Raw genomic sequence first — 282209 nt, 5'->3', positions numbered from 1 at the left:
TAATAATAATAATAATAATAATAATAATAATAATAATAATACAGCACTGCAACCTTTCACTCATGCACTTATTCCCCTCACGCCTCCAAGCCTGCGTAACATCCATGTGATGGGCATCCAGTTAAATCAGGTAAGTGTAAGCCCAGTCTATGCTACCTCTATAAGATATATACAATCTGGCCTATGCACAAAAGTTCCTAGTCAAACACTGTCATTCAATGGCAAATCAAAGGGAAAGGTTTCAGTACCAATCCCTTACTTCACCAGATTAGCTTGTACAAATGCATGCAAATATTGCATGACCTTCAGAGGAGAAAGATTTTTAAAAGAGAAAAGAAGTACAGAAGTATATTATACAGTAATATAAATCATGGATTTGTAAGTATGGTATACAACACTAACTGAAATTCAGCATAAACCAGTGAGACCAAATCATTCTAGGAGTGTTTCCACAATGTCACTGAACAGATCTGTTTCTGGATGTAATGTTTCTATATTTGAAAATGTAAAATGTTTAAAACGTAAGAAAAGCCCTACTGGATCAGAAAAGCGTCCATCTAGTCCAGCACTCAATTCACAGGATGGTAAAGCAACTGTCCACAGGATTCCTCAAGAAGGAGCATAAGACTTGCCCAAGTTCTTCACCAACTGGTGTATGCAGGCATACCATCCTACAATTTTCCTATTTCTTCTACCAAGTCAGACCACTTATCTTCCACCAGTTCTCCACACTTCCCATGGAAAGCCTGTACTTCACTCTTGTTCTTCAGGTCCTGTCTCTGTTTTAAATAATTCTTACGGCTTTACTATCCTGAACCATCATTAGCATACTACTGCATTTTATTACCGCAAGGCCAGAGCAAACAAACTGTAATTTAGTCAAAGAAAGCATTGGAAAACTGAGGAATATTAGGGAAATAGTAACAGCTCTTGACTTTCCAATCTTAAATGTTAAGATTTAGATATAATGTGAGGAAAGGGAAATAAAATGCATCTTGATCTTGCAAGTATTTAACTTCAGCCCACATGCACTTCAAGTAGAGATTACATGAAATCTGCTTCTGTAAATCAAACAAGGGAGTACAGTATATATCTTGAGTCTGAAAATTGATATTATTCTGCCCACATGGTCTTGTGTCCCACAAATCTTAAAGGGAACAAACAGGCCATTCAGTGACTTCACATCTTCTTCATAAAACAAGCATTTATTTACAGTTCACTTTGATTTTTAAATTCTCTCTCATTTCAGCCAAACTAGGGTTTATCAACATAGTCACTGACATTGTATCTCCTAAGCACTTTCCCCTAGCTAGCAATCTTTCTCTATACACGAGTGGATTTGATTAAAATCTTGAGTTAAATCACTAGTCAGTAAGACTAAAATGAATCATGACTTTCTACATAATTTGCAAGCATGCATGCCTTCCCAACAGCCAGAGGAACTTTATTACAACATTCCTGAGCTGGGGTCTCTTTTATGGCCTGCTGTCATTATAGGTTTTCTCCAAGGAAAGAATATTAGGATGAACCTCAGGCTACACACAAAAAGAGCCAAAGACTTATGAAGTATTCTGCTCAAAACATTTCACACTTTCCTTTTAACTGCTTGTTGCTCTCTCTTCACACTTAGCTTCTTATGCAGACCTATTCTACTCCCAACAATCTTTTTCTATTCATTGCTTTTTTTAAACTTAGCAGTTCAGAAGTAAGAAGCAGATGTTCAAAGGAACAATGAGATTAAGGTCTTTTTCTCAATTCTGTATGTTTATTTTATAACATTTTCCTGTGAAGAAGCATGTGATCTCTGTAGACACAAATTCACAGTTTTGAGAACTACAAAACCAAGTATCTTCTGGATAGAGTATCTGCCCAGTAATCTTACAGAAACTCCTGGACAAACATGACATTGGTAAATGAATTCCATTAACCCATTCCCCAAAACATTTTAATATTGTATGACTATACATGCTATTTAATTAAAACAAATCATGCTACATAATTAAACTGGTTCTTATTTCATGATAAATACCCTTTGGACTCAAAATATGAATAGCCTAAAAGAATAGAAAAAAACTAACAGCTGGTCAATTTTTTCAACTACTCTAGTTTGGTGAAGTCTACTTCCACCTGAAAGGTATTTTCAAAAATAAGGAAGCTACAAATTTTTGTTTTAAACCAAAATAAGGTTAAAGAATTGTCTGCTTTCCCCTTTGCCCAATTCTCCTGGTCTCCTTAAGTGGATTACAACATGCAGCAAGAATTATTTTCTGTTTTTGAAAACCCCAACTTTGCAAAGTTTTTAAAAAAACCAGAACAAATCTTATCACATTTTTTTCATTTTTAGAACATTGGTCTTTCTACCTATACATTGCCAGGAAGCCAAAGTTTGCAGCCAAATGTGTATCTGAGCTTTCCACAGGAAACAGTGGACCTTTATGATTCATATTTGAAATAACAGACATAGCTCACCCATACATTACATTTTTGATGTGTCCCATAAGTCAGTAAGGAACATATCCCTACAGGGTTCTACCATCTTAGATACACAGGTGATCAGTGAGGCATTTTATGGATAAGTAGAGACACCTGAAATACTGGACAAGCTCTATAGTTCATCATTTTCCTATGTTTCTTCTTCTAAAGATGGGAAGTAAATCAACACACAAGTGAGCCTATTATACAAAAATGTTCGCATCACCAACAAACATTTGAGGGCCCTACAGGTGAATGGAAAAGCAACTTGGGGTACTTGCAGCGTGGCCCAACAGCCAGCTACATTCCTCACACCTGGAAAATGGAGCACAGAGGAAAATAATGGAATCTCATTTCCACTTCAGAGAAAAGCAAACAGCCATCAAATTCTCACTGCACTTGCAGAATTGATGCTGGGCCAATGCAAGCAAAATCAAAGCAGTCTAATCTCCAGTGAACCCATGTTCTTCTATCAGTGACTTGTTGCACTTACAAGCTACTCACCTAAGTACATTGCGCAGTTCTGCCTTCCCAATTTGTCCCAACTCCCTCCTGTACAGTGGCTTATAAACAGTAAAATACAAATTACTCCTTATACTTATTCTCCTCTTGCCCTCATACCTAATAAAAAAGAGGGGGAGAAATTTATTTATTTATTTGAGTATTTTTACCCCGTCCAATATGTTGCAGGTCTCTGGACGGCTTACAAGTCAAAATCCAATAAATACATATAAACCCAAATAATACGAAATAATCCATGACTGAAATCCTTTCCTTGATTTAGTACCTCCAATTTACATCAACATTTTTGATATATCTTACTATTATCCTCTTTTTTCTTGGGATGACAAAACGTGGGCAAGACAGGGCTTTTGGAAAAAAGGAACTGGATTTTCTCGTAGCTACATCTGCTTAAAACCCCCTTTCTTTCTGCACAAGAGTTAAAAGACAGTTAGGTCTGCTGACCCCTGCATTTGATGGTTGTATCTCTTGACTTTGTTTCCCAGGAAATCTTCAGAAATAAAATGATAGTAAACTCACTGATATGACCCAGCTTAGAGGGAGGCATGACCCACATAGGCAATTTCCACTGCACCATATAGACTGGTGCAATGGCAAAGTCTGAGTCCAATAAGCTCGCCCTCCCCTCCACAACATTCAGGGAGCCAGCAAACAAGTGAGCAGAGTAACCTCACTTGCAACCCAATGCTGCAAAGGGTTTCCCCCACCTCCAGCCATGCTTAAGCTCAAGCCTTCTTGCTCCATCATCCAAAGAAAAAGGATGGGCAGACAGGTCAAAGCTTCAGGGGAAGAGGACAACTGATCAAAACATGAGCTTTTTAAAATGGTCACTTGTCCAACTCAGATACAGGGGCAGCAGCCACTCCCGAGGGCTGCTTTTTTGTCACTGGCCCCTCTTTGTCTGTACAACAGGTGGGACTCACATCCCTGGGAAAGATCCCACTTAGAAAGATGGCTGAGATTTTAAGAGAACTGTTCTGCATGCAGCAGACCCCAGATTCAACCCCAGTACATCCAGATAGAATGGGGGGGGGAGGCAAGATTCTAGAAAGTCACTGCCAACCAGTGTCAAGAATCTTAGACCAAACAGACGCATGGTCTGACCTGGTGTAGGGCAGCTTCCTATACTCCTCAGAGGTGGCCGTCCCCTCTGCCCTGTTGCATATCTTGGCTCTCTTAATTCAAGGCATGATGGTAGCGGCAGACCTCAGCAGGCCCTCTCTTCTCAGCTGCACCGCCCAGACAGGGAGGGCAGGAACGTGAGCGATGGCAGTGGCTGTTTCAGGGCAAGCCTCTCCCAGCACCCAGCAGGCCTAACACAATTTGCCAAAAGTCTCTTCGTAAGGTTGCACACAGGGCTGCGCCCACTATAGGAGTGTGGAGGAGCGAAAGGGCTCCCCAAAACATTTTGCTGAACGCTTCCGACCCTTCCCAGCCAGCTTCTTCCAACCAAGCCTGGAAAAGCACAGAGCTGCAGTCAAGATGGATAAAAGACTGAGGGGGGCGGGTCTTCCAGTTTCGGTACGCCGAACTCAAGAGTTTACTCTGAAGTCCACGTCGCCTTCCTCACTTTCACAGCAAAGTCCTCCGTCGCTTACTCCAGATCCCTCCTCAGCCCAATACTGACCCTCAAACTCTCCACGCCCCATCACTGCTAGGAAACCCTTCACGCGACACTCCCGAGTTAAATGCGTTATGGGGGCTGCAACGCGTCGGCAGCAGCCGCGGGCAGGGAGGCGAGTGTCCCCGGCAAGCCCCGCCCGACGGGCGAACTTTCTCCCCAGCCCTCGAGCACCGCGACTGCCCTGCCAACCGAGAGGGCCCTACCTAGCGGGGGCTCCCCCTCATGTATGGAGTCCTCGAAGCGGACCTGGCGAAGGCTCCCGGCTCCGGGCACGGCGCCCCACAAGCGGTTGGCGGTGCCCCTCAGCAGGCGCCCGCTCTTGCCCGTGAAGGTGGTGAGGTACTCCATGCGGGGCGGCGGCGGCGGCGGCGACTTCCCCGAGGGGCGACTCTACGGCGCTCCGCCAGCCGGCCGCGGGAACGCCACGGCGCTCTTCAGGGGGCTGCCAGCGGCGGAGAAAGGGGCGTCTCCGTCTCACGCGGCGGTGTCATACGCAGCAACGCCGTCCAGCCTCGCCTCGCCAGGCCAGGCAGCTCACTCGCTCGGTAAAAAGTTGGGCAAAACTTTAGGGCAGGTTCCGCCCCAAAGCTCTTTCCCTTAAAGGGCCCGCCGCGCGCTGGGCACGGTCGAGGGCTGCAAGAAGCAAGCCCGGGCTTTACTTAGACTTGGCTAATTTTACTTATATCCGACTTTTTTCCTCCTTCAAAGAAGCCAAGGCGATTTAGATAAGATCCTCTCCATTTTATTCTCACAAGACTCCTGTGAGGTCAATTGGGAGGCGTGTCAGGCTGGCGCAAAGGCAGCCCGTGAGCTTCAGGGTTGAGTGGCAATTAGAGCCGGCTCCCCCCCGCCCATCTCGCTACCCGCTCGGACTTTTCGTGCAGCCGTTGATGATTACATACCTTGTTTGTGTACATGCATATATACATACAAATATACAGAGTAATAGACTAACGTGGCCACGCACTGGAGAGCGTTTCTTTGTGTGTACAGACTCGTTCCACAGGATAGACAGGCTTTTTACAGCAAAAGTAAGAGCCAGTGTGGTGTAGTGCTTGAGAACACGGGACTGGGACTCAGACGATCTGGGTTCTAGTCCCTGCTGAGCCATAGGAGGTGACTTTGGGCCAGTCACAGACTCTCAGCCCAACCTACCTCACAGGGCTGTTGTTGTGGGGATAAGATGGAGGAGGAGAGATGATGTAAGCTGCCTTGAGCCCTTTGTAGGAAAAAGGCAGGATATAAATCGCTATATATATAAATAAATAAAATAAAAAAGTGTTTATTGCAGCAAAAAACCCCAAGACTAACACATTTAGCCTTGTAGTCGTAGGACTTCTTTCTCTGTCTAAGCATTCATAGAATCAGGACTTTTTTTGTCATCGAACGCACCGGGACGGCGTTCCGGCACCTTTTTTTCAATGGATTTTACGAAGTGATTTTGAATTGTAGCAGATCAGCAGCAAACTTCATTAACATAGTGCCTGCAGGTTGCTATTGTGTCTGCTATCTGATAGTGAGAGAGAGCTGCTGGGGACGCTGCTCATGGCTTGGGATTGGTGTGTGCTTACTGCCGGCCGGGATGTGAGTTCCGGCACCTTTTTTTTTTTTTTTACAAAAACACTGCATAGAATTATGCCTTTATTCTAGAATAAATAGATAGAATATTCTATCATGAACTGTAATCTACTTCATCAGATGTACAAATGCTATGATCCGTGAAAGTTTATGCCAGGATACATGTGTTTTCCTTTAAAGGGCCACAGAGACTTTCGTTTTTGTACACTGATGCACAGATAAATGAAGTTACATAGGTCTACTCAAACTGAGGCCTTTTGGTTTATGAGAGACATCCCAGGTTAAAAATAAATACAGAATATACTGTTGGGTAATACCTTTATTGGAACCAATCAAAACGCACAAAGGAGTATGCAAGCTTTTTTGTTTTCCAGGTCTCTTCATCAGGCCAAAAGGTAGAATATGGAAAGGACATAAAGTACAAAGATTAGACCAGATGTTCTGGCCATGATGTCTACAGCTTAGGCTCAGTCTCAAAACAGAGTTTGTAGAAGGACTCATCACAATAAGCCAGGTTCTAGGGAAGCCTATCTTATCATTTTGGGCTGATCATTTATAAAACCAGGAATTCTAGCTTGCGTATTCTGTCTGTCGTCTGTCTTTTTTCTTTCATACTCCCATTTATATGCCACCTACTACCGAAGTCTCAAGGCAACTTACAATAAAAGCTACTGTTTGTTGTTGGCTTGCAGTGGGACCCTGGCCAATTATATATAAAATGAGCCAATGGTATCTGATATCTAGGAAAATGATGCTTGACTATACAGAATTCTGGTTTGATCCAGCAAGGTTCCTCTGTGAATTTAAAAATGTATTCCATCAATGAACTTTCCTGTTGTCTTTCATGGTGGCTAAAAATCAGTATGATTTTACATAGAATATAATGAGATACTGTCTTTCTCTGAGTTAAAGCCAAATGATTTTTTAAAGGCTCTCTCAAGGTGAGAGTGGTAAAGGACTTGAAAGCATTGATATTCTTGGGAAATTTTATTCTTCAAGAATTCAGTTTAGTCAGATCTTGTTTGAAATCCCTCTTCTCTCTGCTATCAGGAATTGGGCTGCTTGTGGCTTAACTGATAAATGGAAAATATTATGCACATAAAGGGTTTTTTACTCTTTTACAGCTACAGTCCTTTGTCCACTGTGTGCTATTTTCCAACTACAATTCTTTGCATGCTTATTTTGGGATAGGGCACAAAGAACTAAGTGTGACATACTTCTGAATAAATATGCATAGAACCTGGCAGCAAAGCCCCAAATTTGAATTAGCTGTTCCTTGTCTGAGTCACATATATTTGATTCCGTGTCTCTAAACCAGCTTGTAACTTTTAGTCTTTGATCCATGACTAGGTGTGTGTACATGCACACATGCTTAACTAACAATGGATAGTATTATAATCCATTATTACACACAGGTCTGGGGTAGAGTATGTGAGCAATTTTGGTATGTTTGCTTTACATTGTTATAGAAGAGCTGTGCTTCTCATACACTGTATTTGGTAGTTCTGGATTTGCCCAGTCAAGGTTTATGGCTGAGCAGCATGTTCCACTAAAGAATTTGCATCCAGTAAACATGACTCAAGCATCTGAGGAAAATGATTCAAACACAAGTGTGTGTGTGGAGGGGAGCGGGGTGGATCTCTTACAAGTGTGTATCTTAGAAGCAACATTCAAAATATAGATTCTCTGCCATGTATACTGCTGAGGCAAAGCAAATTTAAATATTGCGATCTGACCTCAGTAATTCTCTTTGTAATAACTAGAACCCTGGTCTGTGAGAGCTTCTCTGGCTATGCAGTAAAGACAACTTTCACAAGGGTGCTTGAGTGGCCATCCTTTTTCATGCTTTCTTCAGCAAAAGAGACCATGTTCTAACAGGACAGAAGTAACTGCTGGTGCTGCATCCCAAATACCTTGCTAGTACATTTTAATTTGCTGCAGAGAATGTCAGAAAAGGAGGGCCAACATGGGCTGGTTGCATTAACTATTATGTGGCAGGCAGAGATGCAAACACCTCCCCCACACATACACACACCCACTCTTCAATTGCTGAATTTCTGCTTCAGCAGGTTCCTCCTTAGGCCCTGCCCCTTCTCTCCTGCAGTGAGAAGCTTTTGAAACATACGAACTTTTTTCCTGCTGCCCAGAGACAAGGCAACTGATCAGAGAAACCTGCTAGGATAGAGGTAGGAACTGCAGAAGAAACTGGCAGACCATATGGGGACTGCCTGCAAGTTCTCCCTCCCTGGTTTAAGGCATAGCTTTTACAAGACAGATTATATATGTAAAAAACCTAATAAAATAGCACTATTTGCAAACAACCATTTTAAAGTCAGTTATAGCACACTAAAAACAGCAACTTATACCAAAACATTGGTTGTATCACACCACGGACAATTCAAACTAATCCTAATTGGTATCAGAGCTGCAATATCAAAACATTAAGAAACAGTTACCCAAAACATATTTCTAAGAGTTGTTTGAAAGGAGCACTATAGGGTCATATGCAAATCAGTAAGAAGCAATGTAAGGACACCGGCTTATCTCTGAGCCCCGGAAGGATAATAGATTTTAGGCAAATAAGATCTCCATCTCCTTTGAACATGGAGTCATATGGGGCAAGGCATTCCTTCAGATAGCCTAGCCACAAACCGTTTAGGATTTAAAGGTTAACAGCATTTCTCTAGAATGGGTCTGGAAATATACACTCAACCTGTGTTGATTGGATTTCTGGAGTTATTTTCTTGGCAGGTAGCAACTAAATTGGATTTCAGCATTGGACAGAGTGCATAGAATAGCAGAATTGGAAGCGACCAGGAATGCCATCAGGTCCAACCCCCTACTGTTGCAGGACACCAATTTACACCGTCCTAAGCATATGACTGCCCAGTTTCTTTTTGAATGTCTCCAGTGTGGGAGAGCCCATGGCCTCTCTAGGCAACTGGTTCCACTGTCATATTGCCCTGACAGTTAGGAAATTTTTCCTGATATACAGCCTGAACCTGGTTTGTCACAACGTGAGATGATTATTCCATGTCATACACTGTGGTGTGATCAAGAAGGGATCTTGTCCTTCCTCTTTGTGACTGCCTTTGAGATATTTATAGAGTGATAACATGCCCCCTCCCCCAAACTTTTCTTCTCTAGCCTGAACATACCCAGTTCTCTCAGACTCTTCTTATAGGGCAGTGTTTCCAAAACTGGGATCACTTTTCCTGTCTTCCTGGACTCTTTCTAGTTTTTCTGCATCTTTCTCAAACCTTGATGCTCAGAACTGAACACAATATTCTAAATGAGGTCTGACTAAGAGCATAGAGGAACTATTCTTGTCATTTGGAAGTAATACTTATATTAATGTATCCCAAAATAGTATTTGCCCTTTTTGCAGCTGCATCACATTACTGGCTCATATTTAGCCTGTTGTCCACATTTATTTATTTGGCTTATTTTCTGCCAAATTGGCCTGAGGGCCCTCTGTGGATTGCAAACAGTTAAAAAAAATATCCTAGCAATAACAAAAGCAAACAGTTAAAATACAAAAGCAGTGACCATAAAAACAACATACCACTAAGGGCAATTGATTAAAGACTATCAAGATAAAATCAGTTATTACAATGCCTAGAAAATAGGGTTGTTTTTGCCTGGCACCAAAGAGAGCATACAAGAACGCCAGGCAAATTGCTCTTGGAAGGTGGGGTGCAGCTACTGAAAAGACCCATCTTATTAGCTATCCTCCTTACCTCCAATAAGTCCAAGTTATTTTTCATTTTCAGTTCCGTTGAGCCACATATTCCCCACCTCAATGGATGAATTTGGCTTCTTTTTCCTAGGTGGGGACTTGGCATTTTTCCCTATTGAATCTCATTTTGTTGCTTTCTCAGCCCAGTGTTCAAGATGGTCCTGGATCTTAATCACTATTCCACCCAATGTTGTATTGTCTGCAAATGATGATCATTCCTTGTACTTCATCTAAATCATTAATAAAGATGCTGAAAAACACTGGGCTAGACTAAACTCTGCAGCACCCTTCTAGTTACTTTCTCCAGTTTGAGAAAGTATCATTGATGAACATTCTTTATGTCTAATACAGCAGCCAATTTTGGATCCACCGAATAGTTTTTCTATCTAGTTCACTTTTTGCTGGTTTGCTTATCAGTATGTCATGAGGCACTATGTCAAAAGCTTTGCTAAAGGTGAGACAGATTATGTCTACAGTGTTTCCACTGTCCACTTGGGATATTACCCCATCCAAACATGAGATTAAATTAGTCTGACAAGTCCATGATAGCTTTAATAATCATTGCATTTTCTTTTGAGGTGCTTGCAGACTGATTTTATAATTTTCTCCAGAATTTATCCAGTGACTGATGTCATAGCTGGTCTGTAATTCCTCGGTTCATCTCCCCCACCCCACCCCACCTTTTTTTTTTTTTTTTTTTGAAGATGGGGACAATGTTAGCTCTTCTCCAGTCATCTGGCACTTCTCCTGTTTTCTATGACTGACTGACAATAAGAGTGTTCTGAGAGTTCTGCCATTGGCTGTTTTATAACTGTGGAATAAAGTTCATCAGGTCCTGGACATTTGTACATTCTTATTCCATCTAAGTATTCCTTGATCATTTCTATGTTATTTATTGATTACTTATTTTTAATAGTTATAATACTGCCTTGCCCACTAGAAGCCATTAAAGCAGCATACAACAATTTAAAACAATAAAATGCTGCCATAATAAAAGCTAAGAATATTAAAAGCAGTAAAAAACACTAAAACATTGTAAACAAGGTCGTTTTTAGATAACTAAATATTTTCACAGCAAATTCTTTGTCACAGTCCTATTATTTGCTGGGGTAATGAAAACCTTGCTTTAGGGTACTTAATTTCTCCCACATTTGCTAAGTCTTTCTTGCAAAGTTTTTCTGGATTTGTTTCTGATTTGGATAGAGAAAAACATTGAAAACTGCAAGGCAGGAATACCGTGTGTGTGGCAATCTGAGTGAGGGAGCAGTTAAACAAAATCTCTCTGGGGCTACTGATTGGCTTAGGAGCTTGAATATGTCGCACAATCTTGTAGGAAAAAAGGCAGGATATATACATCAAAAATAAATAAAATAAATCTCTAGTTCTGCCCTTTGTGTAAGTATAGTCGAGGTTAGTTGTGAAGGCACACAGCATCTGTCGTCCTGATGCTGGGCTGTACAGCGATTGACCGTTATGCTCATCCTTGCCTCCCTTGACAGATGTTTTCTGCTGGTGTCCAGAACCATTTCTCAAATGCAGCCCAGAAATCAGAAATGCTGCCTATCTCAGCAGTCGATCCTCTCCTAATACATAACTCATTCACTGCTGAGAGAGCCCAACAAGACTATGATTTATGTAATACTCAAATAACACAGTGAAATTATATCAAATAAAAATGAAAAGGGAAAAGAGAATTTCTGAAAAAATGTGAAGACAAATCTAATTTTAGTTAGTTTTCACTGATGCATTTTATTTCCAAATATGCTGGACTGTCAGAAATATGAACAAGTGGATCATAGATCAAATAATCTAGAGCTTTCTCTAGGAGCAAAAATGACAAACCTGAGACTTCCACACTTTGGACACATCATGAGAAGGCAAGACTCACTGGAGACCATCATGGTGGGGAAAGTCAAAGGCATGAAGAAAACCAAACATGAGATGGATTGGAGAATGATGCAAGGAGGAGGAGAATGATGTGAGCTGCCTTGAGCCCTTTGTAGGAAAAAGGCAGGATATAAATCGAAAAATAAAAATAAATAAATAAATTGGATCCATGAAGGAAGCCACAGTTCTGAAATTAGAAAAGCTGGGCTGGCATGTCACAGACAGGCCATTTTGTCACAGACAGGCCGTTTTGAGGGCTTTCATCCATGGGGTTACCGTAAGTTGGAGATGACTTGTTGGCACATAACAACAATGCATTTTAAGAGTCAAGTGCAATAGTACCTAAAATTCTCAAGCATTTCCCATTTTCTGTAAGTTGCCCATTCTTTGGCTGCAAAAAGAAGTGTTCTAGGCAATCATGAATCTTGAAGTAGTTGATTTTTAATGCAGAGTGACATTTCCATGGCTACTAAAAAAAGCTCTGCAGAACGAAGCTGCCTCATGAATCAGCTAATGCATATGCCATTTGTATATAATCTAAAATAGCATACAGAAATGCACAGAATAACAAAGAAATGTATTTATTTCTAATATTTATATGCAAGCCAAAGCTAAAAGCTTTCAGGGTGATAAACAATGGGAAAAACACATAAAATTGATGTTAAAACAGGAAATGCACAACAATCAATTAAAAGCAGGAGGCTAGAAAAAGGCATTGGAAGAACAGTGTAACAGTGGAGATACACAAGTTAAAATTGCCTAAGAAAATGAAAACACATTTGCCCAATGCCAAATATAGCATAGTAGGTGCCAGGGGGTCCCCTCTAGGAGGGGCTGTGGCTCAGTGGTAGAGCACATACTTTACATGCAGAAGGCCCCAGGTTCAATCCTTGGCAGCTCCAGATATGACTGGAAAATATCTGTCAGCAACTCTCCAACATTTTAGGAAAATCAGTGTAGACAATACTGGATCAAACTGACACTGGAGTGGCTCAATACGAAGCAGCTTTCTATGTACTTGCTGATAACTAGGAAAATGGGAGAGCTACTTTTGAAAAGGTCAGCTGCCTGCCAAGCCTCAGCATGTAGGAACACTTAGTGCAGGGTTTTCAAAGGATAATTTCAGGGCTTGAGTAAAAAAATATATGGGAAGAGGTGTGCCTTCAGTTAGTTCCAGACTGTGAAAGGCTTTATAGGTCATCAAGAATTGGGTCCAGAAAATAGTTGGGAGTCACAGAAGAGGCTATAATGATGTGATCATTGCACATGATTTCATTCAGTAGCCTTTGTTTGTGCTAAAGTTTCCAGACAGTCTTCAAGAGCAGTCCCATATACAATGCAATGTAGTAGTCTACACGAGAGGTCACCAGGCCAGGGATTACTGAAGTCAGGCTATCTCTGTCTTGGCAGGGTCATAGCTGGCATACCAGCCGACACTGGAAGAAGGTATTCCATGCCATGGAAGGCACCTGTGCTATGATAAAGGTGGATTATAAGCACCCACAAGAGTGGGCAGCACAGAGCCTAAGGTCCACATATACTTGTGCACTCTACATTGTGGCTTTCACTGAAATGTAACAGCACACCACAAACTGGTCTGGCACAGCCACCACTTAAAATTGGTAGTGTACCCTCCAGAGAGATGAAATTGGTCCCTGGAGCCACTGAAGTTGCTCACCCCTGTATGAGAGAAACTAGAAAGCCAGGATATGCTAAATATGTGGAGATATAAGTAGTATTGAGAACTAGATTGATGAATATAACAAAAATTCCAAGTCTAGACTGATACCACCACGAAGCATATCTAGAATATACTGAAGTTTCTCCTTCATCCACCTCTGTTATGCAGCTGTTTCCATTTTTTAGCTGAATTAGGCATAGCTTTTGTGCAGTTCTTAATTATATCAATGCCCTTATATAAACTAGATCGGAAACTTTTACATGTGCTATCTGCAGTCACATGACAGTCTGTGAAACTCCAACTGTATTTACTTCATTTCCACTAATCATCTATACCAAAGTTCATTAAAATCTTTATTAAAAGTGTTTATAGGCCATCCACTACAAGTGTCTTGGGTTCATTATATTATTTTTATGTGAAAATTTTAAAACATCTAAATCACTAACACAAAAATGTAAAATAAAATTCAGTTCCCCATTCAGACTAAAAATATGTCCCAACATATTATGTGTTTAGATTTATATTCCAAGGAAAGGTTTTGCAACAAATATTGTCTGTAGGAAAAACCTATTAGAAACAAGCCTTAAAAAGAATTGAAAGTACAATTCTACGCCTCACTATTCAGAGTTAGTTCAACTGTGTTCAGAGGGGATTATTCTCAAGTAATCAGAATACAGTTGTCGGCTTCAATCTATCCATTTTGCAGGACCAGTTTGCAAAGGATTGTGCCCACAGGAGTTCAGTCACAAATCTTTCCATATTATTCTTATAGACTCAAGGTCTGCTTTTTGTAGCAATGAGTATTTAAGAGTCATTTTTTGTGTAATATTTCATTTCAGTTAGCTGTCCCAGAAGATTCTGTTTGGCATGCATTCAGATTTTACTGTTAAGAAGTCTAATGAGCCTAAAAGCAAAAAAACAAAACTTATACTTGTCAGATGTTATTGCTTAGATAACGAAGTTTGCTACTCTTTTCGCATCTTGTATAGGAACTAAATAATACATGCTGCTTTAAGTATTAAGCATCTAAAATAGCTACAGTTGTATCTCATCCTGTTTACTGAGAACAACTGAGTTAGGTGGGACTTTTTGCCAGGTAACTGTGCATAGAAGTACAGCCAAATCCTATTTATACTTACTCAGAACTCAATTCCATTATGCTTGCCATGCCTTTCTCCCAAGAAAGTGTACATAAGATTACAGAGCAAGCTTATTCAGGTTTGCCTAGAAATAAATTTCACAGGTTTATGGGATGTAATCCCATACATGTGCATCAGATTGCCTTAGACATCTCTCAACTGTATTTATTTGAAATAGTACTGATCAATATATCACTGATTAGTATAAGCTGCCCTTTTCCTCATGCAAGTATTAGTAGGCTTGGAAGTAGCCTAAAATGTGTTGTGATAACAAACTCCCAAACTGTAAGAGGAAAAACCAATGAGGGGCGGAACTGCTTCCACCAAACAGTAAACTTAGTGACCACAACAGGCTGAATGCTGACTGCCTCAGAGAGGCTGAATTGTCAGGAATGTTATGAATATCCAAAAAAAGGGCATGGCTGCCTGGAACTTTGAACATTAGGATACCACACGTGTAGTTTTTTTCTGTTAAGGAATTCCAGGGCTGACTAATGGGTAGGAGGAATTTCTTGCAAAATTCCACAGAAAGTACAGGAGGAGAAGCTTCTAGTGGTGACTGGGTAACTAATCAATTAATTACTGGGTAATTAATCATTTATCCCTTGCTGTCTTTTCTTAGAAGTAAATCTCTGTGATCCTAAAGGACTTATTTTCAATTAAGTAAAAATAAGATTGCAGTTTGATTTTCAACATTTATTTGGAAGAAAGTCCCATATTATGGCAATCAAGGATTTGAGCACCTGAAGCTGAAAATTCAGATAACAGCCCTTAATGTACTCAACAAGTGCCATTTGGGATGGACAGTAGAACCAGCCATTTTCCCAGAGTTAATTTGTGGCTTCCTCCCAAGTAAGTGTGTGAAGGCTGCAGGTGACATTTTACCTTCATCCCATGACTCTGATCCCTTATTTTAGAAGACACAGAAGTCATTACCACTCCAGCTTTTGATGTAATGGCTAGAATGATATGTTGGTACAGAGGACACATAGTTAAAACTCAGAAGTGCCCTGGACCAGTTGCACACATATTTGGATTAACTTCACAGGGTTGTTCTGAGGATAATACCAGCAGAGGAAGTACTTTTTATGCTACCAGAGATAGACAACTTATGGCCTGACAAATGCTTTGGCCTCTAACTCCCACTATCCCTCTCCATGGTTGTGCTTGCTAGGACTTAATGAGAGCTGGAGACCACCTACCACATGGCTACACTGAGTCCCATGAGCAGTTTCAGGGCAGAAATTACACACACACACATGCACAAACTCATGTGTAATTGTAAATACTTTTCTAGCTATGCCACCCTAGCGCATCATCATCATCATCGTTGTTGTTGTTATTAATTTTAGACAGCAAGGTTATATATTTAGAGGGCAATGACTTTAATCTACTCTCTCATTAAACTGATTTTGTTGTCCATATGGTGCTTGGTACATAGCTGGTGTTTAATGGGATGGAGATGTAGGAGGGAAGGACTGTCAAAATAATTACATTATAGAAACTACCCACAGCACTGAATTTGAAATTCCCAGGGTGCCTTGATAAAATATTCTGCAGGTGTAAAGTATTCGATCACATGGACTGTAAGAAGTCTTGAGTTTAGAGATCTCAGAGACAAAGAACGTGTCAACAGTAATCACATACTCATTTCTCATGATCTTATGACTAGCTTCAGTCTGAATATGCACAACGTGATCTACAGTCTATAAACAGCTTGAGTCTAGCCCCTAGGAATCCATAATTTTAAAAACCCACAACACCTTGAACTTTCTGATAACTCTTTACTACATGCAGTACTTGCTTTCACCCACTTTTGGAAGGCTAAACATATCCATTCTAATTTGGAAAATGTTACTGGTTTTCAGTCTATCAATAGCAAGATATTCTTGCACATATAGATCTACATAGAGACATTTGAAAATGTGTGGTGGTGTGTGGATACTAATTCTTTTAACATTTTTTTCTTCCAGTTACTACATAGTGTCTAGTTTGGGTTCTGTTGACCCATTTTAGTGTTTCACCTAAAAATAATCTCCAAGGTTTCTAATGACTTTGAGTACCATGTTTCTCTTTTATATCTGATTTTCTCCCTAACAAGCTTCTCTACCTCACAAATGCTGGACAGAGATTTAAGTAGCTGCTAGATTTAGGGGATCAGTAATTTTTTCTGGTCCCCACATCTAAAACAATTCTCCATCTCGTGACACTTAGTCTAATTAAGGCTGAACTCTTGATTAGCTTGGATGCAGTAGTGGTATTTCTGGAGCTTTTGAAACAGAAAATTGCTACTAGGTCATCCTTCTTTTGACTGCTTGACTGACACTAGTTTTCTGGGTTTCAGGCAGGAATGTTTCCCAGACCTACCTGGAGATTCTGGCGATCCATTCTGGGACCTTTTGCAAAGCATGTGCTCTACTACTGGAATTTGGACCTTCTCCTAAAACCCTCTAGGTTTATCCAGGAGATAAGTAGATCTTCCTTTACCTTCAGGCCATAGAACAATTCTCCTCCCCAGCAGTATCAACTGTCAATAGTGACCGTTGGAAAAAGTACTGCAGAGTACAGTGGACTGGAAGAACAGAATGCAGTTACAGGTGATGATGGTATCGGGAGATACAAAAAAGATTTTCTAACAGTATTTTGAGCAGCCATGAAGTTCCTCAGATGTTTGCCAAGGCTCCTCAGTATCTATAAAAGACAGCCTACCAAACAATTACATTGTCTATAAAAGTAACAATGGCTGATTGTTCTGTCCCAGTTAAAATAACTGGGTGTTAGGGCCAATAGATCTGGGCAGTGCCATGCAGTAACCTAGGAATATGTCCCAGAATCCTTAGCAACATACATGGATTCTACAGCAGACATCCCTAGATAAGAAGATAACTGAATATCGAAAGGTTTCCCACAAAGCGGAAAATCTGAAAAATGCAATGACATTTGAGATGAAATATGTAGTCTGACAGGGTCTAGCTGGATACACCTGGTCAGGTCTCACACCTATATTTTGTCTTAATCTCATCTCCCTCTTCTGCAGAGTGAAAGGAATTCATGACTACAGCTGAGCCAAACATTCCATGCATGATGTTCACTGGTCTTTCTAGAGGTGAAGAATCTGCCAAGGTCTGGGGAGGAAGGAAATGGAGCCAATCTGGGGATGAGGAAATAAAGTGCTTGAAAATTCATAATGAGGTGGCTCAAGAGCTTCCTTCTTTAACATTTAACAACACCTCTGCACCTTGGCTGAGGGCCAGCTAGCAGCACAACTCCATGTGCTTTGGAAATGGGAATCCAAATGGAAGCAGCCATCCTTTTTTTCCAGTGGAAAGACATGGGAACCACACATCATCATCATGTTTTGTCTTTCAGAGTTTGTAAATCCTCTTTCTCCCTTGATAACCTTAAGAACCTCTCCCCTCCTCAAGCGTGTCACCTCATTCCCCAACCACAATCAGAAAAAAGGTCCAACTAAATGAGGATGGAGACTTTGTCCTATTATTGATGGTACAGCCTAACCCTAGGTTTATTTACTTGGAAGTAAATCCTACAGATTTCACTAGGACTTAGATCTAAATAAGCATGCATAGGATTTCAACATCAAATGTTGTTTAAATATCACAACTAATCCTTAAGAAAATCCAAACTAAACATACCTTTAATTTGTGGGTGGAACATTTCTGTAGATCTCTTGAGAATAAGAAACTCTAAGTGCTATGCTGGCTTTGGCAAAGGACAGCTCTACATTTTAATTGTTCGAGCGTCAGGCTGCAAACTGAGTGCTTTGCTGGTGCTGTTCGCTTCTAGTTCACATGAGATGCTTTGAGGAGTGGGACGGCTCTTTCCTTTTTAGGAAACATGCCCTCTGTGCTGTGGTGATTTAGTCACCCATCTGGAGTGACTCCAACAGTAGCCACAGGAAACATGTGTGGTTATAGAACTAACTGAATTAGTTACAGTTAGTTCTATAATGCACTGAGGCATTCCACCCTTCTTAGGTCCATTATTGATACTAAAATTTACCCTGAAGCAGCAAAACAGACAGTCTCCAGTTTGCTTTAATAATGCAAAGATTGTGAGTGCTAAATGCAGAAACAGCCTGGGCTGTTTCCCAGAGGAGGGGATGGGACAAAAATTGTGCTGGATCCAGAAACCCAAATTGTTGTGCAATTGTAATGAGCAGCAGGATGCTGCGGGGGAGAGTATTCAGGTCTGGACCTGTGAAAATGATCTGAGATGCATCAGGAATGGAGGTGAAAAGGCCTTCCGCTTTGTTTTGCCTCTGCATTGTAACAGAAGCTGAAAGCCTTACCAGACAAAACACACAAAGAGGGGTGGGAGGAGAGCTGGCAGAGGACATTCAAAGATAGCACCGTGCTTCAGGACGTTCCCAGGTTAGGAGGAGGATTTGTTAGAGTTGTGTCCTGCAAGGAATTAGAAGCCACTGGGCCTAATCTTCTATTTATCTCTTTGAAGGGGGACAAATATGCAAAAAAAATCTCAGAGACTGCAGGCACATATGAACAGTCATACCCGACCATACCCAACCAGCAAGAGGACCCTTTTTGTCTCCTAATACAAAGATAATTTGTTTGAATTTGTCTCTTTGTATTAATGTGTTTTCCTAGCAGATAAGGGTTAGGGTTAGGGTCTGTGATTTCTGCAGACTGAAGGAACATGTGGAAAGAAATCACTGAAAACAGTAGCTACAGCTTGATGGATCACATCAATTTCACATGTATTCACTAATTCTGTTATGCTGTTTCCACATTAAAATCTGCTCAAAATATACATTTAAATAAGCATTTCTAGATGTACTTTTAACAAAAGTAAGTGTTTCTAGATTATTTTCTCCAAAGGATGGCTTTTTACACAACACTTGAAATACATTTTGAGCTCAGAAGTATAACCTTCAGAGAAGTGCCAAATCTACTGGACAGCTATATTCTGATCCATACATTAGTCTAGGAGGTATGGATTAGCTAGTTCATATCCTGAATTCACTATAGCAGATTCCTCAAGCATCCTTTATATTAGCACCCAGCATGAAAGGGTAATGCCACAAATAAATCATGTAATGGTCTCATTTCAAATTAGCCATGTTCAATTTTTATATTGTCAGATCCACAGTTTGTCTTCTGTTCAATTTTTACCCTTTAAAACTAAGTCGTTATGCCTGCTTGATAGCATATTTCTATTTTTCCTGAGGCCTTTGAAGTAAAATGCAATTGCTTTACCATATCAGGCATCCTCCGTTAAAGGTAAAATATATTTTTAAATGTTTAAAATGTGTTTGCTCTGTGTGTCCATTGTCTCTAAATGTAATATATATCCATTGCATTTAGATGCACATATATTTGCCCTGTCATAAGAAATAATAAACCAAATATGTATTCCTCCTCTATAATTTTGCTCATCTGAGCTCCAACATTAATCTTCCACTAGGATGGAGAGAGGGGATACATGGACAATGCTTGCACAATTTAAATGTCTATCGACTGAGGATGATCAGCAACAAAGAACTGATACTTTCTTGGCAAAACATCATGTTGCTTTATATAGCAAAATGTTTCATAGCTGCCTTCCCACAAAGATGTCTGCTCAACTGGGCTTTAAGAGGAAAGGTCTTCAGAAGATGTGTTTTCACAAGAAAAAAGGGATGCTTGAGAGAGTTTCAACCATGTAAACTAGAAGAGAATGGAACAAGTTGATCTCATAGGGCCTGGAAATTCTGTGTCCCTTCCCCAGCAGAAATTTTCAAGGTAATGCTTTACAGTTTTCAAGATAATTGAAGCATAACCTCAGGCACCTTTGAAACTCTCACAGATGATGTAATACATTTGTATCATTGTGAGATGGAATGTAAGGAAAGCTGGATAGGAAATGGTAAATAGACCACAGTAGCTGCAGATTTTCCTTAACAGTCAGTGGAAGGAGATAGATAGCTAGATGGCTAGGAAGCCTATAATTTGCTAGGCAGATCACTTGCTAAATGTCCATGCTTTCTGAATAGCAATACATGGCCCATACACTCTTAGTTAATATCACAAAATCATATCCTTGGTAGAGGGGTTTTATAGGCCAAAGGTGGAGCAGAAAGTAGATCTTCAAACATTTTTGACTTCAGTTCCCAGCATTCCTGTCCATTGGCTATACTAGCAGAGGGTTGAGTCGAAACATTTTGAGAACTACTTTCTGCTCACTCCTCTTATAGGCTATCTTGTGAAACCCTCTACTTGCTGCAGAAAATCCTGAGATACAGCATATGAATAGACAGCAATCCATCCTTCATCAAGGGAGAGCCAGGAGAGAACAGGGTGAGCATATCTCATGAACCTGAGCAGCTGTCAATTGCACAGTGAAGTCAACCAGTCTTCTAGACCCTGCTATGAGCCTTTTCAGTTGTAGTATTCCATCTTTAGAATATTACTTGTTATTTCCTGCCCAGGATTTGCATTGTTCTGTTGGTTTTACCTGTCCATATGCATTGGTGTGCTGATGTTTTAAAGATATTTTGATTCATTTTTCTACCACTTTCATTTTTGCTCATTGATGTTAAGCTGTTTTGGAAATTGTAAAACTGAAGGAAAATAAATATTGGTTGGATTTCTACTCAAAGTTTCAAATGTATCAAACTAGAACATTGCTGCTGGATCAGACCAAAGATTGATTGAATTTGATGTTCTGCTCTCACCATGACCTACCAAGCACCCAAGAAGCAGGTCATGAGCACTATAGCACACATCTGCTCCTGTTTTCTGGTAACTGGTATTGAAAAGATTCTGTCTCTGATACAGGAGGCAAGAACTATAAGTAATTATTTTCCATTAATTTGACTAACTCTGTTTTAAAATGTCCAATATGGAATACATCCTGCAGTAGTGAATTCTATAACTATGCACTGTGTGAAGAAAGTCTTTCTTTTGTCCTGCATCTTCTACTCTTCCACTTCATTATGTGGTTTCTAGTACTGGGAGAGAAGGATCCAAGCCATCTTCTTTTCCCATGCATAACTGTATGCACTCCCCCTTACCCCCCCTTTTTTTGGAATCGTAGTAACCAGCCAGTCTTCTTGTCATTACATGTGAAGCTGCCCAGCAAGACTTACCTCCAAATAAGTATACAAAGGTCCAGCTATATCCCTCCCTGAGGATTGCTATAGTGAACATTATTTGCCACACACGTTAAGATGAGATAGCCATTTAAAAATGAGTAACTCAGTGTTTGAGGAAGGATTGGCAGTTGCTTTTGCTCCTAAGAATGCATCTATCCTTCAGCTGGCAGCAATCTAAACATGTAAAATATATCATGAGCTTTCTCAATTTTTTGGTCATATCTTTAATCTAGCTGTAGTTGCACCTTGTTGCATTTGGACATTCCTGTCCACATCAAGTGTATCCACCATGATTGATGGTGAGTCAGTGAATCATATAATGTGCATTTATATCAGCTGTACATGTAGTTTGGATTATTATTCTTATTATCATTATTATTATTATAACATTACTGAGCTCAGTTGATGATGAACCAGAAGAAATGTGAACTGAAACCAGAGATATTAGGGAAGAATGCAGAAAGAATGTTCCTGTCGGGACAGTCAAGAAGCAAAGTCAAAAGGTCTCAGAAATAGGGTTAGAGTCCCAAATGCAACTTTTCAACAGCTGCCACATAGAGACAAAACTACTACAATGGTCAGTGGAAAAAATGGAACACCAAAAGAGAAAAATGAGATCTCCTCCAGAAGGTCCAAGAAATCAAAGGAAAATTGAAACCTAAATTATGAATGCTGAAAGACTAACAGGAAAACATTCTCACCAGGGTAAAATAAAGAAAAAGTAGAGGTGGAAACAATATACAGGAGATAACAGACTCCTTTAAAGAGGAATCCTATGAGGAAGAAATTGTCATAGTAATGAAGTGGAAACTGCTCTGAAAGTACTTGGAAGAAATAAAGCACCCAGAGAAGATAAGGTACCAATAGAACTATTTCAAGTTGCAGAGAGTGAATTATTCCAAATCTTAACAAGAATATTCTATTGAATATGGAAAACAAAACAGTGACCTACAGACTGGACATATTCAATATATATTCCAATCCTCAAGAGGTGCTAAGGAGTGCAGCAAGCATAAGACCATTACACCAATTTTAGATGCAAACATAATAATGTTCAAGGTTTTGCAACAAAGAATGTTACCCTTTATGGAGAAATACCAGAATTATAAGATTGCTTTTGAAAAGGAAGAGGCATTCAAGATCACGTCACAAATATATGTTGACTACTGGAGCACAGCAAATAATTTCAGAAGATAGATATCTACTTTAAAAAGTACAACAAAACTTTTGACTGTGTGGATTGTGAGGAGCTATGGATAGTCCTGAAAGAAATGGCTGTGCCTCAGCACTTGGTTATCCTGATATGTAATCTGCATCATGGACATGAAGCTACTTTTAGGACAGAATATGGAGAAAGCTAATAGTTTTTTATAGCCAGAGAAGGGAGATTTTTTTCTCCCTATTTGTTCAATCTGTCTGCCCAATCTACTATAAGGAAATCTAGATTAGGATCAGAAGAATAAAGAATTAAAATTGGTGGTTGATATATCTGTAATTTAAGATACACAGGTGATACCTTATTGTTGGCAGAAAGCAGTAATGAAGTGAAACAATTCTTGATGAAAGTGAAGGAAGTTCAAAAACAGAACTGAAGTTGAAAATAAAGCAAGACTACATAAGAATTAAACAACTTTCATGCCAACAGTGAAGGAACTAAAATGGTGTGAGATTTTGCATACCTTTGCTCAGTCATCAGTTCAAACAATTACATCCAAAAAAGAAGACTGGACCTTGGAAGGACAGCAAAGAAGAAACTAGAAAAGATCAAGTGTAAAGAAGTTTATCAAGACCAAGGTCATTCAGATTATCATCAGTATTGCACAGTGTGCGCGCGCAAGGAACCAAGGTTAAAACATTATTCTCTCCATTTTGCCCTGACAACAAGAAAGCTCTGAGGTAGGTCAGGCTGAGAGTCCATGACTGGGCCAGAGTCACTCAGGCAGCTCTATGGCTGAATGAGAACTAGAATTTACATCTCCTGAAGACCAGTCTAGCACTCTTAACCACTATCCCACACTGTCTCCAGTGTATTCCCAAACAAAATATACAGGTGTGAAAGCTGGACAGTAAAAAAAAGAGAATGCATCCAAAACATAGTGCTAGAGGAGAGCTTTGCAAATACTCTGGACCAACCAAGAAATGAACAAGTGGGTTCCAAATCCAATCAAGCGGGAACTTTCAAGGGAAGCAAAAGTAATGAAGCTAAGGCTCTCATACTTTGGGCACATCAAGACTCACAGGAGAGGACGGTAATGCGAGGGAAAGGCAAATGCAAGAGAAGGGGAAAACCAAATATGAGGAGGATCAATCCTATAAAAGAAGCCACAGCCTTGAGTTTACAAATAAGCAGGATTGTCAAGGACAGGACATTTTGGAGAGCACTCATTCATGGTGTCAAGAGATGATCTGACAGCATGTAACAGCAACAACATGTGGTTAATCCTTTTGTATAAAAGGGTGCATTTTTCCATATTCCATAAATAAAATTTCTTTACACAAGTATTTAAATAGTAAGTAACTGCTCTTGGCCAAAAGTGAAAATCTGAATTTTCACAGTAGTGATCAGTGTCCCTCAGCTATGCTGAAATTATATGTAATATAATTATTTTCTTCCTGTTTGTAAGAGGAAGAGAAACCAAACAGAACAGATGGCACACAGCAGATGCTTAATATCCGATACATTTCCCTGTGTGTTGCATTTCATCCCTGTATCTGCATAGCTTCAATAGCTTGTTTTCCTTCTCTCTCTCTCTCTCTCTCTCTCTCTCTCCCTCTCTCTCTCTCTCTCTCTCTCTCTCTCTCTCCCACCAAAAAAAACAAAAAACAAAAAACCAAAACAAAACTGTAGATATTTCGAAAAACTCTAGGCTGTGGACTTCAATAGCTTTCTCTAGACACTTCTACCTCTTACTTTGGATTCATAGCTTATGCTGACTGATTATTCTGCTTGGTAAACATCTTCTGCTAATAGGCTGATTCCTTGTTTATCAGTTTTCAGTTTTACTTGACAAAACATAAATTCAGGAGTACAGTTGTCTTTAAACTAGCAAAGTCTGAATTGCTATTACTGGAAAGGAATGTGAGACCTAACAATGTCAGTTGTCATACTGCCCACTATGCCACGAAGCATCTTCATGCAGTGAAAGAAAGTGAGGCGGGCAGAGCAGTGGCATGACAACACGTGTGCTTTCCACATACGGAAGTACCCAGGCTTGCAAACACTGAGCTGCTATATTAGCCACAGGCCAGCTCTCCAGGACAAACCAGTCCCCTTGCCTTTCCCCTAATAAATTGGTTTATAGAAGAAATCATACATACCATTGCCTGGTATAAGCTCCACTGTGAACTTAGTGGGCTTTATTTCTGAGTAAATGGGCATAGGATTGAGCTGCAAAAGTAAAACTGGGGCCAAGAAATTAGTATGGAGAGGCAACTGGAATTATGGCATTTTGCAGGATAAATATTGGGGCATGACTGATAATCACAGAGTTTACACAATATACTGATTATACAATGGAATCTATTATTCAGTGATACTGCCGTGTGGTATAATTAATGAGAACTGACTGAAATCCATGCTTAGTGGCCAGGATCCTTCTGCGCCTTTGAGCAAGTATGTCAACCTAATCTACCTCACCATGTTGCCATGGGACAGAGACATGCAGCCTTTCCTGAACTCCGTGGGAAAATGTGCCACAAAATGTTTGTCTATGAATAACAACATCATGACCATCTTGGACGAAGTCACATATGTTAATAGTGCAGACATGAAGCACCAAGCAAGGCGATGCTGGGGTTTGCCAACTCTTAAAATGCAAAAAATGGATACGTTGGCAGTGCTGAAGAAATGATCCAGCTCAGAAGCGTGCAAGTAGAGATGTGAAGAGTTTTGGAAAATATAAACAATAAGGGAACAGGTTTTAAACTGGTGTGGCATGATGGAAAGATGACATCATCTTTGGATACAAACTCTGAAGCAGTGGCGAGCAATTCAGGACCTTCCAGATGTTTTGGCCTACAACTGCTATGATCCCTCTCCATTGGCTATGTTAGCTCAGACTGATGAGAGTCGTGGGCCCCAACATCTGGAGGTCCACAAATTGCCCAGCACTGCTTAACAGGAAGAATAGAGAAGGGAGTAGACGCTCATGTCTGTTGGGCAAACACACACTATGGATGTTTACACCCACGTAACTGTACAATGGAGCTGCGGAACATAACCTGTGGATTGATCAGGTGAATCCTATGGCATCTGACAGGGCTTACCCTCTGAAGTACGTGTGCATAGGATAGCAAGCACAGACATTAAGAAGTGAAGCTCTGACACAGGCATTCGTGCCAGCAAAAGCTTCACCCCTCAGTGGCTGTGTGCTAGGTTACTGCGACCCAGGACACAGTTGCAAAAAAGTGGCAACCGAAGTCCATACTGCAACACTGCCTAGGAGCCCTGTGCATGTCACACTGAGATTCCTGGAGGAAAAGTAGGATAGAAACATAACACATAAATACCAGCAAGCCTTTGCTAATAAATAATCTATTCTTGCCAACACATGTCCAAGTGGATATTATAAGCACTTTAATTACAGTAAACTTTCCACACCCCTCTCTGCATGCTGAGGTACAGAAGGCTGCAAAACAGGTTTCTGTCTCTTGCTGAGCTCTAGATGTTAGTATGACAAACAGGTGATTTGGAGGCCTCATGCCCCAAGGTGTGAGAGAGAAAAAATCTAAAATGAAATACGGTTTGGACTGGCACTTGTTTATTTATAATAGGCTGCAAGAGCACACATTCTAACAACAACAGAGCAGATCCTCTTAGCCCAAAGGATTTATAACTGAAACAACTGCCTTCCCCATTATACATGAGAAGCATTTCCACTGACAGAAGCTCAGTATCCTAAAACAGCCAGCATAAAGAGGTGAGTAACAAATGTGCTGTACAGGCAGTAGCTTGGGTCCTTGCCAAAGTTGATACCCAGCCTTATCAGCGCACAGACTCAGTTACTACTAAACCTATTGTTACGCAGTCCATGTATAGGGAAGGCAGCTTTTCTTAATTTAAAAGTAGGACAGATTTAAACTTCAGGTACTACTAAGTGAGGTGATGAAGTGGCTTGACCATCACTTGTTTAGTTTAAAATTAGAACCAGGGAGAATTTGGTACGTGAAGCCTGCAATTCCACTTAAACTTATTTAGAAGCAGGCTCTACTGAATCAAGTGGGGTTTGCTTGCATAACCCTGGGCAGTGCTTACCTAGCGGAATCCAGCAACTGATTCTAGGGATACTTGCGTTACATCACAGCATTACCTGGACCACCTTCGGCCATCAATATTATGAAGGGATCTGCACAAAAAAAGAACAACAGGGCCACATTTCCGGCTCCGGTTTGAGTCTGCACAGCTCTCTCCCGTGACATCTGCAGATAAGGAGTGAACGTCTGTGGGAATGGGAAGCCCCTGCACATGGAAGCTTCCACTGGAGATCTTAAGGTGTCCTTCTCAGTTGTTCACGTTCACTGTGTGGGTACCAGATGGTGGGACTAGGGAGCAGCATGAAATTAGGGACAGGGCCAACAGTGCATTTCTTCTGTCCCTTTATCACTTGGAGGTCCTTCACACAATACATGCAACACGGTCTAGTTTTGGCCAGACCCATAATCCACAGGGTTCACCTGACATGGCTTTTCAGATTGTTGACCGTGTTCCCTAGGCCTGCGCAACTGCAGAGGTCTTGGCCTTTGACATCTTTTATCAGCAAGAACTGACTAAGACTGCTGGAACGCCCATGGTGAGAAGAAGTGCTATATCGGTATTCCTCAGCAACAGTGGAAGAAAGCTATTACTGGAATGTCTTGTTATGGGCTTCCCAAAAGGATTTTTCTGTCTGTTCTGGGAAGGCAGTTGCTGCATGTTGGGTTAGATGCACCTTTGTCCTGATCCAACATCATTCTTTTTATGTTCACATACAACCTACTAGTTATGCTTTTTCTACTGTGCTAATTTTTTTGCAGAGGACAATTTACTGGAAGTATCTTTTGGCTTACAATGAAGAATTATAACATTGAATTAACTCCTTGCCTGGGCAGGGTGTGGTGGTATTTTATGTATGCAGTAACTGAGCAAACTGTTCAACAACCAGAGTGCAAGCAGGCAATAAGCCAGCCACAGTAGAATATAACTGAAAGGTAAAATAGTGAAGGAAAACTCTACAAAAGGCAAAATATAGAAGAACAAATATTTCCATTCAAAATATGCAAGTATCCCACAATAGCTATAATCTTCATTGAGAACAGGACTATAGAAAATTGAAGTTATGCAGTTAAAAATACAAATGTTATTCTTTGTTTTGTATGTTGCCTTATACAAAGTTGGACCATTAGTTCATCTAACCAGTTTTATCAACACCGAATGGAGGTTTCCAGGCAAGAATTTTCCAGCTCTACCTGGAGATCCCAAGAACTGAACCTGGAACATGCAAAGCACGTACTCTACCACTGTGCTAGCGGTATGACTCTGCTCTGGGAGAAGGTATGACTGTTCCTTGACAACAAGTAGATTAATAGTTAAGAACCATAATGCCTACACAGAACCTCTGTGCTCAGTGGTGGGATACCACTAGATTTCTGTAGGACAAACAATAGAAAAGAGTCTATTCTTCATTATGTCCTTGTATGAAAAGTTTCTTTAAGTCACTGTTGGAAAGTGAATGGGGAACTAGACAGGTCTTTGGGTGTGACCTAGTTGGCCTATGCTAGGTCCTTGTTCCTGCTTCCCTTTTTAACTTCTACACCCTGTTAGTGTTGTTTAAGAATGAAGTTACCAAAACCAAATGAAAATTGTTTACAGCAGAGGTATACTCATCAGTCTTCTGATATCTCTGCTAGCCAGCACTTGTTTAAAGAGCATAATCTACCAATAGTAACATTTAATAGCCAATTACAGGAATGCGTCCTGAGCTTTCACAACAGTCCTCTAAATGTACATACAAACCGTGGTATTAAACAGCAAAATTATTGTTCAGTCACCATGGAAAAGGGTCCTGAAGACAACTTATGACTTTGTAAACTTTAAAATGTAGCCTAGCCAAAAAGGCAGGAGAACATTAATTTTATTAAAATGGAACTGGGATAGCCTGTGCTGCTCTCCATACCTGAATTTCCCAGCTCAAAACAACCTTTGACCGAGACCAGCATGTCTCGGCTAGAGATGGGAAAATCTGCCAGTTTCACTCTTTACTGCATTCACATTTTTATTTCTTTCCTGAATATGAAGAACACTGCAAATTTGGGTAAATACTTATTTTACAAAAACTCAGACTGAAATGCAATTCTGACCTGCCAGCACCAGCCAAATTCAATGCAGATATTTGAAGAATAGAGAAGAACATGATGTATCTGTCTTCCATGTAGCTGGTAAAGACAAGCAGCTTGCCAACTGAAAGATGTGGCAACCATATCAGCACTGACATGGTTGGATTCAAAAATGGAGCTTCAAACCCCATTTTTAAAAGAGCAAACTTCTCAGAGCCCTGAGCCCAGACTGGCTTTCACTTTCCATTTCTCTCACACTCAGTTTTTCTAACTTCACAGTTCTTTTTCACTTGGGTGATTTCCTTGTACAGAAAGTTTTGTCCATTTGGGCGCCTTCTTATCAAAAACCTGAAATAAAATTCTCACCTAGTTCGAGCAATTGTTTTGGGGAGTGGGTTCACCTTTGGAAGTTCTCCTCTTCCTCAAAACTCACCCACTTCCCTTTTCTCTTTTACTTCTAATAAAAGAAAAAAAACTTTATTGGGTATTATTATATAACAGGCAATAGGACCTTTCTGCTGTTGAGGGCAGTCTTCCCTTAAGGCTTTTCTGTTCAAAGCTACATGCCAGTGGAGGGTTGGACTGAGACCAGCACTCTCTCATCTTTTTTAACCTTTCCCTGTATTTTCTCCTCTTGACTTCCCCTTCCCTTTCTCCCTTTTCTTCCCCATCCAGCAGGGTGCTTATGGAAGCATAAATCACCCTTGCAATAGGTCTGAACTGGTTGCTGGTGGAAAGAACCATGAAAGTAGACCAAAGACTACCCCCTCCCCTCAATTATATCATCTCAGATGCTTTGCTGGGCAATAGTAGCATGACAAAAATTATCCTCATGTGTATTTGCTACAAAGAGCAAGCACAGTTCCAGGGATTAAGAAGACACAGAAGAGAGAAGGCCACGGTTAGCCTCAGCCTCTTAAAAGGAATGCATTTCATAAATTCTCACTGCATCCAGACACACCTTTCTAAGTACAAAAGTCCTGTCTCCTGAAGTGGTCTGCTTAGTTTTGAGATGAGCTTTTTTGGCAGTGGAATAGTACAACGTTGAATATGCCATCCTGGCCAAACTTGTAGAAATAATATCGATGGCATAAGCTACTGTCCAAGTTACCAAGCCACATTCCTCATACAGCAAAACTGAATCAACCATTCAGAACCAAACTAGACTTGGTGTTAAATGAGCAGTTGATGTGCAGGTTAAAAATGCAGCTAGCAGCAGCTGGTGAATGGATGATAATTTTGTGTGAGTAGAAATTTAGCACTTTCCTTACTGTACTAACCCTGAAGGAAAAAGCAATGTTCTTCCAAAGCTAATATTAGCTACAGTAGGAAATCTTCCACCGACTTCACTGGGGTTCGGTTCCTTCCAATGCAAATAGATCTGAGGAAGAGAGATTTTCCTCAGGACTGCAGCAGAGGAGGAAAGGATTTAATTCTCTTTCTTTGACTAGGCGAGAATTCGATGGGACTGGGTGCCTCAGTTTATCCCTCTGCTCCCCACCCCATTCTTGCTCCCATCTTTCTAGACAGCTGTCCCCAACCCAATGCCCAAGAAGCATCCCCTTCCTTCTGGCTCCTTGGCAGGAAGACATTCAGGTGGGTGCTGGGTTGGAGACACCAGGTGTGGGAAAGGGGGATGAGCAGGGACTCGGCTTCCATGTACAGTGCTCAACTAGCTGCCACTGCCCAGCTGAGTTTTGCCCCCTCTTCTGGCACATGCGGAGTGGGCAGAGGAAGAATCGGTTAAGAGGAGCAGCTGCTTTCCTCAGTGCTGCCCAGCTGATTCTCGCCCCTCTCACTCCTTCATCTCCTCCATGCATGTAGGGGCTTCTCTCTGGCACAGGCTAGCAGGAGAGGCATAGGCGCAACCCACTGAGCAGCACAGCCCCCAACAGGACACTGCTGTCTAGTGCATTTTCACCCTTGCATGGATGAAGGTTTTCCCTGAGGCAGCTCCTCTCTGCAGCATTGCCCAGCTGACTCCCCTGCTTCCCTTAGCATGGATCAGGCATCCCCCCACCTACTCCAGCAGTCTCCTCTGGAGCAGGAGTCAAGGGTGCCTGATCAGCTCCCTCATCTGATCCCTGCAGAGCTGCAGGGCATGAGCCTTGTTTGCACACCAGAGACTGGGTGACTGACATGGTGAGCTCAGCTTGTCTTGGGATCCCAGCTGCCAAAGAGAAGGGCCACATTCCTCCCTTCCGGGATACCACCTGAAGGACTGAGAGGGAAGGAGAGGGTGAGAGGGAAGAGAATGACCACAATGAGTCTGATCTTTCATTAGGTGCATCCATGCCGAAAACTACAAAGCACGGAAAGAGCACGTGGTTGCTTGTCATGGTGTGGCAACTCAGCTAGTGAGCGAGCCCATTTCTAGCAGTAAGACCAGATGCTTCATAAAGCAGCAAGGATCTGCTGCTAGCAAGCATGATTTGTGACACTGTGCAACAGGATCACTGATCACAGGGCATGTCACTTAAGGTATTCATTTCAAATTTCGGATTTCCTGGCTTTGTGAAGCCAACATGAGCTCGCATTCATGAATAATTTTAAACTGGCAGGGTTTTGTATTGTGGAATTTTGAAAAGGAAATGTATAATTAGAGTGTTAGCAATCCTACCTCTTTTTCATGTTTTTCAATTGCTTTCTGCAAGTTTACCTATATGATGCATGAGTTTATGAATATAATAATTACCCTAATGGTAATAATGCAACCATGATTTCCAGAACCAGGATTCTAAAATCCTGGGCAGAGTTTCATGTCCTCTGCAGGCAGCCACCCTCCATGCATGCATGAACATGATAAGAATGTCGGGGGGGGGTGGCATTAGCATGTCCATCCTCACCCCCTCTTTACATGTCGTCCTCATCCATGAGGAGAATGACTTGTGTAGGCTAGATTCTCACAGCCACCTTAATCAGCGCACATAGAGTGCGAACACATATTCAGTGACACATATGAATATATCTCCAGCGTGAGGAATGATTTGTAGAGTGGGAGTGTTTCAGCATCAGGTTCTGAAGTGGAGGAGGAGAGGAAGGAGGCGCTGACCCTTTGAGGCTCCTTCATGGTAGTGTAGTGAAGGTGCTTACACTGACCATGAGAGTCAATCTGTTTTGGAAGAGATGGCAGGGCTCTTAGGAGAGGAAGGGGAGCAGAGATGGGATCCAGTCCTTGATCAGGAAGGAGGCTTTGGGAGATGCTCAGTGATGGGGTGCTGTCACTTTACAAGGGCAGAGGCTTCTCCTTTCTGCTTTAGGAGAAGGATATTTAGAGTTAAAACTATTCTCTCAACTTCAGAGTAACAATAATAGAACTGCATTTCCAAAAACTTTCTTGAGTTACTGGAACCTGAAGGAAGAAGGGAAGGGACTAGCTTATGACCCAATCCTTGGATCATGGATGTCTTTTTCCTACTAGACCTAAAATAGGATCCTCTGTGCACTCTCCATACTAGAATCCCAATCTATGTAGCAATGTGTTGTCTGCCATTATGCGATCCATGTGCAAAGGAATAGGCCTTGTGCATCAAAACCCTCTGAAAGAGAGAGCTCACTAATGTACTGGAAGGGTTCTAGTTTCAGAATGACATGCTGAGAATCCCTGACATAATTCTGTCAAGTAGCTGCTAACATAGCCTTCTCTGGGGCAGAAAAAATTAGCAGTTTATGAGCAGCTCCTCAGAATTTCATAAACCTATGAGAGGCACACCTCCTCAACGAGCTGGAATAATGTGCATCAGTAGTTTTCATGAACAACTGAAAGAAATATGATTCATCATGCTGCAGCATGGAGGAAAGAATAGTACAAATGTGTTCATTTTCAGTACCTTTTAACTTGCTGTGCCTTTAGATATGGATTAGTTTGAAACATCGTATAATTGTAAAAGTCATCAGGTTGAGCATGGATACCAAGTTTCAAGTTTTTAGTGAAACAAGAGCCATTTTTGTTAGTGGTAGAATATTGCAGCTTTTTGTTTGGGTAGGCAGGAATGCTCACCTGATCTAAAAGGGTGCTGCAATGCCAGTTTAATCCCCTATGAAAATGCCTCATTGCATTACAAATTAAACCAATGTGTGATACACAGCTGGGTAAGCAACTGTATGAAAATGTTCGAGTTACTATGGGGGTGGCAGTGGATGTAGACTAATACACAAGAACACGAGAAGAAACTCAGTGCTGGTATCTCAAGCAGAAAAACACTGAGCAGCACCTGGGAACTCTGTAAGGCAGCAGTCAGGCAGGGATGGCAGAGGACCCCGCTAGCTGAATGACAAGGCACACAGCAAGCATAGAAGTGCTCACAATAGATACAGAAAAAGCCATTCTGAAAGTGGGACAGGCAGGGAGGCAGGCAGGGCACTTAACACTATGGGTGGACCTTTGGTAAAACTGAGAAACACCGTGGTGGTTCTGTGGAAGATGAAGCAAATCGGATCGAACGCATCGATCTATGACGCCGCGTGCCATTGCTGGTTATTTCACAGTGCTTCAATACGTGTCGTGTCCATTATTGAGCATGCAGCTAAAAAATAAAATGGAAGTGATCTGGTTCAACATTGTCTCAGTAATAAAGCAGATCTGTAGTCAACTAGGCCAGAATTACCCCGATACCTCTGACGACAGCCATCCCCAACCTTGTGCCCTCCAGATGCTATGGACTACACTTTCCACCAGGGCAACCACAATGAATCATGTCAGTGGCTGTCAGCTGCAATGGTACAAGTTTGTTTGGATTTTGTATTTGCATACATACATTGATTATTTTTGGATTTCAGACCTTGAACTCTGTGTTATCGAAGAACAGTCTCGCTGTGCTAAACCTGGCCAGCTAATGCAAATATTTCCCACTCAGCTTAATGCATGTGACTCTTTCTGTGTATTGGATCCTGATGTATGTTTACACTGGGGCTCATATAGACCAAGAGGATAAAAGTGCCAGCTATGTACATTTTCCAAAGCCTGTTGGAGATGATGCATAATAGCTGGAGAATGTGCACATTTGCTCTTTCTGAACAAATCAGAACCACAGAGCCAGTGTGGCGCAGTGGTTAAGAGCATGAGACTGGGACTGAGGCAATCTGGGTTCTAGTCCCCACTCAGCCATGGAGCCAACTGGGTGACTTTGGGCCAGTCACAGACACTCAGCCCAACCTACCTCACAGGGTTGTTGTTGTGGGGATAAGATGGAGGAGGAGAATGATGTAAGCTGCCTTGAGCCCTCTGTAGGAAAAAGGCAGGATATAAATCAATCAATCAATCAATCAATCAATAAAAATTTTCCAGGAGGCATGATGAATATGGCAGTAGCTGGTTTTTAGGTACAGTAACCACTCAACTTACACTAGCCCTAACATATATAGTACATTTTTTTTAAGTCTGGTAACTATGTAGGGGGCTTGGAACAACAGTGGTTTAATGAGATGTGATCTTCAAGTTAGTACAGCAAGTACTTCTTCACACAGTGCAGTGTTAAACTATGGGACTTCCACAAGAAGTTGAGATTGCCACCAATTTATATAGCTTTATATAGTGATTAGACTCACTCACGGAGAAGGCTAACAATGGCTGCTACTCCTCATGGCTATATGCTCCCACCAGTATCAGAGGAAATATTCTGTGAAACTTGGATGGGAAGATACTGCTGTACTCCTACGCTGCTTGTGGGTTTTCCATGGGCAACTTTTTGGATGCTGTGAACAGAATATTGGACTAGATGGAACCTTGGAGGATCTACTGTGGCTTTTCTTAGGTTCCATGCTGCCTTATACAAGAAAATTCTATTGTATCCATCTAACCCAATATGATCAACCCTGACTAGCAACATCTCTTCAAGGTATCAGATATTTTACTTATTTATTTATTTATAAAATTGTATGCTGTCTATTACTTGCGTCTCTGGATGGCTTCCAACATACAAGAAAATAAAATAGATAAATTGATAATCCACTCTGGCTGCAAATTAATAAAATACAAACAATAAAACCCAGATCCCTTAAAACATATTAAAATATTGGTTAAATATAAAGGTCTTGACCTGGTGCCGAAAAACATATAGTGACGGCACCAGGTGGACCTCTCTGGGGAGCGCATTCCATAGTCGGGGCGCCACCGCAGAGAAGGCCCTCCTCCGGGTACTCTGTCTCCTAACGTCTTTCACAGAGGGTTCCCAGAGGAGATCTGCCAATCTCAGGGGGTGGGAGGGCAAATAGGGAAAAAAGCGTTCCATTAGGTATCCTGGTCCCAAGCTGTTTAGGGCTTTATAGGTAATAATCAGCACCTTGAATTTAATGTCTATCACATCATGTAATGTCTATCACATCATTTGCTAAGATAATCCTTTATAATTAGCAATAGCCAGGATTGAACCTGGAGCTGGACTAAAGATTGGATTACTCCTCCTACAAAAGAGCCTTCTAGGGATGTGGGAAAGGATTCTGACACAGAGGAGGAAGATGTGTTATAATCTGTAAATGGGACTAGTAGACCCAGAAATGAGCAAGGCAGTAGTTGAGAGTCACTCAGCTTCAGACACTGTTGGCAGGCAAAGTGAAGCTGGATCAGCCACCACTAATCCCAGAGCTAAGGAGGACAGAGAAATTCCAGACAGTCCAAGTGATTGTCCTCACGGAGATAACCTGAGTTTGGAAGGGAGTAGGGGCATTCATATTCGTATCAGCTTCTCAATAGGCCACATTTACATAATGCCCAGTATTCAAACTTGTTTGTGTGCATAGATATTGGGGCAGATAAAACACCTTTCTGGACTGTGAAAATGCCCTGTCATAATCACTGAACCATAAATAAAATCTGTCATTTAGAACTAAGAAATGAAGTTAAGACTGGCTAATAAAATTATAATAAAATTTATACCAAAGAACATGCATTCATCATAAAACATTAATGCATTTTGTTGGCCTCGTCATGTACGGCAGTCAATGCAAATTGCACAAAAACACAGCCAGAAAGCAGCAGGGGGCAGCAGCTTACTAGAAATGATTCAGGTATTTCCAAGAGGCTACACCAAGGTCATCCTATTTTTCTCTTTTTCTTTTGGGAGGCAGTTTGCATATTTTCCTCTTAACTTTTCAGCATCCAAACAAAGGAGAAATTAAAGAGACTGATATGATAAACAGCAGTGAATTGTTTCCATTTTGTTATTCTGACTCTCCAGGCCTACCTGATCAAGCTACATCTATCACAATGAAAAGAAGCCAGGGAGGAGCTTCAGGCCTAAATCAGTGCAACCGTGTTTTTGAGAGTAAGCATGATCACCTGCGCTGGATCACTGCCAGTGGAATTGCGTTTGGGCACACTGTCACATTTGCACACATCCTAATGTGGATGGAGTTTCACATCCAAGTGCACATTCCTTTGGAAGCTATGCAGCATCTACATTGCCCATGTGCAAAAGTACATCCTCTTCACTTCTTAAGCTGTGAAAGGCTATAGCTCTATTTCCTGCCTTCATAATTAAATAAAGGAAAACATGGGCTTGGAGAATGAACTCCTCCATTACCTCCAGTATAACCCTACAGGTATTGTCTCTGACAGTATTGATTTGGCAAATCTTTGTTCCCTGTAACTTATTTGTAATTCTTAGGCCCCTTTTATTTCAAGGTGCTGATGAAGCATGAATAAGGACTTTCGTTTTAAATATGCATGCACCTTAAAAGAGGTACTGACCTTCTGATGATTTGGCAGCTTTAGCTTCAGTGGGATTTAAACCACTAAAGTGTACATTGATTTCAAGTGAGAAAATGTAAAGTAAGGCACATTAAAGGTCACTTAATTGTAAATAAAGCTCAGAATTCTGAAGTATAAGGTTGCAATTTTCTATGCACCTAGGTGAGAGTAACCTGCACTGAACTCAATGAAACTTACTTCTAAGTAGACATGCGTAGAACTATACTGCAAGTGTTTTCAGAAGCAGGGCAGAAGCTTGCCAGAAAAAGAATAAGAAAAAAGTCACTAAGGAAGTGCCCTTTCTCCTAAATGCATTGTGTAAACAAAATCAGTATGAAGGATCTTTGAATTTTGTCTGCAGTTCATAATGGATTTGTTCATTAAAATAATGAGGTCAGTTTTTTCAGTATCTGAATTGAAGGAGGAAAGAAGCAAATCTATATTTCCATTAAGGGCAGCAGAACTTTTCTAATTAGATGGATAACACTTCACAAAGAACAGTCTACTTAATAAAGAAAAAAGAGCCCTTTTAAATTCAATGAACATTGAACCCTTCTGCCAGCTAGTCCAGCCTTCTGGTCCCATGGGGGCCAATCTGATGCCTACTGAAAGTCCAGCAAATACACAAATACAGTAGGACCCTCTATACAGCACCTGTATTGCTTGGGCAATACCAGATACTAATATTACAAGAATTACAAGAAAATGACTAGACACAATTTTATGCAGCTCTCCTATGTCTCACCTTACTTGCCTTTCCCCCCCTAACCTTAAAAGCCCCCAATATGGTAACCTTCCCTCACAGAGGATTTGCTTCAGCCTCTTCATCATTTTGCTCACCAGTTCTACAACATTTTCTGTACTTTTTCCAGTTCTACAAAATTCTTTTTCAAGGTGTGGTAACTTAGAACTGCACACAGTATTCCAAGCGCGGTCACATTATATAGATATATAAAGGCATTATGATACTGGCAATTTTATTTTTGAATCTCATCACGGGATTTTTTTCAGAGTAGCCACACTCCGAGCCAATGCTTTCAACAAGCCATCCACCACAACCCAAGCTTCCTTTCCTAGTCAATAACCGCTAGCCTAGACAATACTGTTTATGTGCCGTTTGATTCATTTTGGTAGTTTGTGTGTTCCTGTTTTGCCCCTCTGTGCCCACTTTATATTTCCCTACATTTGAGTACATTTGGTACTCAATTTCCATTCCCCAGCTTGGAAAGATCTTACTGGGGAAGCTCTTCACTGTCCCTTTTGTTTGAACCGTCCCCAGTTTGGTACTGTCAAACAGATTTTTCAAAAACATTTTCAACTGGAAAAGATTCCAGTGCAAATTAGTTCCATTTGCAAAGAGACACCTGAAGTTTGCATCTTAAAATATGAGGTTGGCCTACAGCCAAAGAGGTAACTTATCCAGAAGATTTGGCTTACAATTCCCATCATCCCTTGCCATTGGCTTTTCTTGCTTGAGATGACAGAAGCAGTAGGCCAAACCTTCAGGAAGTCCACAGGCTGTCCACCCTTTCCACACACAGATCTAATTTAACATGTTTCTTTTGCAGGTATTTCATGAACAAATCTGAAAGAAAAAATGCCCCATGCTAGTTTTTTGCCCAAAACACTCCAGGTATTTGACCAGGATTTTTTAAGACAGCAACATGTATTTCTTTTACACTGTTTACACTGAAAGATGCTGTAAACTGTTGATGCAATAATTAATATTAGCAACCCACTCATACGCTGACAACCACTCATGTTTTTCAATCATCTGTCTTCTATAAAGGCTGTTATGGAAACTTCAGTGTCATTGTCATTTGTTCCATTTCACTCTGAGACATTCATGTATTTTGGGGGGGAGGGGAGAAAACCACACACAAATACACATTAACTCACCTACTTGCTAAAAAATAATTACCTGCAAACATTAATTACAACTTCGAAAGTGACAGCTTTGCCAAATATTAAATTTTCAACTGATATACTTTCATTTCTATTACTGAAATTATGAAATTGATTTTTTCCTGCAGAAAAATAAAGCATGGCGGGGAGAGGGGGAGAATCTGCCTCATACCAACGGGTGTCACAAATTTGGCCACCTCATTGGTCACCCCAACCCCAGATCATGTATGAACAAGTTAAACTACATCCAGTAAAACTACATCTTGGGGAACCCTGCAGTTTGCATCCATTCAATCTGATAAATATGCATTAATTCCTATTCTTGATTCCTGCTCTTTAACAGGTTGCTGATTCATAAAAGACCTCTTCACTTCATATTACTGCAAAATTTGCTCACGTGGCCTCCTTACACAGCAAAGACTTCTTTAAGTAAATACTATCTACAAAACAGCAATATCCAGATGCCAACTGAAAGAAATTGACAAGATAATGTTAAATTTTGCTGGGATGCATAACAAATAATTTTGAGGAAGGCCATCCAAAGAATGAATCCAAGTTAAATAAATCTAAGTCACAACTTCCCAAATGTCTTCTTCATTTCATGACCAGCCAGGTAATCTCCTCACCTGCACAGCTCAATAAACCCCACTTGCCCTATACAGATTTTTGGGACTGGCAGATTTGCTCTCACTTGCTTCAGTGCCTTAAAGTACCTCTAAGTGAATACCTCAGCAGAGCTCTAGCACCCATGCCAGGCTCAAGGTTGGACAAACGTTATCCAGAAGGGTAATTTCTGAGAGCAAGTTCCCCCTTTTGGGAGGCTATGGCAAAGTCACAGCAATATGCATGCTCAGATTGTGGAAAAGAAATCCCAACTGCCACAGGTACAGATGCCAGTGCTCACAAAGATGCTCCCTGAGTGCTTCCATGTGTGATTCTACCTGTGCAGCCAGCTTTATTGAGACAACTGTGATGAAATCCAGATGTCCGTATGATTCTGTTAGACTAAAAGCATGACAATGACTTTAGACTCTGGTATTACAAAAGATAGCACTTCAGTAGTGGATTATTCCAAAAACCAAACAGAAAAGTTTAAGCTCATTGCTTGAGAAACAGTCAATTTCACCTTTTCTGCATTCATTATACAATTTAGGGAAACCATGAAGATTCCCAGCTTCATTCATTCCTTGAACTTTATCTACTGTTCACTCCCCATGTAAAGGTAGAATCTTGTAATGAGCTTTGCAGTGTTTACAGTGCAGTGAAGTGTTCCCAGATTAGGGCTTCATCTGACTGATGCCAGTTGCGCAATTCACATCAGGTAAAATTAAAAAGCAACACACGGTAGGGCAATTTGGTGAAATGTATCTCTCCCCACACTACCACTTAGGTGGAGCGCAATCAGTGATAGACAAGCATTGTGCAACCGTGTCCCTCACTACAGATATTTTGAGTAACTGTCCAGAGCTTCAGCTGTGGGTGAATATAAACAGGAGGAGAAGGAGGAGGAGGAGGAGAGACATAATTGTATCATAATCATCATCATAATCATCATCATAATATAGTGGTGATGAAACACACATATACAACTATGAAACTCTTTACACAGGATATTTTTAGTTTCAGGAAATCTAGATAGGTGGAGAACCTCTGTAGAGCCTTCACCCGATGCACAAACAAGTTTATTCATGGTGTTCTCTTGATAAGATGGATTTTCCATCATAGATCTGTGGCTGCTATTGGCTACACAAATATTACAGAAAACTTTCAAAGGGTGCACCAAAATATGTTTCAGTCATACGATAAAGGGAAGGACTTTCATGGTAGAATTTGTACCTTGTTAGAAGGAACATATCCTACCAGGCTGTATACAGAATGTTTTAAAATGTTAAACATATGAAGTCTTGGGCTTTGGGAACATTTGATGTAAATGACATTTCTGTAAATGAGGAGACCAAAACCTAAATAAACTGCATTTGCTAATTTTTAATACTTTCATATGCTTTTTTATTTTAGTGTGGTAAGATAGTTTGGTAGGATAATACAAGCTGTGCTGTTTTATACAAGTATAATCACTGATCTGTCCTGTACACATCTATACCACTGCAGTACCTTTCGACTAGTCACAGAAAAGTCAGATTAAGGCCCCCTTTCCATATTTCTAATTGATTTTCTTCAGCTTAGTTTCTTCACACATCACTTTCTTCAGTGATTAAGCTTTCCAGTTCCTATAAAAGAAACTGACATTTCAGGGACCACAAAGTTTATCTGAAGTCTAGTACTCAGAAAGGCAATGATCTATCTACCAACATAGAGACACTAGAAAATCATGGCATTTGAGATGCCTTGCCAGCTTCTAGCCCTCTTGAAAATTAGCTAATCCACCCATACTTGAGCACCTTGCAGTATAACAAAATGCCCATTTAATTTTGCAGTTTTATGCATGCTTGCTTGGAACACTGTGAAAATTACTTCTGAGATCAACATAGGGTTGCTGTTCTCACCCTACCTTTTCCCGGGTCCAAAGGAAAGGAAAATGCTGCCCGCCCCAACCCCTGCAGAAAAGAAAGAAAATGGCTTCTCTACCTTGGCCCAGAGCTTACTGCGCCTTCCACCTACGCCCCTACTCCTCTTCTGTCATTACAGCTCCTATCCAGGAAGATGTGTATGTGTGAAGAGGAGAAGTAAAAGAGAAAGAAAAAGAGCAAGTCTAGGGACCGGCAGGAAGAAGAAACAGAAAAAGAAAATGGGTGACAGCAAAAGAGAGAGCAAGGTTACGAGGATGGAGAAACAGATATTAAACAGCTGAAGGGAAGGGAAAATAGCAAGGCAGAAGGAAAACAGATAGGTAGGAGTGAGTAGAGAGAGAGAGGGAGGGGACACGGGTAAAGGTCTGTGTGGACAGAAGAAGATCAAAAAAGACCTCTTTCTGCCTGTTCAAGTGCTGATCAGCAGCAGGTTCAGAAGCAGGAAGAAGCACCTGTTATTCTTACTTGTTTCAATTTATCTGTTTATACACGCACGCACGCACGCACGCATGCAATGCATGCAGAGGGAGGGAGGGAGGGAGGGAGGGAGAGAACACATATACACATACATATTTCATTTGAAGGAACCAGGAAATGCAAGACTTTTTGTACCCTGTGGATGCTGTGTTGGTAAACTCTGCTGTAAACACATTTGTCATGAGAATTGTGCTTCTCTCTGCTCACATCAGGTTGAGGGCTATCTGCCAGTCCTCAGAGATATTCAGGTAAAAGGCCCTCATAGCCTTCAGGAAAAGCAGTCAACTAGCACCCCAGCTTGAAAATTCCAAAGAGAATCCAACATGAATTAGTTACCTGCTCACTGAAGCTTTAAAAGAGTAGGGCCAAATTCATGGACAAGGAGGTGACTATCGGTGGCTACTAGCCTTGCTGGCCAGGTGCTGCCTCCTTTACCAGAGGCAGCACGGCTGCATACAAGCTTTGGCAGGTGCACCCATCCTGCGTGAGGGATTCTATGTAGAGTTGGTTTTCCACTGTGTTAACTGAGTGCTGGACTGTAATTGTCTGATCCAGCATGGTTTTTATGTATTGATTTAATTTATTTAAAGTTTTCTATATTGTCATTCATTAAAAATCTCATGACGGTTTACAAAATTCTAATGCCTTACACCTGTGTGCATGGGACATGTTATAAAATCATAACAACCTTTTGAGACTAATATGTTGGTTTCTGTGCAGGAACTTCAGGAAAAGCCAAAGGTGCTTTGACGAGTTACAGGTATGCAGAGATTCTGATGTGGGATGCCTATACACTCCATACCTGAGACCCACAGTCAGCATCAATGCAAGTTGCCGGACATGATCAAATTGCTCTGGGGTTCATCAGCTAGCACTGGCTATACTGTTGGGAAGCCTGGGCCGTTAGAAGACTTCCATTTGTTTGCCAAGATGATGAAGGTAGGCCAGGAGTCCTTCCAGCCAAGGTTGCATTGTAGAATTGCCACTGTAGAATTCGTGGAATTTTGCAGGGGTCCAGAGGCCATTGTCTTCTATCTGTAACTCCTCTGTATTTTCCTATCACTTCTTCCATCCTTTTTCTTAGCACAAAAAGAATCTCTTAGGGAGAGAATGACAGGAAAAGTGCACAATGACTTTGGAGAGAGAGCACTAGGAGCTACCCATCTGGGAGCACTCCTGGGGCTTGGATTGTCTCCTGAAATGGAATATATAAGTTACTGCTGAGGCTTCTGATTAGAAGGAACCTTTGAGACATTCGGAAGGAAGGTTTTAAAAAAAGGTATCTACAGGGGGTATTTCTTAAGGGCCCGCCTGACATTCCTAATAATTAGTAATGCTCTTTTATTAGGTTACAGACATTATCCAGTGCCTTCTGGAGCCTCCACTTACTTCATTCCTCATGGCAGCAATGAACATCACATTGTTTCATTTATTTCTGCACATGGGGAAATGTCTAACAAGGCCGCTTTGAGGATTCACATGAAAACATATATAAAAGGCAAGTCAGTCCGACAGTCTAAAAGCCTTGTTAGACTGAACTGACTTCAGTTTCTTTTATGCTATGTAATTCAAAACTATTACTGCCTAGGACAGTGTAAGAAAGTGCATTCAGTCCAGTTCAAGCTCCTCAAACTAATTCCTGTAATCAATTTGACTCTTTGTTTGGCCTTAGTAAAGAACAAGATCGTTAGCTATGACAATGTCAACCTTTTCGTACTACCAAGTTTAATCACATTAGTGTCCAATTTAATATCTGAAAACACATTTCACACATAGGAAAGCAATTAAAGAATTAGAGACACAGGGAAGCAAAACCTCTTGGGGGCAAACCTCGATTTATTTTTTTAAATACTGTATGGCTAAAGGAATGTGTAATCTATGGGTAAAAACAAATATATCAGCAATGCTGTAGAAAATTGATGTAGTGCAATGATCAAACACCACTAATACTGCTTGCTACTTATTCCTTTAGGCTGCAATCATATGTACTTACCTGTGAGCAGGAAAGTGAATTCAATTGGATTTACTTCTGTGATCTTAAGTTTGTACCATTTGGATTGTGCTATTAGAATATACAAAAAGTGTCACGTGCATGTTTGTGTTATAATTCTTCCGACAAATCTATAAAGCTAGTTATGTATTTATTCACTTTTTCCAGATGGAGAGGCTGAGACAACCTAATGAGCTCATGACTGAAACAGGGATTTTTAGAGTAATAGCTCATCCTCTAGGCTGCCCTGTTTCACTATTACTATAGCTGGGTTCTAATTTATTTTATACACTGTTCAGTTACTCCTTCAAATATTCTTGTTTTCCATTTAGTTTTTAAATAGGGACATCTTCCTTTTACCTCCACTTTCCCCAACTGGAAATGAACTGGCCAAGAGGTCTTGCATTAAGAGCGACTGCTCTGTCATTTCCATGTTGGAAAGGAGTACAAAAGCCAAGTCTGGATGTTGTCACTAACTGTTGCACCAGAGCTACAGCTAAAATGAACACACACTTTGAAAATCACATAAAAAGTGATTTATTATCCCAGAGATTTGCAGCTAGTGTCACTGGCTTTGAGCAAGGGGTATAATTGATGTGTAGGGTGAGAAAGTATGGTAGACTCGCTGCCAAGATTGTCCTGGCAGTTTGAGCCCTCCCCATGGATCTCTGCGCAAAAAAGACTGCTCTTGCAGCCAAGTCTGATCGATATGTTAGATGTGCTTTGTAATTTTTATTTTGGTCAATCGCTTGTTTTTAACTTTATTTTTAAAATTCAAGTATACATAGGATTGTGCTAAATTCATTTCAACAATACTAGTGTACTAGAAGATGGCTTTATTTTTGCACATTAAATTTGTTGTTGTTTGTTGTTAGTTGCAAAGTCTTGTCTGACCCATTGCGATCCCATGGACAACATTCCTCCAGGCCTTCCTGTCCGCCACCATCCCCCGGAGTCCACATAAGCTCACACCAACTGCTTCATTGATTCCATCTAGCCATCTCATTCTCTGCCATCCCTTTTCTTTTGCCATCTATTGTTCCCAGCATTAGGCTCTCCTCCAAGGAGTCTTTCCTTCTCATTAGGTGGCCAAAGTATTTGAGTTTCATCTTCAGGATCTGGCCTTCTAAAGAGCAGTCAGGGTTGATCTCCTCTAGGACTGACCAGTTTGATTGCCTTGCAGTCCAAGGAACTCGCAGGAGTCTCCTCCAGCACCACATTTCAAAGGCCTCAGTTCTTTGGCACTCAGCCTTCCTTATGGTCCAACTTTTGCAGCCATACATTGCAACTGGGAAAACCATGGCCTTGACTATATGCACTTTTGTTGGCAGGGTGATGTCTCTGCTTTTTAGTATGTTGTCTACATTTGCCATAGCTACCCTCCCCAGGAGCAAGTGTCTTTTAATTTCTTGGCTGCAGTCCCCATCTGCGGTGATCTTGGAGCTCAGGAAAATACTGTCACTAGCACATTGAATAGAGTGTAATAAATGTGTCTGAAAAGGAGGCAGCATGCAGTGTGTCCTGACCACATTCAGTGCCCTACTTTAAAAAAAAAACCCACTGTAATTCCCTCATAGTGATCACATATAGTACATTTGAAGCCCAAGTATGGAATCATCTGGTTTGCTTGTGTCCTGGAAAACAAGAAGTGTGAGCCGAAGTGTGAGGCTTCGGCAAATGGGGTGGCATAGAAGCCTTCTAAATAAATAAATACCCAAGTGGAACACACTGGGTTTCATGATGCCATCTCTTTTTTAATTGTGCAGTTCTATATAAAGTAAGTTCCAGTGTTCACATTAGCTTCTTCCAAGGTAAATGTACATAGGATTATGCAAGGGTAGGCAATGTGTTGCCTTTCAATGTTTTGACCTAGAACTCCCATCTGGGATAGTGTTGCATCAAAGTTCTATCTCTATAGCATCCGTGGACTTCTTTTACTCAGCCTAGTCTTACAAAGTGAGTTAAATCTAGGAAAGTCTGAATGTTTGGAACATTATGGTTATGCAACTGGTAACCTTCTTCTGCATCACTTTCAGCAACATCAAGGCTGCTGCATGTGACATGGAAAAGAGATGCTACTTGTGAAGGAGTTGCATGGGGCTCAATTCCTGGCAAGTGGCAAGCAACCACTGAGCTTGCTTGCCAGGAATTCAGACTCACAGCCATGACAATACTGACTGGAGTCCAGGGAGCTGAGCACAGAGAATCCATTGGATTCCAGTACTGATTCTTCCACAACCTGAGTCCCAGCCACCACAGTTGACAGTGAAGGATATTGGAGGCTGTGGGCAACAACATCTAGAGGCCCACATGGTGCCCACTCCTGCCTAAACTCCTGCCTAAAAATACAATTTATGATGATCATCTCAAACAAGCCCTTCTTAATTAAATGTAACATCTTCCCAGATAAGTGACTTTAGAATACATGTTGAAAATGTTTTAGCCTAAAGATCAAATTCATGTTGAAGAAGGTCTTGAGACCCACATTCAGCGGTGGGCAGAGTCAAAGGCAAAATGCACCAGATCCCCAAATACCTGCATGTTGTATTGTAAAGCTCTTATTCTCAATAACTTATCCCTAGCAGAAGAATTTCAAGCTTTTATAACTGAGTGAAAAACTGTATAACCACAAAATAATGGGTGTCAAGGAAAGAAGATATGATCATCTGATGAAATCTAATGGACCAGATTGGGACCCCGGCAAGCTCAATCTGACCCATTAGCCTGAAGTTCTACACCCCTGGTATACCAGATTGTAGCCTTAGGGTGCAATTCTGTGCATGTCCAGACAAAAACAGTCCTTGGAATTGTAAGACTTGATCAAGATACATGGGACTGAATGTATGGCAGGAACAATAAGCTTATTTCTGCACTGCTTGCCTAGATGGTTCAAGGCACTTTATATTAAAACTACAAATGTAGGTGCAATTGTTAGTGTACCTACAGTAGATACACTTGGATCTATGAGTCTCTTTCATATCAATAAGTTTACTTATTGCACTAAAAAGAACTTGAGTACACAGAAAAATGCATGTCAGTCACACATTCAATCTGCTCTTAGGTTCATGCTAGCTTGATGACTATGTTCAAATCAAGAAAAACTTCATTAGATCACCCCTGGATTTTCTATTAAAGTCACTTCCTTTATACAGAGGATCCTTGGTAATTTCTTGCTAAACCAATTAACACCTGTGGACTCTTCCCCAGAAATATTTTCAGAAATCCCCAGAGAGATGGATGGCAATTATTATGCTGTGCAGTGAACAGAATTTTATTGCTACTGGTGTATCCTTCCACCTGTGTAGCTACCTCAAGATACTCTACCTCAGTCATCAGATCGTGATTCACAAAGTCATTAGAAATTCAGAGGTGATATTCCAGTTGAACATGGTATTGATCGGGGAGGCAGACAGCAGAGTGATCACTGACTCAGAATTATCCAAGTGCAACAGTACCATTCTTAGCATAGTGTTGGTGGTGTGTTTTTCTTTAGTTCTGAAATTATATAATGTTATTCAGCGGCTTAAGAGCATTTGGACACAAATATATGTCTGCAGCAAAACACACAAAAAAAATGGTGTTGAAGTGCTGGGGTGAAGGGGCCTTGATAAGACCACTCATACTCAAAGTATTTCCTCAGGATAAGCTATGCATTGGTCTGAGAAAGGAACCATTTATCAGAGAGCTACCACAGGAATTGAAAGTACAGGGCAGTTGAAATCAACTGGAATGGTCTTCCCTAACCCAGTACCCTTCAGATGTACTAGACTACAAAGCCATAATTCCCCAGCCCACAGAGGATAATGAGAATTGTAGTTCAGCATCATGTTGAAGGAGGCCAAACTAGAAGGTTCCTGTAATATCTTTGTGTATCAATCAAAAAGTTTCTAGTGAGGCCCCGCTGTTGGAAAGCTGAGATCAGTTCTCACCTTTGGATTAGATAATAAAGTGATTCCAAATCCACTGCCATCAAATCAAACCCATGATGCTACATGATCTTGAAATACAGGTTTATGCCTCAGCATTCAAACTGAGTTAAAGTTTAACTCCATTATTTCAATGTTGAGTAAGTTATCATGTTACGAAGGAGCAACTTGCCAAATGGGCAAATTAAATGAGACACAAGCCTATCTGAAACAAATTTCCAGCAATATATGCACATTTTCTTTCATCCAGTTGTCATAGCGGCAACCCATCTTCCAACAATTAATTTCTGTGTTCTGTGGGACAGCTAATTAAGCATTCCAACTTTTAAAATCACATGATCATTTCCTTATCACATCACATTAACAGCCGTGTCCTTCTTGGCAGTGGCACTGCCTTTGTTGTGCATTTGAAGGCTTCTAGAGAAAATGATTTGTGCATGCAGGCCAAGTAGGCAAGATATGCATGCCAAAATTCCAAATGGGCAGTAGATTTTGTGTCTAGCAGAATATCACTCTAGAGAACCTTTAACAACAACTTTTTATGGAGGGGGAGGGACAGGAGCTGTGGAAGAATATGCAGGTTTCTTTGGATTCCAGCCACTATATACAATTATTATCATTATTATATTTACATCCTGCCTAATTCCAAAGATTGGGACTCTAAGCATCTATACAACTTGTTTTACCATAACAAGCTTTAAATATGGACCTTAAAGGCAGATAAAGCTGGATTGGAATAACAATTTGAATTCCACAGATCAGAAGTTGAAGCATATGAAGCAATCATATTCTAATAATTAATGAATATTTTCAAGGCACTTCGTTGTTGCAAAATTCTTTTTGCTTGGTTTTTTAATATAATCTAAGAGCTTAGTTAATTTTGCCATGCAAAATTTTCAGGGAAGGAGAGGGGGCTTCAGTGGCCTGGCAAGGAACAGCGGTGCTACAATAAGGAAATTCCCCGTGGGTTTTTGAGAAGGTGTGACTCAGTTTCAAACACTGGGTGATGAACTAGCTGTAAACACCCATAATCTACATGTTTTTTCAGCAGAAAATCACAGGATTATGCTTACTCCTGTGAAAGTCAGTCTGGGTGAAGCATGAGGAAGTCGGCATTGTTTTGACTTTCAAGAAGGAACAGCAATTCCTTTTTTTAAAAAAGTCTCTTCTTCCTTACATCAGTGAATCTGGGCAGAACAGATCTGAAACAAAAAACAACTGACTCTTAAAAGGGTCATGTCACTGTAGGGATCAGCTTTCTGTCTCCTCCTACTCCTCCTACTGTTGCATTTGTATGTGACACAAGATCACATTTTCCACACAGTGGAAACAGTGCGGTGTCCGTTCCTATTTGGGAAGTGTGCTTTGTCTGCATAGCATGGCAGTGCTCCCTGACAAATTGCAGCAGTAGATCCCTCTACACCCAGTGCAAGCTGTCAGATTGTCAGCTCAAGGATGCACAGAGGGAGCACCCTGCTAGAGCATCTACCAAATCCAGGCCAAAACTCATAGCAGGCTACCAGGGGCTGGGCTGGGCCGAGCCGGGCACCATTAGGAAGGTTTCGGGGGCATCTCCTAGAGACTAGGCCTACACAGCAATTTGGCAGAGCATTGACCTGATGCCGCACAATATGAGGAGGTTAGCAGCCAGGCCAGAGAAATGTGTAATAGAGCAGACCTCCAAATGATCGCCTAGAGACCAGGCCGAGCCCTCGATTAACTAGCTCTATTAATGACAGCAGAAAGGTGACACACTGATGGCAACAACACCATACTTGTTCTGGGAAAAGGCTTTGTTCAATGTCCACTCCTGACTGGGTTACCACTGAGCTATGCATTATTTCTAAACATGATTTCACTTGAACAGAGTGTGGCCAGGCCATCCCTGTTTTCCCTGCCACAATTTGTTAATGTTCCCATGTTCTAAAATCTCCAGCAAAATATGAGTACATGAAAAGGTAATCAAAATATTAACACAAAAATAATGATTAATTTTTTCACCCTTCCATGCATTATTCAATGACTTGTACCATTGGAGTGTGACATGCATCTGAGGCAGATTGCTTGCAAAAATGAATTGCATTTCAGCAGAATCACCCATATTAATCAACAGACAACTGGAATGTACCGAAAGAATTTAAAACACTATATTCATTTTATACCAGTATTGTCATCTATTTATGAATACACTGGCAGTTAGAGACTCCTAGGGATTTTTATTTGTTTATTTTTCATTGACTATCCAAAAAATATATGAGGCAGAAACTTTTTCAGTTATGCAAATAGGGTTTCCAATAGTGGAACCGTTTAGAATTACAAATATTCAGAACACACTGGTAAGTAGTTGTAAGCATGTGGTTAGCTTACAGAAAGTTTTTAAGTGTTTAACTTAGGCAAAACATATCCTCCCTCTTTTAAGAGCCACAATGTATTTCCCATCTCACCAGACTATATTCTCCATCCTGATTTCTTTATACAAGTAATTTTAAGTGGAATGTAATTGTATTGGAATCATTGGCCTTTTGACTTTAAAATGATATATCTCAATTTTTTAGTATCCAAATATGATGGTGATACATAATTGGACATCTGTTATGTAGTCTACAGCTCTAAAGCAATCTCAGTCATAGGACAGGCACCTATGGCATCCATACCAAGGAGATACTAGAAATAGTTCAGTAGCTAGATGTCTGTGACAAGTATGCATATTAATTTTGCATACCTTTAAGTCTGAAGCTTGTCTCACTAGTTTACGAACAGCACATAGAACATATTTTTTAGCAGATTCCATTGGCACAAACAGCAATATTTTACAAAGTTTTGGAGGTCACAGCCAGTTGACTGAGATCTGAGTTAACATTCTTCAAATCTCAGAATATGAACACACTGGCTCAAGAATATATCACCAAAAAGCACAATTGCTTCCAGAGACATCAAGTTCACTCATTTTAATGTGTCCAGACAGTATAATTCCAGTTTAAAAGAGCTGAGAATAAAGAGGAAGATGTGCTTACATTTATTACAGATTCATGTGTACATTTTCTGACCCAGAACAGCACAGGTCAGTTTTGTTATCCTTGAGCAAATCTCATAGATTTGTGTTTCTTCAAAAATCCATGGCTACAAAAGCAGTTGGAAACAATGTAAATACACAGACAGAGCATCAATGTCCTTACTGTTTACATTTTTTTTCAAAAAGGAAACAAGATAATTCAAAATATCAGCAGATCAAAAAAGATTTTAATTATGTATCTAAGTTCATGTTTTAGCAGCAAAAAATATTGCAGACTTGACATCTTATATCTGCAACTCTAGCAGTGAATTATTCTTGCCTATGTTTTTCCCTGGCACTGAAGAAGAATGTATTTTTATCTTATGCAAATGAAATAGATCAGAAAAATTTAAATTTCTCTGGCATATCAGTTAGACTCATTGGACTCATGGTGTGCTGTTGCTACCACTGACTGTTATATAGTTTTGCGGGAACATATTTGGTCAATTAGCAGCTATATTTACAAAATGGTTGCTGTAATAAAAGTTAAATGAATGATGTGGTAAATCTTTGCATGTTCCTCTGTGAATCCTTCCAATCACTTTACTATGAAGTGATAAATCTGTGCCAAAAAAATAGGTGAACTAAGCTAGGCAAAAATTGCAACCCTTCCCTGAATCTTTAAAAGGCCGGAACAACTCATGATGTAGAATCATAGAATAGTAGAGTTGGAAGGGGCATAAAGGCCATTGAGACCAACCCCCTGCTGTTGCAGGACACCCCGTTACACCATTCCACTCAAATGGCTGTCCACTTTCTTTTTTAATGTCTCCAGTGTGGGAGAGCCCACCACCTCTCTAGGCAGCTGGTTCCACTGTCGCATTGCTCTGACAGTGAGGAAGCTTTTCCTGATTGTCCAGCTTGAATCTGGGTTGTTGCAACTTGAACTGATTATTCCGTGTCCTACACTCTGGCATGAGCAAGAAGAGATCTTGACCTTTGTCTTTGTGACAGCAAAATTCTATGTATGTTTACTCAAAACTATGTCCCATTAAGGTCAATTAGACTTATTCTCTTCTCTGGCAAATGGGTTTAGGATTTGAGCCCAAGGCTATGTGGAATTGTTCCAAATTGGTGGAGCTCATATGTGGAGGCACCAACAGAGCTGAGCATTTCTTCCCTCTGTCATCCCACATTGTACAAGAGAGTCCTCCGGCCCTCCAGAGTGCCAACAATATGAAAGCACAATACAAATTCTTACAACAAAAGTGTTGTGAAATAATGCTACTAGTATACAACATCTTAGGATTATTAGTAGTTTCTATGTAGAAAGAGAAAATAATGGCCATGACGTAAACAAACCGAAGCACTTTTAAACCCCATTGATTTTGATTAGAGGAGTAACTGCATGCCTAGCTCACTCCCAGTGAAGCTAGCAGGCCAACCTACCTCACAGGGTTGTTGTGGCAACAAGATTGTGAACAGGAGGAGAATTATGTAAGCCGCTTTGAGTTCTTTAAGAAAGAAAAAGGATAAATCTAAGAAACAAATAAAAAATTAATGTGAAAGGGATTGATTTTGATTGGCTTGAACCTAGTGCATTTTTATAGAATTTCACCAATATAATTAAAACAAGTATATTCCCAAAATATGCTTGACCATTCTTGTTGTCACTATTCTGAATACTTTATTCCTATTGCAAACAAGCAAACAAAAACAGGTAAATCTGGACCCAAAGGAGACCATGAAGGCATAGAAAGAAGAAAAGGCGTGAGTGCAAGTGCAATGTCATCTTTAAACTTTGACACAATTGGGAACGGAGATTAAAGGGCTTCCATTGATATATTTAAAATTAAGCTGAAAGAACTATAAAATATGAACAAATTCTTACATGGGCTGTTGATTTACCCATTCCACATCTATGCCACAAACAGCATGCTCACACATATACACAAACAGCAGAATGCACCGAATTTTGCATCGCTCGTTGCCAAGGGAACCACTTTCCTTATCCACAGGTTCCACAATTTTGTTGCACTTGGCTTATCACTCACAAGCAGGTAGTGGAGTACTCAGGAAACAGAGGCTTATTCTGGAAGTTCTATGAACCCACATTCAGGGGGAAATAATGGGAACAATTTATCTATAAAAGCAGTGCATATTAGTAATGATCCTATAATCATGTTAACTTATTATGTTATGATAATTAGAGTTGGAGCTATGTGGGTGTTTGTTTTTGAATTCAGCCTGACAAAACCAAATGAAAAAGCTTATCCATTCACAAATGAATGTAACCAAAATATTCTCTCTCTCTCTCTCCAACTTAGAGAAGAGTAATTGGGCAACTAGCTCTTTTTGTTCTTAATAGTCCTTTGAATTTTATTTTTTTTCCCATTCAAAAAAGAGTTTAATTCTTTGTTCCCTTCTTTCAGGCTTTTCTTAATGTTATGGAGAGTTGAGTTCTTAAGAGCTTCCTTCCTCATGTATTAAGATCATCAATGGAGACCCGCTTTGTGTTTCCAATATACATTTGGTAGGGTATGGAAAACATTCTCTGTCCCTGTACTAAAACATTTAAATTTTAAATACTTTAGGAAGGTTCTGATGGACTTCTGGAGGGCAGTCTAGAAAGAGTGCACCACCCATATTCCTGCCAGATGATACTTTTCACAATGTGGCACAGACAGCAAGGCCTTACCTGAGGATCATACTGATCTAACAGGTCTATGGAAGGGCAGAGGGGAGAGAGATTAATGGGCCTAGCATTTCTCAGATTGTTGTTGGTGGGGTGGGGGGGGATCTCTAAAATCTCTAACACTCATCCCAGTGCTTCCTATCAGATAAGAAATTGTCATCTGCTGCTAATTTCTCTCACAGCACTCATCTTTACCCTTCCAGCAAATCTAGGTGACCAAATGAAAACTTCGAAGCATGCTAGATGCTTCCTTCTCTACTGAGGATCCTGGGATATGTGGTCTATTTCTTTCTGTTTTAATAGATTAAACCAGGAAAATGAAAAATCAGAACAAAATCTCCATTTTGTCATGAGGATCACTAGAATGTTTAGGATCTGCAGGAAATCTTATCGGCACCATTGCTTGTAGAGGCCTGTTTGTTGAACATGTGGGAAAAGGCTTTCTCCTAATATACTCAAAAACTGGTGCGCATACTCTCCCAAGAACTACACATGGTTCCCTCAGCTTTTAGGCTGAAGACACATATTTTTATGAAATTATGCTGTTTTAATGCTTTATATGTTCTTAGATTTTCATTGTTTCAACATTTTAGTGGTATAAATTTTTCACACGGTCTTGATGGCCTTTTTTGCTTGTAGGATTTTAAGCATAACTTTGCTAGCATGAAATAAGGTGGCATATGAATGTAAATAAGAAATAACTAAAGTTTAGCAAAGGAATGGACAAAGGAAGCCGGGGTATGGAAAAGTCAGGGACAGCTGGTGATGCAACAAACTGGTTAAAAGCTTAGGGAATGTTTGCTTAATTAGAAATTGGAACATATTTTCTGAACCATGCAAGTTCCTTCCCAAGCTTTTTGAGTTCTGAAGATTCTTCTCCATCTCCACTAAACACAAGGCAGTTGTGTGAGCTCAATAACCACACAGTTGTTATGGGAGTATTATGTTTAAATGTGCTTTGATATACTTGCAAGAAAAAAATGCATGGTTTTAAGCACTATAGCCTCAATTGTATTTTATGCAGAACTAGTCTGGGACAATGAGTTATGCATAACAACCACTGAAGAAAGACGGATGTTCCATTTATTTTGAAAGATGTATTCTGCCAACCCTATAGCTCAGATAAGCACTGTAAGACGTGCCTCCACATGGGCTACTTCTTTGCAAGGATCCCTTTTGTCAGAAAAGGGCAATGGATGGATTTTTGCCAGTGATATCATCATCAACAGGAAATGCTTACACTGTGTGTGTTTTTTAAATCCTATCATGTACATTTCCAGATTTTAATGAACAAATGAGAATCAAACTGTGTTAAACTCCAGAAAAACCTGGTCATTTTAAATTTGGATGACTCTGTGAGGCCCACACTAATTATTCCTCTCACTTGCCCAGTATGAACCTGCTTAAATAAGCTGCTAATCATTAGATAATAATATTGACTCTTAACTGTTTGGTTTAAGATTAACATGTCATAAATTAATCCCACCCAGGAAGAAGAAAGCCAAGTTGAAACAACTGGAGGAAAATGAAAAATGAACCACCATTATACTACACGTTAATACCATTTCTTAATTCACTTGTCATGGTAGCCATTAGTTTAAGTTCCTTGATCTCAGTACAAACAATATCAGAAGTAGGCAAGCCTCTCATGTAGGACTGATCCTGACCTGTTAAATGAGTGTGACAGCTGTTAACTAATGCTTCCCCAGGTATAATTTCTAGAAGATGGTTGTGTCTGTAAAGGTCCCTTGACTTACAACCCCTTTGGAGTTAAGCAAGGAAACTGCTCTTCTAATCAGCTAACTTTAATTATATGAAACTGAAAATCTGAAAAGCTAGTTTTAGATGACAGACTAAAGCATTTTGCAGTGATCAATAACAAGCGAAACAAGTTGTGTTAAAGAATTCTATAGAATCAATTCATCTGCACAGCAGAACAGTCTGGTACCAGACTGTTTAAGGTTTGATTTAACACTGTCCTTTCCCCATAAAGGACATCCCCAAAAGGAGTATCTTGAAGGTGGTCCTTTTTTTTCAGAAGCATTCTTTACTCCTCTCCCTAACTTATACCTCACTCTTTTATTTCTCAGGCCCGTTCCCCACTGCTGGCCTTCTGCAGAAAAGCTCTGTTTTCACATGTTTTCAGGGGCATAGAATCATAGGACACCTGACTATCTACTCCTTTTCCCTTATTTCTATCTCCCCTGTCCTTAGCTCTTCATCCCCCTTCCTCATCTTAAGCAAAATCTAATTATATGTTTTTGTGGAATTCTGAAGAACTGGTGGGTCTAATCCCCACTGGGTCTTCCATTTGTTCCTCTTTGCCATTTTAAATGTCATCTAGTCTTTCCTTGTCAAGCATAGGGCCTATCCATTCTGCAAACTTTTATTCTTATCTCTCAAAAAGTCTCCCAAAGGATCCTGGCAGCTACAATGTGTGTGTGCTGAGCATTCTCCATATTCCCTAGACACTCTCTCCAGACCTACCAATAGTCTCTGTGTTTCCCTAAACAGAAAGTACAAATGAGACCTGTAATAAACTGTTGCAGGGCAACAGCATTCCTGTTCACTGTTCCATGATCCATGCCTTCATCCATCCCTCTTTCATCTCATTTTCTGGTGAAGAAAAATTATCCTCCAGCAGTCAGCACTCTCTGGCCACTGAGCATACACAGTCCTCCTTTGACTATTTTTGGGGTGTCCCCATTAGGTTTTCTTTTGACTCTTCCTCCTTGCAAATCTTTATTTTATTTCATTTTTCCTTTCCCATCCTTTTGCAAATCTTAGTTCTTCGCTAAGCCTGCAGATACCTTACTCTGTGCGTGTGCGTGTGTGTAGGAAAGGAAGTGCTCTTTTGAGCATTATTCAGCCTGTCCTGCTTTACCCCATTGATCCTTGGGCAGATGCAGGCCTTATTTCCACAGAAGATGGGTAGCCTAAGAATAAGACAACCAGATACCTCCTACTCCCTACCACCAATGCAGTGATTTTGCTGTTAACCTCCTGTGCAACTTAATTGCTTACAGAACTTCAGTACTTACTGGATTCCATGACAACTAATTTTTTTCACAAGCATGATGTAATCAAGCAAATTTATCTTCCCAATCATATTTGTTTGAAAGTAAGGCCCAGAGATTCCAACACACCTCTACTATCCAAGCCATTTAAGTCAACTTTATTTAGACAAGGTATGGATGGAATACCACACATGGTCATTTGATGAATTTTATAAAAATGAGACAAAAGCAACTTGTGTTGCCAGCATTCGTTCTCTTAATTTAATAGTTCTGAACAGAGTTGGAACGTGATTTCACATGCTTTGTAGTCACTTTAGTTGTTTACAGATGATATTTTTCTAAACTTGGTGAACTTTTTCTAAACTTCAGAAAGCCCCTGGCCACCATTTGGAATTTACAAATAGCTTTCACTGACGATGTCCTACCAAGCCACTCCTGTGCATTGCAACATTTTTAATGCATATAATGTGCAGCAAAGGTGAGCATAAAATGTCTGACTGAGTGGACCACATCTTGTTCCTGCATTCAGATCTAAGACTAAGGTGGTATGAATCAGCAAAACATGAGCTCATCAAACTTTTCCAAATTTCACCTCAAAGTCTCCACTTTGAATCATTTCCACTTCAGATTATGATATTGTTTTCTTCCTTTCACACAAAAGAACACACATTTGTGTACATGTTTTGAAATACATGCATTCTTCTCTCATAGATTAAAGCATGCCAGCATAGCTTTTTAAAGTATACTTTTTTCATTTACATTTCTCAAAGGCACACATTCGTTGAACTCATTTTTTCATTCCATGAATTACATACAATATATTCACCTTGACTTCTATCACGGAAAAAAAAAAAGATGGGATGCCAATGGAATGAACATTTTTAATGCTTACAAAGGTAGTACTTTACACATGTGAGTTTTCTTTTTTTCAGTAGTGCAGAATAGAAGCCTGTCAGAAAGATTTTTGAGATATCTAAAAAGCTGTCTTTTCTTTCCAACCAACAACACCCTGTATTTCAATTCTCATCCTCCTTTCAACAACTATGCAAATACAGTTCACAAACACACCACGACAAGCAGTAAAGCGCACAGAAACAAAGCCACAAAAAATGAGGCAGAAATATCCTGCACCATGAGGGAGCTGTTAAGTGCATCAGAGGTGGTGACTGCATCGTATAGCCAACACTTTATCTTCTGTTTTCCAGTTTATCAACAAAGATTTAGGATGGAATGTCACATTTCAGGTTGATGTAACCTCCTAGGAATGGCTCACATTTTTGAAAGAGAAGCAATTAAGCAGCTGTGAGAGGCTGCTTTCAGACTTGCTAAGTGTAAGGAAACATATAATTACACACATTGGCATTTTATGTTAAACAAATCATTTTCACCACCATCTCTATTCTTCCCTTTCTTTTGAAAAAGGAACATTTTCAGCTCTGCCTCCTTAATATTGTTCTCTTTTTATACCTTAAGGAGAAATAATCATAAACTATTGGAATGTCAGTTGTTTGTTTGTTAGCCAGACCTGAATTGCTGAAAGAGTCTAACATCAAACAGACATGTTCAAACGATTGCTCATCAACACCTGTTCATGAAATCCAGTGATGTGGTGAGGCATGCACAGCAACCGATATACTTTCAACCCTAAAGTTTTGGAACACCGATTTGGTCTCAGAAGAACCCTATATATACGGAACTGCCTTATATCAAGGTACACCATTGAACAATCTAGCTCAATCTAGTCTGCACTTGCTGGCTATAGTTCTGCAAATTTCATGGCAGACATGCCAGGAATTGAATATAGCCTTTCTGCGTGCAAAGCATTTGTTCCACCTCTGACCTCCATTCCTTATTTATTGAATTTTCTTACCTGCTACATCTGCCAGGGAATGCCTTCTATATCCATACTGCACCAAAAAACTGCTCTGAGTCAATTCAGATACCAGGAGATCAGCCCTTCCATAGCTGTTTCAAACATTCTATTGCTGACATGGAAATTATCTATAATAGATTTTGTACACACAAGGTAAAATTTTCAATGGGAGGTAAGCTTGTGCCACAAGGGTCCCTGGTTTGGCCTGACACTGCACTCATTGCATCTTAGATCCATATAAGCAGAGTCTGGATTTTGAATAGGACAAAGTAGCTTGCATAGCTATGGACTAGTTTACACAGATTTCTGTGGAACACAGTGACTTTACTGTGCAAGATATTTCTCTTTCCAAGCAGAACCAGTCAAGCACTTACTAAGTTTTATTAAGTTAATGCAAGCCAATCAGATTGCGTAGAAGTCAATAAAATAAAATGCATAGTTTGAATACTACTCCATTATTGAGAGGTCTATCTTAACCTTTCCAGATTCAGAATATCCATACATGCCTCTAAGGTGGATCTTCTTGCCTAAGTGCCAATCATTAGGAGCACCTGACTTTTATCAGCTGATCTGTCCTCTTTAGCTGATGTTGTAGGTTGGGATTGGCTGATGTGCCCTTCTCCTCATTAACAGGTGTTTGTCTGCAGCTGAGAGTCTCAATTACTCACTCCCGACTTATCTCTAGGTGCACTGGCCTTGGCTTCTCAGGGACAAATGCTACTTCTTCTCTGAGTCAGAATCAATTCTCATATCTCTTGAAGGTTGTTTTGCAGGAGAAATTATCCTGGTCCCTACAACACCTGTCTCAGACACTGGATTAGAAAGCCAGTTTTACTGCAACCTACTGTTTATCAATGGTTGCTCCCTTTCATTTCATATGAGTATCTATCATTCGTTCCTGAGAATGAAATACTGTGCCTGAAGTGAAACCTTGTATATTAGCCTGAAACTGATCAGCTCAATGTCCACCAATAGAGATGGTTTAAGAAGGATGCAGACAATCTGGAAAAGGGTTCAGAGGAAGGTAACAAGGATGATCCATGGACTGGAAACAAAACCCTGTGGTGAGAGATTGACAAAACTGGGCATGTTTAGCCTTGAGAAAAGAAGACTGAGGGGAGATTTGATAGCATTCTACGAGTATTTGAAAGAGGAAGCACAGGATCTCTTCTCTATCATTCCAGAATGTAGAACACAGGATAACAGGCTCAAATTACAGGAAACCAAGTTCTGGCTAGATACCTCGTACCAGGAAAAACGTCCTGACTGTTAGAGAAACATGGCAATGGAACCAATTACAGAGCGAGGTTGTGGGCTTTCCCACACCTAGAGGCATTCAAGATGCAACTGGGCAGCCATCTGAAAAAAATGTTTAACTTGGAGTCCTGCACTGAGCTGGGTTGGACCCAATGGCCCTCTGGCCCCTTCCAGCTCTAGTATTCTATGATTCTGTGGTACAATGTCTATCTGCAGAGATCCTTGTGATGTGTAGACTCCTACCCACTGTAGTTCCCTACAAAAACCAGACAGTTCTTGGCCTCAACACACATATTGTGTACCAGAGTGAAATATTTTTAACTCCTGAACACCTAGCAAAACAACTCTGCAGAAAACAGGCTGGTTTCATCTGTGAGTCTGCGTATAATTTGCTTCTGTGGCAGTGTCTTTTGAGTAGTAGTGGGGCAGAGAGAAATTGACTCCATTACAAAACACTGATCTATGTTCATCATGTAATAATAGTAACATGCAGCTCCTGTTGATTAGCAATTTTGTCACACCGTGCCAGACAGGCATTTGGCTCCAGACAAAAAAATTACTTTTGCCTCCCATGATTGTACTGTGCAAAAGCTGGAACCTAATTCCCACTAAGGTATGGATGCACCTCAGGACATTTCTCCTTCAGCACAGAGTTCCTAACTCAATAAAGGATGCTCAGCTAATACTGAAATTGCACCTTCCATTTATACCTCGAGCAAAGTTCTTTGAAAGTTTTATGGTCTTAAAGGGTTTATGGAAATATCAGGAAAACATTCTATCAAAAATGTATGAAGACATTTAGCTTCTTTTAAACATTGGCAGATTTATTGCTGACAGTTTAGACCTGTTTTTTTTTTAAACACACAGTTTTGAGTCAGTTTCCCTTAAAGTGGCAACTTTGAAGGCCCAGAAAAGGCACCCACCCAGTCTCCTATCCCTTCTCCCAAGGCCAGAACTCACCTTCCAATGCATTCCATGAAATCAGTGCAATCGGGTTAGCTAAAGAGAGTCAGTAGCTTTAAGGCAGCATAGCAAGGAGCACTTTCCAGCTAATGCCAGACCTGGCAAGAAGAAACCACAACATGGTTTCCCTGGATACTGACATGCATAACCATTAAGGCCTGGAGACAGAAAGACTCTCCTGGCCTGTGTAGCTTGCCTTGCTCTATTTAACAAAGTATGAGGAGGAAGAGGAAGAAGAAGGTATTAGAAAACCCAACTCCTTCCATGTTTCAGAGATAATCATCAGTAGAAAAAAAGCAGGGAGATACCAGGAGCCACCACAGGTCTGAATTTATCCATCCACCCAATAGCTAAGCCCTAATACCAAGATGCAAATTACCACAAGTATTATAATTAAATGTTTGTTTAGATAAATTAAATGAATTAGTAAATCCTATACACCTACAGAAAGCATTTTCACACTTTGTTTAAGGAAACCTTGGGAAAATATTTGGGTTCCTTAATGGGAGAATCAGAAAAGGCGGGCACACCTTCCCTTATTCTCAGACAATATTGAGTCTCAATAAGCCTGGGAGGTTCCCTACATGTGCTATCCGACTCAGAATGCTTAGCTATGTGCTGGTGATGTACAGCAGAGGGCAGGAGTTTCCTGAACAGCTGAGAAAGCATTCCCTAAAAGGACATCTAAAAACACCATTTTCCACAGTAAATTGTAGTTCTTGTAGGAATTAGACCCATTCCTCCTATAATACAGTCTTCAGAGTTGTAAAATCAGATTATGTCCATTGATTGATGAGGGGACAGAATCCACAGCAGAATTGCCAAGGCCAACAGAGCCAAACACAAGCCAGGAAATCAGTGAGAACCAGACAGTTGCAACTTTTGTGGGAAAGTCTAGTGCGTCAACTGCTATGGGAGGGGCAAGCTGAGCATCATTAATCCAATAATATGGCATCAGATTAAAAGACTGGACTGAGAAGTGTCAGAAGCTTCAAGCTTCAAGCAACTGGTCCTTAAGCAGCATGATTTATCTTGAAGTAGGGGTTTGCTCATTTCAGTTTGGAAGGAAGGAAAAGAATTCATTCTGGAATCAACTTTATATTATACTGCTGCATTTTCCTAATGGCCAATATTGTAACCTCACTGCATTATTTCTGATTGCTTCATTTGTATTACAAAGCCAGCAGGCAGTATCATTCTCACAACTTATTACAGAATAAACTGAAGGGAGCTACCATCTCCTGCTTCTGTCTGTTCCTCTTATTCTCTGCAGAGGTACCTGACTTTATGAATTGGCTGGACAGAACATTTTATACTCTTAATTTAGGAGAGAAGGAAGAACCAAATTTATTCTTAACAAATTATACTTCTTTAAAGGTATAATACTGGGCTTCTATAGTTTTTTTTAATAAAGCAACAAATCAGTTTTCATGGAAACAGAAGAGATCATTGAAAACCTCTGCTTTGAGAAGATCTATCTTCTTTCTCTTGTTTAACTGACCCTGCTTAATGGCTGCTGGATCATAATTCACTGGTGTAACACATAATTTGCATCCAAGGTTGAATTCTCCACCAGGCAAGCTGGAGAAAGAACCTTCCTCGGAACCCTGGAAAAATGTTGTGAGTGTTAACAAAACTGGGCTAGAAGAACATAGGCTCTGAGTGCTATGTTCCTAGAGTTATACTTTGATGCCCAGCACAAATGTGAATGCAGTCTCCAGTTCACAGCTAATTCAGATGGAGACTGCAGCCAAAAAGATAAAAGCAGACTGAGATTTGGAATGGGAGCAATGAAGGAACTTGAAAAGAATATCAACTATAAGAATGTTTCACCGGAGACCAAAGCAAAGATCATCCATACTATTGCATTCCTCATCAATATGTATGGTTGTGAAAGACCATGTAGAAAGCTGGCAGAAAGAAAATGGATGTGTTTGAAACGTGGTACTGAAGGAAAGCTTTGTGAATACCCAGGATTGATAGAAAGATAAACAATTGGGTCCTAGATCCAATCAAGTCAGAACTTTCCCTAGAAGCAAAACTGACAAAACCTGAGATGTTGTACTTTGGGCACACCATGAGAAGGCAAAACATGTTGGAGAATCATGCTAGGAAAAACTGAAAACAGAAAGACCAACGATGAGACAGATTGAGTCCATAAAGGAAGTCACGGCCTGAGCTTACAAGAACTGAGCAAGGCTACCCTTAAGCTGAAAGTGATTTGACAGCACATAACAACAACAACAATGCACACAACAAATGAGTATCTTCCACAGCAAGAAGGAGCTGAGAGAATGGGCAGGAGACCCTCCCTGTGCTTCCTGGGAACAGGAAGGGAAGAGGCTTCCACAAAAAATGAACGCTTAGCTGTAGCAGCTTTTCTCAGTTTTAGGCTCTGCACAGGCACAAAAGCCCATACATGTGATACACAGAGACCACAAAGAACTTCTTTTCAATGCAATAGATTAGATATTTTAAGGGAAAAGATGGCTCATTAGGCTCACTCACCAATGGTGTAGTATCTCTTCAGCTCACCCCTCCGTGGATTGCGCCGCTGAGTATTTGTGGTGTTGTTCTGTTCCTCTTCAGAAGTAGTTGTGCTAATTACTTGCGCAGGCTTAGTTGGCTGCAGTGCATGTTGTGCTGCTGTTGCCAGTGGTTCATAACCTGATGCCGAAATATCAATTGACTGCGACTTATTCTTTAACCTAAAAAAATGGATACAACATATTGTTGGTACTCTGGGTGACAGCTGTATGACAGTGTTTCTCTGGCTACGTGGAACTGACAGGGAAAATATACTGTATATCAATACAAAGCAGAGATACATGGGTACCTAAAACTTATAAGAAGATACTCCAGAACAATGAGACAGGCTAACTTTCTTGACCAGCATCTTTACTGCCAGGCAGACCCTTCAGCTCTTTTGCTCTAGGAAGAAAAGTCTAGCAGCAGGATATTGTCTATTTATGTATTTATAATTTTCTATATTGTCAATTATTTTCACAGAAAATCTCAAGATGGTTTACAATCATAAAAAATAAAACATTTGTATTTGTTTTATACATCACCTGCCCAAGACAAAAATACACTGTAGATTATCAAAAGGGTTGTTCCCAGGGTTTGGTATCTCTGCAAGGGTGTCAAATTTAAGCTAGGCCATCAACATGTAAGGACCAGAAGGTTCTCTCTGACTTCCCCAAATTATGTCTCTTTCTGTGAAATTCCATTATCAAACTTTGAAGCCAATCTAGGCTGAAAAGGGGAGTATAACTAATAAACAATTATGAGATCAAAGAGCTACTGGGCACCACATTCAAAAGCACTTCAATGCATCTGCTGTTTATTTTTTTAAGCATTTAAGCTTCTTACACAGAGTTTATACAGCAAGTTGTTCTAGATGGTGGTCTGCAAATCACGGTTGCTTTACAAATGCTTCCAAGGCTCAAGTAATTCAATCACATCTTGGCTTTTTCATCCTGGTAGTGTGGCAACTTGGCAGCTGTGGGCACCCCCATTTAAGGGTGTAAGATCTGGTGCAGCACTACCAAGGCTAAAACACATCCATTCTCCTCAGTTCCTAGATGCTCTCAGTCCCTTAGGGATGACTGGCCAAGGATCCTTTGCAGCCTACCTGTGCCTTTACAAGTTTGCAGCTAGATTGCAGGTTTTATTCAGCATGTTGTGTGCAAGCTTGGTGTTGGAACAGTGCAGTGAGCCCCCAAAATCTGGCCTGCCTTTTGTGAGCATCTCCCTTCACATCTCCAAAGTACAGAATAAAAGATTTATTCAGCATTCAAGGAAAACACAAAATGGGAGGAGACTTCTGTGTAGACTGCCTATTTGGTTCCTCAGAGATCTACACTGTCCATGGCAAAGTATCGGGTCTTCCTCCCTCCCTTTGGCTGGAAAAAACTACACCTGGGAACCTGTACTGGAGAAGCCTTGAGTGATCTTTCCATGTGCCTGCTTCAAGCTCCTTCTTGGGGAACCCTGCTCCTGGGACCTGTGCTGAAAGAGAAACAACCATCCCTTCCTTTCTTAGTGGAATAAATCTCCTCTGGTCCCTCCTGCTCACCTAAGTAGAGGTGCACTCTGAATATCGGACACACCGTCATTTAACGTAAATATGTAAAACATTCTAGCTGGCTATTATTTATTTATTTATTTATTAAAACATTTTTATGCCGCCCCATTCGCCGAAGCCTCGGGGAGGCTTACAAATGCTTTCTTAAATTGAATCCCCTGGCCCAAATACTAGTTCCGTGTAATAACATTGCCACTGCTGTTGTCTTCATATCCCTTCAAGAAGGATATGTTCATTTAATGCCTTAGTGACTAGTAGTGCAGAACAGAACTAGATGTCTGGAAACACCTGTTGCACAGCAAAGCTTCGTAGGCACCCAAACATGCCCACGCACAGGCTTTACAGCTGTATTCTGTGGCTGGATCAAAGCAGATGTGGAAGATTAATGGGCTACCATCTGAATATAATTTCAAGAGCAGCAATGATTAAACATACAGGAGTTTAGTTTTGGAAGAAAAACAGATTTAAGCCCTTTATCTCCCAGGAGACAGAAACATGCCCATGCCACTGAAATTTGCTTTTTCTGTAAAACTGCCAATGAACCAGGTGCCAGCAAAAAAATGAAATACAAAATAAAGTTCAACTCTATGCTACGTACTTTATTTACAGAGATAAGAGAATTACTGCATTCCTATATCAGTATTATATAAACAGTTTTTCTAAAAGCATGGTTTATATAAAAAGAAATGTACTGATATGAAGATATTCCAATTCAATTTCCAAAGAGCTGCCTATGCTACCTGGTTTAGTGACATTCACTATTTATTCCAATATAGTTATAATTGTTTCCCCTGAAATGGATAATCTTTGTCTCTGAAATAGTAATTCTGAATAAATGATGGCATGGAAAATATTAAATTTATCCATCATTATTATGGGACTCATGAATATTATTCTATACAGCCCTTTAAATTATAGCTTTCATTTCCAATATCCTAATAAATATATTAAAAGATGAAGAATTCTTTGCTTCAAATAAAGATGGATGTGCTTTTCAAAACTTCTCTCAAATTAACCAGAAGTTACTTGCATTTTATTGTTATGGAGAGCGAAGTGGAATAATTTAGGTAATTTCCTTAGTAAGTCCAAGGGCTACAGGGAGAAATAACCCCCTAAAGATCATAGCCACTTGCTACTCATTTGCTGTACAGAGTTTAATATTTATTTTTACAGTGCAATACAAAACAAGCCAAAACACATCAAGAGGAAAAAATGACTAAAACATTACAATTTTTGAATAAAAAAATAAAAGATCCATAGCACTTGTTTATATACATACATACATATGGCATGTCTCTCTGTATTAGCATGTATCACAATGTACTGCATATAAAAATAATTATCTATGTGCCAAATATCCATATATTTATCCATTTGCATAGTGTGCCTAAAGCCCACCTATTCAAAAACAGAAAGTTTCATTAAATCCTCCAGCCATCTTGTTATTACAGGTGCCCATTTATCCTTCCAATGCTGTAACTGACAAAAGGGTATGGAAAATCAATTTACATTGACCTTGCATTAAATTCCAAGAGCTCTCTAGCTGCCACAACCAGAGGGGGCACATTATCTATTTGGTATGATAAGAAGCCAGTGCAGTCGTCTTGGGAAGAAGATCCAGAAGTAAAGATTCCAAAACTGGCCAGGAGGAGGAATCTAATCTAAGTGGAAAAGACCAACATCTACTGCGTGTCAACAAATTCATTCTGAATGGGGGTAGGGAGAAGGACACAAATTGGAATGGTGGGAGGAGGGTCTGGTCTTCCAACAGCTTAACTTTTGTTCTAGTGGTGTATTCATTAAAATGATTAGTTGGAATGAAAAATATTGCGGTTCTTCTGCAGGGAATAGACTTCTCTCCTACCTCAGCTTTATCCTTGTCAGGTCTTAAATTCCCCTTCTTGAAGGGATCAGGAACCACCTAATGTAGGAATATAACTCCCAGAGTCCTATTTTGCACTCGGCACCTCTTATTTCAAATAAGTATTGTTCATCAATGTGTCTCCGTTTTCTTAGATTTCAGCTGGAAATTATGACTCCATGTTTTTGAGCAGTAGAAGATTAGAAGTCCTAAAGCTCCCCATGAAGAAAAGAATTCTGACAAATAAGTTTGACAGCAAAATTTCTTTTTCATTGGTTTTTCAATTTTCATGCCATGCTTTTGTGCAAAGACCAGATTGTACAAGTTAATTCCCCTTTTGCTAACATTGTTCTTCATTTGCAAAGATTAAGTGCATGAAAGTTTCTTCTTTTAATTGTCTGTAAAAAGAAGCAAGCATGGCATTTGAATTGTTTGGTTGCCTCCCTCCGCAATAATGAACAAGTCTACTGTCTGATATTCTACTCTAAACATTGATAATTGCTCTAAAAAGTTCTGTGCCATTATTATTGAGCATGTGTCAGATAAATTGCTATTTCCCTATGAGGGAGATGTATAAATATACAAATAAATCCAAAAATGTCAAGGTAGAAAACGAATGACTCAAGCATCAGGAGAGACATGCCAAGATCCAAAAGGAGGAACAGAAGGTCGTTTAAGGGAAATCAGGGGTAAAGGGTGTGCTTTGCTTTCAAGGGTTCCAAGTTCATTCCCAAGCATCTCCAAGAAGGGCCCATGAACCATCTGCCTGAAAATCTGGAGAGCCAGGTAGCATGGCTGGCTGGTGAAGAATACAAATTTTTCCTGATGACCAAACAACAAGGGTCAGTGAGACACAAGAGAGTTGAAAGTGCAAAATAAACCTCTACCAAGAAGGTAAGAATGTGTAAACGATAAGCCTAGAGCCAGTTGTTTTGACACCGGAAGTGTAGGTTAAGATAGCCACAAAAGTAACGGAATATTTTCTGCATGGTGTTTTGCAAAAAGCTAAACATATAAAGGCCCTGTGCATGATGGCTGTGGTGGCTGGTCTCGGCTGGAGATGGGCTTACTCTCTACTGCTAGTGTGCACCTACAATAAAAAGTCTTCTTGTATAAAATTACTTGCTGGTGTTGCCTGTCTCTCTCACGGCCAGACAACAAGCAAGAGGGGCTTCTTTTTTGTCCCCAACACTGGACATGCAGGGGGTTGGGGGCCTTTGATTGAACCCTAAATGTAAGCATCTTGCACCTAGTTCTGGCTGGTGAATCTTGGTTTTCTAGCACAGAGAGAGAGAGAGAGAGAGAGAGAGAGAGAGAGAGAGAGAGAGAGATCTGACAGGCTTTGTCTGCCTACCCACATTAGAACATTGAGCAGCATATGAAGTGACATCTTATGCTCTGGTGCACACACATCCACACACACACAAAAAACAATAGCCCTCTTCAGGCATACACTCTCACCCCCATAGATTGCCTTCACATGAGGGGAGTGCCCCATCAGTTGCAGCCCCATTGCTGGATTCATTGCATTCTACATATTGTTTATTAATGTCTCAATGCATAAGAAAGACTTGGTGTTTTTGCCCTGGCTTATAGCTCACTAAAAACAATAATTGATCATGTGTTGCAATGGTTGATGCTGCCTATCTTGGAATTGATCTGAAACGTTTTAATGAAAGTGTGATTGAATGAACTGTTTGAATTTCTTATTACTGAAATGATACGCACTTGTCATGGGTGCTTTGTAACTGGTATGCTTCCCTGGTTTTCTGTCACTGATGTCTTATTAGCTATCCCTCCATTTATTCCTGATCTTTCTGTTCAGAGGTTTCTACTTCCTCCTTGTTCTTAAAGTGGATATTGTCTCGCATTTTATGGGAGACAAGGGAACAATGTTAAAAAAGAAAGAGAACAGAGAACCAACAGTAGAGTCAGCAACTGGGTCGCATTACTTTGGTCAGACCAAGTCAGGCTTATCGTGGCAAAGATGTTTGTGGAACAGAATGAATATTTAGCATAGATTCCTGCTGAGGGCACCAAGCAGTTTGCTTGCTTAGCAGAATACAACTTATCCTTGGATGACTCTTTGTTGAGAGAGGCAGTATATATATGGAATACAGAAATCTTGGTTAACCGAACAGCAGTAAGGCATGCATGAAATGTTTTAAAGATGGAATGAATAAAGGTGACTTTTGGGAGCATTATAAATGCAACCTGAAGGATTTATTGATGCTTTTGGATTCCCATGGTCTGTTGAATAATTATTACCCATGATTGCCCATTTGACTCTTTAGGAAAATGTCATAGAATCATAGAATAGTTCAGTCAGAAGGCCATCACGTCCAACCCACTGCTGGTGTGAGAAGCCCACTCAGATAACTGTCTAGTTGCTTCTTGAATGTCTCCAGTGTGGAAGAGTACACAACCTCTCTTGGCAGCTGGTTCCACTGTCACACTGCTCTTACAGTCAGGAAACCCTTCCTTGTGTCTAGTCTGTCCGGGGTACACTGCAGTTTAAATTCATTGTTCCATGTCCTACAATCTGGGATGAGTGAAAATAAGTATTTTCCTTCTTCTTTGTGACAGCCTTTGAGGTACCTGTAGAGTACTATCATGTCACCTTGTAGTCTTCTTTTCTCAAGGCTGAACAGGCAGGTTCTTTCAATGCAAGTCTTATTTTCCAGGCCCTGCATCATCTTTGTTGCCCTCCTCAGAATCCTCTCCAGATTATCAGCATCCTTTTAAAACCTGGGTGCCCAATCTGAACACTTGTTTTGCAGGTGAGGCCTGACTTATGCAGAGTAGAGGGGAGTTAGTACTCCTCTATTTCTGGAAGTTATACCTCTATACATCCCAAACTAGTATTTGTCTTTTTTTAGCTGCATCACACTGCTGGCTCATATTTAGCTTGCTGTCTAGGAAACTCCAAGGTCCCTTTCACTCTCAGAACTGTTGATCCAAGTAGACTCCATCTTGTATCTATGTGGCTGGTTTTTTTTTTTTTTTTTGGCCTAGGTGGAGAATTTGGCATTTGTCCCTGTTGCATTTCATTCTGTTGTTCACTGCCAAGTATTTAAGTTTGCCTAGGTCTCCTGGATCTTCTTTTTGTATTCCAGGGTGTTAGCTATTCCACCCAGTTTAGTATTGTCTACAAATTTAATTATTGTTCCCTGAATTTTCTCATTCAAATCATTAATAAAGATGTTGCGTATCACACCAAGCACCTTTGACCTAAATCATTTGTCAATATTGCCAATGGGAGAGACAGAATGGACAAAATTACTGACATTATACTAGGCTTGCATGGATAAAGATCAGCATTTTGTATGGATTGAATTGCCCCATCAGTTGCACTTCTAAAGGCTAAACATGATGACCAATGTTTTCTATTTGTGTGCAATAGCAGTCATGGATCAATTGCCCAAATATCTTAAATTATTTCTCTTCTTGTCCAAACCTTCTTGTACTTAAAGGCCTTCCAGTGAGGCCTGCTCTAAGCACATTCTTTATCAGAAGTGCAATGTAATCATCTACAAAGGAGAGGGTATTTTTGGTGACAGCATCCTTATTTATGAGTGCACTTCCTCATGAGACATGCTGGGTGTCTACTTAAAGGCATTCAGACATCAAGGTAAGCAACTTTAAAGCCCTCTTTCCTGTCTCTTGTTGTGCTACATCACAAACAGGAAAGCACTGGAAGGTCTCCAAAAGGTCCTCTTCGAGCTCAAAAAATGTGATCAAAGTGGCAAAAGCAATCAGTATGAGTAATGTGTTGTGTAATGTGTTGTTGTTAGTCGCAAAGTCGTGGCTCATAGCTTCATTGAGTTACACAAGCCCCTTCGCCACAACAAGGCAGTGATCCATGAAGGAGTGCAAAGAAATGTACCCTTGAACAAAAAAGAAAAAAAAATCCTAACCTGCATGTGTGTCTGTGTGTGATCTTGTAGTGACACCAAAAAGGGGTATGTATGGGTCCAGTCAAACGGGACATGGAGGTTGCAGCAGAGACTTAATGGCAATATCTGCTGCAGTGTGATGTAGAAAGCCAGTGTGGCACAGTGGTTAAGAGCATGGGACTGGGACTCAGGCGATCTGGGTTCTAGTCCCCACTCAGCCATGGAGCCAACTGGGTGACTTAGGGCCAGTCACAGACTCTCAGCCCAACCTACCTCACAGGATTGCTGTTGTGGGGATAAGATGGAGGAGGAGAATGATTTAAGCTGCCTTGAGTTCTTTGTAGGAAAAAGACAAGATATAAATCGGAAAATAAATAAATATCAATTCAGCTGTGCGGCCACTGTGAAAAATGCAAATTTCATGTTATGGATGCCTACAAAAGGAATAAAAACAAACTGTCGATACCATGGTGTCCCTACACAAATCTTGGTGTGACCACTAAATACTATGTGCAGTTCTGGGTACTATACTGCAAAAAGTTTGTTGTAATTTGAACAAATTCAGAGAAGGGCAACCTTCTATGATCTTCTGATCATAGAATGATCTTCTATGCATAGTCACCTCAAAAGAGATGTGAATACGGGATATTTTATGCTATACAACCACAATACAAGGCTGATGTCAGGGACTGGCATCACTGAGGACTTGCTGAGGTCCTAGCAAGGCCCTGCTGCTCCTTCCCTGTGTTTGTGCCACCTATTCACCTGTTTCGTCTAAGGGAGTAAGCAGTGACAGGTGCGCAAGGAGATGAACCCACTCTTGGCTCACCCTAGTAGCTGGCCTGAACTTTTAGGATGAATTGAGTGAGGAAAACAAGCAAACATCCTTAAAATTTGTCAAACTCTGTAAGGTAAAAGTGCTGAAATGTCACAGAAATGGCATTCTCCTTGGCATCTGGCCTTGGATTTAGAGACTAAGGACTGAGATGCTAAGCTACTGCAAAGCTAGAAAAAAGCATATGGCTTATGAAAAGCTATTTTTCCAAAGAAGAATATATTATTTTCCTTAAGTGTTACACATCAGCAATATTATGGCATGTTGAAGGGCTACCCAAGCAATTTCATTTCCCTCCTCACCTTTCATTTTCTCCTATGCTTTCAGCTCCTGATACAAATGAAATTCCCTCTTTGCTCATAAACCTCATTGGAACTGCCTTTTAAATCCTTTCTTGTAATCCCCTTTTATGCTCTGCATGGCATTCCATTATCAGGGAAACTCTCTTTGATGATGCAACAATCAGAAACTCTCGCAGGATGATACAATGCATATGGAAGCCCTAGATAATGGATTGCAGTCAATGAATGGCATTCTCCCCCTATATATTTTTTAAATTTGTGAGTGTCAAGCATGCTCGTCTCTGCCATTGGTGTAGTAGAAAGGAGCAAAGGCTGAATTAAACAAAACGCTGCTATCAGTCAGTTTTTCAAGCTAGCCTGATAACCCAGGAGGTAAGGTGAATCGTGTCTTGCTGAGCTCCACACAGGATGGATGGCCCACCACTCATAGTGCTTTGCTGAAGAGTCCTCAGCAGTAAATCAAATCACTGTTATTATTGTATCACCTGAGAGCAGATAGAGGTGTCTATCTGTCATACTAATATGGTACAAAAAATGAGAAATGCTTTTGCTCTTCCATCTCTGTAATTCAGCCCTTAGAAAAGCTTAGGCAAGCAAACATGCTGTGCATTTTTCCCACTGACATCTGAACTGATTATTATTTTTTAAAATTTCGTTATTACATTGAAGAAGGGGCAGGAAGTGAGGTGGGAGAAGCAATACCTTGGGTATACCAAATCTTATTGCAAACAACAGTAGAGGGGGGAAATGTGGGTGAAAGATTTGTCACACCCCTAGCCTGTTTAAGTTGTAAAAGCATTCTGTCAAATTCAGTTCTTTTAGAAATACTTCATTTCTAGAACAAGATTAGTAGTTTCACTAACAACCTGAACTTTTCTCGTATGCCAAGACAAAAGGAGCAGGGTGATGGAATCGGGAAGAGGTCTTGCAGAAGAACTGCAGCGTTAGATACTAATCCTGCAATAACTTTCAAGGGTGAAAAGCTAACTGTGCTATCAAGCCACCAGGCAGAACCATGATGCACTGCAGATTCCAAAAATGGGAGACAAATACATTCATGTTAGAGGGTGATCCTGTGGTCCCTAGACAGTGTCCAAGGAGCCATAGCTGCAGGGTGGGGGGATCTTGGAGGTGGATACGACCTGCGGGGAAGGAATTCTCCCCACGCACACTCACCTCTACCTCTCCCAACTGCTGTAACAAAGACCTGCAGCCACTTCCTCTCCCAGGGTCAGCACTGCACCCTCAGAAGGAGAAGAAATGGGTGTGCTAGTGAGGGGCTACTGCGTAGGGGGAGAAGAGGTTCTGGGACTGCCAGATGCATACACCTCTGCACTCTCATTCATGCCCCTGCCCATGGGAATCAGCTAGATATTTATTTATTTATTTATTTATTTATTTATTTATTTATTTATTTATTTAAAACATTTTTATGCTGCCCCCATCGCAACAAAGCCTCGGGGCGGCTCACAACAAGAACAAAATTATATAATAAAAATATATACCTGGCAGAAAATACAGGAAAAGAGGACAGCATGGCTAGAAAGCCTCTCTGACTCCTCCTGCCCTGCCTGGCAAGAGTCCAGAGGAGCACTGCATATTTGGAAGCCTCTGAGATTACCCAGAGGGCATCTGTCTGATTGGCTGCAGCCTTGCTTTCGGGCTATGCAACTTGCGGCCTCCGCACTATTGCAAGCACTTTGCATTGCACTATAACATGGTAAAAGGAAGACTCAAGGATGAAGAGACAATGTTTGCACTAAGTTCTCCTCATTTAACTTTTGCACAGCCACCTGAAATCTGGCTTTGCTACCTGATTTATGCAAAATGTGTGCAGTTAACTGACTTCAGATGCAGATTTTTTTTGGGGGGGGGGATGGTTCCTTGCTCCCTTCTCACTATCTTTCTTGAGCCAGTGTATTGCAATAATTGCTGTAAGGTTTGTGAGGCATGTGGGATGCATCATGAGATGCGGTTGCTCAATGGGTTAAGAAAGGCTCCTGTTGTTGAAAGTTATCACTACTCAAACAATAACCTTGTGAATAGTCATCATGATGTCTAGGCATACAACAGTTGCTGCAGCAATTAAATGCTTACTGTTTTAGTGTGCGTTTTGGTGCTTTTGGGAGCATTTGGTTTCAATACTGTGCAAGAATTACATTAAATCCAAATGGGAGAACTTTGGCAGAAGGGGCTTCAAAGCTGGAATACATTAACTGCACATGAAATGCAGGATAATTATACATGATTCTATTTTTCCCATATTTAGTTAGGAACTCTATTTATAATACGCTTTATGTATGGGGATCAGTCACTGGAAGATATTGGGAGGAGGACTTAGAAGGAATTGTTCACAGTGCCCAGCACAGTCAAGTAGTGCAGCCATAAAAGCAATGAACATTGCAGGTTTAATCACTGTGGGAAACCTGCGGGATAACAAAGGATCTCACCTATCAGCTACTCCAAACTCCTTACCTCATCCTGGCGATAAGACTGTTTACGTATATACCTTCTGCTGTCCACTGGGGACCTTTCTGCTGTTCTCTTGCCCTCCCTCCTTTTTCCCACTTTTAGAAGCTTCTAGACTGTTAGGAGGACATTTATAAAATCCATGGCATGATTGCTAGTTGTTTGGCTTTCAGCTTGGGATGAAGAGCATGAGGGCGTCCAAGCAATTAGTGCCCCAGGAATAACACCCCTTGTATTAGGGACATGTGTGCACTATTCATTTGCTTGTTTATTAATGCTCCACGCTGAGATTTTATCACTATAGTTGACAAACTCTTGTCTTTCACACAAGTGTTTTTTTCCTGGTTATCCTCACATCTAAAGTGCCATGTCTGGACCAGGCCCCTGAGGTAATATATCTTTTCAGAACCAGTATCATCTTGTGGAGTGCACAGAGCATTTCTTGCAGTTGCAGCTTCACTAGTCTGTTAGAGAAGCCTAAATACAAAATGCATGGTTAGTAAAAATCGAGAGGTCTCGTAAACCATCTCTCTCCCCCATCCCTTCCAAACACATTTGGCAATTCGCAGGAAAGCAACTGTGTTCTGTTTGTGCGTATATTAAACAGAAGCACTGAGCTCAAACTGCAGTGGCCAAATTCATATCCAACCCTCAGGGTAATGTATTAGCCCTCTTCTCTCTCCATTCGCTCTGCACTGATTTCCTTCTTGACTTTTTGGTTGGGTCAAGCCATAGTCCAAATTATCCAAGTGCAATCTCAAGGCTACTTTCCTATCCAGAAGTGGCCACCACGGTTTGGTTGTACTGTTCAATTCTGAATTGGCATGCAAGTCTATTGTCTATTCTGGATGTTGCAGGAAACAGTGATTTGCTTATCCTGTCTGAAAATGAGGATCAGAGACTCAGAGGAGTGTCTTATGGTTATGACCATGATAGTTACCCCCAAGCCTAAAGGATTCAATAGCAGGTGCTAGGAAAAGCAACAGTCAGAGTAGGCTCTGGCCACATGTCCCCTTTGTAGGCTTCTCATGGCATCTGATTGGCCATGATGGGAAATTGGATGCTGAAGTGACAGATGTGCTTTTGGCATTATCCAGCAGCAATTTTCTCCCTTCTTACACTGTTGCCACATCTACAGTAGCCAGGCAGGAATCACCAAAAATCTCTCTAAAGAGCGACCAAAGGCTATATTAATTTCATAGTAAACCATCCTGAGATGTTTGTAGGGGACGGGATAAAAAAGATAAAGATTTTCCCTTGACATTAAAGTCCAGTCATGCCTGACTCTAGGGGGCGGTGCTCATCTCCATTTCCTAACCGAGGGAGCCAGCGTTTGTCTGCAGACAGTCTCCGTGGTCATGTGGCTGGCATGACTAAACACCAAAGTGCACAGAACGCTATTACCTGCCCACCAAAGTGGTACCTTTTTATCTACTCACATTTGCATGCTTTCGAACTGCAAGGTTGGCAGGAGCTGGGACGGAGCAACAGGAACTCACCCCATTGTACAGATTCAAACTGGTGACCTTTCGATCAACCAGCACAGCAGCTCAGCCGTTTAAGCCACTGCGCCACCTGCATCCCTTATGGGGGACGGGATAGAAAAGCTTTTAATTAATAAATAAATAAAAATAAAAAGTGTAATTTGGTAGAGAAGCAGTGCAACGTAATGGCTAGAATTCTCTGTGTGGTAATTGGGACTTGGGGGATCTGGTTTCTAGGCCCCAATCAGTCAGGAAGTACCCTGGGTGGCTTTGGACCAGTTACTGATTCTCAGCCTAAGAAACCTCACAGGGTTACTGGGAGAAATAAGATGGAAAGAGGAGCAACATGCCAAATGCCTTGGTTCCCTTGCAAGAGATAAACAAGGCAGGGGAATAATATAATAACTACATAAAGAAAATAGGCATGTGCATATGCTTGCAGATTTGGAAATTAAGACATTCTAATTTTACTAGAAATACAGTCATCTCATTTGAGTGGGGAAGAGTAACACAGGGCTCAGTCTGCCATCCAGGTGCTGCTGATGAGCATCTTCAAGGTTAGTGTCTGCTCTCCCTTCTTATGTGGCATCTTTAAGCCACATTTGGGCCAGGCAACCTTTGGAATAGATGACACCCTATTTAGATATTTATTTATGGCATTTATACATACTTCCATATTTACACAGATTCCAGAGCAGTGAATCTTTAAAACAAAGCACATCTGGCCAGTCTAGCACACTTCTAAATGGGGATTGTATTACGATTATGATTATTATTATTGCATTACATTTCTAGCCCACCTTTTTTTCCTCTAGTGAGGAACACGAGGTGGCTTACATAGCTCCATTTCATTCTCACAACAACCTTGAGAATCTGTGACTGGCCCAAAGTCACCCAGTGAGTTTCATGGCTGAGCAGGAAATAGAACTTGGATCTCCTGGGTCCCCAGTCCAAAACTGTAACCATAACACCTCACTGGCTCCCACCGGTTTTATTGATCTATTTTGCAGGATAATTGTATGGGAAGAACCAATTATTGTAAGTGACTGTGTGACCTAAGACAGGGTGGGCAACCGGAGGTCTGAAGGCCACATGTGGCTTTCAGCCTAACTTCAAAAGGCCTCTCTTTGGGTCTCTGGCATGACTGAGCAGTCCCTTCTCTGACAGCCCACTGCATGGGAAGAAAGGGAGTCAGAGGAAAGGGGTGGCAGAGAGAGAGAGAGAGAGAGAGAGAGAGAGAGAGAGAGAGAGTGACCCCATCCACTTTTGACTCTGGCCTGGTCCACAACCGGCTTCAGCCTCAGGCAACTACCAACATGTAGCCCCTGAGAAATTACTGACAAGGGAACACAGTCATCAACAGAACAAAGCTTGCCCTAGGAAGTACTAGCAAAGACTAGCAAATTAAAACACAGGTGCACTAATATTACCTGCTTTGAAGCTACAGCCCTGGAGACTTTGAACCCAGAAGGTGATGCACGGTCCTTACATTTGGGAGTGCCATCACAAATAAGATTAATTAATATTTGCTGCTTGAGTGCTACAAGCTTCTATTCAGGATCTTTGCAGTGTTTGTGTGCATGCGAACATGAGGGTCTTTTGGTCTCCTCAGAATTTACATCTCACATCAGTAATGCTCTTCTTTTTAAAATGATAGCTGTTGCTCTAAGAAATAGCAGACTAAAATTCCTTGAAGACTGGAGTTCTGCAGCTTGTGGGTGAATAAAGCCTTCTTACAAGAAGCTGAAAGGTGGCATTTTAGCCATATTTCACCCTTCTCATAACTGATTTTCCAGTTTGTCAATCACTGCTGCTTAGTCTGCCAAGCCACCCCCATGAAAGAGGGAGTGGATCAATGGCCCACATCAATTTCCCCACCATTGCGCACACATTTTCCTTCATCTGCAAAATCCATGTTCAATACAACTCTGGAGGCAAAAAAGGAAGAAGAGTGAAATGCCTTTTACAGCTCTGACAAAGCATAAAGGCAGTCCAGAAAAAGACCAAAGCACAATTCTTAAACAAGTTTCCAGTGTCAAGGAAAAGGAAAGCAAGACTGCTTCCACTGGTCCCTTTTCTTGTGTTTGTTTTTGGCTCATAAGCTTTGTAACGTTCAGTCTGTCTTCAGCATTTCTGGCTGAAGTTTACCTCTGCAATGACATGAACAACTCTGTTGTAGGAAACCCAGAAACCTATCTCTTTACTGGGTAGCTGCTCCTTCTTCCTCACCCAGAGCCAGCAGTTGCTGGTGCCTCTTTAAAGGACACACCTTTCCTGGTAGCCAGCTACCCCAAACCCTCCTTACCCTACACCTGCTCTTCTATAATCCATGGCAGCTAATGAAAAGTTCATGTTTAAAGGGAATGCCAAATGCAGGATGCAATGGCTGCTCGGACCCTAATGCCCTGCTGGTAAGTGGGTTGTCCATCTGTCCTATTTTGCAGAGGACAGCGCTCAGTCTCAGCGCTACCACAGAACTATCCTCTCTTTGAAGGTGTCCTCCATTTGAACGGCTGTTGCCCATCAGTGGTTAGCACATGAAAAGCACTGGCTCCCTGCATGCCACCTTCTACACCATGGTGAGATGTACTGTAGTTCTATTTAAGACACTGAAGTGTAGTGACTAGAGTGTAGGGCTGAGACTTGGGAAGCTGTGTTCAAGTGTCCACTCCTTTATGAAGATCATTGCGTGCCTTTGGGCCAGGGACTGACTCTCAGCCCAAGCTACCGCACAGGGTGTTTTAAGGCTAAAATGGAGAGGAAGAGAAACATGCTGGTCACCTTGGTTTCCTTCCATGTCAAAAAAATGTGGGATATAACTGTAATCACAAATGGACCAATATTAGCGTATGCAAGTCACTGTCCTCTTTTGCCCTCCGTCTGGCCATGCATTTCTTGGCAATTCAGAAGTAACCACCCTATTTGTTAGCCTTCCAGAGGCATTTGCTGTCTGGCAAAGAGAGCACTGGATTAGATGGAGACAAGTGATTTGCCCATGGTACCAGAGAAAATGTGGTCTGAGCTTCAGACATCAAGCTCCTGAAATCCTCCCCCTTGCTCAGAGTTACCATTTCTGATCCAACACTTTCTGACATCACTGATGCACACTGTTCTCTAAATTGTTCCTCCCAAATGTGTGAAATACCTTTTTATAGACCTGACAAAACAAGAGGATAGGTCCAAGAAAATATCAAAGCAGATGCAAAAACCAACTCATTCCTGAGTCATTTGTTGTCCTGAAGTCATTTGTCTCCATCAGGATGCTGAACATTTCCTGTGTCAGTGCCAACTGGCACTAGAGGCAAGGATGCCTTCTCCAACTTAGCCTTTCCAGAGATGGAAAGGAACCTTCAGAGGTTCACAGTGATGTATTTGCTAAGCCGTGGAATGAATTCTCCTCCCTACCGCAATGGTGGACATACTCCTCAATCTCTCAATGGGGTGGGCATGTGAAGCAGCAGAATGGTGCAGGGAAAGAAAAAGTCTCATTATGCAAGCAAGCTAATGGAAGTCACTCTGCGTTTTTTGCCAATTAATTTATACATCCGACATTTGAGTCAACTTCCTGATCTATCAAAAGGGACAATGCAGCTTCTTTCAGGGAAAGCTTGTCGTACCATTTCCCCATCTAGGCAGTACTGCATACTCTGGCCAGCAGACGCTGTCCACATTTCAGGCAGAGACGGGGCTTGCACAATTGCACATGCCAGTTGCATGCCGGGAGGAATTAGAATAGCTGTCTTTGATGGTGCAACTTGCAGCATTGGAATGAAATAAATAAATAAATAAATAAATGTACAATCCCAGCCAAGATAGCTTGCATGCGTGGGTGTATAATTATTTTGCATTGTGCATTAAGAAATGAAACCAAACCACTCCTTGAAAAAAACAAAAGAATAAACTAAAATATTACATTTTGGTAAGAGTCAAAGACAACCATGCTATGGAAAGGTAGAGACAGAAGAAAAGGAAGACCAAGTATGAGCTGGATAGGAAGCCAAAGCCCCGAGTTTACAAGAGCTGAGCAGAGCTGTCACAGACAGGCATTTGGGACAGGGGGCTCCTTCACAGGGTTTCCGTAAGTCGGGAATGACTTGACGCCACACAACAACAAAAAGATCCATAACACTAGTTACATACGTAGTATATATACCTCTACATATTAGTATATAACATGACATGCTAAAACTATTAAAATACTGTTTTTAATTTAATGGCATTTGCATAAACTTCAAAAGTTAGGCCAAATAACTATATATTGATATATTTTAAAATTATACCTAAAGACCACACATTCAAAAATTGAAAGTGGCTTGTTGCCATGGTTAAAAAGCCATCCAGAGCTTATAGGTTGTTGTAGAGTCCCAATAGGTGGCTTGTTAACAAGAGTAACAAGACAGCCTCACCAGCAAGCTGCAATGCTGAGGGGAATTATGCTACTCCAGTCTCCCTCCTCGATATTTGACTGGCAGATGCAGAGAGGGAACTAAGCCATGATTTTTTTTTCTTGTCTATGATTGTGCAAACAGGTCTTTCCCCTCTCATTTCAACTAGAGATGAAAATAGCTAACCCCGGGCACTTCTGCATGCCAAGTATACATTCTACCAGTGCACTTTGGTTCTTCCTGAAACCATTCCCTGTTGGATGAAATGATGTTTTTTTTTTTTTTTTTCCCAAGCACTATCAGAATATGTGGATACCAGCTATCATTCTTCTTTTTCCTTTCTCTTTTAAAAACCATTTCCTTGGATCTGTCACCCCAATTTACTTCTGTGTTATGGATAAAGGGCAGCAAATGATCAAATACTATTCCTCTTCTTTTAAATTAAGCATGCACTATGAGATTCCAGCTGCTGGAAGCCTCTGACTCACCACACTTTGAGGCAGTTTAATATACCAAATAAGGCAGCCTTGCGTAGAGACAATTCACTTAGCTGTCTGCCACCTTGGCGCCGCATCTCTAATTACTCACCGCCTGCCTTTCATAACCAAGGTTCATCTCTGTCTCTCCAAAAAAAAAAATCTGGATAGCTTTCCTGAACTTTAGAATTAGAACTCCAGCTAAATGAGAACAACCGAAGAGCCCTGCTGGATCAGACTAAGGGTCCATCTGGTCCTGCATGTTGTTCACACAATGCCCACCAGCAAGCAGGATGTGAGTGCAATGGTCTTCTCCCATTCAGGTTCCCTAGCTAATGTTGTACGTGGGCACCCTGCCTTTGATACTGGAGGTATCATATAGCGTGCCTTACCCTCCGTATATTAGTCTAATCCCGTTTTAAAGCCATCCACATTAGTGGGCATCTTCTCCAATGTGCTATGCAGAGAATTTCCTTTTATCACCTCTGCATCTCCCACCAACCATGTTCATGGGATGATGCAGGTTCTAGTGTTATGAGAGACAGAGAACAGCATCTCCTGAGCAACTTGTCCACACCCGGTCTGAGACTGTACACCTCTATCATGGCTCCCCTCAGTTGCTAAATGATCCCTGTCCACAGGATCTATCCTCATAAAGGAGTCGCTCCAGCCCCTTGATTATTCCCATTGCTCTTTTCAGCTCTCTACAGTAGCCTTTTCTATGTGCAGTGACCAGAATGGTACTCAGTATTCTAAGTGTGGTCAAACCACAGATTTGTATAAGAGCAATATGATACTGGCAATATTATTTTCACTTCCTTTCCTAATGATGCCTAACATGGAACTTGCCTTTTCACAGCAGCTGAACTCCAGACTGAGATTTTCACTGAGCTGTCCACCACCACCCTAAGCTCTCCTTCTTGGTTATTTGAGAACGCATTGCCAGGTCTGGCAGCCTCCATCAGAAGGAGTGTCAGAAAATGTTTGATTGCAATCAAAACATAGGACAACGTCCAGCCGCTCGTGCTTTTTAAGTTGGACCAGCAGGGAACCTGCACATTAGCAAGGCCTTTTGATATTTTCAAGTGCTGGTTTCCACTAGTACAATGCAAATAACATTTCCTGGAAACTGGATCCTGCCCAGTGTGTCTGTAGCAGGGGTGTGAAGATCAGGCTGGCTCTGGCTCGTTTGTGCTTGCTGAACTTCTTTCCTGCATTCAGCCCCAGCCAGGAAGTGAGCTGAGCCAAGACCAAGTTCACGAACACTCAAGAATGCTAGTGCCTTCTTTCTGCAAAACATCCAGTTCTTTGCACAACGTATGCAAAGTACACAAAGTGTACAATTCATGTGTGTGGGTGCGTGTGCGGGATGTGCACAAGCTGACCCCACAGACTCACTTCCTGCCAGACACACACACAGAAACACTTGGCATGAGGCAATGCGGAGCACAGCTAATACAGTTCTCTGGTGGACTGCTCCCCAAGACCCTTGGAAAGACCATGAAAATGTGTCCCTTTTTGCCATCATGTTCATGTAAATAAAAGGGCAATGAAAATACTGTACGGAGAACACCAAGTAAGGGTGCAATCCCATCCATGTTTAGGTAGGAAAAAGTCCAACAACCCTCTGAATTCCCCAAGCAGCATGTTATACTTGCACTCCTCTTCAACTTTTCATTCCTTCAAAAGAATTTTGTTATTTTCATGCCAAAAAATATCCATCAGAAAGTGACATCTGAGCTTCTTCTGACTAGATCATTAAGAACACAATTCTATGAATGTTTAGACAGAAAAAGTCCTGCGACTTTCTCTGTTCCTCAGCCAGCATAGGATTACACCCTGGGACAGTTAATCAGTTAGAGCAATGCATTTCACATTTTGACTAATTCAAAGAGGTGCTCCTGATTAAGTGGGTCGCAGTTTTTCAGCCAGGCTAGCCAGGTTCTCTTCTCAGATGTGGTGTCCCATCTTTCCTCTCACCCCTCTGCCACAATAATACTGAGTACGTCGTGACAACTGAGCACACTAAGTTATTGTTTGGTTGTTATAGATCTTCCACTCCCTGTGTATTATTTCATGAAGTCTATTTTTCTGTATTTTTGCAAATTTTGGTTCCCCAAACCTGTTTCCTTTGTGCATGTGAATAGTGTTGCTTCAGCTATAGAAGAACTGACACCTGGAGAATGAATTCACTCTTAGTATAATATTACAGTTTAAGATAGTAAAATATTATGGCAGACACCAGCTTAGAAAAGGCACTCTTTCTCATATCAGAAGAAATGTGTCTTCTAAGATTGTACCTGCTTCATTTGAAATGTACGTATTCTAAGTGTATTACTTTCTTAGGTTACTTTTGTATTCTGATGAGCATTGTTGTAGATTTAACTGGTGACTCAAAGTTCCCATGTCCTGATTGCTTTAATCAGATGAACATCCCAGTTTTGCCGTAATTTATCAGATTGGGATGAAACGGAACAATGCTGCATTTCAACACACTATAGGAATGAAGGCCTTTTTTGAGACTTGTTCTGTTCCTTTTGTATCCATGAACCGTCTTTTTACACTTCATAGTTAGTAAACAGCTATTTTCATGTCTCTAGGAAATCCAGGACTGCTTGATTCTTTCTCCTCCCCCCCTTTTTATGTCATCATGGCCTTTCAGACCTTGAAGGTCAAATTTGAAATGGATGTACAAGCTGTAATTTCCCCAAGGTGGATGGCCTAGGAAAAGAAAAAGAAAAACAAGTACATCTTGCACTGACATTAACCAAAAATAGCCACAGCAAGCGCAGCAATCAAGACCTTGCCACTGAGCAGCCCTGCCCAGATCACATCACAGGTGGCTGAGAGAGCCATTTGGAAACACAGAAACAATTCCTTGTTTAACCATCATTTGTAGGATGCTGAGAAACAGTGGAAACTAGTGACCCATAAGATTTATTTTTAGTTGCAAAATAGTGTTTATATGCATAAAGAAAGGACCAATTAATAGGATGCATCTGCAGCCTTAAATTTAGACTGAACTTTTGCAAGGGAGTATATAAAACATTAATTTGCTTTTTGATGAACACATATCAGCTTGGTAGTTGCTAAACCACTGGTTTTCTGATAACTAAAAGGGGATGCCTTCCAACTTTGGCAGACTCCTTCTCTGGCCACAAAACGGGGGCGGGGGGTCATTTTAGGCAATTTTCTTTGAGGAAGGCAGCAGAAAGTTTCAATGTTTTTTGGAGGCGGAGTGCTTACCAGTTAATGCTTAGAGAGTAGCCAGTGATTTGAAGGTAATCACTACTTGAAGGCCTGTCCAGTCTGTCTGATTAAAAGATAAAAAACCAGAAGATGGGAGACCAGCCTGGAAGTTAGCAACTAGCACCTGGATAGCAGACTCTTACAGACCTGGTTCCCACAACATAGCACATATACTGTGGCTACTTAACCCACAATGAGCTGTGGGACATGCTTGAACAGCCTTTAAACACTCTGAAGTGCTATAAAAGGCATTCTTCTTCTTATGATTACCTGACCCTTCAGATCCTTCCAATCCTATGCAAGTTCACCCTACCTTTTCCAATTTAGCTCTGCATGCATGAGGACTGGGCCAGTGTTTTTTTAAATGAAAATGAGAACACAGTTTTTGGAATGGTGGTAGCAGGAATCCAAATGTGAGTAAGGCAAGGAAGTACAGTCGGTGATGGAACGATAACCCCTTTTCCCATTCAAAGTGGAAGAAATCAGAAGGAATGTGAAATGTGAAACTAGACAACAAAGACTTCACTATATGAGGCATTTATCATGCCTGTATGATCTTTCTCTCATGGGAGCTGTGGGACTCTTTCATGATGTCATAATCCTCTGAAGCCTCTCATATATTTTCTTGCCTTTTTTTTTCTTTTTCTTTTTGCAAGCTCTTAGATTGAGGATAAATAAAAAAGGGTAGAGAAATACAAACTCCAAGGGAAAGGGTACATATTTCTCCTGCAACAAAAATGGAAGAAGCAGCAGCAGCTTTGGTAAAGCAGTGAGTTAAACCCATTGTACAGAGAAGCCCTAGAGCTGGAACAAATTCTCTGAATTACACATGGAGGGAAAAATAATGCATCGATCAAACTATTCTAGTGATGAGCCTTCAAGCAAATGGATAAACAAATCCAGCCTGAACTGAACCTGTGTTAATAAAGGGCAAAAAGAGGTCAGTTGGTTACTGAAATGAATCTGGAACAATTGCCTGAGAAACAGCCCAAAGAATCTCCATACATGTTGTTCCCCCAGGAACTTGGCAAGCAGAACTGCACTCCACATTTCACAGAATTTCCCATGCAGCGGATGCTGTTCTCCAGCAGAGGCACCTGGTCAGAAAATCAATCTAAAACTCACATGAGACAACAACCTTCCAGAAACTAAGCTGGTCAGTGACCTAAATGGTGCTCACCTAGGAATATACCCCACCTTGAATGCCATGAAAAAAAGTCTGAGATAGACAGAGATAAACAGGGAAGGGTATTAAAAATAGGTACTTTTACCTCCAAAAGTTGAGAACCATTTCAAAATTTCAGTTAGCAAAGAAAAATAGGTAACAGATATAGTGGAAACAGCTTACTTCCAGTCCACATAAGTCTCATGTTGGCTTATCTGCTTCTGCATGCATCTGCAGGGGTTTTTTAAATGCATAACTTAAAAAGTACATATTTATGTCCTTTCTCTCCAAGCCCTCATTTCTAAACATTTCCCCATAAAACATATTTTTAGAATGTACTCTATATGTAGTCTATACTCTATAAGAATGTACTCTTTTATGAATTGACAAAGACACTGGAACATCTGGAAATATGGACACTGGTAGATAATGGAGTTCTAAAGCACAGTTTAGTCCAGGAGCTGCAGAACACTACAGTTTGCACGGAAATTCAAAAAGGTCAACTTTCCCAAGTGTCCCTAGTGGGAAAATGTCAAAGCTATGCTTAGCTCTCTATTTCAGACAGGGTAACCACAATTCGCTTTCTTTTCATGATCAACCTTGCTTACTGGTTTTTTTTTCCCTAGAAAATTAGACCACAGGGATGTCAGACCATGGGTCCATCTGCCCCAGCACTTTCAGCAGTGACTGGCAGCAGCTCTCCAGGATCTGAAGGAAGATTTTTTCCCTAGCCTCTCTGGAGAGCCTCAGCATTAAACTTGGAACTTTCTACATTCAAAACGTGTGCTTTGCCACCAAGCTGCCACTCCTCTCCCCCATGCTGGATATAAACCATGCTCTCAAGAAGCAAAGTCTGCTCAAGTGAGCCAATAAGAAAGGTATTTTAAGTTCCTTGACTGTACAGCATGTTGAAGATGCTAGTATTCCGGTGTATTTACCTTGCCATCCTTTCTGCATATTCTGAAAGAATATCATTAAGGTGAATATTAAAAGGAGCAAGTTGTTTTAAATAGCACAGAGGGGAAGTTTTCAGTTCAACTATTTTGCTGGCTCTCAGAAGCAAAAGATTCCAGTGGGATTGTGCAAAGGCTGCATCTGTCGGGAAGACACAGCTTGAATCAGGCTGATGTACCACTCATCTGGTTGGCTATTGTGGGAAACAGAACACTAAATGAAATAGGCCTCTGGTCTGATCCAGTGGGGTCTTATATTCTTATGTTATGACCTTTTAAGACCCACTTAGCAGATGTTTGTTAGGTTGGACAAGCTTCAAACTACTGTGTTTCGAAATAGCCTCAAGCAATGGGAAAGCAGTATGCCACAAAATTAGCAGAATTCTCTTCTTTCTAAGGCAGATACAGAAATGAAAGTAGTCCTGAAATGTGAATTCAGGAATTCTCCTTTGGAAGTGCAGCTGTGTCTTTGTGTGTGTGTGTGTGTGTGTGTGTGTGTGTGTGTGTGTTTTAATCACCCATGCCTACAAAGATTAGGAATGAATGCATACCCTACCTGCACAGAGTTCAAAGTGGCATACATTTTTCCCCGTACTTCCTGTTTATTCTCACAACAATCCTGTGAGATGGGACAGAGAAAGACACAGTGCCTGAGACCAGATTGGCTAGTGAGTTTCATGGCTGAGTATAGACTTGAACCTTTCCTAGCCAGATATTCTAACAGTCTTCCACAACCTGGTCTTCATCAGATGTATTGGATTACAGCTATGATCATGATGAGAAATGTACGGCTTCCCTGCATGAGCATACATCCACTATTTCCCATTCTTCTTTACCAAAGCTACTTCTTCCATAGGCTTTGCAAGAAGATTAGAATGTCCTTCACCTGAGTCTCTTTTTTCCCCAGGCAGTTCCCATAATTAGATGCTATGGTTTCTGTAGCAAATAATTGTGTGATGAAGGGAAGGGCCAGACTGTTCTCACTCTAAAGAAAGTTTCAAACATGGCTGGAAAACTTGAAAGAGGCCCTGGAGAATGATAACAAGATGATGACTCAACAGAACTAAAAAAGACCTAGGAGTTATTATTGGCAAAATGTTAAATATGAGCCAACAATGTGATGCAGCTGCAAAAAGGGCAAATACTATTTTGGGATGTATTAACAGAAGTATTACTTCCAAATAATGAGAAGTAGTAATTCCTCTCTACTCCTCACTAGTCAGACCTCATCTAGAATACTATGTCCACTTCTGGGCACCAAGATTTAAAAAAGATGCAAGAAAGTAAGAAAGGGTCCAGGGGAGGGTAACAAAAATGATCCAGCATCTGGAAACAATGCCCTATAAGGAGAGACTGACAGAAATGGGTATGTTCAACCTTGAGATCTCTTCTTGCTGATACCAGAGTGTAGGACATGGAATAATGTAGCCCAGATCTGACAGCCCAGATTCAGGCTAGATATCAGGAAAAGTTTCCTCACTGTCAGAGCAGTATGACAGTGGAACCAGTTGTCTAGTGATATCATTGCCTCTCCCACACTAGAGACATTCAGAAAGAAACTGGACAGTCATCTGAGCGGGATGGTGTAAACTGGTGACCTGCAACATCAGGAGGTTGGAGCTGATGGCCTTCTTCACCACTTCCAACTCTACTATGATTCTATGACAATACTCCACAGACTTTCATGACTGAAGGAATTCTAAGCACACAAAAATGCCTCATTTAGAGAAGTCCATAGTCCAACATATCTGGAAGGGACCACACTGAGGAAAGCTAATCTAGCAACTTCAACACACTGAGGGAAGCATTAATACCAAATATTATTGAAAGTGATGATCTATGTTGTATTGGCTCCAAAAACTAGAGCTGAGGTTAAACTAAGCAGGCAGATTATTTTTCAGAACTGTCCAACATCTGTGAACTTTTATGGTAAAACCATGTATCTTTTGGTTCTGTGTGTGACAGGGGCATTCAGCAAGGGACATTTCCATTATATATAGTTTCCTTAACCCATCATATATTGCAGGTTCAGTCATCACAGAATTTCAGCTACTATGACAATTCTCAGAAACTCTGAAGAATATAAACTTAAGAAAGCCCTGCTGGATGAGATCAAAGCTCTATCTAGTGCTCCCACAGTGGCTGGCCACATGTCTATGGGAAGCTCACACCAGGATGTGGGGTGCAATAGCCCCATCTCAGTCCTGTTCTTCAGCAACTGCCACTGCTTCTGATACAGGAAGCCACATGTAGCTATCACAAGTAGTAGTCACTGACAGTTTCATCTTCCATGTATGTGTCAAATCCTCAACTCTTCTTTTAAAGACATGCAACCTGATTTCTACCACTACATCTTGTGGTAGAGAATTCCACAGTTTAGCCATGCACTTTAGTCTGCCCAGACATCCTGAGAGATATCCAAAGTATTTTGTGGAGAAGAAGCAATATCAGTAAAGAAGTGGCAATGCTTCCTACGAAGGTCCAATGCAATTGCATTAACTAGGTTGTTCCACAGTGCATTGGACAATGATTCAGATGAATAGGAATCTATTCACAATGAATAGGATTCTGATGAAATAGTTAGAAGAATATTAAGAAGAGGATCTTGCCAGAGACTAATAAGCTATTGTAAACTGGAGCCATAATTCATTTGTGGGTGCTCCATAGCATGACTTGCATTATATTCTGGGGGTATGCCAAGACTCACCATTTGTCATATGCCTGAGTAAGCTGAAGCAAGTGCAAGATGAAAGATGACACTGGAATGAAGAGCACTGAATTGGCTCCTAGAAAATCACATTATTTTGAACAGTGGCATTTGCAGCAATTATATAAACACTAACTTGCTTCTTGAATTGAGACAGCCCAGCTGATATGACAAATCCATTTGTTACACTACAGGGCCAAAGAGTGTAGGAAAGACCCATCTTTCCCGGGTTATTTAATTAACGCAAATTGATTTATGATCTCAGGACATGGAGGCTGATTTAACATAAATTGATTTGTAATATGGGGCAAACTGGAGAACTGCATTTAAGTACAATGCTAGGCAGATAGGAGGACAGGAAACATGTCATGTATGCAAATTCTAAAGTGATTGTTCTTACAAAATTCCTGCCTGCCTCACCCAAGCTGTTTATTTCCAGAGATTATGATAATATGGAATTAATAAGGTAATATTACTACCCAGTATTTTTATATACTTTGTAAGGTAGAACAGTTCAAAGTTCAAAGCATTTTCCAAAAAGCATAACAAACAAAATTCAAAAAGTAAAAGCAAAGAGAACGGCATTTGTGAACTTTAAAAATCACCCAGGAAAAAATACTTAACAAAACCAAAAACAAGCCCTGAAGCCCTTTCTGAAGGCAAATAAGCCGATAAAATTTGTGAGGAGAGGAGAGAGATAAACTGTTCCACACGCTTGGGGCCATCACTTTCAAGACACTGCTTCTGGCAGTTACAGTTCAAATTTCTTCCACAGATGGAATTCAAAGCAAAGTTTGAAGAGGTGAAAGAAGTGGAGAGACAGGAGTTTGCCTGTGGATGTTAATGAAATCATGGCTGAGCTGAGGTTTGAACTTGAGACTTCTAGTTCATGCTTTTAACTACTACATTGTGATGAGATGATCACCATACATTTCTCTGCATATTAATGAAAGTTATTCTTTTTTAATCAGCCTAATGATAGATCCTTAACTCTGAAAACTTGCTCATGCAAATCCTTGAGCAGGAGAAAGAAGGCGCACACAATCACTTTCCTCCATAGAAACACAGAGCTATTACCAGTGTTACTGAGATTAACTGCTTAAATGAAGCCACCACAATTCGCACCGCCTTAGAAATCTGTGTTTCAGCCTGCACTGATTAAAACTTAAGGTGAAGAGCAGAAAGTAGGATGCAAAAGATTACCCACCTAGCTAGACATTAAGAACAGAGTGCAGACTTGCACAAGGAAAACAAGATTCCATATTATTTAGACAGCTTCTAGATTCCAGCCAGTCCATCTCAGACTGTCTAGATGCTGAAACGCAGAGATGTATCCAATAGATCCCCAGTGTCTGCAGTGCAGCAGGAGAGACACATCCAGTACTGGCTCCAGCCTTCTGAGAGCCCTTGGGCAACCACCCAGCAATGGCCCCCTTCCTCAGTGACTCAGCCTTCTCACCACCATCAACTGCTATTTTCCCTCCTCCTCCTCCTCCTCCTCCTCATCATCATCATTGCTACCACTTGTTTGCTTGAAAGAAAGAAGCAGTGAGCAAATGGGCAGTGGCATCCCCTGCTGCTCCTCAGCACCATCACCCTTGCCTAGACCAGACTGAGAGGCAGGTGAACAAGCAGGCTGCAACAGGGCAGAGAAAGAATAGATCTGGTGGGCATGTGCTGGGTTGTGGGCAAGCACCCAGGCATTCACAGCCTGAACACACCTCCTTCCTTCCTCTCCTCACAGGCCAGTGTCCTTTCCAGCAGCAGCAGCAGCAGCAGCAGCAGCAGCAGCAGCAGCAGCAGCCAAGTCTTCATGAACAAAGATCCTAGGACTGAGAAGACTGGCAGAGAGTGGTTTGAGTGGTTGAGGTTAGCTAGCTCATAAGGTAGTATACGGAGAGTAGGACAGAAGCTGGGGATTCTCTAAGTCGGAAGAAAATTGTATTGTTCATAAAGTTTACCTCCTAGAGGTGATCTTTATGAGCTTCTGAATTTTTTGTCTGAGCTTGTGCTAGAAGAAATACTTCTGCTAGTCTTGGTGCAACTTCAGAATAGATTCATTGGGTTCATTATGAGAGGAGAGAAAAGGCTTTCTTCTACTCTATCTATCCGCTCTTCGTAAGCTTTTCATAACTTGTTATTTTTACTTTTGAACTAATTGCTGTAAACCACTCGAGACAAAAGTATGGGATGGTATAGAAAAGTTTTAAATAAATAAACTTCATACATTGCTATCACATCCGTTCTTATTTTCTGTTATGAACTGATAAACCCAATTACTCCAGACTTCCAAATGTAGGGTAGATATTCCAGTCCCTGATCATGGTAGGCAGTGTTCCCATAAAATAATGAAAATAGTAAAGTGATTAAGCCTCACTGAAACCTTTTCTCTTCTGTTTCCAGTTTCACAGAATAGGGAGAATGTGGTTGAACCATTTATATAGCTACTCCATCTTTGTCCAGATGTATAAAGACTCTGGGACCATGCAAACAAAGCAAGGCTAATCCCAAATACCTGTATTTCTGAGAAAGAAAACATGAGGAAATCTAAACAACTGCTCAGCAGGGCTGCTACATAAGCAAGGCAGATGTTGTCTCATGATATTACAAATGAAATCATCCCAAAAGAGCGACATACCAAGTTTTGTCATCACGTAATTACTGTGTCTGTGCTGTCATGTACTCCAGGCTTCTTTATTATTAAAATGTTTGTATTTCATTGACAAGTTTGCTGAATAGCACATACATTATACAGGCTGCAGGGAGAGGATGGGAATATCTGGATGTTTTGACTACAGAAGCTAGATTACTTGAATCCAGACTCAGTACTAATACTGGTAACTGGTAAATTAGCAATGCCATTTAATAGGGTTCATTAAAATGATGTTCGTGCAAGCCCATAAGAAGGGGTTTCTGGTCACAAGATAAGAGAAGCTGGGCTATACTGGTAATTATTCCAAAATTACAAATATTTTGAGAACTAGTATTCTGTAGTGGTTACAGTATTGGACTAAGAACCTGGGAGATCTTAGTTCTAGTCCCCACTTGGTCATGCAGCTCAATGAGTGACTTGGGGCCAGTCCCAGACACTTAGACTAACCAACCTCCAAACACTGTTGTGAGGATAAAACTGAGAAGAGGGGGATGATGTATGCCAGATGAAAACTGAAATATAAATGTAAACAAACAACAAAGATTAAAGAAAATGTACTAATTTTAAAATAAATAAATGAAAGAAGTTTCCCTTCTAATAGTTAAATAGTGGAGGATAAAATCTGAGTGGCAAAACCTGAACTCGTTTTAATACATTATTAAGTCTAAGGCAAAAAGTAGTTCCCTTTTGTTTTAAGTGCTGCTCATTATAGCAAATATCTACAAACAACAGTAATGCAGCAATGTACAATATCTTTATAGGTTCTTTTAATATCCTATAATATGTCTAAGAAGTTAATCTGCCCACCCTTCCTGTAATAAAAAAGACATCCAAGATGTTATTGCTAGGTAGGCAAATTGCCAGCTGAAGAAGACACAAATCACACTGAGCAAAACAAAGCCAAGGCCAAGCACTATCATAATCCAAAACATTAAGCTAGGAGAGGAACAAAAGGCTGACTTATTCCATTGTCTTCCACATAGTAGTATTATCCACCCACTATTCGCATACAGATCAATCAGTAAATCAGGGAAGGGGAAGCTCTTTCAGCATGAGAGCTGAATTCAGTTTTGGAGAAGTTCTCATGCCTGCATGCAAGGGATTACTACTGGAAATTTGGAAAGAATTATGATTTAAATAAAAAGACAATAAATCTCACCCTAGTGTGATAGGCTGTGATCTTGTATGCTTGCTCAGTCTACATTTATCTGTTGTCCTGAAGCTACCTACAGAGGGAAAACTCCAAGCTCCACATTTCCTTCTCATGGTTCTTTATTTTAAATGGAGCATGGTTTTAGATTTTGGGTTTGGGTTAGGGCTGCTGGCATATTATATCTTGTATGCTGATGGCAATACAAGATGGGACGTGGTTGAGGCCCCATCGGTTCCACGGGACGTGGATGACGCCCCATCGGTGAGGGTGTTCAAAGATAGGCTAGACATGCGCATGGTTGGCATGTTGTGAGCAGAGCCGGCTGGAGCCAGGGGTCAGACTAGATGGCCCCTTCTGACTCGCTCTGTTTCTATGTGTCTATGGCAATGGAAATGACCACCCTGCAAGTTCTGGAGATTAGAACAAGAATCCACAAATATTCCAAACCATATTGCTTTTCCTCACCCTACTTTCATTTTTTTTCTCTTTTCACTCTCTTGGTTTATATAATAATGTCTTGCTAACAATCTCCAGCCCCACCCGCCACTCTTTCTCTCAGTTCCTTCAGGCCTGTGATGGTTCAAGGGATAAAGGAGGATTTAAATTCAAATCACAGAATTATAACCCTTCTGTATACTGGTGCTATTTTTAAGAATGCTCAGGACAGCAATCTGAACTGATAAAAGCTTTTCTGATTTGGGATTGTCATCTCTGTTATATACCAGGACATTGAGGTCTACAAACAAGGAAGGATGGTTAGTTAGCAGCAAGGGAAGCGTTATCACATGGACAGACATGCATTTTTGTGTGGCATGGAAGGAAGTTTCGCCATTCCCTCTCCCACAGCCCACATGTTCTAACAGAAAGAGTGCTGGTTTGTCATGCGATAAGATCTCATCATACAATTGTCCCCAGACTGACAAAGAAGTCAGTTTGCACCAGGCTAAGGGCTACAGTCCTTAGGTGCTTTCATGCTTTGTAGTTTCAAGAAAGAAACTCACAGAGGGATATGCAGAAGTCTGTGCACTAAGCTGTACTCTCTTTCTTTAAATCTGTGTTTCCAGAAGGAATAAGGCTTAATTAGCATAATGTGTCTGCAAATGACCCCAACTTAATTACGCTGTGAAAAAGGTCATGTGAACCTTATTGTTCTGCAGATAGACATGTTGCGAAAGGATATAACGGAAATGAGTACTGTGTCCTTGCAGCAGGTGTGTGGGAGTAATTGTAGCCCAGATGCCACTGGAAGAGAATCTTCTCAGATGGGGGAGTTAAAGAGCCAGAAAGTCACAGCACTCCCACTTGTCGGCATTCCTCCTCTAGTAAATGTGCATCAACATCTTGCAAATTCTAGGACTATTTTGTCTCCTGGAACCGTCACTCCCTTTCATAGCAAACTTGGGTAGTGAAGGCCAACAGGAAGAGAACCATAAAGTTGGTCACTGAGAAACATGAGGGAAATATTAGCCTGCCCATGTGAACCCCAAGGTTTACAAAATGGGGCAATACATCTTAAGAACAACCTGGGGCTGGGAAGTATGAGTCTAATATATTGCTTTGAGCGAATGGCTGGCTGAAGCCCTGAACAAGAGCACTCATTTTTGGAGCACAGAGATACATTATTTTGGCTGGACTCCGACTTGTTTCTGCTCCCTCCAATCCTGAAGCAGGGCCTGTCCAAGACATTTTGGATAAGTCAATGCCACTTCTATCCACAATAAGAACTGAGCTCAAATGACAACTGAGGCAGCCAGCCAGAATCCTTCAGCACATTAGAGGGGAGCAGGCTAGCTTAGGAGACACACGGAAGAGGAGGCTATCAGCTAAGTTCCCATTCAGTCTTAAGGACAGGACTAGCCTTGCCACGACAGATGAATTTCCAGGCAAATGGTTATGCAGCTCCCTCTCCCCAGCAATGAATGTCCCAAAAGAAATAGGGAGCAATGCAGGCATACGGAGCCATGCTGCAAAGACCCGCAGAAAACTTAAGAATGCTTTATGGATTCCTCAGATGAGCCAGAGATGAAACACATCCCGTTGGCATCAACGTTCTCTTCCAAAGAAGAGCTACATCTCTCTGTTCTGGCAAAATCCACAAAGAGTCTTGCAGCCTCTGATAGACTGACATCAGCGATCATGGCTTGTCAGTCTTTAAAGGGCTATGCCTTCTTATTCCCCTTAAAGAATAAGCTTCATCCATGGGAGACCAGCACTTCATCTGAGAGGTGAATGGATGCTCAGCAGGGGCAGGGACAGCAACAATGTGGTGTTCTCCACTTGTGTGTGATCCTGAGAAATTATGCAGGATGTGCACACACATACTCTTGTATACATCGACAGCTTTCTACTCCTCCTTTCTACTCCTTTTCACTCTGAGCATGAGAGATAAGCAACCAGATTTTCACCTGTGCTCAAAGGCCGGAGCATTTCCCTTCAGAGTGAATTCAGCCCACTCAAAGAAATCAGAACAGAAACACCTCCCGCCAGCTAGAGCCCTTGCAATGCGCTTCTGTGGACATGCACATGCTCACAGAAATGAAAAATTAAGTGGTGATAGAACAAAACAACAGGCACTTTGTATGTTCCGGCATTATTTTAAGATGAATTAATAGGTGGAACAAACTGAAAATGGGCACTGTCATCGGTAAAAGGTACTCTACCAAGGGGACAAGAGCAACATGTTGCTATGACATTAAGCCCCAAGAGAGGCATTGTGTAGTTTTAAACAAAATTAGGAACTTGTTTAGAAAATGAAGCTGGAAATTAGACATGGATTACCTTATCAAATCATTCATTCATGTATTGTCCTAGCAATATAAACAACCAGAGCAGTCTAGTTGTGTTGTGGGCTATCACCTTATCTCTTAGAAAATTTGCTTTTAAATAATCAACCATTAAAGCAATACTGTCACTTTACTAATGGTCTCTGCTGCCCCTCCTCCTGCTTCATTCAGGGAAAACTCAGGTTTTGAAATAAAGAGCCAATTAAATAATCTAGGAGTGAATGACAATAATATTATTTGAAAAGAATTTATTTTGATTGCTGGACAGATGGTATATTATTTATTATTTCCATTTCATGTTGTGTCTTTCATTAAAAGATACACTCATAAATGAATCCCAGAGTGAATAACAACTTATAAAAATGGCCAACAAGAGTATAATATGATAAAAATATTAATGAATCAATCAACAGCAGAGCTAAGTAGAAAAAAAGAATGTGGAGGGGAATAAATACACTGGCATACATATCTCTTGAAGGAGCATATTCCAAGACTGGTTACTGCAGCCACTGTGATTTGTGGCCTGCAGGGTGAAATATGTGAAATTCTTGTGCCCCATGTTGTATCTTGCACTGCCCTTTCTGGGCACGCTTAACCATGATTTCCTGTTAACATCCGAATGAGGAAACCACAAACACCAGGTTTTAGACATGCTTGCATCTGAAACTGTGAGCTGAAATCACAGAATATAAACTCAGTAACTATAGATTCCTATTTAAAGGTAATGAGAAACAATAGTTTATTGGCTGATTGTGATACTTTCATAAGGTCGGAGGAAGAAGCGGTGTGAGGACTGAGTATGCAGTCACAAGACCAGTGAATAGTTCTGCTTGCCAAGCGAAAGCTGCGTAGCTCACTGATAGACACGTTTTGTATTTAGAAGTATCAAGCCTTTGTACCTCCAGTTAAAATCATGCAGCAGAAAAATGTCTCAGGGGTGAATTTTGTCCACTGGAATTATTATACCATAAGCAATAAAGAAGAAAACATTCTGTCTCCTGAAAGCAGCCATCTTACTTACTTTTTCCAAGTACTAGCTTGGTCCAGTTTGCTCTAGATGCTCTGGGCTGGGTCCTAGAATGTACTAACACATGGCATCACTCCGAAGCATTTATGATCTCCAATTATTTTAAGTACAATTCTTCAGTAGGATGTATTTCAAGTTCTTCTCGTTTAACAGGCATTCTTAATTTACATCTTGCAGAATAGATATAACAGTTTTCCCCAAGGGCCTGGTCTTCAGCAGGCTAACTTTAACAGCACTGCTATCTCTTAATTAAAGCTACTTTTCTAATAAGGGAAGAGATTATTTTTAAACTGCACTGATTTGAAATACTTTACCACTAACCAGCAATGATCATGTGGTCATTGCACAGAAACTCTCCAGTGCCAAAGATGTGTCCCATTGTACTTTACTGAAGAAGTTGGAAAAGTTAGGTGAGGAGTTCTGGTGTACAGACAGCCATTTGCCACCTTAGCTAAACATGGAAAAGGAACGAGCATTGAGCCAGTTGTGAGAGTTAATGAGAGTTATTCAAGCACTAAAAGGAAGAGACGCAGAGGATGGGCATGGATTCCTAGTTAGAAACTGAGGACAGACAGACAGCAGACAGACAGACTACAGAGGTGAGCAGATGATAGGATTCATGGCACAGAGAGGACAGAATGCTAGAATTGGTTCTACTTTTTCCTATTCCTGCCCCAATCCAATATGAATAAGTTTCATGGGGAACAGTCCCTGCTAAAGCAATTTATAGAAAGAATAACCAGGCTTACAAATTAATTTAACAGCTAATTAGCTCAATGAACCAGAGCCTAGAGGAGTTCAGCAGAAATAACTCAGAAGGGATTGCTCTGGCCAGATAAAAAAGCATTTTGTGAGAGAATAGACTAAAGATAAAAGATTAACAATTGCAAATACACACATCTGTTGTATAACCATGGAAGAAACATCCAAATGTGATGAAAGGTAAAATATACGAAGATAAATATGTGCAAAGAAACTTCTAAAAGAATGTATTACAACTAAGATTTAGGACCAGTTTTCCTGGATTAGCTTATATCAAAGCATTAGATCCAGCATCAAAGCTGGATCTAAAGAAAAGCACTAATTTTGTTACATCCCAGAATTTATCTGGGGTCATCTGTCAGTACTGAAATTCTTCCTAGAAGCAAAGATTAATGTAGATATGAGTTCCATTTCTCTCAGAACTCAGCATTCACAACAGTCATTGCCCAAATTCAGTGAAATCAATAGTTGCAGATTTTGTCTGCAAAAAATGCAGTTGTTTTATTATGCAAAGGCACATGGCAGGCACATGGTGGGCCTTTTAATTTTCTAAACTTGCATAGGATTGTGCCCTTAATGGACTATCTGATTTCTATTAATTAGTCAATTGGTATTGTGCATTATGGTGACTATTTCTAATCAATATTAGCTGTTTTTAATGCACCAGAAGTCTGAGATGGAAATGCATCATCATCATTTTCCAAGACCTTGGGCCTGGCACATTACAACCAACTTTACTGTAACTTCTCGAAACCACCAGTACTCTGCAGATGGCATGTAAGACCTGGAATTGGAAGCATTTGAATGGGGGAGATTTACATTCTCCCATTTTTATTTTTTATTTTTTTAAGAAAAGGAACCTGGCTCCACCCAGCTAGACCCTTTGTTCTTCTTAGTAGATGCCTAAGTACCAGTTCCCTCACCAAATGGTACGTACACAAACACTGATTCTGGGGAGTCATTTGGACAGAGAAGATAACTGTTGCTCATCTTCTTTAGGTGGTACCATGCAAGAAAAGACTTCCTGCTGACATCATGAAACTGTCCACTCAAATGCAGTCCTCAGATATCAGCCACTGGCTACACCTAAACTGGTATCAGAGCAGGTTTTGTATCCCTAGTGAATAAGTGGAGCAGATGTGGATGGGTGACTTCTCTTTTTATCCCATCTCATATTGGTCCAGTTGCAGAAATCTACCAGCTGCATTTTTATCTTTTCTACACTTCTATGCTACGAATCTTAAAGGATCTCTGGGAAGACATGATTTGGATGAGCATGAGGATTTTGCATAGAAAAGAACTTCTGCAACAGTGCTAAATCCTCCTCGTGCTCCAGGTATTTGGGCATGCACAGCTTTGAATGCTTCAAGCCAATAACTTGAATATTCATTTAGAGCAACATTCAGATTCCTAGGAAGGTATTCTCTCAAAGTATTCTGCATTCAAACCTTCTTCTAAGTTGGCAGAAGACAAATCTGCTAATGCAAAATATTTATCCAGAAGCCTAATGTTATATGCAGCATTTGGGGCCTCTTTTGTCTTGGATTCTGGAGTGTGATGCAAAGGCCATTAAACTGAGTTAAAAGATGCAAAGAACTTCACTGAGCTGATCTTCTGTTAACTCATTTGCAAACTCTGATTTCCATACTAAGTACCCAATCAAATGCATCTTTGCTTGGAAGTAACCTCCATTTAATTAAATAGAACTTAAGGCTAAAGCATACATTGATCTGATGCCCATGTTCACAAGGTAGTTAATAAGTCACAATGGCATGCTAACCACTCTACTCATGGAAATCATGGGCTGAAGTCTTTAGCATGGCTTGTCACATTGTCTGAACCCAGCCAGGGTGGCTGACTGCCCTGGTTATCAAGATACTCAGAACTTGTGACTTGTATCCACAAAGAGGACTGCTTACGGGGAAGGAGTGGGTCAGCAGCAGCCCACCTATTTTACATGCAGAATGTCCCAAGTTCAATTTCAATCTCCTTGGGCTGAATAACTCTTTCCTGAAACCCTGAAAAGCTGCTGCCAGTCAGTGTTGACAATACAGGGCTAGATGGACCCATGGTCTGGCTCAGTTGAAGGCAGCTTCCTAAGTTCCTACTGGCACTTAAGTTGGCTACTTTTATTTTGGAGGGCTGCTTTTGAGTTGCATCTGAGGACTGTGACAGCTTCCTGCCTAAAATCTGCTGCCCTCTTGCTGATCAGTATTAGGACCTGCACAACTGCTTTTGCTGCCAAATAATAGCAGGACAATTGTGTTTAACATAGTGTTTGGTTTAGCCCCTACAGTCATCCAGGAAAATGTGCAAGGGGTTGTAAAAGGAGAGTTGCTTTTCAGAAGCCCTAGCCACTCCAGGAAACATAATTTCTAGAACTGCAGCTTCAATTAAACTCAGCAGTTCAATTAAAGCCAGTTTTAACCAACTGTCTGGCTCCAGATAACTATTGCTTTAGACTTGAGCCCTTCTTCTGAGCCATGTGCTCAGTCTTGCCCCTACCCACACACCAATCAATACACATACATCCACCTTCTCTTTAACAGTGCTTCATGGATTCTGACTGTACCACATCTGGAGCCTGGTCAAGCCAAACACCCTTGAGCAAAGCCTACGCCATTTTCTGTTTAAGTTTTTGCAACCCAGTTTTTAAATATAAATAAATAAGTAAATCCCAGCTATATTTCTAAGAGTGCTTCTGAATATTCCTTAATATTTCAGTATAGATTGGGATGTCACACTAAGCCAGAATCAAAGCCTTGCAGTATTTATTCACAATAGATGAGCAATTTCGGCAGCTTTGCACGGAACTGCTTCTTACTGGTATGTGGAATGATAAAAAGGCTTTGATGGATAGATGGGTTTTGCAAGCATTTTCAGAGGAGCAATCACAGGGCATACATTTTCAACAGACAACATTGTCTTCCCCCTTCTCTCATTGCTCCTGTGGACTGTTGCTTGCTGCCCTTGCTGGGTAGCAAACAGAAGTTTAAAGCTATGCTGGATGTCAAAAACTGGCCAGTCAAATAACAACTCATGCATGAAGACAACTTCACTCTCATCAATATGAAAAATGAAATAGACACATTTACATCTATTTTCTCTAGTTAGCGAGAACAAGAGATTCCTATCACTGCTAATCTTTAGTACACATGCAAAATGCAAAAAAAAGCAAATGGAATTTGTTTTAATGTTTGCTTAAACAGAGTGACGAGCTGTTTACCTTTAGCATGACTGGCTGGGCAACCTACTAGAAGTAAGCCTTTTGTCTGTGTTGGAAAAATGTCTTAGAGAGCACCAAGCTGTTAATCACTTCTTCTCTACCGGTAGACAGAGCAATGAGTCCAGGACAGGAGATATGAACCTCTTCTCTCTCAGTGGCCCTGGAACACTGCTTTTATGAGGTCACAACTACAATCTTAGAAGAAAGCCAGAGAACGAGTAAAAGATCAGGCAGGAAGATCAGGCAGTGGACCATTGCTGTGATATGCCATGGTCCACTGTTGGATGCTATGACCATATAATATAGATGTCCAGTATTTCCCCACTACCACCTTCTCAAATGAGCCCCCCAGGCTGAATTGGAGCTGCAGCAGTGCAGTGCCTCCAAATCCTGACCCAGATTACCTATCCAGAAGGACTCTCTGGCCAGATGTATCAGAAGTTAGTGAAAGGCCCAAGAGACTCAACAGGGCCACACCCTTCTTTTCCCACAAGACAGGGCAGTTTCTGATTTAAAATTAGATCTGAAGCTGGACTGAAATTAGTCAAGTTGATCGGTTTCATCCAAGAGTGCTGAAGTTGTCCAGCAATGGCCAACTCAAGCCCTGGCCTAAGAAGGGAATTCTAGTCTCTGGTCTATTACTGCTAGTATCATTCAATCTGTCACCATTCCATCTCTCAATGAGGCATTTACAACCTGACTGGATATACTGTCTCTATTAGATGTATTAAGCCATGAAGAGGAAGGGTCAAGCATACATATTTAGTTATAATGATGTCATAGAGAGCAAATGAAGCTCATCCAGTGAAGTTACTCTGAAAGGAAGAAGGCAAAGAAGGAAGCCATCCTAGTTGAGCAGGCAACCAGGGTTGATACCCCCTGCCTTTCTGGCACATTCATTATTCAACAGTTCCATATAAATCACTTAATCTTGATCCAGTTCTAGTCTTGTATCATTTCACACGAGCAGTCGGTAGAATAGAATGTAGAATATATTCCATTTTCCTTTCAGCACTTGGTTGAGATTAGCAACCCATCTATTTGCAATGGTGGGCAATGCATCAGAAAAAAATGCAATGCGTTTCATGAGATGTGGTAGAAATATTCATGAAACTTGCACACACATACATGAACGCTTTGGCTCAGCAGTGGTCTATTTCCTTTGCACAGAAAGAGAGAGGTTCTCTAGATTACAAGATTTGTATTATGCAAGACATGAAAAGATGTACAATATTTCTTATGTAGCATAAAAGCCATTTGAAATATGTTAATGTATGGGTCAGCTCCAGGATAGCAGGCAGTTGCTACAGAGGCATATTTTTAATCCTTTAATCTTCCCAATTGCACAGAGTTTCATTATACTAACAGTAGGGCACTATCTTCTGTAGAGTAACTCAAAAGCCATTTGTCAAATATAACATTCCAAATTCCTTTTAGAATTTTTTTTTAAATACCTGCACACAGAGTCTCAGAAACAGAACGCTTCCCTGTTAAGTTCTGAGGAAGACAGATAAGGGTTAAAGGGGCTGTAGCTGAACAACAGAGAATACACACTTAGAGTATATGGGACCCCTGCTTTTAACACCGGCTGCTAGCACAGAAAAGATGGACAAACTACATTTAAGATAAGCCTCCTATCAGGACTTACACTACGGAGTTAGTTGGACTTTCAGCATATAAAACTGTTCCCTCTTTATGTTCCAGTTGCTTCTATGCAGAACATGCACTTTGCTTTTCCATTGTCCACTCCACAATTATGCCTTTGGTCAATCAGAAGTAAGTCATTCTGAGTGCCCCTCTTTAAGCGAAGGTTGCAGTCAGCTCTGCTCGGATGCACCACTTTGCTGTGATGCACTGGTAGCTTGTGCTTCTGCTCAATCCCTTGCATGATAGCTTTTGTTTGTTTCAGGAAACCATCACCTATTGGGATGTGGTGATCATTTATTGAAGCAGCATCTTCTGTCCTGGTTGCCAGTGCAAAGATACAAGATTAGAATAATACTGAGTGGTGATGAAGGAAGGAAACACTAAACTTGTTACAATCTTTTAAGGCAAGTTATTTTCCAGATTTGGAAAAGTCTTTCTCATCTACTAGCGCTGATCTCCATTTCTACACTATCGCTCCTCCCCGCCCTTCAAAATAACTGCCTGTATAAGCGAACATTCATTTCATCAGATCTGTTCAGTTTTTAAAAAATTATTTATTCTTTCCATTTTCAAGTCAGGAATTAAGTTGGCCATTGAGAGATATGCAAGTAGACTTCCATCTAATGCATAGTTTTAGAAATAATGATGATGCTGATGATCATTGTTCCGGTATCTCAATAGTAATGAATTCTATATAATTTGGATAAGGCAAGACAATGGAATAATGCCACTTTGCAAACATCACTGAAGCTGTCACATTGAAGTATCTCCTCTTACTCTTAACAAGGGCTCTGCCACGGAATGAGGTCTGTACTGGACAGCAATTTGTGACCTGCTTCTAGGTTTCCTGAAGTTTGTAAGGTGGCACAAGTCTTCATAACCGGGAACAGATCAACAATACAGTGTCGATGCAAGATTTACTTACTAGCACCAACATATCTGCTGCCAGATATATACTGGTGATGCTCCTTGCATCTCTTGGTGTGCTGGGTTACCAGTTGAATTCCTGTTCCACCTGGCTATGTAACAGCTTCCTCCTTGAATGCCTTGACACTAGCCAGCCCAAACAGTAAATACTGTTCTTTCAATGCTAACAGCTTTTGAGAATGGTGCCCCCTCTCCTTGCAGCTGCATCTGTTCCCTGCTGAAGACGGCAAGTAGAGCACTCAGAAAGTGCAGAGATAAGAGCATGTCTTCGTCATGAAAGAAACTGAATTGCATCCTTCTCCACAGACTTCTTCATGAAGAGGGATAGGAAATGCTAGGACTGAAGGCAACAGTGAGAAGGAAAACTGTCCACTTGACCTCAGGTGGAGTGCAAGGAAAGGGCAGTTGACGGCTTCTGCAATGTCCCAGAGTTCTCTGGATCAGAGTCCTGATGTGTGGAAATGTTTACTTAGGCCCAAACACTGTTGGAAAAATGTGTCCAACTTCGTCAACTAAATTATTTGTAAATCTCCATGTAAGATTTGACCAGTAGACTCTACACCAGAATGTCACCAATGGAAGAAGAGATTATTGATCATTAACTCTCACTTTGAATTAGCAGAGAGCAGGCAAACCAGACTTTTCACCAGTGTTGACCGATGCTCCATCTGTGAACCAAGGAAGCTACTTGCATGAAGATGTGCCTGGCTGCTGCAGGTCCAACTGTCTTTCTGCAGACCTCTTCAGCTGCATTCAGCACCCCCTTTGAGTTGCGCTGCAGGTTTTACTACCATCTAGAAAGTACTAATCTCCAGATCTGGTAATGACTTTTTCCATTACATAAATGTTGGCACTTCAGCTTCAGTTCACAGGAACATCACACCTCAAGAACACTCTCCTGTTCGTTTCAGCAGACTGCTCAACACAGGAGAGGCCAACTCTACTTCCAGCTTTGTATGTAGGCTCCTTGTCCCCTTCTTCCAACTCCTACTCTTCTCTCTTCCCTCAATTATAATAGAAGCTACAGGGCAGGATTCCTGCAGCGTCATAGTCCTTTGGGCTAAGTTGGGGACATTTTGTGGGGTGGTCTTGTTGTTTTTGTCAGCATTAGTTTTTCCTCTTTTCATAGAACCATAGAATCCTTGGAGAACACTCACATCCCATAACTGGGCTTCTAGAAGTTTCAGTTCAGGCTTTTCAGGAGCTGTCATTCAGAGAGACTCCCAGACAGAGACAAGGCCTCAGCTCATCCAAAAGTCTGCCAGGACTTACAGAGTGAGCTTGGCCAAACAGTACAAGGCATCCAGGCACAATTAAAGCCGGTTTGTTTCATATATTAATGTGAGTATGTTTGCACATTCCCTGAGCACTTGATCAGTAAGACACAACATTCTTGTCACACTGCCATCATGTCTGTCTGTTTTGTTCCTCTAACAGAGAGAATCCTCTCTCTAAGTCAAAGCCTGTCCTCATATTTAAAAAAATTTTTTAAAAAAATTTAAGTGTCTGACTTCAAAAGTGTTTTTCACCAATTCCTGATAGATTTATCTCCAAATGTTGAATCACATACCATGAAAATTAGATAACCTCACATTAGAGTCAAACCAAATCTGTTGTAAGGGCCATTAGAATTAGCAATGCAGTTTTGCAATCCATTTTGTGAGATGACCCGGTTCTGTGACAACCGAAGAACCTATTGTCCCTGGTATAGTTTTGAACAGATTTGCAGGGCCACAGCCATCCTGTGAAAGGATAAATGATAGTTGCCAAACTTATAATCAGGCAACAGAGAAAATTTTCAGCCCCTCCATTATGGGAAAGGCATGATTATTAATTATATTTTGAAGGAATATACCATCACCTAATTTGGGAGGCATCTTCATTTTGCCTTATTTTGCTATCCTTCCTTTCTTCCTATTTTTCTTCCTTCTTTCCTTCCTACTTCTGCTATTTATTTCTCTATTCATTCTTATTTATCCTGCCCCTTTTTCATATTTTTCCCCATTAGAAAAATTTTGGGAGCTGCTCATGGAGCAGGACTATGGGGCTACAGAACCGTCCACTGCAGTTGAAAAATGCTTAGAAGAAATCCTGTGTGGGAGTAAGTGTCTTTGCGCTCAATGGGACTTACTTTTCAGTAGATGTGTATAGCATGAATAGCTACGAAAGAAATAAGGTTCTCCCAAAGGAGTCGCAGCTATGTTACACACTGCTTTTCAGAGCCCTGCATTTGGGGGTGGGTGAATGTAAGAAAATATTTACTTGAGAAAAATAAAGTATATATAGTATAACAATTGGGCTATCTGATGATGAGTTAGCCGAGAAATGTTCTAATAATAATAATAATAATAATAATAATAATAATAATAATAATAATAATAATTTAAGCAATGGTGTGATGCTTTGCATGCAAAGTTGTGTTCCTAAAGGACTGGCTTTTCCATGCAGGGCATTCTTATGCTTTACTGCCACCTACTGGGCCAACAGAAAACCTTGCTTTTCAATCGCAGGAGGGCTGAGGGAATGTGTCATGATTAATAAAATTGGGATTATGCTGGCAGAGGAAAACGACTTTGATGTGTTCTTTTGATTCTTTTTCCTTTGTGACAGTGTTATCACCTGAACATCAAATTCACGCATGAGAAGGCTCCGTTTCCAGTATAGCTGGCAAGAGAACACTTTGGGTTGCAGAAGTTGTTCTTGTCTAAAGAAGCATCGCGTTGGGCCCATATCCTTGATGCTCTTTGTGACATCGTGTCTCTCTGAAGCCCCCTTGGCTATCAAGATGAAATCAATGTAAATTCCTCTGCCATAGCACAGAACAAAAACAAATGTGAAACACTATACGCAAAGTTTTCCTCTCTGACCTGTTTCTCATTCAGCCAAGTGCACATGCAGAAGCTCTGATGTTAAAAAGGAACCATTATCAAAAACTGCAGTCTTGAGCTAAACATGGGAGGTCAAGGCAGGGGACAAGGCAGTCTCACCCTTTTCCCTTAAGCTGTTGTTGCATTCAGAAGAACACCCATTTCCTGCCCACCTGGCTGCAGTGTGGGAAGGACTGGAGCTGTGTGTCATCTGCTTTGCAAGCAAACCGTCCCAGATTCAGTCCATGGCTGGTTTCTCCAGGTAAGTCCAGGAAGGAATCCTTCCTAAAACCCTGGAGAGCTGCTGCCATTCAGTGTCAAGGATACTGCAGCTTCCTATGGGCAAAGCTACAGCTTCCCGTATCTATTCCCCGATGAAGAAGAATGCAGCTGCTTGTGCATGTGCATGAATGGAGGGGTTGGCAGCGGCAGCTAAATTCTGAGCGGGAAACGGACTAAGGAGATTAGGCTGAGCAACCTCTCCCACTGTTGGTCCTTTGCTCAAGAGTGCTGCCTCCAAGATAAGTTATCTTCTCTTTCTAAAAAGGTCAGGAATATAGTCACGTGTGGCTCTATGCCATGTGCCATTTGGCCACTATTGAAACAGGGAGTGCCTGGAATCATTTGTTAAGGGAATAAACCATCACAAGATTATTCACAGTCACTTAGGAAGAAGTGGAAGTGTCACGGTTTGAGGTAATCCCTTTTAACTTGGATTATTCCCGTTATGAAAGAGGAGACCCATTCTGCAGCTCCAGGAAACTGGCATTTTCCTGCCAGATAACTTCTTAGCAATGAAAAGAGGGGCTTATAGCCGCTTACAGATGGCTGGGTGGTAGCAGTATTACTTGTTCAGATGTGAAAAGTAGTCAATCTTTCTTCTGTTTGCCTGACATTAAAGGAAGAGAAGCCTGATTATGGCAGCTACAGCTCAGCCTTGGCATCGTGCTTTGCCCAAAAACATCAGGTTCTGCTTCCTGAAATGGAAATAGACAGGTGGTGTGGGAACGCAGGGATTACTGAAGCTTTATAAAGCACACATGGGGAAAAATACTCCAAATTGGGAAACACCATCTGGCTCAAAACACTGAGGTTTCTTTCCATGCAGTTTACTTCTTCCCAAGTTCTACAAAAATCTACAGGTTAAGCAGTTTGTTACACTCCTTTGAGTTTTGGTCTAAGTGGTTCAGGAGCTCTGTCATATCCTTCAGGTACTCCTGCCAAAGAGAGGTGAAGAGCATAGTTGCTACGGAGAGGCCCCTTTTGGTGGCAGCAAACCAGTTGTCGAATGCTCTCCCCAGGAAGGGTCCCCTGGCACCTACATTGTGGTCTTTCCATACCACATGAAGAAAGTTTTGTCTTTTCAGGGATTTTAGTTTTTCAGATTGTTTTAAAATGTTTTTTTCCCAGACCTTGTTCACCTACTAGTTTCTACTCTGGTTTTATTCTACTGCAAATGTTTATCATGCTGTATTTTAGGTTTTTAATTGTCTGAACTGCCTAGAGAGCTTTAGCTGTTGGATAGTATAGAAATATAGAACATAAAGCAAAATATCAGCAAGTACCTGTTATTGCCTCAATGCCAACCACCATAGATTGCAAGATGGCTTTTTTGAGATACATCCCTGTGGTACGGGAAAGTAACAGATCAGTGGTACGATTGTGAACTGCTTAAAGAGTTGATAGGACTATTGAAGCAGTCTGTAAGATCAATAAATCGATCAATAAAATATATGGAACAGCAGATAATATGTAGCAAGGAGCATGTGAAATTTCAGACTACTGGAATGTGCCTTGTATGTTAATGCAAACATTTAGAAGCAAGAAACTGTTTTTGCCTCAACAGAAGTCCTATGCAAAACACAAAAACAAAATGAAACAAAACCACAGCACTACACATCACAGTAGCTATTTTTATTCTCAGTGATTCTTGATTTAGTTTCCAGTGCCAGCGAATGCCTCAAAGACGCCTAAGTTACCTGTTCATTCAGTAAAGCACTGATGAAATGTTTGTAGCTCTTAGATTAGATGGCTTATCACCTAAACTAAAGTTAGGCTAAGGCACAGAGGATAGAGGATCAGTGGGTAATCAGGGCTGAACAAAATTGTATTGTACGTATTTTACTTCTATTTCTGGTGACAAAAATAGGGGGAAACAAGGACCTCCAGGTGTGTCATGTTGTAAGTAACTGTAGAGATACTCTTGGAAATGAACTAGATGGACCTTGATCTGATCTATCAAGGCAGTTCTTTAAAGATTTTATTCTCTTTGTAAGTAGATACACCTCATAATTTCTCTGATTTTTGGGTGTTCAGGCTATTAGTGCTATTATACATGGAGCAAAAGTGCCCTCATCCACACACAAAAAGTAGGTATTTTCCTTGGTGGGGTGGTTTGAGGGGGATTTGTAGATTTTGGGGACTTAAAGTTTTGTAGAAGCGCCTAACTTCTTTCAGAAAACAAATCTCCAAGGAAGAGATATCACGTGAAACAAAGCAATGGGGTCAAAAATGCTCAATGGGCATAGTATGCCGACAGACGGAGCAAGAAACAGGAGGGCAGGGGAATGGAACCGGGTGCCTGGAAAGCTGAGCTTGAGCACCCACACGGCATTGTTTTGTCAGATTGTCATGGGAAAAGTCCTTGTCCTAAGTCATAGTCTCTCTCTCTCTCTCTCTCTCTCTCTCTCTCTCTCTCTCTCTCTCTCTCTGTGTGTGTGTGTGTGTGTGTGTGTGTGTGTGTGTGTGTGTTGGGCAGGTGGGGGAGCTTACAGAGGAGGCAGCAACTTGTTACAAAGAAACTATAGCTGCTATGGATGGTTTATGGCAACCACAGATTTTGTAGCAGTGAACCAAGGGTAAAGTCCTATTTTGTGAAAAGATGTCCCTTCTGACTGGAGAGATAATTTTGATTGCTTCCAATGCAATGGAAACACTAGAATGCAGCAATTTCTCCCCTTTTCAGCCCATGAAAGGCACGACACAGCAAGGAAAACATGTATTGAAAGTACAGTGGCAATTTCCCATTAATTCTTCTTTTTTGAATAGAAGCCTGCTCAGAAAAATCTTATCTGCTAAGTACACAGTTCTGCCTTAGAGTGCACGCAAAAGAACCATGTGTAGATAGGAAGAAGTTGTATGAAAGGGGAAAAGCTTAAATGCTGAAAAATGCAGGGAATTTAGAAAGCTGATGCCAGGCCTGGACAAAGCTGGGCAGCTGTCCAAAGGCCATGAATGCTGAAAAAGCCCCCAAAATTGAGCTGAGGACGCTGTGTATTCCCTAATCCAGCCTCCCAGTTGTTTTCCAGAGGATTTGGGTTTCATTCTAATGCCATTCAATGCTACAGATGCCTACAGTTGTCTCAGCTCATTCATTCCAGCCAACTAAGGAAACTGAAAAAAATTCAAAATGGCCATTATTATTAACACTCATTATTTAATATCACAATCTGTACATGCTTTAAGAGAGCCACACGGGCACCTAAGGACAGCCAGTATGGTGGAGAGGTTAGAGGATAGCACTGGAATTCAGGAATCCTGGTCTCAGCCCTACTTGGTCATGAAGCTCACTGGTGACTTCAGGCCAGTCAGACTCTCAGTCTAACCTACCTTACAGGGTTGTTGTGAGGATACAAATGGAGAGGAGGAGACCACATGCACCACTTTGGTGCCCTGAAGACAACATAGGATATAAACATAGGATATATGTAACAAACTTTTGAAAGATAAATAATAGCCATAATAGAATATTTGGTTGAAGATCCCTTGGTCTGATCTCCTAACCAAGCATAAATCATAACCACTTTATCCTAATTCATACTCTTTTTAGTGGAACTCACTTATTGATTTATTATTATATTACTATTACTACTAGTATCACATCTCCTTATGAACCTTGAACAAGTGTCCCCTTTCCTCTCGTCTAGACTACTATATGCTTTCCATTTCTGAATTGCTAGGAGCTCATATTTAATATCACTAAAACTCATTTAATGGAATAATTAATTCAGTTAAACCTTTCAATTTCTATGTGAATGAGGATTTCTACATCACTTGTTTTTCATCCCCTGCAATATATATGTGCATAACAAATACCTCCTCCCCCCCTTCCCTGGTCTTATGTGGCCAAAAGATCCAAGAAACACAAGACTTTCTACACCAACAACAGTTTAGGGAAAACATGTGGCAAATAGCCAAGCAAAGGCTAACCATGCAGTGGTCAGAGAATGCTAAGTGCCTTTTGGGAAGGATGGAATTGAGTACTCTGGAAAAGGATCTGGCTGGCTGACTAGAACCCTGATCATGGGCACTTCAGGCTGCAACATTTTGTTACAGGTTCCATTTACAAATACATAAGCTGTTTATCCTGCCTAGTGCTTTCTGACATTCCTATAAGCCATGAATTTGTCTAGCTTTGTTTGAACTCCTGTTCTTCAGTTGAACTATGTCTGGTGACAGAGAGTTCCACAGTCCAAAACTGCAGAATCTCAAACTGTGTTGCTTAATTCATTTTCATGCTTCTACTGCAGAAAAAAGTCTATTATTGCAGGGTAGAGAAAATATAAGAGGTTGCCCAGAAAATGAAATTTTCCTGGAAGGCTTTAAAGAGAAAATAACCCTCCAATACAGAAATCACAGAAAACCACAAGGAAGTGCAAAAGTTAATTCTCAAGATTTTTCAGTGATAAAGCCAGTGTTCAATTTGCTTTTGCCCTGAACTACTGAAAACATTATTATATAATGAACTGAAAGTGACCCTTCAGAGTCATATCACCCTAAGGAATTACAAGGGCATCCAATGTAGGCATAAGAAGATTTCATTATAATGGTCAAGTAACTTGATTGTTAATTAGAGAATGTTTCTTTCCCTAGACCATCCATCACCCCCATGGCAACTTTCAATCTCAGATGAGAAACTAAGAAGACTTTCCAAAGCAACATTTCATAAGCATGACACAATGAAATAACCCAGTATCTGACTTAGAGAAGGAAGAAATTCTTAGCATTGTCCAGTTCTCATCAACGTTAATCAGAACCAAGTACCGTATTTTTCGCTCTATAAGATGCACCTGACCATAAGACGCACCTAGTTTTTAGAGGAGGAAAACAAGGAAAAAATATTCTGAATCAAATGGTTTACTAAACTATTTAATAAACTATAACAGAATACAGTAATACCATATTTCAACCTTGTAAAGTGAACAGCAGTCAACAGTGGCATTAAGAACCATCATCACTGTCATTAACAAAAGAGACTTTAAAGTTCGAGTACTCTTCTAGTTTTCGTTGAACCCATAGAACTCATCATCACTAGAGTCAGAATTTATGAAGCTCTGTTGCTCACAATCACTGACATCACTTTCTCAGTCAGTAGTGGAATTACTGAAGGAATCCACAGCCTACACCAGTTAGACAAGAGCTGCTGCAGACAATTCAATAACAAATCTAAAAAAGCCAATAATGTCCACGCTGCCCTACTAGTAAATAATAGAAAAAAACTTCTGACAAAAAATGAGATATTGTACGGTAAATCAAAAACAGAGCGGACTAAGTAGCGTTTGAAGAATAAACTTCATACACGAAGGTAATGCTGTTCAAATATCCACTGATCCTAAAAAGAATGTGTCTGATCAACTAACAGATAACTGATCCATGGAAAGCTTCCTGATAATCACAGGCACATTCCCCATCACTTCCCTATGGCCTCCTCCTCCTCTGCACCTCTCCCCCCGAGCGGCACAGCTCTCACCTGTGCCGGGGGGGGCGGGTGGAGCAGGGCGCACAGAGCGCGTGCCGGCCAGGTGGTGCCACATGGGGCAAGCAGCGTGCCGGCGGTGGTCTTCTGGGTGGCGCAGCGGCGGCAGGTCCTCCCAGGCGGTGGGGGTGAGCAGTTCCCGGGCGGTGGGGGTGAGCAGTCTGTCTCTCCGTACGGCCGGCGGGTTAAAGCCCGCAGCTCCTCCTCCTCTGCGGCAGGTCTTCCCGGGCGGTGGGGATGAGCAGTCCGTCTCTCCGTGCAGCCGGCGGGTTAAAGCCCGCGGCTCCTCCTCCTCCACTGCTCCCCCTGAGCGGCACAGCTCTCACCTGCGCTGGAGCAGGGGCGTGCCGAGCGCATGCCGGCCAGGTGGTGCCACGTGGTGCAGGCGGGCCGGCAGTGTTCCGGGCGTCGGGCACACACACATTTGCTCTATAAGATGCACAGACATTTCCCCTTACTTTTGAGGGGGGGAAAAGTGCATCTTATAGAGCAAAAAATACGGTATTTTGTGATTGCTTTCAGTAGGGATAGGCGAACCTTACAAGCTCAAATTCAATCATTTTCCCACTGCTACATTTGTTGTGTCCCAATTCTGCATTGGAATTTGATACCGTTTCTTTTTCTAGTCTACAGGAAACAACATATATAGTGTACAGTTTTGTGTATGTTCTTGTTGCACATTTTTGAAAGTATGCATTTTTCGCGCACAAGCTTAGCACCTCACTTGTTTATTTTTTGTAGCAGCCAGCCTTCAGTCAAAACAAACACTAATAGGGCCCCAACCATTAAGACTTCAAATAGTTTAAAAAAATTGAGAACCATAAGCACTGTTTTGGTAGAAAGGTAGCAGATACGTTTAACAAACAAAGTGTATACATCAATTGAAGACAGCCAGCAGTACAAAACATAGGTAACCAAATACTAAGTGCAGGGGGGAAAGTGTTTAAAATGGAGTGCAGACCTCATACTTTTATGGCCAGCCCAGTCTGGCTGCCCTTCACGCTCCAAACTTGGAGGTTTACAGGCAACCTATGGAGAGTGGAAGAAGTGCAGAGGCAAAGGTTCCTTCTGCACTGCTCCCATGAGCAAACCGCCAACTAAGTCTTGCACCTTGCCATGCATGGAAAGGAGGCTGAGGCACCCCTTGATTATTTTGTATCATGAGAAAGCCTGTCTCTTCCCTTCCCCACCCCATCGAATGTGCCTTAGGTGCATCATGAGGTCGCTCTTGTGAGCCCAGGTTTGCCTGCTAGCTGTGGTTCAGCACCTACATCTTGCCTGACCCTTGCCATGTGCCCTGCCCAGTTATCCTGCCTCAAAGTGCCTGCACTTCTGTTTGTCTTCCCGGTTCCTGAACTTAGCCTGTACCAGGACGATGACCTGGACTTGCCATTAAACCTTATATTAAACCTCAGTTTCTTTTACCTCATCCTTGTGCCTCTGTTTCATCTCTGGCCACCCACATCTCAGCCCCAGATTCTGACAAGACCATAACCAATGTTCCACTGTACCCATGTGAGGCACTTTCCCCTTGGACAGTTATCACAGGTAGTTTCAGTCCCAGCTCCAAGGTTTTAGAGGGTCTTGGACAAGTTCTCCTCAATGGGACCTTCTCTCATTGAGTCGAGTGTCTCTCCAGCACTGTCACCTGCTGTTCGTTCCCCTGTACCTCATCATCACTACCACCTTGTCAGGCAATGACCTAATGAACATGCACTAAGTGGCATTCCTGCTCCTTTTTTACTCTACCATGGCCATCCGGGGTGGAGTCAGAGGTCAGATAGGTTGTAATGTCCAATCCTGCATAATCTTAGAAGCTAAGAAGGGTCAGACCTGGTTGAAATCTGGATGGGTGACTCAGAAACACAGAAACAGAGCGAGTCAGAAGGGGCCTCCCGGGCCATCTAGTCTGACCCCCGGCTCCAGCTGGCTCCGCTCACGATATGCCCGCCATGTCCATGTCCAGCCTATCTTTGAACACCCTCACCAATGGGGCCTCAACGACCTCCCGTGGAAGACTTAAGATGTTGTGGACTGCCCAGAGAGCTTTGGCTACAGGTGGTACAGAAAAGTAACAACAACAACCACCACTCTAGAGGACAAGTTTCAGTGACCAGCCATGCCAGTCCCACACACGGGCCCTGACTAGTCCTCCCCAATAGGGTTTCATTTAGAAAACTTTGGTAAGTTTTCATGAACTGACCTTTAAAAGATATTTTCTTCTGCTCACACCTACGACTAGAGTGATGCAGCATCATGAGGGGAGCAAACACATTAAATGACTCAACAGAATAATGTAGCACAGAAAAAGGTCACCTGTTGGAAAAATAATTACCTATACCAACTCATTGGCAACTCTAGTCAGGCTCACTGATAGAGGCATAAGAATCACTCCAGCCTGTTACATTCTTCCCAACCTTTTGCTTCATCTTTCCTCCCCTATCTATTGTCCTGTATTTGCTGAAATATATTAAAAATGGAAATACTTTTCTTCCACAGGGCTAATAATCAGAAATGAAATGGAAATGAGAAAGGAACCCAAAAAGGAAAAAAAATGCTGCTAAAGCTGATACTTAAGGTATTTCATTTCAGGAAGTTTTTGTGATATTTTTGGAACACAGAGCAACAATCCAGCCAAAGCTGAGCATTTTAAATTCACACTTAATTTAAATAGAAAATTAAGCACATCTTAGCTCTGTCCTATGGACATTAATGAGGCTTAGATCACGTTGGCTGGATTATATCCACACATACCACCTTTATCTATAACTACAGTTATAGACTGGTATGGGATAAATAATCGTCTCTCTTTAAATCTCTTCCCCACACCAAACAAAGTTTATGGGCTAGACGTGATGCTGAATTAACCATGTGATGCAGTCTGGGCTGAGACCACAGTGTGAGAGGATGCGTGCCCCACTAAAGTTGCAGTCTGGATCTCCCTTTATAAGCCCATGGCTGCCATTTGTCACAATTGGCACCAAAGGACCAAACACACAGCTATCACATTTAGTTTGACTCCATGTGTCCTGACCTGCAGACAGAATGTTTGTGACCTGGAGGGAGGCAGAGTTCAGACCTGGGGGCATAATTCAGCCACATAGGCTCCCAGCTGATCTCTATGGGGTTCCCTGAGAAGAGAGGTGGCTGGTGGCTCCAGTGTTCATGGAAAGGTGGCTCCATTCTGGGCATTAGTTTCAACTTTCATGGAGTGATCTGCAGTGCTTGACCCATGCTCCAAAAAAAGGTTCAACAGAATGGATAACAAAAGTTCAGCCTGAATCCTGGAATGTTGGACCCACTAGCTACAACCACCCTATCCGCTTCATCTAAGTGCAGCAACTGAACTTGATCCCACAAACTCGGGCTGATGGAGGCATGAGAGATTTCAACTGGACTTGAATTAACAAAACCATCCAGTTCACTGAGGAGGCAAGCAACATTGTACTGTAAGTTACACTGGGTCTCTGCGGGGACCAGAGCTTTATTCTCTGGGGAAAGAGTTCACAGCTCATGGACCACCCAGAAGAGCTCTTCTAGATGCAGGATACTTCCAGAGTTTGCTTGATCATCTTTGCTTTTTTTTTTAATACCATTTATGCTTTAGCTGAAATCCAGCCTGTTTCACTGATTGCAGCTCCCCAGTATATTGAGGGGCAAAAACCTCCACATATCAAGGTGACCCCCACACCTCTTAGAGATGGCACCCAGGTGCAAACAAATTGATGACCCTCTGCATCTCTGTGAGACTTGGGCATCAGCTGGATCACCAGCTCCTCCACTAGGAAAATCCCCAAGAGCATGAGAAATCCATTACATTCCAACAACTTCTTCAGGTAGTTTACCTGAAAAGGTCCCCACCCCATCCTGTAGGAGGAAAGCGATGCCATGCATACAAATATCAACAGTAAATGGTCTGACTATGACCTCCACTTTTCAGATGATGCATCTCATATCACAGGTTGGAACAAACACCAAAAGGGTATGCTCTGCTTCACCTGTTGGGCCAATGACTGCCCCATGGTCATGAAGTCCTGTGCAGGAGATCCAGAGACAGCCTCAACACGGAAATTTAAGTCATCCAGAACTACTCTCCTGGGTTCCTCCAACGCCGTACTTGAGATCAGGAAGGCTGATCAGGGCACCAGCCTTATCACCTGCCATACTTAGGTACCTGATGCTTCCCATTTGCCCAGCTCACAGAAGATACCATTTCCATGTATGCACTTGCAGTCCTGGTATCACCATATGCATCCAACATGGAGGAAGCCTATGAAACCCAAATCAAGTGGAGCTCATTAAGCACTTACTAATTGTGCTTGAGATACTAGTCTCCTAATACAAGTTAAAATGGTTGTTTCTCACCTTATATTCTCAAGTTCAAAGAAACAAGCCAACAAAAAGACCTCCAGTTGGGTGGCAGGTGAAGAGTTCCTTTTTTGCATCACTTCTGAGAGGTATTCTGACCTGCACCAGAGCCTTAAAGTTAAGTAAACCTACCATCCCAGTAGCGACATGCCCAGATACATTCAGTATCCGTCCTGCCGTAATTCCATTTCTGATTCAACTCTCACATAAAGCAACGGAGCAGGATTTTTCATGCCTGTTTGGAAAGAGGCGCCCCTCTATTTCTGCAAAGATGCAAATCCTTTACAAAACCAACCATTAAATGGCAGCTAGCCCAGAGAATGCCTCAAGATGTTCTCAAGGCACTGTCAAATCAGTGCAAGTCAGCCCTGTGTGATGTTGTCACCAGTCACCTTTGATATTCATTTCTATTTGCTGGAGCCTCATCCCTGCTGCAGCGGGGTGATTCAGGGCACTCCAGGAACCATCTTCTTTCACAGTAATGGGATGTCTCTAATTCTGTAGCAGGATTCTGTTCCCAAGATTTTCTGCTCACTGCCTGGCCTGAGGTTATAGCCTGTACTATTTACTCATCCTCATTAATACTGCTGTCATATGGAATCAGTTTAACTTGGCTTTACTTTAACAGAATAGTATGGAATTGCCTGAATGTGCAACTCCCTCTGAAGACAGGACTTGCAGTTCACAGCACATCCGACCACCTGTCATATGTAATGTAGTGAAATGGGACATGGATGTGCAAAATATGTGAATGTTTTAAATTTGCCTTCAGATGCAACACGGCAACGTCCAACCTCTTATCCACCTGCCCTGGTAGGGCCACCATTTTCTATATAGCCTGGCAATTTCCTCTGTACCATGTGTCCTCCTCCATTCTAGATCCCTTCAAGCATGAGACCGGTGATCCAAAAAGTAGCCCAAGAAAATTATCTTGTGATGAGACATTTAATGTCGTGGCACTCTTCTCCAAGTTGACACAGGCCTCCCTGCAGATCTGCTAGCAGAATGATGTGACTGCAAATATCTTCCAGAAAAGGAAAGCAAGATCTGCACTCCAACTCTTGTTTTACTGCAGTGTGAGGTGAGAGCTATGACTTCACATTTCTTTAGTGAACAGATCTTGCTCAAGGCTTTAAAACACACGAAAGAATGTGGAACATCCCCAGAATCCTGGCGATTATTTGAGAGTAACACATGCAGATGGGGTGGTTCAATAGATATTGCATATCTGGCCTTTCCTAAGTTTGTTTAGCACTCATGCATGCTTCAGATACAAGCATATTTAAGGACTCCAAAATCAGAACAATGTCATCTGGTATAAAAATACCCAAAATACAAAAATTAACAATTCCAGCAAGAATAAAACACTCTCAAGAAGATTCAGCATAAATACAAAGGGTTCCAACTTCATGTTCATGCTGACAGTGTATGAAAGAAATACCTTTTTATTTTCTCAGTATTTTAATTGTTGAAAGTTTATATTTTATTTTCATTGCACTGTGGATTATTTTAATTACTATTTATTATTGTAATTGGTTTCCATTTCTGTTCATTATTGTTATTGTTTATATATTTTGTCTATATTGATCATGATTATAAATTGTTCCCGGTTTTATTTTATTATGATATTCAGTTTTGTTTTATATTTTAAATGTTTGCAAACCACCCAGAGAGCTGACTGGCTATAGACATGGTATAGAAATGTTTTAACTAATTAATCATTTGATTAAATGGCTATCATTATCCAACAAAGACCTATCTCAAATAACACCACGATCCTAAAGTGCCAATGTAGATGGTGTAGAATGGGATGTTGGGTTGGGGAAGGGAAACCCACTGTTGCTGGGGGGACACAGATTCTCCTGCCAGTAGTAGCAGGTGGAAGCTTTCATGTTCTTTGAGAGTCAGACGCAGCTTTGGGTTTGCTGGGACCAAAAGCACTGCAGAGGGGGTCTAATTGGGCACCCTCACTTGTGATAACCTGGAGCTGGTGCAGGAACCCTTCCATGCCTGTTCTGATCAATGGTAGGATGTGGGTTGGTTGGTTGGTTGAAATCTCTTCTGCCAAGAAAAAATTGGAAACAAAATCTCAACTCCCTTCTGCGCATCTGCCCTGCTAGGTAATAGACAAGCAAAGTGATAAATGAGAAAGTAGATCTGTCTTGTCAGGATTAGCTGGGAGTAACCTACTTATGAGCTGACATGTAGAGGAGCAGAGTGGGCTCCAGCTCTTTCAAGGCCACCAGGCAATACATCTGCAGTGGGCCTCCTCTGTCAGTGAATCTCACTGGCCCCAGTGGCCCTTGCTCCTCGTCCTCTTTCTCATAGCCACTGCCACTGGTTGGACAGGCAGGAAGCCAGCAGGTAAGCAAGGTGTGGCATATCCTGCTCCTCCTTCTCACCACAGCTGGTGCCTAGGCCAGAGTGAGCAGCAGGTGAACAAGCCAATAGCAATGATTAAGAAGAGGAACATGTCCAGGAGACTGTTATTGGTGGGTCCCTGTTGGGGTGTGGACGCTTGGCAGGAGGTCCACCATACCTACCTTAATGTTGGCCTTGTCTTCTGGGTTTTCTGCACTAAGTTCAAACCAGGGCCAGCTTATCCCATTGATTTTAATGGGGCTCAACAAATAAGTAGTTGAAGTCCAACCAATAGGGTCTTCAGCACAAAGCTCAGTAAAAAATTCCAGTTAGCTCAGGTGCAGCACCGGTGAAAGATGTAAGTTCAGCATTAGTTCTTATTAGGAAAGAAACTGAAAATAAAACAGCAGTTCTCAAAATAGCACAGAAATCTATGGTGCTTCCAATCTAAATATACCAAGAACAATTTTAGCCATCCATTTCAGCAGATCTGAAGATTGTAAAGACACAAGCGACTAAAATGAGAAGAGGGATGGAAAATATTAAGAATTGGAGTGTTTTAGCACGGAGAGGGGAGATAATACTGGAAGAACATGCCAGGTTCAAAAGGATGGAAAGAGTTTGAATAGAAACAGTATTTTCCTCTCTTCACTACAGCCCTTTAAAGACATTTGCCTCCACTCCAGGGGTCCAGGGAACTCTCCCAAACTATTTATTTGTATTGGCTTACACCCCAAAGTGCCTTATATTTGGGGAAAGGTTGTTTCTCCTCTGGAAAGCTTGCCCTTTAAACTGTGTCCCCTATTGCACATTCATGTTCATTCTTGAGCCCTCCTGAATTACCAGCCATAGATGGGTTTTGTTTTGTTTTGTTTTTGCAACTTTCTTTATTGCTTCTAAAAACAGGCACCCACAACAGGGCTCTGAGCATGCACAGAGTAGTTTGTTGAACCCAATCTAGTGTTCACCTCCAGCAACGCTCCTTATGGACATGCCTGGGCCCCACCTTCAGATGAGCATTTCTCCTTCCATGCGCTGCTCCATTTCTGCTGAAGCTTCACCACAGCCTGATCTGTATCTGAGAATTCCTCATCCTCAGAGACCCCTCCCATTGCTTGTTCATCCTGGCCATTCCTAGGAACTGCTTGACTCCGAGACACATCTGGCCTTAAGATAATCACTTCTTTCTCCAGCTGCATCTCAGAAGCTTACCCATTCTCTGCGATTTCACTGCAGCCAACAGTCCATGGGAATAATCACCCAAGACTGCCATCCCTCTTACTTCCAGCAGGCACCTACCCATACCCCAAAAGGGGCTACGAGAGCCCCTGGACTTGCTCCTCCTCTTCCCAGTTGCAACTACTTCTAGCTTTGGCCCAGATAACCGTGGTGGTGGCAGTGAGAAGAAGCGATAGATATGCAGCCTGCTTGTTCACTTGACTCTCAACCAAGCAAGCAGGAATGAGAAAATGTATGAGGTGCAAGAACAGCTGGTGACAAAGGTGCTGAAAAGGTAAGACACACTGAAAGCAGGTCCACTGAGGATGTCTTGCTCAACAATTGGAGCTAGCATTGCCCTGAGGAGGAGGTTTTCTTGAGATCTAGCCCATTTATTATTTAGTCTGCAGTATTACTTTACATATCCACAATATGCTTTCCCTGCCCCCATTGTGACTTCCTGCCCCTGGAGAGGAAAGAAAATCAGGCTTTTATTTTTCTGCTACCTAATGGCAATAAAATACTTAGTGCGTGGCTTGAAGAAGCCAGCAATGCAGAGAAACAGTTGATGTCAGTGACAAGGTAAGGTTAGCATGCAGAGCTATTTTATTAGAACAAAGAGTGTGATTGCATTTTTATTCATATGTTAATCAAATTTATTTCCCTAGCAATAGGTTTCAACAAGAATACCTGTTTGGCTATAGCACAAATATATTGGTTATTTCTTCTCCCCTGTGTAAACCTGGTAAAAATAGCAAGCAATTTAAAATTAACATACTTGATGTGGATAAGTTCCCACATGCGAGGAAAAAAATTCTTAGAACATTCAGCCAAAGGGAGCAAGAAGACTGCTTTTCTCAGCCTTTTCCAACTTAGTGCTCTCCAGATGGGTTAGGCTACTACAACTCCCTTCATCCCCAGTCAGCACCCTGGCTGTGGATGATCAGGACTGTGGTATAATAGGTCTGGAAGGCATCAGGTCAGGAAAGTCTGGCTTATATTATGTGTAATACAGTATATTTCTCATATGACGCATAACCACCACCAAAGGATGACTTTAAACTTGACCAAGAGATCAGCCATGCTTTTGACTTTTCTCACATACAGTGATAACATAGATTTTATACACTCCAGTGTTAATAAAGAGATCTACCCTGTAGCACCGAAAGCTTCCATATAGGAGTGGGAGAAGAGAGAGAGGAAGAGAGAGAGAGAGAGAGAGAGAGAGAGAGAGAGAGAGAGAGAGAGAGAATGAGAATGTATTACTGCTCAAACTCTTCTCTAAAATAGAGAGGAGAAGAATCATGAAAGATGCTTTCCTCTTGGAAGAAAACCAGGTTTATACGTGTAGAAAATAAACGGAGATAAATTGCCTCTGAACAAGGAGGCTATATTTAGCCACCATGGTCCTTGATTGGTATTTTCCTTCATGAATTTGCCTTTCTTCTAGTTAAATGTCTACACAATTGCAGCCTCAACATACTAAGCTAGCCCCCCTTTTAAAGCCATCTAAACTGCAGCCATCGCCACATCCTGTGCCAGCAAATTCCATAAATAATACAGTAAACACTTTCTGCCACCAGATACCAGCATTTATCACATCTTAACAATTATGTAGAGAGAAAACTCTTTGGATGCCAGTTTAGAACAGTTTCAGAAACCCCGTACATCCGCCCCCCCCCCAAAAAAAAAACCCCCAAGTAAAATCAATAAAAGGGTGAAATACAATAAACCCTGCTAATAGCTAGCTCAGTGGGCACATGCTGATTGGATCCAAAGCCACTCTGCTCCTTGGGAAGGGTCCCTATTCAAGCAGCTCACCTGCATCAACCTGGAGCAGGTTTATTATTATTATTATTATTATTATTATTATTATTATTATTATTACTATTATTATTATTATAACATTTCTATGCCGCCCCTTGCCGAAACCTCGGGGCGGCTTACAACATGACCTCGGGGCGGCTTAAATATTTTCCTATTGTGACCAACCAAAGGGCAATCAGTAAAAGAAGGGTCCTTTATACTGACAAATATCACATACATGCAATTCTCCCTGATATAACCTTAAAAACAGAGCTGGACTTCCATCTCCTGTGTTACCACAGATCCTACCATGAGCTGCATCTAACACCCACCTACACCAGCCTATCATGTCAACTTGATCTGATCACATTTATTTTAATTCAACTATGCCAAAGCATTTTATTTTCAGCAGCAGCACAAGCAAATTATTGCTTAAACAGTCATTGTTGTTAACAGCCATCTCCTCTATGGGGGCAAGGCCTGGAGCTTTTCACTGGAAAACGTTAGCAACAGAATATTCTTAGGTTCATAGATTGGCCCCAACTGCCCAGGGCAGCCATAGGGCACTTACAATTTTAGCATGGGGATAAGATCTGGTGGATGTCATTTTTTACCATCTTTTAGATGTGAAAGAAGTCTATAACTATTAAAGAAATGAATTTCTACATGCCCTTACAGAGAGGTAACCTGCTACTGCAGGTATTCCAAAGAGATTAATAGCAGTCCAGGTTTCCTCAGGATTTACTATTCCTAGCACCTTAGTATTTCTGCATTTGTTGATACGCCATTCTGAGCATCTTGCAGCATTGGCCACTTGCTCTGTTGATCATACCATGGGAAAACATCTTGGAATATATTTTTTATTTGGATTTAATTTTCCATTCTCTAGTGACCTGTTGGTGCAATAAATACTGGCTGCCTCTGTGAAAGCAGTGCCAGAAATTAAATGCTCTTTCCCACTTACTGAATAGCAATGAAGAGCTGCTGTGTGTCTAGATGAGGAATCCGCTTGAGAAAGTGCAGAGAGAAGGACTCTACCCCCAATTTAATATAAATTGTCCAAATGGCAAGGTCTTGACTGATCGCTGCAACCACAGCCGCAGGATTAATGGGACGCCATTAGTGTGAGGAAACAGACGATACATGACTAGAATTTAAACCCAGCAAAAGCAAAACAAGCTGTCCTGTACAAACTGTTCTCAAATTACTGATGGAAATCTATTATGGTATTAGCATAATCATTGTGGATGCATGAATCAGATGACGATTAATTTTATCATCAATAGCAAAATGTTGACTAAATACACACTGTTGTTACCTGTCAGTTAATGCTGTGCTCTACCAGGTCAGGCTATCATTCCATCTAGATTGCCTGTTCTGACTGGCAGTGGCTTTCTATGGTCTCAGTTTCTATGTCCAGTCCCTGCAACTGGATCCCCTTGTTAACTGGAGATGCCAGTTAACTGGATTGAAGCAGGCAACTTCCACATATGAGCACTGGTGCCTTCAACCCTGTATCCTGAGGGACTGGCTGGAGGGTCAAACATGTGCCTGAGCCTAGCAACAGCATTCTTTTTGATGAGTTTTGCAGAAGCAGAGGCATTTTGCTGAGGTGGCTTTGCTGTCATTTCCATTTCTCAAAGGGGTCCCCCTTGGCATTCTGATTGTAAAAATGATCCAAAACAATAGAGCATTATCCAGACCAGCCGAGCATTAGCCAGACCAGTTGCAGTGCTGGGCTGAACAACCTATCACCACTGCTGGACTGCTTTGAAAAAGAGGAAAAGGGAACTCCTTCCCAAAGGCACTTGGTAAGATGTCAGGGCACTGGGAATGGAGAAAGACAGCACAAGACCAAGGCAGTTCCAACATTTGCCAAGCCACTTCCCCATGAAGGCTCCTGGGCAGCTCTGAGAACAGCCCCCTTTGTTATCTTAATCTGCAGCATCAGATGCATGGCACAGAAAGCCAGAAAGCAGGTAGGCAGACATATTTGCTGCTCTTCCTTCTCCCAACAACCAGTGTGTGGCCAAAGTGAGAGGCAAGTGAACAAGCAGCTTGTAGCTATGAATAATTGCAGGCCCATGACCTGACTTTGATGCTGGCCCTGATTTCCCTGGACAGGAAAGACAATAAAGAAAAAGGTCTTCCTGAGCCTCTGGTGTGGTCTGTATTCTCTGGTCTGGGACTTCCTCCTTGCTTCAAGATCCTGCCTTTTAGCTTCTTTTACAGTCCTGACTTTGGGCTTGATTCACTGGTCCCAACTTGCTCTCTGATTCTGATGTGTGTCTTTATTTCACAACTCCTGGCTACTGGCTCACTTCAGTCTTGGTTCAAGGCTCAGCCATGGCACCAGCGATTCTGACCCCAGTGCTAGCTCTGCATAGATTCACATTATATCTATTCCTAAAGGAATATGAGACAGCCTAATTTGTGTCTGATGGGAAAAGCAGAAGTGCATAGTTTACTTGATCAGAATGTCATTTAATAGACTTGAGCAAGATTCAGGGATGTGGGATCTACTTAACTTTTTACTAGAAATTCAGAATCATTGCTTAGTCTAAATAAGCAAGCAGAGAGGCCAAAGGGGCATCTTCCCTTAAGACTTCAGTGACTTGGGAGGAGGCACTTACAGGTCAAACCCAGAACTTTGAAGCATGCCTTCAAAAGACTACAGAGAGGTAGTTCAAACAGAAGATTGGGTTCAGTGAGCTCCCTGCCATCAAGCCTTATGAATTATAGCTCAGTGGTAGAGCACATGCCTTGTATCTAGGGGGATCCATGTTCAGTCTGTCCTCTTTACTTTTTTTAAGGATCAGGTAACAGGTGATACAAGGCTGTGACAATTCTGCAGAAGACAGAAAGGCAAAACTAGCACCATACCCCCATGCTTGCATGAAAGGAGGCATTTAGGGTTTGGAACAAGCTGAACATGTTAGATATTCTGCTGCTCTGTCATCTCAGATCCTATGTAAGCACACACTACTGTCAGATATTGGCCTCCATCTCCTACTACAGTATTCGTAAAATTAGACAAGTTAATATGTGAGCCAAGGTCCACGCAATGCACAAAATTGTATTAGGGTAATGAGCAAAACTTCCTGTACAATCATGATCGCAACATTCCATAATTTCCCTGGAGAAAATAGCCACAGAGTGTATGGCAAAGGTAATATTTGGAGAAGAAAATCAGTTTACAAACAAGATAGAAATATATTGCTCAGTCTTCACAACAGGAAGGAAGGAAAGCTTATGCAAAAAGACATATTACCCTTTTCAAGAGTGTTGCTTCCTGAAATGAATAACTCCAAAGCCTCAGTGCACCAGTGCAGTAAGTCAATGATGACACTGGAGAAAATAAATTTCATTATTTGCATCCTTTTAAATAATGGCCACAAGAAACTACTGGCTAAACTACTGACTTCACTTAGATAGAAAGGGCTATTGGAGTCCACTTCAGCTTCTGCAATCTGAGGGCATCTGTCTCCCTCAGCCTTAAGGAGAAGTAATATGTGTTGGGAATGATAATAAATCATACTGCTCCACCTAACACATGTTTTGAAATCTCGAATTAAAGGTGTCTGATGGACATTTTGGTGGCAAAATCCCATCTTCTTCAAAATAAGGTGATTTCCTACTTAGTTCACTGCAGTGATTAAATATATACTAGAAGTCTATATGTGAGTTCCTTCAACCTGTGCCTAGTCAATTGGGATCCAGCTCAGGGGACATGCGGGGAACTCCTTATTCTGTTCTCCACTCTTCAACAAATCCCTACTTTCTTTCTTGGGAGGCACCGACAATGATATAAGGTACACATGGTCCCATCACACACCAGCGCTTGAAGCCAGTGTCTGGAGTGTGGCTGTCCCACATGGCTGTTCTCCTCAAGGTGAGCTCCATTAGTCATTTCTTTCGAAGGGCAAAGTGTGTTGGGCTGAATCTTGCTAGACATTCCTTATAAAGAGAAGGCTGTAACTGAGCCAATTTCAATAGCATAAATTTTAATGAAATGCTTCATTCTGATATGAATTTCCACTAGGAAAATGCACGTAGAAGGCAATTACAGTAACCTCTGCCCATAAGAAAGTACAGCACTGAAAACCCAGTCTCATAGTGGTGAGTGACCTCAATAACATCAAAATATGACAAAATCTGTACACTTCTCTAGATTCATGGCTTTGTTTTTCTGTCCCAGTACTCCAAAATGGGAAAAACAAAATCTATATTAATTTAATCTTATTTCTCTCTCCCTCTTAAAAACAAAAACAAAAAACCATTAAGCACTGCATGGTTGTTGTGTAAAGACAAAGGACACCTAATCTAGTTTAGAAACTAATGTTGTTATCCTTCTTTTAATGCTAGGATATCAGAATCAATGCATTAAAAACATAAATCATTATTTTAACATATAATTAAATACAGACAAGCTAGAAAAAATGACTACCATTGCAATAATAGCTAATTTGAAAGCTGAGGATGGGGAGGAGGAGAGAAAGGACAAAAATATTGTTTGGATTGGGGAATGCAACATGAACAGTATCGCATAACTCCAACCCTTATCAGGGACAGGGGAGGCTCTTTATTTTGAGGAGGACAAACCACATGCTCTGTATGCATAAGGCCCAAAGAGCCTCCTCTTGAATCACTAGTTACAAGAATCAGGTAACAGGGAATAAGAAAGATCTCTGAGATCCTGGAAAGCCACTGCCAGTCAAAGCATTGGACAAGATCAGGGATGAGAAACCTGGGGCCCATTTGGCTGTTTGAGAGGCTATTGTGGCCACCATCAAAAAATGGCTACTTTTTTGAGAGGTGTGGCCAGTGACAAAAGAGAACTAACCTGCCCCAATACAAAGGAGAGGTGGAATCTCAGTCCAAACATACTAAATGTCATACTAAAGAAAAGTCATGTGCTGCTAGCTCTTCCTAGCACTAACCACACCTTACCAGGTGGGAGTGGAAGTATTCCCTTCCACCGCCTCCTTTCATTTTCTTGGATCATAAAGCTAAGCATTGGCCTGCAGCTGCTTACCATTTTCATTTGCTAAGAATGTCTGTAAGTCTCGTGTGTGTCCCAGAGGCATGCATGAGAAATGAAGATGGCAGTGGCTGCCGACCCTAATTTTTTTTTTCCACCAGCTGTTGGTAAGAAAAAATAGTAATCAAAGAAAGAGAGCACGCCTTGGTAGGACACCAAGAAACGTGTTACGGGGCGGGATGATTTTTAGCCTTTGGCTATATAAAGAAATTGCATGACCTAGTATAGTGTATCTTCCTAAGTGCCATAACAGTGAGTAATAAACCATTCATTTCCTTGCATAAAAATAAAATTTTAGGACAGGCTAGGAGGAGGACCAACCATCTGTCCTGACTGACCATTTCAATGTGTGTCCAATTACAGCTTGTTTACTTTATCCCATGGACCTCTATGGCTAGGAAGGTCAGAGAGAGAACTAAAATCTAAAACAAATCCATTGTTCACTGGCTTGGAAGTCAGGGTCGCTGAATGGCTGCAACCACAAACTCATCCACACATTAGCAGATCATGAGGGAACACATTGTTTGGAACTGCTACTAATGTGGTGTAGAAGAAACATTGGTCCGATGCAGGAGGAAGGGAGAACTGGTCCTGGTGATGGGACTACAATTATACTGAACATAGCCACTCCCTTGTACAACCTCTCTTACACAAAACTGACCCAGTTTTATTGCGTAATCCCGTGTAGTTGAACCTATGAGTCATCCATTTCTTCTGCATCAATTCAACAATAAAGCTTATCATTTTGGACTGACGAGCATGCTTTCGCCCTTAAGCTTATTTTAGTTTTGCTGTTGCATGTCCAATATACCACAATTAAATCAGCGAGTTATTTATTTATTTAAATAAAAAGCTCTCGCCTGACTCAGGCATCTGTGAAATGAGTATAAGCACCTACATATTTTCAGAAACCCATCCCTGAAAGCATTGCCTTGGAATCAAAAGGCAAAATAAAATAAAATAAAATAAAATAAAATAAATTCGGAACTGATTTAGTTCTCTGTTCCAATAGCTCCAATCAGAGCAATCCAAGACAGGAGTCTTGGCAGCTTTACGTTATTTCATTATAAGTTATCCAATAGCCTAAGGCAAAATTGGCTGATAGACATTATTAGCTCATGTGAGTTCCCTCCCCAAAAGTTAAGCTGCTCTTGGTGCTTTTGCTGATAGCCTGCTACAATAAGACATCCTTTATACATACTTGCACTCAATTAGGTTGTCATGCATATCTAGATCCAAACTTAATGACATACAATTTCATATAGAGCTTAAAGTCACAGGGCTGAAAATTGCTTCATGCCATCTACTTTATTTTTCCTGCCGTAGAACAGAAGTCAGAAAGTTTCAGAAAATACAGGAATGTTAATGTTCATGATCAAGCATTTGTAGATTTTAAAATCTGAAACATATTAAAAAACATGCAAAAATGGTAATGTCACTAAGGGCTAAGTTAGTTGGGCTAAGAGAAAATATTTACAAAAGAGCCAAGCTGTTATTTTCACTGGGAAAGTAACAAGGCCAAGGTGCACCTCATATTCAGTTTGTGACCCCTTTCAACATCTTTGGTTTGTTGGCTTGTTTGAAATAGTAGCTGTGGGGGCCAGGGGATCAGAACTGGAACAGCGGCATTTGGAAACTGAAGGTTTGTTTAATTTGCTAGTCTGGTGTTGTCAACCCAGAAAATCCTACCCAAGATGCTATTTGTCCAAGGAGGAAACTGCCGTTGGACACCAACAGCACTTCTCTCCCAAATCAAAGAGAACTGTGGTACTGAGTAAGCAACATATAGGCACTTTCAGCTAATGGGTGGGGAGACCTAGGATCTACATGGTTACGATGGCTAGAGAAAAGCCCGTGGTCCAGGCTGCAGCCCCTGTATTTACCTGACCTTGCCGGGGCTAATGCTATCTCACGCCTTCTCGCCACCTCAGCTCAAAAACATCCCTTCCTCTCTGCCTGAATTCTGAGTTTGCCCACAAATGACACAAGTTCAGCATCATGCTTAACTTGTTAGGACACTTCCTTAAAAGAGTGTCTGCACCAAATCTCTTAGCCTTACATGTGTGTCCACCTCATTGCCCTGTTCCTAGAGGCAAGCTAGAAAAACATGCTTGCCACCGAGGAAGGACTCTGCAGGTGATAATGTCTACCTCCAGTTGCTGGAATGTTGTCAGAGAGTGACTCCAGGATGCCTTTTCACTCATGGCAAAGATGTACACTGATGAACCATACCAAGCCTCACTAGTTTTGAGAGATATGGACAGCTACCACTGACTTGATGGAGAATAAGGCCATCAATGGTTACTACCTATGATGGCTCGTATTACCTCCAGTATCAGAGGCAGTATGCTTCTGAATACCAGTTGCTGTGGAACATGAGCAGGAGTACACTATTGTGGACATGTCCTGCTTGTAGGCTTCTCATAGGCATCTGGTTGGCCATGGTGGGAACAGAATGTTGGACAAGAAAGGGCTTTGTTGTGAACCAGCATGACATGATTTCTTTCTTATGATGGACTCCTAGAGCAAATAGCCAACTCTCTCTCTCTCTACATGTACATGTGTACACACACACACACACACACACACACACACAGCCCTTTACAACTTATGGTACAAGAAACGGATTAACCTCTCCCTACGTGTCAGTGATCCAAGACCTTATCAGTTTCCCCACAGCTTGTCTTTTTCTTTTAAACCAACATGCTAAATATGATCACGTATTCTCATTAAGCTTTCAGTTTAATTTGAGGTTCTTCTTTGCCTTTGGCCTATACTTTCTTTTTACTCAACAAGCTATAGACTATTGGTTTAACCATGCCCATAGTCTTAGCCAAGGGCCCCAAACGGCCACCGAACAATACTTCTCACGATGCACAGCATGCATGCATGCAAAGTGAATCTCATACTCACTGGGTGACCTTGGGTGAGTCACTCTCTCTCAGTCTCAGTTCCCATCTGTAAAAGCAAGAATAATGTTCTACCTCATGGGATTGTAAAAAGGAACGCAATAGCAATTTGCACAGAGGTGCTGTACATTACAGGAAATAAAATTAAAATAATGCTTTAATTCTCATTGAACAATGACAAACATATAAATACAAGAAACGTTCTCCATTAAACTGTGACAGCCTTAAAGCTTCAAAATCATTCCTAAATTGTTATTTGTACCCTAACAAAACTTCTCAAGTGGTAATGCTGTTTTCCATTTCCCCCTCTCTGTTTCAGAGCTGTTCCATGCCTCCAGGTATTTGTTTTCATTTAGACTGATACATCTAGCAGCAGCAAGACCAGCTCTGGAGAAGTGAAAATACCTGCTGCCAAACACTGGCCTTGGAAATATTGCCAGAAGTTAGTTTGACAATAATCCACTTTCCCTGGTGTACCTCAGCCACAATCTCCATCAGTGGTTGCCTGTTGACCAGCAGTTCTCTACCAGAGACATTGCAGAAGATGCTAAACAAGAAGCTGCAGACACACCCTGCCTATGAATTTAAGCATACATGCCACTGCCTTGGAAATGTTTCCCTCCCTGCTCCCCTGAGCAGCCCTACAATGACAGAAATATACAATTCCTTTACATGCCATGCCCCACAACATGAACGGTGCCATGTGGCTGCCAGCCTGTTTCACAAACACAGTTTGGCAAGTTGCAAAGAATGGCAGAACTTGAGGTGAGGAAAAGCCAGATGCAAAAGCCACACAAGGAAGGGTGAGTACAATTCCCTTCGACCACTGCGAAACAGAAAATATGGAGGGGAGATGGGGATGTGGGCCACTAGCCCCACTTGCTCATCCCCCAGCTTCCCTTGTCGACAGAGTGAGTCCACAGTCATCCTGCAACTGTGTTCTGCAAAACACGACGCACATTCCCTGCTCGGCATGCATATTTCAGCGTGGGATGCGGACAGGTGCTTTGATCTTTGACTTTCAGAACCGCCCACCTGCACCACTGTGGCTTGAAGCGCTTCCTGAGCAGAGTGTCAACAGAGTCCCGCCACGAGAGGCCAGGGGTGGAGTTGCTTGAAATAAAAGCTTTCAGGTAGACTCTGCTTGAGCCTTTGCCGTATGCTACTCTCCCTCATGCCAGTTCGAAGTTTCTGAGGGCCCTCAGGCAAGACCCCCAGTGGGCTCCCCCCATTACGGATTCACCCCTCCCAGTGCTGTTGGCCCCAGCAGCTATTGCCCCCATGCGTTTGTCCCATCACTGCTGCCACTCAATTGCTCAACAGAGAACCAGTGCCCACACTGCAGTTACTGCTGCTCCTCCTCCTCACCAGCACCATCCATGGCCAGGGCCAGGGAGAAAAGCCAGGAAGGAAGCAGAGTGCGGTAGAGAAGAGAAGGAGCAAGTGCGGCAGGTTTGTTTCAGGTGGCTCCTGCTGGGGTGCGGGCCCTGCCTTGCCCATCCTTGACACCAGCGCTGGTGCCTCCCAGCATCTCCCTCCCCAAAGTCTCGCCTCTGCTCTTGCCCTGATCCTTATTACCTAGCTGCATCCATGGCTACTGTAAAGCCCCGGACTAGTTATCTGGCCCAGCTGGTTTACTTACTGTGCAACCCAGGAACAACTTTCAGCAACTTACACCAGCCTATTTCCATAAGCATAGTTGGGAATTTGAGAAACCTCCACAGGCATGTCGTGTCAAAGAATTTTGGGCTACATATTGGTCAGCAAAAACATTTGTCCCATATCTATTGGATACCACAATATCTCTTTAATAAGTCTAATTTGGCTAATTGTCAGCAGTGCAATACATTGCATGTTGCTTTTAAACATCTGCTAATGTCCAATGGTTGCTTCTTTGGGGGAGGTTGTTACACAGATAAATTTTGCACTGGAGCAATCTTTATTCTTTTGATAGGTAAAAGATTTATATTACAAAATCAAAAGGATAAACATCTACTTCCTATAATGCAACAAACTAAGGATCACACAACATTTTTGATATATATGGATACTTGGCCTACTTTTGTTGAAGCCTATGCATAACTGCTAGAAAGCTGTACCCAGTTCATACAAATCCACATATGCATTTTTAAAATGAAAAAATACCCCCAATCATTCTAAAAAATCTGGATGTCCAAAGGCATCACACTGGTGCGGGGGGGGGTGAGGGGGGAGAGGTCTGTCACATTGCATGAAGCTGAAATTTCTAGTCTGCAGGCCACATATGACGCACAGAAGGTCCCTGTCCAGCTCCCAGCATCTACTCTTACAGCCCCATCTGCCCCTCCTTAGATCTGCTATTCTGGTCCTTTTCTTTTACCCTACATGGCACAAAGATCTTGAAGCTTCTTTCAGTGTATCATTCCTTCTATGGTTGCATGAGATTTTGATGGAGAAAGATGAATGGTAGTCCACCTTTAAGATCCATAAATTTAGCAAACTAGATTAGGGTTGTTTTATGATAACCTGGTCACCTACTGTGAGGGCAATTCATCCACAACTGCTATGGCCATTATTCCTCATTCATTTGTTAGGTATTCACCCAGAGCATATTCTCTTCCACCAATACTTCACCTCAGATTCAGCATATTTCTTTAAGGTCATGGTACATTCACTCTTATGCCCATGTATAAGCTCTAGTTTGCAAGTGAAGGATGCAGAAGTCCAAGGTGTTGAAGTTTGCCTTTAAAACAACTTACAGCTTAAAATGGCCTAACCTAGACATTGTGAGTACCCTGTGGTAGCTACATAATTCAGGTAATTTATACCTTTTTTCAAAAGGAGGGATACTAAGTATCTACATACACAATCCTATGCATGTCTGGACAGAAAAAAAGGTCTGTAACAGCAGGTGTAGAATTCTTGTCTGCTTAGCATATATAGCACGGTGCCCTTTGTTTCTTATTTTTCCAGTCTTAAATCCAGTTTGCTCCAAGTATGGCTTCAGAGCTGCGGTAGGACATTCCAGTGAGTGAGGAAGGGCCAAAGAGGGCCAAAAGCCAAACAAGTTAAATTGGGCATCTATGTCTTTTGCAGGGCAAAAGAACTTCCATGCCCCTTTTGCTGTCAACTGGATGCCCATAATCCTTCAACTTCAGAGAGGTACTGGCAGCAACATTGCATGGCATCCATACCAAGTGAAAAGCATTCCCCCTGAAAAATACGCATGCTCGTACTGACTGTGAAAAGACATCTTCAATGGCTAAACCTTCTATCTGGAATGCTATATAGCTCTGCGTTTTTAATCAAAACCACTTTAAGCCTTAAGGAAAACAAACTTACCTGAGCCTTAGTTTTATTGGGCTGCCCAAGAGAGAATCGATGAATATCCACATGAGAATGATTCAGGGTATGAAAGTTAGCCTACCTTAGCAAGGCAGGGAAAAATCTGTCTGCATTTCAGATGGCACCTCTGTCAATATCTATCCCTGGAATTACCTTTCCGCTAGTTTTAGGAGAGAACTTCTTACTCATCAAGTTTCCATGCAAAGGGGAGCAATAGATCATTAAACACCATCCTTATGCCTACCTTTTATTGAAAACCTGTCCAGCAAACCCAATTTAAGCAGTGTCATCTTTCTTTCAAGTTTCTAAGAGAGTTGTGATGATGAGCAACTTACGTTCTGCATCAAAGAGTTTTTTGCAGTTCTTATAATAAGCCCGTCTGCCCAAGAGTACCAGCCTATAAAACACAGCCAATCAAATATAATGGTTTTAGATCTACTGTAGCTTAAATAAGCACAGGTGCACCAAGATCATAACCACAGAAACAGACATGCATAAATAAAGGCACTGCTGAAGATTTTGATGACAATAGGTGGGATCAGTGCTCAGGCTTGTGGGGTTGACTTTGCTGTTCAGTAGAACCCCCAGGTCAACCCTTCAAAGCTAAGTAGCAATGCGTGACTGAGAATGGTACGGCAAATGAATTTCACACTGTAGACTCAGAAATAAATGAGGCTGTCTCTGGGCATAGACTTTCCCAGGAATTTGTTTGGTATTGTTTCCCCAATACCAAAACTGAAACTGTAGTCCTCTCATAAACACACATAGACACACTTCTGGGTTCCCCCTAAGCTTTTTTGTTTAAGCAGCCTTTGCTTTTCCAGGGCAGCAAGTTTATACTTGCCACTACAGTTAAAGAGTTGGAATAAAAAATCTTTGTTGATTACTGCAAAACTCCCACAGATCAGCAGATCCTGATCAACCTTCTGCCCACCTCTTTTCTATAATGCTACTCATCTCATTAAAACTCACCATTAATATTCCTGCTGCACAGATGGTGGGTGGTGGGGTTCAAAACCAAGTCCTAAGTGGTTCTCAAATTGCAGATACACGTTCAGAGATACCAGACTGATTGCACCTAAAGTACTTACCTTTTCCCACCTAATGATTTTGAGTATTGCCTAAAAATATACAATTTATTTTATTTCTCATTTCTACATTTAACCATATTCATGAAAACTTTGAATGGGATTACCCCATTTTATTTTTTACAATAAACCCATAAGGCAGGCAGTCCTGATGAAGAATCTCTGGCTCATGGTCAGTCAAGGAATTTTATGGCTGATTAAGAATTTGAGCCCAGTCCAAAACCATTACACTACACTTGTGATACTAGGTGGCAAGAGCACAGGAGTTTTGGCTTTCTGTTGACTTTGTTAGTTACTTTACCATAATATCCCAGATAGCTTTATAAGGTTTCTGACAATCCAGAAAACCCCTAGAAGCTCTGGCTCCAAGAGCTGACTGTGTATATCACTCAGTCTAATCTAAGAGTCCAGACTATGGATGGATGAACAAACAATATTCAGGATTGCTACAATTCTCCAAATATCATCTCACCATTTGTCTCATGCCTGATTCACACTGTTGTTTATAGTCACTGCTTTCTTTGCATGAATGGGAAATTTGCACAAAAGTTGATTTGCATAAGTTTCCCCAAATCTGTGCAAATTTCCTAATTTGTGCAATTTCTTCCAGAGTCTGAATCAGGGTTGATTCAATCTACAAAGGAAAACTGCATAAAGTGAACTGGCAACCAGGAATGATCATGTGTTCAACCAATATGAATATTTCTGATGAATCCATGTTTGCACTCGGACTCACCTTGAAGCTTCTGACAGGTCATTCTTTCATGAGTTGCAAGCAAAAATAAAATTCTTATTCATTCCTAGTCCATATTTCTCCTACTACAGGCCCAAATAACTTGCTTCACAGAGGTAGTGATTTTCAGGGAACAGCAGAATTTTCCTTTTTATATAATTCAAAACCTGCACATGGTGGTGGTAGGAATAGATATGTTATTTCTAGAGTCCGCCCAGACCAGAACATAGGAGTTAAATCCAGAAACATATCCATTTTTGTAGCATAACTTACAGATCAAGCAGTCAATTGAGAAAGAATAAGAAATGACCGCTCTTCTTTCGGATAATGGATCTCCCTTTTCAACAATTAAACTAGCTACTGATGTTTTACCTAATTCCTTATTTTCCCCTTTTCTGATCCTAGAAACTCCTTGCCCCAGTCTTCTCTAAATCTTTTGTCTTAACTCCTCCTTATGATTTGTAACTAATTCTCCCCACCTGTCATGCACTCGGTCTCTATCCATTCCAGTCCACTGTAGGCAATCATTTCTGCATAATCTCATGCAACTGCTACAAGGTCCTATCTAACAATGTTCCTTTACCAATGGAAATCTTCTTAATCCACCAGAGGCTTCCATCAGCACAATAGGGAGGAAGAAAACTTTTGCTGAATCTCACCCTGCAACACCATGTTCCCAGAAAGTTGAAGGATCTTTGAGACAGCAGGGCAGTGGCATAGCAAGCCAAGGGAACCAGCTGGCATTTCACCCTACTCCAGTCCATTGACAGACACTTCTGATAGGAAAATAAGTCTTTTGTCAGCATGGGTCCCCACTGGATGCCACCAAGAGATGGAAAAAATGTGCTTATATGTGTCCAATACCATGCTCCAGGCCTTCAGATTAAATCTTAAGACCAACCTATAGAACTCAGTCATGCTTAGTCATAGCTGTAAGATTTCTGTTCATTAATAGGCAGGAGCAATAGGCAGACAGATATATAAAATGCTCTACTGTAAATGTAGGCTTAGCTGAATGTAACTGATACTTCCCATGTGTGAGACTAACAGGATGGATCTTGTTACCTTTCTATAATAATAGCTTTACCGTGTTTCCTGTTTACAAATGAATGCCAAGGCACTTTCAAAAGTGCTAATAATATTGTGATGCTGCACTCATCCAGATCTTAATCAGATCTAATTATTATTCACAATCGAGAGAGAGAGAGAGAGAGAGAGAGATTCAATTTTCTCCCAAAGAGGAAAAAGATGCTTGAACCTTCTGAAGACAGAAAGTTGGACCCAGACTAGAGTTCAGTTAGGCAAGACCATTTATTCAGCAGATCCACTCTGCATGTAACTAAATCTAGATTCAACCCATGGCCTAAATGAGTTTCTAAATGTGAAAAGCCTGCCTTATTTTGGGTTTTGCTGTTAAGTGTAATGAGATAAAGAAACAGGCTTTGTCTTGTTTTGCATTTTGACATCTTGTGTTTATAGAATTTTGAACATACGATGTGAAAGATATTTATTGTGGAACCTTCTTCCTTCTGTTCTTTCCAGGCCACTCTCCAGACCCAAGCAGCACCTGGGAGGCTAAGGCAAACAGGTCGACAGTGGAGTAGCAAGCAAGTCAAGGAATGGATGCAAGCACAGAACCAGCATCAAGGCAAGACTCATCAGGCCCTTGCCAAAAGCCCGTAGCCCAACAGGAGCCTGCTAGCAATAGCCTCCAAAGTCCTCTACTTTATCATTGCAAAGCACTTGCTCACCTGCCTCTGTTCTGGCCCAGACAATGGTTCTGGCAGGAAGAAGAACAGCAGATGTTCTCTGACTTCAAGCAAGCAAGTGGTAGCAAGGAGACAAAAGACAAGAGCAATAGCAGCTGGTGGCAATGACAGTGAGAAAGGAGGCTCCCAGAGGGAAGGCTTATTGAGGATGCCTTCCCAAGGGCTCTCATACAGCCAAGGTGGCTCTGTTTGTCCTTTTCTCTTGACCTTGCCAGCCTAAAGCATGGATAGCATTTCTTCCTCTTTCAAAGTGCTAGAACTGGGCATGACCTTATGAAACAGATTGATGGGGGTTTCTGGGCAGGCAAAACATAAGTATATACTCACACATAATTAGTCACCATAGGACAGTCTTCCTGAATCTGTGTCAGATTCCAATTTCCATCATTTCAAGTCAAAAGGGAGCAACAGGAATTAGGAAGCTTCTAGCTTAGATGCCATTTTAAAAAGACTAAAAGTTACAGAGGATACAAATATCAAAATTATTAGCCATGTGGTTTAGTGGAGTGCCCGATACTGGAAGAAAACAGCAGGGAAGGTGTCACTTCCACATGTTACATGAGAGCAGAGTTGCTCAGAAATTTCTCCATGGGAACTTCTGCTGTAATTTGCCTTGTCCCATACCTGGAACAGAAGCACAACCTGCAGCTTTTCCCAGTAGGGAACTCTGGTTGTCCCTACCTGAAGGCACCGGAAGGCACATTTAGAATTTGCTGCTGCAAACAGAATGCTGAACTAGTGCTGGAAAGAAAAAAAAAACAATTCAGCAGAGCAAGGTTTATGTTTGTATGGGGCTTAGAGCAATGTATCACAGCCTAGCACCCATCAGATGTTTTTTGAACTAGAGTGCCCAGCATTCTTGACTGTTCTCCACAATGGCTGGGGTTCCTGATAGTCAAAATCCAAAACATCTGGAAGATACCAAGCTGGAAAACATCAGGTTAGAAAGTCAAAAAATGTAATCCTCTACCTGCCTACTCAGAAGTAAGTGCTACTGAGTTCAATGGGGCTTAATCCCAGAATAAGATGGAAGCCTAAGTGTATTAATGCATATGCATTTGAAATTATCACTTATTCTTTCTGGGTTGCAATCACTGGCAGAAATTTATAATCTAAGCAGAAAGTTGTCATCTCCTTCACACTGTTCTGCTACCTGACAACAAATTGTGCTTTCAATATTTGACGGGATTTCCTTATTATTTGGTCATTTTTAGAAGTCCACCCCCACCAAACTTGCGCAGGAATGGTGATCAGAAACACAATCAGAAGTGACTGTTACCACTCGGCAGACATATGGGAAGATTAATGGCTTTATGGCGAAACAATATTATTAGCAGCAGACGCCATCTGTCTGCCCAAAAAAAGTGAAGAGAAAATGCAATTTTCCATGGCAGGTCAAACTGGTTTAACAGCGTGCAACATCTGTGAACAGGGTACAGAAATTTAGACAGCATGATGCTTAAGAAAAATAAATCTGAGTCACCTAGTAGACTAACTTCTGCTGAAATTTGTTATTTAAATCTTTGTATGTATTCTATTACCCTTTTCAGAAGAGATTCCATTAAATAACTGAACTAAGGTAATTTTCTTGTACTGCCCTTCCAGGGACAACTCAGGGCAAAATATCTGCTCTGCCACTAAGCTATGCAGAGTTAAAAGGAATCCAGTTCAAAGTAACCATGTCAGCTACAAATGAACAGTTCTTTGATGTGACCCTTCTTGCATCAAATCCTACCTCAAAACACATGAAGCCTTTACTTCAAACCTGTTGCCATATATGTCTACTTGGATGTAAGTCTGACTTCAATGGAATTTACTCCCCAACAAGCGCGTACAGTATTTCAGCCCAAAACAACTGCTTATTTTCCCTATTTACTCTTTCCCATACATGCCAGTTTAGATTGGGATTGGGAAGTCCTCAAAGAAGAGACCTGGCCTATGGCACTATGCTGCTAACGATGATGATAATTATTATATGGTTCCTAAATTTAATAAATCTATATATGAATCACTTTCTGAATGTGAAGTCAACTGGGCCTTAGAAAGTCTGAGCAACAACAAAGCTAGTGGCGGTGACAGTATTCCAGCTGAGCTATTCAAAATCTTAAAAGACAATGCAGTAAAAGTACTATACTCAATATGCCAGCAAATTTGGAAAACTCAACAGTGGTCACAGGATTGGAAAAGGTCAGTTTACATTCTGATCCCAAAGAAGGGCAATGCCAAAGAATGTTCAAACTACCGCACCATTGCACTCATTTCACGTGCTAGCAAAGTTATACTCAAAATCCTACAAGCTAGGCTCCAGCAGTATGTGGACCGAGAACTACCAGAAGTATAGGCAGGGTTTAGAAGAGGGAGAGGAACTAGAGATCAAATTGCCAACATACACTGGATCATGCAGAAAGCTAGGGAGTTCCAGAAAAACATCTACTTCTGCTTCATTGACTATGCTCAAGCCTTTGATTGTGTGGATCACAACAAATTGTGGCAAGTTATTAAAGAGATGGGAGTACCAGACCATCTTATTTGTCTCTTGAGAAACCTATATGCGGGTCAAGAAGCAACAGTGAGAACTGGACACAGAACCACTGATTGGTTCAAAATTGAGAAAGGAGTTCAGCTATTTAACTTATATGCAGAGCACATCATGAGAAAGGCAGAGCTAGATGAATCACCAGTTGGAATTAAGATTGCTGGTAGAAATATCAACAACCTCAGATATGCAGATGATACCACTCTCAAGGCAGAAAGTGAACAGGAAATAAAGAGCCTCTTGATGAAGGTGAAGGAGAGTGCAAAAGTTGGCTTGAAACTCAACATTAAGAAAACTAAGATCATGGCATCCGGTCCTCTCACTTCCTGGCAAATAGATGGGGAAGAAATGGAGGTAGTGACAGATTTTATTTTCCTGGGCTCTAAGATCACCACAAATGGGGACTGCAGTCAAGAAATTAAAAGACGCTTGCTCCTTGGGAAGAAAGCTATGGCAAATCTAGATAGCATACTAAAAAGCAGAGACATCACCCTGCCAACAAAAGTGCATATAGTCAAGGCTATGGTTTTCCCAGTTACAATGTATGGCTGTGAAAGTTGGACCATAAGGAAGGCTGAGTGCCGAAGAATTGAGGCCTTTGAATTGTGATGCTGGTGGAGACTCCTGCTAGTCCCTTGGACAGCAAGACGATCAAACCGGTCAGTCTTAGAGGAGATCAACCCTGACTGCTCTTTAGAAGGCCAGATCCTGAAGATGAAACTCAAATACTTTGGCCACCTAATGAGAAGGAAGGACTCCCTGGAGAAGAGTCTAATGCTGGGAACAATAGGTGGCAAAAGAAGAAGGGGATGGCAGAGGATGAGGTGGCTAGACGGAGTCACTGAAGCAGTTGGTGTGAGCTTGAGTGGACTCTGGGGGATGATGGAGGTCAGGAAGGCCTGGAGAAATGTTGTCCATGGGGTTGCGATGGGTCAGACACGACTTTGCAACTAACAACAACATTTACACAAAATACTTAAACTTCCAATACTTCATAATTGTATTAAAAGGAAATATTGAAGTAGACAGTTTAATAACAAAACTCCTCTATGTTTTAAAGCAATCTTCCATGTGCCACCTCCTAATCGTGCTTTGGTGTCTTGGCTTTGATTCTCTTTAATTACGTTTTTCTCCCAGCTCTTTCCCAGGACAGTATCCTTTTTTCTAGTCCAAGTAGAGAATGCAAAGACAAACATGAAATTCAGTACCAAGGACAATTCCAAAGTGCCTACATCTGCTTTTAAAAATCAAACACACCAGGTAGAAGTAGATTTCTTCCAGATGCCAATTGATTGCTTACCATCTGAGATAGAATTACATCAACGACACTGTTCAAAATGGCCCATTGGAAATTAATTTAACTTCTAATGACACAATCTTCCATTTTCATAATACAGATTCTAAATTGCTAATTAACTCTGCTATTATATTATTGAACATCTGGTGCACACTTTTATCTTTCTACTGGTCTAATAAGATTGAAGTGCTGATGCATGTATGAAAGAGCAATTAGCCATGATTTACAAGCTTTTTTTAAAAAAAAGTATTTTTGTTATGTAATTGACATGAGACCTATCCAGGAAAGTGGTCTATATTTTTTTAATTAAAAATATAGATATGCACGAGTGCAATATCTTATGATGAAAAGCTAGTTCACTGACTTGACCAGCCTTGGGTTAGAAACATGATCATATTAATAGGCAGAGAAATTAAGCGGTGTTCCCTTACAGGTTCTTTGAAACCTGCAGGTGGCAAAGAACAAACCAGCCCACTTCCCTCAAGCATGTGGTCGTTGGAATATATGACAGTCTTACCTCCTGTCATCACCTTCTCCCACCCCAAAACACATCACAGAACTAGGAGAGGAGCAATGCTCACCAACCAACATTTGCAAAACAGCTATTTACTGAGTAACTCTATTTTCCATTCTATAGTTTTATAGAGAAACTTTCCTCATCTGAAATTAAACTGGTCATTATCCAAAAATTGTCATTCAGTACATCTGGAGTGGAGTCGAGTTTTCTTTCCTTGGAGCTTCTGATTGCCTCTCTGCATGCAGCAGTGTGTCCTTAATTAAAACTTTCATGGAAAGGGCCATTAAAGCTAGACACACAGTGCACACCAAACTGTACTTTGGACTCCCCAGCAGGGCTGTATCTCCCCAGAACTAAAATGGAAAGTGTTTAAGCTAAAATATCAGTGAATGGTGAGAAGAACAGTCATCCTGTATATCAATTTTTTGCTGTCATAAAAAGGTAACATATGGCAAGAAATTTCTAATAGAATTACATGGTGTCTGATACATGCATTAAGCACTATTCCCATTTTGCTTTGCAGAAAAAGATGGAAGGCACTATTCTTGCTGTTTCCACAAACTTCATTATAAATCTTCATTATAAGCACTGTAGCTATACTCAACTACCATATTAAGAATTCCCAGTTGGAAAGAATGGCATTGGATTAACAGCCTTTACCTATAACTTTAGCTATTTCCCAAAAACTTCTTCCTAACAAAGATGTTTGAAGAAGAATGATCCTACACTTGATATTTCTATAAATATCACACTGTATAGGATAATTACTTATGTTAGTGAATTGGTAATGTTTCTACTTTAACCCTTATAATTACAGAATTAATATTTTGTATTACATTTCAGTCAGCAAAAGAGAAGTGATGGTAAACTGCAGAGTTCAACCAATAATTACAGTTGGAAAACACTCATTTATGTTTTTAAACTCCAGAAAAACAACCCACCTACTCTAGTGTTCCAGTTTGGGTTTAACATATCCCCTAAGATGATCTAAGAACAAATCCAAACTGAAAATGTGAAATGCTTTCCGATATCATCAGATCTATTTACGTTGTTGTAATGACTGTTACTGTTGGGTGCCATAGAAATGAAAGGAATGATAATAAACAATAATATGCTTCTACCAAGAAGTAGACTCTTCTTATTCTTTTTTGTACCTTTTGTCCTAGATGGGAAGAAGACCAAATACAAGAGACAAGCAGTACCTATAAAAATATTATCTTCTACAGAATTGTTAAAGATACCAGAGGTCTGCCCACCACAAGAATGCATTTTATGGGAACATTCAGAATAATTATGCCAAAACACAGTTGTTTTTATATGTTTTTGGGCAGCTGAGAGACTGGTAGAAAAAGGGAGAGAATCAGTACTCTGCCAGTTTGATTCTATCAATGTCTGCTTAAATGCTGCCATTTTATTTTCTTACTTTAGGAAACAAACAAATGACAAATGGAAGAGTTTTTAAGATCTGGGTATTCAAGACCTTGACCTTTGTTGTCTCATCTATTTCACTGGAGACTGACTTGAAAAATAGATAGATACCATGAGGTTAAAACTAAAACCACTGCTTTCCTTGCTCATTTGCAAAACATTATTTGAACTCAGTGAGACAAAACCTATGCGTGTTGCTCTGCAGGTTTTGTAAAACAAATTATGTGTAAAACACATCCATACTTTGAGAGTCTGACCTGCTTTGAATATGCATTAGTGAGTAAGTAAACAATACAAACGGATTTCTCAATCCTGGGGAGAGCTGGTAGCAGAGAGGTTATAGCATTTCAAAACTTACATGAGTCTTAGCTTTTGTGTATTTTATTTCAACTAGACACTGAGTGCAGATATGCGTACATGTGTATGTAAAAGGAAGCTGCAAAGATCCCAAGGCTATCTTTAGCATCAAAGGGGTATACCCTCTTTGTCATATATTGGCAAACTTTAAATATAAGTAATGTTAATGATGTGGAAAACTGTCCTAAACAAAAACCATTGCATACATGGATATGTGAATTAACATCTGTAAAACCCAAGCACACTTATTATAGATAGAATGCTTACATTTTACATGTGCATATATGTGTTTGTGTGTATTCCTGTGCCAGAATAAATCTGCTTTACTTATGGAGCAATCCCCAGTAGTCAATGTTTAAAGTATCATTTAGTTTGTGTGCATTAAAATAATAAAGCACCACTGTGTCTTTGAGTTCGATGTGCAAGATGTAACAAGCAAGGATCGCTTTTCTGTGTTAAATGATACTGCTTTATTGGAGCAGCTTCGCTCCACTTGTTTCCCTGCTACTGACACTTGCTAAAGCAGCAAGGGAAAAAATCTTATTAAATCCCTGGCAAAAATCTTTTTCCATTGTTCTTGGAGAGAAGAAGGAAATCTGGAGGTTCACAGAACATCCCTGGTGTACTCAGGGAACCAATTAGGCACAGATAAAACATTCCTTTTTCTTGTATTGCTTGCATTCTGCATCCACATTCCAACTTTGTAATCAATGAACTATGTCATTCTTTCATGAGCGGACTTAGATTGTCTTGGTAATACCCTGCATCTCCCTTGACTGTGTACCTAAGCAGATCCGTCCCCTCATATCAATACAAAGACTTTTGGGAAGGCATCTGCCTAAGACATCTGCAAGCTGGTAGCCTGACACTGTATTTTCCAAGACCTGCCTGCACATGTGAATGGGTGCTAGAGATCTGTACAATGTAAGATGTTGATTCTTTTTGAGAGAAAAGCAACTTAAGACAAGACATTCAGTTCTGGTTACCAGTGTTTGTTTTAATGTACGTACATATCCATGAATTAAGATGCTGAGGATGCTAGTTCAGTTCAGTTTTATTCTCAGATTAGCCAAAACAGCACAAAGGTGGGACTGATAAATGTCTACTACAATGGCACTGTGGCTCCCTTAGGGAAGGAGTATGTAGTGGTTAAAATTTCCAGCATGCTTGCTGCTTTCATGAACTGATGATGTAAATAGAGATTATAAAGCTAAAAATATTGAAGTCATGGCTGGACCAAGGGGGGAAGAAGTGTTCCTAGGTCATGTGACTATACCAATCCACCTTCTGTTAGAAGTACTTGCAAATAAAGCAGGCAAAATATTAAGCACAAACTACAAGGGAACAAAATAGTGGAAGCCAGCTTTGAGGATGCTCACATGGCTAAAAATGAAAATGGCCATTTTCAAAAGAAATGAAACACTAATCTCCACTGACGTATAGCACAGACTGTATAAAGAAATAGTTCAATAAAATGACTGAATTTTGAGGGTCAGAAATCCATACATTAAAAACTAATTGCAGACTCAAAGAGCTATAGTAATTAGAGAAAACATTCTAATTGGTATGGGGCCAATTTTTATTTTATTTAATTTAAAAGGTTTCAGATCATCTTTCAGCCATGTCTTTCCCAGCATCTAATAAAGCACATATGTAACAGTTTATAACAGAGGATATTTCAGAACATATTAAAAACTGCAAGCAAAATCAGTAATAAAGCAGCACAAAAGATCAATGGAGCAGAAAAAGCAATAAAACCAAAGAAAGAAAATGGCAACTCAAGAGATTTTGTTGTTAGACTGTCCTCTAAAGGCCCAGGAGAATAACAAAGACAAGTTCCTAAGGATTATTATTATTATTATTATTATTATTATAACATTTCTATGTCCCAGAAAAGACTAGAGAGTGAGCATTAGGTAAGTGCTCCTGGGAACAGAATTCTACAGTTTGGGTACCACCACTGAAAAGGTCCTGTCTCCCATTGCCAAAATCTCAGTTTTGCTAAGGGATACACAATAAACAGGTCCCCTTACAGAGAGTTTACTGAATACGAGCTTTTGTACGGGACTAGTCAGTCCTTACATATCATAATTCCAATCTAAACATAACTTGGGTTTGTTTCTAGACTTGGACCCAGATACATACTGGAAACCAGTAGTAATATTTGAATCCTGGCCACCAGATTTGCAATCCATTGACGCTTCCAAAGACTCTTCTTGCATAGCCTCACATGCAATGCATCGCAGTGATTAACTCTGAATATTATACAGGCAGTTGGAACCAGCTCTGTGCCAGAACCCTATTTTTGCAACCTCTTCATTTCCCTGCACAAGAGGCAGTCATTTTTTCCCTGCTTTTATTGAAATGATGAGAAGTCTGGAGAAATTTCTCAGGGTACAGGACTTCTGTGTTTATTCTAAGGCTGAGGATGTGCACTCTTTACCGCTTTAGCTTTGCTTTGATGTTATTATTTAAGGAGGAGGAGGAGGAGCTGTGAGGCAAAGGAAAGAGGGAAGGGGGGGAGAAAATCCATCGCTCTGCTCTCATACACCCAGCAGGCAAGAGTGCTGGAAAGCCACAGGGAAGGGCATCGTGACTGTGTCCTCTGCAGGTTTTCCAAGAAGCTCAAGCAGTTGGGAAGCTGAAGGTCAGAACAGGGGGAAATGGTAAAAGAAGCAGTGCATGCACACCCTTGGTCATCTCCTTATACCGAAGCCTTGTGCCCTGAGAAATTTTTCTAGGATTCCCATCCTCCCACAGTTTTCAGGTGGAATTCTTTTTTGCACCTCTCATTCAACAAATAGTCAAAATTAAATAGCTCAAAACATTCAGCGCAGTACTGGTTAAAGCATTTTACCCCAGCTTATCGAAAAGCCAAATAATACAGTTGTACGCAAACATTCAATATGCTAAAATTGTCAGGATGTATATATGTCTGAAGATGAAAGAAAGAAATCTAGGAACTAGTAAATGATCCAAGTGGAAATTATAAAGCACAACAGTCATCTTTGACTACAACAGCTGTCTCTTTTGTCCTAGGAGACAAAAGCCCCCATGACCAACCTTAGGAGAACTCTGCTCCCCTCTGTCCTGAACTACCCATTTCTTCTTGAGCAGTTTACTCACTGCTTACTCCCCTGTTATGCAGCATGAGGAAAGCCAGGACAGATACCTCATCAAACTGGCCCCCAATTCCCATCAGGATAGGACTCAGATCATTTACTACTGAGAAGCCTTGAGCTCACCACATTATTTTAGGGTAGCCATGTTGGAATTCCCAGAAAAGGAGAAAGGGCTTAACTGAAAAAAAGAGGATGAGAGGGCAGTGATATGCATAAATTTGGCATGTTAGTCAATATGTATAAATGTGATTTCAGAAATATTAATAATGTAACAGAGACCCATGTGCTGGCCTGTTCCATCTGCCTTTTGAGCGCCAATTGCTGGTGACAACTATTCATATTACTCTTTCATCTTTAAGCTGGAATTGGACATGGCAACCCTTCAAAGAAAGGATGCAAAGAATGGTCCTGCTAGAAGAGGACACAAGGTCACCCTGCATTGCTTCCTGAAGGCACACGGAGCTCACAGTCAAGGACAATGAAATAGTGGCAAATTATGTGCAGATGCAGATGCTATGAAGAGAAGCCACAAAGAACTTCTCCTGGCCAGTGCCAGCAACTGGCTGCTTCCCTTCCCAGCTAAGTCTCTCCTTACTCTTTGCAAAGGGAGGTAAAGAACCAGTGGGGAGGTGGAAGAAACAGAGAACTCTGTAGACCTCTAGGGACATTGGCTGCCACAGCTAACCGTTTCTTTCAGGGGTCACTTTAGGCACACAAACATTCCAGTTGATTCTGGGGCTGAGCAAACAGGCAGTCCTGCATTCCTAAAGAAATCAAATACGATAATCATTACAATGTAGCCCTGGCATGCATTTCCTTGCTCTGAAAATCAGGCTTTGCTGAACAAATGCATTTGTTCTAGATTTTATATTTTTAATACAGGGTAACTCAGCAAAGATGAGCCATATTTATAGTGTTATGTTATTTTGTTTCATAATTCCAGGGTAATAAGGAGAGGGAGAGAGAGATTAATGGCACAAGACAGGCACTGACCTTTTAGTGCTAAACATAATGATGGGTGTTGTGCTTCACATTTATGGGAAATCAGCACTCAGAGTCTTGTTCCTGTTGACCTGGTGGGGAACAAAAACATGAAATCTTCAGACTTAGTAGGCAACCTGGCATGAACATTAAGAAACCTTCTCTACAGGATGTATTTTGTTTGAACCTGATGAAACACAGACAGGTTTGAGAGGATCAAGTAGCAAAGCAGGTCTCCAGGCTCGGCACACATGGCCCTGGTGTTCCCCTGCTTCACTCTGGAGGCCACCCCACTTGGAAATGAAGATCGTGGCAACAGCAGCAGGCACTTTACAAAGCATTTCTCTGCCTTGTGCTGGTCTGAGTACTGCCTGGCCACCCTCACCATTGTCTTCAGCCTTTCCCCTACTAAGCTCACTAGACAAGCCAGGGATGCACAGAAGTGCATAGCTCTACAAGCAGCAGCAAACTGCCAAAACAGCTGGTGGAAACAGTTTCCATCTTCATGGTCCCATAATGCCTCAGGGCCCCACCATGCACTGCAGAAATGCCCAAAGGCATTCCAGTGTAATAAGGATAGTGGTGGCAGCCACAGCTGCTGACACTCTCTTCATTTCTCACAATCCTGAGCCAGCTATAAAAAGGAAGGTGAAAGAAAATTAAAGTCATTATGTTGCCAGCCCTGGTGAGTCCTCAGGGACACATGATACCAGATCCTGGGTATTTCAACAGAAACATTTAGCTCTAAAATCTCATGGGATTGATAGCTAAGAGAATCCCATGATAGTTTGGGTACATGAGGGTGATATTAGTAGCAACCAAGAAAGATGAAAACTGCAGCAGAACAATGCTGAAACAATGAACGTGTGCCAACCAGCTGGGAAGTTTTGAAACTCATGAAGGCAAAATCAATATACAGTATAGTTTTGAGTCAGCCCTGTATTAAATCCCAAAATCCCATAATCACAGATGGGTAACATTCAAAGGGATCTTGGTGATCATCAAATCCATCTTTCTGTTCAATGTCTGATACTAGGCTGAAGGCCATCTTATGAGAGAGGATCAGCATGGAGATAACGAAAGGCCTTCACTCTACATATACCAAGAAACTGCTGAAAAATCAAAGTCATTTAAGTTTAGGATTAGGGAGCAAGGAAGCAATTTATGAATCATTGAAAAAGAGAGGAAAATGAAAAGCATCACTCAAAAAGAGAAGAAAGGGGAGATTCTGCAGGAATCACTACGAATGGGCAGGCAACAGTTCCATGGCCTTTTATCATTATGGGATTTGGAGAGGATGGGTCTTCAAATGGGGACATCTTCAAATAGACAATGAACCACTGGCAGCCCTTCAATTGCAGGACTTCAAACAGAGGGCTGGAAGGCACATAACCACTCTGGACGTATGTGTTCACACTCTAAACATGAGTCAGCAATCAGTCCTAAAAATGATGTTCTCATTATAGCTTGTAGCATGTACACACGCACAAATGCAGGGTTGCAATTGGCCCAATCCATCCATCCATCCAGGCTGCAACCTGAAACTCCAGCCAGATAATTGGTGGCTACCAAGTTCAGCATTTTGGAAGGATGACTAGCAGGGTGCTCTCTGTTCTTCCTCGACCAACTGACTGGCAGTAGGACCAACAATTTGACTATTTGAATACTACAGCCTGTAGGTATTACCCTGACTTACACTTCCTCACAGCAGAGTTTGCCTTTTCTTCTTCTTAAAAGTGTAGTTGCCACATAATATATTCAAGGATTTAGCAATTTCCCCTATGAGAAAAAGAAGCTGCTGGAAAGCATTTAGCAATGCAAAGACTCTCAAAGCAAACACTTTCGTTTGTTAAGAATAAGTTAGATCTGACTGGCAGAAAGACTTTGTACAAAGCCTGTTCTTAATTTGGAAAATGCTTTAGGGAAGTTCACATTAGCATTTTGATGTCACTCCAGGTAAAATGTCTTGTTAGCTCTAGCCTAGAAGGAGGAGGAGGAAGCCATAAAAAATCCACAAATGTATCTTTCATAACTCTTGATTTCCGCAGTGGTATTTTCATCTCAGTTCTTCCAATCTTCTTTTATTTATCATCACAGCTTCCCTCCATTTCTGCAGATCAGTGAATTAAACTAGTGCATCTCACTTGCAGAGATACCCCAAGGGGCAACAGTGCTCTTCTCCAAACAGCAGAAAGCACCTACTGTCTTCTACCCCAGAATTTGTCTCTCATGCACCTACTACAGATACAGAGGAGAGACAAAGTAAGCAGTCCAGGTTAGAGCATGAACTACTGTTTAAGCATAGGTTTCAGTTATATTATACTCAATTATTGATACTTAAACATTACGCCCTGCCTATGTATGCAAACATAGCTGGGAAGATTTTTTATGTGTTCTACTTTCCAAGGGGGAAAACCTTTCTCCCACCCCCCTTTTTTAATTGCAAAGTTCTCAATCAAAATTCCAAAGAAAGTGTGTAGAGGCTGGTGGTGCTAGCAGAGAGGAGTAGACAATAATAGCAATAATGTGAAGAGTAGAAATAATAAATGCAAAGTTTTTTCTTTTACAACCCACCCACAATTATTCAAGTGTTGATGCACAGCAGTGAGGCAGCTTTGGCTTTTCTCCCACAGTAGCAGAATGTACCCTTTGCATGCAGAAATCCCAAGTTCAACTGCAGCATCTCCCAAAAATGTGGAGAGCCACTTTCTGAGGATGAAGAATAGAGATGCAGGGACAGTGCTCTGACTTGAGACAGCCAGTTTTCTATGTGCCTTATTGTAATGCTTGAAAGCACTTTTAAGACACAGCCTAACCCACATGCCCAAAGCCCCCCAAACTTAGACAATATGGGCATCCTGTGCAGGGTGGGAGGATGCAAGGGAAGCAGTCTGATGTGCTGTCAGGATACTGTGTGGCCTGACAGTGCCTGTCTTCCTGTCCTCCTGTCTCTAAAACACCCACAACCCCCTTCTCCGAGGGTGTGTGCAAATGGCTGGCACAGTCCTTTCTGTACTGGCTGCAAGGAGAGGAAGGAAACACTCTTAAGTTCAGAGACAGAGCGACAAGGCCAAGCAAAATGTCAACCTCACAGGAGGTGTCTTTGAAAAATCTTATGGCCATCACTAGAGACCTTTGGCTATGGGCAATATAAAAATGTAGTAGTAGTAGTAGTAGTAGTAGTAGTAGTAGTAGTAGTAGTAGTAGTAATAATAATAATAAGGCACTGCTCCTGGGCTTTTTGTTCGCTTGGAAATAAATATAAGAAATGACCAAATACAGCATGGAAACAGGAGTTTACACTTCAGTCCCAGTTCTTTCCCATAAAGTTCCTCTACTCTAATATCCAACTGTCTGTCCATCTATAAATGGTTCTGCATATTTCAAACTGCATTGTTTCATTCTGGAGGTAATGGGTTGTATTATGAGAAATATTCATACCAACATAACCACATCACACATACCCACTTTCAGATTTCTGCCTCCATGGATATTAATTGGAATGTTTACATTGCATAAATACATCTGTAAAATATAGCTTGCCCTGAAATCTATATTCCCTATCTCTGGAATGTTTTACAGAGGGGAAAGTTGGATGTTTATAATGATTTGTTTCTTGAGAAGCACCAAACAGTTGGGGCAGCAGTTCTGGAAAGAAAACTGTCGAAGTATCAGAAACTTGGAGTGCTGCTGGGTAGTTGCATAATGCTTTGATATATACTCTAAACTGTTTGGGCTTTTCTGCACAAGGAATCCACTATATCTACTTTTGGTTGTCTGCAGAATTGAATCCCAAACTCCACAGAAAGCGAATGATATAATTACACAAATAGGACTATGCATTCTTTTTCACATGATCAATTAACATTGTGTTCTCTTCTCAGAGGAGAGGAGAGGAGAAGAGAGGAGAGGTCCTAAAAAGCAGGAGCAGAACTGGAGGATGGCAGTGTCATCTGAAGAACCCAGAAACAACCATAAGAAAGGAACAAGTAAACAATATCCAAAGCTCTTAGAGCAGCAACTGCTAGGCCAGTCCCCCTTACTTATAAATACAGAGTTTTCCCCAAAACAAAGATTCTGGGGCAGACTTCTTTGCTATTGCAGGATATGCATTCCAGCAGATGATGTGTGGCCTGATACTATGCCAGTTTACTCAGAACTAAGTCCCAGTAATTTGAATGACGCTTGCTCCCCAGTACACGTGCTTTGGAATGTTGCTTTAATAGGATAATGTTTACTTGCTTACATATAACTAATGGATGCCCTCACTCCACAACCCTTTCCATTGGCCAAGTATATAGACTAATGAAATAATAACAAAAGCTTATAAAGAAACAGGTCACCTCTAACCCATCAGATTACTGCCTGTGACAAGCTGACAACGAGGACAGGGATGTAGCCAATAGATGTAATCTAGCTGCATTTCAAGACAGCTTTGGAGACAGAGCTGCGTAAATCACTGATAACAGTGCAGTCACGAATTCGTGCTTCCTTGCTGGGGAACTCACCACTGGATGGTGGCATACTTGACTAGATGACAGCTCTGCAGAAGGAGAAGGAGAAGCAAAAAGTGGCACTGAAACAGATTTGGCTCTAATCTACACTGCACCTGATCTTAGTTAAAAGGCCCCAGTCTAAGTGTCATTAGATTATTTATTGCTTATGCATTGATAAGGCAAATGAGTGTTACAGTTCATATTAGAGCCAGCAAAGGGCAGTGGTTAGAAAGCTAAACTGGGATCGGAAAACATTGGGGTTCAAATTTCTGTGGATCACTGGAAGAGTCAGTCTCTCTCAGCCTGACCCAGCTCAAATATTGTGATAGAAAGGAGGTCAGTGTGAGATATATACCACCCTGCCATTTCATATAGCAAATTTTAATTTTATTTTTTATTAAAAATCATTTTAGGCTGCTTTTAAGGGTAGAGCCCACTCAATATGGCATACAAGATAAAATGTAGAATTGCAAAATGAATACAGTAGAAATCTATTCATGCATACTCAATAAAAATGTCATCCCTCCCCCCCCCAACACCCCCATAAAAGCAGCAACCCATTTTATGCAAAGGATAATGAAAACAGGTTGATCTTCAAAGCCTTCCCCAAGCCCTGCAAAGAAGTGGCCTGATGAAGCCCTGATGGAAGCCAATTCCAGAAATGCAGAGCCCTGAAAGGCCCTCTCCCTCACTCACAGCAACCCAGCCACCCATGGAAGCAACCAACTAGGCTTCTATGGATGCTCACAGACTGCAGACCAGGTAGACAGGTAAGGGGGAAGGCAAACCACCTAACTTGTATTCAGACCACATGTGGGCTTAAGGTTAAAACCAGCACTTTAAATGTGAACTGCACAGGCAGTCGGTTCAGCTGATTCAATATTGGTGTCACATGAGAAGGCTCCCCAATTCAATATCCAGGTGGCCATCTTCTGTCCCACTTGAAGTTTCTGCACTGTCCTCATGGGCATCCTCATGTGGAATACAAGACAGTTGTCCAGCCTGGACATCAGCAAAGCCAGAGGTCACAGATAAGGTCACAACTGGTGTATCAACTGAAGCTGATAAAAAGTACTCCTGGCCACTGGCACCATCAGTGCCTCCTCGGTTAGCACCAATGCCAGACACGCTCCCAAGCTATGCAATTAGTCCATGGGGAGGCGGGGGGGGGGACAGGAGAGTGCAAGCCCATCTAAAAGCAGAAGTATTCCTATTCCAGGTTGTTCAGTTTCCCTACCTGTCTTTTGAGAGAGCTGGATAAAATATCACTTTAATTACATTTTTATTTACAAATTAGAATAATGTTACCCATGCATAATTCACACTATAAAATATTATCCAACGTTCTCTTTTCTTTTCCCCTGAGACTATAATTTTATAATATGACAAGAGTAAGTAAAATAATCTGACTATAACTCTCAGATTAATTACCTTGGGCAATTAATTAATCAATTAATTGTAAATTGCACTCAAACAGAAGCATAATGGCTACAATTTCAGCCAACAAAACCCTTTTTTACTTTCAAATAAGATGGCCCATGCTGTATTATTAACAGAATAAGATGGGGTTGATTAGATCAGATCCCTGCTAACAAGTAACATTTCTTCAGAACCGAGAGACCCAGATCCACACATGAAAACCTACGAGCTGATTTTTCAGACTTCATGGCTAGCAAACCAAACATCCCCTACAATTGTTTCCAGATAATTTTTGAAGCATCCCCATTCGTAACATTTCTAGATTTCCTCAAGCAAGTCACTTTTATGTCTAGTGTAGTGGTTAGAATGTTGGACTAGGGACCTGGGAGATCCAGATTCTATCCCTACTTGGCCGCAAAGCTCACTGGAGGACTCTGCGCCAGTCATGTTGACACCGGAGCCTTCCCCAGAACACTCTGTGATTTTATCTTTTGGAAATGATTGGTCCTAAGATGGGCCATGTATCCATGTGAAGCATAATCATCTCTGAAACTGCATCTCAAATCCAGAAACGAGGTTGGGAGCACTAGACAAAATGGTGATCCAGATACAAACAACAACAAAACAACTACAATTTTCTGCCCTAAAATTTGATGCAACTGAATTTTGCCAAAATTTTGTTGCAAAGACTTTTAACTGTTGTGAGGGATTGAATATCACTGTTTACTGGAACTGGGTCTGTAAGCTTGTTAATATAATCTTCTTACACTGAGGTTCCCTTTTATGAATAAATTATTTTATGCTTGTAGCACATTCCATTTAATCATGTATTCTTTGTCTTCCTAGGCAAGATTTTACAATTATATTTTTACCCTGAACACTGCTGGGCTTTTCTGCCCTGTAAGAGCCTTTCTCTCTAGATTAGTTTGATGTCTATTCCCTCTAGATTTTCACCTATGTGCGTATATTTCTTGTATCAGAAATAGAACCAAATGTTTACTCAAGTACATTTACAGATATATCACTAGTTTCCTTTACTAGAACTGCTTACACTGGGTCCATTCACACAACCATGGAAGGGGAAATAAGCCACTATGTGTCCCAGTCACAGGTCAGAAAGATCTGTACAATTACTGTCACTGGCATGCTTGCCATGTCATGTGAACCCACTGGGGGTGGCTTGCTGCTGTGGTGCTTGCAGCTGCTCCACCATGTTTTGAAGTATCTTCTCCACGAAAGGGACATTTGCACCTTGGTGAGGGTCAGCAAATACTATTGGGCCCAGAGTGGATTTCTGCAGAAGTGGCTGCATTTACTACCTCCTTATTGACAGAAGGAATGATTTCTTCATGCAGACATTGCCATTTCCTGGACCCACCCAGTCACATACCCTCTTACTAACCAGGAAGGGCAGGTATTGAGCAGACAAGTGCTTGGTAGCTTTGCAGTAGGCACTTTGTTCACATCATCAGGCCACAGCGACTGAAACTGATCCTCAAAATTGGATCTAATACAGAAACAGGATGGAAAGGACCCATGACTGAACACATGCAAAAAAATCACAGTCCAGAAACAAGGATGCACAAATCAGTCAAGAAGCTATTTAATTAAGCAAGTCTACTGATCATTGCCCCAATCCATAATTACAGAAAAAGTTCACACCCTATACACTCAGACACGAGTCTATAATTATCAAATGCCATTTATAAACAGAAACTTTATAGGCTCCCCATGGCCTATTTTGCAATATCCAAAGGTAGATAAATTATAAATGTCACCATGATTTATTAATTAAAATGTGAAGAATATCAATGTGTTGAACTTGTCCCTACTCTGCAGAAGAATCTGCTCTAATAACCCACAAAACAAACTGCCCAGCTATATTACAACAAAGGCGTCTCCGAGAATGTTCTGGTTAAGTGTATTCCATTAAAAAGGGAACTGTCTAGTCACTGCACTTTTCTATAATTCATGCGCCACATGTAAGCGAAATTGCAGCCTCACTCCTTCAACTGTATCCTACACAGCCAGAGTGCAATCTGTTCCTCAGTGCCACTGCTCACCTACATCAACTCAAGTCTTCAGCACTGGAGAAAGAGCTCATTGGTTGTCTTGAAACCACCACTGATTAAGCAGGATGGTGCATGCATCCTGCTTAGTCACTGTTTTAGCCGCTGATATGGGTTGTATCCACACATAGTGACAAGTCATGGCGGGAAGCAGAGTGGAGCAGCTGCATCAGGAGGGAAAGACGGACATCTCAGTGATCCAGCCAGATGACAGGTAGTTAGGCAATCGGCCAGACAACATGTGAGAAGGACAATCACGCTGGGCACCAGAGGGCATGTGCCAGGAGAACAGGCAGGGTGCAGCGAGTGTGGGGATGAATGGAAGGAAGGAGGAGTAGGGAGAAGGTGGTGGCCGACTGAGAACTCTCCCAGGGGAGCATGCAGGCCAGTGGGAAAGAGGAGGTGATACACGCAGCTGGGAGCGTTGGGACTAGTTCCCGGCCATGGCAGCAGATGGCATGCTGCCATGTGGAGGGAAGAGAGAGACATGAGAATATGGACACAGGACGCAAGATAAGAAAGGTTACTTTATGGTATTCCTGAGCATTATATGTGAACCCCATGGCTTATTTCTGTAACCTGGTTTTCATCCCCAAAAGACAATGGCTGGGTTTGCACATACACTTAACTCATGGCATGGCCTCTTCAATTCTGAGTTGCCATGTTGTACAGATCCAGTCAGAACAACAAGCCATAGGTTGTTAACCATGAACAATATTATGTAAACTACCCATGAGCTGTTTCTCAAGGTTATGGAGGTGGCAGTCAAGAGTGCTTAAAAAAAAACCCTACCCAGCCACATCTCTGTGGAATTTTTATTATCTAAGTAGAGTAATGTGTTATTACAAAAGGACTTTCCAAAAGCTGTCATGAAAAACTTGCCTCAGCTGAGCACTTAGATATCCTTTCCCAGCCCTCCACTGGACTTCAACTCCCAGAAGCCCCAGCTAACATCACCATTGTTCAAGAATGCTGCACACCCAGGCTGGGGAAGCCTGCACTTGGTTCTCATTTGGCAACCGACTATCTGGAGATAAGTTACAGTGAGGATTACTGGAAAAACTCAATGACTTTTTACTGACAAAATCTTTAAAATGTAAAGATTTTAAGATCAAGAAGGCACTTGTTACAGATTTTTCTGGACAAGCACATAAGACTCCTATGATCATTTCATAGCATATTGTGCTATTAATTGCAAGAGTACTAACATCTTTTTGAGAGCTTTGTAGCAGTGCATTGAATAAGCAAAAGTCTGGCTCAAAAGTGATATCATCACATGACAGGTTCATCATAAGAAGGAAGAGGCCATCATAAGAGACCACCCTTAAACTAGGCTCTTCCATGGCTCTTTTCAGAATCAGAAGCTCTGGCAGAGCTTTCTCTGGAGAGTAGCAACTTGGTTCATCCTACAAGTACTTGTAGGATCAGGAGCAGACCTGTAGGTACTTGGAAAGATTAGAGCCTGCCAATCACGTGGCACAAGCTGGAAAGCTCTGTAAAAGGCATCCCTACAGCTCCAGCTTTGCCCCATCATCATGGACCTTTGTGGTGGCTGAATGGTGTTCCTGATCCTGCCTCCAGTCCTACCATAAACAGTGCCTTGACCCCTTGCCTTCACCTCTGGTCCTGCCATGCCTTGTCAGTATCTATCCCTTGCCTGCTCCTAATTCTGCCTATGAGTGTCCCTGCTGATCAAAGGGTTCCTGCACTGCACCCCTGTGACCGGGGCTCCACTACACCCCTGGCTGTCTTCCAAGTGCCTTGTCTCTTTGCATTCTTGCAAACTAATACCAAGGCCCAACAGAACCCTTGCTGTGTTCAGTGCAGTGAACCGACTCTTCCCTGTCCACCCAAGGGCAGACCAACCTCTCTCCTTCCACCCTCTCTTGCCTTGGACTTGGAGCAACTGGGCTGCAGGCCTCTGTTCAGAGCCCTGACGAGAAAGTATGCAGTCAATCTACTCAATTAAACTCAGTTACTGGCATCTGTGTAGAACCAGAAGAGCAGTCAGAGTTCATCTTTCTACTGCAGATGTCTCCAATCCACATGCTCCAGAATCAGAACTATACCAGCCACACTTGACATTTGGAAATCCATGCATTTCAGGATTTGCAATGCATTCTGCGGAAGAGGAACGATGAGGCCAAGAGAACACATATATTTAAACAGTGTGTGAAGCTAAGCATGTGCACTTTGAAAAACTGAACATGCTTGTTTAGCCAGAACATAGGCACATACAAAAATATTGAAAAATAAGCACAAAAACACATTGTGTTTTTAAAAGAACATGCACGTTAACATTGGATGAAGTCCACAGAATAAGCCTGACTGATTCCTCACCCTCCAACCTTCCAACTTCAAATGATTTGCTCTTCTGAGAACCCTTCCCAATAGACATTACAGAGGTTCTAATGGTTCTTTTTTAAGCCACAAATTAGCTCAGGCAGAAGCTAGTGACTGCTTTGGTAGATCTTTTGTCCTTGATGCTCCTCAGTTAAGCAAACACCACAGTGCTAGGAGGTCAAGGTTCAGAAACTGTATCTGCTGACAGTGTTGCAGAACATCTCATGAAGAAGCAGTTGCACTGCTGTTGAATCAGATTAGTGCACTGTTGGAAGGTTTTAAAAGTTAATTTGCAGTGATGCACACGCACTTATGGGCATGCTGTGATGCATTCATAGGATAATTTCACTTCTCGCTGAACTTCAACATAATATTTTCCCTTTCCTGAAGATTTTTAGGAACATGTACCATTTCTGGGATCATTTGTAGGCTTATATCACTCCTGACCCTGTTAGACCCTTCGCCTGGGACTGCTATGTTCATGATGATCCTGTATGGTACACCAGCAAAGTTATAGATTTCTCTAATCATTCATTACCTTCCTATTCTTTAGCCAGGTTTAAGAATTGCAAATCAGAATTCCTTTTCATCATGCTAAAACTGTATGAAATACTTGTACACATATGTAACTGCATCTAAGCTGCTCATGAGAGCATTCAACAGTTCACCCTTGAATACAAGCAGAAGAAGATATCAGGCACATACTGCATTTTTTTCTAGTTGGTCTGAGATGTAGCAATTAAACAGAAGAAACTCTAATATGGCAAACATTAACAAGAGTGAAGACAGTGTAGCCTGAAGTTGAAAAGGAGGAACTAATGAGGAAAGGAAATGCATGCAAAAATCCAAGCTTGTTTAAAAAAAGAAAGATTGAGAAACAGAATAATCAAGTAGATGGATGACTCATACATATGTAGGCACATTATGACGGAAACATAGACGTTATCAATGAAATTGCTTTTGAGTGGTACAAACTATAATAAACGGAAGCAATGTTACTTCCAGTGATGAGGTTATGAATAGATGCAAAATTACACATGGACTGAAGGAACTCTGTGCATTATCTTCTGCCACTGAAGCTTGCTAATAGGCTCGTGCTGTGGATGTTCGTAACTCCAGAGGCTCTTTCAAATGAAGGCAACTAAGCCTTTTCATAGCATCTCCTCCCACATTGACTAAGGTTGCTTTCTGCCTTAATAAAATTAAAAATGCTATTTGAAATTCACTTAACTCACCCTGCGCTTTCTGTGAAAACCAGAAGGCTGACCATAACTAGTTCAGGGTAAGAAACACAGCATCAGTCGGAGATTTGCCACAGGTGCCCCCAGTATCTGCCACCTAAGGTGACTGCTTCAGTCTGCCTAATGGCAAGGCTGACCTTGCTTCCAGATTCAAGAGACATGGAGCTCACTCTTTGGAAGTATCTTGGAAAGTATCACTATGGAACACAGGAAGTAAGTCTTGTATTTCTGTGTTTGTAAAAGTATTATAGCCAGAGCTTTTCCTAGCAATAAAAATGACAAAACTGAGACTGACCTACTTTTGGCTCTTCATAAGAAGGCAAAACTCCCTGGAGAAGACAACCATGCTAGGGAAAGTTTCAGCAGCAGAAGAAAAGGAAGACCAACTATGGGATAGGAGGACTCCACAAAGGAAACTACAGCCTGGAATTTACAAGAGTTGAACACTGCTGTCATGGATAGAACATTTTGGTGAGCTTCCACTGCCAGAGTCACCATGGGTCAGAAATGATGGCATCTCAGACAGCTTTGTTTCTTTCATAAGAATACATAGAGCAAGGAAAAGAAAAGAAATAGTCAAAGAAATAAAGTAGTATGGTAGCTGTAGATGAGTAGCTTTACAAATTTATTCCATAAATGTTTGAATCCAACCCTATAAAATCTGCAGATTTGAAATCTATCTTACCTATAATATTCTTATCGAATAAGAGAATCAGAATCCAGCCCATTATATCAGGGATGGAAAACATGTGGCCTTCTATATATATTGGCTACAATTTCCATCACCCCCTCACTGGCTATGTTGGATTAGGTTAATGAGAATTGTAGGCCAAAACTTGAAGTTGCTAACCCTTGCCTATGACGACTGATCATTATCATGCAGGATAAATGACTGTTTTCCTTTCATATTACCTGTTTTTAAATTGTCTTCTAAGTGTTTATTATGACATCAATTAAATATGATCCTTGTATGGTAGTGCAATCAATAAAAAGACATGCAGAAATGATGCTATTATTCCCCTTCCTGCTACATATTAAAAGAATGATGGATGAATCATTTTCACTAACTGCAATTTATAAACTGCTGGAAGACACAGCACACAAACCTTCTCATATTGATGCTGGAACAAGGATAAAGGTGATCTATAAATCTGCACACTAAAGGTAAATAGTTTTCCTCCACTACTCTGAACAGTTCCCACTTGCCTTTTAGCAAAGTGAATTGTTTCAGTAAACCAGTTTGCTCTGTATCAAGAAAGGTTCCTGGCCAGGTTTTGCATGATAACCAGGAAGCCACATCTATGGGTTTGGAAGCCACCAATCCCAAATCTCCATACTGGAATATTTATTACATTGCAATTATATCCTGCCTTTTTCCCTTGCAAAGAAACCAAGGTGGTTTATATTGTTCTACTCCTCTCCAGTTTTATCCTCACAACTTGCCTGTGCAGTAACTTAAGCTGAGAATCCATGACTGACCCAAAGTCACCCAATGAGCTTCATGGCTGAGTGGGAAAATGAACCAATAGATCAATTTTGCAAATAAATACATAATTTTTTCAGGTCTGGACACAGAGAAGTAGCCCAAGTCAGTTTCCAATGATCAATCCAGGAGAGATACAACTGGTTATGATACTGTGGGGGGGGGGGAGGTGCCTGTAGCATCATTCTTTGCAACATTTTAATGGAGAAGGACCCTTAGAGCATATATGCCTTGCATGCAGAAGGTTCAAGTCTGAATCCCTGACATCTTCAGTTAAAAGAACCATACAGATAAAGATCCTAGACAGTAAATAACATGGGGCTAGAGGGATACATGATCCATCCATCCATACATTGATAATTTGATAATTGTGAAAACATTGATAAAATTGATAATTTCAAGCACATTGAAAAACACGAGGTATAACTATTCTGGCTCATGAACCACAGTTAAACTGAAGGCCTAAGTGCCGATCCAAACTAGAATGATTCACCAACACTTAGCAATTTGCTAACTACATAAAGGTATGGAATCAACCCAGGAAAGACAAAGCATTATGAATTCAGAGTAGGTAAAAAAATAATTTGTATGCATTTGGAATATGCAAAAGTGGTTCCTATTTATGTTTAGGTTACTTTATCTGAGTGTGCAATGAAACAATGAGAATCTTGCAAACTGAAGCACAATGTCTCTACCCCGTAGTCGATCATTAAAACCCACTTAACCATTGATACACAAAGAAAAGATTTATTTCCTTGTGATGTTTTCTTCAAGGATCTTAAAGATAGCTTTATATTATAGGGGAAAGGAATTCCACTAATGAGATCGGCTGTAATCCTGCACACTGCTAAATTAATTAAATCCCATTGAAGTAAATGGGATTAGAACAGCCTCACTCTGAGAAGGTCACTTCTTACATTACTGAAGATATGACCTCACTGCTCTAAAAGGGACTGGTAATTTGAAAGCATAATTATGCCAGTGACAGTTGACACAAGGACATAATTTTTAGCAGTTTGCACTATTAAGAATAAAGGACTCTTTATTCTTAATAGTGGAAATGCTGTGAACTATTCTGAAGGTGCAAACGTTATTTACCCATTAGGGATTATTCATACAAGTATCCTGAGAATTATTTTTCTAATTATTTGTGAATAGAAAAACTGAGTGTACCATTCCAGAAAATGTATCAAGCAGGTATTATGCAGTTGTCCAGAAATGGAGCTACCTGGCTACCATTTTGCATTGGCCACAATAAAACCTATTGTATTTCCAGGGCATTATGATACAGATAACAGAAAAAGCAACTTTTGACTGTGGGTTGGTATAGAAATGAAAATAATCACCACCACCATCACCACTGTCGTCGTTGTCGTCGTCATCATCATCATCATCTTGGAAAACAGGAGAAGTGTCAGATGACCGGAGAAGGGCTAACATTGTCCCTATCTTCAAAAAGGGGCGGGGGGGATGAACCTGGAAACTACAGACCAGTTAGTCTGACATCAATCCCTGGAAAAATTCTGGAACAAATTATTAAAAAATCAGTCTACAAGCATCTTGAAGAAAATGCATTACTTAATAGAAGCCAGCATGGATTTATCAAAAATAAATCCTGTGAGGTTAATTTAATCTCATTTTTTGACTGGATAACCTCCCAAATAGACAAAGGGAACACTGTGGACATAATCTACCCAGACTATAGCAAACCTTTCAACATAGTGCCACACAACATTCTGATAAGCAAATTAACAAAAAAATGGACTAGATAGAAAAACTACTAGGTGGATCCAAAATTGACTGCCAAATCAGATAGAAAGAGTCTCATCAAAGGTACCTTCTCAAATTGGATGGAGGTAACTAGTTGGGTGCCACAGGGTTCAGTCCTGGGCCCAGTGCTCTTCAATATCTTTATTAATGATTTGGATGAGGAAGTACAATGAAAGATAATCAAATTTGCAGACAATACAAAACTGGGTGGAATAGCAAGCACCCTAGAAGACAGAATGAAGATCCAGGGCAATTGTGATAAACTTGAACACTGGGCTGAAAGTAACAGAATGAGTTTCAATAAGGACAAGTGCCAAGTCTTCCACCTAGGAAAAAGAAACCAAATGCATTGATACAAGATGGGGAATAAGTGGCGCAACAGAACTGAAAAAGAAACACAAACAGAAATGAAAACTTGTCATGAGACAACAGTGAGAATGAGACTGTGACAAACCATGGGACAATGTTTGAATCTCAAGCATCACACGCGTGCCCATTCCTATACATGTCCTGGGTCTTCCTCAGGGCACTTCTTTCCCTACTGGCTGTCTCAGACATTTCCCAGCTCAAAGGCATGGAGGGGTTGCATTAAAACATGAACTAAACAAATTTCTCCCCCATCACTTCTCATTTGTATTCACAGCCACAAAGTGGGACTTGCAGAACTCTGATGACAACCTACATATAATGTGTCCAACGATCACAAGCTCTGTCTGTTTACAAACAGGCAGATTAGGACTCTGGTGACTGGCAATCCTGAAAGCTCTTTACAAAGCAAGATTAAGGTGGGAGTTTCTATTTATCTTTAGATGTGGCTATAAATTGCCTCCTGGTCAATACTGAAAAGCTGGGTTCTTTATGTTCATCAATGCTCACCAATGAAAAGTTATACAAAAGCTTATTGCATAGGTAACAAAACTACGGTAAGTCATTGCTAAGCATGCCAGCAGGGTAGGAACATATTTTAGCAATTGTATAGTCACCTACTTGGGAGTAAGTGTCACTGAAATGAATAACACACCTAAGAGTGCACCCCTTTAAACTAACACGTTATTTGTTTTTTCTGTATCTCAATTTTCCATTGTGGAGTCTCTGAATAAGGAATTTCCAACAAATTAATATTACCAAAGAGTCCACTCTTAAAGTTCCTTCTTGTGCTCCTCTGTATATAAGAGTGGCTTTTAATTGCTGGTGGCTTGGTTGTGGAGTGCTCCTACTTAGCATTTTAAGCCATGTCAGTAACGCTCACCTTTAGGATACCCAGTGCATTCCCCCTCCCAACCTGGTGTCTTCCAGTTCCCCCACCCTCAACAGCCAGAGAATGTCAGAGGGCTCAGTCATCACTGGATGTTTTGGGGAAGGTGTTCTAAAAATTCCCCAAAGCCTGCCAATACACACCCCACCCCAAGTATGTGCATGGTGCCACTTCAGCTGTATAAGTGATGGCACTCACCTCTGAACATCAGAAGTGCAAGGGAAAATAAAATCAAAGTTAAAAATAAGAACAATTCATAGAGGACAAAGTTTCCATTGATTTGTATTCATGATGCTTAGATGCTATCTCAGGATCAGAGGCAATATGTCTTACATACAAACTGTTGCTACGGAACACAGGTGGGTGTTATTGTATTCATGTCCTACTGGGAAGCCTCCATTGGACAGCTGATTGGCTACTGTGTGAAGAGATGTTGGACTAGATAAACCTGTCGTCTGATCCAGCACAGCTCTTCTGATAGTCCTAAAAAGTAACCAAAGCACACAACACTAAAACTAAATACAGAAAGCCATCACAAATAATACATAGAACCCACAAAACAACAGAAGATAGAAGCTATGAAGCATGGAAAAATGCAAAATATTTAGTAATGGCTGTAAGCAATATATAATGCTATTCTCGTCTATTCCTTCCAAGCCAGAAAGTTATTTCTTAACAATTCCTTTGCCCTAAACTTTGTTATTCTCAAAGGACTGAATCACCCTGGAATTTAATATTATGTGCTGTACAGCTGAAATGAGTCCATGCAGCAGTCAGAAATATTGGCTGCACCGTTGTGAAGATGAAAAAGGAAAAACAAGTCAGTACAGAGTCTGCATTTTTGAACAGCTTCAGGCAGTTGATGATCGAGTTCACCCATATGTTTTAGGAATGCAAAGGTGGGTTTCTGGGAAGTAGCTAGCCAAGCTATTTGAAGAAGGAAGATCAAGAGAGGAAGGCACTTCATGCCATTTGTTCCACACTACAATGGCTCTGTCCTCATCTAAGCAGGAAATCGCTACTTCAGGTCCATCAGGCATCCTTAAGTAAGGCTGAAGTGTGGGGTTAGTAATTCTGGCCTCCTTTCACAATCATGTTGAAGACTACTGAGATAATGCATATGAAATACTCTGAGGATAGTCTTTGGGGAGAGTCCTATCCTGCAGTTGCTGGGCTCCAGGAAGCAACTCATGGCATGAACAACTAGATCACATTGGTACTTGGGTACATTTCTCAATCAAGGACAAAACTGGTAGAGCTACAGTCCAAAAGCTTCATCCCCTACAGAGCTTATTTGACTGAGCTTATTGAGGGCCACCATCCTTTTGCTGTAGGCTTGGGCTGGTACTGAGGAGTGAAGGTTGGCTCAATGAAGTATTGGCTAGGAACTTCATTCCAGGTCCCACTTATTAGAGTCAGAGGCCAATGGCACCCTCTGGGGGGATCCATGGATAGGATACAAGATCTGAGGCAACTGAGCACCAGTTCAGAAGGACCAGGAACTAGTTTTGGCAGCTGCTCAGCATCATCACTGGAGGGATCCAGTTCTAGGCCTCTGGGTTGGGGGCCATAGCAGGTCCTTGTTCCATCCCCGGCACCTCTATTAAAAGCAACTGGTAAATGGTGATGAGAGAGACTTCTGCTTGAAAGAAAGCCCCTGTCAGCCAGGATACACAACAATGAGTTAGCTGGACAAATAGTCTGGTATTAGGCTACTAGGAACACTTAGCATTATTATTTAAATCCAGCATCTGTCTTGTCCTTGTCTCAACTTTGCTGTCACTCCCTGCTCCTTGATGTGTGACTTGCTTGATTTGAATAGCTCTACGAGAATCAAAACATTTGATACATCTCATTTAGAATGCATATGATTGAAGATCTCCATCAGGAATCTTCAGCACAATTATTTATGAATATCACAAACCCTTGAAGATCTCTTTTGCTGAAACAAACGAGCAAAAGTATTCTGCAGCTCAAAACAGAAAGAAGCAAACCAATACGCCAAGTGAATTCCATAGAATATTCTTTCTCCTTCCTCCTCTGTCTAAGCGCTTGCAAAGATTAACTCAGAAAAGAGGACAAATGACTCAATGTTAAAATCAGTTGCATTCACGGTAAAGCAGATTACAAAAGGCAGAAGGTGTACACAAGACTACAGAGGCTGCTGCTGACATCAACATGGTGAATGGGCTGCAAATACATCCCTTTGAATTCAATCTATCTCATTCATAAAGAACCAGCATTATGAGCTACTGTGGCGTAAGGGCTAATAAAGTAGACTAAAGCTCTTCAGGTGGTGCCTCTTACCATTTAGAGCACATGAAGAGAAGAGTGCTCCAGGCCTGTTCCCTCCATCATCAGATCTTTCACTCTATATGAATGAAAAATCAGGGTTCTTAATCAGCCCCCAACTGATACAGGAGGTGCTGCTCTTCACACCACTGTCTGACATGCACAGACAACAAAATTCTCCAGGATGCTGGAGCATCCCTCTCTTCACATGCTCTTTCAACATACAAGGAAATACTTAAATTGGGTAGATATCATCACTCATATATGAAGTTCAATGGATGACATACCAGAAGCTCAGAGCCTCACTCAGGCTAACCAAGCTCAAGCTAACCTGTTTCAGAATTTTGGAACTTCTTTTCCAGGGCATTTTGTGTGGAAATGTGGTGACCACAACATGCCTGATAGGAATAGGTAAAGCAGATATTGGGTCATTTCCATGGAGTTTCATTGCAGCCACTGGAAATGGTTTCTATGTGATCAGGACCTTATTACCCAAATGGACTGCAGGTAAGTATCCATGAGTCCTGCTGAATGTCTGGAAGATGTGATAGTATAGTATGCACTTACCACATAATCTTCTTGACCCCAATCAACTATTCCAACAGCAAGCTGGACCTCTGGCTGTGTGAAAGCCATTTTTGCTGGAAATCTCATGCTGCTAAAGAAACTTATGACTCAGATCCAATTCTGTAGATTGAGTTTAAAATGTGGCATCTTATTGGTTTTAATGTCCTATTATTTTGTTGCTCAATTCAAGACTTTTTGGTGCAGTAGCATAACAACTTATATAAATTACCCATCTCTAGTTCTAAAACCACTTTGCCTAAGTTCCCTGTAGGATCAAACCAGCAAGACCACAACCTTCACTTCAAGAATGCGCACAGCTGTGATTATGACGACATATGCAACCCAAATACTGTTGATTACTTTTCACTGTGTAACTGTATATATTGCTATCTATTGTTGCCTCACTGTTAGATATACGACTAGTTTATATACTTGCTAGCTTTAGAAACTTTCCTCGCCTAGCCTAGCCTACATTACTGAAGGGTACAATTCTATGAATGTTTAGTCAGAAAAAAAGTATTTCAACTCTATGCTTTCCCCAGCCAGCATGGGGTTATAAGACCTTATTCTGTCTAAACATGCACAGGATTGAGCACCGAACTGCAGAGAAAGGAACAAGGGAACTGATTTATAAAATGTGACAGGATGTGAAGCTAAGAACATTGCAGCCAATGTTACCCTAGAATAGAATAGAATAGAATAGAATAGAATAGAATAGAATAGAATAGAATAGAATAGTAAAGGCCTGAGTTACACTAATAGTAGATATGATCTATAGGATACAGCCCTCTGACTGATGACAGCCAATTTTATTTGCTGTACACTAGCTTTAAGTGCCTGGTATAAGATAATGGAGGTGAGTGGACCGTCCATGCTCCACACTGAAGCTTAATAAAAGAGTTCTTTTTTTAGTTGATGGAAGATTAACTTGTAGGCCTTCTTAGCAGTGACCTGTGCATATGAAGTAGAAGAAAAGAGCACCCAAAGATAGTTGGTAGAGTACTTAGAGATGCCAGGCGGTATTTGGGTCATTGGTCTTGACTAGCAGAACTCTGGCAATCTGTCTGTAAAACAGCAAGTTCATCAGTATGCACTTGATTTTTTAAACTCTTTTTTTGAGTTCAGGTGAACATACTGTAAAACACTGTTCCTCTGGTATACAGAGCGGCAGAAGTCTCTCAGTGCAGTAGCTGGGCCTAGATATAGGTAGCTTATGTCCTACTCTTTGGTTTTCAAGAGGCAGGAGATACGGGGAAAATAAGAAGAGACAGAAAAGCAGATGTGTGCCTATTTACCACTTTATTCTGCTGTTTTCATGATTTTGCTTTGTTTGCATGATATTGCTTTATGATTTGTTGTATTATATTGTGTTATATTGTGTTATATTTTGGCTTTGATGTTTCTTGTAGACCACCTTGCTGTCCTATGATCAAAGGTTAAAAGAGTTTGCATACTGGGATTAAAGGGGAGTTTTGAATCTCAATAGCAAGCAAGTTTTCAAAGAGAAAACATCTCATGTAGCAGATCCAAAATGACTATCGTATCAGATGAAGAATTGTTTTTCATACAACTAGCACACACAGTCACTCTTCTACGTTCTTTATATCACAAGAGGGTGAACTGGACCATTTGTATGTTCCACTTTTGTTAGATTCTGATATTGGTGCTATGCCCTTGACAACATAGAAAGCCACCCTTCACAGCATATTTATAGTTACTCAGTTGCTTGAGGGGAAGAAGGACATAGAGAAAGAAAGGAGGAACCAGTGAGAATGGGAAAGGTACTAACACAGAGTTGGAGGATTGCTGAAGTCCAGGTGTGCACATTCTTCAAATATGTCATTGCTACTCAGTGTGAATATTTTGTATGATGTCAATCTGCAAAATAACTTTATTTCCCTGTTATTAATAGCAACTGGTCTACCTTCTTCACTGAGTCTTCCTGTTCATCACCATTCCACCAACTGCTATTACTTCTCTTCTTTTTTCCCTCATCACTGCTACCATTTGTTTGCTTGACAGGTAAAGAACCAGGGAGCAAATAGGCAGTGCCATCCACTGTTCTTCTGTCTCATTGTCTGGCCCAGATGGAGTGGAAGAACAAGAATCTGGCTGCAGTGGGGAAAAGGAGAGCAGTGGCTCCCTGCTGGGATGTAGGCCCTGAACAGCTGCCTGACCATGGTTACCTTTTATGCCAGCCCTGCCTTTGGCCCTTTAGATCCTTAGATTCTGGCAAGAGGACTGCATTTCCAAACGTGGTCCATCTTGGCTGGACCAAAGTCTGACCAAAGCAATGTTCTAAGGATAAGAGCAACATTCTGAGCCCCTGCTTACTCAGGTTCTTATTGCCCATCCTTAAGCTTCCCAGATTTATGAACTCCTTCCAATCCCATTCCTAGGCCCCCAAAATGCATATTTCTCCACTATTTTATATATATGGGATATGACTTTCTAGAACTTCAATTTCCTTGGTCGAATCTGTGTCACTTGTAAACATTCTATTGTATGGATCTCTCACTGTGAATCAGAAGTGAATAACTTTTTATAAAATGTATTTCTCTATTAATTCTGCATCATACTGAAGGCTCCTACTGCAGAAGTTTAAATGTTCCATCATTTCACAGTATCTCCTCTGCCAATAGCAACTACCGTGCAAGTTTCTTTTCCTTTTTCTTTTTGATTTGCAACTAAATAAATAGGATGTACTATGTGATCACTAATTAGAGCTTAAAAGCTGCTGGAGAAGTTATAAACTGGACATTTTTTTCATCAGATTAAACATACAGGGCCATGCTAGTTTGTATTTTATATTCTACAAAGAACTGTCAATGATTATCATTTGCAAATGTCTCTGGCAACAGGGCCTGGGTTCTCAGGAGAGAATCTGCAGTTTCACGTTACACAATAATCAGTTTCAAATAAAGATGATAATTTTCCCTTCTGAAATGTTCACTTGAGCAAAGATATATATTTTATACCGCTAATGCTATCTAATGCCAAAGCACATCCCAGGATGCGATACAACTGGATTGCATACAGCTAGGGACTGGTAAATTCAAGCTATCTTGAGTAACAAACAAATAAAGCGACCATTTAACTTGAATAACTACTTCATTTAAAACCACTGGTCTGCTTTGTGATGCCAAGATGAAGAATCATTTAAAATAAACACGTATGCTGGATTGTTTTCAGTTGAATGAACAGTATAAGCACCCTTAAGAGAGTTGTGACAAAAATAAACAACACCCAATTCTTGAACCTAAAGAAGAAAGTAATTTAATCTCTGTATGGAAACCAAATGCCCCATACACTAAACATTGTCTCTTTCTAAAGGGTCTAAGAATTACAGTGTACAATGTCAGATACAAGTGCTAGGGAAACTAAAGGAAGCTTTTTACCATCTTTCAGTGATGGGCATCATCACAGACTGCCTTTGAACTGTGCTGAACCATCATGGAAAAATCTATGCCTTAGAGTCCACATAATATTTTGCTAACTACCTGTACACAGCCATTGCATTTGCATGCAAGTGAACTGAGGGGCCAGAGAGTTGCAGGTCATCTCAATTACTGCTGATGAACCAAACTTCTTAATTGATTTTTTTCCCAAGATAGTAAGAATTTAACCATAACCCGTAATAATGAACATGCACTATTATATTAAGGAACTTTAAATCCTTGTAATGAAAATTGTAGGCAACCTTAGCACAGGAATTTCTTGCATTTAAAGTGCTCTTCAAAGAAAGAAGATTCTGTTTGTTTGTATGTGCTGTGCCAGGCAAAATAAACCAAGCTGATCAATTAATTATAAAAAGACATCTGAGCTGCACCAACAAGTGCTTTCCCATAAGGAAACTAATTTTTATTTAACATCTTTATAGAAAGATGTTAAGTACACAAGGTATAAAGGATTTTTTAAAGTAGATAGAGAAAATAAAGAAGGAATTTAACAAGCAAGTAAAGGCCTCATGAAGAATGGGAAACAAACTGGAGAAAACTGAAGAACATGGGAGTATAGGAGCACTGCCACTTGCAATCCTCAGCAGCTGGTACATAGCCCATCACACAGAACTAATGAACAGCCAGCAAGACCTGTAGCCATCCATAGCCTTATCCTCCCTGTGTTTTTCCAATTCTTTGGATAGCCAATCAATAGTCATTGCAACAGCACATGGGAGCAGTATGGCTACATGTGCTTGGACAGAAAAAGAGGAAAATACATCACTCAAAACCAGGAAAGAAGAGACCGCTGGGTTTATCATTGTTAGTTTTGAAACAAAGCAGATGGGGAGTAAAGGGCAGAGAAAGGAGATACAGCCTCTGTTAAACTAAGTTCACAGGATGAGAAATACAAGAGGGTAAAAGAGGTGGCTTTATTTTGTTTAAGCTGAAAGCTTATCCATGTTTAGACAGAAAAAAACCCATAGAACTCCAGGAGGTTTTAGACCTTTTTTCCCCTCTAAACATGCATAAAATTGCTATTAGTAACTAAAACCACAATTCAGAACTACTTATTTATACATCTTTTGCCTGTGGGAATTAAAGGGTGCAATTTGTCACACTCCCAGGCTACTAAGGAAAAAAAAATAAGAATTAAAGCTCAAGAATTTCCAAGCTGATAATCTAGCAAAACCCATTCTCTGATACATAAAGGACATGCAAATGTGTATTTTGCTTCAATTAAGTGCTGAGGATACTCTGTGTGCAAAACAGGCACAATTGCAAACTGTAGCAGTGAGACAGGGCTTCTGTGTTTTATATTTCAATGTGTTCTTACGGCAATGATGTGATTTAAATGTGATTTCCAAGTAGGTTGGCTGACCAAGTTCTTTTGGAATCTCAGCTCCTCATCATGTCCTTGATAATACAGTTCTTTTGGAACTTCAGCAGACAATAACTGGTGCAAAGAGACATATTGAGGAACATATGACTAACAAGATCAAAGCCAAACACAAAGAATATGTTAAATATATCAGAGTCAGGACACATGTCACAAAGGGCAGTTGGACCAATGGATGACAATGGAGCTAAAGAAATACTAAAGGAAAATAAGAAGACTGCTGAAAAGCAAATGAATTCTTTTCATCTGTCTTTACTGCAGAAAGTTATAGGACGTATAACAGTGCCTAAACTGATGTTTTCAAGAAGGCAATCTGAGAAATGAGGCAAGTAGTGCTGGAAAAACATGAAATTCTCAAACTTACTGACAAATTGAAAGATAATAGATCATTGGGCCCAGATGGTATCTATCCTAGAGTTTTCAAAGAATGGAAATATGAAACTGCTGATCTAACAAAAATATGTAGCATGTTCTTAAGAGCAGTCTTTGTACCAAAGAATTGGAGAGCAGCCTCTATAACACCGAGTTTTAAAATGGGATTGGGGTGGGGGCAGAAACTGGTAAGTTACAAGCTGGTTAGCTTGATATCTGTTCCAGTTAAATTGGTCAAAAGCATTTTGAAAGATAAAATGCTTTATCTTTAAGGCTCATGCCTAAAACTCCAAGCTAGGCATAATTAGGAAAAGAACCGAAAATAAGATGGCCAATGTAATACTGCCCTTATACAAAGGGTATATAAATCTGTAGCACTATATGGTATGGCTGCACACAGAATCCCGTGTACAGTTCTGGTCACTGCTTCTAAAAAGGGATAGTGGAGAGTTGGGAAAAGTGCAGGGAAGGGGAACTAAAATGATAAATGGGCTGGAGCAGCTCTGACAAATGCTGGAACTGTTTAGATTAGAAACAAAGTCAAGTAAGGGGAAATATGATAGAGGTATACAAGATTATGCACAGTATGGAGGTGGGCAAGGGACTTTTCTTCTCTCCCTCCCACAATACTAGAACCTGAATCATCCCATGAAGCTGACTGGTAGGAGATGGAGGACAAATAAGAGCATATTCTTCTCCGTACAACACATGATTAAACTATGGAATTCACTTCCATTATATGTAGTGATGGCCATCAGTTTGGATGACTTTAAAAGTGGTCTGGAAGAACTCATAGAGTGTAAGGCTATCAGTGGCTACTACCCATGATAGCTAGATGCTATCCCCAGTATCAGAGGCAGTGTGGCAATGCATAGCAGCTTCTGGGGAACATGGGTGGAAAGGTGCTGATGCCCGTTTGTGGATTTCATGTGGGCAGCTGGCCAGTCCTTTGTGAACGGCATCCTGAGCTAGATAATAGAATCATAGAGCAGTGGAGGGGGCCATGAAGGCCATCAGGTCCAGCCCCCTGCTGTTGCAGGACACCATGTTACACCATCCCACTCAGGTGGCTGTCCAGTTTCTTCTTGAATGTCTCTAGTGACCCAGCAGAGCTCCACTCGTGCTATTGCTGATGCACTTGGCACAGCAATAACCCCTCCCAGGTACAAACAAGGCAACTTCACCTTTTAGTATGGAACAGGCTGGGATTCCTAATTGAAGCATGTGTATAGATACCAAATAGTTTGCGACAATGGGTGCGAAATTCTGAATCTTAAAAGCATCTCTTATCCCAGGATATTTCTCATGTCCTATAGCAGCAAACCCGGCTTTGCTACCCACAAGTGCAGACTCTGCAGAAAGCTACAGCCAATCCTGACTCCATGACGAATATACCCGTGCTCTGTACTTGTTTCTTACATCAACGTTTTAAGATTAGAGCTAAAGAAAGAAAAATCAGTGCATGGTTTTCATACGCTTATCTGAAGCTGCACAATATAAAAACATTTTCTGGATACCATAAAGTTAGAGAGAAGCAAGTGACCTGCTGCCCCTTTTTCTCAACATCTCTCTCCTTGCCCCCTGCACTGTCCCTTTGAAACTGTGCTTTGTTTTGGGGGGGTTTTTCCAGTGTTCAGCATGTATGAGCCATTCCACTCAGATGGAAGACTAGGCATGCTATGCTACAGCAAGGAGTAAACACTCCATGGAGAAATGTCAAGGTCCTATTCTGTTGAGGCTACACACAATTTCTGCCATTTAAATTTTAAAAAAGCTTTCCCCTTTTGATCCTTCTGTGTTCCACTTCAACTGTGAGACTTCTCCGGGAAATTCAGCTCTGCCAGTGATATACTGCTGCATTCAGATGTTTCTCCCCTCCCAAACTGCTACAGATGACAAATACCACAATGATAAAAATGGGATTTATGTATTTATTTAACCAAATTAGCATTTACCATGGAGCTTATATTACAGAGATCCTGAGTAAAATGATACATTTTGTTTTTTTCCCCATAATAAGTAATTTTAAAACAGCTTTAACTCATCTTTTCAGTAACTGCAACAGCTGCAGTCTAGCAGCCATCTATTAACCATCTGGGAATGTGTTCACATCAACAACATAGCTTTTCTTGCCATTTTATCTGAAATTAACATATAATGTACCTTGGGATACAGTTATCACAAGGGCAAAGAACTGTCTGGGTTAAGTCTGCAATATATGCACATTAGATTCTCCAAAATGCCAAATGGCCAAATTATTTGAGAAAAGGTAATTTCTTTTGTAAAGTTAAAGATATAGTTCATATCCAAAGTCCTAACCCAAAAAAAAATCTGTCTTCATCAGAAATCAAGGATACCCCTCCACATATTTCCCTTTCTTCAATTTGGGATAGAGGTGGTCTAAACATTTTGGTGAAATGAAGATTTGTTCTATTTTTAATTGGGGTAGGTACATGTTATGCTAAATGTCACACAGAGAGGGTCAAAAACAGACATTCACCATATGCATGTAGACCAGCCAACAGTAAACAGAATCTGCATATGGGATAGTCACATTACATAGGGCTTACTGAATAGGTATGTCCAGGATTAGACCATCAGTGTAATATATAGTAAAGTCTAACCACACTATGTAAATCCAGGCTGAAATATGGTATGGCTTCATTTGTTCTTACACAAGAATGATTTTCTGATGTTTTCCTAGGCCAATTTAAGTTAGCCTGAGCAATATATATATTTCTAAGAGGCAACCAGCCAAAGCCAAGATATGTAAGACCTGGAAATTATTATTATTATTATTATTATTATAACATTTCTATGCCGCCCCTTGCCGAAACCTCGGGGCGGCTTACAACATGAAAAAATACATTGAAATACAATAGTACATAATAAATTACCATTAAATATAAAAATACAAAAAATACATTGATTTACAAATACAAAATTAAAATTATCAGTATAAAATAAAAATATAGGATGAGAAAGAGAAGGAAGAAGAAGTTGCCCAGGCCAGATCATATGTTTTAACAATTGAAATGATGTTTAAATAAAAAGGTCTTTACCTGGCACCGAAAAACCAGTAACGACGGTGCCAGGCGGACCTCTTTGGGGAGTGAATTCCATAGGTTGGGCGCCACCGCAGAGAAAGCCCTCCTCCGGGTACTTACTCTCCTAATTTCTTTCATGGAGGGTTCCCGGAGAAGGGACTCTCCCGCAGATCTCAAAGGGCGGTCGGGCATATACGGACGTAAGCGCTCGTTCAGGTAGCCTGGACCCAAGCCGTTTAGGGCTTTGTAGGTCATAATCAACACCTTGAATTGGGCCTGGGCTTCAATGGGAAGCCAGTGAAGCTGACGGAGGACTGGAGTCATGTGAGCATAACGCCCCGTCCCCGTCAGCAACCTGGCAGCTCTATTTTGCACCAATTGAAGTGTTCGGACTGTCTTCAGCTATCATAAGATCTTGCCCTTTAACTGCAGGAGGTAGGAAAAGACCAGTTCCTTTCAGAAACTTCTCCTCAAGATCTTGCAATGGCCCCAAGCTGCCTCTCTCCCCTGCCGCCATCATTAAACCAGCCTGCCTTTTGGCAGTCTGCTCACTCCCAGAAAGGAGATGGGTGGGCAGCATCACTTATCCTGGGTCTGCTCCCCCATGGCAGGGCTTTGCTGCTGGTCTGAGTGCTCCTGTTTAGAATAAATTTAGCTAGTTCAGCTGCGGCTCAGTACAAACCTACATGTTGTATCCTGGCAGTTATACATCCATTCAAAGGTATGCCTTTCAGAAGGTTCCACCATGACTATGTGCGGGCTAGATACAACACTCATGGAAGAGAAGGGAGGAAAACGAGGAAGGCTGTGAGAAAGTAAGGTGTATCTTAATCCTCTCTGATGTGCCTCCTAGTTACAGAAATGTAGCTCATGATATCCAAAATGTTAGCAATTGTTCTCCACTGAAGATTTGCAGTTACCAGCAACTTAGCAGGAGTGAAGTTTGCTTTTGACAGCAAAATGTCACCACAAACTATTATGAATACATGTTTAAACATTTTCAAAGTACAGTTCTTTCCACTGAAAGTGCCTCTATTACCTTTACTAAAAGCCTTTGGAGGGGGGCAGGGAACCTTAAACACAGAAACAGCAAGCTCTAGAGCTAGCTTTTGTTTCTCTAGAGAACTGTTGCAATAGAAAACTGATTGATTGTTTACAGGCTTCAAGGAATACCTGTCTAATTAAGCACACCCACATAAATAGCTAACCTTACTGATTAAATCTAGTTTGGAGCACTTCTGGGCCAGTCAAGGAATCATTACAGTTGAAACATTTTTCTATCAACTTCTTTAGCAGGTACTAAATATGATTGACTGAAAAACATGGTTTGGTGTTATATGATCAATCCTCCATTAACCTTTCTTGTATGAATACTCAAGCGTAGATTTTCTACCTTACCCATTGAGTTATACCTGAACTGTTGGCAAGCAATTAAACCAATGCTAGAAATTATTCCTTCAAAATGAGGAATCGTATAATCTTTTTTCAACAGTTGACTTTTTTGTAATCTAGTCTTTGTTAAGCTAGATATAGAGACAGTGTCAAAAATATTTGTCTATTTCTTCAGTTAGTTTCTTTACTACAGGTTTTCCCAACATCATCTTCAAAGGATTTCTTCCCTCGATATGGGAATTTTCCTGATCCAGTTTGGCATATCCTTTGTCTTAGAGAATGGCTAGTGGAACAGAACCTCTGCTTATGTGCAAGATGTAACAGGCAAGAACGGAATTATCAAGCTGTTTGTTTGCCCAGCTCCAGGAATGTATGTGATATTGTGGGCAGAATTTGGATTCCCATTCCTTTTCTCCAGCGTATGAACACAGCTTCATCTCAGAGCAAACTCTAAACCCTCATGCATTTGAGCAAATGCCTGAGCAGGACTTTAGTGTCCCTGAGATCAGATTGGCTTTGGAGAAACATCAGCACTGTTTTGGCTTCATTTATTACAGCTGGTACTTTCATGGGGAAAAAGGGCTCTAAGAAAAACACTTATCAGAGATGAGGCAGCGTAGTCTTATGAGATTTACAACACAACTCTAAGGACAAAAACAATATTCTCCACATAAAAATAATTAGTCCTCCAAGGTAAAAGATAGCTAAGAGGAAAAACTTCCTTTTGACTTTGGCAGCAGCTCAGAAGCCAGTTGCTAGATGCAATGTTTAGGTACCCCTGGGCATTTTCATTTGTTCCTGCACCCTCCCTCTCTCACACACACAAATACAGTTGCAAAAATCTCAGGAGTTTAATGAAAGAATGAGCAACGATAATCCAGCCCTCTAATTAAAACTGACTTTACTGAAAAAAAAGTTTGACCAGGAAGATAATTGTAATTAAATATGCCTTGCTATGCTTACATCTGTACCCCAACATGTTTTCAGTGAGGGGCTTCAGGCTATTGGCGGAGGGGACAGAATGAATACAGAACACTTAGAATCTAAATGTATGCTATCTCATTTAAATCATACTGTATATAAAGTGATCTCCACAGGTTAGAGCACTGGGCTGAAAAACAACAGACAAATGCACCTAAGAAAAAGAGGCACATAGTGATTGGATGGGTTAGAAATATCCCAAATAAACAAACAAACAAACAAACGAAATGCATAGTTACAAGATGGGAATACTTGGCTCAACACTATTAAAAGTCAGAAGGATCTTAGAATTGCTGTGAAGTGATAGTGAAGTAACAGTGAAGTAATAGTTCCTCTCTACTCAAATCTGGTAAGGCCTCATCTTGCATACTACATCCACTTCTGGGCACCTAAGTTTAAGAAAGATGCAGAGAAACTTGAAAAGCTTTGGGGGTGGGAAGCAAAGATGATCAGGGATTATAATGCTGCTATCCAAATCCATCTCTCAACCACATCTTGCCGAGAGTCTCCAGTACTGTTTGTTACAATATAAAAAGGATGCTGTGATGTCTGGTCAGTAGAGAAGAGGGCAATACCATTATCAGAGGAGTGGAGCAACTCCTCTATGAGGGAAGGTTATGTTTGCAACAAGTAAGTTTAGAAAAATGGCATAGGGAACATGATAGTGGCATATAAAATTATACATAAACTTCTCTCTCTTTCATAATAATCAGGTCCAAGATCATCCCATGAAGCTGACTGGTGAAAGATGTGGTACAGATAAAGGGACATACTTCTTCACATTAACAGTGAAATTGGCTTCTTCAAGTTGTCTGATTGACAATTGACAATTCTGAGAAAAACAATGCTGGACTAGATGCATCTGATCCAGCAGAAGAATCCTTTTTATGTGAAGTATGAACCTAACAAGCAGAATAAATAATAATATTTACCAGTGTGGTACAGTGGTTAAGAGCATGGACTGGGACTCAGGTGACCTGGGTTCTAGTCCCCACTCAGCCATGGAGCCAACTGGGTGACTTGGGGACAGTCACAGACTCTCAGCCCAACCTACCTCACAGGGTTGTTGTTGTGGGGATCAGATGGAGGAGGAGGAGGATGTAAGCTGTCTTGAGCCCTTTGTAGGAAAAAGGCAGGATATAAATCGATAGATAGATAAATAAATAAATAAATAAAAGCAATCTTGCATCATAGTGTCTGGATACAATGTTAAGGAACATATATTTGTAGTTCATGAATTAACATAACCTACCCCCTGCACTGAATACTGAGGTTTAACTTTTCCTCCAAAATTAACAATACATTTGCAAGAGCAAGCAAACATTTGTATGCTGGAACCTATTGAAATAAGCATATGCAAAATCCTGAGCATGTCCAACGGAAGCAAAGATAGGGTTACTGCCTGTCACTGTGGCTGTGCTTCAGCATCAAGGCATTAGTACATGAGGTTTATCCCTATGGCCTAGAACCCTTCTTGCTGACGCTGTAATTGTTCTTGTTCTAACATCCATATAATGCATTGCATTAAAAAAATCAAAATTTAAAGAGGTGCAGAATCTCATGTTTTAGGACAGAAAAATAGCCTTATAATGTCTACATCCTGGCAGTTGTAGAACTTTTTTCTGTTTAAACATGCATAAGATTGTACCTTCCTGGCTGTTTGTTTGGTAAAAGTAGACTCTTATTGTTTTACTGGCATCTGTTTTTTTCACTACTGTAACCCATGAGAAGACCAAACATGAGATGGATCAATTTGATTAAGGAAGCCACAGCTTTGCGATTGTGAAAGCTAAGCAGGGCGGTCAAGGGTATTTTGGAGGGCATCCATTCACAGGGCTGCCATAAATTGCATGTGACAAGGACAACGACAACCCATGCTTTGCTTCTTCAAGGAAGGATGAGGTGTGGGAATTTTAAATAAATCAGCAATTGGTAGCTGTTACAAAGATTACAGTAGCTCATACCAGCACCATTTCCTGGTTACTATTTATTTATTTATTTGTTTATTTAAAGTATCTGTATCCCACTCTTTATAGTGTCTCAGGGTGGTGATAACATAAATAAATAAGATAAAATATGCACTAATGCGGACTCTCATAGAGGCGGTAGTACATCTATAACTTCTATGACAGACAGATACGCGTACAAGCAACACTTTGTAGTGGAGTCATCCTTTCCACAACTCCGTATTTTAATCTAGTCCTCCTTTTAAAGAGAAGAAACATTGAGAGAAAGCTACCTAAAATAACAATTTAAATCAAACAAGGGTGTAGAGCTTCTTTAGGAACAGAGAATTCATAGAAGCAGAAAATTTGGAGTCAGCTTTTGACAGACTGAGTGGGAGGAAGTTTATGCATGAGCTGAACATCTCTTGTAGTAACTTTCACAGATAATTGGCAGGTGGAACATCAAATATAGAACGAGAGAAGGAAAGAGTAAGCAAGAATGCATTGCTCTGGTCATATCAAAAGAAAGTTCCAAAAAGCAAGACTTATGCTGGTCTAGTAGCTATGGATTCCCACAGAAGATCTTCCATGCATATAAACACCATGTTGCTATTTTTATGTTTTTTCACTGTAGACAAACTTACTGCCCAATGACACCTCACACGTAACCTTTAGAATCCATTTTTATTAATCAAGGTTTATGAAACCCTCAAATTCCATATAGCACAAAAATCTAGTTAATTTAAAGAGGGTTTAAATTAGGGTGTTTGTTGCCTTGTTAATGCCTATCATTCAATTTAGTCCATATTTTCTAGGAAAATCATTAATTTAAGCTGCTGTAGTTGTAATTAAGGAATATCATAAAAAATTCTTGCATCCATACCTCATTTTCATTAGAAGAGGCAATGTCTTCTGCTAGAGCGCTACATGGGCTACACTTTGCAGCTGACCTTTTCTAGCCAAGATGTTAAACAAGAGTAAATAATATGTTATTTATATACATATATATATATGGCCACAGAGCAGACAAGCTCAGCAAAATATGCCCTTTTTTAGCTGATCTATTGTCATTAGGGAAAATACACAGTATGAAGAAGAAGAGGAAGAGGAAAAAGAAGGAGAAATAATTATAATAATGAAATGAATGTAAGCCAGGTAAGGGTTTTAATATATTAAGGTATACCATATATTCAGTATGGTACCCATAACCCTTCAAGCTGGGAGAATTACAGGCATCATACCAGCTAATGCTTTTGGCATCGCAGAGGAGATCTTTTGTTTATTTTCACTGATTTTAATTACAATACCTCTAAACTGCATTTATATATTTATCATATTCTGGTATATGAAACTGGTATAGCTAAAGCTTTCTGAAAAATTAGCAATTAAATCCATTAAACATATGGACAAGATCTTTGAGATCAGGATATTTGCACATCCTTTGACTGAAGTTAATTGGAATAACTGGGCTTTTTCGCATCTTCCCTTCTCTTGTCTCCCTGGAAGAAAGGGCTAACTTAAACACACTGACAACCTCTGAAGTAGAGAAAGAGAGAAACTGTAAAATATTAAAAGCAAGGGGTGTTGTTCTTTGGCTTTGCATATGGAACCAGGAGTGAGGACGGCATCTGAGCAACTGATACCCAGGAGCACTGTCTGCTACATCAGGAAGCTCTGTGATTAGAGGGAAAAGGCACTTCTTTTGCTTGTTACTTCATAATCTGCATCCGTCTTCCAACCTTATATCCAATAATTCATATATCATCTCTGACACGGGTAAGTCTTCCTAAGAATCTCTGAAACTCAAGTGAGTTGCCTTGGCCAACCTAAGGCCTTAGCTTTGAACACAGCTTCTCCTCCTCACTAGCGGGGGAAACATTTAGATGCCAAAAGCAGTTATCCAGATGTTTTGGAGGGCGAGGGAAGTGCAGTGCCAATCCCAGCCTCTGTACTTCTGCTTTCCACTGGATGCCTGTAATTCTCCCAGCTTGGAGGGTTATGGGTACCATACTGAATATATGGAATACCTTAATATATTAAAATCCTTACCTGGCTTACACTGAAACATAACATACTACAAAAACAAAAACAAAAAAGATGTAATGCAAAAATAATAAATAATTGCCAACAGTTAAGAACATTTAAAGTCATTATATCATCCTGGAATAAAACAGTAAGATAGTTTCCCTGTTTCCCTGCTTGATAGAAAACCTGTGTAAAAAGGTATCTTTTCTGCCCCTGAGAAGACCCAGGGAAGAATTTCAAAACGGGGGTGTCGCCACTGAGAGGGCCTGCTTATGCGCCTCTACCAGATGCCATTCCATGGGCTCCAAAATGATCAAGGAAAGGGTGCTCAGAAAATCTCAGGGACTGAATGGGTACGATGAGCTTTCTTTTTTAAGAAAGTATCTAAAGGTGCTATCCTAGGCAAGATCAGACAGAAAAAAGGCCTACATCAAGACATAGGATTGCACCCTAAATGTCAGCACTGTGGAGGCTTATCCGATGTCAACATGTGAAGAGGTCCAGAGGGAGATGCTCTAATATAAAATGCTCTACTGCAAGTGCTCCTGAGGCAAACCAGAAGAACATGTGGAACCATCTGAACTGTTGTGTGTAAGGGGAAATGGTCATCTGGGTACTCTGGTTATGCATGATATACACATTATATAACACAATGTATATTAATGTTACTGACCAATTGGAAACTATCCTCATCCTAGAAAGCAACAGTAAGTTTCCTTACATGGCTCTTGTACAGTGCTTTATATACAAACTCTCTCTTGATCTTGCATGCAAGCAGCTTACAGGAGCAAATCTGCTTTGCTTCAGCAACACAACTGCATCCTGTACCTTCACAGTCTTCTCTAGGCTCCAGGCCAGCCAAGCGCCCATCAACACGATTAGTGGCAGCCTATATATACTACAGAACCAAAAGAAGCAAAAAGACACATTGCTCATTTCTAGCATGCTAACAATGTGGACCACAGTTCTCAGGATGCTAAAAGGGCCTCATCTGAAATGCAACATTATCTTTTTAAACTAAAAAGATACAGTTTCTTTTTATCCACATGTATGAAGGAACTCAGTTCATTATGTGGGGTGGGGGGAACAGGCACATGAAGCTGGTTTAAACCTCTGCCTACTTAGGGTAACTCTACTGCCTAGGATAAAAGTCAGAGACTGCCCCTCTCTGCTGCAATCTAGCCCAATTTGTTCCACAGAACTCAGTGGAAGTGACTGATAACACATGCACACTTCTTTTCATTGACACAATCCACATGTACAAAATCTACTTCTCAGTGTGACCTCAGAAAAAGACACAGCTTAATATGCATGGACAGGCCATGCTATATCCCGTGTTGCTATATCTCCCAGTGGGCATACTTAAGTCCCTCTTTCACACTCTCACATTACTTAAACATCACCATCTCATCCACCACTGTATTGAGCAGTAATTTATTAAGTATTCACCATTAATATATTTGCAATGCTTATTCCCTGGTTGAAATAGTACCAGTTATTTACACAGCAAGCATGACAAAGGGCAAATACATATTAGTTAAATATTTCCCAACCAAGTCAGAAGATGTTTTCTGTTCCTAGCTGAGCATTTCTAACACAGTAAGTCATGTACCTGAGATAACTTTGCATTAACTCATCACTTCATGGTATGTCACATATATTTGTGTAACTTCCTTTGAATTCAAAGCACTGCTTAAATATGTTATGCATATTCAGGTAACTTCATTTGAATTCAAAGCGTTACTTTTCCTCTTCCACTGGTGACATCATACTTGGCTCCTTTCGCTGGAGTTTACTTCTCCTAAGGCTTCAGTACATTAATAGCAATAAAGTCCTCCTTCAGTAATGACAGCTATGGCATGACAGCCCCACTGCTGTAGCATCTCACCACATATGCATATTTCAAGAGGTTGCTCTATGGGAGAATGAATGAGCCGGTGCAAGAGTGCATTTCCAGCAGCAAAGCAATACGCAGAGCCCAGTCACTCATCAGCAAAGCAGGAGAAGCAAGGGGCTGTTTCAGAGAGAAAATAATGACCGCCCCCCCAAAAAAGTCTGTTGTAGGCAGCTGGGATGTGTTAATTCCTTCCTTGGGGAACTGGGCAGGTCCCTAAGTGGCATCATTGGCTGAAAGGGTGGAATGGGGAAGACAAGCAGCACCTGTGTATTCTCCTGTTCATTCAGAAAACTGAGGCAGCAGAACACATGCTCTTGATGCTATCTAGCCAAGGGGCTTTGCAGAATGCCCCCGGTTCACAGGCACAGCAGCAGCAGCAGCAATGTGTAAGAAAACCTAAGCATCCAATGACAGTCCAAAGCTTCCTTGGGCATGTCAGCTCTGCAATCCCAGCCCAACTCCCAACCCAGTCCATTGCCTATCCAGGTGACAACAGAGCACTGTCCATCAGTCGCATGGTTATACTCCTCCTCCTGCAGGAAGAGCACAACAGGCACCTCGGAGTCCATCCAGTCTGTGTCTGTGTGCAAGATGTGGGGAACGTGTAGAGAGTCCATGCACTGCAGTGTACTTAGCAGTATCAAGAAATTTGTCCCTGCCGGTCACCACTAATTTTCTTAGCTCTGGACCCTGTCCATCAGCTGCATTCCCGATTCACAAAATCCCAGCAGTAATTAAAAAACCAACTGGCAAATGCTACCTCCATGGACTGGAACGCTCCATCCCCGCATCCCGTCCAGCTGTCCTACTTCTCGCCGGATCCATACCCTTTGCTCAGTGCCTGCTAATTGCGTGCAAGTTCCCTCCGCCCACGCATTCTCCTCATCGCTTCATTTCCCCCAGCGGATCCTTACCCTCCCGCTCGGTACCAGGTGCTAATTCTGGTCCAGCCCCGACTCCCTCCCTCCCCGCCCGGCCCCTTCTTCCTGTATCCATTACTGCTCCCTTCCTCCTCGTCCTGAGATCTCCTCGTCGCCGCCGCCCCGCGCCCGGCCCCAGCCATCACTATGCCCCGTGCCTTCCTTGCGCCCTGATTTCGTCCTGCCGGAATGGATGTGGGGCCGGGAGGGGCACGGAGACGGAGAGTTTTCTTTTTCCTCCCCTGACTGGCCAGTGAACAAAATAAAGCCCTCCTGTCCAGGCAGCGAGGAAAGACGAGCACCACACCAGGTCGGAGACCCCCGGCCGAGAGCGCGCCAGAGGGGCGCACCAAAGCCAGCCGAGTCGTGCAAAGCAGGCGGCGCGACCGCGGGGCATCCTCTGCCCTGCAGCCTGGACAGCTGCCCCCCGTCCCCTGCCCGAGCGCCAACAGCTCTGCTGCTTCAGCGGCGGCGGCCGCGGCAGGAGCGAGAGGACACGCCGGTGCCTTCGGGGACGCCAGCAGGGTGGAGGAACCCCGGAGACGCAGCACAGAAACTTACTTGCCAGAGAAGCAGCAGCAGCAGCAGCCGGAGGAAGAGCAAAAGAGCGGGCTGCGCGTTTTCCGGCTTCGCGGAGTCCTGCAGAGCTCGCTCGGTCCCGCCAGCCAGCCAGCCAGCCAGCCCGTCAGGGGAAGCGCGCGAGCGAGCGCGTGCGTGCGCGCGTGCTGGCTGCCTGCGTGCGCCACGGCCCTTTGCCTGTGAATGGGATTAGCCAGGCGCGCATCACAGGCTCTGGAGCTGCCGAGCAACACTCGGGCATGCTCAGTCGGCTGACCTTCTCGGAGTGGAAAGTACCACGGAGCGAGGATGGCGGGGAGCGGGGAAAGAGGAAAGGGAGATCGGGGGAGGAATAGATGCGACCATCACCAAGCGGGCTAAAAATAGAACACAGGCGAAGATGGAGGCAGGAAAGCGGGAACAGCTGGAGCTTAAAGAGATAGGCGCCGGTCTGGAGGAGCGCCTCTCTGGGTTAGGAGTTCAGGGCTCCGCGGGGAAGGTGCATTGCCTCCCCTGCTGGCTATAGCACACACGTACAAACGCTAGTTCATGTAGCTGTAGGTGAGAATGGAAGTCAGGAAAGCGTTATCTTTCTGAGTGGCCAAATGCTTGATCTTGCGCACGTGCACCTTCCTTTTATCGAAGCCAATATAGCAAAATATCCAAGATTTCTAAGACAATGCAACGGTTAAGATGCACAAGGCGTTAAAGTTTAAGAGTTTGCAGAATTAAGAAGACAGATAACTTAAAACATGAAGGAGATGCTGGTTTTGTGGAGCAGAATATGTGTTGTGTTTTATTCTGATCAGGTAGCAGGATCTAAGCTTCCAATGGGTCCTCTTGGGATACTCCTGTAAGCAACTAAAGGGGCAACTCTATGTAAGTTTAAACAGAAAAGGGGGTTCACAACTTTCAAGTTTTATATCTCTTCTATGGATAAACCTTCATTGGATTGTTCAGTTAAAAAAAAGTATGGGAAAGGTTAATAATAACTCCTTGGACCCTGGGAAAAGCCTTCATTTCAGAAAGGGGATATTGTCCTTCCTCTGCTGGATTGTTTTCTTATAGGTGAGAATGGAAGTCAGGAATGTGTTGGGATGTGGCAACAATGATGAAATTAACTGTTCATATATGAACCAGGGAAAAATGTTTGAGGATATCTTTATTGAAAAACAGAGTGCCTTTATCATATATTGCCATGATAAATTTAGAGATAACATCTGTCCATGCTTCTTGTTTTTCCTTTTTCCTTTTTATTTATTTATTGCTGTTGAAAGGTATGTATTGGGCTACTCTATGTTAATTTTATGTGCTTAAATAAAAAACTAAATTGCAAAATGAGTGCATAAAGGTGACTATTTGGTAACAATGCAATGATCAGTCAAAAGAGGTGAATTTTGATTACCTCGCCCACCTGTTTGTCACCTCACTAAACCCTTTACTCACATTCTAGCAACATCTGTTTGAAGAAGATGTGCATTTAGGAGAGAGGACAAGAACAGCACAGATGCTCTTCGATTGTTCCATGAGATCTATATTTTCTTTCTTCAAGCTGCAACATTGGTCACAGCATTCAATATGCAATATTTATGTTGCTGGAAAATGTGATTACAATCCCCTCCCTATCTCGCTAGCATGACTGTGTCATCTAGACATTATCCAAATACATCAGATCCTTTTATACATGTTGCAAGGTAACAAACAATAAAATCTGAGCAGCAGTAGTATCCATGGCCTCAAAGCCATGACGGTAAAAGCTCTGCTTCTTGTCAAGGTCATCCTGACCTCAGGCAACTATGGCAGAGAAAGTGGAACCTCTGAAAATCATCTACATTGGGTGGGGAGGCATGAGATGAGCCAGTTGGAGCTTGCTGCCTCATTATTGTCCCATATGAAGAATTATTGTGATTGATCAATTGCATTCAGCAGCAAATGAAGCACACATGTCACAGTCTGTAAAAGGGGAAGTACAATGATGTCTCTGAGAGCTATCAAACAGCCTGAGTGAGTAGAATATAATGTTATGTGTATAGGGTCATTCTAAATGGCCTTCTAGGGATCCCTTACAGTCCAGTGTTTCTGGCTGCAAAAAGATTATGATTACACATTGATTGATGCTAGGATTTCTGTAAGTTCAGCTTCTTTTCTCCACCAGCTCCCTAAGATGAGAGGCCATAGGGAGATGGTCCTGGTCCAGGGCTGGAGGGACAGCCAAGCCCAGCCTGGATGCCATCAGAAAGCAGGGCTTTAATCCAACCTTTCCCCTCCTTTTGTCATGACTCTGTCCACTTATTTGTGCAGAAAGGCACAGAACACTATGCCAAAGTTACCTTTCCATTTTACCTCCTTGGAAGTTATATGGAAGTTCCACTGGGCAACCATGAAGGCCATGTTATGTTTGCCAACTTTAGGTTGAGCTCCTCTGGGCTAAAGAACCAACAGAAGTAAGCTAATTTTCTCTCTGTGCTGGAACTGGGACTGAAAGTTCATTCCTTCTTGAACTTCTATGGCACTTTGTGTTTCCAAATGTATCTGATGGGACACCAAGAAACTGTTGGAATGTTCACCATCTGAACTTCCCTCTTATGATCAACCTATATATGTGTGGAAACTAAACCACAAACCATGGTTTTCCGATAATCTCCTTCTGAGACACCTGAATGCAGAGTAAGTACTAGAATCTATGTATTACGTTCCCTAACCCTGATTTCCTGCCTCTGGCTCTGAAAAGGACTGGGATGGCTGAAGAGACTCCCTCCATTAACCCAAGCTTTATAATGCCAGGGACTTTGAGGCCAAAAGCCATGGCTTTACCTGATTCCTCAGATTCAGAGGACACTCCCCATTACAGCCATCACTACCTCCAACCAGTAGAAACCACTGACTAGCCAATCAGCCTATGACCCTTTAAGAAACAAACTGCTTTTCTGAGGGAGTTGCCTGAACTCCCTGTCTAGATCAGCTGCCCTTTTTAAGGCTTGAGAAAGTCTTTCTGCTGTTGAGTCAACAGGTCAGTCACCTTAACTAAGTTTCAGCCAACTTGGAGCTGTCCAAGGTTCTGAAAGACCCAGCCTGCTCTAATCTTGCCTTGCGTATCTAGCAAACTAGACCTAGCTTGATTTAATGTGACTGAACCTGAACTGGTTTGGCATGACCAGACTTAACTTGTCATGGCCTAATCTGACAGGCTTGCCTTGACTCTGTCTTGCTGGTCTGAGTAGCTTGAACTTAGGTAAAAGGCCTCATGAAGTTTGTCATATGCACTCCCAATTTTTGTGCTCCTATGTATCCCTGTATCAGGTCAGAACACACTATGGACATGAAGAATGCCATTCTCAGTCATACATTTCTGGTCACAGAACTCCTATTAGAAGCCATTTGTGTGATCTTACCTGCTTTCTATTGAGAGACAATGCAAAGCACATTTGTTTACAGCTGTGGACAGAGATAAGGGGGTGGTTAATTTTGTGCCCTACTTTTAGTTTGCTGTGTACTGGTTTAATTGGTTTTGGTTATTGATGCATCATTCTGCTTCTTGAACTGGGCTTTCAGCTTTAACAGTCCCCCAAAGGGGAAAAATCCTTATTTGCAATGAGAGCATAGACAGAACAATAAAATACATTTATAAGCAAAAGGAAACAGGTAATTGTCTACATGCAGACTCCATCATGCAGGAACCTGATACATAGAAGATTGCCCATGTGTAACCCCTGATATTTCAGGTTTAAAGTTCCAGGTTGCGTGTGAAAGCACCTCTATCTGAGTGGCTGAACTCTTGCTGAATAGAGTACATTAGGCTACAAAGACAAATAGTTTGACCTGGGATGGGATTTACTTCCTATGAAGTCTTAGCAGTATCTCTGGCATAGGATGGGGGATGGTAGTAAAAAAATTCAAGTCCATAGATACCCTGAAGTCATTTCCAGTTTCATCAGATTTCTTGTATGCCAAACAAAGAAATGACTTTTTTAAAAAAAAAATCTTGAAGTGTTTCAGTGAAATCCTTTGGCTTTCAGCTACCCTCCAGTCATCCCATTTCACTGTTCAAGTAGGACACAGATACATCATGAGGTATAAAAAGCGCACTCTTTGCTCCCCTGTTTTCTTTTCAAAAATCAAGACATTATAAAGCTGTGCTCTCTGCTACAGCACGTTGGGTTTTACTGGGGAATTTGTCTATTTGGCCAAAGAAGTATGTCTTTGTAGTAAGGTGGGAAAAGAGGTTGTGGGAACTGCAGAAGCTGCTGTGGTGGGTGTTTTGGGGACCCTGGCTCCATAATCCCATAATAGACAAAGGATATGGCTAAATAGCTTTAGAAAGAGCTCAGAGATAATAGGTCTATGTAGTGGCTATATGAAGCTTCCAGTCAGGGGTAAGGAATCTTTTTCAGCCTGACAGCCAAATCCAATTTCAAATAAGCCCTCAAGATCCAAGTTCTGGCAGCTGTGGTGGTGGTGGTGGTGGTGGAGAGAAAGGCAGCAGGAACAGAGACAAAAGGGATGGAATCAACATACAAAACACTCCCTGGAGCTAAGCTCCAGGGAGGCATTTCAATCTTGTAGAAGCAGGGGCTGAGGAGACACTAAAAACCCAGGAGGTGGTAGGCACCTCTTGCAGAAAGAAATTGGTGGGGTTCAGCAGAAGCATCAGATTAGATACTACCTATTCTATAGACGAGGGAACTGTAACATGGTGGGATGCATTCTGAACATAGTCAAATGGAGACTGAGCATGCTCAGCACATGGAATACAGGTTGATTTGGGGTCAGTAGATGGAAAAGTAAATGAGACGGAAATGGGAGTGGAATGGCCCTTCTTTTCCATGGAATGGAAGGTTCTTTTCTCTCTCTCTTCATGTGACCAATGTGAAAATATTGCATCAATATGTTTCCGTCTGCACTGGAAGTCCATTTCCAGGTGTGAATCAAAGTCCTGGTATTAGCATTTAAGATATCTAACCTGCTTGTAGCTGGGTTACCTGATGGATTTTCTTCTCCCATCTACACTTGCCCAGGCCCTAAGTCAACTTCAGTGGTCCTTCTCCATGAGTCTCTACCAATGAAAGTTGGTGACTGAAGTTATGGGCCTTTTCTATTGTTGTACCTTGGCTATGAAATGAACTTCCCAAAGAGGCTCACCTGAGGACTATAATGAGCTTTTTCCACATTATGTTTTATTTTTCAGTTTCTGTTTTAAATCTGGTATTTTAAACCTTTGCACTGTGTGTAGGTTCTATTTGTTTATAATTTTTATACTACTCTTAAACTTTAACACACAGGTGGAAATTGTGATTAAGATCTATTTTCTTCCAAGGCCAAAGAAAAATATTTGCAGATTTCCATATAGGGTACAAAGATGTATGCAGCTTTCTGCCATATTGATCACTCATTCAAGGTCTCAAAAAGTACAGTTGAATCCTTCTACCAACACACATAATAACTCAAAGAGTGGTTTCTTCAAGCAAGCTAAAATGCTGAGGTGGAGGGCAGGATTGGCGAAGGCAGGGGATCCTTAATTAAATTTATATGACTAAGCTCAGACTCTCCAAAATGTTTATCCAAAGCATCAGAAAAGGTAAGGGGACACCAAAACCCTACACTGTAATTCGAGTACTGGGTTACAGTGTAAAAAGCAGCATATCTGATAGAACAACAGTCTTAACTTGAACACTGCATAGGACTAGTTTGCAGATATTGTAATCCCTAAGACTGAAGAATAATAAAGCAATAATCCCACTTGATTTGACAGGCTACAATGGTTATATAAGTTTCTTAGTTTCACTATCAATATTCATTAAGTGTGGCTAAAGGAAGCCGTTAGAAGCAGGACAAAAATAGAACATTTTCTTTTCATGGTTAACTCATGGCTGCCCAGTTCCTAGTCTTGGAATCATACTTGGAGCAAAAGTGCAGAACAGCAGTCACATAGCTAATTCTTCCTTGCTTTTTACTCCAGCTCAGAAGTAGAAAAGGCTTTGAGGGTTTAATGTCCTCCTTTTAAACTCCAAGGGTCAGTTAGCACAAGATGTCTCATAACTATAATAATATAATATTTTTCTCTGGTTATCTAGGTGGACAACATGCTTGTCCTATCTTCTGCTTCTTAACATGATGCATAACCAACTTTTGTGTTAATACGTCCTAACTTTTAAACCCATTTTTTTTATTTTCTTCGAGCATAATCCTACTGGGATACCCAAACTCAGAGGCATATGGGCATTCAATGCAGAGTGGGAGGAGCAGCAGAGGCGGTCTTCACCTCCACATTTCCTCCCTCTCTGCATTTTTGCTAAACGGTCTTTTGTGTTCATCTAGCTGGAGTAGCTCAGAGAGGGAGGGAAAGAGGTTGCAGCAGGTTCAGGAAACTCATATACTGGCTATTCCAATCCTCTCCTCTCCCCACATCCTTTCTCCCTCTCTGAGGTCACTTTCCCATCCTTGGAGATCTAAAGGCATTCTGAGCCAGCTATGATTCTGAGTTCCAAGGGCAGAGCGCTATCCCTGACCTCAGAGCTTGAAACCAAAAAATAAAAAATAAAAATCCTATGGAGCCTCAGAAAATGCCCAGGGCCATAGGATTTCTCCTTTAATTATCATTTTATAAATGTATAAATAATACATACTCATATCAGATTTTATACCTATTCTCATTGTACAATATGACATTCCAATCTGTTAACTTTTTATGCCTTATAAATTACCAATAAATAATAAGGCTATATCTTGTTTTGTATGTTATTATTCCAAGTATACTATTTTTTACTTTAAAAATTGTCCCTGTCTATTTTCTCTACTTCTAATACAGTTTGTAGGTTTCAGTATAAATACTAGACAGCATCTATTCTGTTATTGACTGGGTGTCCTTTTGCTTCCGTTTATAACGTTACACTACTAGCAGCTGTTAGCCAATTAATTATCATTTTCTGAACTTCTTGAAGTACTGCATTCTTTGCATGTGCAAAAATAGCCATCTGTAGATTGTAAACCAGATTATAGATTGTCCAAAGCCAGGCAACATACCTACTGTCACCCATCTGTATCTCCAGCACATTCATACCTGGATATATATAACTCAGTCATTTAGGTGTTAGATACCATATAAAAATGAGTTTGTAATCCCCACTAACTCTGATGGATTTGAAGAAAAGATTAGTTGGGTTCATCTTTTGGGGCTGCAGGAACAGCAATAGCAACCTCTGTGTTTGGAAGCGATGTACCTCTGATTACTGAGGAGCTAAGCTGCATTTCCACTTTTAGGTATGTTCCTTACAGCATTATTCTGAAATATCCAATATGCCTATGCAAGATATGGCAAGCAGAATCTTGAATGCACAGGCCTGCTGAGGGACCACCATCTCCTAGAGCAGCCTGTGGGCCAATTGCCGGGACGGGCAGGGCATGGGGAAGGGGCCCTGCGGTCTTCAAAGCACCAGTGGCAGGATGAGCGGCCCCCCACCACCGCCGTGGTGGAATACTTGATGTGGCCCAGCCTCACCCAGACTCTACTTCCAGCGGTCCCCAGGTAACTTGAGTTTGAGACCCCTGTCCTAGAGTGTCTACTGAGAAGAACCCCTGGAACTGCTACTCTTCTTCACCAGTGAAAACCCCTTGTCCACCTGCCTTTTGGTGTGGTCCAGACAACTTTGGTGGTGAGGAGGAGGAGCCGTAGATACCACTGCCTACTCACTCACTGGCTTTCTGCCTGGCAAACAAATTGCAGCAGAGGAGGAGGAGACACCAATGCTGGTGAGAAAGTGGGGGGGGGGGGGCTCTGAGGGTGCTTTGTCCAAGGGCTGTCCAAAACCTGAAGTGAGTGCTGTATACCTAGATCAAGTGGTGGAGAGTCAATATAGCCAGAGTCAATAGAGGCAGACTGTCTACTCTGACCAGTTATAGCCCTGCTGAGGGTATAGCACTATGCCAAAAAGCACATTGCAGTGTCCTTTGCATGAGTCATGCCAGCATTCTGACAATGGGCATTATCATCTGGTGCAAGATAGGTGCCCAGTGTGGCAATACAGGGAGGGCATCCCATAGATGGGGAGCCATCACTAAGAAGGACCTAGTCTCCTGGTCACCACCCAGTTAGTTGCAGTATCTCCAGAGAAAATTATGACATGGCTAAGTCCATATGGTTACCGAAATAGGTTAGTTCTGAGTATTGGGCTGAAGCACACCAGGAGTGGTACAGCTGTTCTAAGGTTGGTGGTACACGTTCTGTATCGCTTAGGTCTTCAGCCAACACACAGTGCATTGCGGTCATCAGACCTGGATACGATATGGGTGGTTGTGGCTAAGAGTGGTCTCTTTTAGTATAGCCCCCCAAACTGTTGGAAAACGCAACATGGCATTTGAGAATTCAAGACAAGTGGCATATTTAACAGCACTCTTGAACTGCACCCTTGAATCTTGGAGGTGACTGCTTTCAGGCAGGTTGAACTTCGTCTCCTCAGGTGAGTCCAACATTGCCCCATATTGTCTAGATATTTTTTTTTAAAAAAACTAAGTCTTAATTGGTTCTGTTCCTATAGTACCATTTTATTGCTGTGTATTGATAAAATGTAAATTCAGCTCATCTTAGAAATCCACAAAGGGAAAAAAGAGCAGAGAACTGTGCTTTCAGAAGACCTGGAAATGCAGCACAAGGGAGAAGGCTATTGCCCTTTTTGTGACTTTACAGAGCCACTGTGTGTACTTAAGGTCTAAGCAAGCTGGTAATCATTTACTTAATGCCCTGTGCCAACATTGCTCAATGAATTGGAAATAAATGTATTTGCCCCTTGAAAGTGCACCATGGCCTAGTTAACCATAAACCACAATGGCTGGTTAAAATAACTCCTTTGTATTTTCTGAGCAAATAGTGTCCTCAAAAATTGTAGTGAAGGTCTTCTGAATAAATGCACCATAAAGCTGAATATCCATTTTGTCATATGCACCCAGAGGGCTTTGAGATTACATTTCTGTGCCAAATATATTTGGAGAGATTGTTAGCAACTGCTGCAAGACGTATTCCCTTCTGAGTACTTCTCTAGTGCAATCTATGAATCGGACAAGTCTTCCTTACCACTGTTGCTTAAGAGCCAAGTTGCTTGGTGCTCTTCTGACTAGGATGCACACCCAGTAGATGTGAGGGATTTGAATATCTGCATTTAGCAAACTAAGAACTGCAGGAGTGTTTCAGAACAGAACAGAAGAGAACAGGACAGAACAGACCATCCAAGAACAATAAGGTGCATGCAGTCTACATGATCAGATTAATGATTCCAGGAGAAAAGATGTTCTTGTCTCTCCTATGAACGATTCACAGTATATTTAAGTTCTGTACCATTGAACAGAAACAGAGAAAGGTGTGCATTGTGGGCTTATTCTGTAAGGCATCTAGGAGGAATATTTGTGAATGTAAACCTATTCTTTCCATAAGAAGGGGGAGGCATTATAGCTCAGTGGTGCAGCACACACTCTGCAGGCAGAAAGTCCTAGGTCCAAACAATGCTATCCCCAGATAAAATTGGATCCAATTTCAGGTGACAGAAAAGCTCTTTGACAGGAAGCCCAGAAAGGCAATGCCAGAATAGATTGCACTGGGACTGATGGTCAAATGGTGTGGGTGGCTTTTGAAGAAGATATAAGTTGGACATTTATGATAGTTTTTTGCATTATGCAGGTCTCTTAGTGAAAAATCTTAGTTCTGTTATTTCCAAATGATGTGTTAATTATGCAGAGTATTAGGAAAAGACTAACAAATGCATTTGATTTATCTCCTGGCACATGGTGTTTAAATATGTACTCTCATGAGTTACCAACTCTTAAGTAATACATCATTTCCAGCAGGTAAGTTAGAAAGCACTTTCTATCTACTCCTCCTCTTTGGGGTGGGAGGGGTGGGAGGGGTGGGAGGAGTAGCCTTTAAATGCTTACACTGCTGATTGAGACATTGTGTTTATGAGGATAAATCTTCTAGACATAATAGCTATATATAACCTTCTATATCCAAGAAGCATTGCTTATGTTTACACAAGCACTTCTCTCATTCCCTACCATCTCTGCTACCCCCTCCAGAGGAACTGGCTCAGGCCTCATGCTGTAGGCATTAAAGTCAAGCTACCCAGAGATCACTATAGTTGCACCAGGCACAGCACTTGCTTCCCAGCTGCACTAGCAAGCCATGGTTTGTTAACTATGAAACAAGAGAACCATGGTTTATTCTTGCAATGTGAACTGCAGGTTGTTTTACCATAGTTTGTTATATAATGCAACATTATAACTCACATTTTAACAATCCACGGTTCAATGGCAGCCCACCTTCAATTCACATCCAGTCCCTGAGTATGGGTTACCCTTTTGTCTGAAACAAGTCATAGAAAAATATTAGATTTTTACTTCCACAAACCAGTAATTTTGAATCCATCTTTTCTGTCTAGTCCTCATAACAACCCTAGATTCAAAACGCAAATTCTTGTTTAGCTTTTCAGGACTACAGTTTCAAGAATGCTAGCCCTATTAGAGTTAAATTCTAAGGGTGGTTTTGACATGCATTGCTGACAAACATAATGAAGGAAGGAGCTTCTCCTCCCCTTTCTACCTGCTCATACTCTTATGTCATCTTCAGAAGCCCTCCTCCATGTGTCCTCACCAAAGGAAGCTAGTCAGGTGGCTCCAAGAGAGGGAATTCTCAGTTGTGGCATCCCACTTTGGAATGAATCTCAAAGAGGTTCACCTGGCACTTACATTGTAATCTATTTGATGCCAAAGACTTTTCTTTTGTCTCAGGCATTTTAGAGACCTATTTTATCAATTCCTGTGCTGTTTGTTGATCTGCAGTGTATTTCATTTCTTTAAATATCTTACTATATTTGATAGTTGGAACTGTTTTGTGAGATTTGAGTTGCTAAAACCTTCCCAGAGAATCCAAGTTATAGGGCAGATTAAAAGTGTAATAGGTAAATAAAGCATTACTAATTGAACAAATGCAGTACATGTCCTTCAGAAAGATCCTGCCCCTCACCTCATGCTGTTCCTTTACCCAGACTCTCAGGGGAGTTCAATACACCATTGTTAAGCAACATGCCTTGTTTCATAACATGCAAAAGAGAAGTGTGAGATGTAGGTCAGGGACGGGTCACAGCTGTGGGCTGAACTTAATTGTTAGATGCTGTGCTTTTTCTGCACATCAGCCTCTCCTGAGTTCCGTTTTGAAGCCATGCCCTTTAGGTAGGCAAAACGACGGGTAGGAATACATCCCTGCAGTACAACCACCTTCAGGCTGCCTGAATCAGCCACAGGGATCCCTATGTATAAAAGGCAGACTTTCAGGCAGGCTTATAAAGAAACCTGGAGTGTTTGTTCAAGGAATCACAAGGCAGAGGAAGCCGATAATGAACCATTTATTATATTTCCATAACCAGGTTCTGAGTACATGAATCCCTTTCAGGCTATATGGCAGGGGGAGGCTGCCTGAACCTCCTCAGCACAATCGTAAAAGTTCCTGCCTGTGATTAGTTCAGAACTCTGGCAAGGCAAATCTGTCCCTTCACAGACAACCTTCTGTGCAGGAAGGGAAGCAGCAAATGGGGGCGGGCGGGCGGGGGGGGGGGGGAAGGGGGGGGGGGAGGGAGAGAGAGAGAGAGAGAGAGAGAGAGAGAGAGAGAGAGAGAGAGAGTTGACCTATGCACTTCATTCTGGCTTTGGCACCAGTGACTTTGGCTCCACTCACGGCTGGCATATATGCCCTCCTGAAAGACTAAAGCCAGATAAAATATTTTTAAAAAATTCAGAAGGATGAACATTCAGTTCTATGCTGCTATGCCTACTCTGGAAGCTTTCATAGCATCAGCTGCTATCAAGCTGTCTTTAATGTCTATCTAATTCAGCAGAAATCAAACAGTGGCAAATGGGAAACTGTGAGTCAAAAACTGTGAAATAGCTTCCTTCCCATTCAAAGACCGGGGGTGGGCTACCAAAGTGGAAAGTTACCAGAGTGTGTGTGCATGCATGCATCACACCCTGTGTCAGCAAATGCCAGAAACCATACCCAAGGGTCAAAGAAACAGGAAAGATAGGAATTCTGCTATTTATAAAGGAGTAAAACAGAAATGCCCCAAAGCACTCCAATGCAGGGTTATCTCTGATACTGGAAAGGGCTTCAGTCCAGAAACAGACATCATGTTCTGATCAGGACAAGTCATAAAAGGAAGAACTAATGGAAATGTGTTGCTCCTAAAATGCTTGCACACCCAGTTGTAGTGTTGTGAAATGGCTTAGAGAAGTCTGAGCAGTGACACAGAAAGATCAAAATAATGCAGTATCTATTAAAGGTCATTAAAACAACGTGAAATGGTGTTATTTCCCCCCCCCTTCCTTTTTAGGAAAATTAAGCAAGCCTTCAGGATCACATATAAAAAATATAGTTACATTATTCACCCCAATTCACTGAGGGGTGAAAATTTCCAGAGATAAAGCTTTTGGGGGAAAAGGTGCTTGACACGTGGAGGCTGCTACTTTCCATTTTTTTTGGAAATCCAGCATGACAACTGGCCTTCGGAATGTATTGTGGGTTCCTGGTGAATTTATTTGTTCCACAGCATCCTTCCCACACATGCAGTGAAGCCATGTGGGATGCGGCAGTAGCTTTTTATGTCCCTCCCCTCATCACCTTGTCCTTCTCCCGGATCATTAGTCCTTTGCACGCAGGTGAGTGTCTTCACTCGCATGTGCACCTTTAAAAAGAGCCATGCTGTGACTGCACACCATCAATGGACAAGCTGTCTGCTTCCATCATTCAAAATGGAGCTGTGCTATTTATTTATTTCAGCAAGGGCACTTTCAGATTAGATTTCTATCATTCAATTATCCTGTGCATTCACAGCCGATCCCACTGGCTCCATGAAGGCATGCTGCAATTTGGGATGTATGACTAGCAATCAGAACTCTTACAAAATGGATACCAGAACAAAAATGGCCATGCCACAGGGATGTTTCCCTCCATAATGCAAGCCATAACCGCACATCAATGGTGCTGTTTTAGCACTTTTTTGTTTTAAAATGTTGCTACTTGGAACAGATTTTATGGTGTTGTTTTTATGAACCACCCAGAGAGCTTTGGCTATTGGGCAGTATAGACATACATAAATAAATAGGAGACCCAGAAAAATGCCAGAAAATTGCAATATCACACATCCACAGCTGGTGGTGTTTGTGCTGATATTGCATGCCCTGGAAAATTAATGGATTTTCTACATAAGGACAAAATACAGAAAAGGTAGGGGGGAAGCAGGGGGTGATTACACAATGATGATGGCATCATGTGGAGCTCCCGTAAAATCCCATGAACAAGGTGAGCTGATAGCACTCCAAAAGCCTTGAACTTAAGTGCTCAAAGTCCCACGTGGCCAGTGACGTCCTGTGATATTTGTAGTTACAAAAGCACAGGCTGAACATGGGAGGAACGGCATAAGCACACTGCTTATGCCACATCCCTGGGGAGAAAGTCTGTACCCCAAGATACTGTCAGCGTTTCAGTCCTAGTATTAGGGTAGCCACTTGTGTATTACCAAGAAAGAGGAAAAGAATGGATGGAAATTTGCATGGTATTTGCATGATAATTCATATCTATATGTACAGATTTAGAAATTAGGATTAAGATCTAAATAGGAGGCTCAGGGCCAAGATCATCCACAATTACATTCCTGTTCACTACATATGGGTGTGAGGTTGGACGGTGAAGAAAGCAAACAGGAAGAAAATTGACGCATCTGAAAGATGCTGCTAGAGGATTACTTTGCAAATACCCTGGACTGACAGAAAGCTGAACAAATGAGCCCTAGAGCAAATCAAGACAGAGCTTTCCCTGGAAGCAAACTTGACAAAACTAAGGCTGTCATACTTTGAGCACATCCTGAGAAGGCAAAACACCTGGAGAAGACAATCCTGCTAGAGAAAGCCCAAGGCAGAAGAAAAAAAGGAAGCGCAAATACGGGTTCGATGGATACCATAAAGGAAGCCACAGCCTCAAATTTGCAACAGGTGAATGGGGCAGTTCTGGACAAGGCATTTTGCAGAGCTTTCATCCATAGGGTAACCATAAATTGAAGCCACCATACCAACAACAAAAGCAGCAGCAGCACACATGCACATGCACAATACAGCCCAATTTCCTCTGGGCTGAAAACATGATCTTCTGTCACACACAATGCAGTTGTGCAAGAAGAGGTGGAAAGGGGGAATGGCTCTGTTAAAAAAGTTGTCCTAATCCTAGAGATTTCCAAATGTGTTGGAGTGAATGAGTGGAGATTTCTTTAAAAGGGGGAGGAGTTGCCCCCTCACCAAAGATCGTGCAGGATGGGGAGAAAAGAAGGGAAGGCTGTGGTGCTACTCTCCCACCTCTTGTGGAGTGAAGGCAATGAGATCAGTATCCTCATTCCCTTCCTTCTAGAAGCAATTCCCGAAAGCAACTGTAGCCCCTCTCCACGTTGACTTCCATGACCAAGCACTATTAAAAACAACATGATTTATTTCTGAGTAAGCCCCACTGAAGCTCAGAATGAGATGGAGCTCTGAATAGATAGAGAGTTGGGATGGGACAAAAGAAAGGGGACAGGGGAAGCAGCATTGCATCTACTATCCAGTTTGGGGAGGTTAGAGTAAGGGAGAAGCCATGAAGCGTCCCTTCTTGCCCCAGTCCACAACTGCCAATGTCCCAGGGAATAAATTAAATATGTATTTCTCAGGAAACAGAAGCAGCAGCAAATGCTGCTTTGTTTCTTGGCCCCAACTCAAGAGCAAAATGTTTAGGAATATCTCTAAAAGCTTATTGATCTCTGTAAGGGATTTCAAAAAGCTGGACCTGTGGGAGTTGGGGGTAGGGTGGGGGGTTGTTGGCTTAATTTGTACAAATTGCCAGTCCTTAAAAAAACCTCTCTCTATGTTTCTCCCTGAAGAAAGAAATAGGCCTAAAATACATACCCATCAAGATCATCACATTCTCTAAAACAGCTTTTCCCAAAACATCCCGAGATGTTTTGGCCTACAACCGCCATCATACTAAGGGCCAGTGTGGTGTAGTGGTTAAGAGCATGGGACTGGGACTCAGGTGACCTGGGTTCTAGTCCCTGCTCAGCCATGGAGCCAACTGGGTGACTTTGGGCCAGTCACAGACTCTCAGCCCAACCTGCCTCACAAGGTTGTTGTTGTGGGGATAAGATTGAGCATGGAGGAGGAAAATGATGTAAGCTTCTTGGTTGTAAGAAAAAGCAGGATATAAATCTAATAAATAAATATGCCTCACTACTGGCCATACTGACCTTCATCCGTCATCCCATGACACTCACTGGTAGGAGAGACCAGGCTAGATAAAAGAAAGTACATCCTTTATATGCTGTTGTTGCTGGTGCCACTGTTGTTGTTGTTATCAGTATTATTTTTCCCTCCCACCCAATACCCCAGTTAAACTGTAGACTTCACTTCCACATGATAGAAGTGATGGTCACCATTTTGGATGGGTGTAAAAAGAAATCTGTCCGATTCTAGCAGATAATGCTATCAGTGGCTCCTAGTTCCAACGGGCAGAGCCCACCTCAGTATCAGAGGCAGGGTGCCTGCGCACACCAGTTGCTGGGAAACATAAATGGGAAGGCTTATGTCTTTCTTGCAGGTTTCTGTGGGCAGCCAGCTGGCCACTGTGTCAAAAGAATGCTATGCTAGATAGACCTTGGTCTGATCCAGCACAGCTCTTCGCTTCGCATGACAGGCCAAAACAATGGAGGGAACCAGGTCGGGACAGCTGCAAAACAGCTACCATAACATAATAAAATCCATTTCATAAAGCAGCACACATTTTCTCACAGTTTCATGAATTAAATTGTTTCAGATCTTACTCGTTCCACTATTACCAAAGAAATAAAAAAAATTTTTTTGCACAGAGTTTAACCAGCATTAATGTGGTCATACACTCCTGTGGGAAAGCAGTGCCAGAATATTGAATGGGTCTGTGGCAATAATCCAATGTGCATAACTGTGATGTAAAAAGATGGAGCAAGGAGCAAACAAATTCTTTCTGGTTGGACACGGCGTATGCATCAGGCTGAAAGAAGATAACATTAGTTCAAAGATCACAAGAAGAAATGCAATTGTGTCCCATTAATTCATTACTATCTCCATTTTTCTAATATGAATCCCCAACCTAGCCTAATTTGTCAGGAGGAATTAAATTATATTGTGAGGGATTGTGCAGGGACAGAGAGTCCGCCTGTTTGTTCCTGCTGTGGATCCATCTGAAAATGATTATGGCATTTTGGAAATGGACGGCAGAGGTGGGGGAGGAGAGTGCTGAAGGCCAGGCCAGGCTGTGAGTCCAAGCTGTGGAAGCTACGCTATAAACAGCTTGAAAGACATGGAGGCAGCGAGAAGTGAGAAGTCTGTGTTGTAAGGAATACCAAAGACTGGGGCAAGCTTTGCTCCATGGCAATCAGGGTTTGAGGAAAATTACAGAGCTAGAAGCAGTTTTAATGAGCTGAGAGAGAGGCATAGCAAAGGGTGAGTTAGCCCTCTTTAAGCCAAAGTCCTGGTTGGAAAACTGTGTGCACGCTTAAGGCGTCTAGAAACTCTGCATCAGCTCTGAAGGGGTCTTACCATTGGAGACAGTTTCTCAGTTTTAAAAAACTGAGCAGCAAGTCTGTAACCTCTCCCTTGCGGAGGCATGTGTTTTAACCTCTTTTCAGCCTCTGTTTCAGTGCCCTCAACAGTGCCCACTTATGACCCTAGTTTCCAGGTCTTCCATTAGTGAGCCCCACCTGTGTATCCATAGCAGCCATTTGCCAGTCTCACCTCTTGAACGCCTGTAGTATATTAACTGGAGCAGCAGCACATTCTCCGGGGAATGTTTTGCTAATACTAATTACGACATACTCCTTTGTCAAATGGGTTGTGGTAATGAGCATTCAGGAAATCCTTCAGGCAGAACTTGGGTCAGTGCATTATTTAAAATACTCAGAGACCATACTCACTTGGTGAATTAAATGGTTAGCCAGATGAGCAGCTTATTGCACGAGGAACAAAAATACGGGAAAACTTCATCATACAAGCAACCAGTATTCTTTTTTTAAGCCAGGGCAGCAGATCATAGTTGGAAGAAACTACTTGAGGAAACATTAGCTTCTGACTCTCTCTACAGCCCTGTGATCTGGATTCCTATTAAGGAGGATTGTCTTTTGATTCTGCTTGTGGAAGATGCTGAAAAGAGAGCACAGCTTGGTGTGATTCAGATTACCACTGTTTGTTAAATGCAATGGTACTTCAGCCTGCTGGTGATTACAAGCCTAGCAGATGGAGGCGGTTGTCCCAGTCCTATCCTTTGGCTCCAGAAACATATTGGGTAGGCAGAACATTTTCATCTCCTGAGGAAAGTCAATGGTCACAAAGCAATCCTTGCTCTACTTAACATATCCCATACTGGGCTGGCATCATTTACTAATGATTTTAAAGATTTTTAACCCATACTTCAGAGTGCACAGTCTTTACAAGGTAGCTTAGAGCATTATATCGAAAACAAAGCAAAGCAGGAACATGCAAATTGCAATTACACACGAAGTTGCACACACACAAAGCAGCAGCAGCAGCAAATGCATCTACATACAAAACGCTGGCTGTGCTCTCAGAGTGTGCGTTTTTAAAACCAGCAGTGCTGAGGCCATGTGCATCTTCCTGCTAAAGGAGAAAAATTATCTCTCACCCGATGCTACTTAACTCCCTCCCACAACCTCCCCCATAGTCCTGCCTTCCTTGCCACCCAGCTCGTCGGTGGTGGTATTCTTGTCCAGAAAGGGGAGTGAGGTGGGCCTCTAAAGCCTGACACTGCAGTGGGGAATTCCTCATTTGAGCAAAAGGAGTGTGCTGCCACCTGAGCAGAAAGGCGGAAAGCAACTTCCTTCTCTATCTCTGTTCTTTCCCCTGCTACTCGCCACCATATTAGTTATATCAGACAAGTCAATAGGAGCCCTGGGCTTATGACAGAGTCTATATTTGACATGGTCAAACACTAGAATAGGAAGGCGAGTCAGAGCAAACCTGCACAGTTATTCAATGAGATGATGAGCCTAGGAAGTATGTTGTAAGGCCCATTGGTAGGATAGGATCATCCTCTGCTGTGGGTGAGGGGTCACACGGCTGCAGCCCAGATGATGTCCTCATCCTATCCATATAAGCGGATGATCTGAGTCGACGTTGAAGGTTTAGAGTGTTGGTGGAATAAAAGGTAAGGTATTGATGGATGGCTGAAGGAGTTACCTAATTCAAAACTTCCTTGTCGCTTTATGCTAAGTAGGACAGAACAGAAGAGGGGAAGAAGAATGGTTTGGTGGTGCTTTCAGAACTGGCGGACTACACCCCACAGATTCAAGCAGACTACTTCCAAAGAAACTTCTAAGTCTTATTTAAACTGAAACTCCTACACAGGTTCTCTGTTTGTGGTCCCTCTCTCTCCAAGCCAGAAGCAGTGAGCGTTGTCTTTTACTAGTTCCTGGTTCCTCCCACAAATCAAAACCTATTTATGCCAAGGCCAGAAGTTCTTCCATACCATTACAACAGTGTGATTGGTCTAATGCTGACAATACCTCCTCATCAGAAGGACGCGCTCCATCGATTCACTGATAATTTCAGAGATGCAGCTAGCAAGTTTTTCCTAGGACTTGCTTGACTTATGGGAGCTCCGTTTAGATGACTGTGGGAAGCAAACAGCATTTCTGTCCTTCTCACACTCTCTCCCTGCTATTCTGTACTTTACAACTGCTTCAACATCCCTTACATGTTAGAAAAACAAGAAAACTGTTCCCCTGGTAGTTTTAGGAATTTTCTGCCCTTCTCATGCACATTCCCTTCAAAGCTGCAACTTAGAATAAAATAAAAATACATATTCAGTGAGCATAGCTAGGGCAGCCAGAGACGAGTCAGGGAGCAAGGAGTAGGTGGTTGGTTTATTCAAGAAGATACTTGATAATAAGCTCAAGTCTCAAATAACCCAGTAAAAAATTTCAACGTTCCTGCCCTGAAAGGCAGCTTAAAAGGTTTAAAATAATCCTACATCTTCAGTAGATACTGTATGATGCTCGACTGTCATTGCCACACAGGATGGTGACTTTGTGCTATGGAATTTAGGCCCAAACTACATTTCCTGATAATTACAGACTGGCTGAGTTGTATCTTTGTAGGTGATTTTATTTATTATTAAAATCATAAATTTTGATTTGTTCCTTTACTTCATTGCCATTGCATGCATTGCTGGTTCAAATTGACACGAATATGCTCTGGAAGGGAAGGGTCAAACCTCCTTCCCCCATATTTCTCTGAAGTTTCATACACGCACACCCCTCCACAGTTTCCAAAGGGAAGAGAAAATAATAATAGAGAGGGGGCATTAGGAGCCATCTTATGGTTGGTCCATTTGTCCATTTAGTCCAATGTTGTCAACACTGATGTCCAGGATTTCCTTCTAAAAATGTGGAGGAGAAATGTTGTGTGTTCCACCATGGAACTAAAAACAATGTTCTTTGGGGAGGGGGAACCCAATGTGATACTTGCTGTATATTGTGCTGCTTGTGTACAAGGAAGCCCATTTGTGACCAACTGTTGAATGGATGCTGTCAGCTAGGGCCGATGACCCATCAGAAGCCACATCTCCTGGTTCTACAAACAGGAGTATTCTTCAGTACCTGGTAAGTCACCACAGATGGCCTGGTGGGCAACATTGTTTTAATGGGTCACAGTGCCTGGATGTGCCAGCATCAGCTAAGCATTATGGCTCCCTGCAGTGCTTGGAAACAGGCAAGGTTGTGAAACCAGAGGAGCTAGATCAGTCCAGAGTGATTGGAAAAGGCTTCTTGCAAGCTCTTTCAGCACAGGAGTAAGACTGTCAATAATGCATGACAGGGAGCAGTGCTGAAAGAATCTATTCCCTGCATCCTCATCGGTTTGTCACAAAGGGGCTTGGGTCTGTTATCTAGAGGAAACTCTAGTCATTAGGAGATAGCAAATCTGCCAATGGAAAAGTGCTGAGACAGGATGGAATAGAATCCTTGGAACATGGGGGCCATGTGGGGTCTTTGATGATGCAGCTGACATCTTAAAGAGCAACTCACATGCTCCTTTCTACTTGCTGAAAGCATTAATGAAAAATGTCCTTCCCAGTGCCAAGATTTACTCAAAATGCTAGTAAGAAAAACCGCTTTGCTTACATCCAAAGAAACAAAAGGATTTGTAATTTTATAGGCACTGAGATCTAGCCAGGCATCTGCTAAAGGCAACCTAACTCTATTGACTGCACTAAACTACTTATCCCCACACTTTGCAGCTGCACAAGTGTTTTGGCAAGGGAGAAAATGTTGTGCTTTTTTGAGACAGCATCTCTTCACATGCAAAAATATTAGAAATAAAAATATTTGTATCAGTTCTTCTAGAGACTAGAAATGTTTACATGAATTTACAGAACATGCCCAGAATATCCACTAGATTATGTAAAATTTGCAGAACTTGGCACTGAACTAAGGAGGACAGAGAAAGGCTGGAATATAAAGATTGTTTAATGCTATTTCATATGTGTGTATATATGGAAACCAAAACATCACTTCCAAATCACTAAAATATACTGAAAATTTCATCTCTTTTAAATTATACTCTTTATAATTATAACGTGTACCTAATGCACAATACTGTGATTAATTATAGTTAATATACTAGGTAAGAGCTAGATCCTCTATTATGCTATGCTTCTTATGCTTTGGTGATTTTTAAAAAACTGTTCATTGTGTGGTGAACCAGTGTGGTGTGGTGCTTTGAGTGTTGGGCTGGGACCTCAGAGATGCAGGTTCTAGTCCTCACTTACCTATAAAGCTCGCAGGGTGACTTCGGGCTAGTCACTCACGCTTAGCCTAACCCACTTTCCAGGGTTGCTGTGTGAGGATGGAAGGGAGTTGAGGAAGACTACATAAGCCACTTTGTGTTCCTCACAAGAGGAAACAAGGCAGGCTATAAAAGCAATATAATAACAATGTACTCAATGTGTATCCCTAATATGTCTTCTCTGCAGCTACATGTCTGTACTTTACACCTTCTGTGATCCTAACACGTGAAAGCAAATATACAAAAGGCCGTTTGCCAAACTAGAAAAAAGAAACATTCTAAGTCCACTTTTATATCTTAAACTCTTTTGGATTATAAAATGGAGCATGATTCTGGTAAGCACCATTATGGGCAATAAGTAAAAATAATGCAGTGAATTCTGGTCAGAATTCATTGGGTAATTATGGGTATACCCAGATGGCCACTACCTGACCATCTATTTCCCCTCTTTTTTAAATAAGAAAGGAGGCTGTGCTGGGCAGTGCCGGTTCCAGTGGGTCCTGGATGTCTGTGCTGCCTTTGGTGCTGATGTCAGTCCTGCCTGTCCCTTCCCCATCACACAGGTGGGCCCTCTTCAGGTAGCGAGGCATTGAACGTCGCCCCTGCAGTCCCACCCTAGCCACACCACTGCTCTCACATTTTCCTTCCCTAGATGTTTCCAATATTTGATTAGGCCGTGACCTTCTGGGCAGAACCTCCTTTCTTTTCCACAAAAATTGCTTGTTTAGATTTTGTAAGTATGTCAAGGATAATGACAATGTATACAATGTATATCTCTGCTCCACTGATATCATGAAAGCTCACAGGGCCATTTTGGTTATTAATTATTTTTCTTTTAATTTATGAACAGTGCAGCCCTGTACATATCTATTTAGATGTAAGCTCCATTTCAGTGGGTCTTACTACCTGGTAAGTGTGTACAGGATTGCATACAGACCTGCATATTTCTGCAAGAGAGTCCCCACAAGAAAGCAAAAAGCACTACCTTGTTTTTGGGTGACTTTGATTTGCACTGAATGGGTACACGACTACCAGTGTTCATTAGTAGAGGGAATGATAAGAACTATCCATGTATACTATTCTGAACTCCTTGGACATCAGCAGGATAAAAATGTCATCCAGTGAATTCATATATGCAAATCTACATAATTTATACAAGCCTTTAGCCTTTCTGGGTATAAACTGAGAATCACATCAGCACATAATTTCAGTGCTGCCATTCAAAATGACACAGCACAATACATAGTAGCTTGGAACTTAACTGTTTTGTGTTCCTCCTGCCATGAAAGCATTATGGAAACCTCTTGATCAAGAAGAGTTAAGGATTTTTTTTCACTGGAGTTCATATGGTTGACACCTCCTTTTGCCAACCCCCTTATTATAGCTTATTGAAAAGATAGAAAATGCGACAATTTATAAACACCAAGGAAACAAGATGGTCTGTGACAGCTTCGTAGTTGCAAACAGGGAAAGCATGACATCTCAGAAAGACTAATGAGTTTTTAAAACCAGGTGGTTAGAAGAGTGATCCAGATGGGATTAAGTTTTTCTCCACAGTTTCAAACACCATAATAACCTTGTTTTTGCTTATTAGGTGGTAATCTTCTCACAGCCCACAAGAGAGAAGAAGTGCAGAGCATGAAGCTCAGCAAGATGGTCCCAAATGAATGCAGACAGCAGAAAGCAGAGGTCAGATGTATTAAGGAGATTGATGCTCCTGCAGGAATACAGAATAATGCTTCACTCCAGGAAGACAGTACATTTATATGCAGTACCTCAGAATTGCAAATGCCATGAAGGGTGGGTCAAGTAATTCAAAAGTTCACCTTAAGATAACTCAAATGTCTGCCTCTTTCATCAACATTTGTTGATTTAAGGCACTTATGCTCTACTGTTCAGCTTTAAAAGGCCTCAGTTTATACAATTGGAACAATAGAAATATAAATTACAATATGGACAATGGAAATATTAAAGGAAAACCATATGCAAAACCAAACAAAACAGTAGATATAACCATATGAATTCCCGCACCATCACAGAAATATTAGGTGAGGAGCATAATAAAATTAAATGGCATTCCTTTTCGAAACCAACAGAAATGGCAAAATGTTGTTGTATCGCCTCTGTTCTAGCCATTGAACCCAGCCCCATTTTGGCTACAATCTGAATGTACTCATCACTTGAGTTTGGTCTTGGAACAGTAATGGTGCACGCCAGCTCTCCCGGAACTGCAGGGGCTACCAAAAGGGCACAGTGTCTTCTGCCACTGGCCAGAGGGAAGACAGCTGTGGCTGGGATAGCCATAGCCTGTTGTAAGTTCCTTTGGAGATCATTGATCCAAATTGAGTGTGTTTTTAAAATACAAGTCAGTGGAACCAAAATTTACAAAGCAGAATACAATAGGTAAACTCATGCAAAACTCTCAAGAAGTAAACACTTTAACTTGTCACTTAAAAGAAAATAAAACTTATATCCAACACAGGCATGAGCAGAAACTTCTATAAACAGGATGCCACCAGGGAATAGTATATTTCCCTTGTAGTAGCACAGTTTTTACCAGAAAAATATAGAAGTCCCTCGTACATAGCCATAACTGTAAATTTTAAAGTCCAGGGAGGTGGAGCAGATTGCACTTAGAATTGCATCTAAAAACAAAATAATGGCCTAGAAACGAAAAACAAAACTCCAGTGGAAATCTTCATGTATGCAATGAGTCATATTGCATTAATACTGCCATTCATGTTGGTTCTATACTGGCCACTTTTCTCTTTCGAGTCTGATTTGCTTTCCTGTACAGCATTGAGTTCTTTGGAATGAGTATGAAAGAAGTTTTAGAATTCATTTCCAGTCAAACCACTGTACTGGAACAAGGTCATGCTTCCTGAGTTGTTTTGTGTGGGCTGTCAGTCTTCAGCCATGATCAAATCATTCCTTCCTTCTGAGACTCCATCAGCACACTGCCCTTGTACACTTCTGCTCTCAGCTATCTGGAATTGGTCTGCATCCATGCATAATTCTGCCTTGTGCTTGTAGTCTCTCTAGCTGCACCAAAATTCTTCCGTACAAGTTATTTTGCAAAGAGGAACAAGTGTCAAGGGTTTTGTAGTCACCTGCTTACCTCCCTTGTAAAGTAGATTAGAGGGAGCAAGTTGTATCCCATCTGAGGTCTATCGCTACAATGTGCAACACAGTCAGTACTTTGCACCTATCGATTCCCGACGAGAAGATCAGGGATTCTGAAAAGGAATATAAGAGAGGGACTCTTTCCCTTTGCTGACAACACCCTAGATAAAGACATCGCTACTGTTGCCTTCAAAAGTAAGTCTGAAAGGGAGATGCCTTCACAGCTTGCGAGGGGGTGGCTGTTATAGGCACAGGAAACAGGATAGAACTACGAGGCAAGGCAAACAAGACCCGGGAACAAGGAGAACCATGATATGCCAGATGAGCTCCGAGAAAGTGTACGTCAGGATAGGAAAGTGTGAAATTTTAATGTCCCTAAAATGGTTGCAGGTTTGTGAAGGGTTGCCATTTTTTTCTTGTTGCCCTTGCTCCCAAGCCTTTCTAATTGCAGCTTGGCAAGTGATGCTTTTCCTTAGAGCCAGCCCTACCCTAAGGCAAAGAGATGACTTCCCCAGGTGGCAACCAGCTCCCTGCCTCCATTCCTCAAAGCCTCTTAGCTAACTTTTGTCCTTGGGTAGGAAGGTTGGTATGATTCATCCACACTGACTAAGGCCGAGGAATTTTGCTGCTGAGCTGAAGATAAGAGGATAGCCATTTCTTTCTTCATGCAGAATCCTGCTTGTCTGGTTGAATTTTGTATGTGAGGTGAGGGGAGGGTCCATCCTGTCCTTGGCCTCAGGAAGCAAAATGCATTTCCCGCCTTTCCTTGCATGGAGACAGAGTAGTAGTAGCCAATCTGCAGCTCTTCCCCTAGACATATTTTCCTGGTGTCATCTCAGTTACCCTTGATGGGCCAGAATAATGCTTTCCCATTATCTCATGCTCTGAATGGCATTGAGGAATCTTTTAATCGTTGTTTTTCTTTCAACTGAATTTTTCTCCTCTGTCTCTGCAGTTTTTGGAATCCTTGTTTTCTCACTTTTACATTATTATTCTTATTTGTTGTTGTTAAGTTAGCCAACTTGAGAGTATTGAGACCAAGTACATAGATCCTATGAATGAATAACAAAACAAAGATAAATAATGCTTCACAGGCTGCTTTTTTGTAAGGCTGCAGTTAAACCTATAAATGAAAGGCAAACTGAAGAGATGGCCGTGATTCTACAGCAAATGCCCGCCCACCCCCCGTCCCCATGCTCCAAACAGTACAGTCCTATTATGTTTACTCAGGAGCAAGCCCCTGTTCAATGGGACTTGCTTCCTGGCATGTGAGATTACAGCTGAGCAGTTCCATTTATTGTGGCTGCCCAGAACCACCAGCCCAGGCTAACCCATCACAAAATACACAGAATGTTTAATGCCATTTTTAGTGAAATAAACCAGGCCCTGCACATGCCCCTCCAGCATTTCTATGCTTCTGCATAGGTGTTAATGTGCAACCTGTGTGTAGATCACTAGGTGTGAAATCATCCATATCTTCAGTGTACATTAGGCATGTATGAAAAGTCAATCCAGGTCCATTTTTGACCAGAATTTACTCAGATTGATTTCCTAAACCTGAATGTTATGTGCTGTCTGTATATATTTGAGCTTGCAATGCAATTTGCAGAATAAGTCAATGCATTCAGAAATGGAAACACAATGGAAACACAAACATGCTTTAATAGGAGAAAATGTGTATATTTAACGGGACACCATTGCTGCATGCATTTGGAAAAATGTGCATGAATTATGCAAAAAGAGAAAGGAATCTACCTTATACTAGGTCAGTTCATTGATCCATCTAGCCTAGCATTTTTAGCACTGCCTGCCTGAGCATCTTTCCAGGTTTTCAGTCCCCCACTCCCAGTCTTGCCTGGTGTTGCTGGGCACCGAACCCAGGATCTTCTGAAACAACACGTGTTCTCTACCACATGATCCAACCAGAGCTAGAAAGCGCACAATATGAAACAGGCATGAGTTTGCATGAGCTTTGTCATGAAATTTGGAAGAGCTTAGTGAGCTCCGGTTGTGCTGATCACAAACCTTTTGTTTGCACCTCAACGGCAGGTGTCCACGAAGAAGCCCTGCCCACCTGCCACTTCTCAGCATCTGTAAAGGCAGCAAAGTGCAGGCATGTAATTGGCACACACAGCAGCTGAGATGCAGCTTGCACAAGAATTCCCAGGAGGAGTTCTTTTCTTTAACAAAAATAAACAACAAATATGGGGAGGGAGGGAAGCAGCACTCCCAAAAACTGCAGTGTTGCAGTTCAACTGCCAAGCATTACTCCTCCCTCTCTCTCTCTCTCTCTCTCTCTCTCTCTCTCTCTCTCTCTCTCTCTCTCTCTCTCTCGTTTTCTCTCTTACTCATTCTGTGTGTGTATTTTCTGGGGTTGTCCTGAGGCTGAATGGTTTGTAAAAACTCTGAAATTCTAGGATGAAACACATGACTGCCCAAAGACTGTGCTGAGAGCTATTTATTATTGATGGACAGCCATAGATATCACTTCCCCTTGTGTTCCTGGGCCTAGTTTTAACAGCTGCCAAACACTTGGCACAACCATCAGCTCTGGTTAGTGCTGGAGGTGCTCAGTCCTGCGAGCAGAGATAGGCTAGCTAATCTGGTCTCTACACTGAATATAAAAATATGGCTAACCAGGACTATTTCTGAAAAAGCCATTAAAGAGAGGTTTTGTTCTCTGTTTTGGCAATATTTTCCTTACCATTTAGAGTCTTTGTCTCAGCAGAATTTCTCCTGGAATGCTGTAAAAAGAAATGTGTCCCTGATGGAGAGCAAGTCAATTGCCATTGCTAGAGGGACCATATTGGCTGGTGCTTCGGCCAATGCACATTAACAGGAGTCCATATGCCAGGTCTATTGCCAGGGAGAAAGACTGGCCTCAATCTTCTAACATACCTGAGCAAAGCATAGGAAACAATTTAATTCAAATTATGAGAAAGAATCCAGCAACAAGCAATCTGCCTAAGTAAGGTCAAAGGTCCCATCATCCAATGACCATAAACTCACCATTTATTCTGCCAGAGCAGCAGAATTCATATGCTCACTTAATAGGGGGCTCTGTCTAGGGAAGAAGGCCCAGGGAAAAGAAATGGGAAAAAACCTATGTTTTTCTCTATTTAAGTGGCTACTACAGAAGAAGAAAACTTCTGAAGCTTGCAGCTCTCCAAGTGATAGGAATACTTTTAATTCCACCCATTATGGTTCATATTCGGTATGTTCAGCATGTACAAATTGCATTACCATGCTGATGTCATTCTTCAATTTAACTTTTTAACTTTGGAATCAGACCATACTCTAGCATTTGTCTTATTCTATCCAACCCTTGTCTTTCATATATTCAAGCCATATGCCATAATGTTAGAGTGTAGTTCCATGACTGGAATTCCAAACATATGTTTCTTCAGAAATCAGAGACTGGAAGAACTGATTTGGATAAGAAACATTGCTTTTGGAGCAGCAGGGTGACATCTTCTCTCGTGATGCAGCCCCAGTTCCCATTCCCAAGCCCCATTCCCACTCCCAGTGTGCTTGCACAGAGGGGGGAAATACATTTCTGTATGTTTCTCCTTTGGCTGGCAGCAGTTAGTGGTGGTGTTGGTGCTACTGGGACCCACTGTCCAGCAGACGTCCCCTGAGAAACCCCTAGATGTCACCTGCTCTTTACCAGGACAACCTGCTTGTTCACTAGCTCCCACCCTGGCCCAATAATGGGGGAAGCAAGGAAATGAAGCAGCTCCTCTCCCTGCATGCTAAGCAAACGAGTAATAACCTTGATGGGAAAGCGAACAGGGAGCAGTCGCACTGGGTGACAATGTCCGGGAGGAGGAAAACCCTCTGAGGGGAGGGGCTGTGGAGGGTGCCTTCCCTTGGCCACTGTGCTGCATGATGCTGTAAGGCTCCGTGAAGGGCCAAGGCTTTACTGCCCATCTCCTCAGCTGCAAGGAGTCTCCCTTGGCTTCCCCCATGGCTGCTTTCTGAAGAAAAACATTACCTGGGCAGTTCCAATCACAACTCCAGTATAGGGAAGGTTCTGATCCCTTCCTTGGGCATACACAGACATACACATCCTTATTTTTGCCATGCACATGTCCTGAGAGCATCTTTCCTTGAGTTGCATTCCCTTCTGCAGTTCTGCTGGTATGACTTATGTAAGTATTTAGCCCATGAATTTATATACACTTCATAGCCAATGCCTTCAAAGCAGTGTATATTAAAACATGCTTAAAAGCAATGAAACACCAATATTAAGTGGCCATCAAAAACAGAAATAGAAACACAAGCAGATAAATTCAACACATTAATGCAACGTGATTCTATGAACAGGGCAAGATCAAAATGCTGGTTTTGCTCTTCCTTTTGACATGTTTTATTTTTTTCACTCTATTCCTTACCTGGGCCTCTTTTTGATTCCTAGGATTCTAAAGCCATTGCAGATGTGCAAGATGATACAGCAGAGTTCTTCATTTCACACTCGTTTCTTTGTTGTTTAGTTGCAAAGTAATGCCAGACCCATCACAACCCTATGGACAACATTCCTCCAGGCTCTCCTGTCCTCCACCATCCCCCAGAGTCCACCCAAGCCTATACCTACCGCCTCAGTGACTCCATCTGCATCCTCTTCTTTTGCCATCATTTGTTCCCAGCATCAGGGTCTTCTCTAGTGAGCTGTTCCTTCTCCTCAAATACCTTCTCAAAGTATTTGGGTTTCATCTTCAGTATCTGGCCTTCTACAGAGCAGTCAGAATTGACTTCCTTTGACTGGTTTGATCTCATTTTCACACCCATTAGGGTAAAAGAAAAAGGAATTGGTCTTTTCCTGCCAGAGTACCCTTGGACAACCTAGCACCAGATTAACCAATACATCTTAAGGGCAATTCATTCGGCACTAGACTGCTGAATTTGCACTTCAGACATTAATGGAGTGGTGTATATGAACAGAATATATAGATAATTACCCAAACTAGTCAATGGTCCCAATTAGAGATAGGGCTTGGGATCTTTCATAAGCTACCACACTGGGCTGAGATGCAGTCAGTGTCTGGTGCAAGAAGTTGAAGGTCCACTTTATTTAGAAGAAGTCAGGCATGCAAAGCAAGTAGGATCTCCTCTTGATTCTTACCAGCTTACGTGTTCTAGCAGCTTGAGAGCCGTTGGGGAAATGGGCCTTTGCAGTTCCCCGTGCATCCCTCCTGCATCCAGCCAAGGAGCTGCACTCCACCCACGTCTTATGCCAACTTCTGAATAAGGCCCAAGAGTTCATATAATTAGCAAAGGGCATAGTGCTCTATATTTAGAAGTGCTACCTACTCATTATTCAGCTAAAATGTGCTGATTCTCTTGGACCCTTGAGCTAGATTCTTTTGTATCAGTTGGGTGTTGGAGGCACAGCATTTCTGCTGCTGCTTACAGCCAAAGGATATATATATACCATTCATGTGGTGTATAGCTTATTTATTCTAGTGTAAGGATGCATGACTCCAACTGCTGCTCCAGGCTCAGAAATCTGATGTCAGGAAAGGGCAAAGGGAGCATTCTAGGTGTGGAAAGGGCAGGAGAATGCTTCTGTCAGGATACAAGATACCCTGGTGGTATCCTACCTCCTTCCCTCTCTGCCCAAAGTGCCACAGCTAGGCAGACAACATCGCCACATAGCTGACTTGCAGGTCACCTCTGCTGCTTCTCCACTCTGAAGAAAATCCTTCTAAGCTTCCAAGTTCAGAGACTTACAAGCATCAAGGATATAACCTATTGGACTGCACCAAGTTGCAATCCAATGCACAAGAAAAGTTGGATCTACTTCCAATAATCATGATTATGATAGTTGCAATAGTTTTTTTAAAGCTCTGCAAGTTAATGTTTTGCAGTTTTCAGTTTTATTTGCTTATTTGCTTTTGATCTGTAAGGTTTTTTGTTCTTTTTATAGAGACAACAGTATTAATAAGATGTTGTACAAACAATGTAGATAAATAACATCCAAATACAGTATACCTTCAAAAAAGGAGAGGGCTAGACAATGGTTTTAGTTTCCTCATCCACAACTTACTTTTGTTTACATTTCAAGAAGAATACTAATAAATACAAATAGTTATCTAGACTTCCTTTAAAAGAAAACTGATAGATTAAAAAGTTATAATCATCTTCTCTGGGCATTATAAGGTATTCAAATCATTTCATATAGAGGCAGACTTTTACTGGTAGAGTCTGAACAGACATTGCCCATCTTTTATTATTAGAATTAAGGTTAGAGTTTTATTAAGAATGCTTTAGGTGCTGGTGCTGGTGGTGGGAGAAATAAGAGGAGAAATAAATAAATAACCATTTCAGGAAGGAATTCACAAAAAAGCAAGTCCACAAGGCAGACTGTTTGATTTTAAACATTAAAACACTCGCTTTGCCCAATAAAAAGGCCTGAAAAAACATTTGTTAAAATTATCATTCAATGCCAGGATCATTTCAGTTAATACAGCAATGATGAAAAGCTTGGCTTTAGAGGTCTGACTCTCATTTTTTACAATTTTCTTTACAGCAGGCATATGTTATCAAGTTGTTGTTATTTATAACTGAAGCGGTTAATGACAGACATCAACCTGTGAAAAAATATTCTTCTCCTGAGTAATGCTACTGTTCATATTTTGGGAGAGAAGTTTTCATTGCCCATGGGTCTCATTATATATAATCAGGCATACTTTATACAGTCCATGAAACTGCCTGGAGAATTTCAAGCTGGGTTTGCCTTATCTGTGACTCCACTTCTCCCACGTTGCTGACACCAGTGAGTTTGCCATGGAAATTCAGCAATGCGGAAACAAAAAAAGGAGAAACTTCCTTTTCCTTTCCCCATTCCCCTGTTGGCTACCGTGAGAAGGAATTTCAGGTGAACAGTTAACCCAGACCTTGAGAAACTCCCCACCCCTGGTTTAAACTGTGCTTGAAGACTTCTTAGTTTTCTTTGTTTGTGAGGCTAAATGGACAAAATGTGCCTTCTTTGAGAAATTCCACCTGTGGGATTTTATCATTCTTCTAGCATATGGCTTATGTTTTAGGATCTAATTTTCTCCTGTCACTATAACTCAGAGCTCCAGAGGTAGCTCTTTTGCAGGACCTCCAATGTTTTCACTGTACTTCTGCCTCACTTAGTAGCTAGTATAAGAGGCTTATGAGTGAGACAGGCACCAGCACTAGACACAAGATTAGCTATTACACAATCAAAAGGATTGTGTACATAATGTACATAATGGAATAGTTGCCTTGCTTGCTGGCAGTATTTAAAGAACCAGGAGACACTTTTGCTGATACAGGTCTCTTAGTGACTTATTTTTAAAAACAGCAATCTCACACGAAAGTCCCCCACAATTCTGCCTTTGCCAGCCCTTGGGTACAGTATTCCTCTGACACCAAAACGACTCCTGTTGAAAAGATGGCTGCTTGGCTGATGTTGCAGGCCTATTTGTGCAGCCTTCTGTAAGGGCTGCCTCGCAGCATAACACTTGCTCCCTCCTCCAGATTTTTGAAATAATGCATTAAAGACTTAGATATTCCCTGTCTCATCAGCTGCTTCTTTGTCCTTCTATCCTAGTCCTTTCCAGCAAGCCTGTGCAGATGACTTGCTGGGGAATGAAAGCAGGAAGGTGTTGTTCATGTTTTGCTCATGGGATTGTGTGAGAAGTTGGTTGGCCATTCTATGAGCAGAATGCTGGACTTATCCAGCAGGTTTCTTATCATAGAATCCATGCCAACCAACAGACTTTCTCTGTCACCAATTGACTGCACACTAACTGAATCCTTAAATACCAAGTCCTCACTGTCAACTGTCATAGAATCATATAATAGCAGAGTAGGAAGTGGCCAAGAGGACCATTGAGTCCAACTCCCTGTTTGGTGCAAGACTCCAGGTTAAACTATCCCTTTCAGATGGCTGTAGCTTGTCATTTCCCTCCTGTTCTTTCCACCTAGTTAGAACACCCAGCCTATCAGAATTTGATGTCTCCTGGACCAGTCACAACCACATCGACCTGCTCCAGGCCCCATCCCAAATTATTAAAACAATGGTTTCTCCACTGCCACTCTAAAATGATCACCAAGCAGCTACCACCAATACAGAGATTTGACATGCTACGAGTTTTAGGCGTCCTATCTACTGAGATACAATATAACTTTTCTGAGACTGCACAAAGGAAGCATTACAGAATGACAACAGTTACATACATAGTATATCGTCACAGGATGTTTCACATATGCAAGTTATACCACTTAATGTCTGGTCATTTGCTTACTCCCTCTGATCATCCTCTTACTCAGTACTTGAATCTGCATCTGACATCCATCACAAGCACTTTATGAAAGCAACAGCCAGTTATTATTTGGTTGTCTGAATGGACCATCATGGATACATTACTGAAGACAGAATTATCACATCTCCTGAGATGCAAAGCCTGTCACTGGAGTAAATGTTAGAAACACCTTGTTGCACCTGGCCAAAGGTGCAAACAGCTTGTTGCACCTGCCTTGTCCAGCATTCCAATCCCTAGATGGCAACTACCAACCAACACACGAAGCCACCCAATGATGCCTGCGATTTATTACCAGCATCTGATAAACAGATGCATTGGTCCCCTCAACAAGGTTCTAATTTAATTTCATCATATACTGCACAGCAGGAATTGCAGCCCTTTCCCAGTTGTTATTGAAATGGACCAGTTTGTGTCCTAGTGTGAGTCTGCTCAACTTATTCACATCAAGGTGAAGGTTTTAAAAGGTTAATTCTTTAGGATAACAGCCTGCCAATTAATCATTCCAAGCAGTCCTCAGTTTACCCTTTTGCACATTGTTCATTAAAAGGTTACGCATAACACAGTTGACACTTTCTGATAGGCTACAGAGGTTTAGTTACAATGATGTGGCTTCTCTGCTGCATATCAAAGAAGAAAAAAAGATGTTCCAAAGATGGGAGGGAACATCCTGCAGAAATGGAGGGAGGATGGGATGTTATTTCGCAGAAGAGGAGGGATGTGTCAATTGTTCTTTTGTTCTAGCTGCTATCAATCGCGTGCCAACTGGCCTTCTTTGAAATACTGCCTGAACAGTTCAGCTACAGTTCAGGAAAAAGATATGCTGCTCTCTAAAAAGAGAGCTTCCTCTAGCCAGCAATATCTAGCTTTTGCCAATTATTGCATGATTGGCCTATATACCTTTACAGCTATTGATTTGCTTATCACAGTTGAGGTCTACATAACCTCAGCTGGAACCTAGCCTTTTCTATTTTTATTGTAAAAATACTTAAGCTGCCTCTCTAGGCAACAGGTTGGCTGTGACGAACATCCATTCGTTTTAAAAAAGACAGGCAGAATGTCACTGTAACAATGCAATGTGTTGCTATGGGGAAATTACCTTTTTCCCCCAGGAAGGCCCCCAGGACCTGTGCAATATTATCGCATAGTGTTGTTCCTGGGCACTTGAGCCATGATTTGCAAGGGAATAGCCAGCAAGACTTCCAAGCTCTGCCGAGGTTCTGCAAGCCCTTGGACTCCTAAACATATTTCAGTCCCCCACCTCTATTTGCAAACTGCATGGAGGGCTTTTGTGCCACTTGACTTCTACACATAAATCTGCCGGAAATGTTACTCTGGATGTTCGAAACAAGCCCTATGATGTGTTTTGTAGAAATTGGCTCATGAATACTAACAGGCTCCAATCATTTTTAATCACTGTTCCCATAAACCGCTACACCAATACTGTGAAAAAGAGAAATGTCTATATTCTAAATATATCTTAAATGCATGCTGGCGTCATACAACAGTGAGTCATCAATACATTATTTATAATAAAACGCAGAAGAATCATCTGGAAAAGCAAATCAATAATGAGCATAGAAGCAGACTAACAGCTGTAACGATAAGATATCATGAAGGTTTGTTAAAAATGAATTGTCCTTGCTACTACTTACTATTTTTAACCCCAGCTAACATGTTGTTTTGAATGGGCTTTAAAAAATGCACAACAGAACAAAAGTTGCCAGAATCAATATGAGTGCTACATAGTCCTGAGAACGTTATATCATATACCATCCTATAAACAGACACATCACAAGTAGAAGTAGAGCCAAATAGAGATGTTCATGTAACAAATAGCCTCCAGTCTGACAAAACGGAGGTTTCAGACATATTTATTTTCCACAGCAACGCTGGTAAAAAAAAGTGCACATCATAAATAATGGCAGATTGCTTAAAGCAGTGGAGAACTTATAAATCAAAGTGGAGACTGTGGCCACAGAAAGCAAAGAGAAGTGGACATAGAGTGATCAGGAATGTCAACAGAGTCAAGCTGACTGAAGCATCACAAAGTTTACTTGCAAGACTTGTACCACATGTGCTAAAAGTACCACAAAAGCAAATTTATTAATTATAGAATTAATAAACTGCTCCACACTGAGAAATATCAGAGTGACTTAACCTCAAATTAAAATACCAAGCATATATAATAAAAGCACAACCATCTTGAAATAGCGGCTAGAATTTAAGTCAGAAAATGAAATGGGATATGCTTGTCTGAAAAGACTCATTTTCAGCAAATGCCAAACCAAAATGACATAGCTGCATGCCTGTTCACAGCTGACAGGGATTTCATGGAACGGAAACCAACGTGATAAAACGTTGCTGGTTTCCTGCTGGTTTTCTAGTGGATCTTCAACCAGTGTGGATCACCAGGAGTATGAGTATCTCCAACTACATTTTTGCATAATTTTTAGGCCAAGGAAGCCCTGCATACCACAGAGATATGGAGAATGTTTTGTGGAACAAACTCAGATCATCCAAGCATTAGCCAGACCTCTTGAATATTTTCTATGCAACACTTTTAGCGCATGGATGGTGGTCAGGTTCAACACTGCCCTGCAGCAATCCTTCCATTCATTTTCAAATTGCTAATAAACTTCCAAGGTACCCCTGGTTTCCTCACAGCACCATTTAAAGAAGGCTTGTCATAGCTCTGTGATAACGGAAGCCTACATTTTGCAAGCAGACAATCCTTATTCTATGTTTTAACTAAACCTGCAACACAGCTTTAATGGGAAAGCCTTTTAGTGGATGGGAGTAGGTTGCATATTATGCATATTAAATTTCTTCAGTTTTTTATAGCTTTATTTTATCTTCTGGAGTGGTAGTAGATAGAAGTATTTGGGATCAATTCATTTTTAAAAACAAACTAAAAAAAATAACCCAAGCGCATTCTGCTCATGGACCACTCAAACACCTTCCTTGATCCATTCCTTGATCAAAGCCTTCCTTGATCCATTATGGTTTTTTAATTGTTAACAGAGATTTCCTTTCATGTTTTTACAAATCTCTCTTTTTATCTCTTTCTCCAGCAAAGGTTTTTTTATTCTGGAATGAAACATCCTTAGTCCTGAGGAACATTTGCAGCATTACAGATGTGTGAGAAATTAGTTTTAGTTCATTTCTGATCAGAATTCACCCAGTTTACTTTCTGGGACTGAACATGGACGCTACTGATATGTGTACATTTTTGAGCCTGCAATCAGATTAGGAAAATGCAAACTCTTAAAAAATGAGTACACGTTCACTTTAAAATGTTTAATAAGAAAGTGCACATTTTAAGGGTCCTAGAGCAAAGTGTCACATGATATCCTGGTGAAGAATTTGTCAAGCTTTGGGATAGATTGCTGCACTGTCTAATGGATTGAGACATGGTTGATGGACTACAAGAAAATAGGGTGACTAACAGTGGAGAATCATCAGGAAGCCAGCCAGTGATGAGCAGAGTCCCAGAGCTCGTTTCTGGGACTGATTCTATTCGACCTTTTTATCAATGAACTGAAGGAGGGAATAACCAGTCTGCTTATTCAATTCATGGATGATACCAAAGTGGGGGCGGTGGCCACAACTGAGGAACAGGTGATCCAGATCTAGAAGGATATGGACAGGCTGTGGAAGTGGGTGGGGGACAACAGGATGGCATTCAATGCGGATAAGTCCAAGGTCTTGCACTTGGGACACTGGAATAGTTGTCACAGGTACAGGATGGGGAACAAGTGGCTGGAGAGCAGTGCTTGTGAAAGGGATATCAGGGTACTTGTTGACAGCAAGCTCAACATGAGCCAGCAGTTTGACATAGTGGTTAAGAAGGGAGACACCACTCTCAGATCTGTAGCCAGAACCTTGGCTTCCAGATGTAGGGAGGTGTTGAAACTGCTCTACATGATCCTGATACACCCACAACTGAAGTACTGCATCCAGTTCTGGACTCCACATTATGAAAGACATAGGTTAGAATCAGTTCAGTGCAGGGTCACAAGAATCATAGCCACATTGGGAAGGATGACATATGAGGAGAGTTTGAGGGAACTAGGTCTTTTCAGCCTGAAGAGGAGACTCCAAGGAGATCTTTTAGCAACTTATATGAGGGGATACCATATGAAGGAGGGCTATGATCCATTCTTCCCTGCAATAGAGGGCAGAATGCATTAAATGGGGCAAAGCTCAAGGAACCAGGCTTCAGGCTGGGTGTCAGGAAGTACCTCCTGATGGTTAGAACCCCTAGGATATGGAATGGGCTTCTAAAGGAAGTGGTTGAGGCTCCATCAGTGAGGGTGTTCAAGGAAAGATTGGACAACCACATGTTGGAGATTACATGAGCAGAGCTGGCTGAAGCCAGAGGTCAGACTAGATGCCCCAGGAGGCATCAAGTCAGAACTTTCTCTAGAAGCAAAATTGACAAAACTGAAGCTGCCATACTTTGGCACATCATGAGAAGGCAAGATTCACTGGAGGGGACAATCATGCTAGGGAAAGTCAAAGGCAGAAGAAGAGGAATAAGACCAACTGAGATGGAACAGTTTCATAAAGGAAGGCACTGCCTTGAACTTAAAAGAGCCGAGCAAGGCTGTCAAGGACAGGGCATTTTGGAAGGCATTCATTCACAGGACTGCACAAGTCAGAGCTGAATTGATGGCACATGACAACAAAAAATCTGCACTTTGAAAAATATGCATGAAAATATGCACAAATCTTCATGTGGAAAGCAAAAAGCCCAAAGACTGCAATTTGACAGGGACATGGGTTTAAATGAGCTTCAAGGTGGAATTCGGAGGACCTTGACAAGCTCTAATTTTGCTTGTACGCACATTCCTGTGTAACAAAGATGCAGCCAACTTTAGTTAGCATTGTTATAGCATTCTTATCTTCTTCAATTACTACAGCCTATTAACTAGTGTAATGACCTTTAATATTGATCCCAGTTTGACATTGTTTCCCCAAGATGACTGCAAATGAGCATCCATGCAATTTGTGGTTCAGCAGAAGGATCGTTAAAAAAGAAGTTTCACGCATGGAGGGTTCTGGCTAAGGGTAGAAACCTTTTGAGGTGGCACATGAGATATTTATAAAGTACAGAACAATGCTAAACAAATACAGAACAAATAAATAATCTGTTGAAACAGATCTCACTAATAAAACCTGCAGTCTGCACACTATGAAAAGCAAACCAGATCGAGTTGGTCTTCAGAGCTTTTCTGAAAACCAGCAAAGAAGGGGCCAGATTCTTTGAGAGAGGTCAATTCCTGAGGTATAGAGCCACTACTGAAAAGGTCCTCTCCTTGTATGCACCAGCCTAACCACCCTTGGTGGACTGAAGGGGCGAAGAGCTTACACTGATGACCTCAGAGTGCGGGCATGGTTGATTGATTGATTGATTGATTGATTGATTTATATCCTGCCTTTTTCCTACAAAGGGCTCAAGGCAGCTTACATCTCGTCCTCTATCTTATCCCCACAACAACCCTGTGAGGTAGATTGGGCTGAGAGTCTGTGACTGGCCCAGAGTCACCCAGTTGGCTCCATGGCCGAGCGGGGACTAGAACCCAGATCATCTGAGTCCCAGTCCCACGCTCTTAACCACTACACCACACTGGCTCTCACTATGTCTATGGTATATATCTATGGTGTAATGGGAGAGGATTATATAGCCACTACGAGCATCAACTACTGACAGACTTATCCTGCACCTGGTTCCCATGCTGAGTCCCAATAAATGAGATTCCCTGTCCCATCCAGGCACAAACCTTCTTACCTTCAGTGGTGGACCTGCCTTGTGTACTTCATGGGATATTTTTTCTTATTGCCTATATTGGGTCGGATATGTTATTCATTTACTTCAGAAAGACTGCTACTGCTGTCTCCACAGATAATCCCTCTTGCAGAATACATCCATTAATAACAGTCTTCTGTGGGTAGCTAAAACCAAATTAGCTGATAGTTAGACTTGCTTTCTAAGACAGGAACAGTCAAGCGGCATTACAAGCACATTGTGAAGACCCAAAGTACAGGAATGGGTAGAGGGAGAACATACTGAGCACAGAAAAAATAATTCAGCTGCTAATTATTTACTTCACCGCAATCCGCATGGTTTGACCTGCACCCTACTGTACTGCCATACAGGACAGTTTTATGAAAACTGGCTTATTCAGCTGTCCACAAAGCTGAAAAAAGATCAAAAAGGCAGACAATTGTGACTTCCTAGGCTGTAAATAGTAATGCTGAGCTGAACATTTTGATTGGAACATTTTTAGCAATCTTGGAGGGAAAGCTGAAGGGAGAAAAAACAGCAGTTTTCAAGGAGTAGAAAACATAATATTTTCAGAGGTGAAGTGGGACAGCAGAGTTTGTTGTGCGCCTTCCACCCTGATTACTTTTCTTTTTAGCCTTGGTCATGTGTCAGCCAATTTCCCCCACAATGTCGCAATTGGAGGAATGCTGTGTCGTGACAGCATAGGCGCAGTTGAGGGAAATGGTTGCCATATTTTCCCTCACAAATGCTCCTGAAATGAGCCTGCTCAACAGGGTAACTTCCTTCCAATGGTGGGTAAGTGGATGACAGGCAGTTTGTCTGAAAGCCACCACAATTACCAGAGCAGCAATACTGCAAGAGAGAAGAAAGAGAAATAGGCATAATTTTTCTGCCATCGAAGCTTCTGAACGTAAACCAATATTGTGATTTTTAGTAGTTCCTCTTTCATGCCATATATACATACATTCGTAGTCTGAACATGGAGGTGCAAAAGAGGGGAGGCAGCTTAGTGGCAGAGCTTCCACTTTGCATGCAGAAAGCTTCAAGTCCAGTCCTGGAATTCTTTGGGAAGGTCTAGGAAAGAGCCCTACCAGAAGCCCTGGAGATCCATTGCCACTTGGTGTGGACAATTCTGGGTTAGATGGACCAAGGGTGTGATCCATGTAAGGCACTTCCTATGCTCCTTCTTTTGTTCTGCTTGCTTTACAGAAAATGCATCGTTCTGATGAAGTGTTCATATCTGTGTAATGACTTTATTAATGATCAATATTCCTATACACACACTATTTCTATTCAGTTGTTCTTGGCCTGAACCCCTGAATGGAAGAGAAAGTCAAGCTCACTAGCCTTGTCTCCCACACCTCTGTGCTTGCCGGCTCCACCTTGGCCTCGGATGAAAACTCAATGGAATCTGCATCTTGATCATCTGTGGACTTCATATCATGTTTATCCTAATCTTAGAAAGTCTTTGAATTCTTACTGCATGCAGATTGCACAACTGGCAGCCTTCTTCTGTATCACTTGCAGCAGCACAAACAAAGGCTGCTGCACCTTTAATTATTTATTTATTTATTTGGGTGTTTTCACCCCACCCAATACCCAGTGGGTCTCAGGACGGCTTACGATTCAAATCCCATAACTACATAGATACCCAAATAATACAAACTGAGCATAAAAACATAGTTAAAATTAAACATTAAAAGTTCGGAAGAATAAAAAGGTCTTGACCTGGCACCGAAAAGCATATAAAGGGCGCTTGATTCCTGGTGAGCATCCCATGGACCAGGAGCAGGACTCAAGGACATGACAAGTGAAGTGGAGTAAGGGAGCTGAGCCTAGGGAATCCGATGATGATGATGATGATGATGATGATGATGATGATGATGATCAGTTCCTTTCACACAAGCTTCTGCCAACAAGTCCTATCTGTGGCAGCATCTTTGGCATCTTCCTGCTTGATGTCCATAAGTCATCTTTTAATGTCTGACACTGAGTTTTGCATGGTCTGATGATTGCCACCCCCAAAACAGATTCCTCACACATCCCTACCTTATCTCTTTCTGCATTTTTTGGGAAACTGTGTCAGCGACTGGGGTGTGGGTGGCGGACTAGCAGATGGGAGCAACCAAGGATCGGGGCAACCAGGGTGCAGCACAAGGGGTCAGTCCAGAAGCACAGCTGAAATAGTCCAAAGGTCAGAGAACCAAGAAGACAAGCCAAAGTTCCCAACATATTTGGGATGGGGACAGATAGTTACAGGCACTAATATAAAATGCCCCCATAAATAGGGTGTTTATTCACAAAATGGCTTCCACAGTGAGCATATCTGGTCATAAAACATACATCTTCTAGAAACCAAACTCATGAAGGTGAAGTAGAAATAATTTACCCAAGAATTAATATAAGACAGAGCTAAGATCTGAGAACCAGAATGCAAACCTTTGGACCCACAATTTTCTGCACAGATAGATTCAGTTCAGAGAGAAGAAACTTGGCCAAGAATGTCACATGGGCCCAGAAGTTTTCTTGGATATAAAGATAATGCTGGAGGCCAGCATCTTGTCTTTTGCCCTGTCAGCCTCCTAGCTAAAATAAATAAGTACTAAAATCAAATAAAAATCAAGAGTGGCAGGGAACCTGTGTTATGCCTCTCCCCATCCCTGGTATTGTGGCCTTGGAGGGAAATTCCGACTCACACATGGAATAAGCTAAAATAGACTGCAGAGAGTATGGAGAGTGAGAGCTCAGCTCTCCTTGGTTTCTCAGCAGGAGATGGGCTTCACCAGCTGCAAGATTCAGCTGAGAGGGAGGAAGGGAAGAGTACAGGATTCTGAAAGGCTTTCTGTGGGACATGAACAAGGCAGAGACTTCTCTGAAAAAAGGAAAGCTTGGCACTGTCACCTTGGCAATGGAAGTGGCTAAAGAGAAGAGGGACACCCATTTAGGTGTAGCTATGCATGATGCTTTCCCACAGAAATAGATGCACCTACACAAAGCTCTAGCTGTCCCGCCCCCTCTGCCTAACAGCTGCTGCATGGGGAGCTTCATGGATATAATGTTTGATTCCAAGAAAACACCTTTGCTTGAATCATACCTGAACCCTGTGCTTTTGGCTTGCCTAGACGGCCATGCACTTGGGGCCCTTTCTGGCAACATATTCTTGAATTACCATCTCCTGTATGCCCCCAAATCTGTAGCTTTGAGACCTATCATAGATATAAATTATTACTGCTGTTTCCTTTTCCCTCTTGTGAGGAACCCAAGGCAGTGTACATAACTCTATTTTATCTTCCTAAGAACAACCCTGCTAGGTAGTTCAGACTGAGACTAAGTGACTGGCCTTAAGTAACCCAGTGGGTTTCATGGGTGAGAGGGGAATAGAATTCAGAGATCCAAGTCTCCAGTCCAATACTCCAGTCCAACTATCATGCCCCACTGCCTCTCATGCTGGTCTTTAAGAACCTGTGTCTGTCTGCTGCTTGCTTTGTCATCTTGGAACTTAATAATGGATTTATGACCCTTTCTCTGATATATTGGGACTGAAAGCTATGTAAAGTCTCTGGACCACAGACTGTGAAGGATTGTTTGTATTGTTGTCTTACTGCAATAAAGAGAGCTTATGGTTTATTTTAACCTGTGCTAAACTGTTGGTGTTTCAAGGGAACCAGTCAAGCCACCTGGAGGATATCCACAGATACCTCTGTGATGACTCCAGTAAGACACATCAGGTAAGACACAGAGCCACTCAACTGAAACAATGGAATACTGGATTGGCATGGTTCCTTGTCTTCTTTGGATTTCTGAATCCAAGGTATGTTTGCTAATCGCAGGGCTGAACAACCAATATGTTCCTGGCCAAGAGCGTGTATAAGACAGTTACAACCATAGAAAGAATGAGGAATGTGCTGTCGTCTGCTATTCAATATCTAAACACATTGGATTTGATCCAGACTTAGCCATGCTTAGGACAGACTCACTAAAATCAATGGCACATACCAGGACTACCTTATACCATGGTTTGTATCCAGTGATATATACATTTGGTTGTATTCAATGTTGGGTTAACATTGCACTACTTTCAAAGAGGATTACTACCAAATTGATTTCAAAGGATCTGTTCTAAAGTCTGGATCCAAGCCACTGGAGCCATAGGACTACCATATTTTCAGATTGCATCTTTAAGGATGGCTTACATCTTTTTATTTTATTTTTTTCCAAAGACGAATGTATTAGAAAATACAAAAAAAAAAAAAAAGCTGAAAATCCAAAATATGCCTGCTGCAACCTTGCTGATGTGTATTGGAAATAATACAATGATGCTTTAAAAACGTGTGGGGGAAACTATTTTAAAAACACAGGGGGAAAATGCGGGGGGGAAACTAAACTTGGGGGGGATCAGGATTGGGGAAAAACTATTTCATACTTGCCTATTTCATTCCTTATTTTTCAGTTAGTCATATAGGAACAGTAGCCAATTGTCTGGCTATGGAACTATAATTAGGATAGCCTTTCATCTGTTTATTTCCCACCAATGACATTTTCAGATAAGCCTTCAGGAAGAGCTTTGGGTGAACAAACCTACTGGCAGGCTTTTGAAACTTCTGTACTTGCTGCCAGCAATGCTGCATCTCTTTACGCAAATGTCAATAAGCTAGACATCAGATGCCATCTTATATCACTTCTGAAGGCCTTTTCTCTTTATATCTTACTAGATGTTACATACCCAGTCAAAAAAAAAGGAATCTGTGCACATAAGCATACACATACAAGATATTGCTGTTTGTTGCTTTAAATCCATTCTCAGGACCAAAATAAATACCGCACTAATCACAAAAAGGAGAATTTTGTGTGATTAGCTTACTTGCCTTAGTGTGTGTGTGTGTGTGTGTGTGTGTGGAGGGGGGCTCAAGACAGATCAGGACTACTGCAATTCTGAACGGGGGATTGACATATCCTTCTCCCCATTTGCAGCACAAAATTGTATTTCCCCTCCTGTGTAGGGGTAAAATTTAAGACCAAAACAGGAGAGGGAAGCTTTAATATCTCCCACAACAAATGGACATGGTCCCAAGATTACGCTCACTTCTGGAACATGGGATAATTGGGACATTTAGGTGGGCCCTCAGATTGAAGGTTTCATATGAGAAAAGCAGAGTTAGCCCTGAAGCCTCCTTGTTTGGCAAAGTTGGAAGGGTAAACAGTAGGAATAGAAGCAAATATCTGCCCATAAAAAGGAAAAGATGAAGGCACCACCAAGCCATTCAACTGATGTCCCATGTTGTTGGGCTGTGCTCTTGAAATAGCTTTCACAACTGACTTGGAACTCTATGCTGCTCTGTTTAAATGGTTTATACAAGATGTGACCCAAAATGGAGCAACAATATAAACATGAAGACCTAAAGCTGCCTAATCCAAAACCAGCTCATTTCCCATCTAATGTGTTATTGTGTTGAATTCTGATTGTCCGGGTCTCTTGGAGAACTTGAGGGGAGCTTGAGAATTTTCCCAATTGGACTGAACTGGTCACTTACAAGCATCAAAAGCATTAGCTTTAACATGCATAGCCCCTCCTTCCACTGTACTGGAAATGAGAAAGGGAAAGATCTCAAGAGCTGCTGGAAAAGAGGAAAAAAGGCAAAGCTTTGGCTTTCAAGCTCCCTTTGAGAGACAACTATGTTTATTCAGCTGTGTTGTGATAATGTTCTGGTTGCACATGTATGGCATGCATGCATTCTTGGGAATTCAAACTGATTTCTTTCAAGGGCTATCTGATGCTTAAAGTGCTCCTTCAAAGGAGTGAAGGGCTAGTCTCAGAAGATAAAGGCTTGCTTAGGCATTTATTCAATTCAATATTTGAATTCAATTTCTACCAATCAAGGTGATGTGCAAGGACAATAAAAACAGTTCAGAATTTTTGGAAAGGCTGGAAAGGCTCCAAATTTATGGCTATGATAAGGAAACCTGCTTTGCTTTGCTTTAACTTGCATAGAGTTGGTTCTCAAAGCAGGATCTAAGAGAAGAAAAGTGACACTGATGTGGGGATGAAAGATGGAAGGCAAGGCATGATGAAAGGTGAGAAAGATGGAAGGATCAGGGGACAACTGGATTCATAGGTGAGGACCAACACCTTGTCTTTGACCCAGAAGCATTTTGGTGCTGTTCAGTTAGAACAATTGGCATGTGGTGTAATGCCTTACACGTCTCCTTAGTAGTGAAACCCATTGAGTCACATGGAATTTATTGCTGGGTAAGTAAGTATGGGGGGAGCAACTGCAGCCCTCAGCCTAATTTCACAAGCTTCCTGCAAGTGCTAGGGTCTGGAAACTATGAGTTGTCTTTCCCCTGGAAGTCCGCTGGGGAGGAAGGAAAGGAGGACAGGAGGGCACCAGAAAAAGAGAGAAGGTGGCAAAAAGAGGAAGGGTGGAAAAGAGAATAAAAGAGTAGCAAAATAAGACATGCTATAAAAATGAATAGTGGACTCAACTAGCTCCCCTATGAGGAATGGCTGCTACTGGGACTAAATGGACTTTTTGTCTGATCTAGCATGGCTCTCACGGTGTTTTTCTGTTCTATTGGGGAGAGTGAGAACGGGTGACAACATCTGCTTTGAGTTCTTGTCTCATCAACATCTGGCTTCATCCTCATTAACTGCATGTGTGCAACTTGAGCTGTTGAGTGGGGCCAATGGAATATGGTCCTGTATCGGGGGGTGGGGGGTGGGGAGAGAAGATTCCCACTGTATGAATTGCAGCCTTGAAGTGGTCATCTGAGGAAATCTCTTTTGTGCTTCATTCCTGTATTTCTTCATCTTAAATATCTGTCTTGTGTTCTATTTTTGCATCTCAGCCAAGAGGTGTTGAACTGCGCTTGAAACACATGAGCAGTAATAAGTCCTTACCCTGAAGCTTTGGTAATGATTGCTAAACAAAAAAGCAGCTATCCAAAAGATATCAGCTATTTTTGGTGATAAAATGACTGTTTCAAAAGCAATGAGGGTATAATTCTAGGATCTGGCACTCTTCCAACTTTTAATTAGATGACCCATCTTCCCTCATCTTATATGAAACTCCAAACTTGCTTTATTAAAAAAACTCCCTGTCCATACACATTTTCTTCTTTTATGTGAGTGCCACTGCTGGTCAGCCAAAAACAGCAACAATGAAAACCTGCTGATGAGTTTCATGTCTTACTAATCCTGCTGTTCAAACACACACACAAAAGAGAGAAAAGAAATTGATTATATTCCAAACCCGGCTATTGATTGCTTTTGTGATACTATTTTATGATACTATTTACCTTTATCCAGGTCGTGTCTGAATTTCCAGTCCCTAGATAAGACGTCAAGCGGAAAAGCTGATGGAAAGCAAGCAAGAAAATTCAATGGCCCAATTCTGCAGGAAGGTTCCACTGAACGATGGCTGCATTTTAAAGCTATGATTAATGTCCCACTGACCTTAAGGGGTGTGGGGGGTCTACTCCTTTATATTTGACAGAAGATGAAGCAACCTTTCAAGACAAGACTAGACAAAAATGGGATTTGTAGATTAAGGATGGGCAACATGTGGTCCTTTGGATGTTTTAGCCTAGAATTTGAATGATGCTTCAGCATTGGCTAAGCTGAGAATAGTAGGGCTTATGGGAGTAGTAGACCAATATGCCAAAAAGAGGAAATATATGACCAAGAAAGCAGAGGTGAAAAGAAAATATTGACTGGCAAAGCTAACTTGAAAAAGCCAGTTCATAGAGATCAAATAAAAGCAAGAACAAGGGACAAGATGGGAGAACACTATCTCTCAATGGCATAGACCCAGGCAGAACTTGGATATACATCTAGCTTGAATTAGAATGATCATTCACCTTCTGAGAGATATGCTTTTATCAAAACACTTTCTGGATAAGCTTTATAATATAACATGCTCTGCATTTCTCTTCTAATGCAATTCACTCCTTTTCATGAAAGCAGGTTTCTAGCCCCCGAGGTAAGCTTTAAAAGAAATCTAACAACTCCTTCTGTTACACATTGCTGCAGACCCACAATTTCAGGGCTTTATCTTGCACATTAGCTATCCTTGCAAGCAAGAGGTAAGCCCAACAGCAGAGAATTAGGCTTATCCTTGAGATCATTTTTTTCCTTTAGCCATGAAGTTCAATTTGGTGGAATCAGCAGGTCATTAACATACAGCCTAATTTATCTCACAGAGCTGTGAACATGAGACAAATTATATATTACCTCACCATGTGCTCCTGAGTTAGCATAGGGAAACATTTGAAAATATAGGCATTAACATTAAATGTAGGCATATTGGCATGCACCAAAGCAAGCTATGTAGTATTTTAGTTTATTTAATTTGTTTAAGAAATTGTAAAGGATTTTCAGTTCCAGCTTTTAACACAGTTGTGGGAAAGATAAGTCCAGTAAAGGACCAGAAGACTTCCTCTGCAGACCAGAGGAAATGCTGCAGCTGGGGCCAAATTGTTAATTGCTTTTGGCTGAAATGCTGTCCAGAGAAGCTTTGTCTGCCTTGTACTTTCCCCCACTGCAAAGTGAATAAATCCACTGGGGGTGCCTTACCTTCCCTCTGTCCTCTGCATGGGGAAAGGTGCAGGATGGGAGAAGCTGCCTGAAGCCAACCAGCTGCTTGGAGAAGCCCTCCAGTTCCTGTCTGGGCCAGGGATGCCATCTTGTTGTGGACTCCCCTTTCCAGCCCACTAAAACCTGCCTGCAGCAAAGCCACCCCAGCTGAGTCAATGATAGCCTCCTCCTCAGGCATGGTCACTTTACCTGCCCCACACCTTTCCCAGTGGGGTGGGGCACTTAGTCCCTGATTCCTGTTCCCAACTGAGAGGGAGAGCTGCATGCCACTGATCGCAGATAACAAGGGAATCGCCCTCCTCTTCCTAGTCCTCAATAGATGGCACAGGTAGTCAAAGTCTTTCGATCAAACAGGGAACCTTCATGGCCAGCTGCTGGACCACAGACTTCCTGCCATACAAGAGGTGCCTTGAGTTCTTTGTGAGGGGTAGAGAGTCCTGCAGACCAGCTGCCCTTACATATACTCACCTAACCTTATTATCATTAGGGGAAGCATTGCCAGTCATTTTAAAATTAAAGGAATATGCTAAGTTTCCTGAAAGTATGATCAGGGGAGGGTGGGGATATCAATGCCACTAGGACTGCTGCCTTGCAGATAATATTCCAAGTTTTATAGGAGGTATCCATGGATGTGAACCTCTCTGGGGTAAAGTGGCAGAGTTTGGTGCCATGGTTAGTTCCTACACAGTTCAAAAAAAAAAAAAAAAAGCTGCAGTAGATGAGGAACCCCACTGACATGGGAGTCACCAGCTTCCCCAGATCATCAATTCACATTAAATGGATCTAGATTTTGTGTACAATTTCACCAAATAGAAGCTTTCTGTGAACTTCTCTTACAGTAGTAAAATTAAAGAAAAGCTTCACAGAATGCAAATGAACTCGATTCCCCTTCATCAAATATATTAACTTATCAATCCTACAAAGAATGCTTAGGAACATGATAAAACTGAATGCATTTAACAGGAAAATACAATTAATGTGAAGGATTAGTCTCTGCAATTTACTCACATTTTATTGAAATAGATATAAGTCAGGTGGACTGAGAATAAAAAGGAAATACGATATTGGGATAACAATAAAGAACATGTATGGGATAAATCATGAATGGCTCAAAGAAAACTGTTTTCAACAATTGTTGGGGAGAATTCCTCCCAGTGGTGTATTACATCAGTGCATCTGGGAAGAATAGCAAAGAAATAATGCAAAATGTTGGAGACCGATACTCAGCAAGGTTTTCTGTTCGTCTGTTGTGCTCAAGAGGATTATATTGGTTGCTGTTGGGGTCCTTGCGCACTGGAAGAGTAGCTTTGGGTGCATGGCAGTCTCAGTTGCATGTGACTCCATGTGTGCATTCCAGCGTACAGAGAAATTTGGGACTTAGATCCATCAGTCTGCAACTGACAACTATCCAGCCCTAAGGTAGTGGTAAAGCTGCAGTTAACTACAGCATGGGATACTATCCCACATACACAATCCATTGATTATGGGCATGCTCCTTGGCTGTGGTTGTTTCCAAGCATTTGAAGCTTGAGGAAATAGTAAATCTCTTAACACAGCATGTTAAACTGGAAGGTTTTTTTGTCAATCGAATTCATTTAAAAGGATGAACAAATATAATAAAAATAAACTCAATTCATGTCAAAAGCTCTAGAGACCAGGGCAGACTTTGTACAGCACTGAATAAATTGACACAGCAGCATCAGCATGACAAAAACCTGCTTTAAGATTTTTCTTCTCTGGGCCACAATATCCTGGGTGGTATCCAACACTGCATACCACTAGCATGAGCAAACCCAAGCTGCTAAGCAAAAATTGTGCTCTGTAGCATTACAGAAAAACATATCATGGCATCTTACACTGTTGGCATGGTATAAAAGCAAACCAACCAAATTCATACTTCCCAGACTAACATACTGGTTGGAACAGAGTTGTTCTTTGGAATGTGCACTTCTCCTAATTTTGTAATGCAGTTCTTAGCACAAAATTGTGTAGGAAAATGTGTATATTATAATCAAGAAGCACACAAGATTAGTTGATGTTGTGTACAATAATCTAGATCATAAGAGAAGTTGCATAGAAAAATATGTGTATTTTGGGAAGTTCTGTACAAAGTTCATATATTAAGTGGAAATGTTTAGGGAATTGGGAGGGAGCAGAAAACAGTCACTGGGGCTTAAGTGTGTCGTTGGATTCTGACCAATGCTATACTTGCTGGGGCTGATGGGAATTGGTCCAAAACAACTGAAGTTCACCAGGCTGAAGTAGGCTATGCTATGTTATATCATAGTATTAGACAGGTATACTGATTAAATCCATTCAGCAGTAGATTTGGGACAAAAAATACAAACAATGAAGGAAGTGTACACACTGCATAATTAACTTATGGAATTCTCTGCCAAAAATGTAGTGGCAGATGCTGGATTAGAAGGCTTCAACTGGTATTAGATAAGTTCCAAGAGAGAAAGTCAGTGAACAGGTATTAGTTATGTGGCTGCATGGAACTTCCTGGTTTACATGCTTAATGTCACAGAAAACACACCAAGCTGTGTAGACAAGCCATAGGGAAGAGCAGGTAGCCTTGTTCGTAGGTTCCCGAGAAGGATTAGGCTGGCTAGTGTTGAAACAAGATACTGGTCTAGATGGTCTGGTCCAGCAAGGCTTTTCTCCTGTTCTATAACATATAATACTGCCTTAAAACACAAAATCCTGAAGAGCATGACTAGAAACCAGAAGACATTCCTTGCTTCATCTGAAAAACAAATTATGCCTTACAGAATGTTTTAAAGCAGGAATGGGCAACTTCCAGGTGTTCAGGAAGTTGGCTCATGAAGCCTACCAGGGACTGCATCCTCCACCCTAGCATGTCACCAAACTCCTCACCAAAATTTGATGGTGTAGAGCCATGTTTTACAGCAAAATGTGTTGTAATTCTAGAAAATATTTCACATGCTTTAATCTCCATACTTAGAGCTAGATACCATTTTTAAGTTACTTGGTGAAGTTTGTTTCTTCACTTGGTATCTGGGAGGAATTTTGAGATATCCATATTTATGACTCTGTCGAAGGATTCCTATAGCTTTAAACAGTATCTAGAAGCCTCTGCTCTGATGTCAGAAAACAGTTCCAGCACTGGAAGTGGGAATCCTTGCTTGGAGGTCCCACAAATACAGCTGGCATGGAAGCAGCCACACAAGCTGCTTCTCCAAGCTGCTTCTTCATGCAATGGGAAAGCAGAGGCCAACGTCCCCAAGGTGCAATGCAGCCCATTCCTTCACACTCTGAAAATTGGCTGTCTAGCTGTTTTGCTTGACGGAAAGGGCCTGGTGTGCTCTTCACCTCCGTGCTCCCGCCACTCTGATTAGGATGGCAATAATTCTGAGCTTGGAAGGTCATGCATGTCCCCATGCGATTGTGTTCCTAGTTTCTGATAAGGGTATTTGGAAGGTAGGCCACAATTAAGCAAAAAGAAGAAGAAAAGTAGTCAAGGCTTTTGGCCTAGTGATTAATCAATGTAGAGACAGTTGTGATGGATTAAAAATTCCTTATTTGAATCATAACGACCACTGAGGATGCAAGAATGTTTGGGGATGTTACCAGAAGTAAGACTGTTTTATTTATCTTTGCTTTAAACAAAGGATGATCAGCTGCTCATGTGTGTGTGTCTCTTTCTCTACAGCAACTGTCCTTCCTAATGCTTTCAGTATGATTATCTCCTCAGAGATAATCTCTTTTTGGAATATCTCTTTCTATTTCTCCTATAATTCTCTTTTCTAGACCCTTCTGTCTATGACTTCTGTTTTAAATATCAATTTTCTAAATTTCTTTACTATTGTTTTTTCCTCAAACTTGGTTGAATGTAATTAAGGATGCTTAAACACTTTTCAAATTCATGTATTACTTTAAAAACGCTATTTGGAACTTTTCTTTTGCCTAGAAAGTGCCTAAGAGTTCTGACTTCTCTATTGCACTGGTAGATATTCAATTCTTTTACAGGTGGGAATTTGCTAGTGCTTAATTTAGTTGGGCTGGAAAGAGTATTAGTCCAAGTTAAGTTTTAATTTATATAATTTGCTATCTAGCATGCCCTAATTAGTAAATGTAATTAGTTTCTGTACTTCATTGATTCATTTATCATTACCTTTACGGTAGTTCCATTGTAACAGCTTGATTTGATTTACTATACTTCAATAATTTTTCAATGCAATACATTGTTTATTTTGCACCATATCTTCACTTTTTGCATGAATACCTATGGCTTGACACCATCTCATCTTAAATTGATCTTTGGTGTGGTTTTGGCTTAATGATCTTGCCCCATATATCACTGGAGCAAAGTAAAATAGATGGATAAGGAACATATTTTTTTCAGAGTTCAGTGAAAAAAGCTGGGATAACTATTAATAAATCCCTGCTTCTTGCTACATTTGATAATTAGATTTCCTGAATGGGAGACACCCAGTGCAGACTCTTGACGGGATCTTAAGATGTGGGTTCATACAGAGACAAGCATATTTTTAATGTGCTTTTCTGGGCCATGGAAGAATCTAAAGAACAGAATATTAAACTGGCTCTGGAACATCACTGGCAAGTCATTCCAGATGGTACAAAACTTATTGGCTATGGTCCAGTCAGACATCTCCCAACAACATTAACTAGAGCATCCAAACAGAATTCATGGCAGCTCTATATAGAAGATGTTACAGTAGCCAGTTGTGGATCATAAAGCATGGCTTGTTCTTGCAAGACCTTCTTTGTTGCAGCAACAGTTGCAGCTGTAGTTGTAGTTGATAATAATAAAAAGCATTCCTGGATAGTGCAGTCATATGATTAGTCACCTCCAGCAGCAAATCTATCAGGATACCCAGGTTGTGTCAGTGCTTTGACAGAAAACAGATGCAGTCTCCATAAATTGCAGGTTTCCTGCTCAGCATCACCTCCAGCTTGCCTGTTTCCCCTCATCTGTTTAACTATGGCTTTCCGATAGAGCGGTCTTGTGGTGTTCAGAAAGAAAACATGTTGTGTAAGGGCTTACCAAGGGTACAGTGAATGAAAATGGTTCTCCTTATGCCACATCACCTCACAGAGCATTTACACCTGGAAGTTTTCCAGCCCTGATTTACCAATCTCCAGGGCCACACCAAAACAACATTTAGAGACGGATGGTAGCGGCGATGGTCAATCATGGGGTGCCAAATGCAGACCAGACTCTTGTACATTAGTTTGCACAACTGGTGATGGAAGAAGAGTTTAAGCATATGTGGCAGCATTGCCTGCAAAATCTCTAAGCATGTAAAAACTGGAAGGAACCAATTTGGAGTTTTGCATTTTCCAAGCAACCTTTTAGGAGCTCATTCTCTATGGTACTCAGGGACTGGAGAATATGAAACAATATATCTGGGCTACGCAAGAATTTTAATAGCGGTTGGATAATTTTTCTGTGCTTTCCTAACAAAATCTGTTGCAAGTGATGATTTCTCTCTAAAAAGAACGACTCTTCTGGCTTGACAATCAATGCCCCCATGTCTGCAAGAATACACAGAACGCTACAAAACCAAACCAAAAGCTGTTTTGGTTGAAAGGGGAAAAGTGTACATCTTAAATGGGAAAAATAAGTAGTTTTCAATATGAATGCAAATCTGGGAATTTACAAACTTTTCTGCAGTACATTTTCTCCTCCTTTGCAACTCTCATTTGGAGTTGCAAACAGGACATATTTGCTTTGTGACCATAATTACATTCTCATGCATTCCCTGAAAGACTACAGGACAGCCAGCTACTAAGTTTGTGAACCTCTACAGCTGAGAGCTCTAAATTCAGGACTCCACAATCATCCCCATTCCAGGTTCCCATGCTGGACTCCACTTATCACTGGAGTTTTCCCTGTAAGATTAGCAGAACTTTTGGGGTCAATGGGCACATTTGGAATGTTGAAAGAGTGCCCTGAGTAGTCATACAACATTTGTGCTATGAGGGTTGCCCATTCCAAAGATGGATGAAATGGGTGCATGGCTGATAACAACATACCCATTTTCCAGAAGGCAAACAGGTAAGACTAAAAGAAACAGAACTTCGCAAACCTTAAGCACAAGGAATCTGAGCTCCAAAACATTAAAACAGTTCTTGAACATGTTTTTTCTTCCTGTTCAAAACATTCATTTTATAGAAAATAGACAGATAAAGTTCATAGACCTTGGACCCAATGATATTCTTGAAAATAAAATTGGAGATCGGCACTTCATTGGGCAGCACACCAAAAGTCAATATCTGCTAGGTGTCAAAATGAAGGTCCTGGTGTCCAGGTGCACCATGTTAGAGACCTCAGGATTAGAGGCTGCATTAGCCAAGAAGCTAAACAAGAACCTTAATTTATATCTTAAACAAGAACAGGACATGGATCTGCTCACTCCATCTAGACACAAATAAGTACCATGCCACCTAGTGATTAAAGTACATGCCCTATCAATGGGCGGGCCCTAGAAATATTTGAAGAAAGGTTTCATTGTCAGGCTTTTTTCTTCACTGGAAAGGATCCAAGCACCTTCAAATCTTGCTCTAGTAAGCACCAAGTAAATTGCACTGGAAAGAGGCATAAATAAAGTCTGGGTACATTTCATCAGTGATTTTCCCTCCTAAGTAAAATTCATAAATTCATTTTGATTTGGGACTGATGAAACATCTTTATAAAGATTGGTTTGGAGAGCTTAGATACAATTGAGGACACAGCTAATGTGGACTAAAATAACACTGGCACATCAGCAGTAATGTGCACGAGAAACAAATCTATGGCATGAATCACACGGTTATTCTTTTTTCTTTCTCTTGCTCACTCTTTCTCTCTCTCTGCAAATAAATAGTTATTTCGGAATCACAGAGTAGAACAGTTTCAAAAAGAAGTTATGGGATTTTCTAGGTATGGCTTGTATTTGCATTGAGGAACATTCAGTCATGTGTGCCCCTCTTTGTGCTCAGATGTGCTGTAGACCTCAAATAAATTTGACACCCTAAGATCTAGGCAAAAATGTGATTGATCCTTTGCAAAGTATCTTGTGTTGCTGAAATGTATTTCTGGGTCACTGACAAATAATCTTGGGAAGGATCCCCCATTGTAGCCTGAAGTGCCTGATCCTGCCTAATCTTGGAAGCTAAGCAGGGTCAGGCCTGGGCAGAAGTGGGATGGGTGACTTGAGTGTATGAGTCTATTGCTGTCAACTGCCTAGAGAGCTTTGGCTATAGGCAGTATAAAAATGTAATAATAATTAATAATAATAATATGCCCTTTGCTTGCTCCATGCTTGTATGTCCTTTGCTTGCTCCATGCTTGCATCACATAATCTTGTAAAGTAATCCTCACTCACGTAATTCCCTTCTCTTGTCTTGTGTGCTGTAAACAAACAGTGTTTATGTGTTTCACCCATGTTTCTGCTTGCCCAGGCTGATGGCCAGGCTCAATGTCTGGACTCAGCATGGGCAAGCCACTGCCGAGGGCAAAATGGCTCAGAAGGACCCATTCCTACCCCTGAGTCTATTGCTGCTACAGCCACCACCTGCTGGGAATGAGAGGGGCAGTTGTTATTCTTGGGCACTTCCAGGTCATGCCATCTGGACTTGTCAGAGGAGGTGAAGGGGTCCTGGGAATTTAGAGCTTCAGAGTTTGAGATGGGGAAGGCAGAGGAGCTTATCTCAAGGCCACTCGCTCCAGGTGCTGAGGCAAGCTCTGAGAATAACCAAAATGTACAACTGTTAAGATGGAGCAGGGGAATGGAATTCCCAGATGCAGACAAAGCTCATATGATTCTTGACCCCATGATGTGGTGTCCAGAGAGGGGGACTTAAAAAAATAAGCACCTACCCAACCAACCTCTTTACACACCAAAGTCCCACTTGACTAGAAAGGTCTTTGCCCACCAGTAGAAGGACAGTACAATGGGAACAAGTCTAGCTTCTGTGGCAGGGATTCCCACAACTTAGCCATTGAAAAAGTCCTCTTTTGCACCCACCAAACGCAGTGTCTGACTCTGTAGATGGAGACTCTGATGATATCAGAGTCAAAAAAGGGCCTCTACCAAGGATCATAACACCTGGACAATTTCACATAGGAGAAGGTGGTTGATCAGTAGGCCGATCATATGCTGTACAGCATGATAGGTATCTGAATTCTCCCCAGAAGCACTGCTAACCAGTGAGCTGTTATAACCAGCCATGGTCTACAGTCTGGCTACAGCATTCTGGATCAACCGAACATTTCTGAAAGGCAGCCTCACACAGAGCATCCCACCGTGCTCCAAACAGGATGGCCCTGGCCAGCTCAGACCTCGCTAGGAACACAAACCATTGATGCAGGGGCTGCAGAGAAGCCTCAGTATCCTACCCAGAGAAGCAGTGCAGCTGGCAACAAGGGCTACTGCCAGTTCACCCTCCAAGTAGCCCTTGCATTTCATCAGCTGTCGATGGGGAGGTGGAAGCGATATGCTGAGAGTTCCGTCCAGGCCTGTGGATCAGATCAGTTGCAACCAGGCCGTGATGCCATGCAGTCTGAGGAATAGCCCTTCCCTGGCTGATCTAGATTCCCATCCATCCTTCCCTGTGGACTCAGCTGAACCTTCTAGGTATCTTCCAACATAAATATATAAACAGCCATTAACCACAAACACTGTTCCAAAACCCAAAGCTTCAAAAAGCAGGTCATTAGCAGAATGGGTTCCTTGGACACTATCCTGGGCTACAATGCCTATCCCTCTCCTAAACCGAACCATGTTGCAAACTATTGCTGTGTTGCTGATACAGCTGGTTTTCATTGTATTTTGTTTTCGTTTGATTGTCATGAGCCACTTTGTAAGGATTTCCTACAAGGCAGGCAGAAATACTGTTATAAATTAATTAAAAACCGAGTCTAAAATGGATTTTAATCACCAGATCTCTGTCAGGTGGATGCCTGTCAGTCAGCCCATTTCCAGTTGCTTGCAGTGTTTTTCTGCAGCATTACTGTGGCATTTCATTAGTGGCAATGTTGCCATCTGTGCCAGGTTGCTTCAGAAGCTGACTCAGCTGTCTTTGCAATTTACATGGAAGTCGCTGTGCGGATTATATTTATAGAGTTTAGTCCTTCAAGCCTTGCTCAGTCATCAGGCACACTAGCAAAAGCATGTCCAGGAAGAGATGAAAAGGCTGAGCTACACAAACAAAGCAATTTTGCCCATGTTTATTCAATCATTGCTTCCTAGTGTAGCAAGAACAAACAATACAGCTGTTGAACCATAAAAAGAGACTTTTCACTCTAGAGAACATTAATGTAGATTTAGCATGGCAAAGTGGAATGAGGAAGGAAGGTCCGAACATTCATGGTTCCAGTTGCAGAGCCAGGCAACTTGTGTGGTGGGCAGATGCAGCAGGCAGGAGACAGTCTAAGGTTGGGAAGAGTTCTTTGCAATCCCTTGCCAATGATTCAAAAGTTTTGCACAGGTAACAAATCAAAAGTGCACTCTTCATTGACCTTATAGTACATGAAGACAGCAAGAAATGAAACCTCCAAGGTGAGTAAAGTCCGAGCCATTTTGACCTTGAGACTGCTCCAGAATGCAACAGCCTCTCTGTTAGAATCATAGAATAGTAGAGTTGGAAGGGGCCATGAAGGTCATTTGGTCCAACCTCCTGCTGTTGCAAGACAGCACATTACACTATTCTACTCAGATGGCTGTCCAGTTTCTTTCTGAATGTCTCTAGTGGGGGAGAGCCCACCACCTCTCTAGGCAGCTGGTTCCACAGTTGGCTTGCTCTGACAGTGAGGGAGCTTTTCCTGATGTCCAGCCTGAATCTGGGTTGTCCCAGCTTCAATTGATTATTCTGTGTCCTACACTCTGGCATCAGCAAGGAGAGATCTTGACCTTCATCTTTGTGACTGCCTTTGAGATACTTATAGAGTGACACCATGTCCCCCCTCAGTCTTCCCTTCTCAAGGCTGAACATGCCCAGTTCTCTCAGTCTCTCCTCATAGGGCAGTGTTTCCAAACCCTGGATCATTTTTGTTGCCCACTGCTGGACCCTTTCTAATTTACTTGCATCTTTCTTAAATCTTGGTGCCCAGAACTGGACATACTATTCCAATCTGACTAGTGAGGATTATAGAAGAACTACTACTTCTTGTGATTTGGAAGTAATACTTCTCTTATTGCATCCCAAAATAGCATTTGCCCTTTTGGGGGCTGCACCACATTGTTGGTTCATGTTTAGCCTATTGTCCACAATTACTTCAAGATCCTTTTCTTCTTCAGTTCTGTTTAGCCACATACTCCCCATCTTGTATCGATGCATTTGGTTTCTTTTTCCTAGGTGGAGGACTTGGCACTTGTCCTTACTGAAAGTAAGGATACTTATTGAAAGTAATTGTCTGAGGCTGCCACTTTCCAGCATGCATGCCCCTTGCTGAAAGAGCTTCACTGGGATGCCCACTGCTACTGGGTTGGGCTTAAGGTTTTAACATTAGTATTCTAACCCATGAGCAACTTAGGGTCAGGATACCTGAGAAAGCACCTGCCTACTTGCCAATCTACCTTGGAAGGCATTCTCCTGACAGATCCACATGGATCCACTGACTGGCTGGAGTCCTCCAGGAGCTAGCCTTCAGTGAGACAGGAGTCTTCTGACTGAGGTGGTTGGTCAAGCAGGAACACAGTGCCATGCTAAAGACATGCATACTCCTGGAAGTATTTCTTGCTGAACAGTCACAGTTTTGATGTTTTCTTGGTTTTGATGGTTTAATATATTGATTTTGTTCCTGTATTTGTTTAAACATTATATGATACAAATGCTGGAAATAAATGAATAAGCTACCGGCTACTTTGGATGGTCCTTCGCTATCAAATGCTCAGCTTTCCCCATCTGCTCTGTTCCACCACCCAGCTCTGAGACCTTTACAGAAAATTAATAACTGGGAGAACACTACTAAAAGCTACCACTAAAAGGTGAATGACCTGCTTTAAGAAATCCTCAAGAGGAGCTAAGGTCCAGAAATATTATCTGTTTCTTAAAAGTCTGCCAAGGTTTCCCTTCCTGAGAATTCTATCTAACTCAGCTTTCCTCATTTTTTTCTCCAACAGGCAACCCTTCATTCTTGCTTCCTGCCTTGGCAGTTCATGGTATTTAGGCCCAAGTATAAAGGCTCTTTTGGGGCAGCTAGTGGTGTCCAAGCTCATAATGGTGTGTGAGCATCTGCAGAGTGGGGAGAATGTGGGATATTGTGTATCCTTAAATATAGAGAAGCCTATAGAGGTGGCTTTACTACTGCTTTTTATTTTTCTTTTAGAGTAATTAAAGACTTAAAGATGAAGGAGCCAGTCTATTTTACTCCTGAAAATCTTAATGTGATCCTTTTTTTTTTTTTTTTTGGTGAACAAATTAGTTTACATATCCATCAGCACCTACTCTCCTTGTATGGTTTTGGCCTGTGAAATAGCTTTCTCTAGTCCCTTCTCTATTAGGACTCCAATGGGACTAACTTTGGAGTACATTGCACTATTAGACAGCAGTTAGCTAGCACAGAATGGGTTTTTGTATTCTCTGGCCTCTTCTCTTCTCTGGAGCAGTTCACAAGTATCCTCATATTCTGGATTTTATGTTATATTTAATTTAACTAGGAGACAAGAAGCTGGCATTACATAGGCAAGGAGCACCTTTTCTGCTCTAGCCATTAGTCGCCAATTTCAGGTGTTTTCCCCCCAGCCTACTAGAAGCATGGAACAAAAAGTTTTGACATTTCTCCTGCTGAATTTTTCAGTAATGTGTTATTGGGGCAGCAAGCTTTGGTTAATGTTTTGGAGGGATTTTCAATTGAATTCCTCCTTGGGACCCAGCTAAGAGCTCTTTCAATTCTATTGAGATTTTTAAATATAATGTAACATTTATTATAAATATACATACAGACAAAATATCACACGCTTTACCTAAAGTCATAATTATGAGGTTTTTTTTTAATTTTTTTACATGAAATCAAGAAGCAAAACTTTCAGTTTGGAGATGCCAAAAACCTATCAGGAAATTCACATGTTTTCATCTTTTCCACAAAACCAGTGCTAGATAAAGCAATTGTTCAGGTTCATTCCCATATCAACTTCTGTTTTTCTCCTAATAAAAGCATAATAGCAGTCTTTATTGGAACCCCAGCTGCTCAGAAGCAAAATTTGGATACGGATAGTGACATCAATCACAGAACATCTTGTGTAGAACATGTCTTCTAATCTGGTTCAAAGTCTTCTTCAAGATTGTTGGGAGCTGAAGGCAGAATTCTTGTGCTCCAAGTCTATCTTTCAGGGGACTGCTAATGTAGGTACCATGCTTGCTCTGCAGAAGTTATTATAGGCCAAAGACTGAATTCCATTTCAGGTAAGCTTTTGGGGATTGCATTTGGCTAAAGGGTATGGCTAAAGGAAAAAGGTATGGGGCCAACATACCAAAAATACAAGAATATATTGCTTAAACATTTTTTTCTTTCTTCTTAAATAACAAACACTTCAACCTTTTAGAATTGTGGGTCAGGGACTGCCCAACAGCAGTGAAGCCACGAAATGATTTGTGGTTGATAGAAAGGAAGCGAGCCAAGGAAGAGGTTTGGGTTGGGACCTTCTAAGGGCTTTGTTTAGATGTCAGGCCTTCATTACTTCCAAGTATGAGCATCCAATCTGTAAAATTCCCAGAAATGTCACTCGTCAACATTCAAGAATATTTTCTTCCCCACTGCCACAGAAATTGCAAATAAATGAAATGAAAAAAAAGAAAAAAAGAAAAAAAAGGAGCGGGGCATCACTAGATCCAGACCATTAGTCTTAAGATCATGTGAGTGGTCCATCTGAAAACTCATCTGTTTAGTGATGCGCGCAGCCATCAGGAAATGAACGTACATGTGTGAAAACAATCCCTAATGAATTCACCAGGTTAAAGGCAAGAATGCAATCTCCCCTTTTCTCTTCCCTTCCCAGACAACCATAAAAATGAACAGAATGTGCACACTGTCTCTTTGTTCTCCAGTTACTTTCTGAAGCAGCAGCAGCACATGCATAAATTCATGAAGCAACCCTTGTTCCTCAGCACCTGAACTGGATGATCATTACTTAAGAATCTGGCATGCTGACTTTCCATTGGCAATTTCTGTATATACAGGCTTCCCTTGCCTGATCTATCCAAGCACCCTCAAGTGGCCATTTCAGCACCTGGGTGTGTTTTAATGTAACCTGGGGTGGAGTACTAAGAATTTCAGTAAGAATAGATGGAGCCAGATGTGGACAATGGTCTTTTTTTTCTTCAGAAAACAAGGGATTTGTTGAAATTGGTTCACATCCTGTTCTTTTTTTTAAGTGGTTCCATTTAGTACAAGATGTAAAAAAAACTGAAGATGCTGAAGTATTTACAGTACTTATTAAACTCAGAGTAATCAGCTATCACTTGTAATAACTTGATCAGTGCCTCAGTTTCTGGATTAATGAAAAGCATGCTAACAAAAACAGAAAGGACTAATTCCCTCTTCACCTTCACTCATAATACCTGGAATTGAAAATAATTTTTGGAAACTGGCTGGAACGATACAGCAAACAGGTTTTACACTGGGATTTCACATTTTACATTCAGTGCTTCAGTTTTTCTTTCTTAATGACCACTGCACAACATCTGCCTATCAGAGAGAGATCACAGTGAGTCTTGCTAGTGCTCATCCTCCCTCTTCCCTATCACACCTCCCTGCTCCACTGTCCTCATCTGCCTTCAAAGACAAGAGGCTTCAGGTAGGTGTGGGCTACCAGGCATGTGTTTAGCTTTTTAGCCCAGTATCCCCTATCATTATGTATGAGTGTCAAAACTGGACAATGAAGAAAGCTGACAGGAAGATAATTGATGATTTTGAAACACGGTGCTAGAGGAGAGCTTTGAGAATACCCTGGACTGACAGAAAGACAAACAAGTGGACTGACAGAAAGACAAATCAAGCCACAGCCTTCCCTAGAAGCAAACATGACAAAATTGAGGCTGTCATACTTTGGATATATTATGAAAAGGCAAGACTCCCTGGAGAAGGCAATCAGGCTAGGAAAGGTTGAAGGCAAAAGAAGGAAAGGAACCAAATATGAGGTGGATGGACTGTTTAAAGGAGCCACAACCTTGGGTTTACAAAAGCTGAGGGGGGCTGTCATGGACATGACATTTTGGAGAGCTCTCATTCTTAGGGTCACCATAAGTCAAATATGACCTGATGACTCATAAAAACAATATGGCAGAAAAGTGGAGCATGAGTAATAGGCCCAAAAGTGGGTTCTCTAAAATGGGGAATTAGTAACAAAACCAGAGTTAATGATTCTTGGCATGCCCAACCACACATGCAAAAAATACTATCTGTGCTTTCCTGGAAATTGTATTCTTTCATGAAGCTGGCAACAGTGGCAAAATTCATTTGAATTCCCAATATTCATGACAATCACACATTTGAAAATTACCAGGCTGGAGCCAATTCTTCTTTTTAACTAGGAAAGTCCTACGGTGTGAAGCCACCAAAATATCTAAGCATTATAAACCTGTTACTAGTGTGTAGAGCATTCCTCTATATGCTGAGCAGGCCATGCTCCTGGACTGTCACTGACTCTAAGCTCCTGCACTTACTTCACCTTGATCTCAGTTTTGAGCAAATTCTACACAGGTTTTATGTGAAAGCCAGGATTAGTCCCAGTGTGATCCCTAGAAAGGAATGCCCCGGAATTTGCAGTGTGTTATGCAGGGCTTTGGCAGGAAGAGATTGAGGAGCATGACTGAAAAGGAGAACCGTGGGCTGCTGGTGGAGGTGTTACAGCAGGTCTGAGAAACTTCATTCAATCCTTGGACTGAATTCAATTTTGGAGAAACTCTCAGGGGTCACATTCCATTGCTGGGATGGGCCAAAGGTGAAAGTGAGGCTTAGTTGTCATTAAGCCTTAGAGGAATGTCAACATTTTGGAATGAGGTGAGGGGGAATCTGTGCAAGAATAGACTCATTGGTGGGTGTGGAATAGAGGTGGGTTCAGAAGAAGGTGGCACAAACTCCTGGTGAACACCAGAGAGCTGGACTGGGACTTCAGGAGGGCCAGATTTGGTTCCTAACTCCTGAGGTTCCCAGATGTAGGTTGCACCTGGCCCAGAGGCCAGTGGTTCAGTACCTCTACTCTAGAGCATAAATATCTTGTATGGAGATCCCTGGAAATTTGGTGGACAAAAGATGCGTACCTAAGTGGACCACTCTGGACAGAATGCTGCAAGGTTGGAGCATCCATGAGAAGTGCATAATACTAAATATGTTTTTGGCCCTAAGGTACAGGACTTATTTTCTCCTTTTTAAGTCCCAAGCATCTACCTTTGCAAAGGATTTGATTCTAAACAACACTATTAAAATCCAAAGTTGGCCTGTCACACAGAAATGTATTATAATTACTTTATAATTCATTGTAGTAGTAGACTCAGAATGTATATTAGCTTCAATAGGTCTGCTGCCAGTATGGGATAAGAAGTGGCAATCTATATTATATGTGAAGCATGAAATTGCCTCTCTTCTTTCTCAAAATTATCTCAGTCTAAAACAAATAGAAAAGTAGTTATCATCTAGAAAGTTAATGTTGCAGTTGGAAAAAAATCAGGCTCAACATGCTGTTTGGCATCCCAGACTTTAGCAATTAAACAGATCACAAGCCTTCCTTGAATGAATGGCAACATCCTGAGGATTAGAAAAGGTACCAGAGCAGTTTTCTTTAAAAAGAAAAAAAATCCAAGTGAAGTCCAGTTTAAGCACATTTTCCCTGATGTAATGAAATCTAGTAGATACTGACGACTGGCATATAAGTGCGTGATACATGCCAATCAGTTTCCTGGCACTTTGCAATACTATGTGACTATTGCATACTAGAATTCAATTCTTTCCTGAACTACTAAGCTTCCGTGGGTTTGTGACACATAAATATTCCCAAACATGTATTTTCTGGGCAGCAGAAATGTGTTTATTTTACAATGTCGGATATTTCCAACATTCCTTCCTCTTGCACTTGAAACTGTTGGTGGGAAGAGACGCACAAGTTTTAGTGGTACTTCACCGTTTACATTGACATGGGTGCTGTTGTGCTCATGCCCTGCCCAGTTTCTGTGGAGACCCAGTTGGCCACTGCATGAAAAAAAGCTGATCCAGATGAACCCTTGGTCTGACCCAGCATGACTCCCCTTAACTGAACTACGGGGACCTAGCTGGGAGGCCAGGCTTATGGTTTCAGCTGGGTTCTGAAAAGAAACACAGAAACAGAGCGAGTCAGAAGGGGCCTCCTGGGCCATCCAGTCTGACCCCGGTTCCAGCCGGCTCCGCTCACGACATGCCCACCATGTGCATGTCCAGCCTACCCTTGAACACCCGCACCGATGGGGCCTCAACGACCTCCCATGGAAGCCCATTCCATACTCGAGAAGTCCTAACTGTCAGGAAGTACTTCCTGACATCCAAACTGAACCTTGGTTCCTTGCGCTTGGCTCCACTGGAGCATGTCCTGCCTTCCCCTGCATCATCAATATAGTAGGATTCCTAAGCTGCAGTGCAAGATTGGTCGATGCTAAACACCTTTCCCTCTTCTGGTTGTATATCCTGTAGCACAGCTAAGAAGAATGGACAAGGTTTAGCCCAGGCTACTTCAGGAGGCCTGGGGCCATTTCTATGCACCCCAGGCAGGCAGAGTGCTACCTGACAATTTGGCAGCAAAAAACACACCAATCTGAGGTGCGTTTTTTGGTGGTTAACAGCTCTGGAATGGAGCAATGTGCAAATTTAGTGAGAAAACAAGCTAAATTTGGCCATTGTAGCACTGTACTGGTTTGCTGCTGAAAATTGGTGGCAAACTGCCAATTTTTCACCACTGCGAAATTCAGCAACATGACAAACAGGCCATGCAGCCCGAGGGACAAATGTTTTCCATCCCTGGCACAGCAGTTCGAAGGACTGTCATCTCCTATATTTACCTACCCAAGCCCTAAGGTCTTTTGAGGCCCTCATGCAGGTGTCTCTGCAAATGAGATAAGGACAATGGCTACCAGATAGAGGGGGTTTTCAGTAATTCCAAATCCCCTATTTTTGGAACATCATCTCCAAAAAGACTCACCTGGAACCTGCATTAAAGTATTTTCAATGGCAGGCAAAGACCTTGTATTCTCCCAGGCCTTTTAGAAACTGTTGTTAGTGGTTTTAGATCATCACACTTGTGTTTTATTACTGATTTTACTTCAATTTTTTGTTCTGAATTGCTCTTACTCTTTCACACTGACAATATCTTGGTTTTAATATGTACTGTTTTCATTTTTTTTTCTTGTTTGTATTTTACATGTGTGATACATTTTGCACAGCCCAAAAGACCTGCCTTTTTGTGTGATTTAGAAGTGTAATAGATAAATGAATAAATATGTGAAACAGCTTTTTTCTTTCATTGCAACTATTTTATGACATTAATTTGTTTTGCTTTTTTAAAACAAGCGAACTATATGAATTATGCTAGTTAAACAGTTGGAGTAGAATGGTAAAATAGATATAAAATCATGTCACAGATTTTCCTAGGCAATAAAATAGTTTATAAAAGGCCTAACAACTATCCACCCACACAACAAAGAACTGTAAAGACATTACAATATACACATCCTTTGAGCTGTGAAACAAACAGTAGATTCTTAACATCAGTCAGTCAGTCCAAACTGGGCATTTGGTATCTAAAATATGAGTTAATTTCCCAGTGTGCAAAGATCACTTGCTTCCTACTTGACTTAGAACTGTGAGGGTAAACTCACTCTCCATTGACAAAGGAAAGAGCCATAACTGAAGCAATATGAAAGTTCCCTTTTATCTCTGATGGCTATTTCAGAAACCCAAGTAACTGACATCCATCTAATATCTTTTTCAAAAAGAGGTTTTTCAAATCCCTTCCAAACAATTTAAGCCTGTGGCCACCTCCAAATTTTGGAGAAAAGCCAAAAAAAAAAAAAAATCAAGGTTCTATATTGTATGAGGAATTCTTTGTAGATACAAAAGGTTTTGTACTGCAGAAGTTCATGATCTACATGTGAAGGACAGTGGGACGGCTTTAGGATGGGCAGAGCTTCTGTGCTTACTCCTTTCCCCATTCTTGTGCATATAATGGATTAAATGATAAAGTCATAAAGGAACAAGCATGTATATTTGCCATCCCATTGCCTTAGATATTATTCTAATAGGGGAATCTTTTCAGCCTGCAAAGTTGAACATTTATTCTTACCACATGCACACAATACATGATGGTATGGAATTGAGTTTATTCAGAAGAAGTGGGACAGTATTAACCCTTATATCTAGTACTGTGATTGCTTGTTCATAGTAATAACAATTTCTCCCTTTCCAATCATATTAAAACACAAGATGTATTCAATGACATTGAGTGGTGATACATTCAATACAAACAAAATAAAGAACTTCTGGGAGCAGTTTACAGAATTACCATAAGAACTGGACATAAATACTAGCTTATATTTTTGCCAAAGGCTATTTGAGAAATCCATGGAAGATAGGTATATCCAACCTATTTAGCTATGAGAGCTACTTAGAACCTGTAATATCAGAACAGAGGAGAGGAGAGGAGAGGAGAGGAGAGGAGAGGAGAGGAGAGTTATTATTTACATTCTTCAGGAGGTTCAGGCTGGCATACAGGATTTCTCTCTCTTTCATTTTCCATTTCAAAACAACCCTATGGGTAGAGTGAACTCATCCAAGTAGATGGTGACGGATCAGGGTCACCCAAGGGAGATTTGGCTAAGTGAAGATTTGCTTCCAAATCTTCTGACTCTAGTCCACCATGCTAACTACTACATGATACCTATTTAGAGAAAATGGGCCAATTAATGCACACTGGCAGAGAGAACTGCAGAAGAAAACTGCGACTTTTTTGTCCAGCTTTTGGAATTCCTAGAAGCATCTGGTTGACCATGATGGAGAACAGGCTCTTCTATCCTTATGGGATCAGGTGGCCTATTAAAACAAAGGCAGGGGTACATTTATGATAGAATGAAGCCACACACTTTTGCCTCTTTATCCCACCAAAGCGCAAAACTATGCTCAGTTGATCCTATTTTTTCATCACATGTTCAGGAATTAAAGATGATCTAGAGTCAACTATTAAGCAAACACAATGCCAAGTACTAAGAAGTAATTTCAATATGAATTAAACATATACTTTAGCTTGGAAGAAAGCACACAATGTCATCTTAATGATACATCTGGTGGCCCCCCCCAGCATCAAACCTGTTGTTCTAAAGCCTTCACATATTCCCTCCATCCTTAAAAACTTGTGCAAATTGTCAATTCCAGCATTCAGTACTGCAGTATCAGGCATGTTAATTGAAATGTTTTATGGTGCATTATATTCATTGCATGCTACAGCATTTTCCTAACTTTTAAAAAGAAGGAAAAGTGCTTCAATTGCCAAAGACAAGGATTATTGCTTGTCCTTTTTTGTAATTGTGGAGTAATCAGCATTTTACATTCTATTTACACTTCAAAGCAACAAGGAGCCCTATTCAGCAGCTGTGTAATTATGTTTCATTTGGAGATCACATTCACTTACAAATAAGACACTCCTGGTGGTACATGGTGTGTGTGTCACTTTTGTGCTAGTGTATGATTATCTCCTTTATTGATAGTAGAAATTATACAAGAGGGCAATGTTTACTAACAGCAATGGATATTTCTTTAACCAAGCAGGTGATACCAATTCTCAACATTTGTTTATGTTCACTACGGGCAGCACTAGACAGTTTGAGAGATGGGCATCACTGAAAACATTAGCCTCCTCAAAAACAAGGCCTCAGATCTCCTCAGATCTATTATTGCCTCACAGAGACATGACATACATTATATTAGAGAACACAAGCAGAGCATTGTATATATACAGAGCATTGTTTATGGCAACATTTAGTGCGTAGCTGAATTGTTCTTCCGAGATCTTATTTGGTAAGTTGGGGATTGGGTGAAGGTTCGTCCACCACTATTATGGTGGTGGTAGGTTGCCATTAAAGACACGTTGCCAAGGAGGGCTTTTGCTTGCTTGTTTTTGCACTGCTTCAAGGGGGCTTGGCTGTCGTGAGCACCTCCACTGCGTTCATTTTGTAAACCGGGACACATTCGGATGAAGTATTGTGCCCCTGTTTGCAAAGCAAATGCCACCAAGTTTCTGAGGAAAACTAAGCTGCCATTTGGAGGAGTAACAAAGCTCTCCATCAAATTTAAAAGGTAAAAGAGTGGCCACTTATTTATGGGTAAGCCCACCCATTCCAACATTTTTGATATTCCTCCATCATCACTTTCAAGGAGAACAAACAGTTCTGTAGAAATGTGGGCTTCTATAGTAACCTTCTCTATCTGATAAGTAAAATGTGCCTCTTGCTAAGTGTATTATGGATACCTTGTCAAAAGGCACCAAGCTGAATACTTGCTTAAATATGCCTAATTGTTGGGCTGGTGCAGTCTTCATCTCAAGAACTTCCAACCACTTTTCAGCAATCATGAGGCCAATTTTTTCCCTTTTCAGAATGGTATCTATCCTTGGATCACAGCAGGAAGTCAAGATTTAATCAGCTGCTGACAAATAACCCTTGTCATTCTATTCATTTACCTGATTTACAACACCAGTTGGTACCATTCAAGGTTTTCCTTTCTTTCCTTTTTCACTTTGGGAGTCCTATTTTAAGCAGTCAGATTGGAAGGAGGGGAAAGAAACATGAGATTGAAGACTTAATTCTTACCCCTCATCTTGGAGACTGGCTGCTGCTGTATAAACTGTGAAGTTAGGGACAAGAATTTAATTACATTTCATAGCCTCAGGCAACCATCTTGACCACTGTGAGATACAAAACTGATAGTCTGGAAATAATATACTAATAAAATTCCACCCACTGTGACTTTCCCAACATCTTACACATGAGAAGAAATGAGAGGTTTCCGTTGAAAAATAGGATTAATTCTAAAACAAATATGCACATGTTATATCTAAACAGAGTAGAGATAAGTTCCTTCAGTGATGCTCAGCAGCCCTGTGAGTGTTTCTAAGAGGATGGACTGCATCCTGGTTTGGCTGCACACAACTAATGCTTTACAGCATTTGTATGCTTAGAATAGCTGCACACCTGATACTAGGGATGGTTAAAAAAATGTTTGGATTTGGGATAGATGATCAATTGCCAATATTCATTAAATTATTTTTGGGACAGTAACATGAGGCTTAAGCTTTTTTGTTTTTGCTTTAATGAATGTAGGAGGTATCAAATATGATAGATTCACCCTTCCAGGCTCAAGGCTTTGAATGCTTTGCTGTTTAAAGTAAGAGTTTGAAGCGTAACCATGCTAGTGTTTAATTAGGGTTGGCACTCTTTTCCTGACTTCCTCCTTAGCATTAATAGCTATGTGGTGCGCAGATATGTCATGGTCCTTTCCTTCCAAGGCTATTGAATTTGGCCAAAGGGCAAAATTTTCATTTCAGTTCATTCCTGATAAGAATTGACCCAAATCTGCATGATTCTTTATATCTGGAAGATAAAGAAACATAAGATTTTAAAAATCTGAATGTAGAAGAAAGCAAAGCAGGCAAATTTGTATTTGTATTTGCTACAGAAGCATCACTGGTACACCATTGCTTCATGCTGTAGACAGATGAAGAAGTAAAGACAAATGCATGTTTATGCAGTCACTGGCATGCTTGGGGTGGGCTGGAGGGAGTGCTAAAACCCTTATCTGCTACCCTTCATTTCTTAATGTGAACTTGGAAATAAATAAGAAGCTCAGTTCATTTTGCAAAGTCGTCTGATGTGGAGCTGCCCCCAACCATGGCAGGAACAACAGTGTCATGGGGTCATTCCGTGGAGCTTTCTGGCCTGGCCTGTGGCTGCTTGCCAGAAGGTTAGTTAGGCTGACTTGGCAATTGCTTTAGCGGATGGCTCAGCAACAACATCTCCTTGAGCAGCTATTCACAGCTGACCCACACACAAATCCATGACTGGATCTCAGAATCTTATGTCCTCCTGTTGTGACTTTTCCCAGTGGACAGAGAAGTGGTCAGAGCTCTGTAGAGACAAGAGAAGCACATGCGATGTGCCCATGCAAGTCACATTATGACCAAGGACAATCTGAAAGTCCACCTGAAAGCTCTGAAGGAGCAGTAACTGTGGTTGGAGAGACCACTTATTTTAGCGGACTGCTACTGTATTTATGTTTTGTACTGGAAACCTTGCTGTTTAAAGTAGCACAGGTACTTGTAAATGCAAGGCAGAAATAATTTTCTTCTAGTGTTCTTTTATGCCTTCCAATGCTTTAAAAATGCAAAAAGTAGGAAAGAATTGCATTTATTTTTAGATTAAATAATAGGGAGGAAAATAACTTGTTTTCTCCAAATCAGACAAAGGAGACTGAAGGCCAACACCGTGACTGCTTCAGATCTACAGGGTATGCACAATTGATATCAGAATTTCTGCTGATGCAAAGTAAAGGAAAGGACAAGGGAACCACTGTGAAATAATCTCAAATGGGAAAATTTAGCTGTAATAGAATTTAACTTTAGCAGCAAACAGCAAGTGAAATTACTTTTGATGTCTAAACTTCTGTCCATCTGCCAAGCTTTAATAGATAAACAGGCAACTGGATGTTATGCTAAATTGTGTACATTAATGAACAGGCAGTAGCCAGAGAAGCTGGATGGTGTCTCATGGTGAATGGTGCTGCAGGCTCAACGGGGATTTTAAGCATATTTAACTCTGTTCAGGAGTGGTGGATTGTTACAGCTCCTAGTTTGCTACAAATCTTACAGTACGCAGCCAATATGCAGTAATGAAAAATACTGAATTTATTTTATTTAAAATTTTAATTATTTTATTTGAATATTTGTATGCCACCTGTGACATAAAACATATCCAGACTGTGTTCAAGATTAAACAATATAAAATCAAAATATACACTGTAGCTAAAATATACCAAAATATAAGCAATGGACATCAGAAGACAAATAGAACATCAGAATGAAAGGCATTACAAATCATCAAAAGCTGAAGAAATGAAGTCTTCGACATGAGCCTGAACCACACCACATTTGTGCAGAGGGGCCTCAAGAGGGTGGAGGCCACCTTCAAGAAGTTTATCTGCCAGATTGCTACCAGATGTGGCACAACCAGTGATGATGGTGCTGGTGCTGGTGGTGGCACAGACTGGGCAAAAGGCATGTTTTAACACCAGAGCCTGTTTGGTCAAGGGACCTCACTTTAGATTGAAGGATACTTCGAACAGATGAAAACACCTGTGTCAAAGGTGGCATACAACTTACTGAATACAAAGATGCAATATAGATGTAGTATGTAGACAAGCAAAGGGAAGCTCACATGGCCCTCTCCTGTGACTGTATTCGTCTCCTGAAGAGGCCAGAAGATGCTGCATGGACATCTAAAGTTACCTGGGCAAGCAGCACATCAATTCCTGTTCCATGGAGTTTATAAAGTTGCTCTGGCACCCTTGCAGAGTCCGTCAGCCTCTTAACACACCCACTCACCTGCATCTACGCATTGGCTGACCACTTGCATGACCTCTCCTCATTTAGATGTATCAGAGGGAAAAGGGTCAAAGTGTCATCAGAAATGACCCTGTACGATGGCTAGATGCTCACTTGCACCTAGGCCACGATGTAGCAAAGATAAGTGAGCCAAGATGTAGCCCCCAAAGACTATTTTAAAGCACACCCAGAGCACGTCTTGCTCTATCACCCAGCACAGAAAAGACATTGCCAAGGCTGTCTGCCTGCTGAATCACTGTGGGATGGTTAGGGAGCTGGCATGGCCACCCCTGGAGTCTAGAACATGAGGCAGGCTTGCCCAAATAATCCCATTGGTGGGTCCCTCCAGGGACCATGTGTAATGGCCAAGCGTCTTATTTTGAGAAAGGAATTGCTGCATGGACATGCAAAATGCTTTCAAGAGCCCCCCAGCTCCTTGCTCTACAGGATTCTTTCTGAGCCCAGTTCCCAGAGAAGCAAGCCATTCAATAAACAAAAACCAGGCACGGTTCCTTTTCCCTGGCTCTCACTGCAACTTCGCAGCGTGATGAGGTGTGAGTGTGAGGGGCACAGAAGAACAGCAGCCATGGCAGGGAGCTTGCCTTGATAGTCCCACTCTGGCTGCACATTTTGTATCCAATCGTCTTAGCACTTTTCTTTCTCTATCTCTAGGAAAAAACCTCTTCCAATTTTAAATATTTAGTGACTACCTACTCACATGCCCAAGAACTAGAAACGTTTTGTATCCAACTCCTACCAGGAAATAGTATATGCTAAGGTTATATGGCAGCACTGAGCTTGCTACCAATAAAAAAAGGAAGAGAACTCATTTTACATTGTGCAATTAAATCAGAATGGTTGGCAATCCTCTCCTATATCTATTACTGCAAGTACTTTCTTTCCAGAGAAGGGAATGCCATTTCTTACAGAGACACAGGAGAGTGCTGCTTAATTATTCATCCTGAAATTTAATTTCTGGGCTGGTAATCATTTCACTGCTTAAAATGGACTTTGTCGCTGAACTTTCAGTGTGCTGCTACTTATAAATATTGTCGTGTTGCTGATATAAGAGGCATAGCATTGTTATTACATACCGAAGGGCTGTTTCATGTGTTCCCCATTATTTTAGAGACTTCTCTCTGCAAAGGAAAACTGGACAGTGCCCATTTGTTACTACCAGGTAAGAATGGCGTTCAATTAGGGAACGTTCCAGCTGCATTTACCATTCCAAGACCAAGAATAGTTAAAGTAATTTACATTGCACTTTGATGGGCCAGATTGCTTCAGCTACATTACCACAGTAATCCTGATGACATCCCTGTAAGGTAGGACAGTAGGATGATCCCTGTTTTACAGATCTGGGGCTGTAGGTCAGAGACAGTAGCCTAAAACTGCCTGGAGAGAACATAAGTAAAAGTCATTTGAGCAGGGTTTCCTTGCTCATAGCTCAAACACTTATAGCCCATATTGTTTCATTTAGCATCATACACAGAAGTTTTAGTCTCATGAATGCTCTCCTCTTCTTCAATGGAGTGGAAATGATGAGAATGAAAACAGCCGGTTCTTTTTTCTAGAGTTTGTAATGTTCAAAATTAAAAATGTGGTTAATATTAACTACGGTTTCAGGCAGGGCTGTGCAGCTTTAGGGGGTCTGCTATCAAATTTCAGCAGGGCCCACACTGGAGGATGATACAATCATAGAATCATAGAATAGTAGAGTTAGAAGGGGCCATGAAGGCCAGTGGGTTCAACCCCCTGCTGTTGCAGGACACCCTGTTACACCATCCCACTCAGATGGCTGTCCAATTTCTTCCTGATTGTCTCCACTGGGGTAGAGCCCTCCACCTCTCTAGGCAGCTGGTTCTACTGCTGTATTGCTCTGACAGTGAGGAAGCTTTTCCTGATGTCCAGCCTGAATCAGGGTTGTCGCCACTTGAATTGAGTATTCCGTGTCCTACACTCTGGCATCAACAAGAAGAGATCTTGACCGTCGTCCTTGTGACAGCCTTTGAGGTACTTATAAAGGGTTATCATGTCCCCCCTCAGTCTTCTCTTTTCAAGGCTGAACATGCCCAGTTCTCTCAGTCTCTCCTCACAGGGCAGTGTTTCCAAACCCTGGATCATTTTTGTTGTCCTCCTCCACACCCTTTCTAATTGGAGGAAACAAGTAAATTTCAAACCATGGTTTTAGAACCTGGCCTGTTTCCCTAAACCATGCAACATGTTTCTTCTGGTTCACACATAATATACTTCAGACGTCTGCAAATGGAGTGTAATTTTTACAGTATCTGGAGGACCCCTGGGTGTCTGCCACTGACTGGAGCTCATGCACCTCCTCCTGTAGCTGTTCGATTTCTTGTTGGCCTTTTCTGCCAGGCAGGTCTGCTGGTGGAAGCAAAAAGCGGGTGGCTGGAGGTGGCACTAATGCTGGAGGATGATACGAGTGGCTTCCTCCTGAGGCTTGTCTTGGATGCCAGCAGAGGTTGCCTCTCCTCTGGCAGGACTCTGGGAGAGCGTGGCTGCCAGAAGGATTAGAGGAAGATAACAACCATAGCTGAAGGGCTGCGAGGATGTACTCAGGCAATGCTGGAATGTGGGAGGTAAAAGCAAGGAAGAAACAGAGAGAAAGAGACCTAAGAAAAAGGAGAAAGAAAGGGGAGATGGAGGAGGAAAAAGCATGCGAAAATGTGGAGGGCTAGCTCTTGCCATGCAATCCTTAGAAAGGGAGACAAACATGGTTAATAAACATGGAAATAGGTAACGAAGAGAGACATAGTCACTGGGAGGCTGTTTATTCTGCAGTCATTCTGGGACTGGGCTGCACCTGCAAGAACTAGGCCCCTGGGCTGCAGGTATAAGTTTCACCTGTGAAAATCCTGTTATAAACTGTGATGGAATAGGAAGATCTAGTCAGCATCACTGTCCAGCCATTGGAACCCTATACATAAGCACCCAATTACAGACGATTCCTTGGAATTGAGTTGAAGGCATTGGAGCTGTCCTGTTGACAGACCTCATTGCCTACAAACCTGATGAGAAAGAAGCCACAGAGTTGTTACCCTGACAAAGGGCAGTTGCCTTACTTTGGCAAGACTTGGGGGCTTTCTTTGCTTTTATTTTGTTAACAAGGGGTTTGATGTTCCTCTCCCACCAGTCCACTGTGAATGAAATCCCTGTTTTCACCCAGGCAGCATACCTGGTTCTTTCTGCACCCCGCTCGCCTTTTATGCTTACAATCCCCCTTGAGGTAGGATGAGAAATACAGCCACAAGTTTATATGGCTGCACAGGGAATCTGGAAAACAGCAAGAAGGAGGCACTAATAATGTCACAAAACAGGACAGCATGTCTTCTCTGGTACCCAGACAAACCTCTCTTGGGCACAGAGCCCAACAAGTCTTTCTGCAGCACAGGAAGGATTGATGAGGCTTTTTGCTGTACACCTGGAGAAAGACAAGTAGCCCCTGAGGATAGAAGTCTCCTTCCAAATCCATCCGGCCAATCAGTTTGTCAGTTGTTGTTATATTGTTATGTGCTGTCTAGCTGTCTCTAATTGCCAGTGCCTCCATGAATGAATGCTCTCCAGAATGTCCTGCCCTTGACAGCCCTGCTCAGCTCACCTAAAAACACACTTACTGTAACATCACACTGGCAAGACTGGAGCAGGAGAAGGGAACAAGGAGTATACTCGTGCTTGCATGCGTTTTATGTGACAACACTGCCAATGGGTTACCTGTGAATATTTCCTTGTAATCATTTATACAATGATATGCAACATTTCACATAGAGCTTGATCTCTAGCTTTGCTGAATTGTAGAAGTCAACGCCATTCTCCATACAAGAGTCCAGCAGTAGATTTCACCAAACCATCCTACTCCTATGGTCAGTTGAAGGACACACACACTCATATTTAACCAGAACATTAAATAATGTTTCAAAATCTAGGACAAAGTATGGGATAGCTTCTCTTAAAGTAGGACTGAAACTATGGACAAGGTTTTTAACACCACCTGGATTAAAATGGCACCAGATTGCCAAGGACCAGCTTAGGGTTTATGTGGATTACTTTTATGTATTTAAGATATCCATAGTACTTCCATAATGGAAGCCAAGGTGACATGCCTTTATTGAGTGGAGTGTGTGTGTGTGTGTGTGTTTGTATGTGTACATGTTTGTATGCTTATGTATCTTGTTCTTCAACCCACCCACACCCCAACTTCTGCTATGGCTAGAAGGAAGGACAGAAGGAAGGATAGAAGTCAGGCAGGCAAAAATGCAATAAAACAGACAGTGAGTCAAAAAGTAGGACACAAGGTCATCCTAGCCCTGATACAGCTAGAGGAAAGATCATCCTCTGGATGAGGAACTGTTTTCTCCCTCCCCTAAAGTCAAAGCTGGGTTCTGTTTTTGCTGTCAGTACAGGCCCATGGGGGTCTTGGCCATGCTATCTTCCTTGGAATAGTCTTCCTTGTTATTTTAGTTAGGCAGGTTGGGTTCTACTTCTTCCCTTTAAAAAAAAAAACTTCATGCTTTCTTTTTAAGACAGTTTCAGTCTGTGTTCTCTTGCATATGCAATAACTGCTGCAGGTCGAGCTATTTTCATCAAACATAAAGATGCTGCAAGATATAATTTCAGTGAAAAGTTATGCCAGTGGTAGAATACAGTAAGTTTCCATTTAGTTATTTTTGTATGTGATTAAGGAGGGTTGGAATAAACATTAGCTATAAAATAAATACCCCAAGGTTGAAGGAGTCTTGCTTTGCTGATCTACATATTTTTGGCCCACTGTTGTTTCTGCATGCTGTGTCAATGTTTGCAATCTTTTGGAAACAACTTCATAATTCTGCTCAGTATCATTTTACCCTAGATAATTCTGACTCCGGCTTTTGGGTAACATGCTTTCATTCAGAATATGTGGCTGTATAATCATAAGAGAAAGAAAGCAGATTCATGAAAGCCAGTGTGGTGTAGTGGTTAGACTGCTGGACTGGGACTCAAGAGATATGGGTTCTAGTCCCCACTCAGCTATTAAGCTCACTGGGTAACTCTGGGCCAGTTACAGGCTCTCAGCTGGACCTACTTCCCAGGTTGTTTGAAGGAAAAAAATGGAAAGAAGGACAACTTCATGAGTTGCTTTGGGTTCTCATGGAAGGAAAAGAGGCAATAAATGTAATGTGAGAAAAATAAGAATAATGAAGCTTTTGTGATGATATGTTCTGATCACTTTGGATAAAGAAAAGTTCCATGCCATCTCCCCAAAATACAAAGACATCATGCATGAGCCATCATGGACCTTTAGAAGTCAATCAATCCCAATCAGTTTGGCTTTATACCCACCCCAGCCAAGTGTTACACAGCCCAGATGAAGATCAAACAATAATCTTCATTTGTAGACCCAACATCTTTGAACACAAGAAATCTTTTGAAAAAAGCAGCCGGGATAGCATCCATATTAATTTTAATAAAAAATGGAATGTTGAGGAAAAGTTACTTCCTGTAACCACCAAACTAAGGCACAGTCCCCCTCTCCCAGGTGTTTTTAGGCACTGACCGGACCTAGGGGGTGCCCTCCTCATCCACCAGCCAAGATCTGGGTAGATTTCCCCAGCAAGAGAAATCACACAATCCCTTACAGGATTTGTTGTAGAGACTGCAGCCTTCCTGCCCTGCCATCACTAATGCGATTGAGGCAGAAGGAAGCTTGCTAAGAGCTTCTTTCTTATAATGACTTTTCTTATAGTGACTCGGATTGCCTCCATGAGGCATGAACAGGGAAGGACCTTGCTCTGCTCCTTTTCTAATATATATATAGGCTTGGAATTATTTCCCATCCACAGATTCTTGCATACAACAAATGGACACACAAGGATTTATGCATGCTTATTTGTAAACACAGATGCTAGGTCTCCCCATCTCCTCCCTCCAGAAACTTACTTAAATTTAGAGGAAAGGACTGGAATTCAAGGCACTTGAGAAACAGTAATCTAACTGGCAACAAACCATCCTGCCACCTAGTGGCTGAACTGTAAATTAAAAATTTCTCCCCACTCAGTACATACACAGAAAGGGTGCTTTGCTTCGCTGTGTTTTGCTTTGGCAGAGCAGAAACATGTCACACAGGGCTGCTGAAAGTTCCCTCCTTCTGACAAGCAGATGACCAACTTACCCTTGTTAACATGGCAGGACAGATAAATCCATTTCTCTAACGGCAAATGCATGACTTGTCTTAGCATCAGGATGGCAGATTCCATCTTGTTTTGTGCTAAGCAGAAAGAAGTTGCATTTCCTCTTCCAGGGCTAGACAACTTGCAATGAGCAACACATTTAGTGAGGAGCCTGGCCATTGAACAGAATCACTCTCCTAAAAAGGGTTCCTACGGCTGCTCTGGCCCCATCTGCACAATGCACATGGAATTAAAATGAGTGTGGGGGTGTGTGCACACACAGCAGTATGGTGTATCATGCGGTGAAGCTCTGGCTTTGTGTAATTCATGCAGGAAATGAATTGCATTGTAACCCAGAGGGTACCAGGTATACTAGAGGAAGTCCTCTTGTGAAGATTCATGCTGCAATTAGAAATTAAATAAAATTGCTGTGCTTCATCAGGTGCCTTAGGACACAGAGCATATGAGAGTCTGATGTGCACTCTTTATTCTACCCTAAATTCATTTACAAATAAAGGGAAAGGAAGCCATTAAAAAGACACACATCTGATCTGACACCACAAATATTAAAATGCAACCCTTCCAGCAGTACAATTTAATGCACATTTCTAATTTCTTGAGACTGTTTTTAAAGTTGTTGCCTAGATTTCCTATTTTAATCCAACTCCATGAAATCTTGTTACCATGTGTAATGCTCTTTTCATTTATTAGACAGAAACTGTGGGGATTTGATATGGATCTCAATTTAGGCCTTTTTTCCCTAGTGGCTCTAGGGCACTCTTTTGCTCTCCTAGGCTAGTCAGTCCATGTGAACTTAACCACAGGTGTATTTTCGTCACACCTTTCCATGATCTACTGTAATTAGGTTGCAACCAGGCCAGCATACATATAACTGAAAAACAAGAAGAGAAACAAAATAATATCAGAAATAATCACACATTCTTCCCCTGACTACCCTTGCCTCCATGTCCCGCCTTTTGGATATTTCTCTTGATTTGAATTGTAGAGTGGAAACCCCTGAGCAAGAGTCAGACTTCTAGTCTATAAAGCTCCATGCACAATGCTATTACTGTCTAAACAGATCAACCAATGTATATGGCTTGGCCCAATCCAGATGGCTCAATCAAACAGTTTCCTCTGTAACAGCCAACCAGGGAAAGGTCTGTATGAAATCATTGGCTTTGTAATAATATGCCGTGATGGTAGCTCAGTTGTAGGGTATGTTCTTGGTCTACAGCATCTCCAGAAATTGTGAACTGGAACCCTAGAAAGATCCTGCCAGTAGGACCAGGGTAGATGGTCATAGGTATGACCCACTCTAGGGCCACCACCTATGGAATGGGAATCTAATTAGAAGGAAAAGCAATGGTGTTTCCTCGTAGGGTTAATGGTAATTTGGAAACTTCATTAAAGTTATGCATTAAATTTGTAACACTGTAAGCTGAAATGCAAGATAGCAGTCAAATGAGTGGGACTTCTCTATTCTTGCAGTTTCTATATGGTGTGGTATTTGTTTTTTGTAAGAGAGCTGAAAAGGACAAAATATGTGAATAGTGATAATAGGAGTAGTGACTTTCTGTACCAAAAAGAGAGAGCCTAATTTCAAACGGTCTGCCTTTGAAGCACAAGTTTTTAAAGCTGTGACTCAATGCTGGATGAGCATTTGTAGACATTAACTATAGCAATGACTCACTTCCAGTTTCACATTGAAGAATCTGAGTCATATCTGAGATTACGGAAATGGCACATGATAGCAGTTAGAGGTAATCATAGGAAAAGCAAAAGGAACTACCATTCATTTGTCACACGGGGCTGCTTGATCTGTATATACAGAGAAATTTAACCTTCATCCAGCAATATAAAGAACGTTGACCGTTGCCTCTGGGATCATTTCTGTAGCCCAGGCAAGGCAAATGTTCCATATGAAAAGCAATTATCTGACTGAATGTTTTCTCCAACACGTTACAATCAGCACAGTGTGGATTTCCGCAAGCACAGGTAACTTCAGACTCAATCTTTCCTGAATCAGCCATCAATCAACATAATACTCTTTTTCTGCAGTGGATTTCAGGTTTTTATTTGCTTCTCTTTCTGGCACTCAAAGGCCTGCATTTACCTTTATTTTGTACTGTTCGGGTAACAAAAGTACCCCAAGTGACCTGTTGTTATGAAGACTGGAACAGAGTTACTTTGTTCCAGGCATTTTTAGTTTGCAGAAAGAAAACAGTAAAAAGTGGGTGGCTGAAATTGTTTACTAGCATGCATTTGGCAATGTCCTAGAATGATGGATTATATACCTACTTGTGTGCAATTACACAACTAATTGTGAACCTGGCATAAGAAAATGGCCCCAGGACAGACGCAACATGCCCAGCCCCAAACTATGAACACCCTGTAGAGGAGGTTTTTCTTCTCTTTTTGCTGAGGTTGCTAAACACCTGTCTTGCTAGCGCTGCTATTACAAGCAAGTGACTTCATGGCTTGGCCCCAGCCACGACTGGAAGATGGAAGCAGAAAGCTTGGTGGTAAGCAGGGAGAAAGCCACTGGGCCATGCCTGTGAACTTGTTTTCACTGGACAACTGGCACAAACACCATTTAATAATGCTCGGCACAGCAGAGCCAGGTGAGGCATGAATGAATCATGCATGTACACATGGACTCAAGCTCTCTGTGGTTGCTGCCTTGTGAAGCCCTTCTTATGTTGATTAATGTTTTAGACAAAGAATGTCTATATGGGCTTTAATTTTTAAATAGTTTTTATAATACTGATACTATAACTTATCGCTAACCAAACTTCAATATAACAAAAATAATGTTATATTCATACAGTCAAGGAACAACTGATCAGCATGGTCTAACTATGGTCTAAATTCCTCTCCTAGTTTAGTCTCTAACTAGAAAGTTAATAAATAATATCAATAAACAGAATGCACTGCATTTAAGTTGCCCCTATGCTGGTTATACATCCAGAAATAAAAGCAAATGTGCAAAAAGGAACTCTTAAATCAATTACAATATTTTATTATCATAAGTACTGCCTGATAAATATAAAGGATATATTAATCCCAGAATACTTCTACTATCCAAAACACTATATATATATTTCAAAAATCCTAAATAGGCTGCACAACTGAAGAAAGTATTATGACAACACTATTTTAGAGCAGAAGTGAGGGGTTTGTGTTTCATTTCAGAATCATTTTTTAAATATAAAAAATAGAAGTAATTTGGGAAATTTTAGTTTAGCTCAGAAGGTAAAGCATTGGAGAGAAAATCTAAGAGAGAACATCTGGACAAGTCATTGAAGTAACTGGGGGTGGAAAGAGTTAAAATTTGTATTACAGATGAAGAGAAGAGTAAAACAAGAAAGTTTATTTATTTAATTTATATCCCACCCCTTATCCAAAAACAGTTGTCTCAGGACAACATAGTTTGGGGGAGCCAAGTTGGGAAATTTCTTACATAAGTGAAGAAGTTTAATAAAGAAGTTTACAAAAGAAGTTTAATATTAGAAATACTTACAAAATCTGGGCTTATTAAACAAAGGAAGTAATTTTTTAAAAGACTTTTCAAATTTTAGGAAGATTTTTTTGGATTTTTCAAAGATTGGAAGATACCACTTTTTTTTTAAAGTAAAGAATCATTTCTTTCAATTCACTCTGACAAAGCCTGAACTCTCCACTTCAACAAGACTCTTATTTTTGAATCCTTTATCTGTTAATAGAAAGCCATAGCCATCATGTGCCCTGTGGCAACCTTACAAAGGAAGACCAAAGAACCTTAAGAAATTTGCATTTGAATCTGTCATTAAATCTGCTGACAAAAATGAAACCAAGGTGATGCTGAAGTTTATAAAGGAAGGCCAGAGACAAGAGATGTAGACCTGCTGGAGAAGAAATCACAACAGATCTCAATGTCTATATTAGAAAAACCCTAATAGAATTCCAAAACCAGACATTACTCAGCAGCATATTAGTTCTTCTGCTTCAGTTCAAGCTTGTTCTTCAGATCAAGCTCCAGGTAGATCTCTGATATTATATACCATCAAGTTGTCTCCAACTTATAGTAACCATCTAAATGGATGGCTTCCAAAATGTTTACCTGTTACCTAAAATCCAAAACCCAACAACCCAGAGCATCAAATTGCTTTTGCTAAAAATCCCTACACAAAAATAATTTAGAACTATACACTCTAGTAATCATCAGTTATTAAATATATCATTTTTATAGGAAAAAGAGACTTTGAACAAACACTGGTTTAAAAATTCCACCACACATTTGATATCACATCCCTTTAAACTAATATACCTCATAATAACAATCATAATGAATTTTGTAACACCAGAACTATCAAACTGCTCACATAAAAGTTACCTTCATCTTGTCCTTACCAGCAATAATGCTCATTTTACAAATAACATTACCTTGAGGTAGAAGGCACAGCTATGTGCTGGCAATGTTCATATGCCAATTTTTTTAGGAGTAACCTAGAACAAATGGTCCTCAGTGAACATCAAAAAAATTGTGTAGTGGGAAACAGCTATGGTATTTGGGCCACATGAGTCAGCAGGTAAGAGAGTCTGGAACTATTCAAGGGCTACATTAACTCTGTTTAACCAAGTAACCAACATTCATTCACAATATAGCATATATCAGTGATGGTGAATCTTTTAGAGTCCGAGTACCCAAACTGCAACCCAAAACCCACTTATTTATTGGAAAGTGCCAACACTACAATAAAACCTGAAAACTGAGGTTTTAGTTTAGAAAAAACAACTCACAGCCAGTCCAAGCAAATGTGTGTGTGTGTGTGTGTGTGTGTGTGTGTGTATCTCCCTGGCAGCTCACTGACCGGCCATGTGAAGGCTTGGACGAGTCACGGCTAATGAGTCACAGCTTGTAATGTCATCACCTGATTCCGCTTCTCCTTTCTGAGCATGCACATGGCCCCTATGTGTGCTGTTATCCGATGCTCGGCTGCTGGGGCGCTGCTGGGACGACTTGGCTTGTGTGCCGACAGAGAGGACTCTGCGTGGCCACTGTGGCACACGTGCCATAGGTTCGCTACCATTGGCATATAAACATATGTATGTATGTATGTATGTATGTATGTATCACAATAACATATATCCCTTTTCTAGTTGTTCTGTTAACTAGAAAGGAGGACAAGATGTTATGTATCTTTATAGAAATCCAACAGACGTCATGTCTATTTGGACAGGCATTCTTGCCCTCCTAAACACATCAAACAGTGATGCCACATATAATGAATAACACTCAAACAGCACCCTACATACCAGTGATTGCAAGCTGGATTTTAAATTATTCTTTCAAAAATCTATTTTTTTTCTTTTTAAAAACCCCTTGCTTCTAAGCTACAGCTTATATTGCATGGCCTATACATACAGCAACTCTGAGGAAGCCTAATCCCATAAAATACTATTTCTTCCCTTCAGAAGGCAGAGGTGCCTCATGCATTCAAACAGTGAAATGTTTGTCTCCAATTATCTCATGGCCGAGCCACAGCAGAGTTCACCAATTTGTTCACTGAATGGATAGTGCATGAGAAGTAGCAGGTGATCACGCTTTCAGTCTCTGGCATCTGCTAGTTGATGGAGCAAAAATGCCTGCAATAAATCTAGTTTAATGCCACTGTACTCACCTAACAGTACTAATTCTAACAGCAATTTATTTTATCGCTCTTATGTCTGCAGCAGTTCCTAATATCTGAAACATTAAATGAGAAAATTGCAGCCTTTCAAGGAAAAAGTATTAAGAAGCAATAAGCAGAGGGAAATTAATGTCCTTAAGATTTTGCTCATTCAGCACTGGTCATGTAATTAGGAACAGTTAAAACATGTGAAAGAAAGAGCCACGTTATGGGTATGTTTCCCACAGATAATATTTTGAATGCAAAGCCTTTACTTTTTGTAATGGATGGTATGAGACACACTAAATCAAAATGAAATACTATAGTATTTTTGAACAAGTCATCACATGTTATATATGGCCAAGAGCTGCCTGCCTAGGAGACAAGGCGCCCTGCCTTAGGTAACTCTCATGACATAGAATATTCATAAACATTTTAATATAACTTTTTAATGTATTGTAGAACATGGGATTGCATTTCCTAGCTATGAAAGAAAGCTACTGCTCAATATTGTCCATTTGTGACCAACCAGGAGTTTGGGGGACTTAAACACAATTTTCAAAAGTAGTGTTGCACTGCAGAAATGATTTGTCAGATCAATCAATTGATCAGAAGGTTTATTATTCAAGTATTAAGGCAAAAACAACAAGTAGCAATTCCACCCCTTGTCAAGATGCATGTACACCAGAACTGCTGTTAAAGAAACATTTCAGATCACCCTGTGGACCAAACATTCCATGATACTATGGCACATCTTGTATGGGATAAGGGCCATCATAGAGGATTATGCTTTATTTTGAAAAGGTAGGCTCTGTTTCAGCAAAGAGTTACTTCCCAGCATGATGCTAAACCTGCTAATTTACTCAGCAAGACTACCAAAGAAGACATCCTCTCCCAGGTCCAGAAAGCCATACTAACAAGCCATTGCCACTCAACAGTGGACTGTAGCACTATCAGAATATGTTGCTCCATCTCATGTCCATATAGAAATAGTTTTCTCTTTCTACCACTAGCAGCTTTGCATTCCTGAAAGTCCACTTAATCTTCCTTGACTACATTCCTACTGAACTTTACATACTTCCAGGGTCATATAGACTATCATGTGAGATGGACATTGAACTCTAGAATTTTACAGGGGTTGGGAAGGTTCTGGTGTTAAGAATCAGTCCTGGGATCTGCCGGAGAATATACATTCTCTAGCAAATGACCTTTCTTTCAACTCCCCCTTTCTTGATAAAGCTGGAGTAACACATCTACAATGTGTTGCCCATGGGGTACAGCTACTCCCACAGGAACTGGCAGACAAATTTCAAGCAGGAGAAGGAAGAGGAGAGTGAGAATAGAAGAAGGAATAAAGGAAGGAAGAGTGGAAAAGGAAACGGATAAATGAAGGGAAAGGGGGGTGAAGGAGGAAAGAGAACAAAAAGAGAAGCAAGGAGAGAATCTCTCTGAGCTGGACATGTTCAGAGTCACTTGGTAAAAGCAAGCACCTGGCCAGTCTACTTCATCATAGCATAACATTTCTGACTCCCTGTGCTTGAATTCTTTGTAACCTTGCTGAGGCCTTAAGCCAAAGATCAGCTTTAACTGGTTCTAATCTGCAGAAGTGCCCAGAGACCCTCAGGTCATAAATCTTGTTTATCAGTGATGAACAGAAAGTAACAATGTTTGTGCATAAGATAATTAAGGATGACTGTCTGCTTGTCTGTCCACAGTTAAGATAGGTGTGGAATGTGGTAAAGCAGCACATCCTACCTTCAAAAGTTAACAATGGACAGAAGGAAACTCCAAAGTCTTTCCTACATGGGGAGAAATCAAGATGACCCATGTTGGATAAGTTGATTTTAAAGATATAAAAGCATTTGAATTGCTAGAAATAGTGCTGATTTCTCTTGAAAGCTTTTCTGGTCAGCCTGGCTAACTGGGGATTAAAATTCCTGACAATCATATGTAGGGTGTTCTGGTGATGGTTCTGCCCTGCATTATGGCCTTTTGTTGCTGCTTCTTCAACACTTCAACACTCTAAGAAGCAGGTGCCTCAGGATCAGCCAGTGAGTGGCTTGGCCTAACAAAAGCCAGGCCCATGCTTGGTGGGAAATACAGTGTCGTAACTTCTTCCTGGCAGTACTTCACCCCATTTCTCATCTCATCCAGTGCAGCAGGAGCTTGTGGTGCTTCTCTCCAGCCTCCTCACTGGAGTTTTGGGTTATCGTGTAGTGAGGCTGTGCCAGTGAAGAATGCTCCATGCTAAACTGCAGTTAAAAGACCAGAATTAAGCTAACTGACCAGAGGACACATGAGTTCCCATCCATCCATCCATCCATCCATCCATCCATCCCACACACAGAGCACACACTGAATGTTGTGTTCATGGACTGCCTTCTTCAGGAAAGTTTCTGTTCCTCCAAGTTTCCAGACTCAAGTTCATCTTTTGTCCCTTTTTTTTTAAACTTCTTTCTGAGGTGAGTTATCTAGCATGTCTCATATCTACTACAGAAATAATAGACACTCATTTTTGGGGTACCCTGTGGTGCTGCTCCATTGCATTTTCAAGGTTCTAAGTTTTAATTTGCAGTACTGCCTTTCTTCCTTTTGCTCTTAATTCAAGGTGTGTAGAAAAGGGAGAAGGGATGTTTTATGAAGTAGCAGTGTAACAGGAACCTTGCATTATAACACTACAAGAGCCAATATAAGATTGATAGTTTCCCTGCAAGCCAAGACTTGATAAGTAGGCATATGTGTCTATCTAATGCATGTTTATGTCATGCAGGGCAGCTGGTTCAGGAAGGATGATTATTAAAACACCATTCTGGAAATATGTTGCAGTGAGCAATATTTTCTATTAAAAGTTGTCCAATTACCCAGATCAACCACAATCATGTCAGTTAATTTGTGAAACTATTAGGTTTGCACTCCTGTTTTGCCTTCCCAAAATGATTGATGAGGTTGTTGGTTTGTTTTGTGAATGTTTCTTTATTTCTTCTTTACTGTGTTTGTATCCAGATGGTGTCAAATGATTTATGGGCATTTCCACTATTTATTTATTTAATTAATTGGCCAAGTTATATGAATACTGCAATGCAGTGTATAGGGTGGTCACAGAAGAAGTTGATTTCCAAATGTTTTGAACTTCAACTCTGGCCTGTCCTACTTCCCCAAAGGCACTGCCAGGCCATAATGGGCAGTATCCTATACTGGAGTTAATGTCCACAGAATATGCCAACACACTTATGCCAACCCTAATTTCATAGTTGCAACATTTCCCTTCTTTGCCATTCTTTGGTTTCTGGCCCTCAGCATGATGGATGATTTTCTATAGTAAAATTTAAATTGCATGGTCTCCACTGCCACTTGAAAAATTGTGTTGCCTTGAGTGAGGTATTTCTCACTCAATTTCTTCAATGAAATGCCTATAGCATTCTGAGCATGTATTGGCATATAGGACAATGCTTTTGCTATTGATGAAGTTCAAACCTAACTGTGGACTGATTAAGTGAGAGAAGGAAATATTGCAGCCTCTCCATATTAGCATCTTTATTAAGCAAAAGTTACGTTACTCTGCCCTCCAGTTTTTCAATCTGTACTGTTAACCAAGAGCAATATAATATTTAATTTACTGGAAATTATGATGAGTTCAGTTGACATTGTTTTGCCATACCTTCTGCACCAAAATGGAAAAGTTGAACTCTAAAAATGAAGGACAGAACTTTCAAAGGAGGGTGGACTTCAAATATAATACCATAATCCATTTATGAAGAATTCCTGAACCTCTTTGTATCTATTGTAAAAAAAAGGTCAATGTTTTTACTTCATGCTACCTTTGTGAAAAAAGACTTTTCTTTGCTGATGGCAATTAAAAACAGGCACTGCAACAAGATAGTCCTGTCATCAGCTGAAACTGAACTCAGCATTGAATGACTTCGTACAACATGACAAAACCCATTTGCTTTATTGGCTGTAATAAAGAAATGTGATTTTTGAAATCATAGCTTTCTTCTTAATAGTATTCTTTTTCAAGCACATGCCTTGTACGCCAGCTTTTTCTTAATTACATTATCAGCTTCAACTTTTCAGGTGTACTGGAAACATTTCATAGGTTAAGGACACAGTCCAATTGAGATGCCAGTAACCCTCCTAACTTGGAAGATTATGGGCATCCAAGAGAAAGGTACAGAGGTAATTATTATTTTGGTGCTCTTCCCACTCCCGAAAGCATTTAGAGAGGTGATTTTTGCTTAGTGATTTACACTGACTTGTGAGGAGTGGACTGCAAGAATCCATCATAGGACACCAGTGCCTTCTTCCTCCATTCCCTGTTCCCCAAAACATCCCCCCCCCCCCCCCCCCCCCCCCCGGAGAACACTAGCTCCAAGGTTGGTCTTGCAACCTTGGAGCTGCAACTAGCACAAAAACAACAATGCCTTCATTTATCATCTTCCCAATGTTTAAAGGTCCCTGAGTTTTAGAATTAATGGAAAGCAAAATGTGAAATCATTAACATATAAAATTGAATAACAATTCAAAGCAGCTTAAAAAATGAAATAGCAGATTTAATAATAACTGTCATAAATGCTCCATCATACACTACCAAATGCCTGGAAATGGAGAACCATCTTAACTTGGTGCTGGAAAGATAGTGGTGTTGACACCAGGTGGACCACAAATAAAGTCTTCTTTCCATAGTGTGAAACACAAGGGGAATATCACAATGTACTGAGTTGGTGGTGGTGAGCACAGTAGGAATGAAGTCCTGTGTCAGAAAACTGGCTGGACTGATGCCCCATCTACATTGGTTCCCACCACAGTTGTGGGGCACCCCATCAGCCCAATCCCAGCATGGATGGGTAAGGTGAATGAGAAAGCTCACCAAGGGAGCCGAGTGAGGTACACAGAGTTCAGCAGAAAGAACTTTTTCTTTCAACTGAACTGTGCATTCCTTCTCATAAGGTGGTCCCATGAAAGAACAATGCTGAAAAGGTGCAGTGAACCTTCAATAGATGTAAAATGAAAGCAATAGGAAGACATTCCAGTTGAGGCCCTCAGCTCCTCTCTTTTTCATAAGGGATGAGCATAGGGACCAATGGTCAACAGGACCATTTAATAAGTCTTTACCTTGATGGCACTAAGAGGACAAGGTGGCCAAAGGAAGCAGGGGATCTTGCATTCTGAACACAATCTCTAACCCTATTATACATTCCATGACCTCAAGCAACCCAAGTGTTCTGCAAGGACCTTCTTCCACCATAAACAAATACCAAAAAGAAAAAAGTAAAAACAAGCTAGAGGCAGATTATTTGCACTGCAACGATGTTGATTGAGCTAAAAATAATTAGGTGTTGTGACAATGTGTCAATTTATAGGTACATTATCCCTTTAAAAACAGATTAAACATATTTTTAAAATGCAGGCATATTATTACATCTAAATCCTCCATTCCTAACTGTAACCCTTTAAAGTAGAATTTCCACCCAAAGATCTGCTAGAAAATAATTTTGCCTTGATTCATTATGAAATTGAGATCCAGTGAAACTTTCTGAAAGGACTTACAGCAATCTGCAAAAGTTTGACTACTGTGGAATCTACCTAAATGAGGCATCTTTGGAGACCTTCCCAGAATGGGCAGCATTAATTACTTTCAAAAACCACAATGCAAGTCTTTGGTAGCTGGTCACCATGTTCAGCTAATGACTGTCAGACTCATCAGTGAAGAGATACTTTTGCTTTCTGATGGAAATCTGCATGCTAAACTCTCCATCCATATTATACCTAGGACCACTGACTCAGTTTACCTTGAAGAGTGGCCCCTAGTTCAAGCTGTCTGAAATTGCTTTTCCCACTTTGTTTGTTCATCCCCTCAGTTCATATCTATAGCAACCCAAGTTTCCACATTCTCAACAATTGCTTTCACATTCCTTAAAACTGCTGATCACTTCACATTCTGTAGCCTTCACACCAGCCACACCATCTTTTAATTTATTCAGTACAGGTAACAGGGTTTTTGCAAAGCAGAATCATGACAGATGACATGTGAGTTCTATTTTTCACAGCATCCATCTGGATAGTGAGATCTTCACTTCTAAAAGTTTAGTTCTAAGTCATGTTCCACCCCAAGCATGGAAGCTTAGCCAGGTATAGCTTTATTCTTCTGTTCCCTGTTTAAGATATGCTCCACAAAATGATTTTTCTCACACATACCATCTTGCATGAAAGAAGATAAATCCAGATACTCTTTCCAACCTTGGTAGCCTTTCCTTTTCCTCTTGAGTTGACTTACTTTCATGAGTGCCTCGTGACTTAAATTATGCTGGTGCCAGTTTCAGGCAAGTAAAATGGACCTATATCATTCACAGGAAGCTACTAGTGCCACAGATTTCCTAAGAGCGACCATTAACTGCCTATGATTGTCCCCCACACCCACCCCACCCCACCCCTGCGACCTGCCTCCAGAACTCAGCCCCAGATAAGACAGCATCCTTCAGGCACTCTGAACAAACAGTTTGGTCTATTTTTTTTCCTTATATCTTCCTTCAGGCATCCTTCGGGATGTGGATATTAAGAACACATTACAATAGGTGAAATCAGTATACGCTTATTTGGAATCTTGCTTACAACAGTTTAATATTTCTAGAAGCCTACATCGCTGTTACTGTTGCAATTTTCTTTCTCTATTCTTCCTTAAGTTGCAGTTAACCACCACAAGCATCCTATTGTTAAACTGATTTCTGTAACTATCAGCACCGTACCCTGAGAAAATTGAAACTATATAAAAGTTTGCTGTTTTATCACAAAACATCGAGGAGAGCAATTTCTTAGGTCTCATTCACTGCTTGTCTGTTTCTCACTTCTGCTTCCAATTTGTAATACTTGCAACCTGAGTTAATATTTGGAGTGTAGCATTTTATCGAACTGGCCAGCTAAGTGGTTGATAAACTAGTCTGCTTGGCAGTGGCTAATCATGCTTTGGAAAACCAACCAGAGAGGGGGGTCTAATCTGGTCCCACAAACAAAATCCCTTTGCTCCAATATACATTATAAGATATCAACTTGGTTCTTGGACTCCTAGCTGCATGAACACTTCTTAATTTTCCTTGAGAACATTTTTTAAATGGGATGTATATTATTTATGGATTAAATAATACAATGAACAAAACTGTGTGGTCTTCTCTGTGGAGAAGACTCCTCAGGCTGACCTCCAACTGCTTTTCCATCTCTCTCCACCCGAGACCTATCCACAGTCAGCACAGAGTCTCTTAAGCTCTTGCTCATACCGTTGGAGTTTCTCATGTAGCTGTTCCTACTGTGGCTAAGCTGGTACTTGTTCTCCATTTCATGGAGCTTATGCTGGGCTTAGTTGAATCAAAACAAGATCCTCTTGTTTCTCCTCTATCATCAACTGGTACTTCAGTTCATATTGACTTTCTTCCTTAGATTATCCATCCTTTGAGCCTCACTGGTGATGCCTACCATCTCCATAGACTTAATGATGCCCATGAGATTGTTTCACCTGCTTATGGACTGGCAACAGTGCTTTGACTTATATCACCAGTTTAAGTAACCTGTGATTCATCAGCCAGATGGAAGATTGGCTAAGCACATAAGAACACAAGAAAAGCCATGCTGGATCAGACCAATGGTACATCCACTTCAGCACTCTATTTACGCACAGCAGCAAACCAGCTGTCCATGGGATCCCTCAAACATGATGGTTACAAGAAATCCACATGCTCCCCAGCAACTGGTGTATTCAGGCATACCACCTGGGATAATGGCAGAAACACATTGCCAACAAGACTAGTAGCCACTGATTGCCTCCTCCTCCATGAATTTGCTCAATCACTCTTTCAAGCCATATAAATGGGTGGCCATCACTGTTTCCTGTGGCAGTGAATTCCATAATTATACTATGTGCTGTGGGAAGTACTTCCTTTTACCTGGCATGATATATCTGCTACATGGGATGACCCTGGGTTCTGATATGATGTTTTTCCTTACTTTCCCCCCCTAAGCTTAAACAATCCTAGTTTTCATAGATGTTCCTCATGGGGTAGCTGCTCCAATTCCTTAAGCATTTCACTTATGCTTCTCTGCACTTTCCCCAACTCAATAATTTCTTTTCTTTTTTTCAAATATGGTAACCAGGAGTCATTTGGGAAGACCATACTATGAATTGCTTGCAGGATAGACCAATGTGAATTATTGCTCTGGGGTTCCACTTCATGATTGAACAGAAAGCTTCAAAACTTTTTTCAAATATGTCTTATCCCTGATTTAAGATGCTTCTTAAGTGCTGTGATTGATTGAAAGCCAATAGCTAAGTTCTCTTCGCTATATTAATCTAGATTGGGTCAGTTCATATGAGAATTCACAAGCACATGTGAGATGCCAAGATCTCGCTCTTGGTCAATGACTTCCATTGCATACCACATACATTCCACATACTGGGCTTAGATGATAGAGTGGAATGGAGATGGTCTCTAAGTACATTTCAGCCTAACTGTAGTAACTTGAAAAGAGAAGAGAAGAGAAGAGAAGAGAAGAGAAGAGAAGAGAAGAGAAGAGAAGAGGAGAAGAGAAGAGAAGGGAAAAGAAAAGGTGCATTCAAAGGTGCATGTTTGAAAAACACAATGAAGAACTCGAGCCAGCTCATAGCTCAGCTGTCTCCCTGGGCAAAGCTGTTTTCTTCACAGGGTCAGCTTCCCAGATTACATCTAAGACCTACTAAGGCTAATTGATTGGGAGCTTTGGGACCTCTTGGATATTAATTTGATTCATTGAGGCCCAGACTGCACCAACTAGAGCAGTTAAGATTGACTAAGGAGGATGAGAGCAGAGGCACATCTAGCTCCATGCAACCTGCTTGGAGTTTGGCAACAACAAAGTGACAGCAAGTGTGAGATCCTGGCACCTGGATCAGTAAGAATGAGTAAAACATACCCAAAAAGACCGCAAGATCATTATCAGGTAGCACAGCAGATGGTGAAATCTGAGCTGTTTTGAGATGATATAAATTTGCCTATGTGGCAATGGGAAACAACGGGTAATTACAGGGAAACTAGTTACATTTTCCCCAGGAAGTTTTCAGACATGTATGGAAGATGGAAAAATTCTTGTTTCCATTTTTCTCCTGAATTACTGAATAATATAAAAGTCTAGTCCATCTGATTGGTTTTCACCATCACATTTTTCCAGTCTTGTTTTTCCTTTCTTCTTCTCTTTTTCATTTCTGTTTCTGCCTTGTGATCTGTTGACTCCCTAGACCACATTGAGAGCACTTGTAATACTAAAAATGTCATGTGTTAATGCAGCTGGGAAACTGAAGGTGCTTTTAAACTACATGAAATGGAAGAATTGTTCGGAGGGTGACTGATGAAATATTTAAAAAAATAATGGTAATTATTCTTATTCAGAATTGCTGCTCTTTTCTTCAAAGTACAGGAACTTATTTATTCCATAATACAGTTTTTAAAAATATGTTCAGATGTAGCTACAGTTATTTAAATCCGCACTATTATTTATTTAGTCCTATGTAACAGTAAATTGTTTACTGAGTTTTGGTTCTGATTCTGAGTTTTGTGGCCCTTTATGTGCATTTCAGCATCATATGCTGGAGTATCAATTTAAACCCAGATTAACATCAAGCATCATGCCAGTTATAGGTCTATCTCAAACAACCAGTCTATTCACAAGATCATATATTATGCCTCACCAGTAGCTTACTTTTCTGTTGTGAAGACACAGCTGATCTAGGTTCAAATGGGTGAGCAAGAGATTACCAGCTCTGTCAGAGTTCTACAAAATGCACTGCTGGGATGCCATCCCTTTATGAACTGATCACTGAATCTAAATACAGTGGTACCTCGGCTCACGAACACCTCAGTTCATGACCAAACCGGGTTGCGAGCAACAATTTTATAAAATTTTTGACTTAGGTTGCGAACTCCGCATTGGGTGGTGACCACGATCATGGCCATCCCCCCCTCCAGTGGGGAGATGGCCGCGATCGTGCTGGGGCAGGTGGGAGATGGCTGAGATTGCACTTGTCTTTCCTGCAGGAGCGTGCCCGTCTTTCCTGCAGGAGTGCAACCGTGATCTTGGCCATCTCCCCCTCCAGCACGATCGCGCCTGTCCCACCCGAGTGCACCTGCGTCCACGCCCGTCTCTCCCCCTCCAGCACGTGGGGATGACGGGTGTATGCAGGGATCACAGGCTCGATTGCAGTCATGCTGGGGCAGTGGGGAGATGGATGCAATCTGTGTTGTTCTTTGTCACTTTGCTTCACATTTTTCTGATTAAAAAAAATAGTTACAGAACGGATTAACCTTATTTACATTGAACCTTATGGGGAAATTTAACTTGGCTCATGACCAGTTTGGGTCACAACCAGAGTCCTGGAATGGATTAAGTTCGTGAGCCAAGGTACCACTGTATAATAATGATACACTCCTTAGATAGGAAAAGGTGAAATGTTCTTGATTAAACCTTTGAAATGGCTTTTCTGTATGTCTGAAACCAACTCAAAAGAGTTATATTATTATTTACTTTGTTTCTATACTGACCTGTGACCTGGCACCCACAGGCAGCCCTGCTAGAGGCAGAAAGTCTGGTGCAGCAGAACCAAGTGGTTCCAGTGGTCACCTCCAGGTCTAGAAGATTCCAGGCTCCTCAGTCTCCAAGCACTTTTGGTCACTTGGGAAAGACTGGCGAAGGATCCCACTGAGGTCTCTTAACACTGGGCTTCTTTGCAGACCCTTGAACTCTTAGGCAAGCACAGCCAGATTACAGGTTTTGCTCAGCACCTTGTGTGCAACATGGTTGTTAAATAAGGGTTAGTGTGGATATTCCTTCCCTTTGATGCACAGCTTAACATGGTGAGGGGGTTTGCGAGTGTTATAGAAGCCTAGAGCAATGCCACCAGGAAGCCAGAAGACTCTCATTGGAATGGTCTCCTAATCTTGAAGGGTTAAGGCTGAGACACCAGACTCAGATGCACCCACCCTCTAAGGAGTAAAGGTCACACATCAGCAAAAGAGAATGGATCTCATTAATGGTGATGGGGGTGGAAAACTACTTGGCAGACTACTAAGGCAGCTACTTGGCAGCAGTGATATTTGAAGGTGATGCTGGATAGTTGAAGGTCATATAGACAATAGCAGTAACACTTAAGGTAATTCTGGTTAGTACTGTGCAGGAGGAGGATGTGGCAAACTGCGTTTGAATTTTCTCACCTTGAAAACTATTTTGTTTGTTTGGATGATATAATCCAAAATGGAACAAGAGATATTGCGAAAGATCCCTCAGGTTGGAAGGCATTTTACAAGCTACTGGGAAAGAGCAATGCAGGTGTTCAAGAGGTAATCGATAACACATTAAACAAGACAGGCTGCTAATCCTAGGTAACTGGAATGCAAAAATAGTGTTGCAGGAAAATTTGGCCTTGGGATAAGAAATGTAGAGGAGAATGATTCATAACAAGTAGTGAAGCCAACTATCTGTTCATTGCAAATACATTCTTCAAGCAACCATTCAGATGACAGCATACATGGCCATCACCAGATGGCCAATACAGAAATCAAATAAATAATGTAATTGGAATCAGAAGGTAGAGAATCTGTATTCTTCCTGCCAAAGCAGTACTAGGAGCAGATTGCGGTAGTGCCCATCAATACCTGATTTCAAAAATCAGAGTCAAGCTAAAACAGATCACCCACAGAAACATATTGCCAAAATGCAATTTAAGTACCATCCCTGAAGGATCTAAAAACCACATAAATTGAGTAATGCAAATCTATTCTTTAACTGACCATAATTCAGAAGAACTGTGGACTGAAACCAGAGAAAAAGCCCACATGCATAACAGAAGAAATACTCATAGTTGCAAAGGATAGGTGTGAAGTAAAAGCAGACAAAAATTGCAACTTTTCAGCTACTATCTCATAGAGACAAAAAGAACTATTACAATGACCAGTGCAAAGAAGTAGAAGAGAGCAGCAAAATAGAAAAAAGAGACCTCTTCCAGAAGATCCAAGACAAATCAAAGAGAAATTCAGACCTAGATTAGAAATGCTGAAAGCCCGAACAAGGAAACAACCTATCCGACTAGGAGAAAATAAAGAGAAGGAAGAAGGATATACAGACAAACAGTACAGAAGAAATGACAGGGTGACAGACCTCTTTGAAGAAGAATACTATGAAGAAGGACCCACACAACATTAGAAAGTGAAGTAAAAGCTGTCCTGAAAGCACTAGCAAAGGCTTTAATTGTTTCCTGGGAAGCTATGGATGGTCCTGGAAGAAATGGGTGTGCCTCAGCACTTGATGATCCTGATGTGTAACTTGTATCACAGACAAGAAGCTACAGTTAGGACAAAATATGAAGAAACAGAATGGTTTTCCATAGGCAAAGGAGTCAGACATGGATGCATTTTTATCTCCCTATCTGTTCATTCTGTACATGCAACATATCATAGGGATGACTGGATTAGAACCAGATGAAGGAGTGAAAATTGGCAGAAGTAACATCAATAATTTAGGATATGCAGATAACACCATACTACTGGCAGAAAGTGGAAGTGAGTTGAAATGACTCTTGATGAAAGTGAAAGGAGAAAGTAACAAAATAAGGACTGCAGCTGAATTTAGGAAAACAAGAAAAAAGTGACCACAAAAGAATCACATAAGTTACTGTTAGCAATGAAGAAAAAGAAATGAAAGATTTTACATACCTCAACTCTGTCAATAATTTAAAGAGGACTGGAAGCAAGAAATTCAAAGAAGACTGAGACTTGGAAGGGCAGCAGTGAAGCAACTAGAAAAGATTAAGGACATTTCACTGGTGTCCAAGGCCAAGATCACCCAAACTATTGTATTCCAAATCACTATGTCAGGGTATGAAAGCTGGATAGTAAGAAAGCTGACAGAAAGAAAACTGATGTGTCTGAAACATGATGCTGGAGGAGAAGTTTGTGAATATTCTGGACTGCAAGACTTAGAGTAAATCAAACCACAGCTTTACATAGAACCAAAAATAACAAACTGAAAAATAACAAAACTGAATAACTGTCGTACTACAGACACATCATGAGAAGGCAAGACTCCTTGGAGAAGGCAATCATGCTAGGGAAAGTCAAAGAAAGGCAGAAGCAGAGAAGGAAGACCAAATATGAGAAGGGCTGACTCCATAAAGTAAACCACAGCTTCGAAGAGCTGAGCAGAGCTGTTGTGGACAGGATATATTGGAGGACTTTCATTCATAGGGTTTCCATAAGTCCAAGACAACTTGACAGCACGTAACAATGTGTGGACAATAAAACCTCTCTCAACCTCAGCACTTTTCCCCTGCCCCCAAAGCATGCAGTCTGGGTTTGGATTAAAACAGGGTAAAAGATTTATTAGGAAGTTAGGAAAAAGTGCAGAATGGGAAAAAGGTCAGTCCTGTTCCCAGCACAGAGCAATCAGCAGTTTAAAGAGGAAATTCAGTGCCAAATGACAAATAAAATAGAAAATGCAGTCTTGCTAGCAGAGCTCTGTGCTAAGCTGCCTGGCTGGTTCTTTAAGGATGTGTGACCTCTGTGGTAAAGTTCTCCCAGTGCCTCTTCCAGGTCTTTCTCTTCCTTCAGGGAAACCTACACCATAGTACTTGTATCAGAAGAAAACCTTCGAGCAATCTGCTCCACTGCCTGCGGCCAGTTCTTTCACTTCCTGGGAGAGTTGCTCGAAGCCCCAGTGCCAAGAGAGAAAGACTCCAGGTGCTTATCTCCTTGTTCATTCATTCGCTGCCCGCAAACCCAAAGGGCTTTCTAGGCAGCTTACAATAGAAGCAAGAGTAACAAAAATAAAAACAATAAAACCAACAGGACAAGAGTAAAATCCATTAAGAATATGAAATCTGATATTCAAGGCAATAGCACATAGTGAGCATGCAGAAATAAATTAAATCTATGTGAAAAACCGAATTGGCTACTAAAATCACCTGTTAAATAAAAAGGTCTTTCCCTGGAAGGCAAACAGCAAGACAGCAAACTGAAAGGCAAACAGCAAGAATGCCAGGCACATCTCCTGGGGTGGGGTGGGGGGATTTTCCATAAGTGATGTGCAATCACAAAGAATGCCCTTTCTCCTAGTCATTTCCCCCTTCACTTCATGGGGGAGGGGGACTCTCAAAGAAGGACCTCCATTGACATTCTGAGTGGTCTGGTAGGAATATACAGAGGCAGGTGTTCCCTCTGCCTCCTGCCTGGGTAGAGAATCCAGAAGAATTTCTTGTTTCCATCTACTAACAATCCAGTCATTGCTTACCCTGTCTCTGAGATGAATTCTAGAAACTTGGACAATGCATTATTCAATACATTTGCTAAGAAGAGGTCCTTGGCCTTGAATTGACCTGAGCTGGAGCATCTGCATTGCAATGCCAACATTGCAATAAACTGGCTTTTCCCTTCAACAGAGACCTGCAGTTGTTTGCAAAAGATTTCTGCCTTTTGGATCTGCATAAGATGTATAGTCAGTTTTGCCTGGCTGAGTCAGCTGCTGAGTCAAACATAACAAGCCACCATTTGCAAGAGGGCTCCAGAATTCAGCCATGACTGTGAGGAACACTCTACAAGACTAAAAGTTTGACATCAAGGTGGCACTTATTTTCTGAAGAGAAATTGTCAATATATTCAAGTTTCAGGGCATAATGTTTCCTTTCTTCTTTCTCCTCAACTCTTTGATTAATACTGATCCCTTGTTATCTTTGTTTTGAGATCAGACTGGAAAGATAATTAGGACAGCAACCTATAACTTTACATATAAGTTGCATATATAGGAAGTCCACCAGTTCATTTCCTATCATGCCCACTTAAGAAGATTCCAAGTGGAAGGTTTGACAAAGGCATCTGAAATGTAATTAGCACTGTCTGATGTTTATACACTGCTATAATCTTGCAACATTGATGCCCATTTTAGACAAAAAAGCCTTTCTTTTATGATGTCTCTAGAAAGAAAACTGCATGCATCCAGAAGGAAAGGGAGACCCTGTGCAGCAGGGGACCTGATGTTCTTTGATGTGAAATCTTCCTTGAGAGGGATTATGGTACCTTCTTTCCTTAAAGAAGCACAGCGCTTACAAAAGAAACCAATATCAGACCCCATGCTACCTGAGGATTGCTAGGAACTGTAAGACTTTTTCCTGTCCAAATATGCATAGGACTGTACCTCTGAAGTTCTTTGGCACAGAGAGTTCAAACATGGAAGGGCAGAGAAGTTGAGTAATCCCTTGGATGCCTATAAGAGGTGGTTCTTCTGGTACACAAGGGTTTGGGATAGATCCTGAAGATAGTGCACCAGCGAAGAAAGAACTCAGTGCTTCCAAAAGCATATTTCTGCCATTTCAAAACTTGCATCAAGGATTGTATTGAGTCAGGGAATGTCACACTACCATTGTTTCTGAAAAGCATGGTTCTCCATTGGGTGATTCACAGTAAGTTTCTTGCTGTGTTTTTATTTCTGATATACAGAATAAATCATGCTGACTATATGGGTTTTTGCAATGATTGTTCATAGTAGGACCCACAAGGACCTATTTAATGCTATCTTTAGTTTTGCTTTATAGCATTGTTCAAGAGTGGTAGTTCCCCTTTGCAGATTTTATTATTTCATTTACTTTTGGAATTTATAAATGGCACCAATAGTCCTAAACAAATGGAGGTTTTCCATGCCAGCACTATTGTGTTCAAGGTCTGAGAAACTTTTAAAGATACTAACTCATCTCTATGGACCCAAGAGGAAAGCAGACCCCAAATACCAAGAAAAATGTTTCTATTAAGTACAACTTTGTGGTCTGGATTGTTAGCAGTGAGTGCGTATTCTAGAACAGCATAACATAGTTTCTGCTCTTCTTAAAGTGGAAGATATTAATAGACTTATAGCAGCTTGGAAATGCATACCTTGCAAAATAAAATGTTAGAGACATTAAAATGCTACATCCCATTAGCTTTTCCATCAGTATTACAGTTTTGCCCCTTTGCATCATTTGAGTTCTGTATATCTAATATTCAGATTTGCCACCATAAGGTGGCTAATAAAAAGCTTCCTGATTTGTTTTTCCAAGGAACCAAAATAATTAATTCACCAGGACTTAATATCTCATACTGTGCCTACACTTGCTTCCATCTCCTCTGTTTAACTTCTTTCTTCACAATTCACTGCTCTGCTAAGTTGTTCTGTTCCAACTTATCCCACTGGTTGTTTCTTTGTTTTGTATTTAGAAATGCAACCCTTTGGAAGGTCCAGAAGCCCATCGACTAAATGGTGTTCAGTACAGATACCTTGATCAATTTCCCACAAAATGATAAACCACTTTCAAGAACTAAGTAAGGATTATTGCTGAACCATGAGTTGATGTCAGAACTAGGTTGCTGTGCTGTCTGAACCCACCCATGATAATCAGCAAAGGGTTAACAATGAACATCCCATACTTCACAATGTTTATGTTATCTATCAGAAGCAGAATCATCTTCCTCTGAGGCTGTTGTATTTTTCTGTATTTCATCTCCTACCTTCCTGTTTATACCCTTATAGAATAACTATTCTAAAACAGAAAACTCTATGTTCATTATTTAGTAGCAAGAGAATTTTACAATTGAAAACATAGTGAGTAGCACGTCTACATATCTCTGTCCTATTCCCTCCAATTATGTTATCCGCTGCAATCTGCAGAGCCATCCAAACTCCCCTGCCTTCTTTTTAGGTAGTCCTAAACACCTGCCGGTCAATTGGCATTTGAAATATATTAGCTTTCATCAATCACCTCACATTTTAACCAGTCCTGATTGCAAATTGCACCAACCATTGGCTTAAAGTATTGTGATTATTTTGTTCCCATCAGAAGATGAAAGGAAATTAGCTTAGCTCGTTGCAGCTGTTCAAGCCTCCACAGCATGGAAACTATTGAGTTTGTCATTGCTTTTCAGCAGAGTGTCTTTTCCTTCAAGAGCCCCAAGGAAATCATTTATTATATTTGTTCCCTTCCTTGGAACTTCCCAATTATTGGCAACTGACTTACCATCACTTGGAGACACCTGGATCTGGTTCAGACACTTCCTACCAAGTCAGTGGCCCTTCCTTCTACTGCACACCTTACAGGGTTGCCAACTTCACCACCGCCAAATGTAGATGGGCCTTTAAGAACAGCTTTAAGTGGAAAGGCTAATAATCTTCTCCCCTCATTTCTGCATATCAAGCTTTTGACAGGAAAGTCCTCCTGCCTCTATTTTTGGTCAGATCATTTCATTTTACATTCCTGACAGAAAGAAAGCATCTCTCAGGCTGTAAGCCTATGC

At 41.2% G+C, this 282209-nt stretch overlaps 1 protein-coding gene and 2 long non-coding RNA genes across 4 annotated transcripts in view; 1 reads left to right on the top strand and 2 right to left on the bottom strand.

The window, feature by feature from the left end:
- The window catches only part of OXR1 (oxidation resistance 1), a 70313-nt gene extending 65208 nt beyond the window's left edge, over positions 1–5105 (bottom strand). For both annotated transcript variants that reach the window (XM_044421780.1, XM_044421781.1), the window contains exon 1: positions 4822–5105. In XM_044421780.1, coding sequence (XP_044277715.1) covers positions 4822–4966 — 145 coding nt within the window. In that variant the 5' untranslated portion in view covers positions 4967–5105. The remainder of the gene's footprint in view (positions 1–4821) is intronic.
- LOC123019158 lies at positions 5106–17827 on the top strand. The gene is made up of 2 exons (XR_006413869.1): positions 5106–5163; positions 17680–17827. It is a non-coding gene; the product is annotated as an uncharacterized LOC123019158 (long non-coding RNA).
- A 22606-nt stretch (positions 17828–40433) lies between these two features.
- Positions 40434–182944, bottom strand: LOC123019157. Its single transcript, XR_006413868.1, has 4 exons — positions 182814–182944; positions 145911–145990; positions 62883–63082; positions 40434–40884 (listed from the first exon to the last, which is right to left on the bottom strand). It is a non-coding gene; the product is annotated as an uncharacterized LOC123019157 (long non-coding RNA).
- Positions 182945–282209: the final 99265 nt, after the last annotated feature.

This window comes from Varanus komodoensis, unplaced genomic scaffold (assembly GCF_004798865.1).
Source record: "Varanus komodoensis strain SLA01 unplaced genomic scaffold, ASM479886v1 scaffold12, whole genome shotgun sequence".
Lineage (NCBI taxonomy): Eukaryota > Metazoa > Chordata > Lepidosauria > Squamata > Varanidae > Varanus > Varanus komodoensis.
The sequence above is the reverse complement of the archived record's forward strand: the minus strand, read 5'-3'. Positions and strand labels throughout refer to the sequence as shown.